Genomic DNA, 288,358 nt, shown 5'->3' on the forward strand with positions numbered 1-288,358 from the left:
TTATGTTTATTAGATAGGATATACGGCACAGAAACAGGCCATTCAGCCCAACCAGTCCATGCTGGCGTTTATGCTCCACTCAAACATTCTTAACAGCAGGAGTAGGTCCTACGGCCCCTCGAGCCTGCTCCGCCATTCAATGAGATCATGGCTGATCTGATTGAGCCTCGTCCCATCCTTCGTCCTCTAAATCTATCGGCATTACCCTCTATTCCCTTCTCCCTCGTATGCCTGTCTGGCCTCCCCTTAAATGCATCTATACTATTCGCTTCAACCACTCCCTGTGATAGCGAGTTCCACATTCTCACCACTCTTTGGGTAAAGAAGTTTCTTCCAAATTTCCTATTGGCTTTCTTGGTGACTATCTTATATTGATAGCCTCTAGTTATGCTCTTCCCCACAAGTGGAAACATTCTCTCTCTATCTACCCTATCAAAATCTTTCATAATTTTAAAGACCTCTTAAGTCACCCCTCAGCCTTCTCTTTTCTAGGGAAAAGAGACCCAGCCTTTCCTGATAGGTGTACCCTCAGAATAATAGGGGGAAGAACAACAACATTCAAATGCTACACAAAAGTCTTTAAACTGTGCGACGATCACCATTCAAGACAGGAGCAAGTAGAAATCTTTAATGATGATTTTTTTTTGTCACCGAGTTCTATTTTCACATATGAACCACTCTTCAAATATGAAGTCCAATGATGCACTTTATACATTCTTACAACTCATCTGGGGTCAAAGGGAGCAGGAGATTTTCTTTGTTCAATATTTGGTCCAAACTCACAAGTAGAAGGAAGCAGAGTGATAACGTTATACAAATCTCTCCCCGGCCCGCAAATATCGCCTGGACAACAGATCAAAGAGTCAAGAGGAAGCATTCCCTTACTTCATGACCAAAAAAATAGGAGAAAAAAAAACACATTGAAAAAAAGATGTGTGAAAACGCTCGCTTTTAGAGTCGTCGTCTACCATTTGATGAGGTGGTGAGGGGAGTCTCGGACAAGAGGACTTTGCCCTAAATCAGAGCCAGGCCATTCAGGAGAGATGTTCATAAACACTTCGCACAGACAGCAGTAGAGGCGAGCTCAACTAATAATCTGAAAATCGGAGACAGATTGATTTTCGCTAGACAAGGGCATAAAAGGACATGGAGCCTAGACAGGCAAGATGGAATCGTGATCTCACTGAATGGCGGAACAGGCCCGAGCGGCTGAATAGCTGACTCCAGTCCCCGTGTTTTAGAAGCGAAATCGCCCATTGGAAGAGGTTTAAAAACAGGGGGATCTAATTTCCATACTGGGTGGAGGGGAAGAGACGAGTCGTTACAGATGTTGTCGCACAAGTTAAAGGGTAAAGAGGCTCGACAGCAGAAAAAAACTACGCGGCGAATCGAAGCAAGTCAACAGTCAGCCCGCTCCGACATCACGGTGTGTGCATGGGAGTGGGTCACTTTTAACCTCGCCCGCCTTGTCGTCAAAATGACGGAATCAGGTGCGCCGGCGGTTTTACACCCTGGCAACGTTCCCGCTGAGCTGCGTGCGCGGCCCCGCGGAAGCGAATTAAGGGTTACGGGGAGCGGGCGGGTAAGTGGAGCTGAGTCCACGGCCAGATCAGCCATGATCTTGAATGGCGGAGCAGGCTCGAGGGGCTAGATGGCCTACTCCTATTCCTAATTCTTATGTTCCGATGTTCAGGCTGCTCACTGGCTGTCCCCTCGAAGATACCACGCGTGCCGGCGTTTCACCTGATCCCGTGGGATTCCTGACCACGGAGCCTGTGAAAATTACTCCCCCCATTCCATCCCCCCCCGCCCGAGTATATACATCACACACTTACGACTAAATAGATTCGCATAACAGTTCACCAGGTTGTTGAGGTCAGCGCCAAGTATAATGGAGAGTGCAAGTTTCAAACAGAAGAAGGGGACTTGTTTGTCACAGGAACTTAACTAGACTGGCTCATGCTCCCCTGCTGTAAATGCTACGGAGGAAGATCCCAGCGCCACTACTGATCTGAAGTGGGTCAGTCGATCTCTGCTGTAGCTAGGGCTGGGGGTGGGGGGTGGAGGGGAGAAATCAGCTCGGGTTCTCCCACCCAACGACCCCTGTAGCGGGACGTGTGCGCGTGGGAGGCCACTGGATGAGGACACTGGAAGCCCATTGACACACAATTGATTCGTGGCTTGGGGCGGGTGCCAGAGGACGACCGGCAACTGTGGATCAGCACCCGGATTTTGCCGGCAAACTGGAGGGAAGGAGTGGAGAGCACTCGAGGAGAAAGAGAGAGAGAGAAAGAACCCCTCCCCCCCCCCCTACAGAACTGGGCCTTTTAAGAGTGAGTAGAGAGACCAAATGCACATCACCCTGTGTGACGCTGTAATTGAGTTTTGTCCGGGTGAGGTTGGGGGGGCGGGGTGGGGGGGGGCTGTTACCAACCATCCAGGATTGCTCGGAGTCTCCAGGAATTGAGGATAAATCTCCTGGACACAACTGCGAGCAACATCCGGGAGAGAAACCGCAAGGGCATTGAAAAAAAAAAAGTGTGTTTTTATTCATTTTCTTTGAGCTCTTCAATTTATTGGTTTTAATGGGGGGGGGGGGGGGGGGGGGGGTGATAGGCTGTTTGACAGTCTATCCAACCGGGCAATGAAGAGCTCGTCGCTTTTCAATTGGCAGGGGAATTGTGACGATAGACATTTCGGGCGACCACTAGCAGGAGCGTGGGGGGCGGTTGAAGCCTGCGATGCCCCCCCAGAGTCGAGCAGCCGGCCCTCGCTCACCCTTCAGGCTCCCCCCCCCCACCCCCCCACCCCACAAGTGCACAACGGCCACTTGGTCGAGATACTGGAGGGGCTGAAGAGGTCGGCACCTGCAGGAGAGAAGGGGAGGGAAGAGAAGAATTTGGGGGTGGGACGGTGAAGAGAGAGGGGGACGCGGAGACTCAAGGCCTTGGGGCCGCTCGGACCACACTTCAGATACGGGGGAAAAAAATAATTCGGAAGTCAGATCTACAGTCGAGCACTCGAAACCGTCCCCCTCGGACCCCCCGAAAGGTCAACAGAAAACACGCAGGATGGTCGACATCAATCTGCTCGGAGCCAGTCGAGAGCTTGATATATAGCAGCAGCAGCACCACCTCCACGGTCTCGCAATGCGGGACGTCGGGCCATAGATTCCCTCCGCGGTGCAACTCCTTTCGCATTGCCCACTCTCGGCTGCCCCCCCGCTACAAGGACCAGGGCAGCGTGAACTCGTAGGACGGCAACGGCGTGCAATGTGTGGCATCAAAATTCTTCAAGTGTTTGTGCGCCTGCAACGCAAGAGAATGAGCATAGGTTAACATTCTAAATGACCCTCCGTGGCATTGCTCGAGGGATCGAGCGCAAAACTGCTAACCTGTCCCCCCTCATGCCCCCATTACACAGCTCAAACTTGCACGGAGGGCACAACTGCCGGGATAGGCTGAGCCGGCTGGGGCTCTTTACTCTAGGAAAAAAAGAGAAGGGCCGAGAGGTGACCTGCGAGAGGTGATTAAAATAATGAAAGGGTAGACGCGAGGAAGAATTTTTCACTCGTGTGGGAGAGTCCAACACTAGGGGCCATAAATGTAAGGTGGTCACTAATAAATCCAATAAGGAATTCAGCAGAAACTTCCTTGCCCAGAGAGTGGAGCTCGCTACCACATAGAGTGGTTGAAGCTCATAAGAACGTAAGAATAAAGGAGGAGTAGGTCATTGGGCCCCGCGAGCCTGCTCCGCCATTCAATGAGATCACGGCTGATCTTCGACCTCAACTCCACTTTCCTGCACTATCCCCATATCCCTTGATTTCCTTAATATTCAAAAATTTATCGAGCTCTGTTTTGAATATACTCAATGACTGAGCAACCACGGCCCTCTGGGGTAGAGAATTCCAAAGATTCACCATCCTCTGAGTGAAGAAATTTCTCCTCATCTCAGTCCTAAATGGCCCACCTCTTATTCTGAGACTGTGAGCCCTGGTTCGAGACTCCCCAGCCCAGGGAAACATCCACCCTGCATCCACCCTGTCAAGCCCTGTAAGAATTTTGTATGTTTCAATGAGATCACCTCTCATTCTTCTAAACTCTAGAGAATATAGGCCTAGTCTACTCAATCTCTCCTCGTAGGGCAATCCCCACCCCCCACTCACATAGCACAGATGCATTTAAAAAAGCCAGATAGATACATGAGGGAGAAAGGAATAGATGGGGTGAGATGATGTAGGGTGGAAGGAGGCTCATGTGGAGCATAAACACCGGCATGGACCAGTTAGGCCGAATGGCCTGTTTCTGTGCTGTAAAATTCTATGTAAAATGTGCCAAGTTTGGAAGGACAGACTCCACCATTGTACTGCTGAGCGTTTTCCACAGATCAAGTGGGCACAGTACAGAAACGTTGGGCAGCCATTACTCGAATCCCTGTGACAATTGTGTCCAAGTTCAAAGATTCCTACACGGGGGAAATCACCAGCTGCAAGGCCCCCAAGACCATGCACAGGAACAGGAGGCAGCCATTCAGCCCCTCGAGCCTGTTCCGCCATTCTATTACATCATGGCTGAATTGTATCTCAACTCCATCTACCTGCCTTGTTCCATATCAATAGCCTTACCCAACAAAAATCTCAGTTCAATGGACCTCCAGCCGTAACAGCTTGTTTTTTTTTTGGGGGGGGGGGGGTGGAGAGTTTCCCTACCCTTTGTGTGAACGTGCTTCCTGACATCAACGGCTCTAATGTTCTGGACTCCTCCACCAGAGAAAATAGTTTCTCTCTCTCTACCCTTCCTGCTCCTTTAATCCTCAAACACCGCACTCAATCACTTCTTCTGGTTGCTGATACAGGAGTTACATTTAGCAGCAAGGTAACATTACTGGGTTTACTGAGCTCTGACGCACAGTCACTTACCAGGAATATCGCCAGCTGCCTCCTTCCTTCTGACGTCATGTCCTCCCCTAAAAAAAAAAGGCATTAAAAGATAGTGAGACCGACACAGATTAAAATGGCCTCAGGTTCCCTAGTGGCTCAATGAGTGAACTGCAAGGCAGTAGCGAGTCTCACACCTGCATTCTCCCTCCCTTGCATAGTCCCTGCCCCCACCACCCCGCGCACGACACACACACACCACACGACACATGAACACAACACACACGCCACACACACACACACACACGATACACATACATGAACACAGCACACATACACAATGACCATAATATGGTAGAATTCTTTATTAAGATGGAGAGTGACACAGTTAATTCAGAGACTAGGGTCCTGAACGTAAGGAAAGGTAACTTCGATGTTATGAGACGTGAATTGGCTAGAATAGACTGGCGAATGATACTTAAAGGGTTGACAGTGGATAGGCAATGGCAAACATTTAAAGATCACATGGATGAACTTAAAGAATTGTACATCCCTGTCTGGAGTAAAAATAAAATGGGGAAGGTGGCTCAACCGTGGCTAATAAGGGAAATTAAGGATAGTGTTAGATCCAAGGAAGAGGCATATAAATTGGCCAGAAAAAGCAGCAAACCTGAGGACTGGGAGAAATTTAGAATTCAGCAGAGGAGGACAAAGGGTTTAATTAGGAAGGGGAAAATAGAGTATGAGAGGAAGCTTGCCGGGAATATAAAAACTGACTGCAAAAGCTTCTATAGCTATGTGAAGAGAAAAAGATTAGTGAAGACAAACGTAGGTCCCTTGTAGTCAGATTCAGATGAATTTATAATGGGGAACAAAGAAATGGCAGACCAATTGAACAAATACTTTGGTTCTGTCTTCACTAAGGAAGACACAAATAACCTTCCAGAAGTACTAGGGGACCGAGGGTCTAGTGAGAAGGAGGAACTAAAGGATGTCCTTATTAGGCGGGAAATTGTGTTAGGGAAATTGATGGGATTGAAGGCCAATAAATCTCCGGGGCCTGATAGTCTGCATCCCAGAGTACTTAAGGAAGTGGCCATAGAAATAATGGATGCATTGGTGATCATTTTCCAACAGTCTATCTACAGTTCCTATGGACTGGAGGGTAGCTAATGTAACACCACTATTTAAAAAAGGAGGGAGAGAGAAAACGGGTAATTATAGACCGGTTAGCCAGACATCAGTCGTGGGGAAAATGTTGGAATCAATTATTAAAGGTGAAATAGCAGCGCATTTGGAAAGCAGTGACAGGATCGGTCCAAGTCAGCATGGATTTATGAAAGGGAAATCATGCTCGACAAATCTTCTGGAATTTTTTGGAGGATGTAACTAGTAGAGTGGACAAGGGAGAACCAGTGGATGTGATGTATTTGGACTTTCAAAAGGCTTTTGACAAGGTCCCACACAAGAGATTGGTGTGCAAAATCAAAGCACATGGTATTGGGGGTAATGTATTGACATGGATAGAGAACTGGTTGGCAGACAGGAAGCAGAGAGTCGGCATAAACGGGTCCTTTTCAGAATGGCAGGCAGTGACTAGTGGGGTGCTACAGGGCTCAGTGCTGGGACCCCAGCTCTTTACAATATATATTAATGATTTAGATGAAGGAATTGAGTGTAATATCTCCAAGTTTACAGATGACACTAAACTGGGTGGTGGTGTGAGCTGTGAGGAGGACGCTAAGAGACTACAGGGTAACTTGGACAGGTTAGGTGAGTGGGCAAATACATGGCAGATGCAGTATAATGTGGATAAATGTGAGTTTATCTACTTTGGGGACAAAAACACGAAGGCAGATTATCTGAATGGCGGCAGATTAGGAAAGGGGGAGATGCAACGAGACCTGGGTGTCATGGTTCATCAGTCATTGAAAGTTGGCATGCAAGTACAGCAGGCAGTGAAGATGGCAAATGGTATGTTGACCTTCATAGCTAGGGGATTTGAGTATAGGAGCAGGGAGGTCTTACTGCAGCTGTACAGGGACTTGGTGAGGCCTCACTTGGAATATTGTGTTCAGTTTTGGTCTCCTAATCTGAGGAAGGACGTTCTTGCTATTGAGGGAGTGCAGCGAAGGTTCACCAGACTGATTCCCGGGATGGCTGAACTGGCATATGAGGAGAGACTGGATCGACTGGGCCTTTATACACTGGAGTTTAGAAGGATGAGAGGGGATCTCATAGAAACATATAAAATTCTGACGGGACTGGACAGGTTAGATGCGGGAAGAATGTTCCCGATGTTGGGGAAGTCCAGAACCGGGAGACACAGTCTAAGGATAAGGGGTAGGCCATATAGGACTGAGATGAGGAGAAACTTCTTCACTCAGAGAGTTGTTAACCTGTGGAATTCCCTGCCGCAGAGAGTTGTTGATGCCTGTTCATTGGATATATTCAAGAGGGAGTTAGATACGGCCCTTACGGCTAAAGGGATCAAGGGGTATGGAGAGAAAGCAGGAAAGTGGTACTGAGGGAATGATCAACCATGATCTTATTGAATGGTGGTGCAGGCTCGAAGGGCCAAATGGCCTACTCCTGCACCTATTTTCTATGTTTCTACATGACACACACATTCACTTCACACGATACACATACACACACGATACACATACACACATTCGACACACGATACACGAACACAACACACATACACGAACACACGACACACATACACACTCTCGACACACACACACACTCGACACTCGATACACATACACACATGATACACACCCACCCACCCATGGTAGGTTCAATCCCTGGCTCTGTGCCAGGTCAGTTGGTCTCATTCAGGACAACATTTGGTGACTTTGATTGGCCTCAGCTCTCCCGGGTCAGCGAGCTATATCTCAGTAATGCTTTTGCTGTCGGCCCCCATCTTTCTCAACCATTGTATAACACTACAGCGTGGACAGAGCCAGAAGCTGAGGAGAAACCTTTGAGCAGGTGCACTGACTAAATACTATTGAGGCATCCTGGGAAATTGTGCCTTCAGACCATTTTTGGAAAATTTACCACTCAGTAATTTTGACAGCAAAAGCCCAATTCCTGCATGTGAAATAAATGCTGTGTGCTTGCACGAGTGAAGCAGTTCTACATTCCCACACACAGCATTTAAAAGACTTGCATTTATGCCAGGATGGCAGTACTGACATATGAAGAAAGACTGGATCAACTAGGCTTATATTCACTGGAATTTAGAAGGATGAGAAGGGATCTCATAGAAGCATATAAAATTCTGACGGGACTGGATAGGTTAGATACAGGAAGAATGTTCCCGATGTTGGGGGAGTCCAGAACCAGGGGTCACAGTCTAAGGATAAGGGGTAGGCCATTTAGGACCGAGATGAGGAGAAACTTCTTCACCCGGAGAGTGGTGAACCTGTGGAATTCTCTACCACAGAAAGTGGTTGAGTCCAGTTCGTTGGATATATTCAAAAGGGAGTTACATGTGGCTCTTGCGGCTAAAGGGATCAGGGAGTATGGAGAGAAGGCAGGAGTGGGGTACTGAAGTTGCATGATCAGCCATGATCATACTGAATGGTGGTGCAGGCTCGAAGGGCCGAATGGCCTACTCCTGCACCTGTTTTCTATGTTTCGATATAGCGGACGTCTCGAAGCGCTTTACAGCCAATGAAGTACTTTTGCAGTGTTGTACTGTTGTAATGTGGGAAAATAGCCCACACCCCAGTTTAGGAGTGGATAGAAGAATGCAGCCCCCTAGAGGCACTGGAGAAGGTGTAAAAAAAAAAGACTGACTACATGATACCAGAAGAGAGAGGTTATACCTATCAGGAAAGACTGAATCGGCTGGGGCTCTTTTCTTTAGAAAAGAGAAGACTGAGGAGGTGACTTGATAGAGGCTTTAAAATTATGAAGAGGTTCGATAGGGTATCTGTAGAGAAGATGTTTCAATTTGCAGGGGAGACCAAAACTAGGAGTTATAAATATGAGATAGTCACTAATAAATGCCAGAGGTGCCAATAAGTGGGGAGTGCAAAATAAAAAGACTTGGATTTATATAGCGCCTTTCACAACCAATGAAGTCAATTTGAAGCGTAATCACTGTTGTAATATCGGAAACGCAGCAGCCAATTTGCCCACAGCAAGCTCCCACAAACAGCAATGTGATAATGACCAAATAATCATTTTTTTTTGTTATGTTGATTGAGGGATAAATATTGGTCCAGGACACTCTTCTTTGAAATATTGCACGGGATCTTTTACATGCACCCGAGAGGGCAGACGGGGCCTCGGTTTAACTTCTCATCCGAAAGGCGGCACCTCCGACAGTGCAGCACTCCCTCAGTACTGGCAAAGAGTGTCAGCCTAGATTTATGTGCTCAAGTGTCTGGCGTAGGACTTGAACCCACGACCTCCTGACTCAAGAGGCGAGAGTCCTACCCACTGAGCCATGGCTGACACATGATAGACAGTTATGCTGAAGTAGGGTGTGAGGAGACTCGTGTGGGGCATAAACACTGGCATGGACCAGTTGGGTCGAAGGGACTGTCTCTGTGCTGTAAACACTGTGTAATTAATTGAATCACTGCACTTACCTACAGTCCAGGGGAATACATCTCCCTGCTCCGACTTGTACGATTGCAAGACTGAGGTGCACCAGTCATCATCCACCTCATACCGGCTGTAGAGAGCAGCTGTCAACAAACAAGGAAATCAAAATTAAACACTAACCTGTACAGTCCAGCAACATCTCTCGTTTCATGCCCAGTCCCCAAAACAAAAACACAAGAAATAGGAGCAGGAGTAGGACATTTGACCCCTCGAGCCTGCTCATGGCTGATCTGATCATGGACTCAGCTCCACTTCCCTGCCTGTTCCCCATAACCCTTTATTCCTTTATCGCTCAAAAATCTGTCTATTTCCGCCTTAAATATATTCAATGACCCAGCCTCCACAGCTCTCTGGGGCAGAGAATTCCACAGATTTACAACCCTCAGAGAAAAAATGTCTCCTCATCTCAGTTTTAAATGGGCGGCCCCTATGCTAATATATTACCCACAACCCCGTGAACTATTATCTTGTGCAGTAACCTTTTATGTGGCACCTTATCGAATGTCTTATGGAAATCCAAATACACATCCACTGGTTCCCCCTTATCCACCCTGCTCGATAATTCCTCACAGAACTCCAGTAAATTTGTCAAACATGATTTCCCTTTCAGAAAATCATGCTGACTGTGCTTGATTGAATTATGCTTTTCCAAATGTCCTGCTACTGCTTCCTTAATAATGGACTCCAGCATTTTCCCAACGACAGATATTAGGCTAACCGGTCTACAGTTTCTTGCTTTCTGTCTGCCTCCTTTTTTAAGTAGGGGTGCTACATTTGCGGTTTTCTAATTTGGGCAACAACAGACTTACAGTTAGATAGCGCTGTTCATGACCTCAGGACGTGCCAAAGTGCTTTACACCCAATGAAGCACTTTTTGAAGTGTCGTCACTGCTATAATGCAGGAAATGCGGCCGCTAATTTGCACACAGCAAGCTCCCACAAATGAGATAATGACCACATCATGTGGCCCAGGACACCAGGGATAACTCCCTGCTCTTCTTCAGAATAGTGGTGTGGGACCTTTTACGTCCACTCGAGAGAGCAGACTGCGGCCTCGGTTTAATGTCTCATCCAAAAGACAGCACCTCCGACAGTGCTGCGCTCCCTCAGCACTGCCCTGGTGTGTCGGCTTGGATTGTGTGTCTGGAGTGGGGCTGATTCTAAAGTAATAATTCAGCCAATACTCAGCTGAGATAGCCGATTTGAGTCGGGACAGGAGTAAGGGCGCTACAGTTTGCGCTGAGGGGACGGGAGGGGACGGGGGGGGACGGGGGGTGGGGCTACACCCCTCCTGCTCCCGAGCACAAAATTTCCGTCTCTGGCACTGGCAGTGCGATATAAACTGGGTACTCGTGCATCCGCTGTCTATTCCGTTGTTAATAGTGCTTCTCATGCCCACCTTTGCAATGTACATCTTGCTGCCAGCCCATTACCAAGGCATTTCTGAGCTAGTCGCCATGATTTGTGCAAAAGGAGTTTGGGCACCTTGTCCTCCTGACCTTAATGCCTTATAGGCAACATAAAGGGTTGAGGGGACCAGATTCCTCAACCCCCACCCACTATGGTGCCACAAATGCTGTGCTCATTTAAGCTGAGATAACGCATGAGAACACCACCACCTCCATGTTCCCTTCCAAGTCACGCACACCATCTTGACTTGGAAATATAATCGGCTGTTCCTTCATCATCGCTGGGTCACAATCCTGGAACACCCACCGAGTCTCAATGCGAGGAGCATTCGTAATAAGGTGGATGAATTGACTGCGCAGATAGCTGTTAACGGGTATGATGTAATTGGGATTACGGAGACATGGCTCCAGAGTAACCAAGGCTGGGAACTCAACATCCAGGGGTATTCAATATTCAGGAAGGACAGACAGGAAGGAAAAGGAGGTGGGGTAGCGTTACTGGTTAAAGAGGAGATTAACGCAATAGTAAGGAAGGACATTAGCGTGGATGATGTGGAATCTATATGGATAGAGCTGCAAAACACCAAAGGGCAGAAAACATTAGTGGGAGTTGTGTACAGACCACCAAACAGTAGTAGGGAGGTTGGGGAAACAGGAAATTAGGGACTCGTGCAATAAGGGTACACAGCAGTTATCATGGGTGACTTTAATCTGCATATTGATTGGGCGAACCAAACTGGTAGCAATACTATGGAGGAAGATTTCCTGGAGTATATAAGGGATGGTTTTCTAGACCAATATGTCGAGGAAACAAGTAGCGAGCAGGCCGTCCTAGACTGGGTCTTGTGTAACGAGAGAGGATTAATTAGCAATCTGGTCATGCGGGGCCTCTTGGGGAAAAGTGACCATAATAGGATAGAATTCTTCATTAAGATGGAGAAGTGACACAGTTAATTCAGAGACTAGGGTCCTGAACTTAAGGAAAGGAAACTTCGGTGGTATGAGAGGTGAATTGGTTAGGATAGACTGGGGAATGATATTTAAAGGGTTGACGGTGGATAGGCAATGGCATACATTTAAACATCACATGGATGAACTATAACAATTGTACATCCCTGTGTGGTGTAAGAATAAAAAAGGGAAGGTGGTTCAACCATGGCTAACAAGGAAAATTAGGGAAAGCGTTAAATCCAAGGAAAAGGCATATAAATTGGCCAGAAAAAGCAGCAAACCGGAGGACTGGGAGAAATTTAGAATTCAGCAGAGGAGGACAAAGGGTTTAATTAGGAGGGGGTAAATAGAGTATGAGAGTAATCTTGCAGGAAACATAAAAACTGACTGCAAAAGCTTCTATAGATATGTGAAGAGTAAAAGATTAGTGAAGACAAATGTAGGTCCCTTGAAGTCAGAATCAGGGAAATTTATAATGGGGAACAAGGAAATGGCAGACCAATTGAACAAATACTTTGGTTCTGTCTTCACTAAGGAAGACACAAATAACCTCCCAAAAATACGAGGGGACCGGGGGTCTAGCGAGAAGGGGGAACTGAGGGAAATCCTTATTAGTTGGGAAACGGTGTTAGGGAAATTGATAAATCCCCAGGGCCTGATAGTCTGCATCCCAGAGTACTTAAGGAAATGGCCCGAGAAATAGTGGATGCATTGGTAGTCATTTTCCAACATTCTACAGACTCTGGTTCAGTTCCTATGGATTGGAGGTAGCTAATGTAACTCCACTTTTAAAAAAGGAGGGAGAGAGAAAACGGAATTATAGATCAGTTAGCCTGACATCGGTGGTGGGGTAAATGTTGGAATCAATTATTAAAAGATGAAATAGCAGCGCATTTGGAATACAGTGACAGGATCAGTCCAAGTCAGCATGGATTTATGAAAGGGAAATCATGCTTGACAAATCTTCTAGAATTTTTTGAGGATGTAACTAGTAGAGTGGATAAGGGAGAAACAGTGGATGTGGTATATTTGGACTTTCAAGGTCCCACATAAGAGATTAGTGTAAAAAATTAAGGCACATGGTATTAGGGGTAATGTATTTACGTGGATAGAGAACTGGATGGCAGACAGGAAGTAAAGAATGGGAATAAACGGGTCCTTTTCAGAATGGCAGGCAGTGACTAGTGGGGTGCCGCAGGGTTCAGTGCTGGGACCCCATCTATTTACAATATACATTAATGATTTAGACAAAAGAATTGAATGTAATATCTCCAAGTTTGCAGATGACACTAAGCTGGCTGGCAGTGTGAGCTGCGAGGAGGATGCTACGAGACTGCAGGGGGACTTGGACAGGTTAGGTGAGTGGGCAAATGCATGGCAGATGCAATATAATGTGGATAAGTGTGAGGTTATCCACTTTGGTTGCAAAAACAGGAAGGCAGATTATCTGAATGGTGACAGATTAGGAAAAGGAGAGGTGCAACGAGACCTGGGTGCCATGGTACATCAGTCATTGAAAGTTGGCATGCAGGTACAGCAGGCAGTGAAGAAGACAAATGGCATGCTGGCCTTCATAGCGAGAGGATTTGAGTATCGGAGCAGGGAGGTCTTACTGCAGTTGTACCGGGACTTGCTGAGACCACACCTTGAGTATTGTGTGCAGTTTTGATCTCCTAATCTGAGGAAGGACATTCTTGCTATTGACGGAGTGCAGCGAAGGTTCACCAAACTGATTCCCGGGATGGCAGGATTGACATATGAAGAAAAACTGGATCGACTGGGCTTATATTCACTGGAGTTAGATGTGGCCCTTACGGCTAAAGGGATCAAGGGGTATGGAGAGAAAGCAGGAATGGGGTACTGAAGTTGCATGATCAGCCATTATCTTATTGAATGGTGGTGCAGGCTCGAAAGGCCTACTCCTACACCTACTTTCTATGTTTCGATGTTTATGTTTCCAACAGCACTGTGGGAGAACCTTCACCAGAAGGACTGCAACAATTCAAGACAGCTCACCACCACCTTCTCAAGGGGTAATTAGGGAAGGGCAATAAATGCCGGCCTTGCCAGTGACGCCCATATCCCCAGAATGAATAAATTAACACACATTGGTGTTACACCCGGGTCTTGTCCACCCTTACACAATCATACAACACAGAAGGAGGGCATTTGGCCCATCGTGTCTGTGCCGGCTCTTTGATAGAGCTGTCCAATCCTCTGCTCCTTCCCCATAGCCCTGCAAATCTTTCCCCCTCAAGTATTTATCCAATTACCCTTTTGAAAGTTACTGCTGAATCTGCTTCCACTACTGTTTCAGGCAGTGTGTTCCAGACCACAACAACTTACTGCGGAAGTTTTGTTTTCCCGCTGACCACGCCTATGCTTTTTTGTGCCAGCCACCTTAAATCTGTGACCTTCTCATCTGCCGAGCTAAAACTAGAAAAAAAAACGACTTGATTTTTGGCAAAGTTGGATCTCACCAATCTGTGTCCCAGCCCCCCACCCCCACAAAAAAAAACATCCTCCCAACTGAAGGATGGACACGGGGTTAAACTCTCGTCACTACAGGTAACAGTGTGAGGTCAGCTTACTTTCCTGGAGCGGGTTGGAAGCACTCAGTAACTCTCGGACCACTCGGATTCCCTCCTCCGCCATCAGCTTGGGGTACCTGATAGCGAAAGTACAGTGTCAGTGTGTGATGGTTATCGCAGGGCGACACTCGAATTTCAGGTGACCTTGTTCACCAACAATACGCATTAAATAGTACGACACTGAGAAAGAAGTGTAGAGGAACAAAGGGACCTCGGAGTGAATGTCCACAGATTCCTGAAGGTAGCAGGCCAGATAGATGAGGCGATTAAGAAGGCATTATGGATACGTGCCTTTATTAGCCGACATACAGAATACAAGAGCAGGGAGGTTACGCTTAAACTGTATAAAACACTGGTTAGGCCGCAGTTAGAGTACTGCGTGCAGTTCTGGTCACCACATTACAGGAAAGATGTGATTGCACTGGAGAGGATACAGAGATTTACGAGGATGTTGCCTGGAGTGGAGAATTTTAGCTATGACGAAAGATTGAATAGGCTGGGGTTGTTTTCTTTGGAACAGAGGAGGCTGAGGGGAGACCTTATTGGAGGTGTATAAAATTATGAGAGGCCTAGATAGAGTGGATAGGAAGGACCTATTTCCTTTAGCATAGGGGTCAACAACCAGGGAGCATTGGGGATTTGAGGAGAAATGTTTTCACCCAGAGTGTGGTAGGGGTCTGGAACTCACTGCCTGAAAGGGTGGTAGAGGTAGAAACTCTCACCACATTTAAAAAGTACTTGGATGTGCACTCTAAGTGCTGTAACCTACAAGGTTACGGACCAAGAGCTGGAAAATGGAATTAGGCTGGATAGATCTTGGTCGGCCGGCACGGATACAATGGGTCGAAATGGCCTCCTTCCGAGCTGTAAATTTCTATGATTCTATAACTCACCTTACACCTACATTATAGGGAGATCATCACCCACTGACCCACCGACATTATGTGTTTGTTACCCACTATCCATATTACAAGAAGATTGCTACCCACTGACCCACCTTCATTATAGGTGTTCGTCACACACTATCCACAGTACAGGGAGATTGTTATCCACTGGGTTACGGTAGCATAGCGCTTATGTTATTGGGCTAGTACCCCAGATGCCTGGGCTAACGATCTGGAAACAGGGGTTCAAATCCAACCACAGCAGCTAGGGGAATTCAATTAATTAAACGAATCTGAAATCAATAACGGGGAACATGAAAGTACAAGATTGTCGTAAAAACCCATCTGGTTCACTAATTCCTTCAGGGAAGTAAATCTGCTGCCATTATCCGGTCTGGTCTAAATGTGGCTCCAGACCGACTGTAATGTGGTTGACACTGAAATGGCAGCTCACCACCACTTCTCAATGGCGATTAGGGATGGGCACTATCTTGCCCACATCCCGTGAATCAATAATTAAAAAAAAAAACAACCCTATTACAAGGAGATGGTTACCCTCAGTACAATCCCATTACAGGTGCTTGTCACTCACTGACGCACATTGCGCCCACTATTACAGGGACATTGTAACTCACTGACCCATATTATAATCCTATTGCAAGGAGATTATTGCCCACTGACTGACATTATACCCCCATCAGCTGGAGAGCGTCACCTAATTGATCCACATCAGATCCCAATTACATGAGAATTGTTAAAGGGGAATGACAAAGAATCAACACCTAATCAATGAACCAACAACAGAGATCCCGGACTTCGATCTCCCTCGAAGACAGTGGACCACGCTCAACCGAAACCACACAGGGCCTGGACAACACGGCCACCTGCTCCGTGAGTGGAAGACTGAGCAGACAAGGCCTATATTCTCTAGAGTTTAGGAGAATGAGAGGTGATCTCATTGAAACATAGAAAATTCTTACAGGGCTTGACAGGGTGGATGCAGGGAGGATGTTTCTCTGGCTGGGGAGTCTAGACCCAGGGGTCACAGTCTCAGAATAAGGGGTCGGCCATTTAGAACTGAGACGAGGAGAAATTTCTTCAATCGCAGGGTGGGGAATCTCTGGAATTCTCTATCCCAGAGGGATGTGGAGGCTCAGTCTTTGAGTATATTCAAGACAGAGATCGATAGATTTCTGGACTCTAGGGGAATCAAGGGATATGGGGATGGGGCGGGAAACTGGAGTTGAGGCTGATGATCAGCCACGATCTTATTGAATGGTGATACAGGCTCGAGGGTCCGAATGGCCTCCTCCTGCTCCTATTTCTTATGTTCTTAGATGAGGGACAACCGGAAGTCCCAGACCAAGGAACACGTCACGTCAACCTGCCCACTAAGAACACCTCATATAAGCTTTCCCCTCGTACAAAACAACCACAAAGGGGAATGCCAACTCACTGACCCACGTTAAAATCTCATAAAGTGAATAAAAGATAAAGGGAAGTGATTTATCGATGGATTAGTGGATCTCCTGTCAGCTTTGCCCACGGAAAGTCAGGACAAAGCAAATCTCCCTCAATCTGCATTAGTGATGCTATGGGGATCTGCAGCGCCTGGAGCGCCATCCGGTGGTAGCAGTGTGCAACTGCAATCACAGAACTGCACTGCCCAGATAGGGAACTCGTGAGTTACTTAGCGAAATGAATACAGTATGCGGTCAGTAGTAAAGAAGATACAATAAATTTCACAGCAGGCTTAACGCAGCTGTTCAGAGAACCTGATGGTGCCAGCAACGACATCAGGAACTCCAGCAGCACATAGCAGGGCGGAAACCTGGTGATTTGCTTTATACTTAAAACAGCACCGCACTTTTAATACTAAGGGTCATGAGCAATGGAGAGGAGAAATATTTACTCCTCTGTGAGCCACAACTATAAAAACTAGTTTCTAAATAAAATATCATCCATGATTTATAAATCCAATAGGGAATTCAGAAGAAACTTCTTTAGCCAGAGAGTTGAAGTCACTACCACAGGGAGTGGCTGAGGCAAATAGCATAGGTGCCTTCAAGGGGAAGATAGATAAACACATGGAAGGGGAAAGGATTAGAAGGTAGGATGAGATGAAGCAAGGTGGGAGGAGACTCGTGCAGAGCATAAACACCGTCGCGGACCTGCTGGGCCAAATGGTCCGTTTCTGTGCTGTACATTTTATGTAATTCTATGTGAAATTGGGATGTGGGGGGGGGAAAGAAAGGGTTAATTGGGTGTCCCAACGGCTTATCTGGTATAGTTAGCATGCAACAAACATACAATCCAGCTCTGGCTACTGCTGGATTCAGCTAGGACTTAGGAAGAGAGGTGAAAGTCTGCCCAGATTGCTATCCAGCGCCCTCCTGCTGCAGACAATGATCCCGTTAAGCTGCGCGGCCGGTATCTGGAGGTCCTGCGGTGCCGGCTCGCCAACAGAAAAAAAACGCGACTGTGCGTAAATCTGAATGGACCGCGCAGACCGTTAAAGGGGCCGCGTGCCACCCCCCCCCCCCGCCTCAAAATTGAAGGGAGCAGTGTCTGAAGTGCGGGCTCGCATGCCTATTGGGCGAGTCTGGTATCGGGCTCGGGTTGTGAAGACCCCCACGGTCAAACAGTCTGCCAGCACTCGCTGTTTAGCCACCCGTTTGAACAGCTACCATTCGGTGGGCGAGGCTTCAGACGGAGGGCGGGACCCTGAAGCAATGCGTCATCGCCTTCGGGGTGGGGGGGGGGGGGGGGGAAGAAACAGAAACGGGTCAATAGCTAAGAGGAAATGCCAAATGCCGATCCCTTACCTGAACTGGAGGAGCATTAGCAGCAGATCATTTCCACGGTTGGACATTATATCCTCTGGAACCCTGAGAGAGCGGGATAGAAAACATGGCTGTTAAAGGCGCTATATCAATTTAACTTGTTGTCGTCCCGACCGCCATTTCTCCCAGGCCCTCCCCAAGAAAGGACAAGAGCGGCGATGTCATGGCAACACCGTCATCTCCGAGCTTCCCCTCCAAGCCACGCATCGTCCCGACTTGGACATCTGTAATGTATTTGCTTCATGGGTTCTTTGCTTAAGAATTCATAGCAAAACATTGCTATTGAGAAGTAGTTGGTTTATTAACAAAGGTTTAACAATCACACTACACATTGCCAGCTCATCCATTAGACTCACAACTGCTTACAGATGTGGTGGGAAAGCAAGTTGTGAGGAGGACACAAAGATTCTGCAAAGGGGTATCGACAGGCTAAGTGAGTGGGCAAATATTCGGCAGATGATGTACAATGTGGGAAAGTGTGAGGTTATCCACTTTGGTAGGTAAAATAAAAAAGCAAATTATTATTTAAATGGAGAGATTACAAAATGCTAAGGCACAGAGGGACCTGGGGGGGGGGGGGGGGGGGGGGCTCCTTGTGCACGAAACACAAAAATTTAGTATGCAGGTACAGCAAGTAATCAAGGAAGGCTGATAGAGAATTCAAACAGGCTGCAGTCAGACAGGCTGTGAGAATTCACAGACCCCAAGTCAGAGCCTGCTACCCGAGTGGGAGCATGTTGCATTAAGTCATTAATCAACTTGACATTTTAGGACCTTTGGTAGCGAGCCAATTAAAGGTTAACAAAATATCAATTGAGCCAATAAGGTCAAAGAAGGCACGTTCTTTTCTGTAAACTGATCAGGTATAAGAACAGCCATTTTGGCCATGCGTTCTCAGAAGGACAAAGGCCTGGCTTAAAGCCAAGAGCTTGTTGCAGCTGCCAGAATGAAAGTTATGTTAAAACTACAACCGGAGCTCGTATTTCATTGGAAATTAAGAGGTCTAACAAAGGCAAATGGAATGTTGGCCTTTATTGCAAGGAGGATGGAGTATAAAAGCAGAGAAGTCCTGCTACAACTGTACAGGGTATTGGTGAGACCACACCTAGGTACAGTTTTGGTCTCCTTATTTAAGGAAGGATATACTTGCATTGGAGGCAGTTCAGAGAAGGTTCACTAGATTGATTCCTGAGATGAAGGGGTTGACTTATGAAGAAAGGTTGAGTAGGTTGGCCCAATACTCATTGGAGTTTCAAAGAAGGTGATCTCATTGAAACACATAAGATACTGAGGGGGCTCAACAAGGTAGATGCAGAGAGGATGTTTCCCCTCGTGGGGGAATCTAGAACTAGGGGGCATAGTTTCGGAAAAGGGGGTCGCCCATTTAGAACTGAGATGAAGAGAAATTTCTTCTCTCAGAGGGTCGCAAATCTGTGGAATTCTCTGCCCCAGAGAGCTGTGGAGGCTGGGTCATTGAATATATTTAAGGCAGAGATAGACAGATTTTTGAACGACACTAGAGTGAAGGGTTACGGGGAGCGGGCAGGGAAGTGGAGCTGAGCCCATGATCAGATCAGCCATGATCTTATTAAATGGCGGGGCAAGCTCGAGGAGCCAATTGGCCTACTCCTGCTCCTATTTCTTATGTTCTTATACCACATTGTGGATGACCGAGACCCAACTGACTGGGGTTTTATTGAGTCTTGTGAACATCATGTGACTGGCTAAGCGACTCACAATGCAACAGCTCTACAAACCTGTGAGCATGCTCAGCGGTGCATACATAACAGACATGTATTGCCTGCTCCCTTCCTCAACGCTTGGTCACAATTCTGGAACTCCCAGCTTCACCACACGGACTGCAGCGGTTCAAGAAGGTGGCTCACCACCTTCTCACGGGGCAACGAGGGATGGGGCAATAAATGTCGGCCTTGCCAGCGACGCCCACATCCCGGGAATGAATTTTAAAAAAAATAAAGTTTGAGTTGATGCTTTTGTCGTGACCCTTTTCTGTTGATTTTGTGTCGGAATTTGAACAATGCAGCATTTATTACCCAATTCCTAGTTGCCCCGAGAAAGAAGGTGGTGGGTTTTTCTTGAATTGTTTTCACAACAGTCTGGACTCTGGATTCACGTATTGCCTCCCTTACCTGAAGGACATCAGTCAACCAGTGGGTTTTTATAACCATCTGGCAAGTATAATATAATTGCCCCGCTGGTCAAGTGAATGAAAAGAAAGAAAAACTTGCATTTATATAGCGCCTTTCACGACCATCGGACGTCCCAAAGCGCTTTATAGTCAATGAAGTACTTTTTGAGTGTAGTCACTGTTCTGATGCGGGAAACGCAGCAGCCAATTTGCGCACAGCAAGCTCCCACAAACAGCAATGTGTTAATGACCAGATAATCTGTTTTTGTTATGTTGGCACTGTCGGAAGCCACCCTGAGCCTTATAACCCAGGTGGTCTCAAATCTGTGCTGAGTTAGCTGGTCTCAACCCAGGCAGCAGTTGGAGCACCAGAAATTAGCCTTCAGTGCCTCGGAGCTGGGAGACGACGGTGGGAAATCAGCCAGGGCTACAGTGCGACAGTCACTGTTCACGTAGGAGAAGTGGCTGTGCCTGCAGCTGCCTGGGCTTTGAGCTCTGGAATCCCCTCCCTGAACCTCTCCTCCTGCATCTCCTCCAGCCCTGCAACCCTCCCGAGATCTCTGCGCTCCTCCAATTCTGGCCTCTTGCACATGCCCCATTTCCTTAGCTCCACCATTGGCAGCCGTGCCCTTCAGCTGCCTGGACCCTCAGGCTCTGGAATTCCACAACCCCATAACTCTCCACCTTTCTCCTTTTTAAAAAAAACGCTCCTTAAAACCTACCTCTTTGACCAAGATTTTGGTCACTTGTCCTCACATTTCATGCGGTTTATTGTTAATAGTTGCCTGATAATCGCTCCTGTACTTCTTCGGCAGCACCTCCCAAGCCCGTGACCTCTACCACCTAGAAGGTCGAGGGCAGCAGGCGCATGGGAACACCACCAACTCCACGTTCCCCTCCAAGTCACACAGCATCCTCACTTGGAAATATATCACCGGTCCTTCATCATCGCTGGGTCAGAATCCTGGGACTCCCTCCCTAACCGCACTGTGGGAGCACCTTCGCCACACGGGACTGCAGCGGGTCAAGGCGGCGGCTCACCACCACCTCCTCAAGGGCAATTAGGGATGGGCAATAAATGCTGGGCCCTGCCAGCGACGCCCACATCCCGTGAATGAATAGAAAAAGGCGCTATATAACTGTAAGCTGTTGTTTGGAGTGGATTGCTGATTGCAACGTGACCTAGAACTGGACAAACTCTGCAAGCTTTCACTTCGATAGCTGAGGGAACCATCGACTGGGCTGAGAAACTCACCAGAACCCATTCGCCTGCACTGCGCAGAACTGCCTGGGACTAAGCTACCCCCTACAGTCATAAGAACATAAGAATTAGGAACAGGAGTAGGCCATCTAGCCCCTCGAGCCTGCTCCGCCATTCAACAAGATCATGGCTGATCTGGCCGTGGACTCAGCTCCACTTACCCGCCCGCTCCCCGTAACCCTTAATTCCCTTATTGGTTAAAAATCTATCTATCTGTGGACTTGAATACATTTTTCCTTCCTCGAATTCAGTGTTTATCCTGAAATGAGAGAGGAGCGCGTTGGAGATCCTGCTCTGACTGAGCCAAAGTCTTCACATTCAGACTCATTGGTGCCAGTTGGAGGTTTAGCCACTCACTGACGAGCCTCCTTTGCCCCACCTCCCCAAAACAACCCGATGCCGCGGTTACTCGCGCACACCACCGGGCGGCGCCTGAGCTGAACTTGACAAGAGCTCTGCACAGGCCATCGAATCTTACCGCACAGGAGGTGGCCCATCTTTGAAAGAGCTCTCCAATTAGTCCCACTCCTCTGCCCTTTTCCCATATCCCTGCAAGATTTTACTGTGCATCCCTCACTGGGGGTGAGGGAGTGTCCGCCTCCCCTTGCGTCTTTCCGATGAGACGTTCAACCAAGGGCCCCCGTCTGCCCTCTCAGCCGTAAAACATTCCTGTGGGCACTATTCCGAAGAAGAGCAGGGGTCTTCTCCTCGGTTTCCAGGGCCAATATTTATCCCTCAACAAAAAAAAAAATATCTGGTCATTATCCCATTGGTATCCTTTGTGGGGAGCTTACTGTGTGTAAATTGGCTACATTACAACAGTGAGTGCACTTCAACAAACAAAAATTCATTGTCTGTGAGGCGCATCTGGGATGTCCTGGGAGGTCGTGAAAGGTGCCATGGGAATTCAAGTTTGTTGTTTTGTTTAAAGCACCGCGCGACGTCACGTCACGTGAAGAGTTCTCTTTTGAAACGCAGCACGTCGGTGGAATGGGGTGTGGGGGGGGGGCGGAAGATATTATCACCCATGATATTATCATATGGATACAGCCCAGCGGGGTCCGAGAGAATCGGCGGTCCTCCTAGCATGGGGAGGGTCGGTTCTGTGCCACTCACGGGTAAGGAATAGCTACGGGGCGAGGCTGGTGAAGGAGGGGAGAATAAAAGGGTCCTCACAGGCTACTTTGCGCCAATCCCCCAGCCTGCGTTCTACCTACGTGGTGGTGATGATCTCGTCCTTTGTTCGCCTGATCAGTAGCACGGGTCCTTGATACCTAAAACACAAACAACCCAACATGTGAGAAGTCACCTTAGTAACCTCACTTTAAATGATTCACAATTGACACATAGACCTCTATGACACCTGACCCGGCAGCGCCTCGATTATAAAATCTCTTCACGGCCTCGTTCCCCCCGCCCCCCCATCCCTATCTCCGTAACCTCTCTCCAGCCATAACACCCTCCGAGATCTCGGCGCTCCTCCAATTCCGGCCTCTTGTGCAACCCCGATTTTCGTCACTCCATTGTTGGTGGCTGTGCCTTCAGATGTCTTGGCCCCAAAGCTCAGGTCTTCCCTCCCCGTATCTCTCCACCAACGCCAAGCGTCTGGAGGTCCTGCGCAGGCCGCTAACCGGCTTTTGAACGGGAGGCGCGCGAAATTTTGCGGTTTGGGGCTCGCAGCTCAGCGGGAGGCCCGGTTGGCCGGAGAAGCAGGCTCACGGAGGAGCTGCAGCCTGCTGCCATCGGCCCCCTCCCATCGCCATCGGGCCCAGGCCAGGGGGGGGGGTTGGGGGGGGGAGAAAGAGAGTCAGAACCTCAGGGCCTGCTTCTGGAAGCACATGGATGGAATGTTTCGGCCGGGAGGGTGGATCTTGACAGGGGGTGGGGCTTGTCGCCTGTCGGTCAAAAAAGTGCAGTGGGGCGGGGGAGGGGGGTGGGGAGCAGGGCTGGACAGACACCTGTCAAAAAAAAGTACAGCACAAATAGTTAGTGCCAATTTTGAATGGGCCGCGCAGCCCCTTAAAGGGACCTCGCACACCTCAAAAAAAAAATGGGCTCGTGGAGAACATTGCTCTTTCTTATACCAGGTCTTTAAAACAGACAAAATTTGGCACTGAGCCGCACAAGGAGATATTGGGATTGATGACCGAAAGCTTGGTCAAAGAGGTAGGCTGTAAGGAGTGTGATAAATGAGGAGAGGCGGAGAGGTTTGGGAAGGGAATTCCAGAGCTTAGGGCTCAGGCAGCTGAAGGCACGGCCGCCAACGGTGGTTCAGTACATCATAAACAATAACAAAAGGCTCACGTCAACAAGCAGCAGTGGCCGCAGCCGAGATAGCCAACACTCCTCTGACCTCACACTGGACCATCACTAATCTCCAGCTGGTAGGAGCGCAGCGGCTGGCGAAGGGTCCTGGATAATCCTGCGCAAAGCCAGCTGGCCGCAGAGATACTGGGGGGGTGGGGGGGGTGGTGCACGACCTTCGACAAGAACTGACTCACTTGCACAGCTGCTCTGCGATGTTGAGGTTCAAGTAATCCCGAACTGTCCGAGTGACGAGACCCCCTACAGACGACACAAGGGAAGAGAGAGAGAGAGAGAGAGAGAGAGAGAGAGAGAGAGAAAGAGAGAGAGAGTTACCGACCGAGACCATCGAAGGATGTTCGAGCCCAACACGAGCATTAGAAAACACGCAACAGAGGGGGATACAGATTCGACAGTAACCTTCGAAAATGGAATTGGATAAAAGGGACGTGAAAGAAAGACTTGCATTTATATAGTGCCTTTCACGACCACCGGACAACTCAAAAGCGCTTTACAGCCAATGAAGTGCCTTTTGGAGTGTAGTTCACTCTTGTAATGTGGGAAATGCGGCAGCCAATTTATGCACAGAAAGATCCCACAAACAGCAATGTGATAATATCATGGCTAATCTTCTAACACCATTCCACTTTACTGCACTATCCCCATATAATAACATAAGAAATAGGAGCAGGAGTCGGCCATTTGGCCCTTCAAGCCTGTTCCGCCATTCAATAAGATCATGGCTGATCCGATCCTGGCCTCAACTCCACTTCTCTGCCCACTCCCCATAACCCTGGACTCCCTTATCATTCAAAAATCTGTCTATCTCCACCTTAAATATATTCAGTGACCCAGCCTCCACAGCTCTCTGGGGTAGGGAATTCCAAAGAGTCACGACCCTCAGAGAAGAAATTCCTCCTCATCTCCGTTTTAAATGGGCCCTTATTCTGAAACTGTGCTCCCTAGTTCTAGATTCCCCCATGAGGGGAAACATCCTCTCTGCATCTACCCTGTCAAGCCCCCTCAGAATCTTATACGTTTCAATATCATCTCTCAGTCTTCTAAACTCCGAGTATAGGCCCAACCTGCCCAAACTTTCTTCATTACAATCCCTTCATCTCAGGAATCAACCTAGTGAACCTTCCCTGAACTGCCTCCAGTGCGAATATATCCTTCCTTAAATTCGGAGACCAAAACTGTATGCAGTATTCCAGGTGTGGTCTCACCAATAACCTGTACAATTGTAGCAGGACTTCCCTACTTTTATATTCCATCCCCCTTGCAATAAAGGCCAACATTCCATTTGCCTTCCTGATTACTTGCTGTACCTGCATACTAACTTTTTGTGTTTCATGTACAAAGACCCCCCCCCACCCCAGATCCCTCAGAACCACCGCATTTTGTAATCTTTCCCCATTTAAATAATTAGCATTTTTATTTTTCCTACCAAAATGGATGACCTAACATTTTCCCACATTATACTCCATCTGCCAAATTTTTTCCCACCAACTTAGCCTGTCTATATCCCTTTGCAGATTTCTTCTGTCCTCCTCAGTTTGCTTTCCCACCCATCTTTGTATTGTCAGCAAACTTGACTACATTACACTCGATCCCTTCATCTAAGTCATTAATATAGATTGTAAATAGTTGAGGCCCCAGAACCGATCCCTGCAGCACCTCACAGTTTGCCGACCTGAAAATGACCCATTTATCCCGACTCTCTGCTTTCTGTTGATTAGCCAATCCTCTATCCATGGTAATATATTACCCCCAACCCCGTTAGCTCTTATCTTGTGCAGTAATCTTTTGTGGCACCTTATCGAATGCTTTCTGGAAATCCAAATAGATGACATCTACTGGTTCCCCTTTATCTACCCTGCTCATTACATCCTGAAAGAAGTCGATCAAATTTGTCAAACACGATTTTCCTTTCATAAAACCATGCTGACTCTGCTTGACTATATGTCCTGCTACTACTTCCTTAATGGTGGACTCCAGCATTTTCCCAATGACAGATGTTAGGCTAACTGGTTTAGAATTTCCTGCTTTCTGTCTCCCTCGTTCCTTAAATAGGGGGATTACATGAGGTTTTCCAGCCTGCTGGGACCTCGCCAGAATCCAGGTAATTTTGATAGATTACAACCAATGCATCCACCATCCCTGCAGCCAACTCTTCTAAGACCCTAGGATGCAGGCCATCAGGTCCAGAGGATTTGTCCACCTTTAGTCCCATTAGTTTGCCTAGTACTTTTTCTCTAGTGATAGTAATTGTTTTAAGTTCCCCCACCCCAATAGCCCCTTGATTATCAATTACTGGGATGCTTTTAATGTCTTCCACCGTGAAGACCGATACAAAATATTTGTTCAGAGTCTCCGCCATTTCTCTGTTTCCCATTATTAATTCCCCAGTCTCATCCTCTAAGGGACCAACATTTACTTTAGCTATTTAGATATCCCTTGATTCCCTTAGTATCCAAAATACTATCGATCTCAGTCTTGAATATACTCATAGACTGAACTGCCACAGCTCTCTGGGATAGAGAATTCCAAAGATTCACCACCCTCTGGATGGAAAAAATTCCTCACTCAGTCCTAAATGGTGGACCCCATGCGACTAAGACCACTAGTTCTAGACTGTCCAGTGAAGGGAAACAGGCTCTCAGCATCTACCCTGTCAAGCCTTCTAAGAATTTTACACATTTCGATGAGATCACCTCTCATTCTTCTAAACTCCAGAGAATATAAAAAGACTTGTACTTATATAGCGCCTTTCACAACCACCGGACATCTCAAAGCGCTTTACTGCCAATGAAGTACGTTTTGAAGTTTGGTCACTGTTGTAATGTGGGAAACGCGGCAGCCAACTTATGCACAGCAAGCTCCCACAAACAGCGATGTGATATTGACCAGATTTTCGTTACGTTGATTGAGGGATAAATAGTGGCCATGGGATCTTTTACGTCCACTTGAGAGGTTTAACATCTCATCCGAAAGACGGCACCTCCGACAGTGTAGCGCTCCCTCAGCACTGCACTGGAGTGTCAGGCTAGGTTTATGTCTCTAGTTCCTGGAGTGGGACTTGAACCCACAACCTTCTGACTCAGAGGCAAGTCTGCTACCCACTGAGCAACAACTGAGACATGGGGAAAGAGCAGGGGGAGTGGGACTAACTCTTCGAAAGAGGCTGGCGCAGACTCGATGGGCCGAATGGCCTCCTTCTGTGCTGTACTATTCTATAACATGCCAGACATGAGACTCCCAAAGCAAGCGTTCCACTCGGAACTCCTTCTTGGCAAACGAGCCAAAGGTGGGCAGAGGAAACGTTACAAGGACGCCCTCAAAGCTTCCCTGATAAAGTGCGGCATCCCCACCGACACCTGGGAGTCCCTGGCCAAAGACCGCCCTGAGTGGAGGAAGTGCATCCGGGAGGGCCCCGAGCACCTCGAGTCTCATCGCCGAGTGCATGCAGAAAACAAGCGCAGGCAGCGGAAAGAACGTGCGACAAACCAGTCCCACCCTCCCTTACCCTCAACGACTGTCTGTCCCACTTGTGACAGGGACTGTGGCTCTCGTATTGGACTGTTCAGCCACCTAAGGCCTCATTCTAAGAGTGCAAGCAAGTCTTCCTCAATTCCGAGGGACTGCCTATGATGATTCTATAACAGGAGCTTCAGTTGACAATATACCAGACTAAAACAAGCGGACGTTATATTATATAGTAGCCTCTTTTGGGCACTGCACGGATGCAGTTACAATGTGAATACATTAAAGCAAATGTCCTTAAACATGTAGATACATTATAGATGATCTCCCCATGGCTTCGTCATGGCCAGATAAACTGCAACTGTCTTTCTGCTCATCTTCACTACCTTTCTGTCCATCTCTAGTTATCTCTTTGCCCTCCATTTTTACTTTCACCTTTCCCCTCCCCACCACCCCCACGCAACGATTTCTCTCCAATTCAAAGGGTGGCGAAAAGGTTAAAGGTTACTTACTGCAGCTCTCCGGCATGACCTTCAGGGCAAGGGGTACAAGGTCATCGAAGGAAGCATCTAAGACCAGGGCACTGATCTCTGGGTAGGTCATCGTTGCCCAAGTAGCTGGGGAAAAGATATTGCTGTTAAATTGAATAACTATACATAGTGAACGACAGAAGAATTGAACTAACAAATCGTTTTGGATTTGTTTCTGGCTGGGGTGGAGATCACTTCTTACAGAAGGCAGGGAATTTAATGGCCAGGGTGATCTCCTGGATTTGTCTCGATCACCTAGGCGGATCAGACAGGAATTTCCCAGATTTTTTTTCCCCTCAAATTGGCCTGGGTTTTTAAAATATGTTTTTTCTGCCTCTCCCTGGAGATCACATGGCTTTGGGTGGGTAGAGTTCGTGTATATTGTGACACACAAGAGATCGCAATTGTGTGGGTCAGGCTCGATGGACTAGATGGTCTTTACCGGTCAGTCGTTGTTGGTATGTTTGTTTTGTTTTCTCTCCTCTGCTCCCGACTCTGTGCGGCACCGCTCCGTGGGCAGCGAGCCACGATGTAGCAGGGCAGATTTTCCTGTCCCTGGGCTATCGGAGCGCCAGAGTGCAGCGAACACAGGAAGATCCCGGGGGAGTGGGGGGGGAGAAGGGTTGGGAAACGAGGGCACGTTTGAAAGGAAGCCTGCCCTCAATATTAAAAGGACACACAAATCAAGCAGGCTTCATTAAAGAGAAAAAGAGGAAAAAGAAGAAAAGGAAAAGAGACAGAAGAAAAGAAGGAAAAAGGTTGTTTGGCGCCTTTCACAACTCCAGGATGTCCCAAAGCGTTTTACAGCCAATGGGGAGCGTGCAGGGAAGTGCAGTGTATTCAATGTTGCAATGTAGGAAACGGGGCAGCCAATTTACGCACAGCAAGCTCCCACAAACAGCAAGGTGATAACGACCAGATCAGTTTTTACTGATGTTTGCTTGCGGGATAAATATTGGCCAGGACACCAGGGAGAACTCCCCTTGCTCTGCTTCGAAATAGCGGCCGCGGGATCTTTTATTGACAGCCGAGAGAGCAGACTCACACCCTCCCCCTCCCGATTCGCCTGGTCCGGCAGCGACTGGGTGATCCAACAGCCCCGGGAGCGGGAAAACCAGCTCCGGAACATCCCGCGGGCCACGAGAGACCGGCAGAGCATCGCAGCCCAACCCCGATCCTGTCCCCCACCCACCCACCCACGCAGGCACGCGCTCTCCAGCAGAGGGCTGCAAGAAATCCTTCAACCCAAAGACTTTGCGAATTATAAAAGAAATAATGATTTTATCAAAGAAATACTGGTGCCAAGCTCAGCATCACCGAGAGCAAAGGTCACAGCAAGACAAGACAGAAACACAGGCCTTCAAGGCCTAGTTATGGCGATAAAGGATTTAGCAAGAAGCCTTAAAGATAAACAAGCTGTCTCTTGAAAGGGCAACATGACATTTAGACAGAGCTGAGGAAGAAAATGACCTCACAAGTACACTTTCCCCGGTACTTGGGACTATAGGATGGGTGAAAGATGATTGACACCAGATATCCACCAGCCCATCGAAATAAAGTATAAAAATGGGTGACCGAGAGGGGAAAGCAGGCAGTCAGGGGCGCAGGCTTTCTCAGGGTGGATGAATGCTGACTGGATAACCTAATACCTTGGTTAAGTCTTAACCTCCTGAGGAGGACAAATGCTGACTGATGGCCTAACACCTCCCACAGCTCGAGGAACAACCCAACAGAGGTGACCGATGCCGCAGACTGCCTGGATCCACCAATCCAAGATCACCGCTCTTCCTCGCCCTGCGTCTGTCTGTCCGTCCGGTCGTTTCGCTCCACGCAAGACCTCTCTCAACTGTCACAGGCTATATGTCTATCGCTATCTTAACCGTATGTGGTATCTGATTATGCTTTAAAACTGTAGCTCTTTAATAAAATACCTTACGAATCCTAAGACCCTTTTGGGTATGTGTGTGTAACCTGTGATCCTAATCTTACAGGGCGCTGGGCAGCAGTCAGGAGCAAGGAGGTGAGGAGCGGTCAGGGGAGCAGGCCGTACCTGTGAACCCGCCGATGGACCAGGCGTAGACGATGATGTCCTCGACCTGGAAGTTTAGGCGCTGGATGGCGTACTGTACCACCACATCCATGGCGTTGGCCTCGTTCTGAGGGAAAGGAACACCCTACGGAGCCAAACACACACAGGTGTCAATAGTGCCCACGCCCCTCACATAACCACCGCTTGAATAAAAGCTCACTCACATCTCCCCCACCCGCAGATTCCTCCATTAACAACAACAATTTATAATTATATAGCGCCTTTAGCATAGTAAAATGTCCCAAGGCGCTTCACAGGAGCGTTATCAAACAGAATTTGACACCGAGCCACATAAGGAAATATTAGGAAAGGTGACCAAAGATTTAGGTCAAGGAGGTAGGTTTTAAGGAGCGTCTTAAAAGGAGAAAGAGAGGGGAGGAGAGGTTCAGAAAGGGAATTTCAGAGCTTAGGGCAAAGGCAGCTGAAGGCACGGCCACCGCTGGTGGGCGATGGAAAATTGGGGACTCGCAAGCAGTCAGAATTGGAGGAGTGCAGAGATCACGGAAGGGTTCTACGGCTGGAGGAGATTACAGAAATAAGGAGGGGCGAAGCAATGGAGGAATTTAAAAACAATGATGAGAATTTTAAAATTGAGACATTGCCAGACTGGGAACCGAGGGTCAGCGAGCACAGGGGATGACGGGTGAACGAGACTTGAAGAGCAGGGGCGTTCCTCCTTGGTGTCCTTACCACTACTGATCCCTCAATCAACATCACAAAAAAACATTATCTAGTCATAGGCACTTTGCTGTATGTGGAAGCTTGCTGTGTGCAAATTGGCTGCTGCCTTTTCTATATTACAACAGTGGCTACGTGTCAGAAAGTACTTAATTGGCTGTAAAGTGCTTTGGGGCATCCTGAGGTCGTGAAAGATGCTACATAAATGGAAATCTTTCTTTTCTTTCTGTCCAGGGTGGTGCAGTGGATCAGACACAGTCCTTTCCCCCTCTGGGACTGGGTGGTGCAGTGGGTCACACACTGTCCTTTCCCCCTCTGGGACTGTGTGTTGCAGTGGGTCAGTCACTGTCCTTTCACCCTCTGGGACTGTGTGTTGCAGTGGGTCACACACTGTCCTTTCCCCCTCTGGGACTGGGTGGTGCAGTGGGTCACACACTGTCCTTTCCCCCTCTGGGACTGGGTGGTGCAGTGGGTCACACACAGTCCTTTCCCCCTCTGGGACTGGGTGGTGCAGTGGGTCAGTCACTGTCCTTTTCCCCTCTGGGACTGGGTGGTGCAGTGGGTCACACACTGTCCTTTCCCCCTCTGGGACTGGATGGTGCAGTGGGTCACACACAGTCCTTTCCCCCTCTGGGACTGGGTGGTGCAGTGGGTCAGTCACTGTCCTTTCCCCCCTCTGGGACTGGGTGGTGCAGTGGGTCACACACTGTCCTTTCCCCCTCTGGGACTGGGTGGTGCAGTGGGTCAGACACTGTCCTTTCCCCCTCTGGGACTGGGTGGTGCAGTGGGTCACACACTGTCCTTTCCCCCCTCTGGGACTGGGTGGTGCAGTGGGTCACACCCTGTCCTTTCCCCCTCTGGGACTGGGTGGTGCAATGGGTCACTGTCCTTCCCCCCACTGGGACTGGGTGACTCAAAGCTGAAACACTGTTAAACTCACCTCTTTATGCACGAGAGCTTGATTAGGAAATGCCTCTCGCACTGGAGCAAGGGGGTGCCCACTGCTTGAACTCTGAAGAGGCAAAGCTCTCGTAGTTGGGGGGTGGTCACATGTCACAGCACCATAGGAAAGGGAGTAGGCCATTCAGCCCCTCGAGCCTGTTCCGCCATTCAATTAAATCGTGGCTTATCTGTATCTGAACTCCATTTACCCACCTTGGTTCCGTAACCCTTAATACCCTTGCCTGACAAAAATAGAGTGTCATATGGGCCATAGGAGTGGGTGTTTTTAAAATCACTGCCATTGCCCTGCAGCATTCCTCACTGGTTGCCATGGGACTCAAGCCCTCCGAATATCTACTCACCGTGCTTCCTGCAAAACCCGGGTGGTTCCATCCGAGAACCGAATACCCAGCTACAAGGAACAAAAAACAGGAAACCTTGTTAACTCAGATAAGAATCTTACAGCACACAGCAGGAGACCATTCGGCCCATCGTACCTGTGCCGGCCCTTTGAAAGGGCTATCCGATTAGTCCCATTCCCCTGCACTTTCCCCGTAAACCTGAACAGTTTTTTTCCTTTCCATGTACTTAGCCAATTCCATTTTGAAAGTTACGATTGAATCTGCTTCCCCCGCCCTTTCAGGCAGCGCGTTCCAGATCACAACAACTCGCTGTGCAAAAAAAATTCTCATTTCTCCCCCTGATTCGTCAGCCAATCGCCTTAAATCTGTGTCCTCTGGTTACTGACCCTCCTGCCAATGTCTCCTGATTTACTCCATCAAAACCCCTCATCATTTTGAACATCTCTATTAATCGCCCCTTAACCTCCTCTGCTCGAAGGAGAACAGCCCCAGCTGGTCTAGTCTCCAAGTATAACTGCAGTCCCTCATTCCCAGGTACCATTCTAGCAAATCTCCTCTGAACCCTCTCCAAACCTCATAAAGCCTGTAACGCTTACTCTGAACGAGCAGCAGCCTGGCCAGGAAGGGTCTGTCAATGCTCCCTCTAAAGTTCTTTTTCGTGCGCGGTCCCTTTAACTGGTTGCGCGGCGCACTCACATTTCCGCGCACGTGCAATTCCATCCATTTATAAGCTGGTGAGGAGCCCGTGTGGGACCTTCAGACAGCTGTGGGGCTCCGCAGCATAGCAGGAACGTTGGCCTGCGTGTGGGCGTGAGGTAGAGCCGAGATTGTGCTCGGGAGCGCTACCCTGCATGGCAAAGTATACTACCAACGCTGCTCACGATGCGGTCTCCTCTACAAGCGCAGATTGGACGACCGCTTTACGGAACACCTCCGTTCAGTCCGTAAGTGTGACCCCGAGCTTCCGGTCGCCTGTCACTTTAATTCTCCGCTCCACTCCCACTCTGACCTCTCCAGCCTCGGACTCTTACACTGTTCCAATGAAGCTCAACGCAAGCTCGAGGAACAGCACCTCATCTTTCGTTTAGGCACTTTACAGCCTTCTGGACTCAACATCGAGTTCAATAATTTCAGAGCATAGCCTCTGCCCATCTTTGGCTCCCTTTCTCTCCCCCGTCAATCTTATGTTTTTGTTCCCTTTATCTCTAATGGCAGCTGGGCATTATCCCACCATTCACACCCTATCTCGACTAACCTTTTTCTAACTCTGGCCATTACCATTTCAATTCAGCCCATCATCCCTTTTGTCTCTCGAATCTCTCCTGCCTTCCACCCTATCACTGACCTTCCCTTTTGTTCTTTCTTCCCCTCCCCCTTTCAGGGCTTCTTAAGAATGTGTTCTTTTCAAACATTCGCCAGTTCTGACGAAGGGTCGTCGACCCAAAACGTGAACTCTTAGTTTTTCTCTCCACAGATGCTGCCTGACCAGATGAGATTTCCAGTATTTTCTGTTTTTATACTCTCAACACTTGGTTTCCTTGCCGTTGTGCTCATTCTGAGTGCACCCAGATACTTGTAATGGTCAGTGCTTTCAGGGGAGATGGGGAAGTGGGCAAAATAGCATTGAAGACACTTATTTTCTTGTAAAGTTAACAGGTTGATATATAGATATATTTAGGGGGTGCAAGGTCTGTTCCTCGCACTCTCCCCCGCCCCCCTCGCCGACCATGTTACGCCCCGAGGGGAAAATTCTGTGCAACGACAACAGTAATTAATCCATCGTCACTCTGCGACAATCAGACATCAGCTGTGACTCAGCGGGTAGCACTCAGGAGTCAGAAGGTTGTGGGTTCAAGCCCCACTCCAGACGCTTAGAATCTAGAGCACAAGAGGAAGCCATTCGGCCCATCGTGCCTGTGCCAGTTCTTTGAAAAAGCTGTCACTTTGATCCCACATCCCCTTCTCTTTCCCCATGTAGCTCTGCAAATGGATCCCCTTCGAGTGTTTATCCAAGTCCCTTTTGAAGGCTGCCATTGAATCTACTTCCACCGCCCTTTCAGGCAGAGCATTCCAGGTCATAACAATAATCTTACTAATCGAGACTAACAATTCGGAGATGCTGTCTTTCGGATGAGGTGGACGTAAAAGGGGGGTTTGAGGGCGAGCAGGTAGAGCACGGTTAGGCATGAAGCTTTCTCGACTCCGCCCCAACCGAATCAATTCCCCCAAAGCATCATTTGGCTTGCTTTAAGCGAGAGGGGTAATGTAAACGTACAGTAGTGTGCAGCCACTAGGGGTCTGCACCGAACTCGTTTCACGCAAGGTGCTTCAAGGACATTGTGGAAAACATGCACTACCTTCCAGCGGGGTGGTGACGCACCCAACCTCGTAGAAGCCGGCATTCCCCTCACAGCAGATCACCTGGCGTTGAAAAAAAGCACGTTAGTTCCTGTAGAGCAGACCGAGAGACGCTCTCTCAAGTCCAATGCAATTGGTTAATGCAGCCCAAGGGTCACCACTGAAGGCCATTCGATCCATTGTGCCGGCTCTTTGAAAGACCTATCCAATTAGCTCCACTCCCCCCTACCCTTTCCCCATAGCCCTGCAAACCTTCAGGTATTTATCCAATTCCCATTTGAATGTTACTATTGAATCTGCTTGCACCACCCTTTCAGGCAGTGCGTGGCAACTCATAATAACACGCTGCGTAAGTAAATGTTTTCTCGTGTTTCCCCTTGGCTTTTTTTGGCAATTATTTTAAATCTGCATCTTCTGGTTACCGACCCATGTGTCACTGGAACCAGTTTCTCCCTATCTACTCAATCAAAAACCCCTCGTAATTTTGCATCTCTGTACCAAATTTCCCCTCAAGCTTCCCTGCTCCAAGGTGAACACCACCAGTTGTTCCAGTCTCTCCGCGTAACTGAAGTCCCTCATCCCTGGTATCTTTAATTACATAAATCTGGAATAAAAAAAGCTCGTGTCAGTAATGGTGACCTGGATTGTCGTAAAAAACCCATCTGGTTCACTAATGTCCTTTAGGGAAGAAAATTACAATGTGGTTGACTTTCAACTGCCATCTGTGTTCAAGAAGGCAGCTAACCACCACCATCTCAAGGGGCAATTAGGGATGGGCAATAAATGCCAGCGACACCCACATACCATGAACGAATACATTTTTAAAAATCTGTTCTACACCCTCTCTAAGGCCTTGACATCCTTCCGAAGGTGCGGTGCCTAGAACTGAACACAATACTCCAGCTGATTTGTAAAGGTTCAGCATAACATCCTTGCTTTTGTATTCTATCCCTCGACTGATAGAACCAAAGGATCCTGTCTGCTTTTTAACAGCACTTCTCACCTAATCCTGCCACCTGCAAAGATTGGTATCCATACACCTCAGGTTTCTCTGTTCCTGCACCCCCTTTAAAATTGTACCACTGAATGTATATTGCCTATCCTCATTTCTCCGACCAAAACTTCAGATTTCTCTGCGTTTAATTTCATCCGCCACATGCCTGTCCATTTCAGCAGTCTGTCTACACCCTCCGGAAGCCTGTTACTATCTGACTCACCGTTTCCTACATGTCCCAGTTGCCTCCGTGAACCCGATGCTTTCGGGAGGAGGGGGAGGGGGGGGGGGAGAAGGGGGAAAACCCGCGGCTCGGTGGGTGGCGCTCTCGCCTCCGAGTCAGAAGGTCGTGGGTTCAAGCCTGCACTCTCGAGACACTGCACAGGACTGGCTGTGTTCTCCTGCTGGTTGGCTGCAGAATTCAATGGGGAACATAAGAACTTTTAAAAAAAAAATAGGAGTAGACCATTCGAGCCTGCTCCGCCATTCAATAAGATCATGGCTGATCTTCTACCTCAACTCCACTTTCCCTCACTATCCCCATATCCCTTGATTCCCTTAATATCCAAAAACCTATCGATCTCTGTCTTGAATATACTCAACGACTGAGTCTCCATAGTCCTGTGTGGTAGAGAATTCCAGAGATTCCCCACCCTCTGAGTGAAGAGGTTTCTCATCTCAGTCCTAAATGGCCGACCCTTTATTCTGAGACTGTGACCCCTGGTTCTAGACTCCTCAGCCAGGGGAAACATCCTCCCTGCATCTACCCTGTCAAGCCTTGTAAAGATTTTTTTAATGTCCGAACGAGATCACCTCTCATTCTTCTAAAGTCTAAAGAATATAGGCCTTGTCTACTCAATCTCTCCTCATCGGACAATCCCCCCATCCCAGGAATCAGTCTGGTGAACCTTCATTGCACTCCCTCTGTGGCAAGTATATCCTTCCCTTAGGTAAGGAGACCAAAACTGTACACAATACTCCAGGTGTGGTCTCACCAGGGCCCTACATAATTGCAGTCTTTACTCTTATACTCAAATCCTCTTGTAATAAAGGCTTGCTTTCTTAATTGTATCTGCATGTTCGCTTTCAGTGGTTCGTGTACAAGGAGACCCAGATCCCTCTGAACACCATCTCTCAACATTTAACAAATACTCTGCTTTTCTATTTTTCCGAGCAAAGTGGATAACTTCACATTTCTATACATTTGCCATGTTCTTGCCCACTCACCACTTGGCCTGTCTCTAACCCCTTGCAGTCTCTTTGCATCCTCCTCACAGCTTACATTCCCATCTAGCTTTGTATCATCAGCAAACTTGGATGCATCACATTTGGTGCTCTCGTTCAAATCATTGCTATCGATCGTGAACAGCTGAGGGCCCAGCACTGATCCTTGCAGCACCCCACTAGTTACAGCCTGCCAACGTGAAAACGATCCAGTTATTCCTAGAGAAGGCTGGCTCGCTAAAGCTACACGAGGGAGGAGGAGCGCCATGGCGGATAGGGAGGAGGCAGCAATTGTTTTATTTCTAAGTGTGCCTCAGGTGAAGTGCTTTTTATTTTTTTTTTACAAATGGGGTTTGAGCGGGGCGCATTGAACAAGGGGGTGCCAGAAAGCGGGGTTATGTAAAACGGCCCTTGGCCCACCCGGGTCGCGACCCCGCGACCACCACCAGCCCCGCGGTGCCCTACCAGCTTCTTCCCACGCTCGGTCTCCGTTGGCCTCCGGTCCACAAACACGGTGTCGATCTGGTTGCCGTCGCAGGCGATCAGCTTGGCTCGTTTACCTTGGTTCTGGGAAAGAGAACGAGAAGGGCTACCATCTTTTATCGCAGAATCATACATTGCAGGAGGCCATTCGGCCCATCCAACGAGAGCTATCCAACTAGTCCCATTTCCCCCCCCCCCCCCCCCCACTGCTCTTTCCTCATAGCCCTGCAAATTTCTCCCTTTCAAGTACTTATCCGATACCCTTTTGAATGTTACTATTGAATCTGCTCCCACCACCCACTCAGGCAGTGCATTCCGGATCGTCACAACTCGCTGTGTAAACAAAATTCTCCCCTCCAGTTCTTTTGCTCATTACCTTAAATCTGTGTCCTCTGCCACTGGAAAGTTTCTTTCGATCTGCTGTCGAGACCGCTCATGATCTTAAACACCTCTATCAAATCTCTTCAACCATCTCTGCTCCGAGGAGAACAACCCCAGCTTCTCCAGTCTCTGCACCCAATTGAAGTTACGCACCCCTGTTACCATTCTAGTACATCTCCTCTGCACCCGCTCCAAGGCCTTGACATTTAACATAGAAACATAGAAAATAGGTGCAGGAGTAGGCCATTCGGCCCTTCGAGCCTGCACCGCCATTCAATGAGTTCATGGCTGAACATGCAACTTCAGTACCCCATTCCTGCCTTCTCACCATACCCTTTGATCCCCCTAGTAGTAAGGACTACATCTAACTCCTTTTGAATATATTTAGTGAATTGGTCTCAACAACTTTCTGTGGTAGAGAATTCCACAGGTTCACCACTCTCTGGGTGAAGAAGTTTCTCCTCATCTCGGTCCTAAATGGCATACCCCTTATCCTTAGACTGTGACCCCTGGTTCTGGACTTCCTCAACATTGGGAACATTCTTCCTGCATCTAACCAGTCTATAAACCAGTCAGAATTTTAAACGTTTCTCTGAGATCCCCTCTCATTCTTCTGAACTCCAGTGAATACAAGCCCAGTTGATCCAGTCTTTCTTGATATGTCAGTCCCGCCATCCCGGGAATCAGTCTGGTGAACCTTCGCTGCACTCCCTCAATAGCAAGAATGTCCTTCCTCAAGTTAGGAGATCAAAACTGTACACAATACTCCAGGTGTGGCCTCACCAAGGCCCTGTACAACTGTAGTAACACCTCCCTGCCCCTGTACTCAATTCCTCTCGCTATGAAGGCCAACATGCCATTTGCCTTCTTAACTGCCTGCTGTACCTGCATGCCAACCTTCAATGACTGATGTACCATGACACCCAGGTCTCGTTGCACCTCCCCTTTTCCTAATCTGTCACCATTCAGATAATAGTCTGTCTCTCTGTTTTTACCACCAAAGTGGATAACCTCACATTTATCCACATTATATTTCATTTGCCATGCATTTGCCCACTCACTTAACCTATCCAAGTCACTCTGCAGCCTCATAGCATCCTCCTCGCAGCTCACACTGCCATCCAACTTAGTGTCATCTGCAAATTTGGAGATACTACATTTAATCCCCTCATCTAAATCATTAATGTACAATGTAAACAGCTGGGGCCCCAGCACAGAACCTTGCGGTACCCCACTAGTCACTGCCTGCCATTCTGAAAAGTCCCCATTTACTCCTACTCTTTGCTTCCTGTCTGACAACCAGTTCTCAATCCACGTCAGCACACTACCCCCAATCCCATGTGCTTTAACTTTGCACATTAATCTCTTGTGTGGGACCTTGTCGAAAGTCTTCTGAAAGTCCAAATACACTACATCAACTGGTTCTCCCTTGTCCACTCTGCTGGAAACAGCCTCAAAAAATTCCAGAAGATTTGTCAAGCATGATTTCCCTTTCACAAATCCATGCTGACTGGGACCTATCATGTCACCTCTTTCCAAATGTGCTGCTATGACATCCTTAATAATTGATTCCATGATTTTACCCACTACCGATGTCAGGCTGACCGGTCTATAGTTGCCGGTTTTCTCTCTCCCTCCTTTTTTTAAAAAAGTGGGGTTACATTAGAATGTCGCTGTTGCGCCTCAGAAGTAACCTGCGTTTTACCCTCCCCAAATGATTTGAGTTTTGAAACACAGTGGCATTTGTCTCCAGCTCTGGCTGCCTTCTTGGCTGGGAGTGGGGGGGGGCCAGAGGAGAAAAATCCGTGGCTCAGTGGGTAGCACTCTCGCCTCAGAGTCAGAAGGTTGCGGGCTCAAATCCCACTCCAGGAACTTGAGCTCATAAATCTCGGCCGACACTCCCAGTACAGTGCTGAGGGAGCGCTGCACTGTCGGAGGAGAGCCCCTCCTGCCCTCTCAGGTGGATGTAAAAGATCCCACGGCACTATTGCGAAGAAGAGCAGGGGAATTATCAACATCACAAAAACAGATTATCCGGTCATTATCACATTGGTGCATAAATTGGCTGCAACATTTCCCACACTACAACAGTGACTACCTTCCAAAAAGTACTTTATTAGCTGCACAACGCTTTGAGACGTCCTGAAAGGCGCTATATAAATGCAAGTCTTTCTTTTTTTTTTAAACTGTTAAGTCTCTAACTTCTTGCGGATCTGATGAAAATCTCATCGACCTGACATGTTGACGCGGTTTCTACCTCACCACAGAGGCTGCGGGTGTTTTCCACCATTTGCTATTTGTGTTTCAGATTGCCAGCAACCGCAGTGTTTTGCTGGTGTCGGTGGAGAAACAGTTGGGTGTTTACAAGGAGTTTCGCGGGAGCCCAGGGAAGGATGCAGGACCAGAGGATCAGGCTGCAGAGGCCTGTCGCTACACTGGGGAGCTGAGCGGTAACCAGGCAAGGGAGGTGGATGGCTCTGCCTGGAAGGCAAGTGGAAAGATCACCCGTAAATGCAGGCAAGTTGACATCTGATTTGGGGAAATTTTCTGAGCATAACCAAACACTGCAGGGCTTTTCGCTCATGCTCCCTCGACGGCACCGATGTTTGCTGGGGTTATTATTCCGAGAGCGCGGTCAACAATATCACCCTTCGTTGTGTGCAGCATATACAGTCCGTTTAGCTTATTCCACTGTGGACGGGCAAAGAGCCTATTTATATAGCACCTTTCATGATCTCAGGACGTCTAAAGCACTTTTTTCAAATTCATTCATGGGATGTGGGTGTCGCTGGGAAGGCCGGCATTTATTGCCCATCCCTAATCGCCCTTGAGCAGGTGGTGGTGAGCCGTCTTCTGGAACCGCTGCAGTCCGTGTGGTGAAGGTGCTCCCACAGTGCTGTTAGGGAAGGAGTTCCAAGACTTTGACCCAGCGACGATGAAGGAACAACTGATATTTTTCCAAATCAGGATGGTGTGTGCATGACTTGGAGGGGAACGTGGAGGTGGTGGTGTTCCCATGCGCCTGCTGCCCTTGCCCTTCTGGGTGGCAGGAGTCGCGGGTTTGGGAGGTGCTGTCAATGGTACTTTTTGTACTGTAGTCAGTCTTGTAATGTAGGAAATGCCAATTTGTGCACAGGAAGCTCCCACAACCAGCAATGTGATAATTACCAGATAGTCTGATTTGTTTTTTTTTATATTGATGTTGGATGAGGGATAAATATTGGCCCAGAACACCAGGAAAGAACTCCCCTGCTCTTCGAAATAGGACCTTTATGCCCACCTGAGGGGACAGTCGGAGCCTCAGTTTAACGTCTCATCCTAAAGGTGGCTCCTCCGATGGTGCAGCGCTCCCTCAGTACTGCACAGGAGTGTCAGACTAGATTTTGCGCTCTGATCTCTGGAGTAGGACTTGAGCCCACAACCTTCTGACCCAGAGGCGAGAGTGTTATCTACCCTGGATTATTGATCCAGTAACAAACCCGCCACACGACTGTAACCCCCACCCTGCTCTTGCAACATCTTTACACTGTCCGGGCAGCCGCAGAATGATCAATCCTACCTCTTCCATCAGACGTGCCTGTCCCTGCAGCAACATGGGCATGATGGCTTTCTGTAGCAGGCAGACCGATCCCGGGTACAGCATCCGTCGGCCAAAGGAGTTGGCCATTAAATAGCTGCAACAAAAAAAACAGAGGCTCGATTAATAAGAAATAAGAGCAGGAGTCGGTCATTTGGCCCCTCGAGCCTGCTCCGCCATTCAATAAGATCATGGTTGATGTGATCTTGACCTCAACTCCACTTCCCTGCCCGCTTCCCAAAACCCTTCACTCCTTCATCGTTCAAAAATCTATCTATCTCCACCTTAAGTATATTCAGTGACCCAGCCTCCACTGGGGTAGAGAATTCCAAAGATTCATGACCCTGAGAGAAGAAATTCCTCCTCATCTCAATTTTAAATGGGCGACCCCTTTTTCTGAAACTATGCCCCCTAGCTCTAGATTCCTCCACGAGGGGAAACATCCTCTCTACATGGGCTGATACTGGGGGGGGGGGGACGGTCCTGGCTGGGTGATTGATCAGTGCTCTCTCTCTCTCTCGACTGTACTAATCATCCTGGTCAGAACAGACAAGAAAGAGTTAAAAAGAGCGACACACAAAAACACTTGGATTTCAAACACAACAAAACCTCCACCAAATGGCTCAGTGGGTAACTACCACACCAAGGGATGGGGGGATTTTTTAAATCAGGTTCGAGTGTAACTGGTTGGAGTGTGGGCTAGCTGAGCGCTGGAAATGCGAGGATGGGTTCCCGACCCGCTGCGAACACCCTGATCGCGAAAAGAAAAAGTTTGCTTGACGTGGACGTCAGCAGGCGAGTGTGAAGCGGGCGATCCCAATTACTCAGGCAGCTGCATGTTTTGGGAGGTTTTGTTTTCGTCTGGAATTCTTTTTAATTTCACTTCTTTAGCACTGAATTAAAATTGAGGCTTTTTCCAATTTCAAATTATATATAACCTATTTTTTTTTTTAAAAAAAGGTTTGTAATTAAAATTCGCAGATGATTTTACTTAAAATGAATGTAACAAGTAGGGAAGTGAACAGCAGGCACAGCTTTAAATAAATGATCAAACATCACACCAAGGACAGACAGACTCTGCAGTGAGAAGCAAGCACTCCCACCTCACTGGTATGAATAAATACCTGCTTTCTTAAAAACATTACTGAAGCACTCTTTACATGCAGCACTTTCATATCATGAGTATTGTATCGTATTATAAATTAGATGGGGGGGGGGTCCGTGAATTCTAATCCATTTGATAAAGGGTGCCTTTCACCAAAAAAGTTTCAGAACTGTTTTAAATTGCCGGGTGAACAACACACGAATCTTGACTCGGCCGCCCGATTTCAACAAATGGTAAAGGTAATCAAGACATAGAAACATAGAAATTAGGTGCAGGAGTAGGCCATTCGGCCCTTCGAGCCTGCACCGCCATTCAATAAGATCATGGCTGATCATTCAACCTCAGTACCCCTTTCCTGCTTTCTCGCCATACCCCTTGGCCGTAAGGGCCATATCTAACACCCTTTCGAATATATCTAACGAACTGGCCTCAATAACTTTCCACAGGTTAACCACTCTGAGTGAAGAAGTTTCTCCTCATCTCGGTCCTAAATGGCTTACCTCTTATTCTTAGACTGTGACCCCTGGTTATGGAACTCCCCAGCAACGGCAACATTCTTCCTGCCTCTAACCTGTCCAATCCCGTCAGAATTTTATATGTTTCTATGAGATCCCCTCTCCCTTCTTCTAAACTCCAGTGGATACAAGCCCAGTTGATCCAGTCTCTCCTCATATGTCAGTCCTGCCATCCCGGAAATCAATCTGGTGAACCTTCGCTGTACTCCCTCAATAGCAAGAACGTCCTTCCTCAGGTTAGGAGACCAAAACTGAACACAATATTCCAGGTGAAGCCTCACCAAGGCCCTGTACGACTGCAGTAAGACCTCCTTGCTCCTATACTCAAATCCCCTAGCTATGAAGGCCAACATGCCATTTGCCTTCTTGACCGCCTGCTGTACCTGCATGCCAAACTTCAATGACTGATGTACCATGACACCCAGGTCTCGTTGCGCCTCCCCTTTTCCTAATCTGTCACCATTGAGATAATATTCTGTCTTCCTGTTTTTGCCACCAAAGTGGATAACTCACATTTATCCACATTATACTGCATCTGCCATGCATTTGCCAACTCACCTAACCTGTCCAAGTCACCCTGCAGCCTCTCAGCATCTTCCTCACAGCGCACACCGCCACCCAGCTTAGTGTCATATGCAAACTTGGAGATATTACATTCAATTCCTTCATCTAAATCATTGATGTATATTGTAAATAGCTGGGGTCCCAACACTGCACCCCACTTGTCACTGCCTGCCATTCTGAAAAGGACCTGTTTATTCTGATTCTCTGCTTCTTGTCTGCCAACCAGTTCTCTATCCACGTCAGTACATTACCCCCAAAACCATGTGCTTTAATTTTGCACACTAATCTCTTGTGTGGGATCTTGTCAAAAGCCTTTTGAAAGTCCAAATACACCACATCCACTGGTTCTCCCTTGTCCACTCTACTAGTTACATCCTCAAAAAATTCTAGGAGATTTGTCAAGCATGATTTCCCTTTCATAAATCCATGCTGACTTGGACCGATCCTGTCACTGCTTTCCAAATGTGCTGCTATTTCATCTTTAATAATTGATTCCAACATTTTCTCCACCACCGATGTCAGGTTAACCGGTCTATAATTCCCTATTTTCTCTCTCCCTCCTTTTTAAAAAAGTCGTGTGACATTAGCTACCCTCCAGTCCATAGGGATAGATCCAGAATCAATAGAATGTTGGAAAATGATCACCAATGCATCCACTATTTATAGGGCCACTTCCTTAAGTACTCTGGGATGCAGCCTATCAGGCCTGGGGATTTATCGACCTTCAATCCCATCCACTTCCCTAACACAATTTCCTGACTAATAAAGATTTCCTTCAGTTCCTCCTTTTCGCTAGACCCTCGAACCCCTAGTATTTCCGGAAGATTATTTGTGACTTCCTTAGTGAAGACAGATCCAAAGTATTTGTTCAAATTGATCTGCCATTTCTTTGTTCCCCACTATAAATTCACCTGATTCTGACTGCAAAGGATCTACATTGGTCTTCACTAATCTTTTTCTCTTCACATATCTATAGAAGCTTTTACAGTCAGTTTTTATGTTCCCTGCAAGCTTACTCTCATACTCTGTTTTCCCCCTCCTAATTAAACCCTTTGTCCTCCTCTGCTTAATTCTAAATTTCTCCCAGTCCTCAGGTTTGCTGCTTTTTCTGGCCAATTTATATGCCTCTTCCTTGGATTTAACACTGTCCCTAATTTCCCTTGTTAGCCACAGTTGAGCTACCTTCCCCGTTTTAGTTTTACTCCAGACAGGGATGTATAATTGTTGAAGTTCATCCATGTAATCTATAAATGTCTGCCATTGCCTCTCCACTGTTTACCCTTTAAGTATCATTTGCCAGTCTATCCTAGCCAATTCACATCTCATACCATCGAAGTTACCTTTCCTTAAGTTCAGGACCCTAGTCTCTGAAATAACACTGTCACTCTCTATCTTAATAAAGAATTCTACCATATTATGGCCAGGGGGCCTCGCACAACAAGATTGCTAATTAGTTCTCTCTCATTACACAACACCCAGTCTAGGATGGCCAGCTCTCCAGTTGATTCCTCGACATATTGGTCTAGAAAGCCATCCCTAATACACTCCAGGAAATCCTCCTCCACCGCATTGCTACCATCTTGGTTAGCCTAATCTATATGTAGATTAAAGTCGTCCATGATAACTGCTGTACCTTTATTGCACGCATCCCTAATTTCTTGTTTGATGCTGTCCCCAATCTCACTACTACTGTTTACTCCCACTAGTGTTTTCTGCCCTTTGGTATTCCGCAGTTCTACCCATACAGGCCCCAAGTTTCGTGCCGCGGCGAAAAAGGCGCACTTCCGAGCTGGGCGCCTGTTTATCGCGCCGAAAACTGCGCCTAAAAAAAAGTCCGATATTCTCGAGCTCCTTGGAGCTCGATGTCTGCTTGGCGCGGCGCGCTCTTCGCAGCAGGGGGCGGAGCCTAACACTCGTGCCGATTTTCTATGTAGCAGGGGGCGGGTACAATTTAAATTAGCCTTCGTGGTGCCGGCAACCCTGCGCGTGCGCGTTGGAGCGTGCGCGCACGCAGTCTCACACAAACATTGGCACTCGGCCATTTTTAAAAATACTGCAGAAAAAATGAAGATTGGTTTCTTGGACCCCTGCAAAGGCTTGTAATTTAATTTTTTTTGATATTTCTGTGTGTGAGGGAGTGCTTTTAGCAGCACTGCTGAATAAATCACCTGCTGAAATCAGTGAGTTCAGCTTTTCACTGCTAAACTTGCAGAACCGTTGCCTGCAAATTAAGGACTGTGTGTTTGGAGAAATAAGAGTGCCAATTCAACTTTGCAATGGATCAACGTCCACCAAGAACAAAGAATTTCTTGCATGAGGAACTGGAGATATTAGTCAACGTAATTGAGCAGAGATGGCAGGAGCTAGATACCAGCAACAGAGGTCGCATAAAAGTGCCACCAAAAGAAAAGAAGAAACGCTGGAACCAAGTTGCAGAAGATTATTGCGCAGTGGTGCATACCAGGAGATCTGGAAGTCAGTGTAAAAAGAAATGGCACGACCTTGGTCAAGTAGTTAGTGCAAGTAATATTTCCCATTTTTAATTTAATCGTAATTGTAACGTGACTATCTGTATGTCCCACCTTGCAGACTGACACACTCTGTAAAAAGTTATATTTTACTCTTTGCAGAAGAAATTGGCCCACAACAAAAGGGAGGCAACTCGGACAGGAGGAGGCACGTCCAATCTGCATCCACTGACACCCTTGGAACAGAGGGTAGCTGCTATGATGAGTCGTACATGGAGAAAAGCAATCGGTACAGCACAAGCTGGGCCCGCGCGCGAGGAAGAGGGTAAGTCCTGAAAATGCATCATGGCCCTTTAAATCAACCTGCTGCCTGGCCTGCTATGTGTGAGAGGACTCATGCCACCCACCCGGCCCCCTCCCTTGCTGTGAAACATCTGACTGTTCTGATGTATTGTGCAGAACATCATGACGACGATGACGATGACGATGACGCTGCTGCTAACCCTGAGGGTACAGAACAAGAACCAGTACAACCAGCTGCGGACGATCCAGACTGGATGATGGCAGCGATGACTGAAATGTCTGCAGGGGAGAGCTTCCAATTTAATGTTTATGAGCTCCCATCAAGGGGCATCAGAGTTTCAACCCCTAGCATAGGTCTTGGTTCCACCTTCCATGGTTTCGCTTCCGATGTTGCGGGTCCCAGTGGTGCTGCTGGTATAATGCAGCATTCTACAGTCAGTGCACTACCGTCCCAGCCTGCGCCTCCCTCTCGCATAGGTTCTGGTTCCACCTACTATGGTTTTGATTCCGACGCTTCGGGTCCCAGTGCTGCTGCTGATATCATGGAGCAGTTTACACCCATTCGTCCAACATCCCAGCCCACGGCTCGCACTCGAGTGCTGTCGTCTGGAACACCGAGCGTTCTACCGTTCCAGCCCGAGCCTCTCCCTCTAGTTCTGCCGTCTGCAACACAGAGCATCCCACCATTCCAGCCCGAGCCTCTCCCTCCAGTTCAGCCGTCTGCAACACAGAGCATCCCACTATTCCAGCCCGAGCCTCTCCCTCCAGTTCAGCCGTCTGGAACACAGAGCGTCCCACAGTCCCAGCCTGTGCCTCCCTGTGCAGTGGTGCCGCTTGCAACACCGAGCATCCCACCGTCCGTGCCCGCGCCTCCCAGTGTAGTGGTGCCACAAGACAGACCCAGGCAGAGGAGAAGGAGATCGGAGACACGCTCTCCTGGGATGCAGTGTGCAACAGATGCGACTCAGGTTGTGGCATTGGGTATGGAGACCAATGAGCTTACCCGATCACTCATCGGTGGCGTCAATGCAGTAGGTGAAGAGTTGACGGTCCTGACGGGAGAAATAGCAGTAATGACACGGGAACTTAGGGAGGGAATGTCTGAGGGAGTGCAATCGACGGCACAGGCCGTCAGGGAGGGCATGCAAATGTCGGCATAGGCCATCAGGGTGGGCCTGGTTGAGGTAGCTGCTGCAATAAGGGCACACAGCCCAGCCAATCAAATGACAACCCCATGAGGAAGTGAACATTCACTGAGATGTGGATGAGACATGGTTGCAGCCTTTCTTTGCTGCTTTTGTTCTTGTTCTTGATGTAGCTGTAGTAGCGTTTTTCAAATTGAAATTGTTTTGTAAGTTTTGTAACTTTACAACTTATAAGGGATCTTATGGTTTTTAAGTGATCTTAGTGTAAATGCTCTCACATTTTTTTGTATCTTATTTAATTTTGCACCTAAAAAGTGATCCTGAAGTGTAAGTGATCTTAAGAGTGTAAAATTTTTCACATAGAAAGTGTTTTGTAACTTTTGTAACTTTACAAGTTTATAAGTGATCTTAAAGTTTTTAAGTGATCTTCAAGAGTCATATTAAAAAGTATAGTTTGATACAACAAATATTTTATTAGAGTGACGTTAACTTTTCAATAAAATATTTTTTCATTAAAACTGTTTCATGTTCCATTAACACAACACAACGTAGGAACAACTGCAAAGAATAAACATGTCCATGCGCAAAAGTGGTCGCAGAGCCCTCAGGCATCAGTAGTTGAAGCATTCACGGATGAGCTGCTGGCGCAAGTCTCGAGCAATCGTTACAGGGGCACGACGGACGGCCCTCCTTCGACCTCGTGCTTCGGCATCAGACACTTGCATGCTTTCCTGATTGTCGTTATCATCCACATCCTGGTCTTCCGTAATACTATCATGCACTGGACCCTCACGTCGGTCTTCGGGTTCCACTACCAGCTCCTGCTGCCTCATGATGGCTAAGTTATGAAGCATGCAGCACACAACAGTGAAGTGACCGACAATCTGAGGAGAGTATTGCAACTGTCCTCCGGAATGGTCCAGGCATCGGAATCGCTGTTTCAATGTGCCAATGGTCCTCTCAATGATGCTGCGTGTCGCAATGTGCGCCATGTTGTATTGACGGTCAGCTTCTGTCTGTGTCACGCGTATGGGCGTCATGAGCCAGGTGGTCAGGCCGTACCCTTTGTCTCCCAGTAGCCAGCTCTGCCCTTCTGGCTGCTGCTCAAACATGTCAGATAGAACGCTGTCGCGTAGGATGAACGCATCGTGGGTGTTGCCAGGGTATCTCGCATCGACTGACATGATGCGCTGCTTGTCGTCACACACGAGCTGCACATTGATAGAGTGGAAACCTTTCCTATTTCGGTACTGCTCAGAATCCTCCACAGGTGCTCGCAAGGCTATGTGGGTACAATCAATGCAGCCCTGTACCTTTGGGAAGCCGGCAATCCTGAAGAAGCCCGCAGTCCTCTCATGGATCGCTTGTGCGGTCATTGGGAAATTGATGAAGTCATTCCTTCGCGCATAAAGTGCAGCCGTGACCTGGTAAACGCAGGCACGTATTGCACGTTGAGAGATGGCGCACACATCTCCAGTTGTAGCCTGAAACGATCCCGAGGCATAGAAAGAAAGTGCAGCTGTTACCTTCACTTCAACAGACAAGGCAGTTGTCCTTCTGCTTCTGGGCTGCAAATCTGCTCTCACCATATCACAGATCTCAGTGACAACTTCTCTGCAAAAACGCAGCCTTTTCACACAATCAGCCTCGCTCATGTCCAGGTACGAGCGCCTGGTTCGATATTGTCGACGTGGGTAAGGTCTCCTGCCCATCAACCTACGGGCTACGACGTTCCTGGTGCGGTGAGCTCTAATCAATTCTCTCCTATGCAGTGAATTGATGGCAAACCATTGCATAATACGTAGTATTGACAATGCAGCACCCATTCTGCAAATTTAAATATAAAACTGTCGATGTGGCTGCCTCTCCATGTCCAAATGGCCTCAGTCCCCCTCACAGCTCGAATGCTGCTGCTGTATCTTCGGCTGCAGTCGAGCCACTGACGCCGCCCCAAAAGCGTGGCCGAATGGCCTCAAGCACCATAAAGAGCTGCGTGTGTCAGGTGTTGATTCTTCGGCTGCCGGCCAGCCACTGACGCCGCTGATATCCTATGGCCAAATGGCCTCACGTCGGTCCGCTGCTGATTCTTCGGCTGCCGGCCAGCCACTGACGCCGCTGCTATCTCATGGCCGAATGGTCTCGGTCCGTCTGGTGCTGCTTCTTCGCGGCCAGCCACGAAGAGAATGAAGGCCTGCCTCAAGCACTGCAGCTCAGCTCGAAGCTTGCTGCCGCTGCTGTCGAGACACTGACGCCACACCGCTGCCTGTCTCCAACATAAAAGGCCTGCCTGAAGCACTTTCACACAGGTAGGAACATGGTTTATTTAATCTTTTCTTTGCTTATAAATTTTTATTCAGGTTGGATTTATTTGTATAATATTTGTATTAAGTATAACTAAGGATTGATTGTAGAATTGAATGACTTCCCTTCCCCCCCCACCTCGTTCCCTACGCCTAATTTGTAACCTACGCCTGATTTTCTAAAGTGTAGACAAGGTTTTTTCGAGCATACAAAAATCTTCACTTACTCCATTCTAAGTTAGTTTGGAGTAAGTTTTCACTCACGAAACTTTGAAATCAGGCGTAAGTGGCCGGACACGCCCCCTTTTGAAAAAAAAATTCTGTTCCAAAGTGAAACTGTTCTAACTGACGAGAACTGGAGCAAACTAAATGTGGAGAATTCCAATTTGTAAGATACTCCGTTCTACACCAGTTGCTCTTAAAAATCAGGAGCAAATCATGTGGAAACTTGGGGCCACAGATTCCACATCATGGAAGCTAATGTCCTTTCTTACTACTGCGTTAATTTCCTCTTTAACCAACAACGCTACCCCGCCTCCTTTTCCTTTCTGTCTATCCTTCCTGAATGTTGAATACCCCCTGCATGTTGAGTTCCCAGCCTTAGTCACCCTGGAGCCATGTCTCCGTCATCCCAATTATATCATAATCATTAATAGCTGCCTGTGCAGTTAATTCATCCACCTTATTATGAATAGTCCTCGCATTGAGGCACAGAGCCTTCAGGCTTGTTTTTTTAGCACTCTTTGTCCCTTTAGAATTTTGCTGTAATGCGGCCCTTTTTGATTTTTGCCTTGGGTTTCTCTGCCCTTCGCTTTTACTGTTCTCCTTTCTATCTTTTGTTTCTGCCCCATTTTATTTCCCTCTGTCTCCCTGCATAGGTTCCCGTGGTGTAAAACTTGCTGCCGCATTAAAATGACCCTTGCCCGATGTGATATCTACCCACTGAGGGAGGTTTTATTTTAGTTTGATACCAGAACTGACATGGTACAACTATCAGGAAAGACTGAACAGGCTGGGTCACTTTTCCCTAGAAAAGAGACGGCTGAGGGGGACCTGATAGAGGTCTTTAAATTAATGAAAGGATTCGATGAGAGTAGACGTGCACAAGATGGGGAGCCCAGAACCAGGGGTCACAGTCTCAGAATAAGGGGTCGGCCATTGAGGGCTGAGTTGAGGAGAAATTTCTTCACAGAGGGTTATGAATTTTTGGAATTCTCTACCTCAGAGGGCTGTGGAAGCTCAGTCGTTGAGCATATTTCAAAACAGAGATCGATAGATTTTTGGATATTTAGGGAATCAAGTGATATGGGGATAGTGCAGGCAAGTGGAGTTGAGGTAGAAGATCAGCCATGAATGGTGGAGCAGGCTCGAGGGACCAAATCCTTCTCCTGCTCCTATTTCTTATGTTCTTATGTTTCCACTTGTAGGGAGAGACAAGAACTAAGGGCCATATAAGACAGTCACTAACAAATCCAATAAGGAATTAAAGAGAAACTTTTTTACCCAGAGGGCGTGAGAACACGGAACTCGCTACCACAGGGAGTGGTTGAGGCAAATAGCACAGATGCATTTAAGGGGAAGCCAGATAAGTACATGTGGAAGTAAGGAATGGAAAGGTGTGTTGATAGGGCGAGATAGAGTAGAGTTGGAGGAGGCTCGTGGGGAGTATCAACACCAACTGTGGACTCAATGTAATGCCATGCAACAGCTGGGATTGTTTTCCTTAGAGCAGAGAAGGTTAAGGGGGAGATTTAATCGAGTTGTTCAAAGTAAGGAGGGGTTTTGACAGAGTCGACAGGGAGAAATGGTTTGCAGTGACAGGAGACCACCCAGGCACACGGGCGGCCAATGGAGCCAAACTGATATTTGTGATGATTCATTTCCGGTGATGTCACAGCACGAGGTCCAGCGCTCCGCATTATTGGATGATTTCACCTCGAAGGAGAAACCAACGTATCAAATTTTGATCACGGCACCAAGATCTTGGAGAAGTGGCTCAGTGGTAACAACAACAACATTTATATCGCGCCTTAGCGAGATGTTAGCACAGGTGACCAAAAGCTTGGTCAAAGAGGAGCATCTTCAAGGAGGAGAGCAAGGCAGAGGGGTTTAGGGAGGGAATTCCAGAGCTTAAGGGCCGATGCCAGTGATTGAGCGATTATAATCAGAGATACTCAAGAGGTCAGAATTAGAGGAGCGCAGACATCTCAGGGTGGGGGGAGGGGCACTGGAGGAGATTACAGAGATAGGGAGGGACGAGGACTTGGAGGGTTTTAAACACAAGGATGAGAATTTTGAAATCGAGACGATGCTTAACCGGGAGCCAATGCAGGTCACACAGGGGTGATGGGTGAGCGGGACTTGGTGCGAGTTAGGACACAAGCAGCCGAGTTTTGGATGAGCTCAGGTTTACAGAGCGTGGTAGGTGGGAGGCCACCCAGGAGAACGTTGCACAGTCGAGTCTTGGGGTACCAAAGGCAATGAGAAGATAGCGCGCGTGGCTCGGGCCAGCAGCTCAGGCATCCTCTTCCCGAATGAACGGCTGCGTGTTTGCGGTTCGAAGTTGTCCCACGCCTGCACCAGTTCTCCCGCTTGTCCCCAGCACCTCCCACCCAGTTGTGCAGGCACCGGATCTTCCTGGAGCACCATCCGTACTTCATTAACGTACCCAATGGCTCTTCTTCACGAGCGAGCACGGATGGCGAGCGCGGAAAGTCTATTCGACCCAGGGGGACATCGCAGCCAGGTCCCCCCACCAGACAGCCAAACCCGAATAAACTTTCCGCTTGAAAGAAATACCGCAAAGAATTTGGACGACAAACGGTGAATGAGGAGTGGGCGACAAGAGGATTGTGATCTTGAGGGAAATACTCTTAACCAACCGTGTAACCAAAGCCGGGCTGTGAAACACTCACTGAAGGCTGCGGGTTGAGAACCATGTTCGACTTAACGTTCTAATAGGGGCCCAGCTTTCAGCTCTTAATTTTTTTTTTAAATTTTGAACGAAGCTGAGGTATTATTGATGGTAGTTTAATACACATGACTAGGGCGAGATAAAGTAGGGGTGGGAGGAGACTTGTATGGAGCAGAAACTTCGGCATTCACTGGTGGGCCCAAATGGCCTGTTTCTGTGCTGCAAAATTCAATGGTCCTGAATTCGCGCTCCCCACGGGCACGTACAAGGTACGCACACCTCGGGTTTAGGTGGAATTCTCTACCACAGAAAGTTGTTGAGGCCAATTCACTAAATATATTCAAAAGGGAGTTAGATGAAGCCCTTACTACTAGGGGGATCAAGAGGTATGGCGGGAAAGCAGGAAGGGGGTACTGAAGTTGCATGTTCAGCCATGAACTCATTGAATGGCGGTGCAGGCTAGAAGGGCCAACTGGCCTACTCCTGCACCTATTTTCTATGTTTCTAGGTCTACGAAGCGCATGCGCCCAAACCCGCAACTTGCGATCGGTCAAGAAATCTCTTGACAGATCCACCGCATCCGAACGCAAAGGGCCTCCGCGGGCGGAGAGTTGGGCTATTTGTCCAATGCCTGCTCAGCGAATGTCCTTCAAATTTTTATGACTGATAAAAGCAGGAGAAAGGAGTAAGTACAGAAAAGTACATTTAAAAAAATAATTTAAACATTCAAAATCCTGTTAAATAAGGTAAGTTTATTTTTAGACCCTTTAAAATACGTACATTTATTTTTCCAAATATTTAAATGTTAGTTTTAAAGACATAATGAAATTCCATTTGTTAATTAATTTGAAATATGTGATGGTTATTTTTTGGGGTTATTTTCTGTGTTTGTATTTTTGGGGGTATTCCCATTCATACGTATATATGGAACTCTCATAAGTATGAATGGGGATCCCCATAATCTGATAGGTTAGGTTAGGGCGTCCCACGTGATCCCAGCATTCGAAACCCTTACGCTCCGGAGATACTTGTGCCTCTACGAATGCTTTCGTGGAGAGGCTAGGACCGCAAGCCTCCGAAACTCCAGGACCACCAGGTACCTTCGGAGCCTCTAAACGCAAATTCTGGATCAATGTAATTCTACGTTTAAAAAGCAAACGCTCTCGTTGCGCAGCGGCGAGCTTACCCAATAATCTGGCACGGGAATCTCGTCAGCAGTCCGAAAAAGCCGTTCGTCCCTCCGTACTTGTGCTCTGGCTTCAGGAGCGGAACGCCGGCCTTGGAAACCTTCGTCAATTGACGGTCCTTCCTGGAAGGTGAAGAATGCGGGAAGTCAGCGGGCGCTCGAGTACAATTGGCTTCAGGTTAGCGTACACAGGAGCAGGAGGCCATTCCGCCCCTCAGTGAGATCATGGCTGACCTGTATCTCAACTCCACATCGCTTCATACCGTCACCTCTCAATAGTCATCAACCTCAGTTTTTACATTATCAGCCTCAACAGCATTTTTTGGCGAGAGTTTTCCAGATTTGCACTTCCCTTTGGGTGAAGAAGTGCTTCCTGACACCAGCTCTGAAGAACCTTTCGGATGAGACGTTAAACCGAGGCCCTGTCTTGCCCTCGCAGGTGGAAGTAAAAGTTCCCATGGCACTATTTTTTTTTTTAAATTCATTCACGGGATGTGGACGTCGCTGGCAAAGCCAGCATTTATTGCCCGTCCCCAATTGCCCTCGAGAAGGTGATGGTTCTTGAATACAACAGAGTTGCTGGCTAGGCCATTTCAGAAGGGCAGCTAAGAGTCAACCACAGAGTCAGAGAGACCAGACCAGGGCAAGGACGGCAGATTTCCTTCCCTAAAGGACATTAGTGAACCAGATGGGTTTTTCCGACAATCCTGTCGTTTCATGGTAACCATTACTAATACGGGTTTTTTAATTCCAGATTTATTTTTAATTGAATTTAAATTCCAGAACTGCCGTGGTGGGATTTGAACTCATGTCTCTGGATCATTAGTCCAAGCCTCTGAATTACTAGCCCAGTAACATAACCACTATGCTACCATTCTATTTCAAAGAAGGGCAGGGGAGTTAACCTGGCATCCTGGCCGATATTTATCCCTCAATCAACATAACCAAAAACAGATTTTCTGGTCATCATCACATTGCTATCCGTGGGAACTTGCTGTGCATAAATTGGCTGCCATGTTTCCTACATTACAACGGTGACTATACTTCAAAAGTACCTCATTGGCTGTAAAGCGCTTTGGGATGTTCTGAGGTCATGAAAGGCACTATATAAATGTAAGCCTTTCATTTTGCTCTAGCTCTAATTTTAAGGTTATTCTCCCTTGTTCTGGACTCGTCCCACCAGAGGAAATGGTTTCTCTTAATCTACCCTATTAACTCCTTTAATCGCCTTAACCACAATTAGATCACCCCTGAATCTTCGATACTCGAGGGAATAGAAGCCTAGTCTATGCAACCTGTCCTCAAAAGAGGGGCCATCATTACAGCGGAGTCCTTGTTTAACCAACATGTACTCTCCACCAGCAATCATCGGACATCAGTCGGGAGCGACAACCTTTGCCACGCCCCCTAACCCGGGGGTCACAGAAGCCCAAGTGTAGCCAAGAGTGACAGCACGGTGAACAATGGGTTTGCCAACTAACCCGCCAAAAGTGCTTCTCCAGCACATTTGTAAAGCTGCACTGCAACAGATGGATGCCACTTTCGGACGAGACGTTAAACTGTGGCACCCCCATCTGCCCTCTCATAGAATCATAGCAAAGTTATGACACAGAGGAGGCTATTCAGCCCATCGTGTTCGTGCCGGTGGACGTAAAAGATCCCACAGCCACTATTTCGAAGAAGAGCACGAGGAGCTGTGGCCAATATTTATTCCTCAACCAACATCACTTAAAAAAAAACCCAAATGATCTGATCATTATCACAGTGCTGTTTGTGGGATCTTGCTGTGCCCAAAATGATGCTGGGTTTCCCTACATTAGGACGGTGACTACACTTCAAAAAAAAGTACATCTTTTGGTTGTAAAGCGTTTTGGGACGTCCCGAGGTCGTAAAAGGCGCTATATAAATGCAAGTTCTTCCTTTCACTTACTGGCTGCTGACCTCGTTCCAGGTGAAGTCTTCAGGCCAATGAGCAAAGTCAAAGCTGTAATTGGCCAACTTTCTCTGCAAAGAAACAAAGAAGGTGGTGGAACTTGTTACCACAAGGAATGGGTGAGACGAACAGCAAAGGTGCATTAAAAGGGAAGAAAGCTTACAGTTTTGGTCTCCTTACCTAAGGAAGGAAACAGGAACATTGGAACAGGAGAACATAAGAACATAAGAAATAGGAACAGGAGGAGGCCACTGAGCCCCTCGAGCCTGTCCCACCATTCAATGAGATCATGGCTGATCTGGGACCTAACTCCATATACTCGCCTTTGGCCCATATCCCTTAATACCTTTGGTTAACAAAAATCTATCAATCTCAGATTTAAAATTATCAATTGACCTCGCATCAATTGCCCTTTGCGGAAGAGAGTTCTAAACTTCCACCACTCTTTGTTTGGAGAAGTGTTTCCTAATTTCACTCCCGACAGGTCTGGCTCTAATTTTTAGACTATGTCCCCTAGTCCTAGACTCTCCAACCAACAGAAATAGTTTCGCACTATCTACCCGATCAGTTCCCCTTAACATGTTGGCAACTTTGATTAAATCAAGGATATACTTTCCTTAGCGGGGGTGCAACGAAGGTTCACTAGATTGATTCCTGGCATGGAAGGGATCGCATGAGGAGAGACTGAGTAGAATGGGCTGATAATTTCTGGAGTTTAGAAGAATGAGAGGGGATCTCATCGAAACGTATAAAATTATTAAAGGGCTTGACAGGGTAAATGCTGAGAGCCTGTTTCCCTTGGCTGGAAAGTCGAGAACCAGGAAGCACAATCTCAGGACAAGGGGTTGGCCATTTAGGACTGAGATGAGGAGAAATTTCTTCACTCAGAGGGTTGTGAATCTTTGGAATTCTCTACCCCAGAGGGCTGTGGAGGCTCAGTCGTTGAGTATATTCAAGACAGATCGATAGATTTTTGAATACTAAGAGAATCAAGGGATATGGGGATAGTGCAGGAAGGTGGAATTGAGGTGAAAGATCGGCCTTGATCTTATTGAATGGCAGAGCAGGCTCGAGGGGCCATACGGCCTCTTACTTGTTATGTTGTTATGTACATGAGGGAGTAAGGAATAAAAGGATATGCCAATAGGGTGGAGATGAAGTAACGTGTGGAGGAGGCTCGTGCGTTAGCATCAACCAGTTGGGCTGAATGGCCTGTTTCTGTGCTGTTTCAGAATCAAAGAATGGTTATAGCACAGAAGGCGGCCGCTAGGCTCATCGAGGGCCTGTATCGACTCTCAGATAGTCCCCCTCCCCTGCCCTTTCCCCATAGCCCTACAAATTATTTTCCTTCAGATACTTATCCAACTCCCTTTTGAAAGATAAGATCGAGTCTGCCTCCACCACCCTTTCAGGCAGTGCATTCCAGATCATAACCACTTGCTGCGTAAAAAATTTCTCTCTTTTTGGTTCTGCCTTTGGTTCTTTTGTCAATCGCCTTAAATCTGTCCCCTCTGGTTCTCGACCCTTCTGCCAAAGGGAGCAGTTTCTCTCTATCTACTATGTCCAGGCCCCTCGTGATTTTGAACACCTCTATCAAATCTTCCCGAAATCTTCTCTGCTTCCAAGTTCTATGCAAAGGCAGCACAGTTTCGCAACACAGTTGTACAAAGCAGGGGCAACACTCGTGTTTTACACCGTGACCAACAGTGCTGGGAACATCTGCTGCTTCGACGTGTGCTCAACACCCTACCTTGTTTTCCGGTGTATTATTTCTCTTGGTTTCCTCCAAAATGGTGATAAACTGCACGTACTCAGGATTGGTCCATCGCCCCATGCCTAGCAAGCAGCAAACGTCAACTGTTACAACGACCAACAACATATAGCCCTTTTAACACGGCAAAATATCCCAAGGCACTTCACAGAAGCATTAATCAGACAAAAATTTGACACCCAGCCACGTAAGGTGTTATTGGGACAAGTGACTAAAAAGGCTTGAGCAAAGAGGTAGGTTTTCAGGAGCATCTTAAAGGAGGAAAGAGGGGTAAAGAGGGGGAGAGGTTTAGGAAGCGATTTCCAGAGCTTAGGGCCCAGGCAACAGAAGGCACGGCCACCAATGGTGGAGCGATTAAAATCGGGTTATGTGAAAGAGGCCAGACTGGGGGAGCGCCGAGATCTCGGGGAGGGGGGGGGGGGTTGTACAGCCGGAGGAGATTACAGAAATAGGGAGGGGCGAAACCATGGAGGGATCTGAAAGCAGGAATGAGAATTTTTTAAATCGCGGCATGGTCGGACCGGGAGCCAATTTTAACCCGCATTTTCTTCCCGTACACTTTCTGTCCCCGCCTTCCATCACATTTCTCTTTTAAATCGAGAAACCCAGGTGAAAGAGCGGGCACAGGCACGAAGGGCTGAATGGCCTCCTTCTGAGCTCTACTATCCTATGATTCTGAAAGCAGAGTCCCATAGGAGAAAGAGAGAGAAAAATTAGGCAATTTTTTTTTTCATTCATTCACGTGGGCATCGCTGGCAAGGCCCAGCATTTATTGCCCATCCCTAATTGCCCTGGAGAAGGTGGTGGTGAGTCGCCTTCTTGAACCGCTGCAGTCTGCGTGGTGAAGGCCCACAGTGTTGACTTTGTCGGACAACTGATTGGCCCGCTTGCCATTTCAGAGGGCAGTTAAGAGTCAACCACATCGCTGTGGGTCTGGAGTCACATATAGGCCAGACCGGGGTAAGGACGGCAGATTTCCTTCCCTGAAGGACATTAGTGAACCAGGTGGATTTTTATGACAATCCGGTAGTTTCATGGTCACCATTACGGATACTAGCCTTTTATTCCAGATTTATTTAATGAACTGAATTTAAATTCCCCCAGTTGCCGTGGTGGCATCTGAATGCACGTCTTCAGAGTATTAATCCAGGCCACTGGATTACTAGTCCAGTAACATAACCACTACGCTACCGTACTCTCGTTAGACAGGTTGATTCGGTTCCACCAAGCTTGGGTGTTAGCGAGCTGTAGATGGCAGGAGGGAAGGAAAGACTGGGGGAGGTAAGGAGTTACACAGCGCTGAGGTCCTGGAAAAGGAACAAGGAGATTTACTGGTGAGAAGTCAGACTTAAAGCTCTCCTACCTCGGAGACAGGCCACACCAGTGAGTATCAGCAGGAACGCACTTGCATACTGAGTGGCAGGGATGATCCTGGACATAACAATGTAACCTAAAGAGACAGAAACAAACACATCATAATGGCGACTTGTTAAACGCACCACGCACCGTGCATCACTTGGGCAGGGTGATCTTCGTTACATACATAGGGCCCGAAATTGGAGAAGGCCCCCGACCGCCGAGGTACCCAACAGTACTTTGGGTGGGATTTTCATCGAAAAGGCCGTTCAAAGGGCGGCGGGCAGCAAATGAGTGATGGCAGCCGGCGGGAGCTCTCATTCGCGGCGGCAAAGGCGCTTGCCGCCCAAGACGGAGGGGCGAAGACATACAAATTAAAATCGGGGGAAAAAAATCCATCGGAACACCTTCAGGGCACCTCGACCAGCTAAGTCGCTGTGGGGGAAAAAAAAAAATGTAAAAATGTTTTTTTTTCAGGTCTTCATACTCATCGTCGGGGGGTGGGGGGGGCGGAGACAGACCAGCCTCCAGCCAGCGGCCCACCTCCGTTCTGCCGCCGACTCCCGACCGCATCAATATGGCATCTCAGCGGGCGGGAGGTCAGTTGCACCACTCGGCCGTCCGCGGGCACTTCCTGCCGGTTCTCCCCTCCCGCCCGCTCCAGCCCAAATCAAAAGTGGCACTGGGCGGACCTTCAAGAGGAACGGCGGCGGCAGTGGGCTTGAGCAAGGCCATCAATTTCGGGCCCATAGAATGTTCAGCACAGAAACAGGCCATTCGGCCCAGCAAGTCTGTTGCTGGGGTTTAAACTCCACCAACAGTCCTCTCCCAGTCCAGCAGCCTGATAGCCCACCAGCACATCAGTCCATCCCCTTTCCTCTCAAACACTTGTCTAGTTTCCTTTTGAACGCATCAAAGCCACTTCCTGTGGTAGCGAGTTCCACATTCTAACCACTCTCGGAGGAAAGAGATTTCTCCTTATTCCCCTATTGGATTTATTAGTAACTGTCCTGCATTGATGGCCCCTAGTTTTGGATTCTCCCACAAGTGGAAACGTTCTCTCCACATTGACTCTGTCCAACCCATTCATAATTTTAAAGACCCCTATTAGGTCACCTCTAAGACTTCTCATTTCTAAAGAAAAAAGCCCCAACCTGTTCAGGTTTTCCCGATTGCTGTAATATTGCAGTTCTGGTACCATCCTTGTAAATCTTTCTTGTACTTTCTCCAGTGCTTCTATGTCCTTTTTATAGTATGGAGAGCAGGACTGTGCACAGGGTCCCTTACAAGGTTAACAGAACTTCACTACTTTTGAGTTCTATACCCCTAGAAATAAATCAGCATTTTAAACTGCTTTGCTGACCTGCAATGCTGCTTTTAATGATTGTTTTCACCAGCATCACTCGATCCCTTTATCATTTGACCCCATTCAGTTTCTTATATTCCAAGATGCTGCCATTTTTCCTCCCAAAGTGCGTCACCCACCTCACATATATCTACGTTGAAGTTCATTTGCCACTTAACTGCCCAGTCTGCAAGCTTTCTTTAAGTGGATCTTTAAGTCTAATGAGTGTTTTAAGCTGACGGTAACCATGAGGCAGTGGGTAGGGCAACAACTGGCTTTAATACCCTGGGCGGATGGGTTGGGGGTTGAAATCAAGGATGGTTTGTGCTCCTATCTAGTAGGCCCTGTTTAATGCAATTGATATTAGCAAACTCCAAGGCTGTCGCCATGTTGGTATCTATCAATTCATTTGTGTGACAGTGTTTACATAAGTAACAGTCCTTCCGCTGAACAAACAAACTGGCGGCCAAAAGACATCAGGAAAAAAAACTGTTGTGGGTGTGATTTAATTGTTTTTTTTTGTAGTAGAAACATAGAAACATAGAAATTAGGTGCAGGAGTAGGCCATTCGGCCCTTCTAGCCTGCACCGCCATTCAATGAGTTCATGGCTGAACATGCAACTTCAGTACCCCATTCCTGCTTTCTCACCATACCCCTTGATTCCCCTAGTAGTAAGGACTTCATCTAACTCCTTTTTGAATATATTTAGTGAATTGGTCTCAACAACTTTCTGTGGTAGAGAATTCCACAGGTTCACCACTCTCTGGGTGAAGAAATTCCTCCTCATCTCGGTCCTAAATGGCTTCCCCCTTATCCTTAGACTATGTCCCCTGGTTCTGGACTTCCCCAACATTGGGAACATTCTTCCTGCATCTAACCTGTCTAACCCCGTCAGAATTTTAAACGTTTCTATGAGGTCCCCTCTCATTCTTCTGAACTCCAGTGAATACAAGCCCAGTTGATCCAGTCTTTCTTGATAGGTCAGTCCCGCCATCCCGGGAATCAGTCTGGTGAACCTTCGCTGCACTCCCTCAATAGCAAGAATGTCCTTCCTCAGGTTAGGAGACCAAAACTGTACACAATACTCCAGGTGTGGCCTCACCAAGGCCCTGTACAATTGTAGCAACACCTCCCTGCCCTTGTACTCAAATCCCCTCGCTATGAAGGCCAACATGCCATTTGCTTTCTTAACCGCCTGCTGTACCTGCATGCCAACCTTCAATGACTGATGTACCATGACACCCAGGTATCTTTGCACCTCCCCTTTTCCTAATCTGTCACCATTCAGATAATAGTCTGTGTCTCTGTTTTTACCACCAAAGTGGATAACCTCACATTTATCCACATTATACTTCATCTGCCATGCATTTGCCCACTCACCTAACCTATCCAAGTCGCTCTGCAGCCTCATAGAATCCTCCTTGCAGCTCACACTGCCACCCAACTTAGTGTCATCCGCAAATTTGGAGATACTACATTTAATCCCCTCGTCTAAATCATTAATGTACAGTTTAAACAGCTGGGGCCCCAGCACAGAACCTTGCGGTACCCCACTAGTCACTGCCTGCCATTCTGAAAAGTCCCCATTTACTCCTACTCTTTGCTTCCTGTCTGACAACCAGTTCTCAATCCATGTCAGCACACTACCCCCAATCCCATGTGCTTTAACTTTGCACATTAATCTCTTGTGTGGGACCTTGTCGAAAGCCTTCTGAAAGTCCAAATATACCACATCAACTGGTTCTCCCTTGTCCACTCTACTGGAAACATCCTCAAAAAATTCCAGAAGATTTGTCAAGCATGATTTCCCTTTCACAAATCCATGCTGACTTGGACCTATCATATTACCTCTTTCCAAATGCACTGCTATGACATCCTTAATAATTGATTCCATCATTTTACCCACTACCGATGTCAGGCTGACCGGTCTGTAATTCCCTGTTTTCTCTCTCCCTTCTTTTTTAAAAAGTGGGGTTACATTGGCTACCCTCCACTCCATAGGAACTGATCCAGAGTCAATGGAATGTTGGAAAATGACTGTCAATGCATCCAGTTTTTCCAAGGCCACCTCCTTAAGTACTCTGGGATGCAGTCCATCAGGCCCTGGTGATTTATCGGCCTTCAATCCCATCAGTTTCCCCAACACAATTTCCCGACTAATAAGGATTTCCCTCAGTTCCTCCTCCTTACTAGACCCTCCGACCCCTTTTATATCCGGAAGGTTGTTTGTGTCCTCCTCAGTGAATACCGAACCAAAGTACTTGTTCAATTGGTCCGCCATTTCTTTGTTCCCCGTTATGACTTCCCCTGATTCTGACTGCAGGGGACCTACGTTTGTCTTTACTAACCTTTTTCTCTTCACATATCTATAGAAACTTTTGCAATCCGTCTTAATGTTCCCTGCAAGCTTCTTCTCGTACTCCATTTTCCCTGCCCTAATCAAACCCTTTGTCCTCCTCTGCTGAGTTCTAAATTTCTCCCAGTCCCCGGGTTCGCTGCTATTTCTGGCCAATTTGTATGCCACTTCCTTGGCTTTAATGCTATCCCTGATTTCCCTTGATAGCCACGGTTGAGCCACCTTCCCTTTTTTATTTTTACGACAAACAGGAATGTACAATTGTTGTAGTTCATCCATGCGGTCTCTAAATGTCTGCCATTGCCCATCCACAGTCAACCCCTTCAGTATCATTCGCCAATCTATCCTAGCCAATTCACGCCTCATACCTTCAAAGTTACCCTTCTTTAAGTTCTGGACCATGGTCTCTGAATTAACTGTTTCATTCTCCATCCTAATGCAAAATTCCACCATATTATGGTCACTCTTCCCCAAGGGCCCTCGCACAACGAGATTGCTAATTAATCCTCTCTCATTACACAACACCCAGTCTAAGATGGCCTCCCCCCTAGTTGGTTCCTCGACATATTGGTCTAAAAAACCATCCCTTATGCACTCCAGGAAATCCTCCTCTACCGTATTGCTTCCAGTTTGGTTAACCCAATCTATGTGCATATTAAAGTCACCCATTATAACTGCTGCACCTTTATTGCACGCACCCCTAATTTCATGTTTGATGCCCTCCCCAACATCACTACTACTGTTTGGAGGTCTGTACACAACTCCCACTAACGTTTTTTGCCCTTTGGTATTCTGCAGCTCTACCCATATAGATTCCACATCATCCAAGCTAATGTCCTTCCGAACTATTGCCTTAACCAGCAATGCTACCCCACCTCCTTTTCCTTTTATTCTATCTTTCCTGAATGTTGAATACCCCTGGATGTTGAGTTCCCAGCCCTGATCATCCTGGAGCCACGTCTCCGTAATCCCAATCACATCATATTTGTTAACATCTATTTGCACAGTTAATTCATCCACTTTATTGCGGATACTCCTTGCATTAAGACACAAAGCCTTCAGGCTTGTTCTTTTAACACCCTTTGTCCTTTTAGAATTTTGCTGTACAGTGGCCCTTTTTGTTCTTTGCCTTGGGTTTCTCTGCCCTCCACTTTTCCTCATCTCCTTTCTGTCTTTTGCTTTTGCCTCCTTTTTGTTTCCCTCTGTCTCCCTGCATTGGTTCCCATCCCCCTGCCATATCAGTTTAAATCCTCCCCAACAGCACTAGCAAACACTCCCCCTAGGACATTGGTTCCGGTCCTGCCCAGGTGCAGACCGTCCGGTTTGTACTGGTCCCACCCCACCCAGAACCGGTTCCAATGCCCCAGGAATTTGAATCCCTCCCTGTTGCACCACTGCTCAAGCCACGTATTCATCTGCGCTATCCTGCGATTCCTACTCTGACTATTACATGGCACTGGTAGCAATCCCGAGATTACTACTTTTGAGGTCCTACTTTTTAATTTAGCTCCTAGCTCCTGATTGGTAGGTTCTGACGCAGGGTCATCGACCTGAAACTTTAACCCTCATTCTCTCTCCACAGATGCTGCCTGACCTGCTGGGTATTTCCAGCAATTTCTGTTCTTAATTCCTGATTGGCAGCTTTGAAAAAGATTTGAATGATTTGATTAGAGCAACAGGCAGACTTGACGCACCATTCTATATTGGAGCGAATCAGCACACTAAACCAATAGCAGTTAATTGAGCCAATTAAATGCAAGTGTGACAAACACTTTGCACACGTGACACTTTATAAAGTGCTACGCACGTTTTCCAAATGCTCTCTGCTCACACGTTAGCTGCCAATAATTGTAATGTTGTCCTTTTTTTTAAATATACATGCAGCGGGTTGGTGTGATCTGGAATACACTGCTTGGAGGGGCGGTGGAAACAACTTCGACAGTAACTTTCAAAAGGGAATTGGATAAATACAGGTACTTAATAAAGAAAAGAATTGCAGTGCTATGGGGAAAGAGCACGTGGGACTAGTTGGATAGTTCTTTCAAAGAGCAGGCACAAGCACAATAGGCCAAACGGCCTCCTTCTGTGCTGTTAAGATTCTACAAAGCAAGAAAAGTGGTGGTACCATTTCTTTACACAGTATTAACATACGTTTCTCCAAAAGTCTGTTGAGGAGTTCCGGCACTTGGTACCACCCAGAGTTCGGACTAGCCAAAATTCAGACACACGGCCGATTTCAGTCATACCTCTTACCTTTCCGGTAGCAGTACAGCAGTAATAACGGGGACGTGTAGTAGGACACAGACCACAGGATATATGCCTGCGTTAAACAAAACAGAACAATTAGCTCAAAGGATTTCGTCGCTCCTGTGAGGTTTATAGGATATCATTGGAGTGGCCGGATAAACGGGGTCTCTTCCAACCATTCAGAAGGACACCTCAGGTGGAACTTACTGTAGGTGTTGAAGAGACCCAACAAGATACCACAATTAAACACAGCACAATATTGCCACGGCAAAGGAGCGCACAAGTTCAGGTCCATGGAGCACAAGTTTAAGACAGATGCCACAGAAGCATTTCTGTAAACATAGAAACATAGAAAATAGGTGCAGGAGTAGGCCATTCGGCCCTGCGAGCCAGCACCATCATTCAATGAGTTCATGGCTGATCATTTTTGTATCGCATTCCTGCTTTCTCTCCATACCCCTTGATCCTTTTAGCCGTAAAGGCCACACCTAACTCCCTTTTGAATACATCTTAACGAACTGGCCTCAACAACTTTCTGTGGTAGAGAATTCCAAAGGTTCACAATTCTCTGAGTGAAGAAGTTTCTCCTCATCTCGTCATAAATGGCATACCCCTGACCCTTCCTGACCCCTAGTTCTGGACTTCCTCAACATCGGGAACATTCTTCCTGCATCTAACATGTCCAATCCCTGTTTCTATGAGATCCCTTCTCATTCTTCTAAATTCTAATGAATATAAGCCTAGTCGATCCAGTCTTTCTTCATATGTCAGTCCTGCCATCCTGGGAATCAGTCTGTTGAACCTTCGCTGCACTCCCTCACTAGCAAGAATGGCCTTCCTCAGATGAGGACACCAAAACTGTACATAATATTCAAGGTGTGGCCTCACCAAGGCCCTGTACAGCTGCAGTAAGACCTCCCTGCTCCTATACTCAAATCCTCTCGCTATAAAGGCCAACATGCCATTTGCCTTCTTCACTGCCTGCTGTACCTGTATGCCAACTTTCAATGACTGATGTACCATGACACCCAGGTCTTGTTGCACCTCCCCTTTTCCTAATCCGTTCAGATAATATTCTGCCTTCTTGTTTTTGCCACCAAAGTGGATAACCTCATATTTATCTACATTATACTGTATCTGCCATGCATTTGCTCACTCACCTAACCTGTCCAAGTCATTCTGCAGCCTCTTAGCATCCTCCTCACAGCTCACACCGCCACCCAGCTTAGTGTCATCTGCAAACTTCGAGATATTACATTCAATTCCTTTGTCTAAATCATTAATGTATATTGTAAATGGCTGTGGTACCAGCACTGAACCTTGCGGTACCCCACTAGTCACTGCCTGCCATTCTGAAAAGGACCTGTTAATTCCTACTCTTCGCTTCCTGTCTGCCAACTAGTTCTCTATCCACGTCAATACATTACCCCCAATACCATGTGCTTTAATTTTGTACACCAGTGGGTCGGACCTTGTCAAAAGCCTTTTGAAAGAGCAAATACACCACATCCACTGGTGCTCCCTTGTCCACTCTACTAGTTACAGGCAGTGACTGACAGCAGGAACAGTCTCCAAAAGGCTCAAGACAGTGTCCGACCCACTGCACCACCCAGTCCCAGAGGGGGAAAGGACAGTGTGTGACCCACTGCACCACCCAGTCCCAGAGGGGGAAAGGACAGTGTGTGACCCACTGCACCACCCAGTCCCAGAGGGGAAAGGACAGTGTGTGACCCACTGCACCACCCAGTCCCAGAGGGGGAAAGGACAGTGTGTGACCCACTGCACCACCCAGTCCCAGAGGGGGAAAGGACAGTGTGTGACCCACTGCACCACCCAGTCCCAGAGGGGGAAAGGACAGTGTGTGACCCACTGCACCACCCAGTCCCTCACAAGCAAGATTTCACTTTCACTCTGACTAAATTCAAGCTTCTCAGAAAGATAACTGATAAGATGTGACTGCACAATTAATTAGAATTTAGACTTGTGCACTTTGGATCAATTCTTCTGGCACAATACGCTTCACTGCATTGATAAACATGCTGTACCAGTGGATTTTTTGAAACGTTATTTTCATGGGGACATCCCGCGTGAATTTCCCTTCCTTTCTCACTGATATTGCCTTCTCAGCCCTGGGTTAGAGGCAATGATTTACTGCCTTCCTGCTCGAGATGGGCGAACTCCGCAACGGACCAGGGGTTAAAAACCTGGGACCTTCCCGAATTATTCCCTCACCTGCACACTGTGTTGACCCCTCGTGCCGTACTGGGAGAACATGTCGTTTTTTTTGCCAGATTTTTAATATAAAATTGTGTTTTGTCACCCACAAACTCGACTATTTCAGCGCTCTCCTGACTGGCAAGCTTCAGCTCATCCAAAACTCGGCTGTCCGTTTCCTGACTCACACCAAGTTCCGTTCACCAATCCTCCCCCTCTGCGCTCACTGATCGACACTGGCTCCCGGTCCATCAACGCCTCGATTTTTAAATTCTCATTCTTCCCTGTCATATCCCTCCATGGCCTCACCCCCTCCCTATCTCTGTATCCTCCTCTAGTACACAGCCTCAGCCCCTCCCCATCTCTGTATCCTCCTCCAGCCCTAGGCCTCACCCCCTCCCTATCTCTTATCCTCCTTCAGTACACAGCCTCACCCTCTCCCCATCTCTGTATCCTCCTCCAGTACAGGTCTTCACCCCCCTCCCTATCCACACCCCCCCTCCCTATTTCTGTATCCTCCTCCAGCCCTGGGCCTCACCCCCTCCAAATCGCTGTATCCTCCTCCAGTACACAGCCTCACCCCCCTCCCTATCTCTGTATCCCCCTCCAGCCCTAGAATGCCGAGAGATCTCTGCACTCCTCCAATATTCCTCCCTCCACTGATCCCAAACCCGGATTAATTGGGTATTGGTCACGTCGCTGTTTGTGTGTTCACGCACGGAACAGTTACTGCTCTTCGCATATTGTACATGAAGTGGTTTGTAATATTAGAGCCAAGTCAAGGCACTGGATAAATGTAGGTCCCTCTATTACAGCAATAAAATTATTTCTAATGCTTATTTCAAGAAAAGACTTCCACAACCTCGGGCCGTCCCAAAGCGCATAACAAGCAATTATGAACTTTTTAAAAAGAGTAGTCACTTTTGAAATGCAGCAGCTAAATTGTGCACAGCAAGTGTTAATAACCAGATCATCTGTTTTGGTGATGTTGCTTGAGGGATAAATATCGGCCCAGGATACCGGAGAGATTTCCCCTGCTCTTCTTCGGAATAGTGCCGCGGGTTGTTGGGCGTCCACCTGAGAGGACAGACGGGGCCTCGCCTGAAAGACAGCACCTCCGACAGTGCAGCACTCACTCAGTGTCGACCTAGATCGTGTGAGTCCCTGGAGTGGGACTTGAACCCCCAACGTACTGAATCAGAGGCGAGAGAGTGCTACCCACTGAGCCACAGCAGACACCCAGTTTAAAAGTCAATGTAATATCAGCATTTACTTCAATGCTGTGGTGTGCGAACTTAAAACAGACAAAAGCAAACAGCCTGGGAATATCGCTGGATCTCAAACTGTCTCTGGACTTCAAACAACAGCAAACAACAAGATGCTTCCAAATCCTGCTTGTGTGTTTGTTAAGCTTCATGTACAGTCAGTGCCTGCCACAGCCTGCGGTCAATAAATATTTTGACTAAGTAATACCAGGAAATCCAAGAGCATCTCTAATGGGAAGAAATGACTGGAATTTCAGGGAAACTACATGCCATGCAAAAACAAACAAGAGATTGATCACTTACCCATCCCAGGATGCTGTCCGAATGTTTCTCCAGGCTCCTCGGTTGATAATAGAATCCCTGCAAATAAAGAACTAATATTAAACTAATATCGAATCATTATATGCAACCTCATCGGGAGCGACAGCAGATGTATATAGGCAACTAAATATTCATTCCATTTCAAATAAAGAACATGAGCGAACTGGGTGGTGCAGTGGGTCAGACACTGTCCTTTCCCCCTCTGGAACTGGGTGGTGCAGTGGGTCACACTGTCCTTTCCCCCTCTGGGACTGGGTGGTGCAGTGGGTCACACACTGTCCTTTCCCCCTCTGGGACTGGGTGGTGCAGTGGGTCACACACTGTCCTTTGCTCCTCTGGGACTGAGTGGTGCAGTGGGTCACACTGTCCTTTCCCCCTCTGGGACTGGGTGGTGCAGTGGGTCACACACTGTCCTTTCCCCCTCTGGGACTGGGTGGTGCAGTGGGTCACACACTGTCCTTTCCCCCTCTGGGACTGGGTGGTGCAGTGGGTCACACTGTCCTTTCCCCCTCTGGGACTGGGTGGTGCAGTGGGTCACACACTGTCCTTTCCCCCTCTGGAACTGGGTGGTGCAGTGGGTCACGCACTGTCCTTTCCCCCCCCGGGACTGGGTGGTGCAGTGGGTCACACACTGTCCTTTCCCCCTCTGGAACTGGGTGGTGCAGTGGGTCACGCACTGTCCTTTCCCCTCTGGGACTGGGTGGTGCAGTGGGTCACACACTGTCCTTTCCCTCTCTGGGACTGGGTGGTGCAGTGGGTCAGACACTGTCCTTTCCCGCTCTGGGACCAGTCCGGGCTGCTACAATGATATTTGATTCTATATACGGGCTGCAAGAGATGTACTTAAAATGAGCCTTGGCAAATTCACCCTGTTTCTGAGTGGGCTGTGGGAAGAATTCAAACATGGGCTTAATTCTGCACTAAATGGGCACTTCTGCTCAGACAGACCACCAGGACAGCTGGTGCAGGAGATGAAAAGGTCACAATGGTGTAGTGGGGCGCATAGTGTTTGGGACTGAGGCAAATTGCTGGGACACAGGAGAGGGTTGTTGGCTGTGCTTAGTGCTGACTTGAGAAAGTATTCCATTCCCCCACCAGTAAACCCCCTTAGCCTTGCCCAGCACGGAAGCGCACACACACACACACACACACAAAAAAAAGTGAAAAAAAACAGACACAATATTGAAACTAAAAAGGCAGCCGCATCTCAAAATGCAGGAAGTAGTTTATTCGTAGCTGGCTTAAATCGGCCAGTTTTACTTTCCTTACCCCCCACCTGCTTTTTTTTTGTAACATTCCAAAGAAGCTCAACACAGGAAAAGCTGCCAACATTACTTAATAGATAGAGGATCAGCCATGATCATATTGAATGGCGGTGCAGGCTCGAAGGGCCTGCTACTGCTCCTATTTTCTATGTTTCTGTAAGAACTTAAGAATTAGCAGCAGGTGTCAGCCATTGGGCCCCTGGAGCCTGCTTCGCCATTCATTAAGATCATGGCTGATCTTCTACCTCAACTCCACTTTCCTGCACTATCCCCATCTCCCTTGATGCCCTTAATATCCAAAAGTCTATCGATCTCTGCCTTGAATATACTCAGAGACAGAGCATCCATCATCATCATAGGCAGTCCCTTGAAATTGAGGAAGACTTGCTTCCACTCTAAAAGTGAGTTCTCAGGTGACTGTACAGTCCAATGTGGGAATTACAGTCTCTGTCACAGGTGGGACAGACAGTGGTTGAGGGAAAGGGTGGGTGGAGAGTCTGGTTTGCCGCACGCTCCTTCTGCTGCCTGCGCTTGGTTTCTGCACGCTCTCGGCGACGAGACTCGAGGTGCTCAGCCCCCTCCCGGATGCACTCCCTCCACTTAGGACGGTCTTTGGCCAGGGACTCCCAGGTGTCGGTGGGGATGTTGCACTTTATCAAGGAGGCGTTGAGGCTGTCCTTGAAACGTTTCCTCTGCCCACCTGGGGATTGCTTGCCATGTAGGTGTTCCGAGGACAGCGCTTGCTTCGGGAGTCTTGTGTCGGGCATGCGGGCAATGTGGCCCGTCCAACGGAGCTGGTCGAGTGTGGTCAGAGCATCCACAGCCCTCTGGGGTAGAGAATTCCAGAGATTCACCACCCTCAGTGAGGAAATTTCTCCTCATCTCAGCCCTAAATGGCCGACCTCTCATTCGGAGACTGTGACCCCTGGCTCTAGTCTCTCCAGCCAGGGGAAACATCCTCCCTGCATCTACCCTGTCACGCCCTGTAAGAATTTTGTAGGTTTCAATGAGATCACCTCTCATTCTTCTAAACTCTAGAGAATTTAGGCCTAGTCTACTACAATGACTGCACTTCCAAAGTATTTCATTGGCTGCAAAGGGTTTTTGGGATGTCTCGAGGTTGTGAAAGGCGCTGTAGAAATGCCAGCCTCGGTCGCTTTTGGTGACGAACTTTAAGTTATGGCCTCAACTTACTTCACCCAAGTGACCATGAGTCATGTGTGAGTCTCTGCACTGAGTTGATGACATTCCTGAAGTAAAATGCAAGTGCCGAAAGTCAGAGATAAATATGATCTTCGGGCGGGTGGGAGGGCAACCTCTGGGGGCTTGAAGATTCCATTTTATGACACATTATGTGACGAGCTTGAAGTTATGACCTCAAGTTACCTCACGCAAGTGACCATTAGTCATGTGCGAGTCTCCACATTGAGTGGATGACATTCCTGAAGTGCAAGTGCCGAAAGTCAGGGATAAATATGATCTTCGGGCGGGCGGGAGGGCAACCTCTGGGGGCTTGAAGATTCCATTTTATGACACATTACGTGTGGCCTGCTCCAGAATTTGAGAATGAACATAGCTGCAAATATTTTAGGCTATGGATATGACTCCAAGGGTGAAATGCAGCTTCACCAGAATGATACCGGGTCTAAAAGGGTTAAATTACGAGGAAAGGTTGCATAGACTAGCTTGTATTCCCTCGAGTATAAAAGATTGGGTGATCTAATTTCTTAGGAAACACAAGAACTAGGAGCGGGGGGTAGGCCACTCGAATGAATCTGCTCCGCTATTCAATAAGATCATGGCTGATCTTCGAACTCGACTCCACATCCCTTGATTCACTTCGTGTTCAAAAATCTAGCGATCTTATTCTTGAATTTTTTTTGATTCGATGTGGCCGTCACTGGTAAGGCCAACATTTACTGCCCATCCCTAACTACCCTCGAGAAGGTGGTGGTTAACCGTCTTCTTGAACCGCTGCAGTGCGTGTGGTGAAGATGGGGTAGAGAGAGAAAAAAACTATTTCCTATGGTGGGAGAGTCCAGAACAAAGGGGGGGGGGGGGCAGGGAGAAGGGCATAACCTTAAAATTAGAACTAGGCTGTTCAGGTGATGGGGAGCCACGATTTCAGACAGCAGTTCATGAGAAATAGAAGCAGGAGTAGGTCATGTGGCCCCTCGAGTCTGCTCTGTTATTCAATACGATCATGGCTGATCCGATCTTGGCCTCAATTCCACTATGTTAAGATTCAACCACATTACTGTGGATCTGGGGTCACATATCGGCCAGATCGGGTTTTTACGACATTCCGGCAGTTTCACGGTCACCATTACTGGCACTAACCTTTTTTCAATTCCAGACTTATTTAATTAACTGAATTTAAATTCCCCAGCTGTCGTGGTGGGATTTGAACTTGTGTCTCTGGATCATTAATTCAGGCCTCTGGATTACGAGAGCAGTAACATTACCACTATGCTACCGTTCCCCGAAATGTTCCTCTTCCTATGTTTCAAACGACTTGGTTCAGTGTTAATGAGAGAGAACTTTCCTCGGCTCCGCTGGGAAACCAAAGCAGCTTTTAATTGTCCCAAGCGACCGTTGGCACACAGCACCAGAATCTGAATACGTTCGAAAACAACCTTCAGTTCCACCTGGGCCTCTTCAGTCCAAGAAATATACTGCAGTCAATAAGGCGAATGTGGGAACATCCCCCTAAATCTGTCACTGATTAGTCTGTATGATCGTGTGTGGGGGGGGGGGGGGGGGGGTGTAGGGGGCAGGTGAGTAGGGGCCGTAAGTATAAGATAGTGACTGATAAATCCAATAGGGAATTCGGGAGAAACTTCTTTACCCAGAGAGCAGTGAGAATGTGGAACTCGCTACCACAGGGAGCGGTAGAGGAGAGTTAAGGTGAATGGCACAGATGCATTTAAGGGGACGCTAGATAAGCACATGAAGGAGAAAGGAACAGAAGGATATGGTGATAGGATGAGGGTGCTCCACACAAGCCTCCTCTCACCCTCTGGATTACTAGTCCAGTAACATTACCACTATGCTATCCTTCTATCCCTTTCTCCCTCATGTGCTTATTTAGCTTCCCCTTAAATGCATCTATACTATTAGCCTCAACTCTCCCTCTACCAGCTGCTTGGGAAAGTTATATAGAAGTGTGTCTGTGTAACGTTACAATTGAGAAATGGTATAGGTTGTAAGTTACGTCTCATTCGTGAGGAGTAAGGGACATATCGCTGACAATCAATAGGTTGCAACTATCGGTCTCACTCGTGAGGATTAAGTAAGTACGGGACGTACCGCTGACAACCAATAGGTTGCAAGTATCGGTCTCACTCAGGGCGAGTACGTACGGGACGTACCGCTGACAACCAATAACCATGCGAAACTCGAGTAGGGACCAGGGATCCCTGACACGGTACCTAGCAGACAAAAATCGAAAACTAATTGAAATAATGATTAACAAAACTGGAAACCAGACGACCCACCCGCTGAACGAAGAAAATGGTGGGAGTCGGAAAAGAAACAAAAGGAGGAGTAAGCCCTCATTTTAGTCACTCGCATGTATTATGAATTATGACGGACTAGACTATTGACTGAGAAAGCGACGAAATAAACTGACAGTAGATGTGATGGCGACAGCACTCATCAGGACACACGAAAAGGAACAACTGCCAGCAGCCCCCATTAATTAGCAGTGGGGGAGCAGGGGTAGGACACCCGAAGTCTGTATAACTGCAACAAACTCAGACAAAAGTGATGTGTGGAATGTGGAGAGAGAGGGGTCCTTTGTACTGCAAGAGATAAGGGTCGAAGATAGTTGCTATGGTGACTGTTTTAAAAAAAAAGGAAGTGAATCTTTCTTTTAAAAAAGGAATATTTAGTGGGAATTCAAACCATGAAATTGGAGGTATATAGCAGAGAAAAGTGCTAAAACCTAATAAGGTACATAGGTTTAAAGTAATTGGGGGGAGGTTTAGAGAAGATCGCTTCATCCAGAGGGTGGTGGGGGACTGGAACTCACTGCCTGAAAGGGTGGTAGAGGCAGAAACCCTCACCACATTTAAAAGGTACTTGGATGTGCTCTTAGAGCGTATGGGAATCCGAAATGGAAACTGGTTTAAGGAATAATGGATAGTTATGACTCAATAAAAAGAGAAGATAATGTTTCTTTCTTACTGTTCTGGTGTTTTTCTTTGGTATTTAAAGTTTTTGGGAAGGCAAATTCCTTTGTGGCTGTGGCTCCTCCCCCTTTTCCAAGTGGCATTGGGAAGATTGGAATTACTGAGGTTAATTAACCTATTAAAAATCAGACTTTTATTATGGCCATGATAAAATTCTGGTTGGTGTAAATTGTGTGGAGAGCCTTTAGTTCCGGACATAAGGCATTTCACATCAAAATGGTTTTAAAAAATTCTGACCAATGTGTAACTGGGGAAGAAAGGATGAAATGCTGATGTATATGAAGTTGTTTTTCTGAATGTTTATTTTGAGAGTAAAAGCACAGAGACTTTACAAAAGTAAGAGATTTTTAACTGGAGAGTTTAAACTGAAACGGCTGCAGGCTGTGAGACTGAAGTTGACATTGATTGATGGTGTCTGTGTTTGTCGGCTTTCGAAACAAAGGAAGTTAACTCTTTCACAGGCAGCTATGAACTCTGTTTTAATTCAGTGGGCAATACCTTTTGAATATTAGAAATGTTCTTCATTTGAAGAGAATCACCAGAGATTCTGTTTCTTTTGTTTTAAGTAGGTGACCATCGGGAAGAGGCGATGTTGTTTAAAGGGGTAAGTGGATTGTGCCTGAAAAATCAGAAAGCACAATCTACATCTAACCCCAAGTAAATCTCAAGAATAGAAAATAATAGAAAAGCAGGTAATGGAACAAAACTATGCCAGGGTGGAAGTTTTGAACTCCAGTCAAGTGACCGTTATAATATCGTTGATAAAGCTAGTCCCATGGTATTTGCAGCCCAGTTACCTAGGAGAATTAAATGGTTTTATATTAACCAGATTAAGTTTTTTCAGTTCACCAGCAGGTAACCGAGACAAGAGGAAATGGTTATGAAAATGGGGAGCTGGATTTGTCCTCTCCAGGGGGGATGAGGAAGAAGGGGTGCCTAATGGGATACCCCCACCTAATCAGGTACAATATGATCCGAAGGGAAGTGGACAGGACACGGGAGCTGGAAGAATCTCCTCGGGTCCCAGATCTGGAATCACCTCCTGTCCCACAGACATGCCTCGCAAACCCCGCCAACCTCACGAAGTAGTAAGAGACATATCGTGAAATGGTAGAAATAGGGATGGTCAAGGGTATAGGATAGGGTTAGATTTACAGTGGCATGGTAATCATACCACTGTAACTGCCCATTATATCAAGGGGTGCAAGGACAGCAGCGCGGTTGTACAAACAGTAGAGTTCAAAAAAGACTCAGCCAAAGGCTCCTTCTCCAATGAATAAACAGGGAATGTGGGAAAAGCAAATTGTTTGTCATAAACACATCCCAGGGCCAACAAATGGGCTAATGGTAATCTCAACTCAGGTGATATTGTACCATGATGTGCATCATGAAGTGGTACCTGTAATATTGAATCTGACCAAAGTGGGACTACCTGGGTGGTGCAAGCCTAAAACAGCGCGGTTACATGGGAGAATGATCAAGGGATTCTGGCACAGGGCCAGTACAACCTGCACTGGATTCAGGGAGAGTGATGGGCTTGATCGTACCTGGACAAGAATGATGTCGAGACTAGTGGGGAGAAGGCGGTGAGGCCTGATTAATATGTTGCAACTGGTTTAATGCTAAAAAGGTTGTAAACCAGATTATAGAAGGGGAACAAATCGTCTTCAACAAAACGGCTCGATGTATGGATCTTAGTTAGTGGAACAAGCCCAAGGAAACCTGCAGCATATTGCAGAGGGAAAACTCTCTTCCTGGGTAACTGATCCGAGACCTAGGGCAACGTCCACTTATCAACTTACTAACACTGTGTGCCAAGTCAGAAGGTTGGTACAGGTGTACCCGGTGGCATGAGTGTCAGTTACAGGAACAGAATGACATCACCCTGTTAGAGGTAGTAGGGTATTACCCAAGCATGCCTGAGAAAATTTAGGAGGATACAATGAACACAGGAAATGTAACCTGGGTGGATGGGATAACATGGAATTGCATCATGAAGGTAATTGCGGGACACCATTTTCCTGTATGATCTGTATAGAGGGAAGAGTGAATATTGTGTCAGCACCATACACCGGGAATACCAGTACGGTACCAACCTGACTTGTCCCATTGCGACAGGAACCTTTTGTTTCACCCCAGTCAAAGCTGTGAGACTTGGGGAGTGGGTTTCATTAAGTATTTATTTGTGTAGGCAAGTAACTATCACTGTGAGAAAGGAGTTAAAAGTGTAACTGCCAAAGAGAAGATACAATGGATTTGGATAGTTAATTGGGTCAATTGAGGACTAAGTACAATAGGCATTAAGCGAAATGGGGAACAGGGGGGTCACAACGGCTAGACGCTGAGGTGATACTTACGGTACATATGATCGAGATAGTCCGACAATGAATCACGAGATGATGTGTGGCTTTTATGTTATCTATTATCTAACAACAACCGACACACATTATCGGTATGTGGCGAGGGTGGCAACGGTTAATACATTTGACATAGCCAGTACAGACCAAGAAGTTCAAGACTTAGCCCAACGTTTGAGAACCCGTTTACTAAAGGGAAACGACCTGACTTCGCAGTTGTCAGAAACAGGGGACGAGGTCGCCAGACAAATGCTGCAAGTCGAGGAAATCCGAGAGCCTCATGCACAATCTATCAATAAGATAAGTATTCGGTCTAAATGATCTAACCCGAGAAACACAGAAAGAACTTGCATGTGGAATGTACGGCACATGGTTACTAGGGAACATCCGATACAATGCAAACCAGGTGAAACAGGAAAATACCCGATTGGTAAGTAATGAGCAGTTGTCCAAATAGACTAAGGGCGGTATTACCCTCTGTGATGTTCGTAAGACAACACAAGTGTTCTTGTCCCCAAGTAATTGTATTGCCAGAGAATTGAAATTGATAGGTATGGTTCTAGCTATCCCACAGATAAGGGTACGGATACCAAACCTCTGTGGGCAGTACAGAACATAGGCGAGATTCAAGGCCAATCCCAGATTCAGTTCCACGATACGCCCCCTTATGTGGTAAAACTCAGTGGCACATACCGATGGTTGCACGCATTATTTGGATGTGGTAGTGTGCGCACACCCCATGGAAGGAGAAGAATGCACAACGTACGGCTTCACTCAGACGGTTAATTGCACGTTGGAGATTAGTCCCCTTAATCGGGGAGGGACTGAGGTGGCAGCCGGGGATGACGGGGCGTACTGCATATCCACCAAAGAAACCAAGTACGAATATGGTAGTGCTGAATGTGTGAGATCCTGCAACCTAATTTTTGTTTTACGCCTAAAGCTGTAGTCAAAATAGGCCATCGATACAGATTCGCACAAAGAGACGAACATGTCGAGAACATCATTTCAAACAACCCGAGATGGGGTGATGAAATGGAACAATATGAGATACTAAGTTGGCAAGACATTCCCCGTCTCAAAGAACATTTGACGCAAGTGGAAACGGACACTGAGAAAAGCAGACTGGAAGATTCCATTCGGGATTCACAGGACATTGAAGAAACCCTGAAGGACACTCCATGGTGGGAACATGTATGGAATTGGGGAATTAATGTGACTATCCATCCGTGGATTCACATAGCCTCTCAAGTATTGGTGGTCATACAGTTAGGGCTAGCTGTTGGATGGGGAATTGGGTTATACATGGCATGCAGAAAGAGGCAACGGAGAAGAAAAGCAAAAGCTTTAATTATAGAACAGCAAAAGTTGTTAGCCAAGTACCCTGAAATTCCGAGGCCCCCAAACCGCGTGGCTGATCACTACAGAATGGAGCAGGGTACACAGGATGAAGTAGATTAGGTTGGTAATCTTGGGCTGGGTAGCCAAGTACCAAAAGGGGGTACTGAAGTGGGGCTATCGAGCTCTGCTACAATTAAAGGGTTAAGAATGGATCTTGCAACTAAAATGAGCTGACACAGGCTTTTGTAGTGGTCAACTTTACAAGCTGTGTAACCAGAGGACAATTACAAAAAGCCAAACTGTTGAACCACAGGAGGCCCAGTTAAACAGGGCAGGGGGGTCACGCGAAAGGGAATTAGTCAATCAACAATTGTGCACGCGGGCTTTGGGCCAATTAAACGGCATAGGGGGGCCGTGCACAACCAGCAGGCAGGCTCCCCACCGGTGCAAAATAAAGACCTGAATCTTCGAACCCAGGTTTGGTGTTGAGTTTTATTTTAAATACTCCACTACAATAACCAAACTCAATTCTGACCTAGCCTGTTGTACACACACAACCACACTGCACCGCTCCCCCCCCACCCACATACATACACATATGCACACGCACTATCTGGAGTGGGAACGCTGGCTGATTTGTCTACTTCCCATCCCAGGGATCATTTAGCCCCTCTTGCAAGCTGACCAGCCGCGATTGACTTGATCTGTATCATTCAGAAGCTCGGACGTTCCCCTTTGTACAGCCCGGTACTAACCTCGGCATTGGGAAGGGGCACTTTCTGGGTGGCTTTTGCTATCCCAGGAGTAGACTGTGACGATAAAACAAGAAGAAAATCGAGAGCGCGATATAGTCAGCGTCAGGATACCAAAGGAACCGCACTATAATACGAGTTTGCATACCATTATCCATTTACGCCACACTTCAAACGACTGTATGAAGGAGCGCAGAGATCTAGGAGGGTTGTAGGGCTGGAGGAGGTTACAGAGATAGGAAGGGTCGAGGACGTGGAGGGGTTTGAAAACAAAGATGAGAATTTTAAACATAAACTTGAACTCATCCAACACGCTGCCGTCCATGTCCTAACTCGCACCAAGTCCCGTTCACCATCACCCCTGTGCTCGCTGACCTACATTGGCTCCCGGTCCTATGTCTCAAATTCAAAATGGTCAGCCTTGTTTTCAAGAAGGGGAGTTATTCCTGGTGTCTTGGCGAATATTTATTCCTCAATCAAACTCCTAAAACAAATATTTTTTTGATTATTCGTGAGCATCGCTGGCAAGGCCAGCATTTATTGCCCATCCCTAATTGCCCTTGAAAAGATGGTGGTAAGCTGCCTTCTCGAACTGCTGCAGCCCGTGTGATGAAGGTGCTCCCCACACAGTGCTCTTGGGCAGGGAGTTCCAGGATTTTGACCCAGCGACGATGAAGGAACGGCGATATACTAGCATGTCAGGATGGCGTGTAATTTGGAGAGGAACTTGCATCATTATCACACTGCTGTTTGTGGGAGCTTTCTGTGCATAAATTGGCCACCGCTTTTCCTACCTTACAACAGTGACTACACTCCAAAAGTACTTCATTGACTGTAAGGCGCTTTGGGACATCCTGAAAGGAGCTCTATAAATGCAAGCTTTTCTTTTGTTTTTAATGAAACCAGCTTCCACCACCTTTTTACGGAGAGCTTTCCAGTTCCCGACAAATCTGCGAGTGAACAAATTTCTCCTCATCCCCTCTCCCCTCTCAATTTTTTGCCAATGATCTTCAATCTGTGACCTCTGGGTATCGGTCCACTTGCCCTGTGTGGTTGGATTCCTGGAATGAACATGTGCTCGAGGCAGCACAAGTTCATTCAGAAAGCTAGCCCAGAAATTAGAAGGTGGAGTCATTGCCTTTGAATATTATTCATACATCGTACACACGTCATTGCAGGCTGTGCAATACAAGATGCTACTTTTAGAATTCCCTTGTGCAACACTTTTTCTTGGGAACTGGGTGAGTCAGCTGCAGCCCTTCATCTCCGGGATCTGCATTGAAAGAAATCACCTCTGCCTGCTGACTCAAAAGGGACATTTAGGGGGTCCAAATACAGAAATCACTAAAATCTATTTCTTGCAAAGGCGATGGAGTATAAAAGTAGGGAAGTCTTGCTACAACAGTACAGGGTCTTGGTGAGACCACACTTGGAGTACTGTGTACAGTTTTGGTCTCCTTATTTAAGGAGAAATATACTTGCATTGGAGGCTGTTCAGAGAAGGTTCACCAGGTTGATCCCTGAGATGAGGGGGTTGTCTTATGAAGAATGGTTGAGTAGGTTGGGCCTGTACTCATTGGAGTTTAAAGACCGAGAGGTGATCTTATTGAAACGTATAAGATTCTGAGGGGGCTTGACAGGGTAGGTGCAGAGAGGATGTTTCCCCTCGTGGGAGAATCTAGAACTAGGGGGCAAAGTCTCAGAATAAAGGGTCGCCCATTTAAAACGGAGACGAGGAGAAACTACTTCCTCTGGTGGGGAGCGTCCCAGAACAAGGGGCATATCCTTAAAATTAGAGCTAAGCCATTCAGGAGTGATGTCAGGGAGCACTCCTTCACACAAAGGATAGTGGAAATCTTGCTTCACCCAAAAAGCTATGGAGGCTGGGGTTCAACTGGAAATGTCAAAACTGAGACTGACAGATTTTTGTTCGACAAGGGTATTAAGGATTATGAAACCCAGGTGGGGAGATGGAGTTAAGATACAGAGCAGCCATGATCTAATTGAATGGTGGGACAGGCTGGAGGAGCTGAATGGCCTCCTTCTCTGTTGTATACACGTGTCTCACCTCCTGATTTCCAAAGCCTTTCCACCATCTACAAGGCGTAAGTAGGAGTGTGATGGAATACTCTCCACTTGCCTGGATGAGCGCAGTTCCAACAACACTCAAGAAGCTCGACACCATCCAGGACAAAGCAGCCCGCTTGATTGGCACCCCATCCACCACCTTCAACATTCACTCCCTCCATCACCAGCGCACCGTGGCTGCAGTGTGTCCCATCTACAAGATGCACTGCAGCAACTCGCCAAGGCTTCTTCGGCAGCACCTCCCAAACCCGCGACCTCTACCACCTAGAAGGACAAGGGCAGCAGGCGCATGGGAACATCACCACCTCCACGTTCCCCTCCAAGTTACACACCATCCTGACTTGGAAATATATCGTCGTTCCTTCAACATCACTGGATCAAAATCCTGGAACTCCCTCCCTAACTGCACTGTGGTCGTACCTTCACCACACGGACTGCAACGATTCGAGGAGAAGGCGGCTCACCATCATCTTCTCGAGGGCAATTAGGGATGGACAATAAATGCTGGTCTTGCCAGCGGCGCTCACATCCCAGGAACGAATAAAAAAAGAGATACGTGAAATCATTTTGAGGTACAGGTAACTTCAATCAGCAGTGTGGATGGATTCACTGCAGAAAATGTCCCCCAGAACATCAAAACTTGGTGCCACATTCTTAGAACAGAGAACACAGGATGGGGAAACAAACATTTCCCAGTGGTGCTGTAGGCAGCGCTCTTCTGTGGTTGGGGGTGAGGGACATTACTGGGGCTTTACTCTGTATTGAACCCATACTATACCTGACCCAAAAAAAAAAAGCTTGCTCTGCCTCAGAACAGTCCAAAGCCGAATGACAGCCATTTGAGGTTTTGAAGTGTAGTCACTGTTAACTCGTAATGTAGGAAACACGACAGCCAATTTGCACACAGCAAGCTCCCACAAACAGCAATGTGATAATGACCAGCTCGTCAAGTAATGGTTTTTGGGAGTTGGTCGAAGGATAAATATACATCCACCTGGGAGAGCAGATGGAGCCTCGGTTTAACGTCTCATCTGAAAGACGGCACCTCCGACAGTGCTGCGCTCCCTCAGGACTGCACTGGGAGTGTCAGCCTGAATTTTTGTGCTCGAGTCTCTGGAATGGGGACTTGAACCCACAACCTTCCGACCCAGAGGCGAGAGTGCTACCCACTGAGCCACAGCTGACACTGGGTTCCTGAAATAGGAATATGATTAATTGCCAAACATTAACAATCTAAAAATGGATTCTAGTGCAGAGTGCAACAGCCACATACAGTGACAGCAAAAAAAAACAGAAGCATGGGCCACATTTACAAAAATACATTTATCTAACTTTCCTCAGACAGATCTGGAGCGTACTAGCATTTTGTTTCATTTTTTTTTGCATTGTTTCAAATACACAAAACATTAAAGGGAAAATTCGGAGCCTGTTGAAACACCGGGGTGTCTTATTTTACAACAAAACTGAATAGGTTGCTTGGGTTTTAATTTTTTGGTGACACAGATAGTGAACTCCGCACTTTTTAAGCTCTGCCCCATTGCAGCTTCTCTCATTCCTCCACTGCAGCTTCTCATTCCCAGAGTTTAGGTCCTCTGCCTGCCCCCTCCTCGCACCCCTGTGCAGACCCTGTGCAATTTCTCCCATCCCCTCCCCCAGTGCAACCCTCTGCAATTTCTCCCACCCGCCCCAGTGCAACCCTCTGCAACTTCTCCCATCCCCCCAGTGCAACCCTCTGCAACTTCTCCCATCCCCCCAGTGCAACCCTCTGCAACTTCTCCCATCCCCCTCAGTGCAACCCTCTGCAATTTCTCCCATCCCCCCAGTGCAACCCTCTGCAACTTCTCCCATCCCCCTCAGTGCAACCCTCTGCAATTTCTCCCATCTCCCCAGTGCAACCTCTGCAAATTCTCCCATTCCCAGAACAACCTCTGCAATTTTTCTCATTCCCCCGGTGCTGAATTTCTGCAATTTCTCTCATTCCCACCAGTGCAGACTGCAAATTCTCCCACCAGTGCAGACTGCAAATTCTCCCCCCTCCGCCACCCCACCCAGTGCAACCCTCTGCAATTTCTCCCATTCCTCCAGTGCAACCTACAAGCTGAATTTAGGGAGCTAGGATTTAAATTAAAAAGTAGGACCTCAATAGGTAGTAATCTCAGGATTGCTACCAATGCCACGTGCTAGTCAGAGTAGAAATAGCAGGGTAGTTAGGATGAATAGGTGGCTTGAGGAATGGTGCAAGAGAGAGGGATTCAAATTCCTGGGACATTGGAACCGGTTCTGGGGGAGGTGGGACCAGTACACACTGTACAGTCTGCACCTGGGCAGGACTGGAACCGATGTCCGAGGGGGAGTGTTTGCTCGTGCTATCGGGGAGGATTTAAACTAATATGGCAGCGGGATGGGAATCTATGCAGGGAGACAGAGGGAAGTAAAATGGGGTCAGAAGCAAAAGGTAGGAAGGAGAAAAGTAGAAGTGGAGGGCAGAAAAATCAAAGGCAAAAATCAAAAAGGGCTACATTACAACATAATTCTAAAAAGGACAAAGTGTTTATAAAAAAAACAAGCCTGAAGGCTCTGTGTCTCAATGCGAGAAGCATTCATAAGAAGATGGATGAATTAACTTCGCAGATAGCTGTTAACGGATCATCATCATCTTCATAGGCAGTCTCTCGGAATCGAGGAAGACTTGCTTCCACTCCCAAAGTGAGTTCTCTGGTGGCTGAACAGTCCAATACCAAAGCCACAGACCTTTTCACAGGTGGGACAGACATTCGTCGAGGGAAGGGGTGGGTGGAGCTGGTTTGCCGCGCGCTCCTTCCGCTGTCTGCGCTTGACCTCTTCACGTTGAGACTTGAAGAGGTGGGCGGTCTTCGGCCAGGGTCTCCCAGGTGTCAGTGGTGATGTCGCACTTTACCAGGGATGCTTTGAGGGTGTCCTTGTAACGCTTCCACTGCCCACCTTTGGCTCGTTTACCATGACGGAGCTCCGCATAAAGCATTTGCTTAGGGAGTCTCGTTTCTGGCATGCGAACTATGTGGCCTGCCCAGCGAAGCTGATCGAGTGTGGTCAGTGCTTCAATACTGGGGATCTTGGCCTGGTCGAGGACACTGATGTTGGTGGGCCTGTCCTCCCAGGGGATTTGCAGGATCTTGCGGAGACATCGTTGGTGATATATTTCCAGCGACTTGAGGTGCCTTCTATACATCGTCCGTGTCTCAGATCCATACAGGAGGGCGGGTATTACTATAAGCCCTATAGACCATGAGCTTGGTGGTAGATTTGATGGCCAGGTCTTCAAACACTCTTTTCCTCAGTCGGCCGAAGGCTGCACTGGAGGCAATCCTGAATCACCGCCTCAATGTCTGCCTTTGCTGATAAAGAGGCTCCCGAGATATGGGAAATGGTCCACGTTGTCGAGGGCCGCGCCGTGAATCTTGATGGCTGGAGGCAGTGCTGTGCGGTGGGGACAGGCTGGTGGAGGACCTTTGTCTTACGGATGTTAAGCGTAAAGCCCATGCTTTCATATGCCTCAGTGAATACATTGACTATAGCCTGGAGTTCAGCCTCAGAATGTGCGCAGACTCAGGCGTCGTCCGGGCGGACTTAGGGTCAACGACAGAGGCTGGGGTGATCTTGGACCTGGTCTGGAGGCGGCGTAGGTTAAACAGCTTCCCACTGGTTCTGTAGTTTAGTTCCACTCCAGCAGGGAGCTTGTTGACTGTCAGGTGGAGCATGGCGGCGAGAAAGATTGAGAAGAGCGTTGGAGCGATGATTCAGCCCTGTTTGACACCGGTCCGGATGTGAATTGGGTCTGTAATGGATCCGTTGGTAAGGATCACAGCCTGCATGTCGTCATGAAGCAGGCGAAGGATGTTGATAAACATTTGGGGGCATCCGAAACAGAGGAGGACGCTGCATAAGCCCTCACAGTTGAGTGTCAAAGGCCTTTGTAAGATCGATGAAGGCCATATATAAGGGCTGGCGCTGCTCCCTGCATTTGTCCTGCAGCTGTCGCGTTGCAAAGATCACGTCCGTTGTGCCCCGTAGGGGACGAAATCCGCACTGTGACTCCGGGAGGAGCTCCTCGGCCACAGGGAGAAGACTGTTGAGGAGAACTCTAGCGTCAACCTGTCCTTTCCCCCTCTGGGACTAGGTGGTGCAGTGGGTCAGACACTGTCTTGAACCTTTTGGATACTGTTCCTGCTGTCAGTCACTGCCTGTGATTAGTCGAGTGGACAAGAGAGAACCAGTGGATGTGGTGTATTTGGACTTTCAAAAGTCTTTGACAAGGTCCCACACAAGAGATTAATGTGCAAATTAAAGCACATGGTATTGGGGGTAATGTATTGACGTGGATAGAGAACTGGTCGGCAGACAGGAAGCAAAGAGTAGGAATAAAAGGTTCATGTTCAGAATGGCAGGCAGTGACTAGTGCGGTACCGCAAGGTTCAGTGCTGGGACCCCAGCTATTTACAATATACATTTATGATTTAGGCAAAGGAATTGAATGTAATATCTCCAAGTTTGCAGATGGCACTAAGCTGGGTGGTAGTGTAAATTGTGAGGTGGACGCCAAGAGGCTGCAGGGTGACTTGGACAGGTTAGGTGAGCGGGCAAATACATGGCAGACGTGGTATAATGTAGATAAATGTGAGGTTATCCACTTTGATGGTAAAAACAGGAAGGCAGATTATTATCTGAATGGTGACAGATTAGGAAAAGGGGAAGGTGCAAGAAGACCTGGCTGTTATGGTGCATCAGTCACTGAAAGTTGGCATGCAGATACAGCAGGCGGTGAAGAAGGCAAATGGCACGTTGGCCTTCATAACTAGGGGATTTGAGTATAGGAGCAGGGCCTTGGTGAGGCCACACTTTGAATATTGTGTACAGTTTTGGTCTCCTAATCTTGCTATTGAGGAAATGCAGCGAAGGTTCACCAGACTGATTCCTGGGATGACAGGACTTACATATGAAGAAAGATTGGATCAATTAGGCTTATAGTCAATGGAATTTTAGAAGAATGAGAGGGGATCTCAAAGAAACATAAAATTTTGATGGGATTGAACAGGTTGGATGCAGGAAGAATGTTCCCGATGTTGGGGAAGTCCAGAACCAGGAGTCACAGTCTAAGGATAAGGGGTAAGCCATTTAGGACCGAGATGAGGAGAAACTTCTTCACTCAGAGAGTTGTGAGCATGTGGAATTCTCTACCACAGAAAGTTGTTGAGGCCAGTTCGTTAGATATATTCAAAAGGGAGTTAGAGGTGGCCCTTACGGCTAAAGGGATCAAGGGGTATGGAGAGAAAGCAAGAATGGGGTACTGAAGTGCATGATCATATTGAATGGTGTTGCAGGCTCGCAGGGCCGAATGGCCTACTCCTGCACCGATTTTCTATGTTTCCCATTCCCCCTCCCCAGTGCAACCTCTGCAATTTCTCTCATTCCCCCCCCCAGTCTGCCGCCTCTGAAATTTCTCCCATTCCCCCCCCCCAGTGCAGATTCTGCAATTTCCCCCATTCTCCCAGTGCAAACTCTGCAATTTCTCCTATTGCCCCCCCCCCAGTGCAGCCCAACAAATGCTCCCATTCCCCAAGTGCAGCCCATCTGCAATTTCTCCCATCCACACTCCTCCCTCCCTCAAGTGCAGACTGTGCAAATGCTCCCATTTCTCCCCTCCCCAAATACAAGCCCTGTGTCGGTCACACTAACTATACTCAAGGTTGGGGGGAGAGGGGGGGGGTGAAGAGTTTTGCACATCAACAAACCTAACCTGACCGAGCCATTGATTGACAACCGCCCTACCCAATCAGCGCGCGGGCGCCGAACGCAGTGCCGGCGGGGCCAGCCAATGGGCGGCGAGGGCAGGAAGGGGCGGGACTAAGCCCCGAGTTGGCCCCCGCGCCGCCGCCGTCAGCCCGAATGAAAACCTCCTTCTCCGCACCCAGTTCCTCCGCCGCTATTACAGAGCATGAAACGATCCGCCGCAGCCGCTTACCGAGCCGTCGGCGCCGCGATGAATGCGGCGTAGTTTGGGTCCAAAGATATAGCGGAGCAGGCCCGTCGCCATCGCTGCAGTTGCGCCGACTGCCGACTACGGCGGCGCCCGAGGGACACGCCCACGCGCGCGCGCGCAGAAGGAAGCGCGACCGCCCGTACCTCGATACGGACAATCAGACAATGGTTGCAGCGCAGAGGCAGGCCATTCGGCCCGTCGAACCCGTGCCTGCTCTCTGCACGAGCACCTCAAGCTGCTCCCACTCCCCCGCCCCTTTTCCTCCGTAGCCCTGCAACTATTTTGGTAAAACAATAAATCCAGTGCCCCCTTATTAAAGGGGCACTAAAACCGACACATTAAAGTTAAAACGGTCAAATTAAAATTTGGTTGTCAATGGTGGTAATGCACTCCAGTCCCTCCGGCGCCCACCTCACGGGGAAGGCCGTGAGCGTACTGGTGGACGCCGCCTGCTCCAACTCCACGCACTTGAACATAACCGCGGAAGAGATGCGGGCTCGACCACCTGCTGCCTGGACCGGTTAATGGCCGCCTTGGCCATACCCAGGAGCAGTCTGACGAGGAGGCCTTCCGACCTGCCTGCTCCCCTCCACGCAGGATGCCCAATGATCAGGAGCGCGGGACTGAAGTGCAACCAGAATTTGTGGAGCGTCCCCTTCAAATATCCCGTAGCCCTGCAATTATTATTTTCCTTCAGGTCCATAAACAATTCCCTTTTGAAAGCCACATAAGAACACAAGAAATAGGAGTATGCCATTTGGCCCCTCAAGCCTGCTCCACCATTCAATAAGATCATGGCTGATCTGATCTTGGGCTCAGCTCCACTTCCCTGCCCGTTCCCCATAACGCTTGATTCCCTTATCTTTCAAAAATCTGTCTATCTCCACCTCCACCAACCTGACCCCGCCACACAGCACTGACCCCTGGTCATTAAAAACAACGGCATGGCCTTGGAGAACATGGATCATTTTCCATAACTCGGGAGCCTACAAACAGCAAGGGCAGTCATCGACTACGAGGTCCAACACCGCCTCCAGTGTGCCAGCGCAGCCTTCGGTCGCCTGAGAAAGAGAGAGTTTGAAGACCAAGACCTCAAATCTGGCACCAAGTTTATGGTCTACAGGGCAGTAGTAATACCCGCTCTCTTATATGGCTCAGAGACGTGGACCATATACAGTAGACACCTCAAAGCGCTGGAGAAGTACGACCAGCACTATCTCCGCAAGATCCTGCAAATCCACTGGGAGGATAGACACACCAACATCAGTGTTCTTGCTCAGGCCAACATCTCCAGCATCGAAGCACTGACCACACTAGACCAGCTCCGTTGGGCGGGCCACATCGTCCGATACGAGACTCCCAAAGCAAGCGCTCTACTCGGAGCTCCGACACGGTAACATAGACATAGAAACATAGAAAATAGGTGCAGGAGCAGGCCATTCGGCCCTTCGAGCCTGCACCGCCATTCAATATGATCATGGCTGATCATGCATCATCAGTACCCCACTCCCGCCTTCTCTCCATACCCCTGATCCCCTTAGCCGTAAGGGCCACATCTAACTCCCGCTTGAATACATCCAACGAACTGGACTCAACAACTTTCTGTGGTAGAGAATTCCACAGGTTCACCACTCTCTGGTTGAAAAAGTTTCTCCTCATCTCGGTCCTGTATGGCTTACTCCTTATCCTTACACTGTGACCTCTCGTTCTGGACTTCCCCAACATCGGGAACATTCTTCCTGCATCTAACCTGTCTAGTCCCGGTATAATTTTATATGTTTTAATGAGATCCCCTCTCATTCCTCTAAATTCCAGTGAGTATAGGCCTAGCTGATCCAGTCCTTCTTCATATGTCAGTCCTGCCATCCTGGCAATTAGTCAGGTGAACCTTCGCTGCACTCCCTCAATAGCAAGCACGTTCTTCCTCAGATTAGGAGTCCAAAACTGCACACAATACTCAAGGTGTGGTCTCACCAAGGCCCTGTACAATTGCAGTAAGATCTCCCTGCTCCTATACTCAAATCTTCTCGCTATGAAGGCCAGCATGCCATTTGCTTTCTTTACTACCTGCTGTACCTGCATGCCTACCTTCAGTGACTGATGTACCATGACACCAAGGTCTCGTTGCACCTCCCATTTTACTAATCTGTCACCATTCAGATAATAATCTGCCTTCCTGTTTTATCCACATTATACTGCATCTGCCATGCATTTGCCCATTCACCTAACCTGTCCAAGTCATCCTGCAGCCTCTTAGCATCCTCCTCGCAGCTCGCACTGCCACCCAGCTTAGTGTCATCTGCAAACTTGGAGATATTACACTCAATTCCTTCATCTAAATCATTAATGTATACTGTAAATAGCTGGGGTCCCAGCACTGAACCTTGCGGGGTACCCCACTAGTCACTGCCTGCCATTCTGAAAAGGACCCGGTTATTCGCATTCTTTGCTTCCTGTCTGCCATCCAGTTCTCTATCCACATCAATACATTACCCCCAATACCATGTGCCTTAATTTTGTACACTAATTTCTTGTATGGGACCTTGTCAAAAGCCTTTTGAAAGTCCAAATACACCACATCCACTGGTTCTCCTTTATCCACTCTACTAGTTACATCCTCAAAAAACTCTAGAAGATTTGTCAAGCATAATTTCCCTTTCATAAATCCATGCTGACTTGGACCGATCCTGTCACTGCTTTCCAAATGCGCTGCTATTACATCTTTAATAACTGATTCCAGCATTTTCCTCACCACCGATGTCAGGCTAACCAGTCTATAATTCCTGTTTTCTCCCTCCCTTTTTTAAAAAGTGGAGTTACATTAGCTACCCTCCAATCCATAGGTACTGATCCAGAGTCCATGGAATTTTGGAAAATGACCACCAATGCATCCACTATTTCTAGGGCCACTTCCTTAAGTACTCTGGTATGCAGATTATCAGGCCCTGGGGATTTATCGGCCTTCAGTCCCATCTGTTTCCCAAACACCATTTCCTGACTAATAAGGATTTCCCTCAGTTCCTCCTTCCCGCTAGACCCTCGGTCCCCTAGTATTTTCGGGAGGTTAATCGTGTCTTCCTTAGTGAAGACAGAACCAAAATATTTGTTCAATTGGTCTGCCATTTCTTTGTTCCCCATTGTGTATTCACCTGATTCTGACTGCAAGGGACCAACATTAGTCTTCACTAATCTTTTTCTCTTCACATATCTATAGAAGCTTTTCCAGTCAGTTTTTATGTTCCCTGCAAGCTTACTCTCATACTCTATTTTCCCCCTTCTAATTAAACCCTTAGTCCTCCTCTGCTGAATTCTAAATTTCTCCTAGTCCTCAGGTTTGCTGCTTTTTCTGGCCAATTTATATGCCTATTCCTTGGATTTAACACTATCCCTAATTTCCCTTGTTAGCCACGGTTAGCCACCTTTCCTGTTTTATTTTTACGCCAGACAGGGATGTACAATAGTTGTAATTCAACCATGTGATCTTTAAATATCTGCCATTGCCTATCCACCATCAACCCTTTAAGTATCATTCGCCAGTCTATCCTAGCCAAATCACGTCTCATACCATCGAAGTTTCCTTTCTTTAAGTTCAGGACCCTAATCTCTGAATTAACTGTGTCGCTCTCCATCTTAATGAAGAATTCTACCATATTATGGTCACTCTTCCCCAAGGGGCCACGCATGACCAGATTGCTAATTAATCCTCTCTCGTTACACAAAACCCAGTCGAGGATGGCCTGCTCTCTAGTTGGTTCCTCGACATATTGTTCTAGAAAACCATCCCTTATACACTCCACGAAATCCTCCTCCACAGTATTGCTAGCAGTTTGGTTAGCCCAATCAATATGTAGGTTAAAGTCACGCATGATAACTGCTGTACCCTTATTGCACGCGTCCCTAATTTCCTGTTTGATGCTGTCCCCAACCTCACTACTACTGTTTGGTGGTCTGTACGCAACTCCCACTAACGTTTTCTGCCCTTTGGTGTTTCGCAGCTCTACCCATATAGATTCCACATCATCCACGCTAATGTCCTTCCTTACTATTGTGTTAACCTCCTCTTTAACCATTAATGCTACCCCACCTCCTTTTCCTTCCTGTCTGCCCTTCCTGAATATTGAATACCCCTGGATGTTGAGTTCCCAGCCTTGGTTACCCTGGAGCCATGTCTCCGTAATCCCAATTACATCATATCCGTTAACAGCTATCTGCGCAGTCAATTCATCCACCTTATTACGAAAACTCCTCGTATTGAGACTCAGAGCCTTCACGCTTGTTTTTTTAACACTCTTTGTCCTTTTAGAATTATGTTGCATTGTGGCCCTTGTTGACTTGGTAAGCGAGCTCCAGGTGGGCAGAGGAGACATTTCACGGACACCCTCAAAGCCTCCTTGATAAAGTGCAACATCTCCACCGGCACCTGGGAGTCCCTGGCCCCAGACCGTTACCAAAGTGGAGGAAGAGCATCCGTGAGGATGCTGAGCACCTCGAGTCTCGTTGCCGAGAGCATGCAGAAACAAAGCGCAGACAGTGGAAGGAGCGTGCAGCAAACCAGACTCCTCACCCACCCTTTCCTTCAACCACTGTGACCTGTCCCACCTGTCCAATTCCCGCATTGGACTGTACAGTCACCTGAGAACGCACTTTTAGAGTGGAAGCGAGTCTTCCTCGATTTCGAGGGACTGCCTATGATGATGACGGAGAATCATACAATGGTTACAACACAGTGGGAGGCCATTTGGCCCATCGAGCCCGTGCCTGCTCTCTGCAAGTGCACCTCAGCTGGTCCCACTCCCGCGCCCTTTCACCATAGCCCTGCAAATTACTATTTTCCTTCGGGTACTTATCCAAGTACTTTTTGAAAGCCACATATGAACATAAGAAACAGGAGCAGCAGTGAGCCATTTGGCCCCTCGAGCCTGCTCCGGCATTCAATAAGATCATGGCTGATCTGATCTTGGCCTCAATTCCACTTCTCCGCCTGCTCCCCAGAACGCTTGACTCCCTTGTCGCTCAAAAATCTATCTATCCCCACCTTAAATATATTCAATGACCCAGCCTCCACCGCTCTCTGAGGTAGAGAATTCCAAAGATTAACGACTTTCTGAGAGAAGAAATTCCTCCTCATCTCCGTTTTAAATGGGCGACCCCATATTGTCAAAATATGCCCCCGAGTTCTACATTCCTCTATGAGGGGAAGCATTCTCTCTGTATCTACCCTGTCCAGCCCCCTCAGAATCTTAAATGTTTTTATACAATTGAATCTGCCTCCACCACCCTTTCAGGCAGTGCATTCCAGATCATAACCACTCGCTACATTAAAACGTTTTTCCTCATGTCGCCTTTGGTTCTTCTGCCAATCACCTTGAACCAGTGTCCTCTGGTTCGCGACTCCTCCGCCATTGGGAACAGTTTATCTCTGCTCTGTCTCAACCCCTCATGATTTCAAAAATCGCTATCAAATCTCCTCTCAACCTACTCTGCTCTGAGGAGAACAATCCCAGCTTCACTAGTCTATTCACATAACTGAAGTCCCTTATCCCTGGAACCATTTATGTAAATCTTTTCTGCACCCTCTCTAACACCTTCACATCCTTCCGAAACTGCGGTGCCCAGAATTGGACACAATACTCCAGTTATGGCCGAACAAATGTTTTCTAAAAGTCCATCATAACTTCCTTACTTGCACCTACATCGCGTCTTTCATGACTACCGCATGTCCCAAAGTGCTTTACAGCCAACAAAGTACTATTTTTGAAGCATAGTCACTGATGTAATGTAGGAAACGCAGCAGGCAATTTGCGCACAGCAAACGCCCACAAACAACAAATGCGATAATGATCAGATCATCTGGGGTTTTTTTAAGTGTTGTCGGTCGAGGGATAGATATTGGGCCCAGGATACTGGGGAGAACTGCCCCTGCTCGTCTTTAAAATAATGCCGCCTGAGAGAGCGGGCGGGGCCTCAGTTTAACATCTCCTCCGAAAGGCGGTACCTCCGACAATGCAGCGCTCCCTCAGCACTGCACTGGGAATGTCAGCCTTGATTTTTGTGCTCAAGTCTCTGGAGTGGGACTTGAACCCACAACCTTCTGACTCAGGGGCGAGGGTGCTACCCACTGAGCCTTAGAATAATGAGTAGGCCACATGTTTGTTCTTTTATTGCCTCAAATCAATTGGAATTATTTTATTATGAATGATACTTGAAGGGAGAATAAAAAGAACATTTTTATTTTACAGGTCTGTGGGGAAAGAGCAGGGGGAGTGGGATTTATTAGATAGCTCTACCAAAGTGGTGGCACAGGGACAATAGGCCGAATGTCCTCCTGCTGTACTGTTTCATTCTGTAATACTGGGGGAATTAAACATGTTTTTTCCTGTCATGTATGCACATGCTGTTTGTAGCCACCAGATGGCGTCATTGTTGGAGACCACTGAGCAGCATGCACATGGTGCTGCTCAGGTATAAAAGGCCAGCCATTTTGAGAGTCAGGCACTTTGGGCCTAAATAAAGCAGAACCAAGGTTGTACCTTGCTTAGTTAATCAGTACTCAGTTTGAACCTTTATTGCACACATAACATTTCCAATATCGTGCCAGGAACAATGTCACCTGTAGCATTGGGTTAAAGGAATTTAAATGGCTAACTCCAGAGTTTGGTAACAGATACAGCATTGAACTTGCATTTATAGTGTGCCTTTCACAGCCTCAAGGCATCCTAAAGCTCTTTACAGATAATGAGGTACTTTTTTAAGTGTAGTCACCTTTGTAATGTAGCAAACGCAGCAGCCAAAGTGAATGCAGCAAGGTCCAACAAACAGCAATAAGATAAATGACCAGATAATCTGGAAGGAAAGGAAGACTTGCATTTATATCGTGCCTTTCAGGACCACGAGACGTCTCAAAGAGCTTTACAGCTAATTAAGTACTTTTGGAGTGTAGTCACTGTTGTAATGTGGGAATGTAATGCAAGGGTCAGGATACCAGGAAAACTCCCCTGTTCTTCAAAATAGTACCTTGTGATCTTTTTCATCCACCTGACAGAGCAGTTGTAATGAGTCTGCTGCGCAGAAACAGGCCAGTCGGCTCAACTAGTCTATGTTGGCATTTAAGCTGCACACGAGCCTCCACCCATCAGTTTAAAGTCTAATGCAAAAGACAGTACCTCCGACAGTACAGCGCTCCCTGAGCCCTGCACCCGGAGTATCAGATGGATTATGTACTCGAGGAGTGGGACTCAAATCACAACCTTCTGACTCAGAGGTGAAGAGTGTTTCCCGCTGAACCAGGGCCGACCATAGCATTCAGGCTTATTAAGGGGATTGAAAGGGTAGTAAGGCATCAGGGACAAAGCTAACAATAAACTCCTGTCACTGAACGTCTCTTAAGCGTAAGACAAAAATGGGTCTGCTACATCACCTTATCATAAGAAGGATATGCTCGATGAAGAGAACAGTAAGGTTTCTGATGACCAGAAAGCTATTTTAATGGGGATTTCAAAGAACCAAGGATAAATTTGGAAAGCCCCAAGTGTTTTTTTTTTCTTTATTCATTCTCGGGATGTGGGCGTCGCCAGCAAGGCCAGCATTTATTGCCCAATCGTGAGTGGCTCGCTCGGCCACTTCACAGGGAGGTTAAGAGTCAACCACATTTCTGAGGGCCTGGAGTCACATGTAGGCCAGACTGGGTAAGGACGCCAGGTTTCCTTTCCGAAAATACATTAGTGAAGCAGATGGGTTTTTACGACAATCCGATAGTTTCATGGTCACCATTACTGATAATAGCTTTTCAATTCCAGATTTATTTAATTAACTGAATTTAAATATAGATGGTGGGATTTGAACTCATATCTCTGGATTAAGCTTTCTGGATTATTAGTCCAGTAACAGGACTGTGATGCTGCAGCTAGGTTTAGAGTTAGTAACATGATTGAAATTGAGACCACGGTTGAGAGGGAGGAGGGAGGGTCACAAACTGAAGTTTTAAACTTATGCAAGGCTGACTTTAAAAGAATGAGACATAAACTGATCACAATACACTGGGCTGAATTATTAACAGGTAAACCGAAAGATAAACAGGGAGGGAGTCAGAGAACTACTTAGTGTCAGATCAGTGCGCACCCCTACCGGCAAAAGCTCCACTGTTGTCGTTAGGCAACCAGTCAACAAACAAGCAAAGAGACAGTATAAAGCTCAATGAGGCTTGCACAAATGTATAGTGAAGTGGAAAGCGAGCAGACTGGGGGAGCTATAAAAAGCAATAAAGGCACACAAAGTAAGTATTAAGAGCTGCAAGAAGGAATACGAAAAAAATGAACTTGCAAGATCTAACAGAGCAAGCAGTAAACGTTTTTATAACTATATGAAGAGAAAGAGAGTGGCTAAAGGGAAATGTGGTCCCATTAAAGATAGACACGGGTGGTACTGTCATCGACAATAAGAATATGGCGGAGTTGTGCAATACGTAGAGGACGAGGACAAAATTCAAATAGTAGCAGAGAAACTAAAATAAATCAAGGGGAAGAACTTACTGGATTTAATATCAGTTTTTTTTTTAAAGTTGGTGAAGAAATTGCATGTAATCTTCCAAAGCTCTCTTCATTTGGGAATTGTGTGGTTGGATTCAAAAATTGCAACTATCTCACCATTACTTAAGAAGGGTGGGCATCAGAAACCAGGTAACGACAGGCCTGTCATTGTCAGTCCGACATAAGTTGTGGGCGACTCACTAGAATCTGTCATCCGGGACAGAGTGACTGAGAGCTTGGACAAAAGTGAACTAATCTGAGAGTCAGCATGTATTTGCGAAGGGTAAGTCATGTCTGAATTGCTATGTAAGTAAACCTGTAAATACCATGTCTAACCACCAGAGAGCTTATCCCCTGGAGTCCCAAGGGATCCCACAGTCCCTTGGGAGCACCTGTACAGAAGGAGGCCTCACAGGCCGGAGAGGCGCTCTGAGATCTGTAATAAAGGATTGCGGTCACACCTTATTTTGAGCTTGCAGTATCTAGTCTGACTCTTTATTCAAGACATAACATGAATAACCTAGTTAAATTCTTCGAGGAGGTCACTAACGTGGTGGATGGGGAGTGTCGATTGGTGTTATCTATATGGACTTTCAGAAGGCATTTAATATGGTTCCACACAAGAGAGTAACAGCAAAATTGAAAGTGCAAGGAACTAGAGGCAGCCTTGTGTAAAAGGTTAGAATTGGTTGGGAGGTAAGAATAAATGTGTCAGTCGTGGCAGGGTGGTAGCACTCTTGTCTCTGAGTCAGCAGACATGTGTTCAAGAGCAACTCCAGAGATTTGGGCAAATAATTTAGGCTGACACTCCCAGTGCAACGCTGAGGAGCTGCTGCACTGTCGAAGGTGCCAACTGAAAAGAGAGGCCGCAATTAGAAGTGCTTTTCAAGTTGTTTCCTTAGTGTCTTTCTCCGCTTGGTGAAAACTCTCCTGCAGCAGTCATCGGGACAATACAACTCCCTCCAATCTCCTGCTGCATGCTTCGTGCGTGTCAAGACTTGAATGGTTGCCACCTCTAACCAGGTACTTAGCAGCCATGGCGACCTATTGATCAACTTTACATAATTTCATGTGTCAGTTAACTCTTTCCTTTCTGGAAACTGTTAAACTGCCAGTTTGGAGAGGCCAGCACTGCGGGAGAACAAGCTGCACCGCAGTAAGTTTGGATCAGAACATCCAAGGTTACACTCGTGGGTCTAGGTCATTGTGGAGGGATCGGGTCATAGGGGAGCGTCAGGGTCGGTGTCACATTCACAGAACAGGTTGAACCTCCCCTTATCCGAAACCCTCGGGACCTGGCCTGTTCTGGATAAGGGATTTTTCCGGACGAGGGGTGGTCACGTTAAATTGGATGGTACAGTTACTGAGCAAGGGGGTATCAGGGCTGACTGGCTTGGGGCTGGGAGTGAGGCAGAGAGATCATTGGGTGGGGGTGGGGCACGGTGGATCACGGGGTCAGGCCAGCGATTGCAGGAGTGAGCAGTGAGGAAGTTCTGCTCATGCGCCACCTGGTGGCCGGGAATAGTTCCTGACAAGGGGTGTTTCTGGATAAGGGAGTTCTGGATAAGGGAGGTTCAACCTGTACAGGATCTGGGTCACAGTAGTGGGTCCAGGTAACAGTAGAGTGCCAGGGTCAGAAGAAGATGCTTCCAGGTCACGGTTGTGGATCCAGGTCACAGCCTTGGGTGCAGGTCACAGACTATCATCAAGATTATCGATCAAGAGGTTATTGAACAAAATTAGGGCTCATGGGATTGAAACATAGAAACATAGAAAATAGGTGCAGGAGTAGGCCATTCAGCCCTTCGAGCCTGCACCACCATTCAATGAGTTCATGGCTGAACATGCAACTTCAGTACCCCATTCCTGCTTTCTTGCCATACCCCTTGATTCCCTTCGTAGTAAGAACTACATCTAACTCCTTTTTGAATATATTTAGTGAATTGGCCTCAACAACTTTCTGTGGTAGAGAATTCCACAGGGTTCACCATTCTCTGGGTGAAGAAGTTTCTCCTCATCTCGGTCCTAAATGGCTTACCCCTTATCCTTAAACTGTGACCCCTGGTTCTGGACTTCCCCAACATTGGGAACATTCTTCCTGCATCTAACCTGTCTAATCCCATCAGAATTTTAAATGTTTCTATGAGACCCCCTCTCATTCTTCTGAACTCCAGTGAATACAAGCCCAGTTGATCCAATCTTTCTTGATATGTCAGTCCCGCCATCCCGGGAATCAGTCTGGTGAACCTTCGCTGCACTCCCTCAATAGCAAGAATGTCCTTCCTCAAGTTAAGAGACCAAAACTGTACACAATACTCCAGGTGTGGCCTCACCAAGGCCCTGTACAACTGTAGTAACACCTCCCTGCCCCTGTACTCAAATCCCCTCGCTATGAAGGCCAACATGCCATTTGCTTTCTTAACCGCCTGCTTTACCTGCATGCCAACCTTCAATGACTGATGTACCATGACACCCAGGTCTCGTTGCACCTCCCCTTTTCCTAATCTGTCACCATTCAGATAATAGTCTGTGTCTCTGTTTTTACCACCAAAGTGGATAACCTCACATTTATCCACATTATACTTCATCTGTCATGCATTTGCCCACTCACCTAACCTATCCAAGTCACTCTGCAGCCTCATAGCATCCTCCTCGCAGCTCACACTGCCACCCAACTTAGTGTCATCCGCAAATTTGGAGATACTACATTTAATCCCCTCATCTAAATCATTAATGTACAATGTAAACAGCTGGGGCCCCAGCACAGAACCTTGCGGTACCCCACTAGTCACTGCCTGCCATTCTGAAAAGTCCCCATTTACTCCTACTCTTTGCTTCCTGTCTGACAACCAGTTCTCAATCCACATTAGCACACTACCCCCAATCCCATGTGCTTTAACTTTGCACACTAATCTCTTGTGTGGGACCTTGTCGAAAGCCTTCTGAAAGTCCAAATACACCACATCAACTGGTTCACTCTACCGGAAACATGCTCAAAAAATTCCAGAAGATTTGTCAAGCATGAAGCATGATTTCCCTTTCACAAATCCATGCTGACTTGGACCTATCATGTCACCTCTTTGCAAATGCGCTGCTATGACATCCTTAATAATTGATTCCATCATTTTACCCACTACCGATGTCAGGCTGACCGGTCTATAATTCCCTGTTTTCTCTCTCCCTCTTGGGGTAATATACTAGCATGGATTGAGGATTGGACAGAAAACAGAGAGTAGGAATAAACAGGTCATTTTCGGGTTGGCAGGCTGTAACTAGTGGGATACCACAAGGATCGGTGCTTGGGCCTCAGCTATTAACAATCTATATCAATGATTTGGATGAGGGGATCAAATGTAATATATCAAGTTTGCTGATGATACAAAGCTAGATGGGACTGTAAGTTGTGAAGAGGATGCAAAGTGACTTCAAGGTGATATAGACAGGCTAAGTGAGTGGGCAAGAACATGGAAAATGGAATATAATGTGGAGAAATGTGAAGTTATCCACTTTGGTTGGAAAATCTTTCACCATTTTTTAAATGGAGAGAGATTGGGAAATGTTGTTGTTCAGAGGGACCTGGGTGTCCTTGTACACGAATCAGTGAAAGTTAACATGCAGGTACAGCAAGCAATTAAGAAAGCAAATGGTATGTTGGTCTTTATTACAAGAGGATTTGAGTATAAGAGTAAAGACGTCTTACTGCAATTATTTAGGGCCCTGGTGAGATCTCACCTGGAGCACTGTGTACAGTTTTGGTCTCCTTACCTAAGGAAGGATATACTTGCCATTGAGGGAGTGCAATCCCACCATCCCACTGATTCCTGGGATGGTGGGATTGTCCTGTGGGAGAGATTGAGTAGACGAGGCCTATATTCTCTAGAGTTTAGAAGAATGAGAGATGATCTCATTGAAACCTACAAAATTCTTACAGGGCTTGACAGGGTAGATGCAGGTAGGATGTTTTCTCTGGCTGAGGAGTCTAGAACCAGGGGTCACAGTCTCAGAATAAGGGGTCGGCCATTTAGGACTGAGATGGGAAGAAACTTCTTCACTCAGAGGATGGGGAATCTTTGGAATTCTCTACCCCAGAAGGCTGTGGAGGCTCAGTCTTTGAGTATATTAAAGACTGAGATCGATGGATTTTTGGATATTAAGGGAATCAAGAGATATGGGGATAGTGCAGGAAAGTGGAGTTAAGGTAGAAGATTAACCATGATCTCATTGAATGGCGGAGCAGGCTCGAAGGACCGAATGGCCTACTCCTGCTCCTATTTCTTATGTTCTTATGTTCTTTTTACAGTCACAGATCCTGATGACACTATTAGGTTCAGGTCATGGTACTGGGTCCAGGCACGAGTACTGGGTCCAGGTCAAAGCAAGTCAGCACCGCTGAAGTGTGGGTGCATGAACAGTTGATTCTCTGCCTCTTGACGGTTCCTCTGTAATCAGTGGGTGGAACACCTGCTGTGTCTGACGTTACTGACCTCATAAACAGAACTGCGTTTAAGAAGAATTGAGCTCATGGGGAAATTCTTAGCATTTTGATACATATACTCGAGCACAAATTTTGCTAAGTTTCTTTTATTTAAAAAAACTTTTTTCAATTGATTGTGCACGTGTTGTGGTTTAACATCAGTGGTGGGGTTCCAATTTTGGGAATTTTCCAGGAGAGAAGAATGGAAACTAAAGAACTATCTTCTGGAAGCTGAAAGGGTTGGCGTTCCTGTATGTTAGACTGTTTGTATAAAATCCCCTGTGCTCCATTTCAACACATTCGCTAACCCACTTACTTTAAATGGGTTAACCATTGTCATGCATGGAGCAATTTCATACGAACATTAACATGTTTCCAAAAACAGTAGTGAAAAAAGACTTGCATTTCTACAGAGTCTTTCATGACCCCAGGACATCCCAAAACACTTGACAGCCAATGAAGTACTTTTTTGAAGTGTAGTCACTCTTGTAATGTAGGAAACGCGGCAGCCAACTTCCGCACACCAAGCTCCCACAAACAGCGATGTGATAACGACCATATAATCTTTTTTTGTGATGTTGATTGAGGGATAAATATTGGCCAGGTCTCTAGGGATAACTCCTCTGCTCTTCTTCAAAATAGTGCCATGGGATTTCTCATGTCCATCTGAGAGAACTGATGAGGTCTCGGTATAATGCCTCATCTGAAAGACAGCATCTCCGAGCGTTCAGCATTCCCTGAGTACTGCACTGGAGTGTCGGTCTAGATTTATGTGCTCAAGTCCCTGGAGTGGGACTCTGAACCCATAACCTTCTGACTCAGAGGCAAGAGAGTGCTACCCACTGAGCTACAGCCATGATCTTATTGAATGGTGGTGCAGGCTCGAAGGGCCTGCACCTATTTTTCTATGTTTCTACGTTACTGTAAGTGATAGTGAGTTTAAACCCATAAGCAGGTCAGAGTCCACTGTAAGGTGGATGATTAGGCTGGGTGGGCTGAATGCCCTTTGATTTGTGCTATTCCAAGGGTCTGATTTGCCTACCATACTAATAAGTGGAAGAGCCTCCCCACATTCTGCACGTGAAACTTGCTCAATGCTATCAGTAAGTCCTGGTGTTGATAACTATCACTCCTGGCCTCTGCTCAGCGCATCTGAATCTGCTGTATCAGCTGTGGCTCAGTGAGTAGCACCCTTGCCTCTGAGTTAGGAGGGTTGTGGGTTCAAATCCCGCTCCGGAGACCAGAGCACAAAAATCGAGGCCAACACTCCAGTGCAATGCTAAGGGGAGTGCTGCACTGTCAGAGGTGCCGTCTCTTGGATGAGACGTTAAACTGAGGCCCTGTCTGCTCTCTCAGGTGGACGTAAAAAAATTCCATGGCACTATTTCGAAGAAAAGATGGGAGTTTATCCTTGCCAATATTTATCTTTCAATCACTATCACTGAAACAGATGATCTGGTCATTATCACATTATCTCTGCAAGATCCTATGAATCCCCTGGGTGGAGAGATGCACCAACATTAGTGTCCTCGACCAGGCCAACATCCCCAGCATTGAAGCACTGACCACACTTGATCAGCTCCGCTGGGCAGGCCACAGTGTCTGCATGCCAGACTCCCAAAGCAAGCGCTCTACTCGGAGCTCCTTCACGGCAAACGAGCCAAAGGTGGGCAGCGGAAATGTTACAAGGACACCTTCAAAACCTCATTGATAAAGTGCAACATCCCCACGGACACCTGGGAATCCCTGGCCAAAGACCGCCCGAAGTGGAGGAAGTGCATCGAGTCTCATTGCTGAGAGCATGCAGAAATCAAGCGGAAGTAACGTGCAGCAAACCTGTCCCACCCACTCCTTCACTCAATGAATATCTGTCCCACCTGTGACAGGGACTGTGGCTCTCATATTGGACTGTTCAGCCACCAAAGAACTCATTTTAAGAGTGGAAGCAAGTCTTCCTCGATTCCGAGGGACTGCCTATGATGATGATAGTTTGTGGGAGCTGGCTGTACACAAATTGGCTGCCAAGTTTCCTATATTACAAAAATGACTGCATTTCAAAAGTGCATAATTAGCTGCAAAAGTGTTTTGGATGTGCTGATGTAATGAAAAATCCAATAGAGATGTACGTCTTCCTTTTTTTTCATTCCCGTGTGAAGAGGGAACATGTGCTTTATCACCCATAGCACTCTCCTGTAGAGGGAGAGGAAGAGAAGGATGGGCACACAGGAAGAGAGCAAAGCATGGAAACACAGGAAGGGGGACAGAGAGAAACATGGACACACAGGTTGGGAGGGGAGGGGGCAGAGAAGCATGGACACACAGGGAGAGGGAGAGAGATGTAAGGGGACACTGGGACAGAGAGCAAGAACCACATAGGAATAGAGTCAAAGACAGACACACATACAATCCAGAGAGAGAGAACCTTTGGCACATGCAGGGATAGCGAGCGAACCACAGGTACATACAGGGATATAAAGAGGACCTTTGGTATACACAGGGCTAGAGAGCGAACCAGAGGTACACACAGGGATATAGAGAGGACCTCTTGTATACACAGGGCTAGAGAGCAAACCACAGGTACATACAGGGATATAGAAAGGACCTTTGGTATACACAGGGCTAGAGAGTGAACCAGAGGTACACACAGGGATAGAGAGGACCATTGGTACACTCGGATAGAGAGAGGACCTTTGGTACACACAGGGATAGAGAGAGGGAGAGCTTTTGGTACACTCAGGGATAGAGGGAGAGCTTTTGGTACACTCAGGGATATAGAGAGAGGACCTTTGGTACACTCAGGGGTAGAGGGAGAACTTTTGGTACACTCAGGGATCTGGAGAGAGGACCAGAGGTACACTCAGGGGTAGAGAGACGACCACAAATATACCCCGGGATCGAGTTGGTGACAAAGGGGACAGATACATTAAGGGGCAACCATTAACGGGGCAACCATTCATAGTCACCAGTGCTCTGTGAGAATAAACTGGGTACGAAGGCGGGCTTACCCGTTCTGACAATAAAATGCATTTTGTCCCCCCAGCTTGGGGAGGTTTGCTCCGGTAAAGATTGCTTTGTGCTCACGCCCCTCTGGCTTCCCCAGTCCGACTTGACTCGACTCGGTAGGGGCTTGGTGTGGCAGGGGAAGCAGACGAGTCAACCCCGCGAACACGCTGACCGCACACTGGAAAAAGATAGTCGCCCAGTGGCAGAGATGGACATAAAAGGCAGCTAGTGTGTGTGTGCGATTTTATATACGTAGCCGGAGGCGAGGGAGACAATAATAGAGATATAGACGGATGGGGGGGGGGAGTGAGACATTTGAAGAACATGTCCTAAACTGTTAAGTTAATTTCTGTCCCCAAGTTTGACCTGCGAGCGCTCACGTATTTTCTCCGACCCTGAAGAAACCGGCGCCTGTCTGCCTGACTCCCTGCTGAGGTCACGGTAATGAGGAAATGCAGATATAGGACCTGGGGGACTTTTCTTGATGGTTCCGGGACTTCCAGGCAGGGGAATTCCGAAACTCAATGAGCCGCCCTCTAGCGTCTGGCGAAATGTCAACTTGAGTGAGAAACCCGGGGCTGTGGATTGGCCCTCTGGAAATTCATGTCCCACGGTCCAACCGTCAGCCAGGTCGTCAACCGGCCTGGTGAGGACACCTCTGCACTCCCTTGCTAAAGGCGCACGTCCCATGTTTTTACCGACCCCTCCAATGATATCCCTGTTTTTTTTTAGTTGGGGGTGGGTGGATAGGTTGGAGGCAGATTTATGAGATAGGCAAAGAGAACAAATTAAAAAAACACACACACACACAAGAGATCATGAACAGGGAGAGATTCTGATGGTGGAGAGACAGAAACAACCTCGAGAGAGGCGGACAGACTGAGGGGGGTAAGGAGGGAGAAAGAGACTGAGGAGGGCGAGAGAGGGGTAGGGGAGGCTGAGGGAAAATGAAGGGAGAGAGGGGCAGAGGGACGGGGAGAGGGGCAGAGGGAGAGAGAGAGAGAGAGAGAGAGGGATATACTAATGGAGCGAGGCAGAGAAAGAGAGAGACCAGGGGAGAGAGGTCGAGGGGATGAGACTAAGGAAATGACTGAGGGAGATGGCAAGAGTCAATGTGGAGGGAAAGGGACTAAGGAGGATGAGAAAGGCGAGGGGTGGGAATGACGATGAGGCAGAAAGAGAGAGAGGAAGAGACTGAAGGGGAGAGAGATAGAGAGCATTGTGGCAGAGCGAACGAGAGAGGGGGACTGAAGCAAAGATTTCAGCAGGGTGAGGGGGAGAGAGACTTGAGGGTGAGGCAGAAGGAGGGGAACAAAGCCTTGCATTTATATAGTGCCTTTCACGACCTCTGGATGACAACTCAGGAGAGATGCGACCTGCATCCGTTCAACAGGGGAGGGGGCCGCTTGTCTGTATTGTTTAACACGGGAGTGTGACGACACAGGAGCACATACCCGAAGACATGGGAAACCAGTGTGTGTGTGTGTGTGTGTGGGTGGCAGAGGGAGAGAAGACACACCTCACATAGGCGGTGTCTCTTCCCCGATCTCAGCTCCCCCTTCTTGACTGATCTCCACGATGAGCTGCACCCCAAAAAACTGCCACCAAAAGTGGATTTCAAGGGGATTTGTACACTCAATAACACGTGTGTGTGTGTGTGTAAAAGTTCCAGAGGAAGTGCAATCTGAGACGACTTGAAAACTCCCCCACACGCCTTGGAATTTCCAAGCGGCGCGGTACATATTAAGTGCAGAACACATCCAGTTCCTCTACTGACACGTTGCTGATCCGCGAACATATCAAGCGGGGCTCTAACTGTACCGGGTGAGTTAACAACACAATTTGTGGTATGTCGAGAAATGAACGCGGACACGATTTGCTACAAGACGTTTTCAGCTGCTATGTATCTTTAAGCGTGTTCGCGGCACCTGATCTCTGTGCTGAAAGTGCGATCATTTCCAGCGGTTGTTCAATGATTTACACACACCATGCACGGCGAGTAAACTTTCTCTCCCTCTGACTCGGTCTCTCTTCTTCCTCACTCTTGCTCGGTCCCCGCCTCTGCCTCTCTTTGTTGGAGCAGTCAGCATTTATTTCGTCGCTTTCTATGCTGAGAAAGAACACGAGAGAAACGGCTTGGGTCAATATCGAGAAGGGAAGACGATTCTGCAGACCCAGTCATAAGACAACAGGACAAGGCAGCTGAAGGGGGAGATTAGCAAGACAGGAATTGTGTGCTGGTCGGTGGAACAAGTGATGGTCTGTGGGGCAAGTGATGGTCTGTGGGGCTAGTGATGGTCAATGGGGGCAAGTGATGGTCCGTGGGACAAGTGATGGTCTGTGGGGCTAGTGATGGTCAATGGGGGCAAGTGATGGTCAGTGGGGTCAGTAATGGTCAATGGGGCAAGTAATGGTCAGTGGGGCAAGTGATGGTCCGTGGGGCAAGTGATGGTCAATGGGGCAAGTGATGGTCAGTGGGGCAAGTGATGGTCAGTGGGGTAAGTGATGGTCAGTGGGGCAAGTGATGGTCCGTGGGGCAAGTGATGGTCCGTGGGGCAAGTGATGGTCAGTGGGGCAAGTGATGGTCAGTGGGGTAAGTGATGGTCAGTGGGGCAAGTGATGGTCCGTGGGGCAAGTGATGGTCCGTGGGGCAAGTGATGGTCTGTGGGGCAAGTGATGGTCCGTGGGGTAAGTGATGGTCTGTGGGGCAAGTGATGGTACAATGGGCATTGAATTTAATCTCACTTCCCTTCCCTTGTTCCTACAAGCGACGTGCTTTCAAAAGCACTGTTTTCATTAACCGGCACTTCGATTTATCTCGTCTTCTCTTCCACTGTTTTTAATCCAAGAACAGAAAAACAGGTGCATGCCATTCAGCCCCTCGAGGCTGTTCTAACACTCTATTAGATCATGCCCGATCTGTACCTTAACTTCATTAACCCGCCTTGGTACTATATACCTTAATAACCTTGTCTAAAATGTTTTAAATAAATCTCAGTATTGAAATTTGCAATTGACCCCCAGCCTCAACAGTTGTTTGGCAGTGAGAGTTCCAGATTTCTAGAATCCTTTGTGTGAAGAAGTGCTTCCTAAAGCACCTTGAATGGCTGAGCTCTAATTTTAAGGTTTGCCCTCTTGTTAAAAGAACATAAGAAATAGGAGTGGGAGTAGGTCATTCGGCCCCTCGAGCCTGCTCCGCCATTCAATAAGATCATGGTTGATCTTTGACCTCAACTCCACTTTCCTGCATTATCCCCATATCCCTTGATTTCCTTAATATCCAAAAATCAATCAATCCCTGCCTTGAATATACTCCACAGCTCTCTGGAGTAGAGAATTCCAAAGATTCACCTGAGTGAAGAAATTCCTCCTCATCTCAGTCCTAAATGGCCGACTCCTTATTAAACCGTGACCCCTGGTTTTAGACTCCCCAGCCAGAGAAAATATCCTCCCTGCATCTACCCAGTCAAGCCCTGTAAGAATTTTACATCTTTCAATGAGATCGCCTCTCATTCTTCCAAACTCTAGAGAATATAGGCCTAGTCTACTCAATCTCTTCTCATAGGACAATCCTCCCATCCCAGGAATCAGCCTGGTGAACCTTCGTTGCACTCCCTCTGCGCCAAGAATATCCATCCTCAGGTAAGGAGACCAAAACTGTACAATACTCCAGGTGTAGTCTCACCAGGGCCCTATATAATTGCAGGAATTATGAACTCCCCCACCAGAGGAACTAATTTCACTCTCTATCCATTAATCATTTTAAATACCTCAGTTAGATCAACTCTTAATCAACTATTTCCCGAGGGGATGCAAGCCTTCTCTTGCAACCTGTCCTCATAATTGAAGCCTTTTAGCCCAGGTATAATTCTGGTGAATCTGCGCTGCACTCCCTCCAAGGCCAATATATCTAATTCACTGCACAACATGTGCCTTATTTCCAAATATCTTTCAATATACAGGAATCTATCCGGCCATTTAAAGCTCTGCAATAGTACTTCCTCCTACCAAAACCACATCATTTAGCAGCACTCCCTCTGCTTCTGAACATTCTGCAACACACAAGTACTCCTTGTTCAATGTTTCACCACCGCCTGAATCAGGAGAATCCTCTTTACCCAGAGAATGGTGAGAATGTGGAACTCACTACCACAAGGAGTGGTTGAGCTGACTAGCAGAGATGCATTTAAGGGGAACCTAGAATCATAAAATGGTTACAGCATGGAAGGAGGCCATTCAGCCAATCGCGCCCGTGCGGTCCCTCTGCAAGAGCACTTCAGCTAGTCCCACCCCCCCCCCACCCACCCTTTCCCCATCGCCCTGTAAATTCTTCTCTTACAGGTACTTATCCAACTCCCTTTTGAAAGCAGTGATTGAGTCTGCTTCCACCGCCCTTTCAGGCAGTGTATTCCAGATCCTAACCACTCGCTGCGTAAAAAAGTTTTTTCTTACGTCGCCTTTGGTTCTTTTGCCAATCACCTTAAATCTGTGCCCTCTGGTTCTCTGCCCTTCTGCCAATGGGAACAGTTTCTCTCTATCTACTCTGTCCAGACCCCTCATGATTTTGAATACCTCTATCAAATCTCGTCTCAATCTTCTCTGCTCTAATGAGAACAACCCCAGCGTCACCGGTCTGTCCGCGTAACTAAAGTCCCTCATCCCTGGAATCATTTTTGTACACCTTTCCTGCACCCTCTGTAAGGCCTTCACATCCGTCCTACAGTGCGGTGCCCAGAATTGGACACAGTACTCCAGATGAGGCCGAACCAGTGTTTTATAAAGGTTCATCATAACTTCCACGCTTATGTACTCTATACCTCTATTCATGAAGCCCAGGATCCCAGAAGCTTTAATCATCTTAAACACATGAGGGAGAAAGGAATAGAAGGATATGCTGATAGGGTGAGCTGAAGTAGATTGGGAGGAGGACCGTATGTGGCATAAACACCAGCAGGGACCCGATGGGCCGATTGGCCTGTTTCTGTGCTGTACATTCTTTGTGTGTCATCCTTCCTGAGGTGCAGTGGCCAGAATTCAATGGGGTTTGTGTGGTGCCCTGGACTTTGGCCCTTCATCATGCCTTCTCAGTAAACAACATTGAATGAAAAGGGAGGAGCCGAGGATATACTATCGAATTATACTAGCTTGCAAACAGCAGAGTAATAGCAGGAAAGTATGAACTGAGAGAACTAATATTCTTTTTTTTTACAAATCTGTACGCGTGGGTCACTGAATGCACGCATGAGGCAAAGGTCGAATTAAGGGAAGTGTAAGTCACGCACGAACATAAACTTTCTCTGTCTGACACGATCGAGAGAGGGCAAAGTGAAAGAGACTGAAGCAGATTGTAATCAAAACTGAAATAAAAAATAGTTCGTCATCTCAGTGATGTGCTTTGCATGAGGGTGACATTTCCAGCGAAACTGGTTCAGGGAGATTTTGTTTGGGACTCGTGGCCCTAAGCGTGAATATTTGTGGGACTTTTTGCCCAGTCATGCTGTCCATCACCGAACTGTCCCCATCACAAAAGATACCGCAGGAGGGGAGATAGGGGTACTGTGACTCAATATAGTTTCATTTTGATTAAACAAGAAACCTTTATTAACAAGCCCTTCTTTTACACATGATTGATATTTAATAGGATATGAGTATGTCAGCTGTGGCTCAGTGAGCAGCAGATCCACCTCTGAATCAGAAGGTTGTGGGTTCAAGTTCCACTGCAGGAACTTGAACACATAAATCTAGGTTGACACTCCCTTAGTCTGGAAGCAAATCATTCTCGACTCCGGGAGACTTTCTAAGACGAAGAGGCTGAGGGAGTGCTGCACTGTCGGAGTTGCCGTCTTTCAGATGAGACGTTAAACCGAGGCCCCGTCTGTCTTCTCAGGTGGACGTAAAAGATTCCATTATTATTTGGAAGAAGAGCAGGGGAATTATCCCCGGTGTCCTGGGCCAATATTTAGCCCTCAATCAACATAACAAAAAACAGATAATCTGGTCATTATCACATTGCTATCTGTGGGAGCTTGCTGTGCGCAAATTGCCTGCCGCGTTTCCCACATTACAACAGTGACTACACTCCAAAAAGTACTTAGTTGGCTGTAAAGCGCTTTGAGACGTCCAGCGGTCGTGAAAGGCGCTTTATAAATGCAAGTCTTTCTTTCTTAAGGTTCCTCTCCCAACCAACGAAACGTACTCACATCGTCGGTCGAAGATTTGCCATGAGTTTGATCGCTCTGAAGCAAGGAGACGGGCTGCACAGCTACAAATCGCAGCGTGAGTGGAAGAGGCCTCCGTGCCCGGCGGCCGGTGGCAATGAAGAGGCCGGAGGTTACGTGGCCAGCGCCGAGTGGGGGCACGACCTCAAGTATTACTGCGGAAAATGTGGACTCCTGATGCGGGATCCAGTTCAGACAGAGTGCGGGCACAGGTTTTGCGAAAGGTGCCACAGAAATTTAATGTACGTTCCCAGATACGTTAACGACCATATTTTTCACGGATAGATTTGTGGCATGATTTAACCAGTTGAAAAGATTTAGTAGAAACGGGTTCAGGGAAGAAACCATAGGCGCACTTTCGATGGGTATATCTGGGTCAACCAAAAGAATAAGATGGGTTCGTTGCACTTGTTGGACCTGAAGTTGCGGTCGGAGGCTTCCCACTGGACAAATGCCTCCGATCCTCAAGAAAAGTACACACCTACCCTCCGAGATCTCTGCGCTCCTCCCATTCTGGCCTCTTGAGCATTCCCCCAATTTTAATCGCTCCACCGTTGGCGGCCATGCCTTCAGCTGCCTGGGCCCAAACTCTGGAATTCTAAGCTGTGAGTTGTTGTTTGAGTATTGAGAAGTTGTGTTCTACCTGATTAGCGAGTGGTGCGAGCCAGCAGTATAACTCTAAATGCCAGTGCTCCAAATGTGGTACTGATATTAAACTTCACAGACACACAGGCAGGTATCTCAGAGGTTCTGTATATGTGATCTGGGATTTAAATTAGCCCCTCAATTATATATTTTTTGTCCTCTTTTGCCAACAGGAAAGAATCTGTGACATGTCCATCCTGCCTGAGGGATAAAGAAATATTTGAGAATGGTTCGGTTGGCACCTTAGAGAAAGTAAGCATACATGTTCTGTTTAAGATTAAGACATATAATTGAAATATTTCAATTATTCAATTACCATAATTGGAAATTAAGGGATTTTTGTTTACCCATTTTCTACCTTTTGCCCAGCACATCTTATGCAGTGATTTGAAAGAAATGTTCATAAAAGGTGCTGCAGCACAATGTGCTGAAATAAATGGCCAACATTTTCCGAGGCCCACACCATCGGTGGAGCCTTGTATGTAGCGCAAGTTTATTGAAACATCACGACTGCATTGGCTGCAATTTTCCATTTATTATTGTTAATAGATGGAAATTCACAGTCAGCCCACTTGGGGATTTCCAATAATATGTCCACTGCATTTCAGGCCCCGTTGATGGAGCGGAGCCTCAGAAAATTTCACGCATTGCACAGTGCCTCCTTCATCAGTGATATTTGACACTGCATCCTAAACCCACCCCACATGACAATAGACTGAGAACGTTCACGGTATAAACATTCTAAACCCGATTGATATAACAATAGATTGAGAATATTTACAGAATAAACATTGTAAACCCACCCCCTATTTGAAATAATCAACACTTGCACAACCTCCAACTGCATTTGAATCAAATCACAATGGGAGGTTTTGCACCAATGTGTCCTATTTGTTTAAAAATAACTTCTTTGCTTAATCAACGTTATAACATTCTTTTACCTAATCAATTTTTAACATATGATACATAAGAAGACATTATAAAGAATCATCAATTTATTTATATCCAACTTGTGGCATTGAACATAACTCAATGACAATTGCATTGCTCGTGTATTACCAGCTCACTGAAAACAAATCGTGACTCAAGGGGTTTCACAATTCATAATCTTAGGGATGGGCAATAAATGCTAACCTCGCCAGCAAGGCCCACAAATTTAAAAAAAATCATATAGTGTATGTCTCAAGTAAGTTTACTTAACGAAAAATATTAGAGAATGTTTTAAAAATCTGCCGTTTAGCAGTCACAATTGTCACAATACCTGGACACCACTGAGGTAACTACTCTTATTATCTATCCGATACAAATCAGGCTGATGACACTTCTGATGAATGAAGCGAGTGTTTACCTTTTTGCTCATTGTCGCCTTCTGTATGTTATAGTGTTTCAAGGACAGGGCAATCGCGAAAGAGATTCTAAACCTGCAAGTATCCTGTCAAAACGAGGGCTGTGTGTGGAGTGGTCCCCTGAGAGAGCTGGAGGTAAATCATCATCTTAAAGCATCCCGACTTATCATTGCTGTCACCGTTAAATGTTCTCACCGAAAGTATCCACATAATGATCAGTCAGACCAAGATGCATATTTAAAATATATAATTATTGTTGTCATGTACAGAGTTCAGACATACCTCTTTCCACCCAAAAATCACACTTAAGTCAATGTCAACGGAGAATGACCCTGATTCCAATGACTGGGAAGCGTCTTTACCCAGAGAGTGGTGGAGGAGGTGATGGTGTTCCCATGCACCTGCTGCTCTTGTCCTTCTAGGTGGTAGAGGTCGCGGGTTTTGTAGCAGAAGCCTTTGCAAGTTGCTGCAGTGCATCTTGTAGATGGTGCACACTGCAGCCACGATGGTGGAGGGAGTGGATGTTGAAGGTGGTGGATGGGGTGCCGATCAAGCGGACTGCTTTGTCCTGGATGGTGTCGAGCTTCTTGAGTGTTGTTGGAGATGCACCCACCCAGGCAAGTGGAGAGTGTTCCATCACACTCCTGACTTGTGCTTTGCAGATGGTGGAAAGACTTTGAGGAGTCAGGAGGTGAGTCACTCACCGCAAAATACCCAGCCTCTGACCCGCTCTTGTAGCCACAGTATTTAAGTGGCTGGTCCAGTTAAGTTTGTGGAATCTGTTTGCCTGTGTTGCATGGCCAGTTGGGGTTGAACTGTGATGCCTCCCAGGGTGAAATAGCCCGACTATCTGAACTCGCACATGACGAATGGTGACTCGGGCAAGATAGCCGGTGCCATGGCACCACAGCCAAAAAGCAGTCAACACTTTCAGGAGAGGAGCTGGGAGGGGAGGGGGTGGGGAATAAACATGATTTGCTTTGACTTGCTAGCCTGTATTTTAATTTCAATTGTTCATCGTAAGTTTGTTTTTGACATTCCAGGCAAAGCACAAAGCGACTTGCGAGCAAAAGCTACTGAAATGCCCCTTTAGTGTCATCGGCTGCACAGAGATGGTGAGTGTTGAACACTGAGTACACTAGAATGAACCTTGTAAGTGAAGCCAGAGTCTTGGAAAGGAGAGGAGGGGCTGAATTTCCGTGCGCATGAACTGGATATAAAAAAAAAGGAAGAACTTGCATTTATATAGCGCCTTTCTTGACCTCAGGATGTTCCCAGTGCGCTTTACAGCCAATGAAGTACTTTTTGAAGTGTAGTCACTGTTGTAATGTGGGAAACCTGGCAGCCGATTTCGCACAGCAAGATCCAACAAATAGCAACGTAATAATGACCAGATAATCCGTTTTTTTAAGTGATGTTGATTGAGGGATAAATATTGGCCCAGGTCACCAGGAGAGAACTCCCCTACTCTTCTTCAAAATAGTGCCATGGGATCTTTTACGTCCACCTGAGAGAGCAGGCGGGGCCTCGGTTTAACGTCGCATCCGAAAGATGGCACCTCTGACAGTTCAGTTCTCCCTCAGCACTGCACTGGCTGTGTCGGCCTGGATTTTGTGCTGAAGTCTCTGGAGTGGGACTTGAGCACATTTTAAACACAGAATCTTTGTCCTCATCTACCAATCCCTACATGGTCTTGGCCCCCCCCTTTGTAACCTCCTCCAGCTCTACATCCCAATCTACTGGCTCCAGTCTTCTGTTCACTCTGACAGCAGTGGCACAGCCCATCATGAATCATTCCCCTCCTCAACCCCCTTTACGTCCCTCTTGATCCCTCCTCATCTTCAAAAACCTGTGACTGCTACTTGAATTGCCTCCCTAATCCTGTCCTAACTCCTGCTTGGTGTCTATTCCCTCCTCTCTCCCCCCGCCCCCCTGCCCCATGTGAAGCTGTTTCTGTTACAGGTGCTTTGTAAGTGCAAGTTGTTGTTGTAGAATGCTGAAAACAGAGGGTAGGGGTTAAGAATAGTTACTCAGACTGGCAAAAAAGCAGAATGTGGTGTTCCACAGGAACCACTGTTGTTCACCATTTATATTTGATACAGGGAGACTTGTGCATGCCTCCAGCATGAACCAGTTGGGCCAAACGGTCTGTTTCTGTGCTGCACGTTCTATGTGATTGGGAGTTGAAAGTACAGTTTCACAATTTGCGGATGACCCCAAATTGGGCAGTACAGTTAACACTGAGGAGGACAGCGACAAAGTACAAGGAGACTTGAATAAATGTGCAGAATGGGCAGGAATAGGGTACTGAAGTTGCATGTTCAGCCATGAACTCATTGAATGGAGGTGCAGGATCGAAGGGCCGAATGGCCTACTCCTGCACCTATTTTCTATGTTTCTATGTTTCTAATTGGCCTGTTTCTGTGCTGTGCATTCTAGGTAATTCTATGTAAAACCTGAAGTGTACAAAATGTTGGAAATTTACAACAAGAAAAAATAGCTTTAGCTATATTTTCCTATGTTCTTGCAAGAAGTCTCAGAGATGAGGCTGATAGATTTTTGTAAGGGTATTAAGGCATATGAATGAAAGGTGGTTCAGTAGAGTTGAGGTACAGATGAGTCTGACTTGCACCAAGTCCCGTTCCCCCCGCCACGCTCACTGACCTACATTGGCTCCTGGTTAAGAAACGTCTCGATTCTCATCCCTATTTTCAAATCCCCTCTAGGGCCTCGCCCCTCCCTATCTCTGTAATCTCCTCCAGCCCCATAACCCCGCCCCCCCCCCCCCCCACCCCACCCCGAGATGTCTGCGCTCCTCTAATTCTGCCCTTTTGAGCATTTACGATTATAATCGCTCAACCATTGGTAGCCATGCCTTCTGTTGCCTGGGCACCAAGAACTAGCACGCCCTCCTTAAACCTCGCCGCCTCTCTATCTCTCTCTCCCCCTTTAAGACGCTCCTTAAAACCTACTTCGTTGACCAAGCTCCTGCCCTAACATCTCCTTGGCTTTGGCTTGGGGTCAAACTGTGTTTGATAACATTCCTGTGAAGCACCTTGAGATGTTTTACTATGTTTAAGGCGCTATATAAATACAAGTTGTTGTTGAGCCATAATCGAATTGAAAGGACTGGCAGAAAGGGGCTGAACGGCCTCCTCCCGTTGCTGTGTTTAGCTGACTGCCGGATGTCTCCTTGTCCGTCCCTATCCTCTGAGAACACGGCAAAAAAACCTTGCAAAAGCTGAGACTTAACCAGCCGCTGCTGATTGTGTCTTGGCAGATTCCCAGCCACAGGATCAACGAGCATAATCAGGCCTGCACCCAGCACCACCTGGTCTGTGTGCTCCAGAGCTTCCAGGAATTCATGAAGGAGGCCGACATATCGAGGGAGTGTCCCAGGTCGGTGGAAATCATCGAGAAGCACAAGGAGAAGGATACGGAGTCCAACGAGTGGCGAGGGGGCAAGCAATCGCAGGGAGGCAGCGCACACGAGGAGCTCAAAGTGAAAGTCCACACGTTCGAAAACATTGTGACTGTGTTAAATCGCGAAGTGGGAGACACTTTAAACACCGTGCTGGAGCAGGGAAAAGGGTTGAAGAACCAAGAGGCAGAGACAGCACAACTAAAAAGCAAGGTAAATAATTATTAATGTGCAAGTTTGTACCTTCTGGACGGCTTTGCCTGTATAACTACAGTTCTCCTATTTGTTTGTTGTACGTCAACCATTCTGAGAGATACAATAATGCTCTGCAATAATGCTCTCGTGTGGGAATGTAGAAGCAAGGGGCATAGTTTCAGAATTAAGGGTCGCCCATTTAAAACGGAAATGAGGAGGAATTTCTTCTTTCAGAGGGTCATGAATCTCTGGAATTCTCTACCCCAGAGAGCTGTGGAGGCTGGGTCACTGAATATACTTAAGGTGGAGATAGGCAGATTTTTGAGCGATAAGGGAGTCAAGGGTTATGGGGAGCGGGCAGGGAAGTGGAGCTGAGGCCAGGAATAGATCAGCCATGATCTTATTGAATGGCGGAGCAGGCTCGAGAGGCCAAAAGGTCTACTCCTGCTCCTATTTCTTATGTTCTTCTGTAAAATGCATCGCTCTCTCGCTCTCTCTTTTATGTGGGAGGGCACCTAACCCCAGTGGCTCTTCTTCACATGAAGGGCTAGATACTGAGATGCTGGCAAGCTATTAGACTATGAAGGGCATCACAGCTGAGTCAGATTCTGTCCTCATCTGAAAACACACATAAGTGGACATTTGGTATCACACAGTGCAGAAGGAAGTCATTCGGCCCATCGTGCCTGTGCTCGCTCTTCGAAAGAGCTGTTGAATTAGTCCCACAATCCTCCTGCTCCTTCCTCCATAGTCCTGCACATTTTGCCTTTACAAGTATTTATCCGATTCCCTTTTGAAAGTTACTATTTAATCTGCTTCCACTGCTCTTTCAGGCAGTGCATTCAAATCATAACAACTCGCTGTGTAATTTCTTTTCCTCATCTTGCCTCTTGTTCTTTTGCCAATTATCTTAAACCTGTGTCCTCTGGATACTGACTCTCCTGTCACTGGAAACAGTCACTGGATAGCGATCAGGAGTGGGAACCCTGGCTGTACATAAATGATTTGGACTCGGGAATCGTTAGTACAATTTCAAAATTTGCAGATGACACCAAACTGGAGGGAGGGGGGAGGGAGGAAGGGGCGGGGTGGAGGCGGGCGGGGTGGATAGCTAATACAGAGGAGCACGGTGGCAAAATACAAGAGGACGATAATAAGCGTGCAGAACGGGCGTGTAAATGGCACATGAACTTCAATTTAGATAAATGTGAGGTGCTGCATTTTGGTAGGAGGAATAAGGAGGCTACCTACTCCTTGGAAAATAAGTGTCTAAATGTGGCAGAGGAGCAGAGGGTACAGATACACAAATCATTATAAGTAGCAATGCAAGGCCATTAAAAAAAGAGCAAAGCACTGGGGATTCATTTCTAGAGGGATAGAATTGAAAAGCAGGAATGTTTCGTTAAACTTGTATCGGAGTTTGGTTAGAACACATTTAGAGTACTGTGAACAGTTCTGGTCTCCCTGTTACAAAAAGGATATAGAGGCATTGGGGAATGGCCTGTTTCTACGCTGTGAATTCTATGTCATTCACCGCTTCCTAGCCCAAAAGAAAGAAAAGCTCTTCTCATGACCACAGGTCGTCTTAAAGCACTTTACAGGCAATGATGTACTTTTGAAGTGCGGTCACTGCAGTAATGTGGGAAACGCAGCAGCCAATTTGCACACAAGCAAGCTCCCACTAACAGCAATGCAATGATGACCAGATAATCCATTTTTTTTGATTGATTGAGGGTTAAATATTGGCCAGGACACCAGGGGTAACTCCCTTGCTCCTCTTTGAAACAGTGCCATGGGATCTTTTCCATCCACCTGAGAGAGCAGACTGGGCCTCGGTTTAACATCTCATCTGAAGGACGGCATCTCCAACAGTGCAGCACTCCCTCAGCACTGCACTGGAGTGTCAGCCTAGACTTCTTTGGTGCTCACATCATTGGAGTAGGACTTGAACCCACAACCTTCTGACTCTGAGGCGAGAGTATGCTTACCCACTGAGCCACAGCTGACACTGTTGTTGAGGCTCAATGTATAGCCTATATCAGTCACTTCACAATAGACCACAACAGAATCTGGTACATTTTGTGTTCTGCAGGACTCAGTAAAACACTAGATGGTGGCATGTGAACCACTGAGACGTTTTTCAATTTGATACAATACCAGAAAACAAGGACCCTGTTGACATCTGATGGCAAGCTTTAGGTTTTAACCATTTTAAAATTACTTTGCCAGATACGGCAGCATGAGAGATCACTTTGCCTCAAGGACCTAGTGATAGCTGACCTGCAGTGTCGTCTGGAAGTCCTGGAACATACCACGTACGACGGCACTTTTGTCTGGGCAATCTCCGATCTCAGTCGTAAGATGCAGGAGGCCATTGGCGGACGGGTTCCCTCAATCCTCTCCCCACGTAAGGCTTTATTACTAATTCGCTAACCGATGTAAGGGGTGGGGAAAGTCCTGCTCACCCATCACCCCTGTGCTCGCCGACCTACATTGGCTCCTGATTAAGCAACGCCTCGATTTCAAAATTCTCATCCTTGTTTTCAAATCTCTCCATGGCCTCGCCCCTCCCTATCTCTGTAATCTCCTCCAGCCTCACAACCTCTAATTCTGCCCCCTTGAGTATCCCTGATTATAATCGTTCAACCATTGGTGGCCGTGCCTTCTGTTGCCTCTGCCATAAGCTCTGGAACTCCCTGCCTAAACCTCTCTGCCTCTCTATCCTCCTTCCAGACTCTCCTTAAAACCTACCTCTTCAACCAAGCTTTTGATCAACTGCCCATATTTCTTCTTATGTGGCTCGGTGTCACATTTATCTGTTTTGTCTTATAACACTGCTGTGAAGGGCCTTAGGAAATTTTACTACGTTAAGGCACTATATAAATAAAAGTATTAGTTGTTGTTGCAATTTAATCATTTTAGGAACATAGGATCAGCAGGAGGCCATTCAGCCCCTCGAATCTGTTCCGCCACTCAATGAGATCATGGCTGATCTGTGACCCAATTCCCTATAATACCCGCCTTTGCCCCATATCCCTTAATATTAACCTGCCCACTGCCTTCAGAATTCTAATTTGTACAGGGGTTGGGGGTGTATGTATGTGTGTGTGTGACTAAGCGAGGGAATGTCTAATTCAATGACAAGCGCTACCATGCCTAGAAATTATTTTCATTTATAATCTGGCCCCAACTTCTCTCTCCGCTGTAACCTTTTCCGTATCTCTATTTTTTCCCACAATAAAACTAAGGCTGTTGCTCTGCGGAACGTTCCTCTCATCATCTTCCTTCTTGCATTCTCACTGCTGAAATCACGTCCCATCGCACTTGTCTCCTGCTCTGACCCATTCCGTCCAAGTACTGACATTTCCCCAGTGAAACACAGAGGGAGCAATGCATTGTCAGATATGCCGTCTTTCGGGTGAGACATTAAAGCGAAGCCCCGTCTGCCCTCTCGGGTGGAGGTAAAAGATCCCACGGCCACTATTTTGAAGAAGAGCAAGTTTTCCCAGTGTCCTGGCCAATATTTAGCCCTTAATCAACATCAATCTCTTGTAGTACGAGCCTTTCACCTGGTTTTTTAATGTCAAAAATAAGGGTCAAAATTAAATGGTGGTTCGATTGGGCAAAAGATGAAAACTTAATATCTAGGTGACAGTTGTAATGTATGCACCTGTGAGTATGCTCACAAGTTTGTAGAGCTGTTGCTCCGCGTGTACATCCGTGCCAGGGTGTCCTTGGAGATGGAGCATGCGGTGTCCACCGGTACGCTCACGGCCTTCCGCGAGAGGTGTGCGCTGGAGGGACTGGAGTGCATTGTTACTCCCGGCAACCAAATTTTAATTTGATTTTATATGTTTTAAAGTTTAATTTGTTTTAATTGCCGGTTTTAGTGTCCCCCTCCCCTTTTATAGGGTGCACTTGTAATAATTTATGCTTTCAGTGCCCAAAAAAACCCCAAAAAAACCAACAAAAAAAAAACAACAAAGGGGAAAAAAACACCAAAAAAAGTGGCACTTGAAAAATGTTTGGAGTGTCTCCCAGATCGGGGGGGGGGCACTTGATTTAATTATTTATTTTTGTTATCTACAAAAAGAGTTGTAGAGCTGTTGCATTGTGAGTGGCTTAGCCAGTCATGAGATGTCCACAAGACTCAATAAAACCCCAACCAGTTGGGTATAGGTCATCCACGATGAGGTATGCAGTTGTGAGCCTAGTGCATGAACTGGTAATGTGTAGCGTGATTGGTAATCCTTTGTTAATAGTTCTTAAGAATTCATAGCAACACATTGCTCTTAAGTGAAGAGCCCATGAAGCAAATACATTACAACAGTGGTTACGAGTGTAATTCTGGACAGAATATTTATTGCTGATCTTGCTCTCTCTTCCAGCATTCTTCACATCTCACTCTGGGTACATGCTTTGCTTGAGGCTCTACTTGAATGGAGACGGAGTGGGAGCAAACACCCATCTCTCACTCTTCCTGGTCATAATGAAAGGAAAATACGATTCCATTCTAGAGTGGCCATTCAGCAAGAAGGTAATTGAACTTTGCAATACTTTGGGGAATGAAGTGAGGGGCGACCTGACTGAGGTCTATAAGATCATGAAGACATTTTATAGGTTAGATGAAGAGAAAATAAGAACACAAGAATCATAAGGAATAGGAGCAGGAGTCGGCCATTTGGCCCCCTCGAGCCTGCTCCGCCACTCAATAAGATCATGGCTGATCTGATCTTTTCCTCAACTCCACTTCTCTGCCCACTCCCCAGAATCCTTGACTCCCTTATCCTTCAAAAATGTGTCTATCTCCACCTTAAATATATTCAATGACCCAGCCTCCACAGATCTCTGGGGTAGAGAATGCCATGGATTCACAACCCTCTGAGAAAAGAAATTCCTCCTCATTTCCATTTTAAATGGACGACCCCTTATTCTGAAACTATGCCCTCAGTTCGAGATTTCCCACGAGGGGAAACTTCCTCTCTGCATCTTCCCTGTCAAGCCCCCTCAGAATCTTATATGTTTCAATAAGATGTGGCGGGAGACCAGAACTAGGGGCCATCAATATAAGATAGTCACTAATAAATCCAATAGGAAATTCAGGAGAAACTGCTTTAGTTAGAGAGTACTTAGAATGTGGGACTCTCTGCCACAGAGAGTAGTTGAGGCAAATAGCATTTAAAGGGAAGCTAGATAATCACATGAGGGAGAAAGGAATGGATATTGTAATGTATTTGCTTCATGGTCTCTTTGCTTAAGCATTCATTGCTATTAAGAACTAGTTGGTTTATTAACAAAGGTTTAACAATCACACTACACATTACCAGTTCATTCACCAGGCTCACAACTACCTGCCTCATCGTGAATCCCCTAAACCCAATAGGCTGGGGTTTTATTGAGTCTTGTGAACATCACGTGACAGACTAAGCAACTCACAATTCAACTGCTCCACAAACTTATTGTGGTGTATAAAATTTTGAGGGGTCTAGATAGAGTGGATAGGAAGGACCTATTCCTCTTAGCAAAAGGGACAACAACCAAGGGGCATAGGTTTAAAGTAGTTGGTAGGCGGTTTAAAGGGGATTTGAGGGGAAATTTCTTCATCCAGAGGTTGGTGGGAGTCTGGAACTCACTGCCTGAAAGGGTGGTAGAGGCAGAAACCCTCAGCACATTTCAAAAGGTACTTGGATATGCACTTGAAGTGCCGTAACCTACAAGGTTACGGACCAAGAGCTGGAAAGTGGGATTAGGCTGGGTAGCTCTTGGTCGGCTGGCGCAGACATGATGGGCCGAAATGGCCTCCTTCCGTGCCGTAAATTTCTCTGATTCAATGATAGGCATTTTTCAAATGAGAAGGGAACTCGAAGAGAACCGGGGAGCACAAAAGTGAGCCTTTTCCTTTCTCCACCTTTAACTCCAGGTCACCTTTAAACTGTTGGATCAGAGTGGAAGACACCATGAGGTGGTTTCGGCCTTCAAGCCAGATGTGAACTCCGCCTCCTTCCGAAAGCCCGTCCATTCGATGAACGTCGCCAGCGGCTGCCCGCAGTTCCTCCCCCTCGCCCAGCTCCACGCCAACAGGCAGGCCTACGTGGCGGACGACGTCATGTTCATAAAAGCCGTCGTGGATCCTTAAAGGGACTCTTGGGTTGGTTTCCGTGGTGACCTCCGGCATTGTGAAGCCGTGCCGGTCGGAACGGGCCGGCCTCGGGATTTAACGCAGGCGGGATCGGCCGCCACAGTTTTACGTCGCATCTTTAGTCACTTGGTCGAGGCGTCAATTCCCATCCGGCTGTGGTGGTCTTTAGTACGTGAGAAACATGGCGTAGTGGTGGCCCCATGCTGAACTGGACCCCGATGCATTTTATTTTTTTTGAAATCTTGACTGCATTCAGAGCAGTGATCTTAAATACTGTTCTTGCCAATATATGAGCCACAATATTAGAAATGAAGATTTATATATATTTTTTTTAATGTAATTGAACTTTCTATTGATAAAATAATGAGGTGGGAGGAGGCATGTGTGGAGCAGAAACACGTGAAGCCAAAAGGCCTATTTTTGTGCTGTAATTTCTATATAATGCTATTCTTCAGACCGGTGGAGCCAAGGACAGTCGTATGTTCCGACTCTGCTCCCATTGAGTCCTGTTGTGGCCCACATCGACTGGGGGGGGAGACAAGGCGCCTAGTGGAGGCCACAGCGGGTACAGTAGCATAGTGGTTATGTTACTGGACCAGTAATCCAGAGGTCTGGGCTACCAATCTGAGACACGCGTGTTCAAATCTCCGCCACGAATTTCAGTTAATTCAATAAATCTGAAATTAAAAAGATAGTACAGGGTATCTCCGAAATGGCCTAGCAAGTGACTCAGGTCTATAAAAACACTACAGAAAAGCTACCGCACGGACTGCAGCGGTACAAGAAAGCAGCTCGCCGCCGCCACCTTCTGAAGGGCAATGATTGCCGGCTGTGCCAGCGACACCCACATTGATTGAATGAACAAACTCTGCCGCAGGACGAGGGGTTAAAATTGAAGGTCGCAGCCACCCTTGGCGGGTCCTGACAACTGGGCACAACTGGGATACAGGTGGCCCGAGAGCTCACCCGCATCCAGAGGTGCCTGGGCTGCTCAGGGCATGATGATCTTCAGTAACCGAGAAGTGTGGGTCCCCGCGGACCGGGATCTGACGGGTTTTATTTTAAATCGGCACAGAAGGGACGCATTGTGAATCGGATACAGTTGCTGAGCGATGGGTTGGATCGTTTATTTTTTTCGGGAGTGGAAATTGGCACCACTGTGCCAGCCAATCAGTTGGCGGCAGGGGTGGGGCTTGTGATTTTAATTTACAGAGTCTCCGAACTCACGACCAGCAGCAGGGCGATTTCTCCAACACCGTGCACGGAGTGGAGGATGGTCACAGAATGCAGATTATGCGCGTAAAATCAATCCCAGTCGTTTACCGCGGTGCGGTCTCGAGGCATGACCGACGGTGGATTTACGCAATCATCTCCATTGTGGCCGGGAATAACGGCGTCCTTGGACGCCATCTTTATTTTTCTAATTTAACAAAGCTATCACATTGCTTTGATGTTATTGTGTGAATATTCCAATCTTTACACAATTAAAACACTAAAAAGTAAATAGATGTTTATTTAATCCCTCAGAAGTGAACTGCTTTATTTTATGTACAGATCTATAATAAAAGGAAAAAGAAACAAAGACTTGGATTTGTCCATTCACCTCAGGACATCCCAAAGCACTTTACTACAACAACAACTTGTATTTATATAGTGCCTTTAACGTAGTGAAACGTCCCCAAGGCTTTTCGCAGGAGTGTTATGAGATAAAAAATTTGACACCGAGCTGCACAAGTAGAAATTAGCGCAGGTGACAAAAAGCTTGGCCAAACAGGTATGTTTTAAGGAGCGTCTTGAGAGAGGTAGAGAGGTAGAGAGGTAGAGAGGTAGAGAGGTAGAGAGGTGGAGAGGTGGAGAGGTGGAGAGGTGGAGAGGCGGAGAGGCGGAGAGGCAGAGAGGCGGAGAGGTAGAGAGGCGGAGAGGCAGAGAGGTAGAGAGGCGGAGAGGTGGAGAGGCGGAGAGGTAGAGAGGCGGAGAGGTTTAGGCAGGAAGTTCCAGAGTTTGGGGCCTAGGCAACAAAAGGCACGGCCACCAATGATTGAGCGATTATAATCAGGGATGCTCAGGAGGGCAGAATTAGAGCGCAGACATCCTGGGGGTGGGGGGCTGGAGGAGATTACAGAGATAGGGAGGGGCAAGACCATGGAGGGATTTGAAAACAAGGATGAGCATTTTGAAATCGAGGTGTTGCTTAACCGGGAAGGTCAGTGAGCACAGGGGGTGATGGGTGAGCGGGACTTGGTGCGGGTTAGGACGCGGGCTGCCGAATTTTGGATCACCTCAAGTTTATGTCAGGTCGAATGTGGGAGGCCAGCCAGGAGTGTGTTGGAATAGGTACAGCCAATGATGTATTTTTTTGGAAGCATAGTCACTGTTGTAATGTAGGGAAAACGTGGTAGCCAATTTTCGCACAGCAAGCTCCCACAAATAGAATTGCGATACTGACCAGATCATCTGTCTCAGTGATGTTGATTGAGGGAGAGAATTCCAGAGTTCAGGACCTCGGTAGCCGAACAGTGCGGCAAACATCAGTTAAACCACGACGTCTGTGTCTTGTCCAATTGTGTTTCCGCTCCTGTACAATTTACTCTGGCACCAGTTATTACAAAGTGTGCCCTCAAACAGCAATAAGTTCCATCAGGTTAAACGGGGAAACGTGACAATTGACATCGGTTCGCGGCCTGCTCAGCTACTGTTGGTGAGCGATCCGCAGGAGAGCTCACTGCTTAAAGGAGAAAAAACGGCCGATAACTGCTGCAGTATTAGAATACTTTGTTTTCACACAAAGGATAATGGAATTCTGGAACTCTTTCTCCCCCCCCCCCCCCCCCCCAAATGGCTGCGGGTGCTGGGGGGATACACCTGGAGTTTTCAAGACTGCAAGTGTCAGATTTCTGTAAGGGATTGGAGCAAAGGCGGGTACATGGAGTCGAGATGCGGATCAGACACAACAAAACTGAATGGCAGAGCAGGCTTGAGGAGCTGAATGATCCACTGCTGTTCCTAATACACGGAGACAGTAAACTTCGGTAATGAAGGGTTTTGATAAGAGTAAATAAGGAGTTTCCTCTAGCAGGAGGGTCGGTAACAAGACGACACAGATTTAAGATAATCGGCAAAAGAGAGGGAGACGAGGAACATTTTTTTATGTAGTGAGTTGACCTGATCTGGAACGCGCTGCCTAAAAGGGCGGTGGAAGCAGATTAAATAGTAACTTTCAAAAGGGAATTGCATAAGTACTTGAAAAGTAAAACAAAACTGCTGGGGTACGGGGCAAAAGAGCGGTGGGGGGGGGGGGGGGGGGGGAGAAAGAGACTGGGACTAATTGGATCATAAGTTAGATGCCAATAATTTTAATTTTGTCTTTTAAAAAAAATATATAACAAGTTGCTGAGATCTGGAATGCGCTGCTTGAAAGGGCAGTGGAAGCAGATTCAACAGTAAATTTCGAAAGGGAATTGGATATAAAAAAGAAAAGAAAATTGCAGGGCTGTGGGGAAAGAGCAGGGGATGTGGGACTAATTGGATTGCTCTTTCAAAGGGCCGGCACAGGCACGTTATGCTGAATGGCTGCCCACTGTGCAGTATACGTCAACAGTGTGACTATTTGTACTGCACTTTTATTGACAGACATGCATCTGCCAAGCCCTGCCCACTGTTAAGCTCCGCCCCCTTTCCAGCTCCTCCAAGTGGACCAATCATAGACAAAGGGTGGAGCATGGTGGCTATTTCTGCAGTACAAATAAGCACATCCACAAGTCAATGACTCTGAAATGACTATTCCGCTTGAGCCAGCAATTCTGCAACAGTCTACGGAACCACGCGGAGCACCAACATATTATTGCTTGGAAAAACTAAAAAATAAACATTTCAGGTCACTGACACGGGATGGCTGTCAGCTTACCAAAGAAACCCGTTCTCAAGGGTTAACATAAGAAACAGGAGCAGGAGTAGGCTATTTGGCCCCTCAAGCCTGCTCTGCCATTCAATAAGATCATGGCTGATCTGATCTTGGCCTCATCTCCACTTCCCAGCCTGCTCCCCATAACCCTTGACTCCCTTATCATTCAAAAATATGTTTATCTCAACCTTAAATATATTTAATGACCCAGCTCTCTAGGGTAGAAGATTTCAAAGATTCACAACCCTCAGAGAGAAAAAATTCCTCCTCATCTCCGTTTTAAATGGGCGGGCCCTTATTCTGAAACTATGCCCCCTAGTTCTAGATTCTCCCACGAGGGGAAACATCCTCTCTGCATCTACCCTGTCAAGCTCCCTCAGAATCTTTTACGTTTCAATAAGATCACCTCTCATTCTTCTAACTCCAATGTGTATAGGCCCAACCTGCTCAACCTTTCTTCATGAGATAACCCTTTCATCTCAGGAATCAACCGTGTGAATCTTCTCTGAACAGCCTCCAATGCAAGTATATCCTTCCTTAAATACAGAGACCAAAACTGTACATAGTACTCCAGGTGTGGTCTCACCAATACCCTGCAGAACTTTCTTGCTTTTATACTCTATCCCCCTTGCAATAAAGGCCAACATTATATTTGCCTTCTTAATTACTTGCTGGACCCGCATGCTAGCTTTGTGAGTTTAGTCCAGGCAAAGCTTTGATCTCACACTTTGTCACCTCAGCCCCTCAACTGGAGCTGCGCAAGCCAGCATCGAAGCACTAACCACACTCGACCAGCTCCGTTGGGTGGGCCACATTGTCAGCATGCCTGACACAAAACTCCCAAAGCAAGCGCTCTACTTGGAACTCTGACACAGCAAGCGAGCCCCAGGTGGGCAGAGGAAACATTTCAAGGACACCCTCAAAGCCTCCTTGATAAAGTGCAACATCCCTGGCCAAAGACCACCCTAAGAGGAGGAGGAGCATCCGGGAGGGCGCTGAGCACCTCGAGTCTCGTCGCCGAGAGCATGCAGAAAACAAGCGCAGGCAGCGGAAGGAGCGTGCGGCAAACCAGGCTCCCCACCCACCCTTTCCTTCAACCACTGTCTGCCCCACCTGTGACAGAGACTGTGATTCCCATGTTGGACTGTACAGTCACCTGAGAACTCACTTTGAGTGGAAGCAAGTCTTCCTCGATTTCGAGGGGCTGCCTATGATGGCAGCACACAAACAAGCCACTCGGCCCAACTCGTCGACGTCGGTGTTTATGATCCACTTGAGGCTCCGCCCACCTTACTTCATCTCACCCCATCAACATATCCTTCGATTCCTTTCTCCCTCATGTGTTTATCTAGCTTCCCCTCTAATGCATCCATGCTGCTCGCCGCAACTACTCCCCGTGGTAGCAAGTTCCACATTCTCACCACTCTCCGGGTAAAGAAGTTTCTCCTGAATCTCCTATTGGATTTATTAGTGACTGTCTCATATTTGTGGACCCTAGTTTTTGAATCCCCTGCAATTGGAAACATCTTCTGTCGACCCCGTCACACCCCTTCATCGTTTTAAAGACCCCTATCCCCAATGGGAAACTGCAGTATTTAAAGGCATTTGATATTCACGGTGTTAAAACTACTGCACTGTATAATTTTTAAAAAAATCATTTGAATCAAAATAAAAAATGCTCTAGTCTTTATCCATTACCCACACTGGAAATCTTTTGCAGGAAATTTATTTCGATTGAGGCAAGTCTTAGACAATGAAAGTGGTGACTTAAATAGCTACATTCCAAATTATTGGGGGGATACACAGATAGATAGATTTTTAACCAATAAGGGAATTAAGGGTTACAGGGAGAGGGCGGGTAAGTGGAGCTGAGTCCACGGCCAGATCAGCCATGATCTTATGGAATGGCGGAGCAGGCTCGAGGGGCTAGATGGCCTACTCCTGTTCCTAATTCTTATATGTTCTTATGTTCTTATAATTGCGGTTGGGGGCGTCCTGCGGACGAACACCTCCGGCCGAAAAAAATTACGAAAATACCTAGTTGTCCCAGAGGAACCGTAGGATTGTACTCCAAGGCCTAGTTTCACAGTCCCAGTGTACGGGAACATGTCTTCCAGGATCGTATGCATATCCTGGGATCACGTGGGCCTGGACCATCAATCACACGGTAGAGTTCTCATTCACAGCAAAGGGAGCTCCGAGCTCCCATTACTATCAATGAGAATATCCCTAAAATCAAATAAAACACAAACTAAAATTAAAACTTAAAAAAAATTAATAGAAATTGCATTAAATTAAATGCGTCAGAGAAAAGTTTATTTGTTTGAAATTTAAAAACAATGTTTTAATAGTTGGTAAAAGTAGGCGATATATGCCTGCTTTTACCAGGCTAAGAGTTTGAAGGACTTTCGCTGGGCAAGAGTTGGCAAATAGCTCAAATCTCGCCTTCTCCCGGGGAGCTGTCAAAATAAATTTTGGCAGCTCGCAAAGCCAGTTCTCGGAACATGTACATCGCGCCCCAAGAATCGGCATTTGCGAGGCATCTTCGGGAGTGTGCGCACATCGTATGCACCCGGAGAGGCCGCAGTTTTCGGGCCAATATTCACTGTCCACCCTTTAGAATATAAGAAGATAAAGAATAGGAGCAGGAGTCAGCCATTTGGCCCCTAAGCCTGCTCCGCCATTCAATAAGATCATGGCTGATCTGATCCTGGCCTCAACTCCACTTCCCCATCCGCTCCCCATAACACTTGATTCTTATCTTTCAAAAATCTGCCTATCCACCTTAAATACATTCAATGACCCAGCCTCCACAGCTCTGTAGGGTACAGAATTCCAGATTCACGACCCTCAGAGAAGAAATTCTTCCTCATTTCCGTTTTAAATGGTGACTCCTTCGTCTGAATCTATGCTCCCTAGTTCTAGATTCCCCCACGAGAGGAAACATCCTCTCTGCATCTACCCTGTCAAGCCCCTTCAGAATCTTATACGTTTCAATAAGGTCACCTTTCTGTCTTCTAAACTCCAGAGTATAGGCCCAAACTGCTCAACCTTTCTCAATCGGACAACCCCTTCATCTCAAGATCACCCTCATTAACCTTCTCTGAACTGCCTCCAATGCAAGTATATCCCTCTTTGAATAAGGAGACCAAAACTGTACGTAGTGCTCTAGGTGTGGTCCATATGGGCTACATTGCAACTATTAATAGTCCCCCCCACCAAAAAAAATCACTTTCAGGTTTTCGGGTAAAGAAGTTTCTCCTGAAGTCCTTAATGGCTACGGCAAAGATCAGTCGGAATCTAGCATCCAGATCGAGCAGTACAGATGGGGGGAGGCGGCAGCTGTAAACACGGCTTAAAGATCAAAATAAAACAAAGCACAGCAAAGATAAAAATTATGACGATAAAGTTTAATTTGTCTAAACGTAGTGCACAGATTAAAATCTTTCCCCGTTGGAACAGTGTGGCGTCACATCAATCTCAACTGATACGAGAACCTGCGGCCATTCCAGACCGCTCTGAACCGAGCACTGCGCACTCCCATTATTTAAGAGCAGGTTGATCCTTGTTTTTTGTCGGCAGTAAGATCATAGTTCAAACAACTTGCCGGCAATCCACGTCACGCTCGGCTTTGCAACCCCTTCAGCTCGAATGACACTGCGGCAGCTGCAAATCCCGTACAGTGCGGGGCCTACTCGCTGGAGAAGAAGTGAATATAGCGTCTTTCACAATCTCAGGACATCCCAAAGCGCCTTACTGTCGATGATGTACTTTTGAAGCGTGGTCAATGTTGAAATGTAGGGAAACGCAGCAGCCAATTTACGCACAGCAAGCTCCCGCAAACAACAATGAGAATGTGACGCTGGCTGAGGGATAAATATTGGCCCAGGACACCGGGGGGAACTCCCCCTGCTCTTCTTGGAATAGAGGCCGCAGAACTCCCCCTGCTCTTTTTGGAATAGAGGGCAGACGGGGCCTCGGTTTAACGTCTCCCCCGAAAGACGGCACCTCTGACAGTGTGGCGCACCCTCAGCACTGCACTGGGAGTGTCAGCCTAGATTCTGAGCTCAGGAGTGGGACTCGAACCCGCAACCTTCTAACTCAGAGGCGAGAGAGTGCTACCCATGGAGTCACAGCCGACGGACGCAGTCTAAAACTGTATGTCTCCATGTGCTGTGCTGTGACTGACCAAAGGTAGTAATCTCTGGATTGCTACCAGTGCCACGTGCTAATCAGAGTAGAGGGAGCAGGATAGTTAGAATAAATACGTGGCTTGAGCAGTGGTGCAAGAGGGAGGGATTCAAATTTCTGGAACCAGTTCTGGGGGAAGTGGGACCTGTACAAAAGAGACAGTCTGCACTTGGGCAGGACTAGAACTGATGTCCTAGGGTTAACATTTGCTAATGCAGTTCGTGAGTGTTTAAACTAATATGGCAGGGGGATGGGAACCTATGCAGCAAGATAGGGCAAAGTAATATGGAGTCAGAAACAGATGGTAGAAAGGTAAAAAGCAATAGTGGAAGGCCGAGTAAACAAAGGTAAGAAACAAAAAGGGTCACACTGCATCATAATTCTAAAAGGACAAAGGGTGATAAAAAAACAAGGCTTTGTGTCTTAATGCAAGGAGTATCCTTAATAAGGTGGATGAATTAACTTTGCAAATAGATGTTAACAGATATGATGTGATTGGGATTACAGAGACGTGGCTCCAGGATGATCAGGGCTGGGAACTCAACATCCATGGGTATTCAACATTCAGGAAGGATAGACTAAAAGGAAAAGGAGGTGGGGTAGCATTGCTGGTTAAAGAGGAGATTAATGCAATAGTTAGGAAGGACATTAGCTTAGATGATGTGGAATCTATATGGGTAGAGCTGCAGAACACCAAAGGGCAAAAAACATTAGTGGGCGTTGTGTACAGACCTCCAAACAGTAGTAGCGATGTTGGGGAGGGCATCAAACAGGAAATTTGGGGAGCATGCAATAAAGGTGCAGCAGTTATCATGGGTGACTTTAATATGCATATACATTGGGCTAACCAAACTGGAAGCAATACGGTGGAGGAGGATTTCCTGGAGTGCACAAGGGATGGTTTTCTAGACCAATATGTCGAGGAACCAACTCGGGGAGAGGTCATCTTAGACTGGGTGTTGTGTAATGAGAGGGGATTAATTAGCAATCTCGTTGTGCGTGGCCCCTTGGGAAAGAGTAACCATAATATGGTGGAATTCTACATTAGGATGGAGAATGAAACAGTTAATTCAGAGACCATGGTCCAGAACTTAAAGAAGGGTAACTTTGAAGGTATAAGGCGTGAATTGGCTAGGATAGATTGGCGAATGATACTTAAGGGGTTGACTGTGGATGGGCAATGGCAGACATTTGGAGACCACATGGATGAATTACAAGAATTGTACATCCCTGTCTGGCGTAAAAATAAAAAAGGGAAGGTGGCTCAACCGTGGCTATCAAGGGAAATCAGGGATAGTATTAAAGCCAAGGAAGTGGCATACAAATTGGCCAGAAATAGCAGTGAACCCGGGGACTGGGAGAAATTTAGAACTCAGCAGAGGAGGACAAAGGGCAGGGAAAATAGAGTACGAGAGGAAGCTTGCAGGGAACATTAAGACGGACTGCAAAAGTTTCTATAGATATGTAAAGAGAAAAAGGTTCGTAAAGACAAACGTAGATCCTCTGCAGTCAGAATCAGGGGAAGTCATAACGGGGAACAAAGAAATGGCAGACCAATTGAACAAGTACTTTGGTTCGGTATTCACTAAGGAGGACACAAACAACCTTCCGGATATAAAAGGGGTCAGAGGGTCTAGTGAGAAGGAGGAACTGAGGGAAATCCTTATTATTCGGGAAATTGTGTTGGGGAAATTGATGGGATTGAAGGCCGATAAATCCCCAGGGCCTGATGGTCTGCATCCCAGAGTACTTAAGGAGGTGGCCTTGGAAATAGCGGATGCATTGACAGTCATTTTCCAACATTCCATAGACTCTGGATCAGTTCCTATGGAGTGGAGGGTAGCCAATGTAACCCCACTTTTTAAAAAAGGAGGGAGAGAGAGAAAACAGGGAATTATAGACCGGTCAGCCTGACATCGGTAGTGGGTGAAATGATGGAATCAATTATTAAGGATGTCATAGCAGCGCATTTGAAAAGAGATGACATGATAGGTCCAAGTCAGCATGGATTTGTGAAAGGGAAATCATGCTTGACAAATCTACTGGAATTTTTTGAGGATGTTTCCAGTAGAGTGGACAAGGGAGAAGCAGTTGATGTGGTGTATTTGGACTTTCAGAAGGCTTTCGACAAGGTCCCACACAAGAGATTAATGTGCAAAGTTAAAGCACATGGGATTGGGGGTAGTGTGCTGACTTGGATTGAGAACTGGTTGGCAGACAGGAAGCAAAGAGAAGGAGTAAATGGGGACTTTTCAGAATGGCATGCAGTGACTAGTGGGGTAACGCAAGGTTCTGTGCTGGGGCCCCAGCTGTTTACACTGTACATTAATGATTTAGACGAGGGGATTAAATGCAGTATCTCCAAATTTGCGGATGACACTAAGTTGGGTGGCAGTGTGAGCTGCGAGGAGGATGCTATGAGGCTGCAGAGTGACTTGGATAGGTTAGGTGAGTGGGCAAATGCATGGCAGATGAAGTATAATGTGGATAAATGTCAGGTTATCCACTTTGGTGGTAAAAACAGAGACAGACTATTATCTGAATGGTGACAGATTAGGAAAAGGGGAGGTGCAACGAGACCTGGGTGTCATGGTCCATCAGTCATTGAAGGTTGGTATGCAGGTACAACAGGCGGTTAAGAAAGCAAATGGCATGTTGGCCTTCATAGCGAGGGGATTTGAGTACAGGAGCAGGGAGGTGTTACTACAGTTGTACAGGGCCTTGGTGAGGCCACACCTGGAGTATTGTGTACAGTTTTGGTCTCCTAACTTGAGGAAGGACATTCTTGCTATTGAGGGAGTGCAGCGAAGGTTCACCAGACTGATTCCCAGGATGGCAGGACTGACATATCAAGAAAGACTGGATCAACTGGGCTTGTATTCACTGGAGTTCAGAAGAATGAGAGGGGATCTCATAGAAACATTTAAAATTCTGACGGGTTTAAGACAGGTTAGATGCAGGAAGAATGTTCCCAATGTTGGGGAAGTCCAGAACCAGGGGTCACAGTCTAAGGATAAGGGGTAAGCCATTTAGGATCGAGATGAGGAGAAACTACTTCACCCAGAGAGTGGTGAACCTGTGGAATTCTCTAGCACAGAAAGTTGTTGAGGCCAATTCACTAAATATATTCAAAAAGGAGTTAGATGTAGTCCTTACTGCTAGGGGGATCAAGGGGTATGGCGAGAAAGCAGGAATGGGGTACTGAAGTTGCATGTTCAGCCATGAACTCATTGAATAGCAGTGCAGGCTCGAAGGGCCGAATGGCCTACTCTTGCACCTACTTTCTATGTTTCTATGTTTCTAATGGCGATTCGCCATCCAGAGGGCGCCCTGTGCCTTTTCCTCCAACTCCTCCCCGATTTTGAATCCCGTTTTCTCCAAAGACTTTGGCGGCGAGAGGCCCCGCTCACCCTGACTGGGGTTGCCAACCCTCCAGAATCGCCCCAGTCGTCTCCAGAAACGAACGATGAAACTCCTCCTGGACACTGCCGCGAGCAAGCCCAGGGAGAGAAAAATCAGAGGGGCTTGAAAAGAAACGTGCGTTTTCTTCATTTTCTTTCAAGTTTTGTTTCGTAGTTGGAGACTGGGAGGTGGGGCGGGAAGATTGACTCGGAGAGGCAGGTTGGAAGTGGTAGGTCAGGTGATGAAAGTTCCAGGAATACGGCTAACCAGAGTTGGCGCCCCCAGTGTCACCTCCGACCTTTTGGAAGCGCACATTCCTCGTCAGCCGGCCATGGTGTACCCCGTGCCATGAAAACACAATAGCAGAGTGGGATCAAATGCCCCCCCCCCTCCCCCTGCCAAGACATCAGAGACCTTTCGCGAAGGGAAAAGACCTTTAACTCGCCTCCGAGTCAGAAATGACATCACCGGACGCTTTCGGACAATTTGTTCAAAGCCTGCGAGAGGGCCATGACCGTGTCCAGGATCCTCTGCCGGTCGGCCTCAGCCAGGCGATCGCCGCAGCGCTGGGCGAAACGGTCGGGGTGCCAGACCGCTTGCTGCCGCCGCAGGAACCGGCGGTAGTCCGCCTGCTCGCTGCGGTCCACCCCGTGAAGGATCACGGCCACCATCTCCGCCGCCGTGCCCTTGGGGGCGGGCCAGGGGATGTCGGCGTAGGCCAGATGGTTGCCGCCGGCGCTGGCGGTGGCCCCCCGGCCGAAGACGTCGGCACAGCCGCGCTCGTAGCACCGCTTGCGGCTGCTGGTCAGCTCCTCTTGCTTCCGCCCGGCGCGTTCCAGGTACCGCCGGTGCTCCGCCTCCAGCCGCTCCTGGAACTCCCGCCGCTCCTTCTCCTTGCGCTCCTGCTCTTTCGCCGCCCGCGCGGCTTTTCCCCGCCAGCTGCCGCTGGCCGCCGCCCGCTTGCCCGCGTACTCCTTCGCCAGGCGGTCGGCCCAGTCGTCGTAGGTCTGCGGCTCAGGGTCGGCCACGAAGAAATCCTCTGATTGAAATGGAAGCAGAGAGACTATAAATGGGTGAAATCCAATTAACTTGCAGCCCTCAGCAACGTCAAGGCCTCCTCCAGTGAACCCTTCACCGTGTCAGCCTGGGGCTCACTGGGTCGCACTCTCGCCTCGGAGTCTGAAGGTTGTGGGTCCATGTCCCACTCCGGAGACTTGAGCACCTAAAGGCTGACACTCCCAGTGCTGTGCTGAGGGAGCGCTGCACTGTCAGAGGTGCCGGCTTTCAGATGAGACCTTAAACCGAGGCCCCGTCTGCTCTCAGGTGGACGGACACTATTTCGAAGAAGAGCAGGGGAGTTCTCCCCGGTGTCCTGGCGCCAATATTTATCCCTCAATCAACATCACCAGAACAGATTATCTGGTCATTACCACACTGCTGCTTGTGGGGGCTTGCTCCCCAGTTCTTCTTCGAAATAGTGGCCATGGGATCTTTTACATCCACCCGAGAGAACAGACCAGTTTAACGTCCAACCCAAAAGACAGCGCCTCTGACAGTACAACACTCCCTCAGTACTGCACTGGGAGTGCCGGTCTGGATTCTTGTGCTCAAGTCTCTGGAGAGGGACTTCAACCCACGACCTTCTGACTCAGAGGCGAGAGATGCTGCCCACTGAACCACAACTGACACCATGAGCTAACTTTCAGAATTTGTAACTATGCTGCTGTAGTGGGGTGGGGGAATACCCTGGTGTTTATATATGTTAAAAATGCAGCAACTGACCTAAACTTAGCTCTCAATGGGATAAATTCACAGGACAGCAAGGACGAGGGAAAGCTGATTAGATTTGGACAAGGCACTCAAATCAGTGTGAGGACGACAAGGAAAGGTAGTTTCACACTGCAGTGGTCATTTACATGCGGTGTTGGGCCAATAACCTTCATAAGAACATGAGAAATAGGAGCAGGAGTCGGCCATTTGGCCCCTCGAGCCTGCTCCGCCATTTAATAAGATCACAGCTTATTTGATCTTTGCCTCAACTTCACTTCCTGGTCTGCTCCCCATAACCCTTAACTCCCTTATCATTCAAAAATCTGTCTATCCCCACCTTAAATATATTCAATGACCCAACCTTCACAGCTCTCTGGGGCAGAGAATTCCAAAGATTCACAACCCTCTGGGGGAAGAAATTCTTCCTGATCTCCATTTTAAATGGGCGACCCCTTTATCTGAAACTATGCCCGCTAGTTTTCGATTCCCCCACGACGGGGAAACATCCTTGTGTTTCAATAAGATCACCTCTCATTCTTCTAAACTCCAATGAGTATAGGCCCAACCTGCTCAACCTTTCTTCTTAAGACAACCCTTTCTTCCAAGGAATCAACCTCGTGAACCTTCTCTGAACTGCCTCCAATATCCCTCCTTAAATTGTACGCAGCACTCCAGGTGAACTCAATTTAACTCAGCCAATTCTGGACTGGCAGATTCTGCTCGAGTGGTGGCAATCAGTTCTGACTAAAGCGGAGGGGCAAAGCAAAGACAGGAGACTGCGGGGAGAGGAGGTTCTGCACTGGGGTGGTACAAACGTCTATAGAAGGTGGTAGAAGTTTGGAACTCTCTTCCGCAAAAGGCAATTGATGCTAGACCAATTGTTAATTTTAAATCTGAAATTGATAGCTTCTCGTCAAGCAAAAGTATTAAGGGATATGGGCCAAAGGCGGATATATGGAGTGAAGTCGCAGATCAGCTATGATCTCACTGAATGGTGAAACAGGCTCGAGGGGCTGAATGGCTTCCTCCCGTTCCGCTGTTACTGGGTTAAAGTACACAAATATTCAGGTCACAAGAGGGTACTATTGTCACACCCCCTGGGTCACACTATTGTCCAAGCAGATACAGAGTGGGGTAGGAATGTATAGGAACAGGAGGCGGCCATTTAGCCCCTCGAGCCTGTTCCACCATTCAATGAGATCATGGCTGATGTGTGACCTAACTCCATATCCCTTTGGTTAACAAAAATCTATCAAACTCAGATTTTAAAGTCACAATTGACCCAGTATCAAGTGCCGTTTACAGAAGAGAGTTCCAAACTTCAACCACCCATGACATGTGAATCAACTCCCACCAATGTAAGACCTTTAGACCACTTGTCTGACACCATTCTACTGCAGAGGGTATTCATGACCTAAGCCTGATATTGTTGCTATTCTATGCTACGCTACGCTATGTGATGTCAACCTTCTTTTCTATTTTATTTTTCCTTATTTGTACTAGAAGATCACCGATGACACTGAGTAGGGGGTACGTGCGTTGTTTGTTTAAAGGTACCTTACAGCCTACAGTGCCGCTTTAAAGCCAGATGTTATAATCGATGTTTCTTGCTGGGTAAATGAGAGGCTAATTGTCCTCAGCTGGACCCTTGGGTTCATTTGGGATCAGATTGGCTTTTTTAAAATATGTACTTAAAAAAAAATGCGGTTCCTGAAATCTCTGGAATGTATTGCCGGTTTTTGACTGGGAGAGAGATTGCACCATACGGAAGGTAAGTGGTTCTGGTCCGTTTGATCTCCTGGACGAGGTTCAATTGCCTGAGGGGGAATCGAAGAGGAATTCTCCAGAATATTTTTTCACTAATTAGCCCTCGGTTTTTCGTCTCTCCCATGACTGCAGCAGAGGTGAGATGAAGGTGCAAGGGGGAAAGGGGGAGTGAGGGGGGAGGGGGAGGGGGAGGGGGAGGGGGGGGGGAGTGAGGGGGGAGGGGGAGGGTGGGGGGAGTGCAGAGGCGAGGGGGGGATGTGCGGGGGCGGGTGGGGTGTGCAATTGCGAGGGGAGGTATGCAAGTGCGAGGGGGCCGGGGGAGGGTGAGAGAGAGGGGGCCGGGGGAGGGCGAGAGAGGGGGCCGGGGGAGGGCGAGAGAGGGGAGGGCGAGAGAGGGGGGGGCCGGGGGAGGGCGAGAGAGGGGGGGGCCGGGGGAGGGCGAGAGAGTGGGGGGCCGGGGGAGGGCGAGAGAGAGGGGGCCGGGGGAGGGCGAGAGAGAGGGGGCCGGGGGAGGGCGAGAGAGAGGGGGCCGGGGGAGGGCGAGAGAGGGGGGGGCCGGGGGAGGGCGAGAGAGGGGGGGGGGGCCGGGGGAAGGGCGAGAGAGGGGGCGGCCGGGGGAGGGCGTGAGAGGGGGGGGCCGGGGGAGGGCGAGAGAGAAGGAGCCGGGGGAGGGCGAGAGAGAGGGAGGGCGAGAGAGAGGGAGGGCGAGAGAGAGGGGGCCGGGGGAGGGCGAGAGAGAGGGGGCCGGGGGAGGGCGAGAGAGAGGGGGGGCGAGAGAGAGGGGGCCGGGGAGGGCGAGAGAGAGGGGGCCGGGGGAGGGCGAGAGAGAGGGGGCCGGGGGAGGGCGAGAGGGAGGGGCCGGGGGAGGGCGAGAGGGGGGGGGCCGGGGGAGGGCGAGAGGGGGGGGGGGCCGAGAGAGGGGGGGGGCCGGGGGAGGGCGTGAGAGGGGGGGGCCGGGGGAGGGCGAGAGAGAAGGGGCCGGGGGAGGGCGAGAGAGAGGGAGGGCGAGAGAGAGGGAGGGCGAGAGAGAGGGGGCCGGGGGAGGGCGAGAGAGAGGGAGGGCGAGAGAGAGGGGGCCGGGGGAGGGCGAGAGAGAGGGGGCCGGGGGAGGGCGAGAGAGAGGGGGCCGGGGGAGGGCGAGAGAGAGGGATGGCCGGGGGAGGGCGAGAGAGAGAGAGAGAGAGGGATGGCCGGGGGAGGGCGAGAGAGAGAGAGAGAGGGGGGGCCGGTGGAGGGCGAGAGAGAGAGAGAGAGGGGGCCGGGGGAGAGCGAGAGAGAGAGGGGGCCGGGGGAGGGCGAGAGAGAGAGGGGGCCGGGGGAGGGCGAGAGAGAGAGGGGGCCGGGGGAGGGCGAGAGAGGGGGGGCCGGGGAGGGCGAGAGAGAGGGAGCCGGGGGTGGGCGAGAGAGAGAGGGGGCCGGGGGAGGGCGAGAGAGAGAGGGGGCCGGGGGAGGACGAGAGAGAGGGGGCCGGGGGAGGGCGAGAGAGAGGGGGCCGGGGGAGGGCGAGAGAGAGGGGGCCGGGGGAGGGCGAGAGAGAGAGGGGGCCGGGGGAGGGCGAGAGAGAGAGGGGGCCGGGGGAGGGCGAGAGAGAGGGGGGGCCGGGGGAGGGCGAGAGAGGGGAGGGGGCCGGGGGAGGGCGAGAGAGGGGGGGGCCGGGGGAGGGCGAGAGAGGGGGGGGCCGGGGGAGGGCGAGAGAGGGGGGGGCCGGGGGAGGGCATGAGAGGGGGAGGCCGGGGGAGGGCGAGAGAGAAGGGGCCGGGGGAGGGCGAGAGAGAGGGAGGGCGAGAGAGAGGGAGGGCGAGAGAGAGGGGGCCGGGGGAGGGCGAGAGAGAGGGGGCCGGGGGAGGGCGAGAGAGAGGGGGCCGGGGGAGGGTGAGAGAGAGGGGGGGCCGGGGGAGGGCGAGAGAGAGAGGGGGCCGGGGGAAGGCGAGAGAGAGAGGGGGCCGGGGGAGGGCGAGAGAGAGGTGGCCGGGGGAGGGCGAGAGAGAGAGAGGGGGCCGGGGGAGGGCGAGAGAGTGAGGGGGCCGGGGGAGGGCGAGAGAGAGAGGGGGCCGGGGGAGAGGGAGGGCGAGAGAGAGGGGGCCGGGGGAGGGCGAGAGAGAGAGAGGGGGCCGGGGGAGGGCGAGAGAGAGGGGGGGCCGGGGGAGGGCGAGAGAGAGAGGGGGCCGGGGGAGGGCGAGAGAGAGAGAGGGGGCCGGGGGAGGGCGAGAGAGAGAGGGGGCCGGGGGAGGGCGAGAGAGAGGTGGCCGGGGGAGGGCGAGAGAGGGGGGGCCCGGGAGGGCGAGAGAGAGGGAGCCGGGGGAGGGCGAGAGAGAGGGGACCGGGGGAGGGCGAGAGAGAGGAGGCCGGGGAGGGCGAGAGAGAGGGGGCCGGGGGAGGGCGAGAGAGAGGGGGCCGGGGGAGGGCGAGAGAGAGGGGGGGCCGGGGGAGGGCGAGAGAGAGGGGGGGCCGGGGGAGGGCGAGAGAGAGGGGGGGCCGGGGGAGGGCGAGAGAGAGGGGGCCGGGGGAGGGCGAGAGAGAGGGGGAGCCGGGGGAGGGGGTTTGAGAGAGAGGGGGCCGGGGGGGGGGGGGGGGGGGATTGAGAGCGAGGGGGCCGGGGGTGCACCGGCCATCATCCATCATGATCTGTGGGGCAGGCTTGATGGAGCAGTTTATCTTTTGCTGCCCATCAATTTTGTATAAGAATGTAAGAAATAGGAGTTGTAGTTGGCCATTCGGCTCTTCGACCCTGTTCTGACATTTAGTAAGATCAATGCTGATCTTCGACTTCCAACTCCACCTTCCCAGACTATCCCCATATCCCTTAATATCCAAAAATCATTCAATCTTTGTCCGAGCCTCCACAACCCTCTGGGGTAGAGAATTCCCGAGATGCACCACCCTCTGAGTGAAGAAATGTCTCCTCATCTCAGTCCTAAATGGCCGACTCCTCATCCTGAGACTGTGATCCCTGGTTCTCGGCTCTCCGGCCAGGGGAAACATGTGGGTAAGTCGGTCAGTAGGGACTTTCTGTTGATGGGTAAGTCTGTGTGTGTGCTGGGAATGAGTGGCTTGCTTTCTTTCTATCTAAAGATTTTTAAGTGTTGACATAGGTTGCCCTCGCCTACATCTGGCTCCTAAAGTATGAGGCCGCATTGCAAAGATTCTAGATCACCCTCCTCCTTTTTATATATTTAAGGCGGAGAGACAGACAGATTTTTGAGCGATATGGAGTAAAGGATTATGGGGAGCGGGCAGGGAAGTGGAGCTGAATCCAGGATCAGATCAGTCATGATCTTATTGAATGGCAGAGCATGCTCGAGGGGCCAAATGGCCGACTCCTGCTCCTATTTCTTGTGTTCTTGTGTTCTCCTGCACACATGGCAGCTCCTGCTCTGTACACAAGCAAGGGAGTTATGCTAAATCTTTACAAATCACTGATTAGGCCTCAGCTGGAGTATTGTGTCCAATTCTGGTCACCACACTTTAGGAAAATGATGTTAAGGCCTTGGAGAGGGTGCAGAAGAGATTTACTAGAATAGTGCCAGGGATGAGGGACTTCAGTTCTGTGGAGAGACCGGAGAAGCTGGGGGTTGTTCTCCCAGAGAAGGTTAAGGGGAGATTTGATAGGAGGTGGTCACAATTCTAAAGGGATTTGATCGAGTAAATGAGGAGAAACTGTTTCCAGTGGCAGAATGGTCGGTAATCAGAGGAGACAGATTTAAGGTAATTCGCAAAAGAACCAGGGAGGAGATGAGGAGAATTAAAAAAATTTTTTTTTTTAAAACACATCGAGTGATCTGGAATGCACTGTATGAAGAGGGTTGTGGAAGCAGATTCAGTAATAACTTTCAAAAGAGAATTTGATAAACACTTGAAGGGAAGAAATTTAGCAGGGCTATGGGGAAAGGGCAGGGGGGAGTGGGACTAACTGAACAGGTATTTCAAAGAGCGGGCATGGGCACGATAGGCCGAGTGGCCTCCTTCTGTGCTGTATCATTCTATGATTCTATGGCTTCAAATATTATTTTTTTTAAATCAAATCGTCACAATGTGATGTTAACATATTGAAATTCAGAACTTCAACAAACACCACCTCTGAAAACAAACAAAGTTTGTCACATTAGATGGGCAAGTGATTCATTATCGGTCAGCAGGTGTCACATTCATTGCCTCCAGGACATTTTATGCATGCTTGGAGTTACTGCGATGCAAATCTTGCTATGTGCGTGTTAAGTGGAAAAAGGTTTCCTTTTCATCATTAATCCTAACCAATCAGGCTCCACCTTTATCAGAACACACCCGAGCTGCAGGGTAGGGTGTATGTGCACGATATGCTAAACAAAAAGAATGTGAAGTGAGTGATGACTGATGCCGAATGGACTTGGGATTTAGAAAGTAGTTTGCAAGAGATTTGGTTGGAAGCAAGTGCAGAACTGCCTTTTTGCTTGGCACACATTTCCCAGGAAACAAACAGAGAGAGAGTTTTGTTTTTCCCATTCTCGGGACACCTTTAAAATGTGACGCAAGACCAGAACAATAGCCATAAATGTAAGAATCACTGATAAATCCAATTGGGAATCCAGGAGAAACTTCTTTACCCAGAGAGTGGTCACAACGTGGATCTTGTTACCATGAGGAGTGCAAAAAGCACAGATGCATTTAAGGATAAGCCAGATAAACACAGGAGGGAGAAAGCAATAGAAGGTTATGCTGATAGCCATAGATTTAAAATAATTGGTAGAAGATTAAAGGGGAGCTGAGGTGAACTTTTTTCACCCAGAGGGTGCTGGGGGTCTGGAACTCACGGCTTGAAAGGGTGGTAGAGGCAGGAACCCTCACCACATTTAAAAAGTATTTAGAAATGCACTTGAAATGCCGTAACCTTCAGGGCTACGGACCAAGAGCTGGAAAGTGGGATTAGGCTGCTTAGCTCTTAGTGATTGCAAAAAGCACAGATGTATTTAAGGGTAAGCCAGATAAACAGAGGAGGGAGACAGGAATAGAAGATTATGCTGATAGCCATAGATTTAAAGTAATTGGAGAAGATTAAAGGGGAGCTGAGGTGACCCTATGGGCCGAAATGGCCTCCTTCCGTGCCGTAAATGTCTATGATTCTATGAAGTGGGGTGGGAGAAGGCTCGTGTGGAGCATAAACACTGGCATGAACCGGTTTCAGTGCTATAAATCCTATGTATTCTATGGAGGGGACCTCGCATTTTTCATGGTGTCACATCCCAGGCCAATGCTCTTGACCCAATACACAGCACCGCCCTGAACCGTTCTGACAACCTTCCCATTCTCCTCACCTTCATATCGTCCACATTTCTGGTAGAATTCATCCTCGCATTCCCCGAAGAGCTTGTGACGCCACTCTCTGTCGGCATGATCCTTCCTGGTGTCTTTCCCCTTCTCCGCTGCTGCTCCCGGACACTGTTGGTAGGTTTAAAAGGAAACAAACTTTGTACTGGAACTGGGGTTTTAGTTTTGTATACGAAGCACATTTTCGCCATTGCTGTGAATATTTTCACAGACCTAAATTCCCAGTGTGAGGTACTGCGTGTGGAGTGTGAAATTCACTCCAAGCTCCGTAAAAATACCTATTAATCTATAAATAGCACGTTTGAGATGGTATGATCAGACATGAAACGTGTGTCACACTTCAGCTATCATACTTTGTTACTTGCTCACGTTCATACTTTTAGCAGAGCGTTCAATCAGAAATAGCTCACGACAGTGTGGGGAATCACCCACTTTAAAAAAAAACATAGTAGCAGACCTTATCAAATTAGCTGAATTGTTGTCAAAACTCCCGCCCGCCCAAAATACTTTTGCTTCCTTTTCTTTATCTCAATAACTGAAATCTTATAATGTTCAATAATTGTGACGTTAAGAATTAGAAATGTTATATTCCACAATAACACGATCACCTATAAAATGTATTGCTGCACAGGGCTGGTGGTTATGTTACTGGACTAGTAATCAAGAGGCTGGGCCTAACGATCCAGAGACACGAGATCAAATCCCACCATGGCAGCTGGGGAATTTAAATTTATTAAATAAAATAGTATCTAGTATCAGTAATGGTGACCATGAAACTAGCAGATTGTCGGAAAAACCCATCTGGTTCACTAACAGGAGCTTGAGCATATAAATCTAGGCTGACACTTCAGTGCAGTGCTGAGGGAGTGCTGCACTGTCGGAGATGCCATTTTTCAGCTGAGACGTTAAACCGAGGCCCCATCTGCCCTCTCAGGTGGACGTAAAAGATCCCGCGGCACTATTTTGAAGAAGAGCAGGGGAGCTATCCCCAGTGTCCTGGCCAACATTTATGGACGCGCTTATTTACAGTAGAAAAATGCTCTGACTGGATCCCCTTGATCACATAAACTGATTGCTCCCCTTGGATGTTAAGGCACACCCAGCAGTTTCTCTGGAATGTGTCATTAGAACTGCCCTGCCTACGTAGTCAGTGACTTTGCAAAGTGTAATTCGAGCCATTCTGACAGCTGACTCCAGACAGGAGAGCGTTCACTCGCACAGGTTAAGACCTCCCCCCACCCCTCCAAGTTCCTACCCCACCCCAGCCCAAGTTCCTGATGCCTCCAGCCCAAATTTCTACCCCATCCCAGCCCAAGTTCCTGACTCCTACCCCAGCTCAAGTTCTTGCCCCATCCCAGCCCAAGTTTCTAACCTTGTACCGCCACTACATTGTGTGTGGGTCACGGATTGTTAACAGGTTTATTGGGTATGAAGTAAATAGTGAGAGTGTCGTGACTTCCGGATTTCATCCACTCCAATGGTGTCACTTATCACACATGCACTGAGTTTTCCGAGAAATCGGGTGTGGATATAAAGGGGGTTGGAAGAACATGATCTGTCTTCCCAGAGGTCCCTCGCTCCCCTCCGATCCCCTCTCTCCCTCCAGTCTCTCCCCGTCCCCCCCCCAGTCTTTCTCTCTCAGCCCCCAGTCTAGTCGCTCTCTCTCTCTCCCCCACCCCCAGTCTCTTTCTTTCTTTCTCTCTCTCTCTCTCGCTCTCTCTCTCTCCCTCCTCCCCCTCCCCCCAGTCTCTCTCTCCCCCCAGTCTCCGATGTTTTCTCTCCGACAGAAGGTCACAAAAATATTTGTGTAGATAATCACAGCCATATTCTAGGCAAAAGTCCTGGAGATAATCCATAAACTAGAAACAGCTCCAGTGGCAAAGAGCTCCATGCGATTTGGCCCCACTTCCGGCTTCCACGTATGTCGCACTGCGCATGCACGACTGGACAAGTGCAAAAAGGGGGCGGAGTCCAATGCGCGCATGCGCAGAAGGACACAAAAAACTGTTGCAAATAACCAGACCCACAGCAATTTGGTGATTCACAACTATCCTGTGCCACTCAGTTGGATTCAAGGCAGCGGCTCACCACCAACTTCTCAAGGGCAATTAGGGATGAGCAATAAATACCGGCCTTGCCAGCGACGCCCATATCCAGTGAATGAATTTTAAAATTCAGTCATTAATGTTTTTAGACAGAGGTTTAAGCCTTTCCAAAATGAACAAATTCTTCAAAGATCCATCAATCTGTCAGCTGAAGGCAACAATAACTTGCATTTATATAGCTCCTTGAGTGTAATAATAACATCCGAAGGCATTTCACAGGAGCGTTATCAAACAAAATTTGATACCGAGCCACATAAGGAGATATTTGGACAGGGGACAGTCAAACAGCTAGGTTTTAAGGAGTGTCTTCAAGGAGAGAGAGAGAGAGAGAGAGAGAGATGGAGAGGCGGAGACGTTTAGGGAGGGAATTTCAGAGCTTAGGGCCCAGGCAGCATGGCCGCCAATGGTGGAGCGATTAAAAATTTGCGCAAGAGGGCAGAATTAGAGGAGCGCAGATATCTCAGAGAGTTGTAGGGCTTGTAGGAGGAGATTACAGAAATAGCGAGCGATTTGAAAAGGATGAGAATTTTAAAATCGAGGCGGTGCTGGACCAGGAACCAGTGTAGGTCAGCAAGCACCAGGGCCGGGGGGGCGGTGGGGGAGATGGGTGAACGGGACTTGATGCGAGTTAGGACATGGGCGGCAGAGTTTTGGATGAGCTTGAGTTCACAGACCCATCATTCTGTCGGCTGACGACAGTGAAGAACTCTGCCAGTGCTTGCAAGTTGCACGATGCAGGGGCCTATGATTGCACAATGTGGAGCATGACGAGATGAGACTTGTGGAAATACCAGACAGAATTAAGAAGTTAGTTCAGACCTGGGGTCTAAAACCAATAAACTCTCTTGCACAAAAAACAAGCAGGCATTGACCTCAGGGTGAAGGAGATAAGGGAAGGAGGCAAGGTTGTAAAGCTGCAGGAGGGAGTTACCGTAACAGCAGGGGGTGATGGGAAAAGATAAAAATTCAAAGGAGTCGCCCTGGGTAAGAGAGAGTGTGCAAATACTGAATGCCAATTAACAGAGTTCCAGCAACTGCTAATGCCCTAACAAAAGATCAGGTGTAGGAATAACAGACTGAAGGCCAATGGACAGGAGGGAGTTACCGTAACAGCAGGGGGTGATGGGAAAGGATAAAAAGACTTAATTGATCAAGATAAGGTTTACACACGGTAACAAAGACTCCAACTTGGTAAACATAGAAACATAGAAAATAGATGCAGGAGTAGGCCATTCGGCCCTTCGAGCCTGCACCGCCATTCAATGAGTTCATGGCTGAACACGCAACTTCAGTACCCCATTCCTGCTTTCTCGCCATACCCCTTGATCCCCCTAGTAGTAAGGATTACATCTAACTCCTTTTTGAATATATTTAGTCATGGTAGATGCTGCCACCTTTTCCATGGATGGTAGATTAAAGCATCCCTATCATGCGACTGTTGAGCTCCTAATCAGACCCTGGAGCACGTCATCGAACACTGCCCCGAGAGGAAATTTGCAGGCAAATTAAATGTCAATATCCAAGTTGGATATCCACGCTATTACACCGGGAACAAACTCTTGGAGGCAAGAGACAGGTTGCGATAACAGCAGAATATCTCTGTGTTTCTTGTAAAAACAAGCAGGCAATTAATAGCAACATACATGGTTAATTGAAAGGAAAAAGGGTATAAAGATAGACAAGTTTGGAGTGAGAACCTAGGAGCAACACTCGGCAGAAGCAGGGAACAGGGGAGAGACCCTTAAGGAACAGTGTCAGGACCAGACTGATCACCCGGGGACACATTGGGTAACTATACAGTATAAGTAGTGAGTCTTGTTCTCCTTCTGTATTAAACCAACATTCACGGTACTGCCATTGTCTAGTGTGTAATTTAATATTTAACTCAAAAACCGTCGCAGGCAACTACTAGTCACGCGACTAGCGAAATTGCCGTTTGTGCGACAGACTTGTAATGCTTCACGCTCGTTACAAATTCGCGCAGACAACCCTGGTAAAATGGCAACTAGCGTGATGTTAGCGTCACGTTGCTGGGTTAAGCCCCGCTGTTATCACTGCCGACTGAGGAAATGTTTCCGGCCTGAAGCAAGAAGGCTTTCCCCCAATGGCTCAGTGGGTGAATCAACCAATGTGCCATCAGGGCCAGATGGTCCTGGGCTCCCATCCCCAGAGCTGGCTCATAAAACATAAAAAATAGGAGCAGTAGCAGGCCATTTGACCCCTCGATGCCTGCTCTGCCATTCAGTAAGATTTGTCAAACATGATTTCCCTTTCATAAATTCGTGTTGACTGTGACCAATCCTATTATTCTTTTCCAAGTGCCCTGTCACCTCATCCTTAATAATAGATTCTTGCATTTTCCCTACTACAGATGTCAGGCTAATAAGTCAGCAGTTCCCCGTTTTCTCTCGCCCTCCTTTCTGTGATGGGTGAACGGGACTTGATGCGAGTTTCGGATATGGGCGGCAGAATTCACAGACTCGTCATTCTGTCAGCTGACGAGAGTTAAGAACTCTCTCCCTCCTTTCTGAAATCTGCTGTCCTTTCCCAGTCTGGCCTATATGTGGCTCACAGCAATGTGGCTGACTCTTTAACTACCCTGTGCCACTCAGTTGTATTCAAAGTGGTGACTCATAACCAACTTGCCAATGGCAATTAAGGATGGGCAATAAATGCTGGCCCTGCCAGCAACACCCATATCCCGTGAATGAATAAAAATAAACCTTCATTAATGTTTTAGCCAGAAGTTTAACCCTTTCCAAAATGAACAAATTCTTCAAAGATCCATCAATCCAAAATGACTGATCTTCTACCTCAACTCCACTTTCCTGCTCTCTCCCCAAACTCCCGATTTCCTTAATATCCAAAAATCTAACAATCTCGGTCTTGAATATACTCAACGACTGAGCATCCACAGCCTGCCGGAGTAGAGAATTCCAAATATTCACCACCCTCCTCACCTCAGTCCTAAATGGCCGACCCCTTATTCTGGGACTGTGACCCCTGGCTCTAGCCGCCCAGCCAGGGGAAACATCCTCCCTGCATCTACTGTCAAGCTTTGTAATAATTTTGTATGTTTCAATGAGATCACCTCTCATTCTTTTAAACGCCAGAGAATGTAGGCCTAGTCTACTCAATATCTCCTCATGGGACAATCCCCCCATCCCAGGAATCAGTCTGGTGAACCTTCGTTGCACTACCTCTATGGCAAGTATATCCTTCCTTAGGTAAGGAGACCAAAGCTGTGCACAATACTACAGGTGTGGTCTCACCAGGGCCCGATACAATTGCAGTAAGGTGGCTCATCTCATCCCAGGCAGCAGCAAGGCCTTTACAACAGGCCTCGGCACCAACCACTCCCGAGAAGTGTTAAGCTCGCCTGAAATCAAAGTGCTAGTTAAAATGGTAACGTTGGAAAGCCACGGACGTCAAAAGGAGGTGGTCAGCCAGGATCACTTTCAGAAATCGTGGTTACCTGCTGCGGCTTCATTAACCTGAGCAGCTCTCTTGGAGTGACTCCATCCGCATTGAGCACATCCATGGCAGCTGGGCAACGCTTGCTCAGAGGAACCACAAGATCCTCATAGACTGGAAAGAATGAGATTGCGTACAATTAGACAACAGAGCAATGTTATTGGTGTCAGCTGTGGCTTAGCGGGTCGCACTTTCGCCTTGGAGTCAGAAGGTTGTGGGTTCAAGTCCCCACTCCAGAGACCTCAGCACGAAATCCAGACCAACACTCCCAGTGCAGCATTAAGAGAGTGCTGCACTGTTGGAGGAGACGTTAAACCGAGTCTGCTCTCAGGTGGACGTAAAAGATCCTGCAGCACTATTTTGTAGGAGCGCTGGGGAGTTCTGGTCCGATATTTATCGCTCACCCAACAGCACTAAAGATTATCTGGCCATTATCGCATTGCTGTGTGTGGGAGCTTGCTGTGCGCATATTGGTTGCTGCATTTCCCGACATTCAAGACTTCAAAAAGTACTTTGCGCTGTCGTGAGATGGTGAAAGGGGTTGCATTAATGCAAGTCTTTCGTTTTATCTTGTGAATTCTCTCATCTCCAAACCCTCCATGCCTTGCTTCAGTTAGTGCTCCAGGACACCGAGCCAAGCCCAAAGGCCTGCTGTCACGTTCCGTCATAGCATCCGCTGATAGCTTCTAATTGATATGTAAAAGTGGAAGAATCACACGACTTCACCCATTGCACAAATTGGCTGCCGCGTTGCCTACATTATAACAATGACTACACTTCAAAAAGTACTTCATTGGCTTTAAAGCACTTTGGGACATTCAGTAGTTATGGAAGGCGCTTTATAAATGCAAGTAGTTCTTTCTATTGAATGTCAGGCAAGCGTACGTGTCAAAGGATGGACGACAACACAGGGTGGCTCAATGGGTAAGTCTGGTGTGACACTGAGCTAGCTTGGACACTAAGTGCATTCCTTAGTGTGCGCTGAGTTAACTGGTCTCGACCAGTGCAGTCGGGAAGGTCGGCAAAGGCTCCTGTTCCAGGTAGCTAACCAGTGCTCGCTGCTGAGATAAACAGACCAGACATTCGAGTCACAGAATCAGGCTTGGTTGCTGGCTGGTGTGAGAAATAGAAAAGTGCCACCCAAGGGGTCGCGCTTCTAAGGTTTCAGATATATTATTGGCGCAGATTGAAGCTTAAATCCGCAGCCAGCCATGATTTACCTGATCGGTTTAATGGAGCAGTGTAGAGGGAGCTTTACTCTGTATCTAACCCGTGCTGTACCTACCCTGGGAGTGTTTGATGGTTGTGTAGAGGTAGCTTTACTCTCTATCTAACCTGTGCTGTACCTGCCCTGGGAGTGTTTGATGGGACAGTGTAGAGGGAGCTTTACTCTGTATTTAACCAGTGCTGTACCTGCCCTGGGAGTGTTTGATGGGACAGTGTAGAGGGAGCTTTACTCTGTATCTAACCCGTGCTGTACCTGCCCTGGGAGTGTTTTGATGGGACAGTGTAGAGGGAGCTTTACTCTGTATCTAACCCGTGCTGTACCTGCCCTGGGAGTGTTTGATGGTTGTGTAGAGGGAGCTTTACTCTGTATCTAACCTGTGCTATACCTGCCCTGGGAGTGTTTGATGGGAACAGTGTAGAGGGAGCTTTACTCTGTATCTAACCCGTGCTATACCTGCCCTGGGAGTGTTTGATGGGACAGTGCAGAGGGGGCTTTACTCTGTATTTAACCCGTGCTGTACCTGTTCTGGGAGTGTTTGATGGTTGTGTAGAGGGAGCTTTACTTTGTATCTAACCCGTGATTTACCTGATCGGTTTAATGGGGCAGTGTAGAGGGAGCTTTACTCTGTATCTAACTCGTGCTGTACCTGCCCTGGGAGTGTTTGATGGGACAGTGTAGAGGGAGCTTTACTCTGTATCTAACCAGTGCTGTACCTGCCCTGGGAGTGTTTGATGGGGCAGTGTAGAGGGAGCTTTACTCTGTATTTAACCCCGTGCTGTACCTGACCTTGCTGTGCAGTGCTTTATGCTGACAGTGGATGGTTAAAATGCGAAGCATTCCATTTCCCAGCCCCGGCACCAGCACCCCTCGCTTCGATAAGCACAATATTCAGGGCCAAAAATCTTGGCCTTTCCCCAGCTTGGGTTCTACCCGCCAGATAATCCCTGCCCCTTTAATTCCACAGTGTCGTGTTACCTCTCTCTCCTTTCTTCACTGCCTCCCTGACTGCCAGGTGCAGTGGAGTGTTTCCCCTCTGGTCCTGAATTAAAGGGTCGGCTCCGTGTTTCAGCAGCAGCCGAGCGACAGCGTCGTCTCTCTGCACGCAGGCCACGTGCAGCGGGGTGCGGCCCCTCCGCCCGCCAAACGTCACCGGCAGCTCACGGTGCTTGCGGAGGTAGCACTTCAACTTCAGCACGCTGCCGTCCTCCACGTAACGCAGCAACTTCTTCTGTTTCCGGGAAACCATGGCAACGGTCAAAAACCTGGTGGATTTTTTTTTTTAAAAAGAGGTAAATAATCTTGTTCAGGAATAACCAAGATCACAAGAACAACCAGCGAATGACTTCAAGAGTAAGGGTGTGTGTGAAAATGTATTTTTTTATCTAAGCTGATACCACGCGGTATTGTTGTGCCCTTTGCAATATATATAACAAAATGGAGTCCTGGTTCTTCCAGAAATCTCTGCATAAAGCAGTCGGCTTGCATAAACAGCTAAACCTGGCTTGAAATGGCTGAGAGCCACCAGACAGCTGGGAAACAAGTCCTGCTGAGACAAGTACCCCCCCCCCGCCCCCCCGCCCCCCCATGGTGCTCTCCTGTTGTCTATACGACACCAGTTCCACGCCACCCCACCCTTTTCGAAGTACTCAAACCACCAGCCATTATCTCTTGTAGAGACCTCATCCATTTGATGCAAAAAGATAACTGACCAGGAAACTGGACAATCCTGACACAATGCAAGGCAGGTAATAGCTCATTACCACGCTCTCATGGAGCAATGGCCGGCTGGCTAACTAATAACCCTGACAAAAGGAAATATCTGGAAACCATGTCAGGACAAGGATGTAGTAATTAACTCTTTATCTGTATTCACTGACTGCGAGACAGAGCCAATACACAGGGAGAGGCCATAACTTGGGTTTTACTGTATAAATATCTCGTGAAACTGTACCATTTCGGAGGTGTTCGCTTCGCCATTGACTGAGTGTGACCTTTCCCTTGCTAGCAAGTAAATTAAAGAAACTTCTGCCGGACTGAAGGTGTCCGAGTCGTTTATCAGAGGTCGAGATTTCGACATGTGACATGCAGACTGCAATTGTTTACATCAAAATTTGGACTTAGAACATAAGAAATAGGAGCAGGAATCAGCCATTTGGCCCCTCGAGCCTGCTCCGCCATTCGGCTGATCTGATCTTGACCTCAGCTCGACTTCCCTGCCTGCTTCCCGTAACCCTCTACTCCCTCATCGTTCAAAAATCTGTCTATCTCCATCTTAAATATATTCAATGACCCAGCCTCCACAGCTCTCTGGGGCAGAGAATTCCACAGATCTACAACCCTCAGTTGAGGATTCCTCCTCATCTCAATTCTAAGTGGGCGCCCCCTTATTCTGAAACTATGCCAAATGCTGGAAAGTGCGATTAGGCTGCTCGGCGTGGACACGATGGGCCAAAATGGCCTCCTTTCGTGCTGTCAAGTTCTAAGATTCTATGTCTCCCAGTTCGAGATTCCCCCATGAGGGGAAGCATCCTCTCAACATCTACCCTGTCAAGCCCTCTCAGAATCATACACGTTTCAATAAGATCACCTCTCATTCTTCTAAACTCCAATGAGTATAGGCCCAACCTCTAAGACAACCCCTTCATCTCAGCAATCAACCTTGTGAACCTTCTCTGAACTGCCTCCATTGCAAGTATATCCCTCCTTAAATCCTCAGTCCAACCAGTCCATAGTCTTCATTGTCTACACAATCAGCAGTTTTAGTCTCATACGCTTTAATTCCCTTATCCTTCAACTACCTACCTAACTTACTCTTAAATATGATCGCTACTTCACTCACTAAATGCATTCCAAAGCCTCAGTGTATAAAAAGTGGCCCCTGCTCTCTGTCCTAAATCTCTTCCAATTGATCTTATACCTATGTCCCCTTCTTTCAGACCCTCCCCTCCACCCTCCTCCAATCATTGGAAAAGACTGTTTAAATCTACACTGCCCCATTCCTTCGTAATTTTAAACGCCTGTCAAATCACGCCTCAATCCCCTCGATCATAATGAAAACAGTCCCAATTAATTTGTATTTATCTTTCCTCATACCAGGCAGCATCCCGGTGAAATAAAAACAGAAAATGTTGGAAATACTCAGGAGATCAGATTTCCAATATTTGCAGTACAGGTTGAGCCTCCCTTATCAGAACCACCCCTGGTCCAGAACCATTCCCGGCCATCAGGTGGCACATGAACACATTGAAGTCCTTCCTCGCTGCCGACTCCCACAATTACTGACCTGACCCCGTGATGCACCGCGCCCCACCCACCCAATGAGCTCTCTGCCGCACTTCCAGCCCAAGCCCCGATATCCCTTTGCTCAGTACCTGCAACATCCAATTTAACGTGACCACCCCTCGTCCGGAAAAATCCCTTATCCAGAACAGGCCAGGTCCCGAGGGTTCCGGATAAGGGAGGTTCAATCTGTATTTTGCTTTAGCATTCTGGTGAATCTGTGCTGTACCCTCTCCATTGCCTCAGCATGCTTCCTGCAGTGTGGAGCTCAAAACTACACAAACGGCTTCTTCTTTTCGCCATTTCTTTCAATTCACACACACGCTTTCCTTATTATGTGCAATTTGCTGACACTCTTGGTCACACCAAGTTGCTCATCAGCTGCCTTTGTTACTCCGACCGTCGCGTGTGAGTTGGACAGTGCGAGGAGGAGTGTTTATTTTCTGTGAGCCCGATTACTCACCTTTGATGAGTGGTGGATGATGATTATCCCTTCAGATAACGTTTTCGGGCTCTAGTGGCATTTCTGATTCAGTCTTGTCCAGCCTCAGTTACATTTTTTTTGCATCAAGCCCTCTGTCGTTTACTGTGCTTTCAGTTGTGTCAAAAAATAATGCATTAAACGGGCATTAACAACAACATTGGAGCAACAACACTTGACCTGCTGTTGACATCTTGATTTCAGTCAATGGGGCCGGAGGAGAACAGCACTGAGTGCAACCAACAGACCCCTCCCCTTTGTTCCTTCCTCCCCCAACCCTCTTTCCCCCCTGGCTCTACACTTGCTTACAAACCATTAAATCTTTAACTTCTTCCAGTTCTGATGAAAAGTCATCGACCTGTAATGTTAACTCTGTTTTTCTCTCCACAGATGCTGCCTGACCTGCTGAGTATTTCCAGCAATTTCAGTTTTATTCCAGTTACCTCCCAGGCAGGGAAAGGGGAGAGGGAGCAGATATAAAAATTAGATGAAGTGTTACCCAGGATAGATCTCTCAAACTGTCTACCAGCCCAGACAATACTCATAGGGCCTAATAACCACATAGAAGTTTACAGCACAGGAGGCAGCTCATCAGCCTATTGTGTATGTGCCAGCCCTTTACAGGAAAATCTAAAATTAATCCCACTGAGCTCTTCTCAATATCTTCCGCTGCTTCAAATACTTATCTAATTGTCCTCTAGAAAATGCAATGTTCTCCATCACAACCACTCCCTGTGACAAAGCATCCCTTGCTCCAGTACCCCTCTGCATAAAGAAATTTCTGTAAACTTCGTTCTTCGTTGATGCTCTTAAATTGATGAACTCCCGCCCCGTCACTTACTCCCCAACAGAGGATACAGTATTTCCCCATTAACTCTGTGAAGACCCCTCACCATTTTTCAAAAACATTGTGTTTCCAATAATCAGTTCCTCACAACTTTGTAAAACAAACTTTTACAGGCAATCCCTTTAATAATTAAAAACAAGACTATTGATCGCAACAAGGACCAGGGTGGTGGGTCGAGATTTGGAGCAGTAAGCACATCAGGGAACAAGAGAGGGGGTTGTATACCAAATATTATAAGAGAGGGGTTTGTATACCAAATATTATAACAAGAGAGGGGTTTGTATACCAAAAGTCTGCTCTTTCTGAACTTAAAGCTTACTTTCTCACTGCGCCTCTGCAGTGTGGGCCAACAGCTACTGAAGTGTGAATGGATTTTCAACAGCAGCAAAAATTAAAGTTTTTGAAACCTTATCCTCAAGTCAGGAATGAGCCCCACGCCTCACTCACTGTGCAGCTTTTTGGACTGGGGAAAGAGTGTGACCGTAAAATAACACAATTCACCAACATTATAAATAGGAGAATTAATATAACTAGAAATGAAGGTGGATAACAATATGAAAATAGCAATTAATCACAGTGGAAAGTGTCTAATCTACCTGTCTCCTCCAGGGGAAAGAATTTCACAGCAGGAACTGGTCCTCCTCTCAATGAAGTCCGAGTGAAACACGCTCCGCAACAATTGTTCCTACCGGGGAGTAAAGGAGACTGACAGGAGAAGGAAGAGCTGCAACTCAGAATTAAATAACGATCACAACAAACATTTGCACTGGAAAAAAATCTTCTACTCATAACTAAACATCTCAAATATGTAAAATAATAATAAAACATATATGAATGTAAGATGTATATAAATATAGGAACGAGTTTAATAAAAAGAAAGACTTGGATTTATATAGCACATTTCACGACCACCGGATGTCTCAAAGCGCTTTACAGCTAATAAAGTACTTTTGAAGTGTAGTCACTGTTGTAATGTGGAAACGCGGCAGCCAATTTGTGCACAGCAAGGTCCCCCAAACTGCAATGTGATAATGACCAGTTAATCTGTTAAAAGGTATTAAGATGAGTTGAAAAGCGGACAGTTCGAATATAGAACAATCTGTCACAAAACTTTGTTAAAGCAAAATTCATACGTAGTCTTATTTAGGTGCTTGATGAGGAATATTAAAGGGAATGGAGATTTGAGTAGGTGGCTCAAGGTGAGAAAAATACTGGTGCAGACTTCTAGCCAACAGGTTGTAAATTCTATCAATCAAGTGCCAAAAATAAGCAAATTTTGTTAACCTAAGCTATAAAGGGATATGGGGCAAAGATGGGTATACTGAGTTAGGTCACAGATCAGCCATGATCTCAGTGTATGGCAGGGCAGGCTCGAGGGGCTGCATGGCCTCCTCCTGTTCCCATGTTCCGAAATTAATATTCTTCTAACAAGGTGAGGATACTCAAATGGTATTAAGTAAAACAAAAGGCTTGTGTGGAGCATAAACGCAGGTATGGACCAGTTGGCTGAATGCTGTAAACACTTTGTAATTTGTAATGAACAGTACTTTTAAAAATCAAGCTTCCTAAGTTTGATGATCAAAACTGAAGCATTCCATGAATTTGTTGTTCTGCGTTGCATTTATGTTTGTGTCTGTGAGGCTTCATAGAAACATAGGTAGAATCATAGAATCTAACAGCACAGAAGGAGGCAATTCGGCCCCTCATTCATGTGCCAGCTCTTTAAAAGAGCTGTCGAATTTAGTCCCCCACCCCAGCTTTCTCTCCACAACTTTGCAAATAGCCTCTTTCTGTGCTTTAAATACTATGTATTACGAAGTATAAATTAGTCCTCTACAAGCACATGTCCAATTTGGACAAATAAGTGGCAGGTTAAGTTTGTATACCATCATGCTATATTTTTAGCGTAACTAATTCTTTTCATGTCACAGGCTAAGAATCAGAACTGTTTTTCAGTTTTGTCAGCTTTCACTAGTTTTCGAAGTTGGCATGTGTGAAAATTTAAAGATTGGCAATCTGCTTTTCAAAATAAGAATCCTTTGCCCTCTTACTGATCACAAAGCTCAACTTTCCACAACCGTTGAGCACAACAGGGATGGATGTGCATACTGGATGTGAGCAACAACATTATTAGTTGGACTGAATCTTGGGTGTAGAGGGCATAATTTCAAAATTTGCAGATGACACAAAACTTAAAGTATAGTGAACAGTAAGGAGGATAATGATAGACTTCAAGAGGACAGAGGCAGGCTGGTGGAATGGGCGGACAGGTGGCAGATGAAGCTTAATGCAGAAAAGGGCGGTAATACATTTTGGAAGGAAGAATGAGAAGAGACAATATAAATTAAAGGGATCAATTCTAAAGGGGCTGCAGGAACATGGAAACCTGGGAGTATGTGTGCACAAATCGTTGAAGGTATCAGTGCAACAACAACAACTTGTATTTCTATAGTGCCTTTAACGTAGTAGAACGTCCCAAGGCGCTTCACAGGACGATTATAAGACAAAAGAATTTGGGCTTCATAAATAGACATAGAGTACAAAAGCAAGGAAGTAATGATGAATCTTTATAAAACACTGGTTCAGTCTCAACTGGAGTATTGTGTCCAATTCTGGGCACCGCACTTTAGGAAAGATGAGAAGGCCTTAGAGAGGATGCAGAAAAGATTTACGAGGATGGATTCCACAGATGAGGGACTTCAGTTACGTGGATAGACTGGAGAAGCTGGGGTTCTCCTTTGAGCAGAGAAGGTTGAGAGGAGATTTAATAGAGGCGTTCAAAATCATGAGGGGTCTAGACAGAGTAGATAGAGAGAAACTGTTCCCATTGGCGGCAGGGTCGAGAACATGAGGACACAGATTTAATATGTTTGGCAGAAGAAACAAAGGTGACATGAGGAAAAACCTTTTTATAGTGAGTGGTTAGGATCTGGAATGCACTGTCTGAAAGGGTGGTGGAGGCAGATTCAATCGTGGCTCTCAAAAGAAAATTGGATAAGTACCTGAAGGAAAGAAATTACAGGGGTACAGGAAAAGGGTGGGGGAGTGGGACTAGCTGAAGTGCTCTTGCAGAGAGCAGGCATGGGCTCGACAGGCTGAAAGGCCTCCTTCTGTGCTCTATTTAAGTTGAGTTGTTTATCAGTTGTGGCCCCTCAAAAACAAGGTGCTTATTTGTTGTTTGGTGACCCCGTGTCTCCTTATAGCGTGCATTACGAAAAGGCAAAACTCAATCCCAACCTTTGACCAGAATAATAACAACTCTGGTGATTACAAGGATCAATAGAATGAATTCAATCATTTTGTCACTCTCACCTCTGAGTCAGAATGTTGTGGGATCAAGTCCCACTCCAGGAACATGAGCACAAATATATAGGCTAACACTTCACTGCAGTGCTAAGGGAGTGCTGCACTGTGGGAGGTGCCGCCTTTCGGATGAGACATTAAACCGAGGGCCCATCTGCTCTCTCAGGTGGATGTAAAAGATCCATGAAGAAGAGCAGGGGAGTTATCCCCGGTGTCATGGGCCAATATTTATCTCTCAATCAACATAACAAGAACAGATTATCTGGTCATTATCACATTGCAGTTTGTGGGAGTTTGCTGTGCGCAAATTGGCTGCAGCGTTAAACACATTACAACAGTGACTACACTCCAAAAAGTACTTCATTGGCTGCAAACATAACATAAGAACATAAGATTTAGGAACAGGCCCCTCGAGCCTGCTCTGCCATTCAACAAGATCATGGCAGATCTGGCCGTGGACTCAGCTCCACTTACCCGCCCGCTCCCCGTAACCCTTAATTCCCTTATTGGTTAAAAATCTATCTATCTGTGATTTGAATACATTCAATGAGCTAGCCTCAACTGCTTCCCTGGGCAGAGAATTCCACTGATTCACAACCCTCTGGGAGAAGAAATTCCTTCTCAACTCGGTTTTAAATTGGCTCCCCCGTATTTTGAGGCTGTGCCCCCTAGTTCTAGTCTCCCTGACCAGTGGAAACAACCTCTCTGCCTCTATCTTGTCTATCCCTTTCATTATTTTAAATGTTTCTATAAGATCACCCCTCATCCTTCTGAACTCCAACGAGTAAAGACCCAGTCTACTCAATCTATCATCATAAGGTAACCCCCTCATCTCCGGAATCAGCCTAGTGAATCGTCTCTGTACCCCCTCCAAAGCTAGTATATCCTTCCTTAAGTAAGGTGACCAAAACTGCATGCAGTACTCCAGGTGCGGCCTCACCAATACCCTATACAGTTGCAGCAAGACCTCCCTGCTTTTGTACTCCATCCCTCTCGCAATGAAGGCCAACATTCCGTTCGCCTTCCTGATTACCTGCTGCATCTGCAAACTAACTTTTTGGGATTCATGCACAAGGATCCGGTCCAGGGTGTCCTTGGAGATGGAGCACGCGGTGTCCACCGGTACGCTCGCGGCCTTCCGCGAGAGGTGGGCACCGGAGGGACTGGAGTGCATCATCACGCCCGGCAACCAAATTTTAATTTGATTTTACGTTTTAAAGTTAATTTGTTTTAATTACCGGTGCTTTTAGTGTCCCCTTCCCTGTTATAGGGGGCACTGGGGAAAAATTGTGATTTTAGTGCCAAAAAAAAAAAAAAAAAAAAAGAAAAACACAAAAAAAAACAAAAAAAAAAAGGGGGGAAAAAAAAGGGCCTTGTAAATGTCTGGAGTGTCACCCAGGTCGGGTGGCACCGTTTAATGTTTTATGTTTTGCAGGTGAACTCCAAAAAGAGTTTCATGCACAAGGAGTTAACGGAAAAAAAAAAACATTAAACCGTGCCCCCCGATCTGGGGGAAACACCAACATTTATAATGCCATTTTTTTTTTTTCCCGTTAACTCCCTAAAAGAGTTTCATGCACAAGGACCCCCAGGTCCCTCTGCACCGCAGCATGTTGTAATTTCTCCCCATTCAAATAATATTCCCTTTTACTGTTTTTTTTTCCAAGGTGGATGACCTCACACTTTCCGACATTGTATTCCATCTGCCAAACCTTAGCCCATTCGCTTAATCTATCTAAATCTCTTTGCAGCCTCTGTGTGTCCTCTACACAACCCGCTTTCCCACTAATCTTTGTGTCATCTGCAAATTTTGTTACACTACACTCTGTCCCCTCTTCCAGGTCATCTATGTATATTGTAAACAGTTGTGGTCCCAGCACCGATCCCTGTGGCACACCACTAACCACCGATTTCCAACCCGAAAAGGACCCATTTATCCCGACTCTCTGCTTTCTGTTAGCCAGCCAATTCTCTATCCATGCTAATACATTTCCTCTGACTCCGCGTACCTTTATCTTCTGCAGTAACCTTTTGTGTGGCACCTTATCGAATGCCTTTTGGAAATCTAAATACACCACATCCATCGGTACACCTCTATCCACCATGCTCATTGTATCCTCAAAGAATTCCAGTAAATTGGTTAAACATGATTTCCCCTTCCTGAATCCATGTTGCGTCTGCTTGATTGCACTATTCCTATCTAGATGACCCGCTATTTCTTCCTTAATGGTAGCTTCAAGCATTTTCCCCACTACAGATGTTAAACTAACCGGCCTATAGTTACCTGCACTTTGTCTGCCCCCTTTTTTAAACAGAGGCGCTATATAAATACGAGTTTTACTTTCTTTGTTGAGCTCCTCTAATTCTGCCCTCCTGAGCATCCCTGATTATCATTGCTCAACCATTGGTGGCCGTGCCTTCTGTTGCCTCGACCCCAAGCTCTGGAACTCTCCATTTCACTACTTCTCTTTCCTCTTTCAAGACACTACTTAAAACCTACCTCTTTGACCAAGCTTTTGGTCACCTGCGCTAATTTCTACTTATGCGGCTCGGTGTCAAGTTTTTATCGCATAATAATCCTGTGAAACACCGTGGGAAATTTCACTACATTAAAGAAAGACATCATTTATATTGTGCCTTTCACAACCATCGGACGTCTCAAAGCGTTTTACAGCCAATACAGTACATTTGGAGTGTAATCAGTTGTAATGTAGGAAACATGGCAGTCAATTTGCGCACAGCAAGCTCCCACAATCAGCAATGTGATAATGACCATGTAATCTGTTTTTATGTTGATTGAGAGGTAAATATTGGTAAAAATTGTGTGGGGCACTGTGTGTGTGTGTGTGTGTGTGTGTGTGTGCGTAGGCCCAGGAGAGGTGCCTAGAATAGCCGAGGGCCCAGGGGCAGCACAGGCCAGCCCACACTGCAATACGTGTGCGCACTAGGTCCGTGCAGCAGAGCTGGTCTCCAGTCGTCTTGGTCAATCCTCGCCACTGGACCAAGACCAAGCTCTGTCAAGCCTGTGTGGTGGCTGGTGTGCCCATTAAAAAAATCCAAGTACAGGCATCTTCCACCCTTCAATATGTAGTTCGGGATCTGCAATATTAGGTCCTTCATTGAAACACCTGTGAACTCATCACTTTTTGGCATGGAAGCAAGTCATCCTCACTTCGAGGGACTGCCTATGATGATGAAATATTGGCCCCAGGACACCAAGGATAACTATAAAAGCGCTATAGAGATACAAGTTGTTGTTGTTGTTCTTTGAAAGGCATGAGTGTGAAGAACTGAGGCCTTGCTTCTGGTTCATCATCATTATAGGCAGTCCCTCGGAATCGAGGAAGACTTGCTTCCACTCTAAAAGTGAGTTCTTAGGTGGCTGTACAGTCCATTACGAGAACCATAGTTTCTGTCACAGGTGGGTCAGATAGTCGTTGAGGGAAAGGGTGGGTGGGTCTGGTTTGCCGCACGATCCTTCCGCTGCCCGCGCTTGATTTCTGCATGCTCTCGGCGACGATACTCGAGGTGCTCAGCGCCCTCTCGGATACACTTCCTCCACTTAGGGCGGTCTATGGCCAGGGACTCCCAGGTGTCGGTGGGGGTGTTGCACCTTATCAGGGAGGCTTTGAGGGTGTCCTTGTAACGTTTCCTCTGCCCGCCTTTGGCTCGTTTGCCGTGAAGGAATTCCGAGTAGAGCGCTTGCTTTGGGAGCCTCGGTGTCTGGGGCATGCGGACAATGTGGCCTGCCCAGCGGAGCTGTGGTCAGTGCTTCAATGCTGGGGATGTTGGCCTGGACGAGGACGCTGACGTTGGTGCGTCTGTCCTCCCCGGGGGATTTGCAGGATCTTGCGGAGACATCGTTGGTGGTATTTCTCCAGCGACTTGAGGTGTCTGCGGTACATGATAATATGGTATGTTAGAATAGCAAGTTTCTCTTGTACTTTCAAATCAGCAGACTCGATGAATTATGTTACTCTGGTTCTGTGTTAAACTATAGTGCGACGTGTTTCTTTCTTAGAACACGAAAGCGGCAAAAGGTTTGATAAAAGAAACCATTTGGAATGAAATACTCCATTTCTGTCTGATGCAGCGATGTTGATACAAACTTTGCATTTAGTTGAAACTGAATCCAGGGAACGGACAGTTGTGGTCCATATCTCTGAGCCATACAGGAGGGCGGGTGTTACTACAGCCCTGTAGACCATGAGCTTGGTGACAGTTTTGAGGGACTGGTCTTCAAACACCCTTCAGGCGGCCGGTTGCCAGGGAGCTGGTCGCCAAGCCGGGCGGCGTGTCACGTCACTTCCGGCGGGGAGCGGAAGTGTGGGCCTGGCTGGAGTCGGGGGGCCGAGCGCGCGGACTGGGACCGAGGACAATCCGGGGACTCGCGGACCCTGCCGCTGCTCATTAGATCCACACACACAACAACCCCCCAAAAAATTATCGCTGTTTATATATAAAAAACAGCGGCTCTCCTGACCGGTAAATCTTTTATACAAATCTTAAATGTATTTCTTTTCTTTATGTCGCCAAACCCGCCAATGGAAAATGCGAGCGGTTTAAATCGGACAGCTGCGTTAGCCAAAGAAGGTAGAAAAAAAAGAGTTTTCGAACAAGAGCGGTAAAAAAAAAAAGAAATTTGAAGTTGATCTTTTTATCTTTTCTCTGTCGGTCGGCCAAAGCCTGTCCGGACCAGGCCGCGTTGCTAGGGGAGGGGGAGGAGCCCGGGGGCAACCTCGCTGCGCCCGCCCCCTTTCCCCGCCTCTGGCCAATCGGCAGGGGAACTGCCAGCGGATGCTGCGCGCTGATTGGCCCCGGCGGCTGTCAGTCAAGCGGCGCCGGGTTTCCGCTGGTCCAAGATAGGGGGTCGACCCGCACCGCGATCCCGCGACCGGTCGATTATTTTTTTTTGTTCAAAAAGATTATTTTTGTTCGCTGAGGGATTTTTTTTCCTGATCATAACGGTCGGGGCGTTTAACTGTAAATCGTCCTATGCCACGTTGTGTTGGAAACCTCCTCCTCCTCCTCCTCCTCCTCCCATATTTTAATCGGGACCGGGTTGTGCAAGGGAGCCAGCCAGCGGGCGGCGGAGTCGGCCGCGGGGCATGCCGGATCTTGGAGTTCGCTCGGCTGGCGGCGGCCAGCATCGGCGGGCGCGAGTGACGTCAGTCTCGTACTGCAAACCCCGGCGTGCACCGCGCTGCCCCAACTCAACGCAGGCGCAGTGGGCGGAGTACCGCATTCTTCTCTCTTTTTTCCCCACCCCCCATTCCAAGGAGAACTGAACCACATTTTGTGGCACTTGAGGTACACAGCCGGCCCTCTCGGTGCCAGATCGCCACGATATCGCGTGTAAATTCCAAGGTTGCATGGCATATAGCGGCTGACTATCTCCCGCTACTTTCCCTTCGAATCTCTTGGTGCCTTTTGCTCTCATTTTGTGACGTATTTCTCTTTAACTTCTGTATCCATTTCATCAATCTCTGTTTCCAATTTATTAATGGCTTTTTGGGGGGTGGGTGGAGGTTGTTGGTTTTGTAGCAGCAGCTATGTTTGTAGTGAAAACCAGAAAATAAAGTAACTATAAGGTAACATAACCTTTTATTTAAGTTATAATTTGGGGTTAGAAGGTTTGTGGCATAACGAGGTGAGTTTTTCATTTTACAGTAACTCAATGTAGATTCAATCGTTTTATTAACAGAAATGCAACCTTATGCACAATTAGCTATTTTGAAGCTTAGGTGAAAAATACATCACTTCGGTAAATGATTAATTTGTATGAACCCTAAGGGTTTGCTCTCATTGTTGCTTGTTTAGTGTGTGCTAACGGCTCATGTTCAGATCTGCAGTCGTGTGATTTTTTTTGTGTGTGTTTCTTTAATTGCAAAATAACGTTTTACTGTTGGAACTAGGGGCCTTTTAGTTATTGCTGTGTTTCTAGATGTATGACATGCACTCAATGTTAAATGTTTTAAGTATTTTTTAATTGGTAAATACCTTACTGAAAGGGTTTCTGTAGTTTATAAAAAATGACCAACGACTATCCTCCTGGGAGTCTGATCTCTTTTGGGGCCACAGTGGCACCAAGAGATAAACCTAGTGATGCAAATTCACAACTGGTTCAACCATCTGGCAGTCTTAGTAATCCAATACATGACCTAGGTAGGTCTGCAGTCCTTTGGGCAGTGTTTTATCATTGGCGATCCAACCTGGCTCACTTATGTACCGTGAAGGTGTAGCCCTGCCACAGGGCCTAGACTTCTTCCCATTCAGTGAGCTCTGCATGCCAGCACCCCAACAGGTTACAGCAGTGAAAAGCTTACCAGTCCTCTGTGTGCGGTTTTAACCAATGAACCTCTAGCCATACATTTGCGCGTGCTGCGAACCTGTGCCTGCCTTAAACTGAGCTTGGGGCTATGTCCCTACAAGAGGAGATGTGCCCTCTTTTAGGCAAACGTAAACTGTACAGGTGTTGATTTCTTGGTAGCTTGCTTTGGTAACTTTTAAATGTGACATTTACAAGTCAAACTCCGGCTGACAAAGTTTTAAGAATATTATGTAGCTTTCAAGATTTTATTATGGAAACAATATTTTGAGTGAGATCCATGAAATTTCATAGTTTAAAAAAAGACAGACAGACAAGACATTTATACCGTGCCTTTCACAACCTCAGGACATCTCAAAGTGCTTCACAGCCAATGAAGTTCTTTTTGAAGTGTAGTCACTGTTGTAATGTGGGAAACGCGGCAGCCAATTTGCACACAGCAAGCTCCCACAAACAACAATGTGATAATGACCAGATACTCTAGTTTAGTTATGTTGATTGAGGGATAAATGTTGGCCAGGACCCCTTGGGAGCTCCCCTGCCCTTGTTCGAAATAGTGGCCGTGGGATCTTTTTACGTCCACCTGAGAGAGCAGACAGATTTAGCGTTTCATCCGAAAGACGACATCTCCGACAGTGCAGCTTTCCCTCAGCATTGCACTGGGAGTGTCAGCCTAGATTTTTGTGCTCAGGTCTCTGGAGTGGGACTTGAACTCTCAACCTTCTGACTCGGAGGCGAGAGTACTACCCACTGAACAAAGGGTGAAAGATGTCAAGCTTTCAAACAGCAACAGTGCTACATTTAAAAGTATTTTTAAAAGGAAGATGTGGGAAGCTTTCATTGAAAAATAAATAAATTAACATTCTTAATGTTGAACTAAACGTCTAGACTAAACTCTCCTTTGTAGTTGGGTGTATCACTTCAAATGAGATGAGGGATGTTGAGGCTTTATTCACGAGGAAATTCCTAAAGGTTTGCACGGTCAACTCCTGAAAGAAAAGCAGCAACTAGCGATTGAGCTTGGCCATTTAGTTTTTAATGAGATGTTAATTTATTTTTAATTAAAACTCATGGATTCCAAACTGCCAGACTCTCTTTCGCTGTGATGGTGGCGTACTTATTGACAGGAATTTAAAAGTAATCATGAAGTAAGATGGGGAAAGATTTCATTCAACAAAATTACAGCAAAATACCGGCCAACCAACACTGTTTCTCAATGGTGATTAAAATAGAAAAAGAGCATGTACTTAAAGGTTGGCAGTCCTCAAAGTAGAGAAATCACCAAGTCCTAGGTGACTGAGGGATGTAAGGGAGAACATTGCATAAGCTCTGGCCACAATCTTCCAATCCTCTTTGGACATGAGGTTGGAGCCGGAGGTCTGGAGGATTGCAAATTTTATACCCGTTTTTCTTTTCAAGAAAAAAAGAGGGAGAGGGATAAACCCGGCCACTACAGGCCAGTCAGCGTAACATCAGTGGTAGAGACAATCATCCGGACAAAATTAATTGTCATAGTGTGGGCTAATAAATGAAAGTCAGCACAGATTTATTGATAAATTGTGTTTTGAGTAAGTTGATAGAGTTCTTTGATAATGAAGTAACTGAGAGGGTTGATGACGGTAGTGTAGTTGATGTTGTGTATATGGACTTTCAAAAGGCATTTGACAAAGTACCACATAATAGAATTATTAGCCAAATTAAAGCCCATGGGATTTAAGGGGCAGTGGCAGCATGGATACAAATTGGGTAAGGGACAGAAAGCAGAGAGTAGTGATAGACGGGTGTGTTTCAGACTGGAGGAAAGTATGCTGTGGTGTTCCACAGGGGTCAGTATTAGGACCACTGCTCTTTTTGATATATATTAATGATCTAGACTTGAGTGTACAGGGTATAATTTCAAAGTTTGCAGATGACACAAAACTTGGAAATGTAGTAAACAATGAGGAGGATAGTAACAGTCTACAGGAGGACATAGACAGCCTGGTGAAATGGGCAGATGAAATTTAATGGCGAAAATATGAAGTGATACATTTTGGTTGGGAGAATGAGGAGAGACAATATAAACGAAATGATACAATTTTAAAGGGGTGCAAGAACAGGGACCCCTGTACATAAATCTTCGAAAGTGGCAAAACCAGTTGAGAAGGCTGTTCAAAGCATATGGTATCCTTGGCTTTATTAATAGAGCAAGAGACAGGAAAAGCAAGGAAGCTATGTTGAACCTTTATAAAACGCTGATTAGGCCTCAGCTGGAGTATTGTGCTCAATTCTGGGCACTGCACTTTTTAGAACAACATCCAAGACCTTGGAGTGGGTGCAAAGAGATTTACTAGAACACTACCTGGAATGAGGGACTTCAGTTGCGTGGATAGACTGGAGAAGCTGACATCATTCTCCTTGGAGCAGAGCAGGTTAAGAGGAGATTTGACAGAGGTGTTAAAATTAATGAACGGTTTGAAGCTGTTTCCAGTGGCAGTAGGATTGGTAACCAGAGGACACGGATTTAAGAAGGTTGGCAAAAGCGTCAGAAGTGGAAACTTTTTTACACAGCAAGTTGTTGTGATTTGAAACATACCACCTGAAATGGTGATGGAATCAGATTCAGTAGTAAAGTTCAAAAGAGAATTGGATAAATACTTTTAAGGGGAAAAAAATTTCAGGGTTATGGGGAAAAAGCCGGGGGAATGGAATTAATTGGAGAGCTCTACCAAAAAGCCGTCTGAGGCCTGATAGGGTGAATGGCCTCTATGCTGTATCATTCTATGGTTCCAAGTAGGTTTATCAGTCGCAATTTCTTCAAAGCTTCACAGAACCGCATGGGGTAATTAGAACTTCAGGAAACTGATCGGGCTTTGTGGTACAACAGTTTCCTGGCTGCTGCAGCAAGAAAACTTCTTAGTGTAAAACATTAAATTATGGATACCTTTTTTAAGAATGGAACTGAGATGGGAGGATTGTCCTATGAGGAGCGATTGAGTAGACTAGGCCCATATTCTCTGGGGTTTAGGAGAATGAGAGGTGATCTCATTGAAACATACAAAATTCTTACAGGGCTTGACAGGGTAGATGCTGACAGGGTAGATGCTAACAGGATGTTTCTCTGGCTGGGGAGTCTCAATCCAGAGGTCACGGTATCAGAATAAGGGGTCGGCCATTTAGGACTGAGATGAGAATCTTCTTCACTCAGAGAGTGGTGAATCTTTGGAATTCTCTACCTCGGAGGTTTGGGGAGGCTCAAATCTTGAGTATATTCAAGACCGAGATCGATAAGATTTTTGGATATTAAGGGAATCAAGGGATATGGGGATAGTGCAAGAAAGTGGAGTTGAGGTAAACGATCAGCCATGATATTGAATGGCGGACAGGCTCGAATGGCCCACTCCTATTATGTTTTCAAAGGCACTCATGACATTGTTAATACATTCCGGTTCGGTTTGAGGAAAAAAATGGCATGAATGTATATGGCAAGTGATCTTCAGACTGTGTCTGAAAAGCTGGTGGAAGCAGATTCACAAGCAATATTCCAAAAGGAATTTGTGTGCGTGTGTGTGTTATATACATATATATTTGAAAAGCAAAACTTTGCATGGCTATGAGGAGAAAGCACACCTCTTTCAAAGAGCCGACACAGGCAAGATGGGCCGAATGACCTCCTGTGCTGTCGGATTTTATTGTGCTGTGCGCTGCCTATTGCTGGAACAGAACCAACGTTAAGAATTGCCATTGCTGTCTTAATGATGTAGCCAGCAAGTTTGCTGAACTAGGAAAAGGCTGGTTCATAAGTCTAAATTTAATGCTGTCGAAAGCAAGAGGTTTTCAAATGTTGGGAGTTACTGGATTTCAGGGTGTTGGTGGTGAGGATCAGAAGGTGTCAGTGCTGGTCCCCCAGGAAGTTGGGGGTTCCTGGGTCTGTGAATATTTGCAGCAGGGGGTCCACCCCTCTCTTCCCCGACCCCCCGCCCCCCCCATTCAAAGGTTGTGGAATTCTCTGGTCTAAAATCTTTTACTCCTTCACCCTGCAAAAACTGCCATTCCAAGTGAAAATTGTATAATTAACATTAGGTAGAGTTTTACAGCACAGAAACAGTGTCATTCTGCCCAACAGGTCCATGCCGGTCTTTATGCTCCACACGAGCCTCGTCCCACCCGTCCTCATCTCACCATATCAGCATAAGTTCCTTCCTCCCTCATGTCTTTATCTAGTTTCCCCTTAAATGCATCTACGCAACCTCAACTCCTTGTGGTAGCGAATTTGCTTAATTGTAACTGCTATATTATTTACAATTTCCCCCATTTCCACCCCCCTCCCTTTTTCAGGTTACAGCTGTGAAATACAGAAGAGCCGCCAATATTTGTGCATAACTTATTCAGCATCCAAATTTTCCTGTAGAAATTCTTGCAAATTCACCCCACCGCACAGTCCATTAACATCCAATCTCTTCACTTTTGTCCGATTACGCTTCTGTAAAGCGCCTTTGGGCCTTTTCTACATTTAAAGGAACTGTTTTCAGTGTTTGTGCTGACATCAGCTTCACAGCCTAAGAAGGGGTACATTCAGTGTACTTCTCTCAATTGCTGTACCTGGAATATCGCGGAAGACCAAAAAGCTAAAGGTGCTGCGCCATCTGTTAGTCTCCATTTTAATGTAGGTGAGGGTTGTCTGCATTATGGGGAATGGCACAAGTTCCAGTGGGTTATAATAACCAGTCTCGATAGCTGCGCTCGCGATCGTCATCTGCAAGCACCTGTCATAGGGGCTTGTGCAGTCAGCAGCAACGTGAAAACAGATTTGCTGGCTTTTTTTAAAAAAGTAGGTTTTCCCAACTGTTGGTTTTCCTATGGCCAGTTAACATGTTGCTTCTTGTGTGCTGTCTCGCCAGTTTCTTCTCTCTGGGCTGGCCTTCCGCTGCCTGCTGTTCTAATCGTTGCTTGTTCCCCGCTGCTCTCTTTGCTGCCTGTACCTGCTGCCACCTCTTATGTCCGCTGGTGCTTGCACTCCGTGCTCGCTGACCTACTTTGGCTCCCGAATTCTCGACTTTGCATCTCCCAACCACCTACAATCCTCAGATCTCTGCGCTCCTCCAATTCTGTCTGCCCTCTTGCGCATCCCTGATTATCTTTGGAGGCCGTGTCCTGAAATTCCCTTCCTAAACCTCTCCACCTCTCTTCCTTTAAGACGCTCCTTAAAACCTACCACTTTGACCAAGCTTTTGGTCACCAGTCCTAATATCTCCTTTGGTGGCTCGGTGTCAGATCTTTGTCTGATAACGGTCCCATGAAGCACCTTGGAACATCCTACCATGTTAATGGTGCTATATAAATGCAAGTTGTTGTTCTTGGGTTTGCAGCTTCGGCCTCAGCTTTTCAAACTTCCCAGCCTGGAGGACTGTTAAATGTTGCTCATCGTTGGCATGAGCATCATTCATGGCGTAAATCCACCAACCGGACAATTCAAAAGAGCGGGTGCTGAAAGTTTTGCATTTCAAAGAGAAACTATAATACTAAAACCGGCGGACCACCTGGCATCGACCTCGGCACCGGCTTCGGACACGACAATGACACACCCAGCCCAGTCGACCCTGCAAAATCCTCCTCACTAACTTCTGGGAACTTGTGCCAAAATTGGAAGAGCTGTCCCACAGATTAATCAAGCAACAGCCTGACCTAGTCATATTCACAATCATACCTTTCAACCAATGCCCCAGACGCCTCCATCACCATCCCTGGGTATGTCCAGTCCCACCGGCAGGATGGACCCACCAGGGTTGGGGGCACAGTAGTCTACAGTCAGGAGGGAGTGACCCTGGGTGTCTTCAACATTGACTCCGGACCCCATGAAGCCTCATGGCTTCAATCAAACATGGGCAAGAAAACCTCCTGCTGATTACTGACCTCCCTCAGCTGATGAATCAGTGCTCCTCCATGTTGAACACCACTTGGAAGAAGCACTGAGGGTAGCAATGTACTCTGGGTGGTGCACTTCAGCAAGAGTGGCTCAGTAGCACCACTACTCACCGAGCTGGCTGAGTCCCATAGCTGCCAGACTGGGTCTGCGGCGAGTGGTGAGAGAACCAACACGAAGGAAAAACATACATGACCTCATCCTCACCAATCTATGCAACTGTACATGAAAGCATTGGTAGCAGTGACCACCGCACAGTCATTGTGGAGACAAAGTCCTGTCTTTACACTGAGAATACCTTCCATCGTGTTATGTGGCATTACAACCGTGCTAAATGGGATAGATTCAGAGCAGATCTACCAGCTCAACATTGGGCATCCATGAGGTGCTGTGGGCCATCAGCAGCAGCGGAATTGTATTCCACCACAATCTCTAATCTCACTCTATCATTACCATCAAGCTTGAGGACCAACCCTGGTTAAATGAGCAGTGTAGAAGAGCATGCCAGGAGCAGCATAAGGCATACCTAAAAATGAGGTGCCAACTTGGGGAAGCTGCAACACAGGATTACATGCATGCTAAACAGTGGTAGCTGCATGTTATACACCGAGCTAAGTGATCCCACAATCCGATCAAAGCTCCGCAGTCCTGCCACATTCAATCGAGGACAGGAGGATCCATGAATATCCCCATCCACAATGATGGCGGAGCCCAGCACACGAGTGCAAAAGGCAACACTGAAGCATTTGCAACCATCTTCAGCCAGAAGTGTAGAGTAGATGATCCATATCAGCCTCCTCCTGAGGACCCGTCATCACAGAAGCCAGTCTTCAGCCAGTTCAATTCACTCCACGTGATTTGAAGAAATGGCTGAACGCACTGGATACAGCAAAGGCAACGGGCCCCAACAACATCCCGGCTGTTGTGCTGAAGACTTGTGCTCCAGAACTAGCCGTGCTTCAAGCCAAGCTATTTCAGTTCAGCTACAACGCTGGCATCTACCTGACAATGTAAAAAAAAAACTGCACAGCTATGTCCTCTCCACAAAAAGCAGGACAAATCCAATCCAGCCAATTACCACTCCATCAGTATACTCTGTCATCAACTAAGCGATGGAAGGTGTAGTCGACAGTGCTATCAAGCGGCACTTACTCACCAATAACCTGGTCACCAGTTTGGGTTCCGCCAGGTCCGCTCTGCTCCGGACCTCGTGATCCAAACATGGACAAAAGAGGTGGGGTAGAGTGACTGCCCTTGACATCAAGGCAGCATTTGACCGAATGTGGCATCAAGGAGTAAAACTGAAGTCAATGAACTCTCTGAAAACTCTCCGCTGGCTGGTGTCAAACCTAGCACAAAGGAAGATGGTTGTGGGGATTGGAGGTCAATCATCACAGCCCCAGGACATCGCTGCAGGAATTCCTCAGGGCAGTGTCCTAGACCCAACCATTTTCAGCTACTTCATCAATGACCTTCCCTCCGTCATAAGATCAGAAGTGGGGGTGTTCGCTGATGACTGCACAGGGTTCAGTTCCATTCGTAACTCCTCAGATAATGAAGCAGTCCATGCCCGCATACAGCAAGACCCGGACAACATTCAGGGTTGGGCTGATAAATGGCAAGTAACATTCGCGTCACACAAGTGGCAGGCAATTACTATCTCCAACAAGTGAGGATCTAACCACTGCCCCTTGATATTCATTACCTTTGCCAAATCCGCCACTATCAACATCCTGGGGGTCACCATTAACCAGAAACTTAACTGGACCAGCTACACACAATACTGAAGCAATAAGAGCAGGTCAGATGCTGGGTATTCTGCGGCAAGTGTTTCACCTCCTGACTCCCCAAAGCCTTTCCACCATTTACAAGGCACAAGTCAGGAGTGTGATGGAATACTCTCCACTTGCCTGGATGAGTGCAGCTCCAACAACACTCAAGAAGCTCGACACCATCCAGGACAAAGCAGCGCACTTGATTGGCACCCCATCCACCATCTTAAACGTTCGCTCCCTCCACCCCTGGTTGCAGTTGTATCATCTATAAGATGCACTGCAGCAACTCGCCAAGGCTTCTTTGGCAGCATCTCCCAAACCCACGACCTCTACCGCCTAGAAGGACAAGGGTAGCAGGCGCATGGGAACACCACCACCTCCACGTTCCTTCCCCTCCAAGTCACACACCATTCTGGCATGGAAATATATCGCCATTCCTTCATCATCACTGGGTCCAAATCATGGAGCTCCCTCCCGAACAGCACTGTGGGAGCACCTTCACCACATGTGCAGCGGTTGAAGAAGGCGGCTCCCTACCACCTTCTCAAGAGCAGTTAGGGATGGGCAATAAATGCTGTCCTTGCCAGTGACGCCCGCATCTCAGGAACGAATAATTTAAAAAAAAGTCAAGAAGGAACGACTGTCCGGATAACAGGATCTTGTGGGCTGGAATTGATCCACGTGCCTTTTATTGGATACCCTGAGACCAATAGCAAAAGTGCTCATCGTGTGAAACATTGCGCGTCACTGAAACCCCCCCGGTGACGGTGCTGTGGTGTACGGGAGCTCCTGGAGGTAGCCTGGGATAACCAAGTAAAGAATTATGACTGGTGCATTTGGGAGGGAAGGAGGAGGAGGAGAAACAGTTATTACTGAAACTAAAGTAATTTTGCAAAGCGTCTATTACCTGTCCCTGTACCTTCAGTTATTGAATGGTTGAAGCACATTACATTCTCCCCGTGTGCAGCTGAAATGGCTGACTGTGCACTGGGATCTGTTCATGTTTGATTAAACCCTCCCCTATTTAAAGATCCATTTAAGCTGATATCTGCTGTTTGCGCAGTCGTCCCACGTCTGCTATATACAGTGCTTAATCAAGCACCACAAACCTGGCTGGCAAGCTTGTCCCAGTGCTACTGAACAATCCGTTTGTATTTATTCAGCTTTCTCGCCTTCCATTCTCTGTTTTCTTTTGGTTCAGTATAATTTTGTAGTCGGCATATAGCACCGGGCACGTTTCATGCAATGGTGCCAATCTCAAGAATCCAGCATGAACCAATATATTTTAATGTGGGATGCTCTTAATTTGTCACCTCAAACTACTTGCATTGGAAGCGTTCTCGGCTCATGAGTCAAGGTCATGCGTTCAGGCTTCACTCCAGAGACTTGTGACGCATCTAGACTGACACTTCAGTGTACTACTGAGGGGAGTGCTCCACTGTCGGAGGTGCCAGCCTTCGGATGAGAGGTTAAACCAAGACCCCTCCCTCAAGTGGGCGTGAAAGATTCCGTGGCTCTGTTCGAAGAAGAGCAAGGGATAACATTATCCCGAGTGGTTGTGCAGCTCTCTGCTAGACCCGCGCAGACTGGGAGCATTTTTTCTAATGTTAAATTCCGTGCATGCACAAAACTGTGGATGGATCATGTAGCCCCTTAAAGGGACCCCACACCCTACAAAAAAAAGTATGGGGGGGGGGAGGGTGCAGAGGAGAACATTGGCGAGAGAGTTATCCTAGTGTTCCGACTAATATCCCTCAGCCAACACTCACAATAGATCTGGGCATTTATTTCATGTTTGTGAGATCTTGTTCACAAATTGGCTGCCGTGTTTCACAACAGTGACTATACTTCAAAAAGTACTTCATTGGATGCAGAGCATTTTGGGACTTCCTGAGGCCATGAACGGCACTATATAAATGCAAGTTCTTATGACAAACCTGCAACCTTGCCTTCGTGTTTATTATACAACTCCGATTGCTCCCTCCAGACACAACCCAAGTCTGTGGATGTACGTTTGTTCACAGTTCAAGTGCATTTACTCAAATCCTTGTGACATTGGTAAATTGTCTCTGTTACTGTTTAGTTTGAACTGTATTCAGGTGACAAGTTCTGGGGGTTGGCAAGTACAGTAATCCTTGCCCTACCTACTGCCTTTTTTGTAATGAAGTGATTACAAAGGAAGTTTGCTGGGCTGTGCAGAAAGAGCGGGGGATTGGAAAGAATTGGATAGCTCTTTCTTTCACGGGCACCGACGGACCGAATATCCTTCTGTGCTGTATGATTCAAAATGAATCCTACCACCGTGCGAACGCAAGGGGGTCTCAGTCCTGACGGCCCCTCCTGCTGCTACAATTAGGATGTGTCATATGTACGAGCATATGAGGAATGACTGACGGGTAAAGACCCTCTGGTCCATCGAGCCTGCCCCACAAAATTAATACCTGTGTATCACCCCACTGAAACCATGTGAGCTCCTGGGAGAGGCAAAAACACAGATTATAAAAAAAAAAACATGCCAATTTGAGAGGAAAATCTGGGGTATTCCTCTCTGACCTATCTAGGCAATCACCTAGTGCATGAGATCACTCTGGCCCTGAATTCCCTGCAGTACCTATCTTCTGTACGAGGTGATCTCCACCCCAGCCAGAAACAAATCCAGCTCTCGCTTGAAGGAATACAGAGTATCTGCATCCACCACATGGAACAGCAGCCTGTTTTGAGTTTCACTATTCTTTGGGTAAAGAACCACCTCCTGCCATCTAATCTAGATCTAGCCTTATACAACTTAAATTTGTGTCCCTGGTTCTATCTAACTTATTTGATTGTAATAAACTGTCAACTGGAAGACAAATCTATTCCCTTCATAGAAACATAGAAAATAGGTGCAGTAGTAGGCCATTCGGCCCTTCGAGCCTGCACCACCATTCAATAAGATCATGGCTGATCATTCCCTCAGTATCCCTTTCCTGCTTTCTCTCCATACCCCTTGATCCCCTTAGCTGTAAGGGCCATATCTAACTCCCTCTTGAATATAACCAATGAACTGGCATCAACAACTCTGCAGCAGGGAATTCTACAGGTTAACAACTCTGAAGTTTCTCCTCATCTCAGTCCTAAATGGTCTACCCCTTATCCTAAGACTGTCCCCTGGCTCTGGACTTCCCCAACATTGGGAGCATTCTTCCCTCATCTAACCTGTCCCGTCCTGTCAGAATCTTATGTTTCGATGAGATCCCCTCTCATCCTTCTAAACTCCAATGTATAAAGGCCCAGTTGATCCAGTCTCTCCTCATATGTCAGTCCTGCCATCCCGGGAATCAGTCTGGTGAACCTTTGCTGCACTCCCTCAATAGCAAGAATGTCCTTCCTCAGATTAGACGACCAAAACTGAACACAATATTCCAGGTGAGGCCTCACCAAGGCCCTGTACAACTGCAGTAAGACCTCCCTGCTCCTATACCCAAACCCCCTAGCTACGAAGGCCAATATACCATTTGCCTTCTTTACCGCCTACTATACCTGGATGCCAACTTTCAATGACTGATGTACCATGACACCCAGGTCTCATTACACCTCCCCTTTTCCTAATCTGCCACCATTCAGATAATCTGTCTTTGCGTTTTGCCCCCAAAGTGGATAACCTCACATTTATCCACATTATACTGCATCTGCCATGCATTTGCCCACTCACCTAACCAGTCTAAGTCACCCTGCAACCTCTTAGCATCCCCCTCACAGCTCTCACTGCCACCCAGTTTAGTGTCATCTGCAAACTTGGAGATATTACACTCAATTCCTTCATCCAAATCATTGATGTTATTTGTAAAGAGCTGGGGTCCCAGCACTGAGCCATGCAGCACTCCACTAGTCACTGCCTGCCATTCTGAAAAGGACTCGTTTATCCCGACTCTCTGCTTCCTGTCTGCCAACCAATTCCTTATCCACGTCCATATATTACCCCCAATACCATGTGCTTTGCTTTTGCACGCCAATCTCTTGTGTGGGACCTAGTCAGAAGCCTTTTGAAAGTCCAAATACACCACATCCACTGGTTCTCCCTTGTCCACTCTACTAGTTACATCCTCAAAAAATTCCAGAAGATTTGTCAAGCATGATTTCTCTTTCATAAATCCATGCTGACTTGGACCAATCCTGTCACTGCTTTCCAAATGCGCTGCTATTTCGTCCTTAATTAATTCCAACATTTTCCCCACCACTGATGTCAGGCTAACCGGTCTATAATTACCTGTTTTCTCTCCCTCCTTTTTTTAAAAAAAGTGGTGTTACATTAGCTACCCTCCAGTCCATAGGAACTGATCCAGAGTCGATAGACTGTTGGAAAATGATCACCAATGCATTCACTATTTCTAGGGCCACTTCCTTAAGTACTCTGGGATGCAGCCTATCGGGCCCCGGGGATTTATTGGCCTTCAATCCCATCAACTTCCCGAACACAATTTCCCACCTAATGAGATCCTTCAGTTCCTCCTTCTCACTAGACCCTTGGTCCCCTTGTACTTCTGGAAGGTTATTTGTGTCTTCCTTCGTGAAGACAGAACCAAAGTATTTGTTCAATTGGTCTGCCATTTCTTTGTTCCCCATTATAATTTCACTTGAATCCAACTGCAAGGGACCTACGTTTGTCTTCACTAATCTTTTTCTCTTCACTTATCTATGGAAGCTTTTGCAGTCAGTTTTTATGTTCCTGGCAAGCTTCTTCTCATACTCTATTTTCCCCCTCTTAACTAAACCCTTTGTCCTCTGCTGAATTCTAAATTTCTCCGAGTCCTCAGGTTTGTTGCTTTTTCTGGCCAATTTATATGCCTCTTGGATTTAACACTATCCTTAATTTCCCTTGTTAGCCACGGTTGAACCACCTTCCCCGTTTTATTTTTACTCCAGACAGGGATGTACAATTGCTGAAGTTCATCCATGTGATCTTTAAATGTTTGCCATTGCTTATCCACCGTCAACCCTTTAAGTATCATTTGCCAGTCCATTCCAGCCAATTCATGCCTCAAACCATCGAAGTTACCTTTCCTTAAGTTCAGGACCCAAGTCTCTAAATGAATTGTGTCACTCTCCATCTTAATAAAGAATTCTGCCATGTTATGGTCACTCTTTCCCAAGGGGCCTCACACAACAAGATTGCTAATTAGTCCTTTCTCATTACACATCACCCAGTCTAGGATGGCCAGCTCCCTAGTTGGTTCCTCGACATATTGGTCTCGAAAACCATCCCTGTTACACTCCAGGAAATCTTCCTCCACCACATTGCTACCAGTTTGATTAGCCCAATCAATCTGTAGATTAAAGTCAACCATGATAACTGCTGTACCTTTATTGCATGCATCCCTAATTTCTTGTTTGACGCTGTTCCCAACCTTACTACTATTGTTTGGTGGTTTCTACATAATTCCCACTAGCGTTTTCTGCCCCTTGGTATTCCGTAGCTCCACCCATACCGATTCCACATTATCCAAGCTAATGTCCTTACTTACTATTGCATTAATTTCCTCTTTAACCAGCAATGCCACCCTGCCTCCTTTTCCTTTTTGTTTATCCTTCCTAAATGTTGAATATCCCTGGATGTTGAGTTCCCAGCCTTGGTCACCCTGGAGCCATGTCTCCGTGATGCAAATTACATCATACCCGTTAACTGCTATCTGCACAATTAATTCGTCCACCTTATTCCGAATACTCCTCGCATTCAGGCACAGAGACTTCAGGCTTATCTTTCTAAAACACTTTGCCCTTTTAGAATTTTAGTGTAATGTGGCCCTTTTTACTTTTTGCCTTTCTTCTTTCTATCTTTTGCTTCTGCCCCCTTTCTACTTCCCCCTGTCTCCCTGCACAGGTTCCCATCCCCCTGCCATATTAGTTTAACTCCTCCCCAACAGCACTAGCAAACACTCCCCCGAGGACATTTGTTCCAGTTCTGCCCAGGTGCAGACCACCCGGTTTGTACTGGTTCCACCTCTCCCAGAATCGGTTCCAATGTCCCAGGAATTTGAATCCCTCCCTTGTGCACTACTCCTCAAGCCACGCATTCATCTTAGCTATCCTGCGATTCCTACTCTGACTAGCACGTGGCACTGGTAGCAATCCTGAGATTACTACTTTTGAGGTCCTACTTTTTAATTTAGCTCTTAGCTCCCTAAATTCGTCTTGTAGGACCTCATCCTGTTTTTTACCTATATGCACTACGACAACTGGCTGGTCACCCTTTTCAGTATGCCCTGCACCCACTCCGAGACATCCTTGACCCTTGCTCCAGGGAGGCAACATACCATCCTGGAGTCTCGGTTACGGCCGCAGAAACGTCTATCTATTCCCCTATCACTATAGCTCTCCCACTCTTTTTCCTGCCCTCCTGTGCAGCATAGCCGCCCATGGTGCCATGAACTTAGCTGCTGCTGCCCTTCCCTGATGAGTCATCCCCCTCAACAGTACCCAAAGTGGTGTATCTGTTTTGCAGGGGGATGACCACAGGGGACCCCTGCACTACCTTCCTTGCACTGCTCTTCCTGTTGGTCATCCATTCCCTATCTGACTGAACGTGCTATTCACGTCATTCTCAGGATCGTGGATGCTCCAGAGTTCTTCCACCCGCAGCTCCAGTGCCGCAACGTGGTCTGTCAGGAGCTGCAGGCGGATGCACTTCCCGAACATGTCGACAGGGACACCGGAAGCGTTCCTGACTTCCCACATAGTACAGGAGGAGCATAACACTTGTCTGAGCTGTCCTGCCATGACTTAACACTTAGATAAACTTAGATTGGCGGCAACAACAATGCTAAAGGTTACTTACTGATATAGAAAATAAAAATAAAAACTTCTTACCAATCACTTAACCCCTTGGATGTGACATCACCTTTCGATTTCTTTCTACTATTTTGCTTTCTCTCCCCGCTGCAGCTGCACCGGTAGGCCTCTCTGACTGCCGCCGCCTCTCGACTGCTGCTGGGCCTTTATAGACCGCTACACTATCCCCCAACTCCCGCCTCTCTGACTGCTGCCACTCTCGACTGCCGCTGGGCCTTTATAGGCTGCTCCGCTGTCCCCGAACACTCGCCTCTCTGACTGCCGCCGCCTCTCGACAGCCACTGGGCCTTTATAGGCCGCTCCGCTGTCCCTGAACTCCCGCCTCTCTGACTGCCGCAGGTGGGACAGATATTCGTCGGGTGAAGCGGAGGGGGGGGGGGGGGAGCGGGGGTGGAGGAGGGAGTGATTTGCCGCACGTTCCTTCCGCTGACTGCGCCTGACCTCTTCAAGCTCGCAGCGTTGAGATTCGAAGAGCTCAACGCCCTCCCGGATGCACTTTCTCCACCTAGGGCGGTCCTCAGCCAGCGACTCCCAGGTGTCAGTGGTGATGTTGCACTTCACCAGGGAGGCTTTGAGGATGTCCTTATAATGTTTCTGCTGCCTACCTTTGGCTCGTTTACCATGAAGGAGCTCCGCATAAAGCATTTGCTTAGGGAGTCTCGTATCTGGCATGCGAACTCTGTGGTCTGCCCAGCGAAGCTGATCGAGCGTGGTCAGTGCTTCAATACTGGGGATGTTAGCCTGGTCAAGGACACTGATGTTGGTGCGCTTGTCCTCCCTGGGGATTTGCAGGATCTTGCGGAGACATCGTTGGTGATATATCTCCAGTGACTTGAGGTGCCTTCTATACATCGTCCATGCTTCAGATCCATACAGGAGGGTGGGTATTACTACAGCCCTGTAGACCATGAGCTTGGTGGTAGATTTGAGGGTCTGGTCTTCAAACACTCTTCCTCAGACTGCCAAAGGCTGCAATGGCGCACTGGAGGCGATGTTGAATCTGCACATCAATATCTGCCTTTGTTGATAAGAGGCTCCTGAGATATGGGAAATGGTCCACATTGTCGAGGGCCGCACCATGAATCTTGATGATTGGAGGGCAGTGCGGCGAGGACAGGCTGGTGGAGGACCTTTGTCTTATGGATGTTAAGCGTAAGGCCCATGCTTTCATATGCCTCAGTGAATACGTTGACTATATCCTTTATAATAGCATTTTCCCTACTACTGATGTCAGGCTAACCGGTCTGTAGTTCCCTGTTTTCTCTCTCCCTCCTTTTTTAAATAGTGGGGTTACATTTGCCACCCTCCAATCTGCAGGAATTGTTCCATAATTTATAGAATTTGGAAGATGACAACCAATACATCTACTATTTCCATGGCTACCTCTATTAGTACTCTGGGATGCAGATTATCAGGTCCATGGGATTTATCTGCCTTCAGTCCATTAGTTTCTCCAACACTATTTTCTTAGTAATAATCATTTCCATTAATTCCTCTTGCTCACTAGACCCTTGGTTCCCTAGCATTTCTGGGACGTTATTTGTGTCCTTTTCCGTGAAGGCAGAACCAAAGTATTTAATTGTTTTGCCATTTACTTGTTCCCCATTACAAATTCTCCCGTTTCTGTCTGTAAAGGACCTACATTTGTCTTTTCTAATCTTTTTCTTTTTATGTACTTGTAGAAACTTTTGTAGTCTGTTTTTATGTTCTTTGCAAGTTTATGCTCATACTCTATTTTTCCCCTCTTAATCAATCTCTTGGTCCTTTTTTGCTGAATTCTAAATTGCCGCCAATCTTCAGGTTTGCTACTTTTTCTGGCAACTTTGTATAACTCTTGTTTGGATCCAATATTATCCTTAATTTTTTTTAGCCATGGTTGGGCCACTTTTCCTTTTGTGTTTTTATGCCAGAAAGGAATGTACAACTGTTGCAATTCATGCATTCGTTCCTTAAATATTATCCATTTCTTTTCCACTGTCATGCCTTTTAATGAATCTTCCCAATCTATCATAGCCAATTAATTCTTCATAACTTCGCCGTTTCCTTTGTTTAGATTTAGGACCCTAGTTTCGGATTGGACTACTTCATTTTCCATCTTAATAAAGAATTCAATCATGTTATGGTCACTCTTCCCGAAAGGACTCCGCACAACAAGACTGTTAATTAACCCTTTCTCATTGCACAGTACCCAATCTAGGATAGCCTGTTCCCTAGTAGGCTCCTCAACATACTGGTCTAAAAAACCATCCCGTACACACTCCAGGAATTCATCTGCCACAGTATTATTACTAATTTGGTTTGGCCAGTCTATTTGTAGATTAAAGTCACTTACGATTGCAGTAGTACCCTTGCTATATGCATCTCTAATTTCCTGTTTGATGCCGTCCCCTACACTACCACTACTGTTTGGAGGCCTTTAGACAACTCCCACCAATGTTTTCTGCCCCTTGGTGCTCTTTAGCTCCTCCCAGACTGATTCTACATCTTGATTTTCTGAGCCAGTATCCTTTCTCACTATTGCTCTGATTTCATCCTTTACGAACAACGCCACACCAGCCCCTCTTTCTTTTTGCCTGTCCTTCCTAAATATCGAATATCCTTGGATATTCAGTTCCCAACCCTGGCCACCCTGCATCCATGTCTCCGTAATTGCAACTATATCGTATCTGTTTACATCTATTTGCGTTGTTAATTAGTCTTAACTTATTACCGATGCTTCATGCATTCAGATACAATGCTTTTAAATTTGTCTTTTTAACATTATTAGACATCTTAACGTTATTTTGTACTATAGCCCTATTTGTCTTACCGCTATTTTTTTCTTACCTGGACCCTATTTGTTAGTGCACTCTTATTTATATGCTCTGTCCCTTCCTGACATAATCTGGTTATCCTTACCACAATCACTTTCCTGCATTGCATCCTTTTCTTTTCTCTTTAGCATTCTAGATTGCTGTCTACTGCGATCGTCCGTTTCCGCTCCCCCTCCCCCCCCCATTTAGTTTAAAGCCCTGTCTACCTTCCTAGTTAGTCGGTTCGCTAGAATCTGGTCCCAGCATAGTTCAGGTGTCGTCCAGAACAGCTCTCTTTCCCGAATATTGGTGCCAGTGCCCCACGAATCGAAACCTACTTCTCCCACACCAACCTCTGAGCCACGCATTCATCTCGCTGATTCTATTGACCCTATGCCAATTTGCTCGTGGCTCAGGTAATAATGCAGAGATTATTACCTTTGTGGTTCTGCATTTCAATTTAGTCCACAGCTGTTCAAACTCTCTCAGCAGAACCTCTTTCTTAGTCCTACCTATGTCATTGGTACCAACATGTACCACGACAACTGGATCCTCCCTCTCCCACTCCAAGTTCTTCTCCAGTCCGGAGGAGATGTCCTTTACCCTGGCACTGGGTAGGCAACACAGCCTTTGGGACGTACGCTCTCGGCTGCAGAGAACTCTCTCTGTCCCCCTAACTATACTGTCCCCTACTACAACCACCTGCCTCTTTACTCTCCCCACTTGAATGGCTTTCTGCACCACGGTGCTTTGGTCAGTCTGCTCTTCCACCCCACAGTCTGCACACTTGTCCTCAAGAGTTGCAAGAACCTCAAATCTTTTGGACAAGTGCAGGGACTGAGGCTCCTTTAATACTGCCTCCTGGATCTCCTTACCTGCTTCACTCGCAGTCACGCCCTCCTGTCCCTGACCACATGTCAATTCTAAAGTATTTAATCTAGAGGTTGTGACGGCCTCCTGGAGCAAAAGATCCAGGTAACTTTCTCCCTCCCTGATGTCTCGCAATGTCTGTAGCTCGAACTCCAGCTCCTCAACTCTGAGCCGAAGTTCGTCATCTTATTAACCTCAATCAGATAACCCCCAAGTCTACGCTTCTCTAAAGAGTCCCAACTCTCTTAGCCTGTCTTGATAACCAAGATGTAGGGGTTCCATGCGTCGTGGTGTTACAGTTTTGATTGATGGACCCGGGTGAGGCAGAGTCCACGAGGCAGGTTTTTTCTTTCCAGTATGTCCAAAGGATGATGACCAATGTCGGCACAAGGATTTCAATAACGTGCAGGAGTGAGAGACCAAGTTCTGACCTTGTAGTTTGAAAGTGGAAAGGAGGTTGAATAACCTAATAAAACTGTGGCCATGTGATTTTGTTGGAACTTTTTTGCTGAGAATGTGAGGGTTGGCTGCAGCATTGAATCTGACCAGATCAAGTGATTGGCCAAAGTGGTTCTCATTGGTGGTGGTCGTCTAGTACACAGCATCCCAGAAATTGTCTTGAAAATGCTACATTTCTTTCAAAGAAAAGAAAGACTTGGATTTATACAGCGCATTTTCCGGACGTCTCAAAGTGCTTTACAGCCAATGAAGTACCTTTTGGCGTGTACTCAATGTTATAATGTAGGAAACGAGGCAGCCAATTTACCTACAGCAAGCTCCCACAAATAGCAATGTGATTATGTCCAGATACTGGTTCTATGATGTTAATTGAGGGATAAATATTGGCCAGGGCACCGGGGATAACTCTTATTCGAAATAGTGCCACGGGATCTTTTACAGCTACCTGAGAGCAGAGGGCCTCGTTTTAACATCTCATCTGAAAGACGGCGCCTCCGGCAGTGCAGCACTCCCTCAGCACTGCACTGGAGTGTCGGCCTAGATTTTTGTGCTCAAATCCCTGGAGTGGAACTTGAGAGCGCTACCCACTGAGCCACAGCTGACACTGAAGCAAAAATCATTTTCAGTTGGTGCTGTGCAGTTCATCTTAAGGTGTGCCGCACTTGCCAAATATAAATGATAGGTCAGCCTGGGAGAAAGGAGTAGGAAGATTATGCTGCTAGGATTACATGGACAGGAGTGGTTGGGTGTTAGTGTTGAGCATAAATACCGACATGGACCAGTTAGGCCGGATGGCCTGTTTCTTTGTTAATTCTATGTAATCATTGAGCGAGAAAGCAAGATTTTTGTGCAACAGTGTAATAATGGGTTCTGTCCATACTTGGGAGGCTGTGCCTGGAGAACATTTTGAGCTATATAACACAAGGGGTAACTACTGGTGGTTATCGGCCCTTCTCCTACTGGTGGAGCAATTTAAGGCGATGAATTAAGGGCAACGTGCCACAAAATGCATTACCTAACATATTTAGTAGATTGGCTGAGATGCAGTTCTTGCTGTAATTAAGGAACAAGAGCAAGCCATTCAGCCCCTCGAGTCTGTTCCACCATTCAATGAGATCCAGGCTGATCTGTATCTTGATTCTGTCCACCCGCCGTGGCTCCATAACCTTTCATACCCGTGTCTAGCAAACATTTAGCGATCTCCGATTTAAAATCACTAATTGAGCTTGCAGCTACTCCTTTTTGCGGGAGAGTTTTTCCACACTTCTATCACCCTTTGCGCAAAAAAAGTAGGGCGCTGGCGAGTGCAGAAGCAGATAGCCCCATTGATGACACCGTCCGCGAGCAAGACTGGAGAGTGGGCTCACTCGAGGCCCTAATTTGAGCCGAAAGCGTGCAGCGTCGTCACCATTCGTATCGGAAGGACTGTAAATATCTTTTATCTTGGTTATTCAGTGGTTGCCGGCTCTTTCTGGGGGTGAGGCCCTGGAGGTTTAGAGGTCCGTCGCCGGCGATTGAAAGCAATTTTTGAAGTGAGGTGTTAAGAGAATCGCAGTAGAAGTGATGCACTTCCCAGTTCAATGCCAGCTCGGTGGCATAGCTGTGACTAGCTTATGACGTCAGCTACCAGCATGTGACATTACTGTGACCAGCTGCTGACATCAGCTACCAGCACTGTGACATCAGCTACCAGCACTGACACATCACTGTGATCAGGTGCTGATATCGCTGCCCTGCCTGCACTGCACTTGGTAACTGCGCCAAGGAAACAGTCTCCCTCTGCTGTTCAGGCTTCAGCTAACCATGCCTCGACACAAGAATTTGGATAATTCTTTTATGGCAGATGGCCAATTTCAGCCTTTAGTCTCCACTGAAAAACACAGTAGGTTATTTAATCACCATTTTCAGATATACATGGGCAGCAGATTTCTATGGGGAATCTAATTTTATGGTAACACGATGAGGGGTATTTCTTGGCCTCGCTGTTCTTACCAACGATTTGTAACTCTGCCTGTGCCACTGTCTTGCAGTTATACTGCACAACTAGTCTGAGACTAGTTGATGCACTGTAGCAACTCGCCCAAGGCTTCTCCGGCAGCACCTCCCAAACCCGCGACCTCTGCCACCTAGAAGGACATGGGCAGCAGGTGCATGGGAACACTACCACTTCCAAGTTCCCCTCCCAGTCACACATTATCCTGACTTGGAAATATATCACCGTTCCTCCGTTATCGCCTGGTTCAAATCTTAGAACTCTCTTCCCAGCAGCTCTGTGGGAGCACCTTCACCACATGGACTGTAGCAGTTCGTGAAGGCAGCTCACCACCACCTTCTCAAGGGCAACTAGGGATGGGCAATAAATGCCGGCCTCGCCAGTGACTCCCACATCCCGAGAATGAATTTAAAATAAAACAGACATGTGAAATGCAGCTGGTATGATCCACTGAATATATTGGGAATGTGGATGGGATTCTATTTGCAAGGAAACCCTGACTGAATCAGAGTCTGAACTTCACTTATAGAATAAGTCCCATATTCCACAGTATTTAATTGAGCATTGAAATGGAATGGTAGTGCTGAATGCCTACATATACAGGGGACAAAACCCCTTCAGGTCCATGTACACCCCACTGGTCAATGGACTAATCCCATGCCACCATCCACCCTTCCTCCAAGGGCAGCCACTAAAAGAAACCTATCAAAGATTCCCATTTTCGTTTTCTAATCGCTCTTTAAGCAGCTCTTTCCTGACGTACCTTTTAGGAGCAGGACTTCAAGTTTTTAAATTGCATTTCTGACCAGTATGTTTCAGATCTTTATTTCAACCTCGCGCAGTGCTGAATTACTTTTGTAATTGATGTTTGGAAAACCTCGATTATTGTATTAAAGCTTTGATCGGGTGGGCTGCATTGTGGAGCTCAGATGTTCACAGGATTAGAAATGTTTTGAGATGTGCGTACGCATGTACTACTGCCTTCGACCCAGTTTATGCTGCAGTATGGTACAGCAATGACTGTCTAGTTGGAGTTGGTTACAAGGAGTTGGGTAGAGCTGTCAAGGTGTCAAAGCCCACGGTGAAGGACACCACAGGTCGCTGTTTGGAGCGTGGGCAGGGACAGCAGGAGCAGCGAGTGATCGTGGAGCGACGTGATTGGGGCCCCGAAGAGGCGTGGGCCCAGGGGCAGCATGGGCTAGCCCGCATTGATATGTGTGCACACGAGGTCGGTGCAGCAGAGCTGGTCTCCAGTCGTCTTGGTTAATCCTTGCCACTGGACCAAGACCCAGCTCTGTCAAGTCCGTGTGGTGGCTGCTGTGCAACAGCCACCACACGTTTTATTTTTAAAAAAATCCACTGACTGGCATCTTCCACCATTCAGAATGTAGTTCGGGACCTGGAATATTAAGTCCTTCATTGAATCACCTGTGAACTCATCACTTTTTGGCGTGGAAGCAAGTCATCCTCGATACGAGGGACCACCTATGATGATGAGAGCTGCTTTAGCATATGGTATTGGAAGAAAGTGCTGCGAGGTTTTCTTTCGGAGTGGCCCGGGTGCATCTGCAATTAATGGCAAACTGTGTTTTGGGGGATTGTGTTTACCTTAATGCCTTTGCACATGCCACATGGTGGATTATGTGGTGACATATGTGTGTGTACAACCTAAAACTCGTCTCCCTATCCTTCTCTAGGTTCCTCTCCTGAAAGTGGTGACTCCATCCCTGGTTACGCTTCCACGGGCAGTAAGCTGCGGTCTAGACGTAATTCAAAGCTGCTTAATTCAAGTTAATCTGATTCAGTTTTATTTTAGAGCAAAGTTTCCCACTTGTGTCCACTGTGGCACAGTGGGTAGCACTCTCGCCTCTGATCTGAAGGTTGCGGGTTCATGTCCCCACTCCAGAGACTTGAGCACAAAAATCTAGGCTGCACTCCCAGTGCAGTGCTGAGGGGAGGGCTGCACTGTCAGAGGTGCCGTCTTTCAGATGAGACATTAAACCGAGGCCCCGTCTGCTCTCCCAGGTGGACGTAAAAGATCCCATCGCACTATTTCGAAGAAGAGCAGGGGAGTTCTCCCCGGTGTCCTGGCCAATATTTATCAACATCACTGAAAACAGATGATCTGGTCATTATCACATTGCTGTTTGTGGGAGCTTGCTGTGCGCAAATTGGCTGCCACGTTTCCCACATTACAACAGCGACTGCATTCCAAATGTCCTTCATCGTCCGGTGGTTGTGAAAGGCACTGTAGAAATGCAAGTCCTTTTCTTTGTTTCTCCTTCCTTTTTGTTTCCTTCAAGTGTATTTTTTAAGTGTGAAAGTTAACTTTCAGTTAACTGGGGCAGACTATTTATTTAATCGTAGAGTGTCTCCCATCTTGTCCTTAGCCAAAGTCCACAAAGCTGCACTTTTCAGCAGGACTCCAGATGGGGAACAGGAATCTTGGCTTTCTCCTGCCCCCAACATAGACAAGCCAAGGGCCAACTGGAGCCCCCCATTTGTCTTGGCTAAGATCATCTAACTCTGCACAACCTGGGAGTCAAACTTGGAGCCATGATCTTATTGAATGGCAAAGCAGACTCAAGGGGCCCTATGGCCTACTCCTGCTCCTAATTCTTCTGTTGTTGCATTCTCATTAACTCCAAATTGCTAGTTGGAGGCCCAGCACATTGAGAAGTCATTTTGTGCAGCATCCTTCCTGCACCCCACACTCTTGCTGCAGAACAACTGCCAAAACAACCCTCTGCTGCTGAGGGAAGTATATATGTGTGGGTGGGGGGGACAATTGCTAGAAAACATAGAAAATAGGTGCAGGAGTAGGCCATTCGGCTCTTCGAGCCTGCACCACCATTCAAGAAGATCATGGCTGATCATTCACCTCAGTACCCCTTCCTGCTTTCTCTCCATACCTCTCAATCTCTTTAGCCGTAAGGGCCATATCTAACTCCCTCTTGAATATATCCAATGAACTGGCATCAACAACTCTCTGCGGCAGGGAATTCCACAGGTTAACAACTCTGAGTGAAGAACTTTCTCCTCATCTCAGTCCTAAATGGCCTACCCTTTATCCTAAGAATGTGTCCCCTAGTTCAGGACTTCCCCAACATCGGGAACATTCTTCCCGCATCTAACCTGTCCCGTCCTGTCAGAAGCTTTTATGTTTCTATGAGATCCCCTCTCATCCTTCTAAACTCGTGTATAAAGGCCAAGTTGATCCAGTCTCTCCTCATACGTCAGTCCTGCCATCCCTGGAATCAGTCTGGTGAACCTTCGCTGCACTCCCTCAATAGCAAGAATGTCCTTCCTCAGATTAGGAGACCAAAACTGAACACAATATTCCAGGTGAGGCCTCACCAAGGCCCTGTGCAATTGCAGTAAGACCTCCCTGCTCCTATACTCAAATCCCCTAACTATGAAGGCCAACATGCCATTTGCCGCCTTCACCGCCAGCTGTACCTGCATGTCAACTTTGTGACTGATGAACCATGACACCCAGGTCTCGTTGCACCTCCCTTTTCCTAATCTGCCGCCATTCAGATAATCTGCCTTCGTGTTATTGCCTCCAAAGTGGATAACCTCACATTTATCCACATTATACTGCATCTGCCATGCATTTGCCCACTCACCAAACCTGTCCAAATCACCCTGCAGCCTCTTAGCATCCTCCTCACAGCTCACACCGCCACCCAGCTTAGTGTCGTCTGCAAACTTGGAGATATTACACTCAATTCCTTCATCCAAATCAATTAATGTATATTGTAAAGAGCTGGGGTCCCAGCACTGAGCTCTGCGGCACTCCACTAGTCACTGCCTCCCATTCTGAAAAGGACTCATTTATGCTGACTCTCTGCTCCCTGTCTGCCAACCAATTCTCTCTCCACGCCAGTACATTACCCCCAATACAATGTGTTTTGATTTTGCACACCAATCTCTTATGTGGGACCTTGTCAAAGTCCAAATACACCACATCCACTGGTTCTCCCTTGTCCACTCTACTAGTTACATCCTCAAAAAATTCTGCAAGATTCCTCAAGCATGATTTCCCATTCATAAATCCATGCTGACTTGGACCGATCCTGTCACTGCTTTCCAAATGCACTGCTATTTCATCCTTAATAATTGATTCCAACATTTTTCCCACTACTGATGTCAGGCTAACCGGTTTATAATTACCCGTTTTCTCTCTCCCTCCTTTTTTAAAAAGTGATGTTACATAAGCTACCCTCCAGTCCATAGGAACTGATCCAGAGTCGATAGACTGTTGGAAAATGATCACCAATGCATCCACTATTTCTGGGCCACTTCCTTAAGTACTCTGGGATGCAGACTATCAAGGCCCGGGGATTTATTTGCCTTCAATCCCATCAATTTCCCCAACACAATTTCCTGCCTAATGATATCCTTCAGTTCCTCCTTCTCTCCAGACCCTCGGTCCCCTAGTACATCCGGAAGGTTATTTGTGTCTTCCTTCGTGAAGACAGAACCAAAGTATTTGTTCAATTGGTCTGCCATTTCTTTGTTCCCCATTATAAATTCATCTGAGTCCGACTGCAAGCGACCTACGTTTGTCTTCACTAATCTTTTTTTCTTCACATATCTATCGAAATTTTGCAGTCAGTTTTTATGTTCCCGGCAAGCTTCCTCTTGTACTCTATTTTCCCCCTCCTAATCAAACCCTTTGTTCTCCTCTGCTGAATTCTAAATTGCTCCTAGTCCTCAGGTTTGCTGCTTTTTTTGGCCAATATATATGCCTCTTCCTTGGATCTAACACTATCCTTAATTTCCCTTGTTAGCCACGGTTGAGCCACCTTCCCTGTTTTATTTTTACTCCAGACAGGGATGTGCAATTGTTGAAATTCATCCATGTGATTTGTAAATGTTTGCCATTGCCTATCCACAGTCAACCTTTTAAGTATCATTTGCCAGTCTATTCTAGCCAATTCATGCCTCATGCCTCATGCCGTCAAAGTTAGCTTTCCTTAAGTTCAGGGCCCTAGTTTCTGAATTAACTGTGTCACTCTCCACCTTAATAAAGAATTCTACCATATTATGGTCACTCTTCCCTAAGTGGCCTCGCACAACAAGATTGCTAATTTGTCCCTTCTCATTACATATCACCCAGTCTAGGATGGCCCGCTCTCTAGTTGGTTCCTCGACATATTGGTCAAGAAAACTATCCCTAATACACTCCAGGAAATCCTCCTCCACCGCATTGCTACCAGTTTGGTTAGCCCAATCTATATGTAAATTAAAGTCGCCCATGATAACCGCTGTACCTTTATTGCACACATCCCTTATTTCTTGTTTGATGCTGTCCCCAACATCTTTACTACTGTTTGGTGGTCTGTACACCACTCCCACCAGTGTTTTCTGCCCTTTGGTATTCCGTAGCTCCACCCATACCGATTCCACATCATCCAAGCAAATGTCCTCCCTTACTATTGCATTAATTTCCTCTTTAGCCACCCCGCCTCCTTTTCCTTTCTGTCTATGCTTCCTAAATGTTGAATACCCCTGGCTGTTGAGTTCCCAGCCTTGATCATCCTGGAGCCATGTGTCTGTGATGCCAATTACATCATATCCATTAACTGCTATCTGTGCAGTTAAGTCGTCCACCTTATTCAGAATACTTCTTGCATTGAGGTACAGAGCCTTCAGGCTTGTCTTTTTAACACACTTTGCCCCTTTAGAATTTTGCTGTAATGTGGCCCTTTTTATTTTTTGCCCTAGGTTTCTTTGCCCTCCACTTTCACTATTCTCCTTTCTATATTTTGCCTCTGTCTCCCTTTTATTTCCCTCTGCCTCCCTGCATAGGTTCCCATCCCCCTGCCATATTTGTTTAACTCCTCCCCAACAGCACGAGCAAACACTCCCCCATGGACATTGGTTCCAGTCCTGCCCAGGTGCAGACCGTCCGGTTTGTACTGGTCCCAACTACCCCAGCACCGGTTCCAATGTCCCAGGAATTTGAATCCCTCCCTTCTGCACCACTCCTCGAGCCACGCATTCATTTAAGCTATCCTGCGATTCCTACTCTGACTAGCACGTGGCACTGGTAGCAATCCTGAGATTACTACTTTTGAGGTCCTACTTTTTAATTTGGCTCCAAGCTCCCTAAATTCTTCTCGTAGGACCTCATCCCATTTTTTACCTATATGCACCACGACAACTGGCTGTTCACCCTCCCTTTTCAGAATGCCCTGCACCCGCTTCGCGACATCCTTGACCCTTGCACCAGGGAGGCAACATACCATCCTGGAGTCCAGGTTGCGGCCGCAGAAACACCTATCTATTCTCCTTACATTTGAATCCCCTATCACTCGCTCTCCCGCTCTTTTTCCTGCCCTCCTGTGCAGCAGAGCCACCCACGGTGCCATGAACTTGGCCGCTGCTGTCTTCCCCTGAAGAGTCATCACCCCTCAACAGTACCCAAAGCGGTGTATCTGTTTTGCAGGGGGATGACCACAGGGGACCCCTGCACTACTTTCCTTGCACTGTTCTTCCTGTTGGGTCACCCATTTACTATCTGGCTGTGTACCGTTTACCTGCAGTGAGACCAACTTGCTAAACGTGCTATTCACGTCATTCTCAGCATCGTGCATGCTCCAGAGTGAATCCACCTATAGCTCCAGTGCCGCAGTGTGGTCCGTCAGGATCTGCAGGTGGATGCACTGCCCACACACGTAGTCGTCAGGGACACCAGAAGCGTCAGAGTTCCCACATAGTACAGGAGGAGCATAACACGTGTCCGAGCTCTCCTGCCATGACTTAACCCTTGGATTAACTTAATTGGACAACAACAATGTTAAAAGGTTACTTACTGATAAAGAAAGAAATCGAAAAACTACTTACCAATCACTTACCCCATTGGCTGTGACGTCACTTTTCAATTTCTTTCTACTTTTTTGCCTTCTGCCCTTGCTGCAGCTGCACAAGCCTCTCCGACTCACCAACTGCCGCTGAGCCTATTTATAGGCCTCCCCACGCTGCCTCTCCGACTCACCAACTGCCACTGCCTCTCAGTAAGTTGCTGAAATGTCTCGGAATTGTAAGTGCAGCACTTGTGGATTCGCACCAGTGAGTTAACCAGATCAGAGTGTCCTAGACTGAGTGCCCAGTCCTCGCTGACCAGCTGATTCACTGGTCCCGTGGAGAGGATTGCTATAGTTTTTAAAAAAAAATTTGCATTTATATAGCACCTTTCACAACCTCAGGACGTTCCAAAGCGCTTTATAGCCAATGAAGTGCAGTCACTGTTGTAATGTCGGGAAAATGGATCAGCCAATTTCCGCACAGCAAACTCCCATAAACAGATGTGATGATGAATAGCTAATATGTTTTAGTAATTTGGTTGAGGGATAAATATTGGCCCAGAACTCCCCTGCTCTCTCTTGATAGTGCAATGGGGTATTTTACACCCACCTGAGAGGGCAGACGTTAATCCGATTGGTTTAACTTCTCATTCGATAGATGGCAGCTCCGACAGTGCAGCACTCCCTCAGCACTGCACTGGAGTGTCAACCTAGATTTCTAGTCTCAAGTCCCTGGAGTGGGACTTGAACTCTCAACCTTCTGACTCTGAGGCGAGTGTGCTCCCACTGAGCCTCGGCTCACAAATTGGCTTTAATGCACCTACACGAGGAGTGTTGGGGGTGGGGGGAATTAACCAAGGTTTCTGGTTCTGATTGCTGCTCACACACTGCTGTTGAAAAATATGTATGGAAGTCGGATGATGCCACAATCAGAGGTTGTTAGTGATCAAATAGGCTGAGAGTGAAGGAGAGAGTCCCTATTGATTCAAATCCTGGAAATCTTGCTTTGCACTCGTGTTCTATCTCGTTTTTTTTTACCCTGAGGCATGTGGAACCAAAAGTCTGCTAAAGGTCACAAGTGAAGAGGAGGTGTGCTGTCAAAAATCTCTGAGTTGTTTGCTGAGACTACCTTCTTCAAGTAATAGAATCATACAGCAAACGAGGCGGCCATTCGGTCCATCATACCTGTGCCGGTGCTTTGCTAGAACGGCTCTTTGCTAGAACTTATCAGTCCCGCTCCCTGCACTTTTTTTTTCCCCCATTGCCCTTCACATTTCTCAATTCCAATTCGTTATCCAGTTCTCTTTTGAAGGTTACTATTGGATCTGCTTCCACCACCTTTTCAGGCAGTGCATTCCAGATCGTAGCAACTCGCTGTGTTTTTAAAAAAAAAACAACCCTCCTCAATTCCCTCCTGGATAATTTGCCAATGATCTTCAATTTGTGGCCTCTGGTTAGTGAAATAGTTCTCCCCAGTTCAGATTTGGCTGCTGCTCTTGTGCAGCAATCGCAAGGCTTGGCCTTGTTTCAGCCCGAGGGGCTATAATCATGTAGAGGGACCTGGGGGTCCTTGTACATAGAAAACATAGAAAATAGGTGCAGGAGTAGGCCATTCGGCCCTTTGAGCCTGCACCACCATTCAATATGATCATGGTTGATCATGCAACTTCGGTACCCCATTCCTGCTTTCTCTCCATACCCCTTGATCCCTTTAGCTATAAGGGCCACATCGAACTCCCTTTTGAATATATCTAACGAACTGGCCTCAACTTTCTGTAGTAGAGAATTTCATAGGTTCACAATTCTCTGAGTGAAGAAGTTTCTCCTCATCTTGGTCCTAAATGGCTTACTGCTTATCCTTAGCCTGTGACCCTTGGTTCTGGACTTCCCTAACATTGGGAACATTCTTCCTGCATCTAACCTGTCCAATCCCGTCAGAATTTTGTGTGTTTCTATGAGATCCCCTCTCATTCTTCTAAATTCCAGTGATTATAAACTTAGTCGATCCAGTCTTTCTTCATATGTCAGTCCTGCCATCCTGGGAATCAGTCTGGTGAACCTTCATTGCACTCCCTCAATAGCAAGAATGTCCTTCCTCCGATTAGGAGACCAAAACTGTACACAATATTCAAGGTGTGGCCTCACCAAGGCCCTGTACAACTGCAGTAAGACCTCCCTGCTCCTATACTCAAATCCCCTAGCTATGAAGGTCAACATACCATTTGCCGCCTTCACTGCCTGCTGTACCTGCATGCCAACTTTCAATGACTGATGTACCATGACACCCAGGTCTTTTTGTACCTCCCCTTTTCCTAATCTGTCACCATTCAGATAATATCCTGCCTTCCTGTTTTTGCCACCAAAGACATGAAACACAAAAAGTTAGTATGCAGGTCCAGCAAGTAATCAGGAAGGCAAATAGAATATTGGCCTTTATTACAAGGGGGATGGAGTATAAAAGCAGAGAAGTCCTGCTACAACTGTACAGGGCATTGGGTGAGACCACATCTGGAGTACTGTGTACAGTTTTGGTCTCCGTATTTAAGGAAGGATCTACTTGCATTGGAGGCTGTTTAGAGCACGTTCACTACGTTGATTCCTGAGATGAGTGGGTTGCCTTAAGAAGATAGGTTGAGTAGGTTGGGCCTATACTCATTGGAATTTAGAAGAATGAGAGGTGATCTTATTGAAACATACAGGATTCTGAGGGGGCTTGACAGGGTAGATGCAGAGAGGATGTTTCCCCTCATGTGGGAATGTAGAACTGGGGGACATAGTTTCAGAATTACGGGTTGCCCATTTAAAACTGAGATGGGGAGGAATTTCTTCTGAGGGTGTGAATCTTTGGAATTCTGTACCCCAGAGAGCTGTGGCTGGGTCATTGAATATATTTAAGATGGAGATAGATAGATTTTTGAACGATGAGAGTCAAGGGTTATGGGGAGCGGGCGGGGAAGTGGAGTTGAGGGCAAGATCAGATCAGGCATGATCTTATTGAATGGTGGAGCAGGCTCGAGGGGCCAAATGGCCTACTCCTGCTCCTATCTCATGTTCTTATCGGTGGGGGGTGTGAGTGTGTTGGCACACCGAGGGAAAACTGACTTCTCCATCTTCCCCCACAGCAGGCAAGGGTTCCTGTCAGCTGATCAGAGGGATATTGGTGACGGCAGTTGGGCAGTAAGTTTGAGAGCATTTCTCTTGTTGCCCGTCCTCCCTGATGAAAGAGGATGTGTGGTGGTGAGTTCAGTCAATGTGTTAAGGGTGGAGTGATTAACATGGGAACTAATCAGGGTTTCCAATCACACAATCCCTCGCTCTTAATCGCTCAAAATTGCAAGATTCTACGCACTCTGATTCTGCAGTCCCTGCTTGCTGTGCTAGTGATTTTTCTCTGATCTTTCGCTTGTGTCTGGAAGAGTTGTAATATTTTCTTATAGCAATTTTTTTGATTAAAAATGAACTGAACCATATATAACTCTCGGTTACTCTGTTGCGCGCGATTCTAGACCGGGCGTGGCTAGGTAAATCCATCGCTGGTAGCTGGGATTTAATTCCCGTCTCCCTACTAGCTAGAGCCCGAATGGCTTGGCTCTGATGCTGCCTGTTCCAATACGCCGCCTGCCCAGGTGTATGCATGCACGACCACTGGAGTGAGGCTTCAGGGGTAGTCTGTGCTCCAGAAAAGGAAGGACTTGGATTTATAAGGCGCCAGTCATGACCACTGCATGCTCCAAAGCGCTTTATAGCCAATGAAGTACTTTTGCAGTGTAGTCACTGTTGGAATGTAGGAAACGCAGCAAGCTCCCACAAACAGCAATGTGACAATGAACAGATTTTTTTTGTTACGTTAATTGAGGAATAAATAATCCAGTATGGACTCCACATCCCTTCATGATGGGGTGGAAAGACAGGAATCTCTCTCTCTCTCTCTCTCTCTCTCTCTCTTTTTCTCCTCTCCCCTCTCTCCTCTCTCTCTCCCCTATTGCTTGACACCCTCATCCATACCTTTGTTACCTCTAGACTCTATCCTATTCTATCCTACGTAAACTTGAGGTCGTCCAAAACTCTGCAGCCCGTGTCCTAACTTGCACCAAGTCCCGCTCACCCATCACCCCTGTGCTTACAGACCTACATTGGCTCCTGGTTAAGCGACACCTCAATTTCAAAATTCTCATCCTTGTTTACAACTCCCTCCATGGCCTCGCCCCTCCCTATCGCTGTGATCTCTTTCAGCCTCACCCCCCCCCCGCCACCCCAAAGATGTCTGCACTCCTCTAATTCTGCCTTCGTGACCATCCCTGATTATAATCGCTCAACCATCGGTGGTCGTGCCTTCAGCTGCCTGGGCCCCAAGCTCTGCAACTCCCTCCCTAAACCTCTCCGCCTCTCTGCCTCTCTTTCCTCCTTTAAGACTCTCCTAAAACCTACCTCTTTGACCACCTGCCCTAATTCCTACTTATATAGCTCGGTGTCAAATGTATTTGTTTTGTGTTACAGCCTTTGTGAAGTGCCTTGGGACATTTTACTACATTAAATGCGCTATATAAATACAACTTGTCGATTGTCAGGGGCGCTTGATTAAAGCGAGCTTCCCAAAAGATAGCAAAATAAATGGGTCTTTAAGATCTGTTTTTTGATAAAACTAGCTGCTTTACTAAAAACCAATTTTTCCCCATCACCAAGAAGTAGCTCTGGATGTAGCAGTGAGGTTTTTTTAAAGGGTTTGTGCCCTGTTAGTGGGAATGCTGCTATACACTGCCCATTGCCCCCAAAATTAGGAAACGGTGCTAAATTAACCCTGGAGGTGGTGCTTGTTGTTTAGAAGGCAGTGCCCACTGGCACAGCTGCTGCCGTCACACGTCCCTTTAGTGCCAGCGTGTAAACGTCAAGTCAGTTGATGACTTTGGGATGTGCTAACAGCAGCTTTCAAGCGCCAACTGTGGGCACCGTTGTTAGGATTTCATAAACTGGGATTGGCGTGCGTGAAATTGTCAGTTGATGAGTCCCGTAGTGTCAAACCTGGGTTGTGGCTGAAGAGAGCACGTTTCAACAGCATTGATATTCGGGTGGTTGCGGGTTTTTTGCTGGCGATGGAACCCGCCCGAGATGAAAGAATTAAGCGTTTCGTACATTGAAGTATGTTGAGTTACCACCAGAATGATACCAGGGCTAAAAGGGTTAAATTATGAGGACCGGTTGCATCGACTTGGCTTGTATTCCCTCGAACATAAGACGATCATGGCGTGATCTTATCAAAGTGTTTTAAGATGATTACAGGATTTGATAGGGTAGATGGAGAGGAACTATTTCCAATGTTTGGGGAAGTCCAGAATAAGGGGGCATAACCTTAAAATTAGAGCTAGGCTGTTCAGGAGTGATGCCAGAAAACACATCGTCACACAGAGGGTAGTGGAAATCCGGAATACACACTCCCCCAAAAAGCGCTCGAGGCTGGGGGGGCCAATTGAAAATGGGATCGAAAGATTTTTTTTAGGCAAGTGTCTTGCATGTAATGGAAACAAGCCGGGTGGATGGACAGATCTACAGATCAGCCATAATCTAATTGAATGGCGGAACAGGCTCGAGGGACTGAATAGTCCTATTAAGTGCTGTTTTCCTGCTGCTTATTGATAACTGAATAGCTGAAGAGCGCAGAGCACTGCACTCAATTGTCTATTGGAAGATGTCACCATGACATTTTTCCTTGATTGCTGCTTTGACTTGTCCTTAAACCGTGCAGTAGAACAGTGGAGGTGGTTTAATAACTAGGCATTGAAATCATGGAATTTACATTAAAACAAACTAGATCTTTAATCTGTCAGCAGCAAGCGGAGACTTCTGTTTTAAAGCACATCAACGAATGGTGGCCGGGCACCAAACGAATTGGCAGGTTTTTAGTTGCAGCAGTTTTAAAGGGGAAGCACAGTGTATTAATTTGTGCTGTGATAGCTATACGTGCTGCCGAGTGCGTCCAGTTGCTTGTGTGTCGGTTACCTTGGTCACCTTGTCTCTGTGTTTAGAGCTGCTGATCAGGAACTGCCTGGCAACAAGCGGGTTTGTGCAGAACTCCTGCTGTGATGAGCGTGCTTAGTGAAGATGCAAGGTCAGCAGCACTGCCAATAACTTGCCCACTGGACCCGTTCGTAACGTCACAACACAGATTTGGACAGGAAGACTTTTATTTATACAGTGCCTTTCACGACCACCAGACGTCCCAAAGCGCTCTACAGCCAATGAAGTATTTTTGAAGTGCAGTCACTGTTGTAATGTGGGAAATGCGGCAGACAATTTGTGCACACCAAGCTCCCACAAACAGCAGTGCGATAATAACCAGATAATCTCTTTTTTTAGTGATGTTGATTGAGGGATAAATATTGGTTAGGACATCTGGGAGAGCTCCCCTGCTCTTCTTCGAATCTTTCACGTCCACCTGAGAGAAAGACGGGGCCTCGGTTTAACGTCTCATCCGAAAGACGGCACCTCCGACAGCGCAGCGCTCCCTCAGCACTGCACTGGGAGTGTCAGGCTAGATTATGTGCTAAAGTCTCTGGAGTAGGACTTGACCCCACAACCTTCTGACTCAGGCAAGAATGCTACCCACTGAGCCATAGCGAGCCCTTTGACTGACTGTGGTCCGCTCCTTCCTTCTTTCATACCAACCCCACACGACCTTCCCATTACAGCAGCTTAAATGAGTCCAGTCCCCTGGCATCCTTGTACTGTTGATCGCCCTCTATATCTGTCCCAAATGTCACAGCCTTGAACCTGGGCCCTCTGGCTGTCTTGGTGTACTGTTAAGCATTGCAAGTTGACTCCATCCTGTTAAGTCCCTTCTGGGCCTCTGCGGTGTCCCTTCCGAGGTGTGTCCTTTTTTTGAGGTTCCGGGGGCGACTACACAGAAGCATCGGCTTCTAGGCAGCATTTCTGAAGGCGCAAACAACAACAATGCCACACGACAGATACTGAAAATACCTGCCAAACGTTTGGAATATTTACTTGGCAATTCAGATTACTTCTCTCATTCCAGTTCCATTTGCCTGATAACCCATAGACATAGTTGTGTGTGAATGGCCTTCGCACTCTGCTTGCCCACTGCAAATTTCTGTCGCTGTTTTAACATGCACATTCAAAAGTTCACGCTCAGTAAGTGGCTCGCCTTAAGGCAGGGAGGATTGTGATAGTAGGCTCAAACTGTTGGTCAGATTAGTGGTGGTACTTTTGCTTCATCACTTCCGTGTGAATCACATAAGAAATAGGAGCAGGAGTCGGCCATTTGGCCCCTCGACCCTGCTCCGCCATTCAATAAGATCAAGGCTGATCTTCTACCTCAACTCCACTTTCCCGGCTGATCTTCTACCTCAACTCCACTTTCCCAGCCGATCCCCATATCCCTTGATTCTCTCGGTGTCCAAAAATCTTATCAATTCAGTCTTGACTGAGCACCCGCAGCTCTCTGGGGTGAGAATTCCCAAGATTCACTACCCTCTGCGTGAAGAAATTTCTCCTCATCTCCGTTCTAAATGGCCGATCCCTTATCCTGAGACACTCCAGCCAGGGGAAACCATCTCTCAGCATCTACCCTGTCAGTCTCCTTCAGAATCTTGTACATTTCAATGAGATGATTTGTATAACTGTTTTTAAAAAGAGTAAGCTCCTCTGCTTTCATTTTCTGAGCCCGGCCTATTATTTTGATATCCTGTGCACCTGCAGCTGTCTTAGACAGATGGGTTGGGGAAAATCGGCTGGGAAGCGATGTGCAGTCGCTTTATAACCTGACTCCAAAAGCGCTGAAAGTTCCAAGAGGGGAACGGTTGAAAGGCCACCATTGATGGCTGTTGGTAACCACGCCACCGGGTCCGATAACCCATCCCAGCGATGCCCTGCTCCACGCGTGCTGTGCGAGCCAACCTGGTCGGGAGGCAGGAGTGGTTGTGCAATCAGACTGCAGTACTCCCAGAACCGGGGAGTGGAAAGCTCCACCTGTTCACACTAGCTACTTGGTGCTCCTTCCGGGGGTGGGGGGGTGAGGGGGGGGGGAGGAATCGTTTGAACAGCTCGTGTACGAGAGGATGAGGGCAGGATTGGGCTCAGTTGTGACGCCCTTCGTGGGAGAATATACAGGTTCAGTGTGTAGGCTGACATTGCAAAGAACGGCTGCTTGAGTTGCAGGAGGCCTTCAGGGGAGGTAAGAATAATGAAATGGGTTATACATTTGAGGACAAGGGGATGCAGTGCTGAGGAGGAGTAGAATCTCCAGGCACTGGTGTTTAGTTGCGGAGTACAGGGCAGACTGTGTAAGCAGTGGGGCGGGGCGTTACGAGTGGGCTTTCCTGGTTACTCACACTCTCTCCTTCTGTCGCTGCTTTCAGAGGATACGAAGATGAGCAGTTCGGAGGAAGTGTCGTGGATCTCTTGGTTCTGCGGACTGCGTGGCAACGAGTTCTTCTGCGAGGTGAGTCCCCGTTCTCTTTGCCCCACTCTTACGCCCCCCTCCCCCAGGCAACGAGGGCCGCGTTACTGCTGCTCGGCCAGCTGCGTGTGCAGTGTCCGCCCGGTGCAGAAACTAGCTGGTACTCAAGGGCAGGGAGTCACGGGCTGTTATCCTCTTCCTCATGGGGCGCAAGCTCATCGTAGCGTTGGGGTGGCCATCTCGCTTTACTGATTTGCATTGTAAAGTTTGTGGGAATTTACAAATGTAACTCAACCTTGCAGTACCCCAGTTGTAAATGCGTTGTGCTAATGGCAACTGTTGGGCACGGTATGGTGCTGAGCCAAGAAGGCCCCCTGGTTCACCCGTCTGCTGCAAATGACCAGATTTATTCAATCCAGTTTTGCATCTTTCCACGCTGGGATTTTGACCTCGCAACCTCTGCTCTGTAACTTCGCTCTCCTACGTTAGCCATTTTCTACGATTGTCTCTTAGCAGAGCAGAGGAGTCAACAACCAGGGGGCATAGATTTAAAGTAATTGTTAGGAGGTTTTGAGGGGATATTTCTTCATCCAGAGGGTGGTGAGGGTCTGGAACTCACTGCCTGAAAGGGTGGTAGAGGCAGAAAGCCTCACCACATTTAAAAAGTACTTGGACGTGCACTTGGAAGTTCCCTAACCTACAGGGCTACGGACCAAGAGCTGGAAAGTGGGGTTAGGCTGGAGATAGCTCTTTGTTGGCCAGCACGGACACGATGGGCCGAAATGGCCTCCTTCCGTGCTGTAAATTTCTATGATTCTGTCCTTTCAACCAGTTATTCATCCCCCAGGTCTGCACCCTGCAAGGCTCTGCTTCGCTTAGTTCAGTATCTCAACCATTACACTGTACCCGCTAAATTCCGAAGGAGGAACTGGAGTTTTTCACAACCGCAAACTGAGGGCGTGGAATTTTTCTGGTGGCACCTTACCCGAATGTTGCATGCAAAAGTGTTATTTTGCAACAATGCATACTTTGCATTCCCTTTGAGCTTACAGCTCCCCATAATTTCTCAAGTATGCATTGTCCTGTTCCCTTTTGTGTTGTCTTGAGTATAGGATTATCCGATTGCGCTGTTTTTGATGATTTAAAGTATTTGGTAGGGATGATCGAAATAAACTATTTCCTCTGGTTGCCCCGGAGTGGCGGGGGGGGGGTGTTCAGAATAAAAGGGGCATAACCTTCAAATTAGAGTACTGCTGTGGTCAGGAAGAAATCTGGAAAACTCTTTTCCAAACCCCCACCTCCCCAAAAAAACTGTTGAGGCTGTGGGTCAATTAAACATTTCCAAATTCGGGTGGATCGATTTTTATACCAAGGGTTACGGAACCAAGGCGGGTGGATGGAGATACAGATCAGACGGAACAGGCTCGAGGGGCTGAATGCCCGCTCGTTTTCCTATGGTCCAAAGCCGACACTTGAAGTACAGAAACGGATTTGTATTTTCTGTTCTGATTGGCTGCAGAAAGTACTGTACTAAAACAAGGGCTGCTTAATCTGCCCAACAAATAAAAACTGCCAACCGATGCAGGACACCGAGTACAATTTTCCCAGCTTGTGTTGATCCTGTTCGTAATCTTGGGGCACCTTGAAGTTTCTTTCCCTCTTTATTTTCCAAAGGAAGCGAGCCCAGTTTCCCCTTCGAGCTGCCCTCGCGAGTTTGCATGACTAAAGCTCAGCCTCGCTAACAGAGCCCCCTGAGAGGGTTTGATCATCAGCCTTGTGCTGATCAGACACTGTGAATCTCGTGGGACTGACTTCTCACTAGGGTGAGGGTGGCAGTGTTTGCCAAGGGGTGAGTCAGAGTGCACTTGTTTTGTCCAGTACAGCTTACGGTTAAGGTGAGGGCGTAAGAATCAGGAGTAGGCCGTGCGTACCCTTGGGCCTGCTCCACCATTCAATAAGACCATAGAATCATAGACATTTACAGCTCGGAAGGAAGCCATTTCGGCCCATGTCTACACCGGCTGACAAACAGCTATGCAGCCTAATCCCACTTTGCAGCTCTCGATCCGTAGCCTGTAGGTTACGGCACATCAAGTGCATATCCAGGTACTTTTTAAATGTGGGGGTTTCTGCCTCTATCACCCTTTCAGGTAGTAAGTTCGCCACCCCCAACAGCTTCTGGGTGAAGAAATTTCCCCTCAAATCCCTCTAAACCTCCTACCAATTACTTTATATCTATCATTCATTTCGTAGGCAGTCCCTCGGAATCGAGGAAGACTTGCTTCCACTCTAAAAATGAGTCCTTAGGTGGCTGAACAGTCCAATACGAGAGCCACAGTACCTATCACAGCTGGGACAGATAGTCGTTGATGGAAAGGGTGGGTGGGACTGGTTTGCTGCATATTCTTTCCGCTGCCTGCGCTTGATTTCTGCATGCTCTAAGTGATGAGACGCGAGATGCTCAGCGCCCTCCCGAATGCACTTCCTCTACTTGGGGCAGTCTTTGGCCAGGGGCTCCCAGGTCTCGGTGGGGATGTTACACTTTATCAAGGCAGCTTTGAGGGTGTCCTTGTAACGTTTCCTCTGTCCACCTTTGGTTCACTTGTCGTGAAGGAGTTCCGAGTAGAGCGCTTGCTTTGGGAGCCTCGTGTCTGGCATGCGGACACTGTGGCCTGCCGAGCGGAGCTGATAACGTGTGGTCAGTGCTTCAATGCTGGGGATGTTGGCCTGGTCGAGGATGCAAACATCCCAGGAAATCTATGGCCCCTGGTTGTTGACCCCTCTGCTAAGGGAAATAGGTCCTTCCTAAACCCCCTCATAACATTACCTGGGCCCCCTCATAATCTTATACACCTCAATAAGGTCTCCCCTCAGCCTCCTCTGTTCCAAAGAAAACAACCCCAGCCTATTCAATCTATCCTCTTAGCTAAAATTCTCAGTCCAGTCAACATCCTGGTAAATCTCCTCTGTACTCTCTCCAGTGCAATCACATCTTAACTACCTTATCTACCTGTCCTACCTTCAGCGATCTGTGGACCTACACTCCAAGGTCCCTCTGCTCTTCTACACTTCTCAGCATTTAATGTGTATTCCCCTCACACTTCTCCGGATTGAATTCCATTTGCCACTGTTCTGCCCACCTGACCAGTTCATTGATATCGCAGCTTTCTTCTTCATTACCAACCACACAGCTGATTTTAGTAACATCTGCAAACCTCTTAATCATACCCCCTATATTTAAGTCTAAATCATTGACATACCACAAAAAGCAAGGGACCCTGCGGAACCCTTCTGGAAACAGCCTTCCAGTCACAAAGCCGCCCATCAACCATTAGCACCACGGTCATGGCTGATCTTTACCTCAGTTCAATGTTCCTGCCCTATCCTTTAGTGTCCAAAACTCTATCGATTTCAGCCTTACATATACCCAACGACTGAACATCCACAGCCCTCTGGGGTAAAGAATTGCACAGCTGTACATCCCTCTTCCCCTTCCCCCCCCGCCCCCCCCCCCTTCCTCACAAGCTGTGTCTCAGCTTATTCTTGTGTTTTACCAATATATAGGTTGATATTTGGTGGGGTTGTATATTGTGTGGGTGGTTTATTTAGTAGCTGTGGTTGGCAGTTTCCAATTCCCACCCTCCCATTGCTGTGTCTGTTAGCTCTCTGTTTCTCTAATCTAGGTTGATGAAGATTATATTCAGGACAAGTTCAACCTGACCGGACTGAATGAGCAGGTGCCTCATTATCGGCAAGCGTTGGACATGATTCTCGACCTCGAGCCTGGTACGTTGTAAAGCTGGCGGTGGTGACGTCGAGCCTGTGGTGTTTGGGATCCTGCCCGTGGCCATCTGCAGCCTGCCGGCCCTTTCCCTGTAGCCCCTCAACAGATGCATGTTGCTGCTGCTCAAGCTCTGGGTGTCTGCAGGATATTGTTAGAGCTAGGGCTCAGTGCGGAGCTCTCTCCTCCTTCGCCTGGCCACTGAGAGACAACAATGGAATGGTGTTCAGAACCTTCCCAGAGTCCGTAGAATTGGGACTGAGGCACATTGTTGACTAAGCGTAGAAGACAAACCCACCATCTCGTGCAGAAATGCTGGGGAACAGCGTACACTCCCTATCACCTAATCTCAGCAACAAGCAGTCCCCAGGGCCAAGTATGGCACAGTTGTTTCATATGAGGGGAAGAGCTTAGAATGGGATGTCTAGTTTGGCTATCCATTCGATGGCCTCCCGAGCAATGTTTCACCGTAATTATTTTTTCTCGGTGCGCGGCCCACTAACTTTCAACATTGCCAAAGCCAGTCCCGGGCATCGCGGGGACTGGCAGAGAGCTGTGCGGGCGCCCGTTGTTCCCGAGATGCTCCGAGTACCGGAATGAGGTGCCTTCCCCAACAGATCTTAATGGGCAGGTTGATGTGACATTCTCCATGGTCTGGGACTTGTGGCCACAGTCGCACTTCTGGTCCCTCATGTTGCACTCGTGGAGCAGGCGGCCGCTTCGCCCATGCCCAGTGCGGATTGGGTTGAGCACGCACCGCCTTCTGTCTTCAAGGGACTATTTACAGAGGTTCTCTGTCAAGGTGGGAACTTGGAATAGGGCAAAAGGAAAGACTTGGATTCTCAGCGCAATTCACGACCACCAGACGTCTGAAAGCGCTTCACAGCCAATGAAGTATTTTTTGGAGTGTAGTCACTGTTGTAATATGGGAAACGCAGCAGCTAATTTGCGCATAGCAAGCTCCCACAAACAGCAATGTGATAATGACCAGATAATCTGTTTTTGTTCTGTTGATTGAGGGATAAATATTGGCCAGGACACCGGGGATAACTCCCCTGCTCTTATGCAAAATAGTGCCATGGGATCTTTTACCTCCACCTTAGAGAGCAGTCAGGGCCTCACTTTAACGTCTCATCCGAAAGACGGCACTTCCGACAGGGCAGCGCACCCTCGGCACTGTACTGGAGTGTCGGCCGAGATTTTTGTGCTCTAGTCCCGGCAAAACAAAATCCCACAGTACATTACATCTGCCAGAAGATGGTGCAATTGCCAGCAATGTGCCTCAGCTCCAAGCCCTGAAGGGCGCTGCTTGTTACCAGTGTAACATTTTCCATTTCCCCTGTCAGCCACCCTGCCGCCTTTCATGCTTGAGATCACCAGCTGAGAGCAGAACTAAGTACTGCTTTGTGCTGTGGGCCTGTGCCCATTTGGAATTGGATTAGAACTGTCTGACCAAATTTCCCATAGACCCACGCAACCAGCACACAGAAGGAATATTCATCTTGCCAGTCTGGGTGTGGATTTGAATCAGCAATCCCAGAGGTGAAAAGCTGGTGTGCTCATCAGGCCATTGAACCACGGGTAACTTTTTCCGAACTCTCGGCCCTGGTGCCAGTGTCTGCCAACTTGTGTCTCATTGCTGTATCATCGTGTTTTCTACTGCTCTGTGTGGGTGTGTTTTTTTTTTAAACATGCTTTTTTCATTCGTGCTGCCATCTGCCTGTGCTTTGCTGGCTTGAGGACGACATTTCAGACCGGCGCTTTGTTGCAGCTCGGCTTGTTTTAGTGCAGGATCCCTGCCTTCCGTGCTTGGTGGGTAGGAAAACTGCGCAGTCAGCAAGCGTGTCCCCTTGCCACATGGAGGAGCAGCTGGCATTTTGCTCGGCAGTTCCCCTGCGGGGACTCGAGACCAGGAACTCCGTGATATGAGAAGACGGTGAAAAGAAATAAAGAACTTGTGTTTATGCAGTGCCTTTCATGACCTCAGGATGTCCCAAAGCACTTTATAGCCAATGAAGTACTTATTAAAAAAAAAAGTGCAGCATTGTTGTAATGTAGGAAATGCCGCTGCTTATATGTGCTCAGCAAGCTTCTACAAACAGCAATATGATAATGGCCAGATAATTGTGTTTGTGGAGTAAATATTGAATAGGACTCCCAACAGGAAATCGTGCCCCGTGATCTGAGGAGTCAGGTGGGGTTAACACTCAGCCAAAAGTCGGCACCTCCAACAGTGCAGCGCTCCCTCAGTACTGGGAATGTCAACCTGGGTTTAGTGCTGAAGTCTCTTGAGCGAGGCTCGAACTCGCGACCTTCCGACTCCGAGGCGAGAGTGCTACGCACTGAACTATAGCTGAGAAGACTAAGCCTCCATCTTAGAATTGAGGCACGTGTCTGTGTTCCAGCAGCCTGTGCTGCTCTGGATGTGTGGAAACCTCCGTAGCAACCTGTACATTAAGCAGTATCAAGCACCCTTAACCGTGCTTTGTGAATGAACAGTCAGCTGGGCCCATGAAAGTACCCCGAGTTCACACGAGCTTTTGTCAGTGAATAGAATATTTGAAGATGTTCCCTGGATGCGCAGTTATTATTTTGGTAGCAGTATATGTTGCAAAAATGCAACATTGTAGACCAATATACTTCAATGTGCAATGCACTTCGTGTGTGATGCTCTTAGTTCCATCACCCTTGTGTACAGCTCTCAATGCTCTTCCCAGACATGCCCCGTGTTTGGAAGGATGGCATTTTTAACCATCCCGTTGACTTATTTCTCAGTTCCTAGAACGTGCAGGGCACTCGGCCAAACAGGTCCATGCCGGTGTTTATGTTACACACAAGCCTCCTCCCACCCCTCAGTATCGAACCCTATCAGCGCATCCTTCTATTCCTTTCTCCCTTATGTGTTTATCTAGCTTCCTGTTAAATGCATCCGTGCTATTCACCTCAACTACTTCATGTGCTAGCAAGTTCCACACTCTCGCCACTCTCTGGGTAAAGAAGTTTCTTTTGAAATCCCTGTTGGATTTATCAGTGATTATCTTATGTTTATGGCCCCTAAGTTTAGTCGCCCTACAAGTTTTTTCCAATTCCAGGATGTGAGCGTCGCTTGTAAGGTCAGCATTTATTGCCCATCCCTAATTGCCCTTGAGAAGGTGGTGGTGAGCCGCCGCCTTGAACCGCTGCAGTCCGTGTGGTGAAGGTACTCCCACAGTGCTGTTAGGGAGGGAGTTCCAGGATTTTGACCCAGCGCCGATAAAGGAATGGCCGATATATTTCCAAGTCAGGATGGTGTGTGACTTGGAGGGGATTTTGCAGGTGATGGTGCTCCCATGCGTTTGTTACCTGTGTCCTTCGAGGTCGCGGGTTTGGGAGGTGCTGCCGAAGAACCCTTGTCGAGTTGCTGCAGTGGAAACATCTCTTATAATTTTAAAGACCTCTAACATGTTGTAGTGAGAAGAACCCCAGTCTGTTCAATTTTTCCCTGATGAGTATTTGTTGCCGACAGATTAGAGATCTAGTTTTTTTTTAAACCTCCATTCAATAATTTCAAGGACTAAATAATTGGGCACAATATGAAATCTTTTGTGCATGCTGTACCATTTTGCTGAAACATGCTAGTCGAGAGCTGCCCTCTGTGGAGAGGCACTGTGTTCGTCTCCTTTCGTATGGTATTCAATGTCAATATCTAAGTCAGATATCCAGGCCAAAGTTTCCGGTGTAATAGCGTGGATATCCAACTTGGATATTGATATTTGATTTGCCTGCAAATTTCCTCTCGGGGCAGTGTTCAATGACGTGCTCCAGGGTCTGATTAGGAGCTCAACAGTCGCATGATAGGGATGCTTTAATCTACCATCCATGGAGAAGGTGGCAGCATCTACCATGACTAAATATATTCAAAAAGGAGTTAGATGTAATCCTTATTACTAGGGGGATCAAGGGGTATGGCGAGAAAGCAGGAATGGGGTACTGAAATTGTATGTTCAGCCATGAACTCATTGAATGACGGTGCAGGCTCGAAGGGCCGAATGGCCTACTCCTGCACCTATTTTCTATGTTTCTATGACTGGTTCTGAGATGATTGATGGTTGTCCACTGTTTGCGAGGAAGGTTTGATCCTACAGGTTGTACTGTGGAGTCCTCTATAAAGAATCCAATTTGTATGTTGTAGTTCTTCCAAACATTTCGCCATCAGTCATCAAGGCTGAAGAGATCGCTGAAGGGCTTCGGCGACTGTCCAAAATGGCCTTCTAGATTTGAGATAAGGGTGGTGATCGGTTGTTGATGTCGGCCTGGATCGGCATGTCTTTGCTGATGTAGCGGTTATATTCTCTGGAGACTGCATATGCGCGTTGTAGGTGTGGTGGTGCGATGTTTGCAAGCACGGGCAGCCATGGTGTTGGTATCGATAAAACTGTACCAGTGATAATTCTCACAGTAGAATTCAGCTGGACGTCAACGGATTTAACATGCAGACTTGATAGCCATGCCGGAGAGCAGTACTCTGCTGTAGAGTGCACAATGTTAGTGTAAAGCTGCCTGACATTTCAATAATCCTCTTTATCAGATGAGGAGCTGGAGGACAATCCCAACCAGAGTGACCTGATCGAGCAGGCCGCCGAAATGCTGTATGGACTGATCCACGCCCGCTACATTCTCACCAACCGAGGAATTGCACAGATGGTAGGTTGGTTAAATGACTCTTTCTCCACCCACTGGCAGCATTGGTGGAGTAAAGAAATGGACAGTAGACATTGTCCATTATAATAGGTGCCCATCTTTTATCAACCCTTCGTCACCGAATCCATTTCTTCTACCCCCCATTACTCCTCGGTGAGGACCCTTGGCACATAGTTCTGCGTTAGTCTTTATATAAAAGCAAGTAGTTGTAGCTACAGTCAAGGGTAACACCCTTGAATCTGTAACTCGATTTCACTTTGGAACTCCTCGGTGGTTGGGCCACCATGGTGCTAACGTCGATAGCTTAATTGTAGAATCACAAAAGGAGGCGATTCAGCCCATCGTGCCTGTGCAGGCTCTTTGAAAAAACGGTCTAATTAGTCTCACTCCTCCCCCCTCCCCCCCCCCCCCCCTTCCTTCCCCCCCCCCCCTCCCCTTGCCCCCGAAACCACCTGCTCTTTTCCCCCATAGCCATGCAAAATTTTCAATGATTTATCCAATTCACTTTTGAAAGCTACTATTAAATCTGTTGCCACCACCCTTTCAGGCGGTGCATTCCAGATCACAACAACTCGCTGCATACAAAATAATTTGCGCCTCCCTCCCGCCTAGATTTTTTTTGCCAGTTTGCCTTCATTCTATGTCCTCTGGTTACTGACCCTCCTACTGCTGGAAATAGTTTCCCCCTATCTATCTCTTAGGAAGACCCATCATGATTTTGCACATCTCTATATTAAACCTCCTTAACCTTCTCTGCTCTAAGGAGAACAACCCCAGCTTCTCCAGTGTCTCCACATAACTGAAGTCTCTTATCCCTGGTACCATTCCAGTAAATCTCCTCTGCACTCTTGAGATGTTGCCGTTTCCCGACTGCACGCCTGAGGTTATGGTACTCCTGACACTCGGGGTGTTCAGTGCAATGGCTAACGTTTTAAGGTCAGTGTTGAGGAAAAGAAACCACTTCGTTCAGTCACCAGGTGGGCAAAAAAAAAAACTCCGATCAAGTAGTACTGAAAGCCAACTTAAAACTGGCGAACTGTGCCACTGATTTGCCTCCTTTTTAAATTTATACAGTTCTGAGCATTTTTTTCCCTAAATTTTTGGGTGTCCTATATTACCTAACCTGTCAAGACAGACAAAAGAAAACCAGATGGAAATCTGAAGGAAAAAAAAGGTAATATAGATCACTCAGCATTTATAAAATGGCAAGACCAGTTATTGATAGTTTGAGGTTAATCCAGTTTAGCTTTAACTGATAGCTACACACCCAAAATGTCAGGAACCCGTGCACAGGTGTGTGTGTGAACCTGCGGTGTAACTTCTGTGCTTTTACTTGGGAGGGAAAAAAATCTATTGTCACATCATCTCTGCTTGACTGCTGCTCCACAATCATTTACCTTTCTTGAGGCAGGCTCACTCGCACTCGTGCTTTTGTCCTCCCTTGTTCCTCTGCCCCCAACTCCCCAAAGGGCTCCAAATTAGCAGCGCACGTGTGCGTTGAGGGCTTGTGCACGAGCACTCTGCTCTGTGCGAGCTGAACAGAATAGGAGCACCTCGCAACAAATCGGGTGTCACAATGGTAATCTTGTGGGGCAATGGCGACTTCTCCAGAAATACCCCCAGATGCTTGGGATTGAAAGTAAAGCACCCTCTGTTTTCCCTCCCACCACCCCATCCAGTCCAAAGTAGAATGATGCATTAGAAGATGCAATGTGGCTTTGAGTGCAAGTCAGTAATAATTTTGTATGATTACGCCCTTAAAGCATTCGCAAACAACAACGTGCATTTTTATACAGTGCCTTTAAAACATCCGAAGATGCTTCACAGGAATATTAACAGGCAAAAAATTCACACCGAGCCACGTAAGGAGATATTGGGACAGGTGACTAAAAGCTTGGTCAGAGGTGGGATTTTAAGGAGCAATTTAAGAGGAGGAGGGAGAGACGGAGAGGTTTAGGGAGGGAATTCCAGAACTTGTGGCACAGATGGCTGAAGGCACGGCTGCCAACGGGGAAAATCCATTAATGTGCTCGCCACACGCAAAAGAGTATCAGTCAAAAATCAAGACTTTGAGATAAATGAGATAGAAGTCCTAGACATGCTGAGAGGATTTTAAAAGAGCAAAGCCCCCTTCGTTCATGGGATGTGGGCGCCTCTGGCAAGGCCGGCATTTATTGCCCATCCCTAATTGCCCTTGAAAAGGTGGTGGTGAGCTGCCGCCTTGAACAGCTGAAGGTATTCCCACAGTGCTGTTAGAAGGGGAGTTCCAGGATTGTCACCCAGCAACGATGAGGGAACGGCAATATATTTCCGTCAGAATGGTGGGGGAGGTGATGGTGTTCCCATGCGCCTGCTGCCCTTGTCCTTCTAGGTGGTAGAGGTCGCAGGTTTGGGAGGTGCTGCCGAAGAAGCCTTTGCAAGTTGATAAAAACATAAGAACTAGGAGCAGGAGTAGGTCATACAGCCCTTCGAGCCTGCTCCGCCATTTAATACGATCATGGCTGATCCGATCATGTGTGTTGAGAGTGCCAACAAGGGGATTTGCGAGGCTCTGGCAAGAGTGAGTGAATCAGTGGACACTGGGGCATTGGCAGTAAATAAAAGCCATAAATAAAATGGCAACAAAACCGAGATAGACAACAATACGCTTGCTTCAACTTCATGGCGATTAATGGGATAGATTAATCGTAGTAAACTTGAGCATTGTGCAGCAACCACCATCTAGGAAACCGCAGTCAACATGGCTTTAAATGAGGACATTCCAACCTGACCAACCCCCTTGGTGACAGATTAGGAAAAGGGGAGGTGCAACGAGACCTGGGTGTCATGGTACATCAGTCATTGAAGGTTGGCATGCAGGTACAGCAGGCGGTTAAGAAATCAAATGGCATGTTGGTCTTAGCAAGAGGATTGAGTACAGGGGCAGGGAGGTGTTACTACAGTTGGTGAGGCCACACCTGGAGTATTGTGTACAGTTTTGGTCTTCTAACTTGAAGGGCATTCTTGCTATTGAGGGAGTGCAGCGAAGGTTCGCCAGACTGATTTCCGGGATAGCCGGACTAACATATCAAGAAAGACTGGATCAACTGGGTTTGTATTCACTGGAGTTCAGAAGAATGAGAGGGGATCTTATAGAAACGTTTAAAATTCTGATGGGTTTAGACAGGTTAGATGCAGGAAGAATGTTCCCAATGTTGGGGAAGTCCAGAACCAGGGATCACAGTCTACGGATAAGGGGTAAGCCATTTAGGACCGAGATGAGGAGGAACTTCTACATCCAGAGAGTGGTGAACCTGTGGAATTCTCTACCACAGAAAGTTGTTGAGGCCAATTCATTAAATATATTCAAAAAGGAGTTAGATGTAGTCCTTACTACTAGGGGGATCAAGGGGTATGGCGAGAAAGCAGGAATGGGCTACTGATGTTGCATGTTCAGCCATGAACTCATTGAATGGCGGTGCAGGCTCGAAGGGCCGAATGGCCTACTCCTGCACCTATTTTCTATGTTTCCTTCGGGAGATCGTAACCCAAGTTAGCTGTGGTTAAACCCGACCACATAATGCTCTTCGACCTCCGAAAGGAGTTTGGTGAAGAGCTGCTTCGTGTGAGCTCGGGTGTTACTGTTAACGGCCTTGTGTGCTGAACCGAGCAAAAAACGTACACGTTAACAAATCCATTTTGCCAACAGTGAGGTGCAGCGATCGATACATGGATAGGGGAAACCAGTCTTGCGTGGGTACTATGCACCAATCATACTTGACAATGGACAACAACAGACCAGAGTATAATGTCTATATGGAATTGCATATTGCAGTGTATTTACAGCATGACATAAGAACATAGAAATAGAAGTAGGCCATTTGGCCCCTCGAGCCTGCTCCGCCTTTCAATAAGATGGCTGATCTGATCTTGGCCTCAACTCTACTTCCCTTCCTGTTCCCCATAACCCTTGACTCTCCTGTTGTTCAAAAATCTGTCTGTCTCTCCACCTTAAATATATTCAATGACCCAGCCTCCACAGCTCTCTGGGGTAGAGAATTCCAAAGATTTACGACCCAGAGAAGGAATTCCTCCTCATATCTGTTTTAAATGGGCGACCCCTTTTTCTGAAACTATGCCCCCTAGTTCTAGATGTCCCCCACAAGGGGAAAAATCCTCTCTGCATCTACCTTGTCGAGCCCCCTCATAATCTTGCACGTTTCAATAAGATCACACCTCATTCTTCTAAACGCCAATGAGTACAGATCCAACCTGCTGAACCTTTCTTCATAAGTCAACCCCTTAATTTCAGGAATCCACCTCGTGAACATTCTCTCAGCTGCCTCCAATGCAAGTATATCCCTCCTTAAATAAAGAGGCCACTCGGCACAATTAGTTCACCCTGTTTATGCTCTACACGAGCCTCCTCCCACCTTACTTCATCTCACCCTCACACCGTCCCTTTATATATTTATTTAGCTTCCACTTAAATGAATCTGTATTGCTCGTCTCAACCACTCCCTGTGATAGCGAGTTCCACATTTTCACCAATCCTATTGAATTTATCAATGACTATCTTGTATTTATGGCCCCTCGTTTTTGTCTTCCCCACGAGTGGAAACATCTTCTCTGTCTCCCCTATTGAATCTTTTCATAATTTTAAAGACCTCCATCAGGTCACTTCTCAGTTTTTTTTTCTAGAGATGAGCCGCAGCTTGCTGAGCCTGTCCTGATGGGTGTAACCTCTCATTTCTGGTGTCACCTGTGTAAATCTTGGATACAAGCCATACATTTTTATTTACTTAAAGATGCTCCCAGTGAAAGGGAGGGTTGAAATGTCACTGCAGCTGGCCTTTTCTTTCTCTCGGTGAGCCAGAGTTTAACATAGATCAGCAGATGGCTCTTGGCCAACATGTCCAGCCACCTCTTTGCGAGCAGTAAATACATAGAAACATAGAAACATAGAAAATAGGTGCAGGAGTAGGCCATTCGGCCCTTCTAGCCTGCACCGCCATTCAATGAGTTCATGGCTGAACATTCAACTTCAGTACCCCATTCCTGCTTTCTCGCCATACCCCTTGATCCCCCTAGCAGTAAGGACCTTATCTAACTCCTTTTTGAATATATTTAGTGAATTGGCCTCAACAACTTTCTGTGGTAGAGAATTCCACAGGTTCACCACTCTCTGGGTGAAGAAGTTCCTCCGCATCTTGGTCCTAAATGGCTTACCCCTTATCCTTAGACTGTGACCCCTGGTTCTGGACTTCCCCAACATTGGGAACATTCTTCCTGCATCTAACCTGTCTAACCCCGTCAGAATTTTATATGTTTCTATGAGGTCCCCTCTCATTCTTCTGAACTCCAGTGAATACAAGCCCAGTTGATCCAGTCTTTCTTGATGGCCTCCTTCCGTGCTGTAAATTTCTATGATTCTATGACTGATTTGTCCCCCGTTAACCAAGGTCACAGATGGATTCAAGATGCAGTTCAGGTACTCTGAGGTTATGAATCTTTGGAATTCTCTACCCCAGAGAGTCGTCGAGTATATTCAAGGCTGAGATAGATAGATTTTTGGAGTCTCGGGGAATCAATGGATACAGAGATCGGGCGGGAAAGTAGAGTTGAGGTTGAAGATCGGCCATGGTCTTACTGAATGGTGGAGCAGGCTCGAGGGGCTGTACGGCCGACTCCTGCTCCTAGTTCTTGTGTTCTTATTATGGATCAACAACCAGTGACCCGACCGTTGCTTCTTGTTTGTTGTTGCCTATTTTCTGCCCTCTTCTCCCGAAGGTGCTGGCTCGAATTTGGGGTACGATTGATTCCACGGGCTCGGGCAACAATCAAGCCCCCTCAACCCGTTTTTACGAGTGGGCAGAAGCTATTTGTCCCCAGGAAGGACTGTAGCTGGTTATTGATCCGCTGCTTACCCAGTGTGTGTGTGTCATTTTAGGGAATTAAAGGAATCACGGAATATGGGGATAGAGCAGGAAAGAGGAGATCAGGTCGAAGATCAGCCATGATCTCATTGAATGGCGGAGCAGGCTCAAGGGGCTGAATGGCCGACTCCTAATTCTTAAATTCTTATTTTAGTGCCTTCAGAAGGAGCAAAAAGCAATTGCACTGGGTCGTGAGAACAGGAGGCCATTCAGCCCTTCAAGCCTGTTCCGCCATTCAGTGAGATCGTGGCCGATCTGTATCATAACTCTATTTACCCACTTTGGTTCCATAACCCTTAATACCCTCGCCTAACAAAAATCTATCACTCATTTTTATTGACACTCCACCCCTCTCAGCCTCAACAGCTTTTTCCTGTGAATACTACCTGCCTCTTGCTATGCCTAATGGGACTCGTGTGCTTGTTTTCAGTTGGAGAAATACCAGCAGGGAGACTTTGGCTACTGCCCTCGAGTGTACTGTGAGAACCAGCCCATGCTTCCTATCGGTAAGTAAAGAAAGAACCAGCATTAATATACATATTTTTTTTATCCGTTGCTGGGATGTGGGCGTCGCAGGCAAGGCTGACATTTATTGCCCATCCCTAATTGCCCTTGAGGAGGTGGTGGTGAGCGGCTGCCTTGGAACCGCTGCAGTCCGTGTGGTGAAGGTGTATAGCGCCTTTCACACCCTCGGGACGTCCCAGAGCTCTTTGCAAGACAATTAAATACTTTTGATGTATAATCACTGTTGGAATGTAGGAAACTCGACTGCCAATTTGCGCACAGTAAGAACCCACAAACTGCGTCGTGATAATGACCAGATAGTCAGTCTTTAATGTTGGTTGTAGCATAAATATTGGCCAGGGTGCCAGGGAGAGCTCCACACAAGAATATAAGCAATAGGAGCAGGAGTGTAGGCCCTCGAGTCTGCTCCGCCATTCAATAAGATCATGGCTGATCTGATCTTGGCCTCAGCTCCACTTCCCTGCCCGCTCCCCATAACCTTTGCCTCCCTTATCATTCAAAAGTCTGTCCATCCCCACCTTAAATATATTCAATGACCCAGCCTCCACAGCTCTCTGGGGTAGAGAATTCCAAAGATTCACGACCCTCAGAGAAGAAATTCCTCCTCATTTCCGTTTTAAATGGCCATATTCTGAAATGTTTTATTTTCATGTTCATGTCACAAACAGCAGCATTGAGTCACGAGTTTAAAAATTGCATGTCATGATACCTGCTCTGGATTCATGCAGACCTTTGTGTTCCAAACCCACCCCCACCCCAGAAGGCACGGCGCCTGATGGGTAAAATCCCACTCAGCTGCAGCTCACCCTCCAGTACTACGCGTGAGCTTGCGGGCAGTGAATGGTGGCAAACTATTCCACCAAGGGTGGCGTCGTAACCATGCCCGATTTTCTCATCCTGAACCACCCCCCCTCCACACTCAGCAGTTTTCCGGCATAGGGGTTGCTCAGACTGTGAGCAGGAATCCCTTGTTGCCACGCTGCTTGTACCACCCTCCATTTCAGTGTTCGCGTGCACAGCACACAGCCAGATAGAGATCAGCCTCGACACCAAACCACAAGGAACCTGAGTGCTTCCTGATGTTTGTGGTTCGATAGAATGCACAAAGGAGTTGCGTGCCTGTAACTGAACCATTGTGTGGGTTTTTTAAAAAATAATTGTTATTTCCCCCTTTTTTAAAAAAAAAACACACCAGTTCTTTGTCAACCATGCTGCGAAGTTGGCCACTAGATTCACTACTTGTCCGCAGGCCATCTAACTCCAATTAGAATTCAAATGCCTGCTCCTTTTTGAACAACCGCTCTTCCTCCACGGGTGTGGACGAGCGCTCCCTATTTCCCCAAGGAGTTCCTGCATCGGCACTGCACGTTTGTGCTGCCAGATTTAACTTTCTGTGAACTACCAACTCCAAACAGCACAAAGGCACTCCACTGGGTTGGGCTCAGTTTTACTGTGTGTGTACCATTTTCCTGACTGCACGGAAGCTGGATTCGGACCTGAAGCATTCGATTGCGACACTGCACTCAATTCTGAACACATAAGAACATAAGAAATAGGAGCAGGAGTAGGCCATTTGCCCCCTCAAGCCTATTCCGCCATTCAATAAGATCATGGCTGATCTGATCTTGGCCTCAACTCCACTTCCCTGCCCGCTCCCTATAACCCTTGACTCCCTTATTGTTCAAAAATCTGTATCTCCACCGTAAATATATTCAGTGAATATTGACTCGAGAATCATAGAATCAGTCCAGCAGGGAAGGAGGCCATTCGGCCCGTCGAGCCCATGTCGGCTCTCTCTACAAGAGCACCTCAGCTAGTCCCACTCCCACCCCCGCCCTTTCCCTGTAGCCCTCTACATGTTTGTCTTGCAGGTACTTATCCAACTCCCTTTTGAAAGCCGTGATTGAGTCTGCCTCCGCCACCCTTTCGGGGGCAGTGCATTCCAAGTATTTGCACTCAGTGTTGCTGTTGTTACAAATTGCCAGCATGGGTGGTACTGCAAATGCAGAATTTGTACATGGACTGCTCTTTGTCTTTGCCCTCCTTTCTTGCTCTCAACACCCCCAGCCAGCTGCAGCAATAGCTGTCAGGTGACGTGTAGTAGGTTTCCTCAACTGCCCATCCATTAGGAATAACCCAGGTAGTGCCACAGACTATCTGTGGGGGGCATAGCTGTGCCTGGAATCTCCCACCCCCATGACCCATCCCCTCACCTGATGGCTACGCACTCATGCATGTGTTTTCCACATAAACATTGGACGGACAAAGACTCTCTGGCCTCATCCAGCCTGTCTCACACAATTGCGATAGCTTGTGCATCAAAATATCTATACTCACCACCCCACCTGAAACCATGTGATCTGCTGGGAGAGGCGAAGAAAGAACATACGAAATAGGAGCAGGAGTCGGCCATTTGGCCCCCTCGAGCCTGCTCCGCCATCCAATAAGATCGTGACTGATCGGATCACGGACTCCGCTCCAATTCCTTGCCCGCTCCCCATAACCCTTTATTCTCATCGCTCAAAAATCTGTCTGTCTCCGCCTTAAATATATTCAGTGACCCAGCCTCCATAGCTCTCTGGGGCAGAGAATTCCAAAGATTCATGATTCTCTGAGAAGAAATTCCTCCTCACCTCAGTTTTAAATGGGCGCCTCCTTATTTTAAAACTATGCCCCGAGTTCTAGATTCCCCCACGAGTGGAAATATCCTCTCTGCATCAACCTTGTCGAGCCCCCTTATTATCTTATGTCTCAATAAGATCACCTCGTTCTTCTGAACGAGTACAGGCCCAACCTGCTCAACTTCTCCATGTTAAAAAAAAAAGAGTCCAGGAGATCACTCTGGCCCTGAATTCACTGCAGCACCTACCTTCTGCAAGAGGTGACGTCCTCCCCAGTCAGGAACCGGTCCAGCTCGCGCTTGAAGTAATTCAGCAAATTAACATTTCCCCTCTTTCCCTGCCCCCACATCCCGCCCGAGGCGGCAGCCTGGAGTCATTGTGTCACAATCTGGAGAGCGCCCTGCTAGGTTTTTATTTTTTTTCTCTGTTTAACATAGCTCACTGCGGCTGCTTGTATTCTCAACCGCGATTCAGCCAGCCTTACTGGGATAATGTGCCCGACACGAGACTCCCTAAGCAAGTGCTCCCTACTCGGTGGGCAGAGGAACTGTTTGAAGGACACCCTCATAGCCTCCTTGATAAGGGGCAGCATCCCCACCGGCACCTGAGAATCCCTGGCCCAAGACCGCCCAAAGTGGAGGAAGAGCATCCGGGAGGGCGCTGAGCACCTCGAGTCTCGTTGCCGAGAGCATGCAGAAATCAATGATACTTAAAGGGTTGACGGTGGATAGGCAATGGCAGACGTTTAAAGATCACATGGATGAACTTCAACAATTGTACATCCCAGTCTGGAGTAAAACTAAAACGGGGAAGGTGGCTCAATCATGGCTAACAAGGGAAATTAGGGATAGTGTTAAATCCAAGGAAGAGGCATATAAATTGGCCAGAAAAAGCAGCAAACCTGAGGACAGGGAGACATTTAGAATTCAGCAGAGGACAAAGGGTTTAATTAGGAGGGGGAAATAGAGTATGAGAGAAAGCTTGCTGGGAACATAAAAACTGACTACAAAAGGTTCTATAGATATGTGAAGAGAAAAAGATTAGTGAAGACAAACGTAGGTCCCTTGCAGTCAGAATCAGGTGAATTTATAATGGGGAACAAAGAAATGGCAGACCAATTGAATAAATATTTTGGTTCTGTCTTCACGCAGGAAGACACAAATAACCTTCTGGAAATACTAGATCATCGAGGATCTAGCGAGAAGGAGGAACTGAAGGAAATCCTTATTAGTCAGGAAATTGTGTTAGGGAAATTGATGGGATTGAAGGCCAATAAATCTCCAGGGCCTGATGGTCTGCATCCCAAAGGAAGTGGCCCTAGAAATAGTGGATGCATTGGTGATCATTTTCCAACAATCTATCGACTCTGGATCAGTTCCTATGGACTGGAGGGTAGTTAATATAACACCACTTTTTTTAAAAAAGGAGGGAGAGAGAAAACAGGTAATTATAGACCGGTTAGTCTGACATCGGTAGTGGGGAAAATGTTGGAATCAATTATTAAAGATGAAATAGCAGCGCATTTGGAAAGCAGTGACAGGATCGGTCCAAGTCAGCATGGATTTATGAAAGGGAAATCATGCTTGACAAATATTCTGGAATTTTTTGAGGATGTAACTCGTAGAGTGGACAAGGGAGAACCAGTGGATGTGGTGTATTTGGGCTTTCAAAAGGCTTTTGACAAGGTCCCACACAAGAGATTGGTGTGCAAAATTAAAGCACATCGTATTGGGGGTAATGTACTGATGTGGATAGAGAACTGGCTGGCAGACAGGAAGTAGCGAGTCGGGATAAACAGGTCCTTTTCAGAATGGTAGGCAGGGACTAGTGGGGTGCCTCAGGGCTCAGTGCTGGGACCCCAGCTATTTACAATATACATCAATGATTTCGATAAAGGAATTGAGTGTAGAATCTCCAAGTTTGCAGATGACACTAAGCTTGGTATAGAAACATAGAAAATAGGTGCAGGAGTAGGCCATTCGGCCCTTCTAGCCTGCACCGCCATTCAATGAGTTCATGGCTGAACATTCAACTTCAGTACCCCATTCCTGCTTTCTCGCCATACCCCTTGATCCCCCTAGTAGTAAGGACCTCATCTAACTCCTTTTTGAATATATTTAGTGAATTGGCCTCAACAACTTTCTGTGGTAGAGAATTCCACAGGTTCACCACTCTCTGGGTGAAGAAGTTCCTCCGCATCTCGGTCCTAAATGGCTTACCCCTTATCCTTAGACTGTGACCTCTGGTTCTGGACTTCCCCAACATTGGGAACATTCTTCCTGCATCTAACCTGTCTAACCCCGTCAGAATTTTAAATGTTTCTATGAGGTCCCCTCTCATTCTTCTGAACTCGTGAATATAAGCCCAGTTGATCCAGTCTTTCTTGATAGGTCAGTCCCGCCATCCCGGGAATCAGTCTGGTGAACCTTCGCTGCACTCCCTCAATAGCAAGAATGTCCTTCCTCAGGTTAGGAGACCAAAACTGTACACAATACTCCAGGTGTGGCCTCACCAATGCCCTGTACAACTGTAGCAACACCTCCCTGCCCCTGTACTCAAATCCCCTTGTTATGAAGGCCAACATGCCATTTGCTTTCTTAACCGCCTGCTGCACCTGCATGCCAACCTTCAATGACTGATGTACCACGACACCCAGGTCTCTTTGCACCTCCCCTTTTCCTAATCTGTCACCATTCAGATAATAGTCTGTCTCTCTGTTTTTACCACTAAAGTGGATAACCTCACATTTATCCACATTATACTTCATCTGCCATGCATTTGCCCACTCACCTAACCTATCCAAGTCGCTCTGCAGCCTCACAGCATCCTCCTCGCAGCTCACACTGCCACCCAACTTAGTGTCATCCGCAAATTTGGAGATACTACATTTAATCCCCTCATCTAAATCATTAATGTACAGTGTAAACAGCTGGGGCCCCAGCACAGAACCTTGCGGTACCCCACTAGTCACTGCCTGCCATTCTGAAAAGTACCCATTTACTTCTACTCTTTGCTTCCTGTCTGACAACCAGTTCTCAATCCATGTCAGCACACTACCCCCAATCCCATGTGCTTTAACTTTGCACATCAATCTCTTGTGTGGGACCTTGTCGAACGCCTTCTGAAAGTCCAAATATACCACATCAACTGGTTCTCCCTTGTCCACTCTACTGGAAACATCCTCAAAAAATTCCAGAAGATTTGTCAAGCATGATTTCCCTTTCACAAATCTATGTTGACTTGGACCCATCATGTCACCTCTTTCCAAATGCACTGCTATGACATCCTTAATAATTGATTCCATCATTTTACCCACTACCGATGTCAGGCTGACCGGTCTATAATTCCCTGTTTTCTCTCTCCCTCCTTTTTTAAAAAGTGGGGTTACATTGGCTACCCTCCACTCTATAGGAACTGATCCAGAGTCAATGGAATGTTGGAAAATGACTGTCAATGCATCCACTATTTCCAAGGCCACCTCCTTAAGTACTCTGGGATGCAGTCCATCAGGCCCTGGGGATTTATCGGCCTTCAATCCCATCAATTTCCCCAATGCAATTTCCCGGCTAATAAGGATTTCCCTCAGTTCCTCCTCCTTACTAGACTCCCCCGACCCCTTTTATAACCGGAAGGTTGTTTGTGTCCTCCTTCGTGAATACCGAACCAAAGTACTTGTTCAATTGGTCCGCCATTTCTTTGTTCCCCGTTATGACTTCCCCTGATTCTGACTGCAGGGGACCTACGTTTGTCTTTACTAACCTTTTTCTCTTTACATATCTATAGAAAGTTTTGCAATCCATCTTAATGTTCCCTGCAAGCTTCTCATACTCCATTTTCCCTGCCCTAATCAAACCCTTTGTCCTCCTCTGCTGAGTTCTAAATTTCTCCCAGTCCCCAGGTTCGCTGCTATTTCTGGCCAATTTGTATGCCACTTCCTTGGCTTTAATACTATCCCTGATTTCCCTTGATAGCCACGGTTGAGCCACCTTCCCTTTTTTATTTTTATGCCAGACAGGAATGTACAATTGTTTGTAGTTCATTCATGCGGTCTCTAAATGCCTGCCATTGCCCATCCACAGTCAACCCCTTAAGTATCATTCGCCAATCCATCCCAGCCAATTCACGCCTCATACCTTCAAAGTTAGCCTTCTTTAAGTTCTGGACCATGGTCTCTGAATTAACTGTTTCATTCTCCAGCCTAATGCAGAATTCCACCATATTATGGTCACTCTTCCCCAAGGGGCCTCGCACAACGAGATTGCTAATTAATCCCCTCATTACATAACACCCAGTCTAAGATGGCCCCACCCCTAGTTGGTTCCTCGACATATTGGTCTAAAAAACCATCCCTTATGCACTCCAGGAAATCCTCCTCCACCGTATTGCTTCCAGTTTGGTTAGCCCAATCTATGTGCATATTAAAGTCACCCATTATAACTGCTGCTATGAGGAGGATGCTAAGAGGCTGCAGGGTGACTTGGACAGGTTAGGTGAGTGGTGGAAATGCATCGCAGATGCAATATAATGTGGATAAATGTGAGGTTAGCCACTTCGGTGGCAAAATTGGCAGGCCGTGAATCAGAATGGCAGGCAGTGACTAGTGGGGTGCCGCAAGGTTCTGTGCTGGGGCCCCAGTTGTTTACATTGTACATTAATGATTTAGACGAGGGGATTAAATGTAGTATCTCCAAATTTGCGGATGACACTAAGTTGGGTAGCAGTGTGAGCTGCGAGGAGGATGCTATGAGGCTGCAGAGTGACTTGGATAGGTCAGGTGAGTGGGCAAATGCATGGCAGATGATGTATAATGTGGATAAATGTGATGTTATCCACTTTGGTGGTAAAAACAGAGACAGACTATTATCTGAATGGTAACAGATTAGGAAAAGGGGAGGTGCAAAGAGACCTGGGTGTCATGGTATATCAGTCATTGAAGGTTGGCATGCAAGTACAGCAGGCGGTTAAGAAAGCAAATGGCATGTTGGCCTTCATAGCGAGGGGATTTGAGTACAGTGGCAGGGAGGTGTTACTACAGTTGTACAGGGCTTTGGTGAGGCCACACCTGGAGTATTGTGTACAGTTTTGGTCTCCTAACTTGAGGGAGTGCAGCGAAGGTTCACCAGACTGATTCACGGGATGGCGGGACTGACATATCAAGAAAGACTGGATCAACTGGGCTTGTATTCACTGGAGTTCCGAAGAATGAGAGGGGATCTCATAGAAACGTTTAAATTTCTGGCGGGTTTAGACAGGTTAGATGCAGGAAGAATGTTCCCAATGTTGGGGAAGTCCAGAACCAGGGGTCACAGTCTAAGGATAAGGGGGTAAGCCATTTAGGACCAAGATGAGGAGAAACTTCTTCACCCAGGGAGTGGTGAACCTGTGGAATTCTCTACCACAGAAAGTTGTTGAGGCCAATTCATTAAATATATTCAAAAAGGAGTTAGATGTAGTCCTTACGACTAGGGGGATCAAGGGATATGGCGAGAAAGCAGGAATGGGGTACTGAAGTTGCATGTTCAGCCATGAACTCATTGAATGGCGGTGCAGGCTCGAAGGACCGAATGGCCTACTCCTGCACCTATTTTCTATGTTTCTATGTAAAACATGAAGACAGAATATTATCTGAATGGCGGCAGATTAGGAAAAGGGGAGGTGCAACGAGACCTGGGTGTCATGGTACATCAGTCATTGAAAGTTGGCATGCAGGTACAGCAGGCGGTGAAGAAGGCAAATGGCATGTTGGCCTTCATAGCTTGGGGATTTGAGTATAGGAGCAGGGAGGTGTTACTGCAGTTGTACAGGGCCTTGGTGAGGCCTCACCTGGAATATCGTGTTCAGTTTTGGTCTCTTAATCTGAGGAAGGACGTTCTTGCTATTGAGGGAGTGCAGCGAAGGTTCACCAGACTGATTCCCGGGATGGCAGGACTGACATATGAGGAGAGACTGGATCGACTGGGCCTGTATCCACTGGAGTTGAGAAGAATGAGGGGATCTCATAGCAACATATAAGATTCTGACGGGACTGGACAGGTTAGATGCAGGAAGAATGTTCCCGATGTTGGGCAAGTCCAGAACTAGGGATCACAGCCTAAGGATAAGGGGTAAGCTATTTACGACCGAGATGAGGAGAAACGTCTTCTGAGAATTGTGAACCTGTGGAATTCTCTACCACAGAAAGTTGTTGAAAGGCCAGTTCGTTAGATATATTCAAGAGGGAGTTAGAAATGACCCTTACGGCTAAAGTGATCAAGGGGTATGGAGAGAAAGCAGGAAAGGGATACTGAGGTGAATGATCAGCCATGATCTTATTGAATGGTGGTGCAGGCTCGAAGGGCCGAATGGCCTACTCCTGCACCTATTTTCTTTGTTTCTGTGCAAGCGCAGACAGCGGAAGGAGCGTGCGGCAAACCAGGCTCCCCACCCACCCTTTCCTTCAATCACTGTCTACCCCACCTGTGACAGAGACTAATTCCCGCAAGGACTGTAGTGTCACCTGAGCACTCACTTTTAGAGTGGAAGCAAGTCTTCCTCGATTCCGAGGGACTGCCTATGATGGTGACTACTGGGACAGTATGTGAAGCAGCAGGGGAGGAGAGGGCGGCACTGAATTCGACAGTGATATTGTCCGCAGCGAGCAGCCCGCCAATGCTCACTGGGCTCGTGGGCGCAGGGAGGATCCAGAGTGTGGGGGAGGGGGGAGGGGGGGATGCGGGTGATGCTGTACCCCCAGCGAGTGTGTCCATGCCCTCCAGGGAAAGAAGGGGAAAATCCTCTCCTCCTGCCGCGAAGCTGCGGCGAACCATTGATGACGCCGTAAAGCAATGGCGCTTCTAATCTGATCGAGTAAATGAGGAGAAATAATTTCCACTGGCAGGTGGGTCGGTAACCAGAGGACACAGAGTTAAGACAATTGCTGGAAAAAACAGCGATGAGCATTTTGTTTCCCCAACGAGTTGTTACGATCTGGAATGCGCTGCCTGAAACAGTGGCAGAAGTTGATTCAATAGTAACTTTCAAAAGAGGATTTGTGGAACTGAAAAATTTGCTGGGCTATGGTGAAAGGAGCAGGTGAGGGGAACTAATTGGATAGCTCTTTCAAAGAGCCGACATTCTTTGGTGACCGAAGTTCCAGGGTGTTTCTGATAATTTGGCAACCTGGAATCCAAAGTACCCACCTGCTGTGGTGTTGATTACCTTCTAACCTCTTCCCTCCCCTTCTCTTGTTTCTCTTCCCCCTTTCTCCCTGCTCCCGCCAGGTCTGTCTGATATTCCCGGCGAGGCCATGGTGAAGCTGTATTGCCCCAAGTGCATGGATGTGTACACGCCAAAGTCCTCGCGGCACCACCACACGGATGGAGCTTATTTCGGCACCGGCTTCCCCCACATGCTCTTCATGGTTCATCCGGAGTACAGGCCCAAGAGGCCAGCGAACCAGTTTGTTCCAAGGTAAGGCGGGGAGTTTGGGGAGGTGCCAGCTGCATGCCTCTCAGGACAAGTTGAGATTTGTCTTGTAGCTGTGGAACGCTCCCTGGAGTCTTGCCGAGAAATGAACTCAAAAAGCAAATGGATTATTTCCACTCGCTTTTTGTCTTAAGAATGCACCAGACTTTGACGTTTCCGAACAGTCCATCCTTGATCAGATGCTAAGACGAGATGTTTTAAACTTCTGCTTACTAACTCAAACAATGTTTAATGAAGTAAACTCAGTTTAGAGGTTTACTGCAGTAGAGTGCCGTACCATCCATATTCAGTGTCCACACACCCAGGCAGTTTACCTCGGGGCTCACTGAATATCGAACTGGCTAGGCACTTTGGCTGCGTTTATTTCCCCTCTGTTGCTCAGATGCGCTGGTGATGAATGGGAGATGTCTACCTCGCCAAGCATTTTTTCAACATCACCTCCGAGACCCACGACCTCTACCACCTAGAAAGACGAGGACAGCAGGTGCATGGGAACACCATCACCTCTGTTCCCCTCGCAAGTCACACACCATCCTGACTTGGAAATATATCGGCCATTCCTTCATAGTGAATGGGTAAAATCCTGGAACAACCTCCCTAACAGTGCTGTGGGAGTACCTTCACCACATGGTCTGCAGTGGTTCAAGAAGGCGGCTCGACACCACCTTCTCAAGGGCAATTGGGTATGGTCAATAAATGCAGGCCGTGCCGGCGATGCCTACATCCTGTGAATGAATTCTTTTTTAATTGAGTCATTTTTTATTATTTTTAAATGGTGAGATGTTGGTATTCAGAGGGACCTTGATGTAGTGCCCTGATGAGACCTGGAGTATTGTGTACAGTTTTGGTCACCTTACCTAAGGAAGGATATACTTGCCATGGAGGGTGTGCAACGAAGGTTCACCAGACTGATTCCTGGGATGGGGGGATTGTTCTATGAGGAGAGATTGAGTCGACTAGGCCTATATTTTCTCAAGTTTAGTAGAATGTGAGTTGATCTCATTGAAACATACAAAAATGGCTTGGCAGGGTAGATGCAAGGAGGATGTTTCCCCTGGCTGGGGAGTCTAGAACCAGCGGTTATAATCTCAGATTAAGGGGTCGGCCGTTTAGGTTTGAAATGAGTAGAAATTTCTTCACTCAAAGGGTTGTGAATATTCAGAATTCTCTACCCCAGACGTCTGTGGAGGCTCAGTCTTTGAGTAAATTCAAGGCAGAGAGCGATAAATTTTTGGATATTAATGGAATCAAGAGATATGAGGATAGTGCAGGAAAGTGGAGTTGAGGTCAAAGATCAGCCATGAATGGTGGAACAGGCTCGAATGGCCGACTCCTCCTAATTCTTAGGTTCTTATCAGCTAACGCCGCATGATCTGGGGATGGAAGTTCGGATGACCCCACTGTTTGAAAAGACGGAAAAAGCTGGTGCACCAAGAGTGCTTGTGATGTGGAACTTTCTACCACCGGGAGTAGTTGAGGATCATAGCACTGATGCATTTAAGGGGAAGCTAGATTAAGTACATTGAGGAGAGAAGACCAGAAGGATATGTCTGTAGGGTGAAGGGAAGAGGCCTGCGTGGAGCATAAACACCGGCACTGACCATAAATGCTATGGGAAAATCAAGAATAAGAGCTCTGTTGAAGTCACAGGAGAGCTGTCACGTGTTGTGTGTACACTTTTTTAAAATGACAAGCGATTGCAGCCTGTTTGGTTTCCCCACCCCTCTTTAACTTTCGGCGCAAAGCACCCGTAAGCTGCAGTCGTAAAGCGGGGCGACGCGATGGGTTAACACTTTACTCCCCGGGACCCGTATTGGAATCCGGACCAGACTGATGGGCTGAAAGCATCCTCTCTCTTTTCCTAAGCGTCGTGTGTGAAATGAGGTTGGCACAGTTCAATCCACTGAGCTTTGGTCTGGAGCTGCAACCCAATGTCGCAATGGCACAGTGGGAGCCACTCTACTGAAGGTTAGTCGGAGGCAGCTTCGCAGTGTGTCCACGAGCCCTGTATCTATGGTGGGAGCACGGGATGCCCGAGATGGGAAGGTGCATCTGTTCCCCAGTGCTGAACCACAATGGTGATTAACATAGGGACAGGAGTAGGCCATTCAGCCCCTCGAGCCCGCTCCGCCCTTCAATGAGATCATGGCTGATCCACACCTCAACTCCGTTTACCTGCCTTCGCTCTGTATCCCCCTATACTCTTGCCCAATAATCTATCGATCTCAGTTTTAAAAGCTCCAATTGACTCCAAGCATCCACTGCATTTTGGGGGGAAGGAGTTCCAGATTTTCACTAGCCTTTTGAGTGAAAAAGTGCTTCCTGATTTCCCTCCTAAATGACCTGACGCTAATTTTAGGATTGTCACCTTGATCTGGATTCTCCCCACCAAAGTTTCTCTGTATCTACCCTATTGAATCCTTTTAACATTTTAAACACCTCAATCAGATCAATCCTCGTTGTTCTATACGCGAGGGAATACAAGCCGTGTTTAATCCCGCTCCTGGGACTTGAGCACATAAATCTAGGCTGACACTCCAGTGCAGTGCTGGGGGAGTCACGCACTGAGAGGTGCCAAACCGAGGTCCCATCTGCTCTCGGGTGGATCTAAAAGATCCCATGGCATTATTTTGAAGAAGAGCAGGGGAGTTATTTCCAGCGTGCTGGCCAATATTTATCCCTCAATCAACATAACAAAAACAGATTTTTTTTTTGTGGGAGCTTGCTGTGCGAAAATTGGCTGCCACGTTTTCCACATTACAACACTCCGTAACTACACTCCGAAAGTACTTAATTGCCTGTAAAGAGCTTTGACGTCTGGTGGTCGTGAAAGGCGCTATAGAAATGCAAGTCTTCCTTTTCTTTAGTTGCAACCTGTCCTCGTATTTAGCCCTCCAAGCTCCGTCATTGCTCTGGTGAATCCACACTGCACCCGCTCCAAGAGCAGTATATCCTTCCTGTGGTACGGTGCCAGAACTGAACACAGTACTCCAAATGGGGTCTGACTAAGTCTCTGTACAACTGAAGCATAGGTTCTTGCCTCTTGTATTCCAGCCTCCTTGAGATAAAGGACAGCATTCCAGCAGCCTTTTGTACCTGTGCACCAGCTTCAAATGATTTGTGTACTTGGACTGCCAAATCTCTCTGCTCCTCCACAGTTCCTAGTTCCTCACCATTTAGAAAATAGTCCCCACCGCTTATAGGGCGACGCTCGCGCCAAGGACATTTGCCCGCTTTACATGATGGCCAGTGTAACCAAAGCCCCGATGAAACTTTGATGCTTTGAGTGCCGAAATAACACAGCAGCCAATAGTCCTATAGCATATGATTGCCATTATGGCAGGTGAGCGTTGGTGCTTGAAATATTTGCCGCATTCCGATCATTTGCAGCTGGACGCAGTTTTTTATGACCGTTTTTAGGTCTAGGTTTCCAATTGATTATGGAGAATGTTTTGCTGTTCCCTGTCTTGATGACGGTCTGGGCAGAGTGTATATTGTAATTGCCTGTTGTACAATAGGCAGCCGGTTTAGCAAGATGAGTCGAATAACGCTGGGAGCGAACATTGATTTGCATCAAGTCACTCATCCAGCTGTCACCTTCTGGCATTGTCTATGATGATCTCAGAATCTCTTTTTACTTATCTACACTTAAAATATTTCCCTCTCTGAGAAATGTTCAAGTCCCATCAACTAAAGGAGTAATTTGAGAGTTTCACAATTCTCAAACACTTTTCGGCAAGTCCAGGAAAGCTACACAGTTAGACAAAAAGAACATGTTTTTTTTAATGCAACCTGTCCTCATCGTCAGCCCTGATCGAGGATTCCTCCCAAGCTGGATGTTTATAGTGAATAAACACAGCTGTTTCTGCCTGAAATAATGGAGCACTTGTGACACTATGGAATCATAGAATGATACAGCACAGAAGGAGGCCATTCGGCCCATTGTGCCTGTAATACCTCTTTGGTCGAGCAGTCCAACTAGTCCTACTCCCCCTGCTCTTTTCTCAGAGTTCTGACAATTTTCTCCCTTCAAGTATTTATCCAATTCCCTTTTGAAAGTTGTTATTGAATCTGCTTCGGCAGTGCATTCCAGAACAATTTTCTGTGTTTATTTAAAAAAATGTTTCCTCATGTCGCCTCTGGTTCTTTCTGCCAATCACCTTAAATCTGTGTCCTGCTTACCAACACTCCAGCCACTGGAAACGGTTTCTTTTACTTAATCAAAACCCTTCATGATTTTCAACAAATCTGCTTTTAACCTTATCGCTTCTAAGCAGAACAACCCCCGCTGCTCTAGTCTCTCCACATAAATGATGGCCTGCATCCCTGGTAGCATTCTACTAAATCTCCTCTGCACCCTCTCTAAGACCTTGACATCCGTCCTAAAATGCGGTGCCCAAAATTGAACACAGTACTCCAGCTGGGGCCTGACCAGTGTTTTATAAAAGTTTTAGCATAACTTTATGTTGTCCTCTATCCTTCCATTAATAAAGCCAAGGATCCCATATGCATCTTTTAACGGCCTTCTCAACTTGTCAGGCCACCTTCAAAGATTTATATACATACACCCCCAGGGCTCTCTGTTCCTGCATCCCCTTTCAAATTGCATCATTTAGTTTGTATTGCGCCTCATTTTTAAAGTAAGATTTGCATTTATATAGCACTTTTCACGATCACCAGACATCCCAAAACGCTTTACAGCCAATGATGTACTTTTAAAATTTAGTCACTGTTGTAATGTGGGAAACGTGACGGCCAAGTTGCGCGCACAGCAAGCTCCCACAGACAGAGGTGTGATAATGACCAGACAATCTGTTTTGTTATGTTGATTGAGGGCTAAATATTGGCGCAGGGAGAACTCCGGTGCTGCTCTTTGAAATAGTGCCATGGGATCTTTTGCGTCCACTTGAGAGAGCAGACGCGGCCTCGTTCTAACGTCTTATCCGAAAGACAGCACCTCCGACAGTGCAGTGCTCCCTCGGTACTGTCCTGAGGTGTCAGTCGAGAGATTTGTGCTCGAATCTATGGAGTAGAATTCGACCCTCAACCGTCTATCCACCAAACTGTGTCACTTCACACTTACTTGCATTAAACCAGCAACTTTGAAAACCAGCAACTTTGAATTAACACTAATGCAAATCGAAAATGGTTATTGCTTTCTGGTTGAAATATGCAACACTCTTATTTTAAACGTGGACGTTGAAAGCAGTGGGGTCTGTATTCTGATTTTTATCTTGCTTAGATCCAAAGTGGATGACCTCTCACTTGTCCACATTGAACTCCATCTGCCATAGTTTTACCCAGTCACTTAATCTGCCTGTGTCCCTTTGCAACTCCCTGCTTCCATCGGCACTACTTACTGTCCCTCCTACTGTCATCTGCACACTTGGATATACAACTTTCGTCCAAGTCATTAATAAATATGGTGAAATGTTGAGGATCCAGAACAGATCCCTGGGGAACACCAATTGTCACATCCTATCAATCTGAGTACCGACCCTTTATCCCCACTCTCTGTCTCCTACCTTGCACTCTCAGTACAGTGCTGAGGGAGTGCTGCACTGCCGTCTTTCAAATGAGACGTTCAACCCAAGGTCCTGTCTGTTCTCTCGGACATAAAAGATCCTGAAGCACTATTTCGAAGAAGAATAGGGGAGTTATTCCCCGGTGTCTGGGCCAATATTTCTCCCTCAATCAACATCACTTAATGACCGGATAATAATTTTTTGATCACATTGCTGTTTGTGGGAACTTGCTGTACGCAAATTGGCTGCCGAGTTTCCTGACCAACAGTGACCAAAACTGTTGTAATGTAAGAAACTACAACTTCAAAAAAAACTTAAATCATTGGCAGTAGAGCGCTTCAGGATGTCCGGTGGTCATGAAAGGTGCTATATATAAATCCAAGTCTTTTTCAATTTCTAACCCAAGTCAAGGGGCTACCTCCAATTCTGTGCACTCGTTTGTGTCAATCATCATCCATGTGAAACCTTGCCAAATGCCTTCTGGCAATCCATATAGGCAACAGCAACAGACACTCCCTTGTCTATCTTATTACTGAACTCAAGCAAATGCAATTAGATTAGTCAGATATGATGCACCTTTGCTTAACTGAGGCACAGTGGCCCTTTGATGACCATGTATTTGTTCCAAGCTGAATAGAAACACAATATTTTTTTTTTTTTAAAAAGCATACAGGAATTTGGACGCCCAGCTCCAAATGGCCCTGCGTCGACCATGACTGTACACGAATAGGCCTGGTCGCAATTCCCCGTTCAGCATTCCTCTACTTTTCAGCCTGTGTTAAAAGCACCTGCTGTTCACCCAGTAATCGCAACAGCCTTGAGATTGGGGGGTGTCAACGAGTCAGAAGAGTGATGCCCTGTGGAAGTTGTTGCTGTAGGAATGCTGGGCCTTTGGGGGACCTCCCATCTGAACTTGCAGAATGGGGTTTGTATTGCCTTCATCTAGGCCGGGATAAATTACCACGGTTTCAGCTGTGGCTCAGTGGGTATTACACTCTCCTCTTGAGTCAGAAGGTTGTGGGTTCAAGTCCCACTCCAGGAACTTGAGCACATAAATCTAGGCTGATACTCCAGTGCAGTGCTGAGGGAGCACTGCACTGTCGGAGGTGCCGTCTTTCAGATGAGACATTAAATCGAGGCGCCGTCAGCCCTCAGGTGGATGTGAAAGATCCCATGGCACTATTTCAAAGACGAGCAGGGGAGTTATTCCCCATGTCCTGGCCAATATATAACCCTCAATCAACACAACAAAAACAGATTATCTGGTCATTATCACATTGCTGTTTGTGGGAGTTTGCTGTGCGCAAATTTGCTGCTGCATTTCCTACATTACAACAGTGACTACACTCCAAAAGTACATCATTGGCTGCAAAGTGTTTTCATGTGGTCGTGAAAGGCTTTTTTTATTGTTCTGCTCCAGGGGCCACCCATCGGTGCCACTGTCAGCCGACTGTAAGGGAGATCGCCCCCCCCCTTCCCAGGTCTGTGGCTGCCATCTCAAAAGTCAAACTGTGTGCGCCATACCCCCCCTCCTCCTGCACCCCCCCCCCCCTCTCTCTCTCCCACAGCTATTGCAGTGTTTTGCCGATCCTACAGATCAGCAGTAAAGGGGCTTTGGTGTGGTGGTGCCTTTTTAAGCAGCACCCAAGGCCAGTCTGTGGACTTTCGGGTGGGCTCGGAGAATAGCTTTACGTCTCTATGTATCGCCAACCACTTCTCCAAATCTACAGGAAGAGAGAGACCTGGGGCTGTGTTTTGTACACAAGTCTTTAACGGTGGCAGGACAGTCTGATCTAGCTGTTTTTTTTTAAACAAAGCATCCTTGGTTTTATAAATAGAAAAAAAAGAGACTTGGATTTATATAGCGCCTTTCATGACCACCGGACACCCCAAACCGCTTTACAGCCATTGAAGTACTTTTTGGAGTGCAGTCACTGTTGTAATGTAGGAACTAGAGGTTTATAGAGTGCAAAAGCAAGCAAGTTATGCCAAACCTTGATACAATACTGCTCAGCTGGGGTACTGTGGCCAATCCTGGGCACCACACTTTCGGAAGGATATCAAGTCCTTAGAGAGGGTGCAGAGGAAATTTAATAGAATGGTACCAGGGATGAGGGACTTCAGTTATGTGGAGAAGTTGGGATTGTTCTCCTTGGAGCAGAGAAGGTTAAGGAGAGATGTATCAAAACCTCGAAGGATTTTTGATAGAGTAACTAAGGAGAAACTGTTTCCACTGGCAGAAGGGTCAGTAACCAGAGGACGCAGATTTAAGGTATTTGGCAAATGCACTAAATGGGCGGGAGGAAAAGAGATGAGAATTTCTTATTAACGTAGAGCATTGTTGTGATCTAGAATGCACTGCCTGGAAGGATGATGGAAACAGATTCAGTCGTCGTTTTCAAAGGGGAATTGGATATAAACTTGAGGTGGAAACCTTTGCTATGGGCAAAGAGCCGGCAGATGTACGATCTAAATCTGCTGGACCCTCCGACCGTTCGGCGTTTTAACTTTTTTTTTTCTGGTCTTTCCACCCCCAGGCTGTACGGTTTCAAGATCCATCCCATGGCCTACCAGCTCCAGCTCCAAGCCGCAAGCAACTTCAAGAGCCCCGTCAAAACTATCCGTTAATAAGTTGGCAACGCCTCCGAATGTCCACATACTATGTGTCTGCAGGCACGAGATATGTCACAAGGCTGTAGATGGTGTCCACTTTAACAAACAAAAAAAAACTGCTTTCTTCCCCCACACCCTTCCCTTATATTTTTTTTTTTTTGCCTTCCAAGTTTTCCACCCACGCCCCCATGTGTCCCATTTACAGAGTCATGAACTGAAGTTGGTGCCAATGGATTTCTTTCAGTGGAAAAAAATACTTAAATGTTTTGTCACAAAAAAAAGTGTGTGTCAGGCGGAGTAGTTTATTTTCGTTTCAAGCCGAAACAGTGTCTTTCCGGCCGACAGTAGCGGATGGTTTCGAGTCACCTCGAGGCTGGTGTCTCGTTCCCCGAGGCAGTGTTTGCCACTGGGATCTTACTTGGAGTGCGGCGGCGAGGAGGAACCTTTCTTGCTGCGTTGACGTTTGACGTGGGAACGAAGCGCCCAACGGGTGCGTTTCAGACAATCGGGGCTATGTCCGGAAAGGGGAGCGTTGTGAGCTGGCCACCGCCAGGGTGGGTGTGTGTGTGTGTGTGTGTTTGTGTTTGTGTGTGGGTGTGTGTGGGAATGGTGCTTATCAGGCCTGCCCTGTCTCTGCTGGTGGCTTTGGGGGTGACAATTTGAAGTGAAGAATTAAGGGCGTCACAGCAGAAGCGTTGCCACACAGCATTTTAAAGTGTGTTCATTGAACTGCCATTTTTCTATAACCTATTGGTACTATTGCAAAATTACCCACGTGACGAAACTGTTTTGGGGGGGAGGGGGGGGTGGGAGTTCAGAGGTCATAACCTTTTGAGTGTAACTCGTGTTCTCTGGGCTCCACCGTTTTTGCAGCCTCAAAGTTGCTCGATGCCAATTTTTTTTCTGTATAATCTATAAAATACAGCATGTGTGTGTGTGTGTGTGTGTGAGAAATGAAAAATTTTCAAGAAATCCTGAACATTCACTTAAAAAAAAAAAAGCAGAACACCATCCTGTCATCCAGTCGTTGAATGAGTGACTGAATTTATTGCTCGCCTAGCCCGGAGTGAAGGGTATTCGATTCCGTTATTCTTTTTGTCCCCCTCTGTCTACTCCAGGTAAGTTGAGGTCATTCACTGTATTGTATGTATTGTATAAAGGATCTTGACTTGGTAAAAGCTGCCTGTGTATGTTTTTTTAAAAAACATGTTTAATTGGTTTAGGGATTGTTACTAATGTTTATTCCTGAATAAACACATACTTGATTGAAGTGATGAATTTCAATGTGCTCTTCCTGTTGGAGGAGGGCGTCCCAATGCAAAGGAAGAGAGTAGCTAAAGTAAACATTGGTCCCTTAGAAGATGAGACTGGGGAATTAATGGGAAATGGAAATGGCAGAGACTTTGAACAACTATTTTGTATCGGCTGACAAGGTAGAAGACACTAAAAGCATCCCAATATTTGATAATCATGGAGCTATTGGGAGGGGGAGCTTAAAACAATCACTATCACTAGAGAAAAAGCACAAGGTGGACTAAAGGTGGACAAGTCCCCTGGATCTAATGGCCTGCATCCTGGGGTCTTAAAAGAAGTGACTGCAGAGATAGTGGATGCATTGGTTGTAATCTACTAAAATTCCCTGGATTCTTGAGAGGTTCCAGTGGACTGGAAAACCACCCCTATTTAAGAAAGGAAGGAGACAGAATGCAGGAAACTATAGTCCCATTAGCCTAACATCTGTCATTGGTAAAATGCTGGAGTCCATTATTAAGGATGTAGTAGCATTTAGAAAATCATACAATCAAGCAGAGTCAGCATGGTTTTATGAAAGGAAAATCATGTTTGACAAATTTGCTGGAGTTCTTTGAGGATGTCACAAGCAGGATGGATAAGGGGCAACCAGTGGATGTGGTGTATTTGGATTACCAGAAGACATTCGATAAGATGCCACAAAAGGTTACTGCACAAGATAAGAGCTCGTGGAGTTGGGGGGTAAGATAAGAGCTCACGGGGTTGGCATGGATAGAGGATTGGCGAACGGAAAATAGAGAGTCGGGATAAATGGGTCATTTCAGCTTGGCAAATTGTAACTAGTGAGGTGTCGCACTGATTAGTGCTGGGGCCTCAACTATTTACAATTTATAATGATGAAGGGACCAAGTGTAATGTACCCAAATTTGCCGATGATACAAAAATAGGTGGGAAAGCAAGTTGTGAGGAGGACGCAAAGAATCTACAGAGAGATAGAGATAACCTAAGTGGGCAAAAATTTGGCAGATGGAGTATAATGTGGGAAATGTGAGGTTATCCACTTTGGTAGGAAAAATAAAAAAGCAAATTATTTAATTGGGGAGAGATTACAAAATGTTGAGGTACAAAGGGATCTGGGGTCCCTTGTACATGAAACACAAAGTTAGCATGCAGGTAGAGCAAGTAATTAGGAAGGCAAATTGAATGTTTTTCTTTATTGCAAGGGGGATGGAGTATAAAAGTAAGGGAAGTCCTGCTACAACTGTACAGGGTATTGGTGAGACCACACCTGGAGTACTGCGTACAGTTTTATTCTCATTTTAAGGAGGGATATACTTGCATTGGAAGCAGTTCAGAGAAGATGCAAGAGATAGATTCCTGAGATGAAGGGGTTGTCTTATAAAGAAAGGTTGAGCAGGTTGGGGGTCTCCTCACTGGAGTTTAGAAGAATGAGAGGTGATCTTATTGAAACGTATAGGATTCTGAGGGGCTTGACTGGGTAGATGCAGAGAGGATGTTTCCCCTCATGGTGGAATGTAGAACTCGGGGGCATAGTTTCAGAATAAGGGGTCGCTCACTTAAAACAGAAATGAGGAATTTCTTTGAGGGTTGTGAATCTTTGGAATTCTCTACCCCAGAGAGCTGAGGAGGTTGGGTCATTGAATATATTTAAGGTGGAGACGGACAGATTTTTAAACAATAGGGGAGCCGAGGGTTATGGGAAGCGGGCAGGGACGTGGAGTTGAGGCCAGGATCAAACCAGCCATGAGCTTTAGTGCTGAAGGCTCGAGGGGCCAAATGGCTGCCTCCTGCTCCTATTTCTTATGTTCTTGTAAAGTCCTGAGCCCTCAGTACAGATTCACACGAGGCATATAGTGAAGTCAAGGTCACTCTGGATCTGCACCTTTTATTCCACAGCTCTGGAATGCTGCACTTGCCTGAAACCTGTGCTTATATACCTGTCTCTTGCAAGTGCACCCCCAGTGGTAAGGTATGCTGGTGGTTACAGGTCATATCTTATTCCAGTCATGTATAGCATGTTGGGATACAGTTATATATAATAATGTAAGATACATGACAGTTCTTATGGCATCTCTTGTGAAACTTTTTGAGTTCATTACCACCCAGAAAAAAGTGTTTCTTTTCCCACATTCAGTTGCTGAATATTTGTACGTTTTCATGTAACGACCGAGTTGGCAATGACTTGCTCCACAGACCCACCTTAAGGCCAAAGCCCACAAGTGTCTTGACAGTTGACATAGCACAATTGAGTGGGAATTCTTGTCAGCAGCTGGCTTTTATATGTCGCCTTTAACATAGTCAAATGTCCCAAGGTGCTTCACAGGAGCATTATCAGACAAAAATCTGACACTGAGCCATGTAGAATATTAGGACAGATGTGACCAAAAGCTTGGTCAAAGAGGTAGCAGCTTAGGAGAAAGAGAGGTGCGGAAAGGTTTAGGGAGGTTATAACCCGAGGCACCTTTGCCAATGGTGGAGCGAAGTAAATCAGAAATGCACACGAGGCCAGAATTGGCCCATGCAATTTACAACAGGAAATGTTAATGCAAAGGTGGGACCAAAATTCGTGGGGACAGGAAGTACATGTTCTGATCAAGATTTTGACTTAAATGGATTCTGTTCTGAAATCTACTGAAGGTGAAGGCTAATTTCAGAGTATAAAACTGCAATTCAATATTTTCCTGAAACGCTGACCTTGATTACAAATGACCATGAACAAAAACCTGCCTGCTTCCCACACAAATCCACAGGACTGTTCCTGATTGGTAAAATAGAGGCTGGATCATGTCAGTAAGTTTTGTGGGAGGGAGAGGTCGAAATCTAGCCTGCAATAGGGGCATTGCAGAAGTAATTCCTTTTATAGTTCTGTGACAGTGAGTGACCATTTTAGCGGAAACTTCAATATTGGTGTGCCGTCTTTTGCTTGCCTCCCCTTGCAAATGCCCCAAGAGGTTTTAAGATTAGTCAAATTGCCTTGACTACAATAAAACAAATCAACTAGTTTTAATCCACATGTTTATAAATGAATACCCATTGCAAACATCTCTCAGAAAATGAATGAAACCAGTCCTGATTCATGACCTGATCATTGTTTATTTCTTGTCCTATGAACAAAGCTATTAATTTGGTAGTAGGCGCGGCAATTTTTAAAATTCCATTTGTCTTGATGTTGCTCTTTGACCATAAAGTATGTCTGCAACCATTTTGCTGCTTCACACTTGCTAGTTATTCTCTCATTCTCTCTTCCACTTCTCGCTCTTCCTGCTGTGGCAGCAATAAAAAAGAGGTTTCTTTATAATAAATATTCAGATGTTATGAAGATACTGCAGTAATTTGAACTTTCAAGTAAAATTTAACTTCCTCCTCCCATTGTAATCCAATCCAGCTGCAGTTGCTGGAGAAATATCACCAAAGATGTCTCCGCAAGATCCTACAACTCCCCTGGGAGGACAGGCGCACCAACATCAGCGTCCTCACTCAGGCTGACATCCCCAGCATTGAAGTACTGACCACACTCTATCAACTCTGCTGGGCAGTCCACGTCGTTCACATGCCAGACACGAGACTCCCAAAGCAAGTGCTTTACTCTGAGCTCCTTCACGGCAAATGAACCAAAGGTGGGCAGCGGAAACGCTGCAAGGACACCCTCAAAGCCTCCCTGATAAAGTGCAGCATCTCCACTGACACCTGGGAGTCCCTGGCTCAAGACAGTCCTAAGTCTCATCGCCGAGAGCATGCAGAAATCGAGCGCAGGCAGCGGAAAGAACGTGCAGCAAACCAGTCCCTTAACGACTATCTGTCCCACCTGTGACAGTCTCTGGCTCTCGTATTGGACTGTTCAGCCACCAAAGAGCTCACTTCAGGAGTGGAAGCAAGTCTTCCTCAATTCTGAGGGACTGCTTATGGTGATGAGTAAAATCTGACATAAATGAGAAGATTTGCATAGCGCCTTTCATGACCCATCACTGGACGTCTCAAAGCGCTTTACAGCCAATGAAGTACTTTTGAAGTGTAGTCACTGTTGTGGTGTGGGTCATGCAGCAGTTAATTTGCACCCAGCAAATGACCAGATAATCTGGGTTTTTAATGTTGATTAAGGGATAAATATTGGCCAGGACACTGGGGATAACTCCCCTGCTCTTCAAAATAGTACCATGGAATCTTTTATGTCTATTTGAGAGAGCAGACGGGGCCTTGGTTTAACGTCTCATCTGAAAGGCGGCACCTCCGACAGTGTAGCGTTCCCTTAGTACTAGCACTGGAGTGTCAGCCTAGGCCACAACCTTCCGACTGAGAGGCCAGTGTGCTACCACTGAGCCACAGCTGACACAAAAATTGTATATTTTTTCAGTAATGTTGATTGTTGGACAAGAAACTAGGGGATGCTACACTGAAGAGTGCCATGAGACTTATTGCATCCACCTGAGAAGGTGCTGCACTCCCTCAATATTGCACAACTGCATCAGCCTGGTTTACGTACATGGAATTTACGGCTCAGAAACAGATAATTTGACTCAATCAGTTTGGGCCCCACACGAGCCTCCTCCCGCCCCTCTTCATTTCACCCTAACACATCCTATCCCTTTCTCCCTCGTGTGTTTATCCAGCTTCCCTTTAAATGCACCATTATCCTGTCGATTTCTGAATGCTTACAAATTTTATCTTTGCTTTGGTTTCTGAGGGCAATGTTCTCGTGTCCCTCAGTGGGTCTTGAACTGATGACCTTGTGACTTAGACTGGTGATAGCTCTCTTGCCTTAAAATAGGCACTGCCTAGAGAAGAATAGGTGAGTGCTTCTAAACGAGGGAGTTGAAAAGTAATCTTCGGTGGGGGGTTTTGAAGCAGAGGGGAAGGATTTTGGGAGGGATTTTCAGGCCAGAGGCAAGAGGCTGAAAGAGCAGCCAGCAATGGGGGGAGGGAAGAGGACAAGGAATGTGAATAAAGCAGTCAGATAGTCAAAGTGTGTGAGTAAGACACAAGCTGAAGTCCAGAAAGGAATTTTGAAGTGAGGCCGACAATCTTGATGATTTATAGGTGCGCAGTAGCCTGTGGAGAAAACGTCTCCAGTGTGGGGTAGATTAGAGAGTGTTTTACACTGAAGCTTTTTAAACTACCTGTGTGTGTGTGTGTGTGTGTAATCCTGACGAGAAGTAGATTAAGAAATTAGCCCATTCTGACATCCCTTGTCATGAAAAAAGGCCACAGTCCACCTAGTTTGCTTTCTGTTATGCTGGTTGGCTCAAGATGCAATGATAATGAATACTGTTGATGGTGTGAGATGAAGTAAGGTGGGAGGTGGCTCCATAAACTTGAGCTCATGCAGAACTCTGCTGCCCATGTCTGAACGCACAGCAGGTCCCGTTCACTCATCACCACGGTGCTCACTGCTCTACATTGGATCTCGATCCGGCATCTCCTTGTTTTCAAACCCTCCATGGCCTTGCACCCATCCTATCTTTGTAACCTCTTCCAGCCCTACAACCCTCCGAGATATCTGCACTTTTCCAATTCTATATAATAAGGGCAACAAAAATTTATTGCTCACCTTTCAATCTAGCATTTTGACCAAACTGGGGTGTCACATCCACAACCTATGCACGCGGAGAGTAACAGAGTTTGTTTCTCTGGGTCTGGATTGCAGAGAATTCTTTGTAAACCCAATAATCTCATCCCTTAATGCCATAACTGGTCTGCTTTATATTTTGTCCTTTCCTGACAGGCCGTTAGATTGCTTCAGTAGATGCCACTGTTGTAGCTGTACTGGAACGATATACAGGTTCACTTCACTTGCTATCAAGAAATGCCTGAACGCAGTGGATAGAGCAAAGGCTATGGGTGCTGATAACATACTGGCTTTAGTGCTGAAGACATGCTCCAGACCTAGCCCGCCTCTAGCCAAGCTGTTCCAGTGCAACTAACACACTGGCATCTACCCGACAAAGTGGAAAATTGCACATGTCCTGTCCACAAAATGCAGGACAAATTCAATATGGCCAATTACCACCTCATCAGTCTGCACTCAAATCATCAGCAAAGTGACAGAAGGTGTTGGTGACAGTGCTATGAAGTGATACTTATTCACCAATAACCTGCTCATTAATGCTCAGTTTGAATTCCACTTGGCACCAGACCTCATTACAGCCGTGGTCCCAAAATGGACAAGAGAGCTGAATTCCAGAGATGCGGCAAGAGTGGTTTCCCTTGACATCAAGGCAGCGTTTGAGCGAGTGTGGCATCAAGGAGCCCTAGTAAAATTGAAGCCAATGGGAATCGGGGAAAACTCTCCACTGACTAGAGTCGATCCCAGCACAGAGGATGATACTGTGATGTTGGAGGCCAGGACATCGATGCAGAAGTTCTTCTGGACAGTGTCCTAGTCCCAGCTGCTTCATCAATTACCTTCCCTGCATCATATGTTCAGAAGTAGGGAAGTTTGCTGATGATTATACAATGTTCACTTCCATCCACGGCGACTCAGATAATGAATTGGTTCCTGCCCGCATACAGTAAGACCTGGACAACATTCAGGCTTCGGCTGCTAAGTGGCAAGTAACAATTGCCGCAGACATGTGTCAGGCAATGACCATCTCCGACAAGAGAAAGTCAAACCACCGTCCCTTGATATTCAATGACATTACCATTGCCGAAGCCCCCATCAACATCCTAGGGATCACCAGTGATCAGAAACTTAACTAAACCAGCCATATAAATACTATGGTTACAAACACGCTAAGAGTGACGGTATTCTGTAGTGTGTGACACCACATGACTCTTCAAAGCCTTTCCACCAACTACAAGGAATAAGTCAGAAATGTGATGAAATAGACTCTACTTGTCTGGATGAGTGCAGCTCCAACAACACACCAGAAGCTCGACACTATCCAGGACAAAGCAGCTGCTTGATTGGCATCCCATCTACCACCTTCAACATTCAGTCCCTCCACTACTGGCGTACCATAGCTGCAGTGTGTACCATCTACAAGATGCACTGCAGCAACTCCCAAAACCGTGACCTCTAACACCTAGAAGGACAAGGGCAGCAGACGCATGGGAACACCACCACCTCCAAGTTCCCCCTCCAAGTCACACACCATCCTGACTTGGAAATATATCAGCCATTCCTTCACTGTCGCTGGGTCAAAATCCTCCCTAACAGCACTGTTGGGAGTACCTTCACCACACGGACTGCAGCGGTTCAAGGCGGCGGCTCATTACCACCTTCCCAAGGACAATTAGGGATGGCCAATAAATGCCGGTCTTGCCAGCGACGCCCACATCCCGTGAATAACTAGTTTTTAAAAAGCGTCCTCACCTATCCCAACCAGTTCTTGAGTCGCCATGTTGATTCTCTCCAGACGAAAGAAACTGGAGAGCAGCAGGGATGACTGCTCCTGTCCTGTTTACCCACCCTCCTCCTGCCGGTGGTCTCCTATCCTCAACCCCAGTGTGATCTTCTCTAAAACTTCTCCTGCCCTAATATTTTATGCATAGCCAGTCACTCACTGAGGCCGAATACTTCAGCCTTGAACGCATCAACTACATTACTGGTCCAGTAACATTGCCACTATGCTACCATGCCCCTATATTGATTGAGAGATCATTGTTGGCCAGCAAACTGGGAGAGCTTCTCTGCTCCTAGAATACTGGAATAGTACAGCACACAAGGAGGCCATTTGGCCCATTGAGTCTGTGCCGGCTCTTTCCAGTTATTCCCACTCCACTACTCTTTCCCTATAATCCCTGCAATGTTTTCTCCATCAATTATTTATCCAACTCCCTTTTGAAGGCTACTATTGAATCTGTTTCCACCACCCTATCAGGCAGTGCACTCCAGGTCTTAACCACTCTTCGAATTGTGCCGTGGGATTGATTACATCCACAGACATCTCATCAGGATGTGTTACACTCCTTCAGTACTGCACTGAAGTGCCAGCCTAGTTTATGTCCTCATGTTGATGGGCCAAAATGGCCTCCTTCCATGCTATACATTTCCATGATTCTTCTACAATCCTTTGAACCCATGACTGTCTCCTAACTTAGATTTGGCTCAGTGTTAGCAATCTCACCTGAGTTAGGGGGTTGTGGGGGGGAAACACCATAAAATAATCTTCTCACCCCTCGGTGTGGTCGTCTCCAATACTTCTCCTGCCCTAATATTTTATGCATGGCCAGTCACTCACTCCCAGTCAGCCTTGAGTGCATCGACCAGCTTGTAGTTGTTGCAGATGAAATCCTCGGGGACCTGGGCTTGGAAGGCAAACATCTCGCAACATCTACCACACACAAAGTATCCCATCAAGCCATAAATTATCGTCGCTGGTGAAAAGTCCTAAATTACCGTCTCTCTGTATCTATCAGAATTGTGGGAGTTATTTCACCACATGGACTTGAGAAGGTGGCCCTCTACCACCTTGGCTTTCATAAGAACATAAGAAATAGGAGCAGGAGTAGGCCATTTGGCCCCCCGAGCCTGCTCCGCCATTTAATAAGATCATGGCTGATCTGATCTTGGCGTCAACTCCACTTCCCTGCCCGCTCCCCATATTCCTTGACTCCCTTATCGTTCAGAAATCTGTCTATCTCCACCTTATATATATTCAATGACCCAGCCTGCACAGCTTTCTGGGGCAGAGAATTCCACAGATTCACGACCCTCTGAGAGAAGAAATTCCTCCTCATCTCTGTTTTAAATGGGCGACTCCTTATTCTAAAAGAATTGCCCCCTAGGTCTAGAATCCCCCACAAGGGGAAACATCCTCTCTGCATCTACCCTGTCAAAGCCCCTCAGAATCTTATACGTTTCAATAAGATCACCTTTCACAACCTCAGGATGCCTCAAAGCACTTTACAACCAATGAAGTAGTTTTGAAGTGTAGTCACTTGTAATGTAGGAAACACAGTATCCAATTTGCGCTCAGCAAGGTTCCACAAACAGCAATGCGATTATAGCCATATAATCTGTCTTAGAAGTGTAGAGGAACAGAGGAACCTTGGAGTCCATGTCCACAGCACAGGTAGATAAGACGGTTAAGAAGGCATACGGGATACTTTATTTTATTAGCCGTGGAATAGAATATAAGAGCGGAGAGGTTATGCTTGAACTGTATAAAAAAATCTAGTTAGGCCACAGCTAGAGTACTGCGTGCATTTCTGGTCACCATGTTGCAGGAAAGATGGGATTGCATTAGAGAGAGTACAGAGGACATTTACGAGGATGTTTCTAAGACTGGAAAATTTTAACTATGGACAGGCTGGGTTGTTTTCTTTGGAACAGAGGAGGCTGAGGGGAGACCTGATTGAGGTGTATAAAATTATAAAGGGACTAGATAGATTGGACAGGAAGGACATATTTCCCCTAGCAGAGAGGTCAATAACCGGGGCGGGGGGCATAGATTTAAAGTAATTGGTAGAAGTATTAGAGGGGAGTTGAGGTGAACATTTTTCCCCCAGAGGGTGATGGGGGTCTGGAACTCACTGCTTGAAAGGGTGGTAAAGGCAGAAACCCTCATCGTATTTACAAAGTACTTGGATGTGCCATAACCTACAGGGCTACGGACCAAGAGCTGGAAGGAGGGATCAGACGGGATAGCTCTTGGTCGGCCGGTGCAGACACGATGGGCCGAATGGCCTCCTGATGTGCTGTAAATTTCTCTGATTCTCTGATTTTAGTGTTGTGGGTTATAAAATAGTTGATGGATCTTGCCAATAGTTTTGTGGGAGGGAGGGATTCAAACTCTAGTCTGCAATCGGGACATTGTGACAGAAGTTTATAATTCTGTAACAGTGGCCATTTTGGCAGATCCTTTTCAATATTGGTGTGCAGCTTTTTGTTCCCTCCACTCCCTCACAAATGCCCCAAGCGGTTTTAAGATTTGTCTGCCTCTTGACTGCAGTAAATTCTCTCCTCCTCCTCCCCCTTTACAAAACTCAAGTGGAAAGGTACTGAAGTCGGTCATTAGGTGAGATGTGAACTAGAGTCCACTCAATCAGCCGAATGGCCTTTTTATGCCGTTGAATTTTTTTCTTTATGTATAGCCTCTCTCTCTTCCTCTCATCAAACTCCCTCAGCTCGTCACTCTATCCAAGATCCCACACGTGTGTCGTCATATAGGGGCTGTCGCACCATTGTGACAGAGGGACATGGAACAGTGGGTAACTCCAGGAACCTTTATAAAACACTGCTCCGACCTTAACTGTAGTATTGTGTCCAATTCTGGACACCGCACTTTAGGAAGGCCTTAGAGAAGGTGCAGAAAAGATTTACCAGAATGGTTCCAGGGATGAGAGACTTCAGTTACATGGATAGACTGGAGAAGCTGGGGCTTGTTCTCCTTAGAGCAGAGAAGGTTGAGGGGAGATTTGATAGTGGTGTTCAAAATCATGGGGGGTCTAGACAGAGTAGGTGGAGCGAAACTGGCAGACGGGTCAAGAACCAGAGGTCACAGATTTAAGGTGATTGGAAGAATATCCAAAGGCGACAAGAGGAAAGACATTTTTACGCAGCGAGTGGTTAGGATCTGGAATGCACTGCCTGAAAGGGTGGTGGGTGCAGAGACAATTGTGGCTTTAAAAAGGGAGTTGGATAAGTACCTGAAGGAATATAATTTGCAAGGTTACGGGGAAAGGGTGGGGCGAGTGGGACTAGCTGAAGTGCTCCTGTAGAGAGCCGGCATGGACTCGACAGGCCGAATGGCCTCCTTCCGTGTTGTAACCATTCTATGATTCTACGATTCTGCGCTTATAGAGAACGGGGATTTTTGCTGGGCACGGGAAACGTTGATCAACAATGTTGATCAAATTGCCTTAACCACAATGAAACAAATCAACTCGTTTTAATCCACGTATTTACAAAGTAATACCCATTGCAAACCTCTCTCGGAATGAAACCAGTCCTGACTTATAGCCTGATCATTGTTTATTTCCTATCCTGTGAGCAAAGCTGTTCACTTGGCAATAGTCATGACAATTTTTAAAATCTTGTTTGTCCTTCTTGATGTTGTTCTTTGACAAAAAAGCATTTCCATTTTGTTGTTCCACACTTCTGAGTTCACACGCACTCTCTTTTTCTCTCCCTCTTCCCTATGAAAATACTTCAGTTATTTATACCTTTTGTATAAGTTTTTACTTCCTCCATTGATTTTATCCAGTGCAGGAAACTGCAGCAATCAAATCAGACACAAATGATCTGATGTTTTTTTATTTATTCACATGACGTGGGCATCGCTGGCACTGCGAGTAATCCAGAGATTACTGCCTTTGAGGTCCTGCTTTTGAATCTCTTTCCTAGCTCCCTAAAATCTGCCTGCAGGACCTCAACCCTCTTTTTACCTATGTCATTGGTACCAATATAGACCACGACCTCTAGCTATTCACCCTCCCCCCTCAGAATGTTCTGCAGCCGCTCAGTGACATCCTTAACTCTGGCACCAGGGAGGCAACATACCATCCTGAAGTCACATCTCAGGTGGACGTAAAAGATATCCCATGGCACTATTTCGAAGAAGAGCAGTGGAGTTACCCTGGTGCCTTGGCCAATATTTATCCCTCAACCAACGATCCCATAACAAAAAAAAATTATCTGGTCATTATCACATTTGTGGGAGCTTGCTGTGCGCAAATTGAATGATGCATTTCGCACATTCTAACAGTGACTACACTCCAAGACTACTTCATTGGCTGTAAAGCGCTTTGAGACTTCCGGTGGTCGTGAAAGGCACTAGATAAATGCAAGTCTTTTCTTTCTGAGAAGGGTGGACATCTCATCAGAATGTGTTACAATCCTTCAGTATTGCACTGATGAGTCAGCCTAGTTGTTGTCCTCACGTCCCTCAGTGGGGCTTCAATCCTTTGAACCCATGACCTTCGAACTTAGATTTGGCTCAGTATCAGCACTTTCACCTGAGTTAGGGGGTGGGTGGGGGAACTCCATAAAAGAATCTTCTCCCACTCTCACCCCCCAGTGTGGTCTTCCCTCATACTTCTCCTGCCCTAATACTTTGTGCATGGCCAGTCACTCGCTGAGGCCAAATACTTCAGCCTTGAGTGCATCGACCAGCTTGCGGTTGTTGCAGATGAAACCCTCGGGGACCTGGGCCTGGAAGGCCAACATCTCGCAACGTCGACATGCACAAAGTAGTCAATTCTCGTGCAACTTAAACTTTTTGTAAACTTGAGCTCTTCCAAAACTCTGCTGCCCATGTCCTAATTCACACCATGTCCCGCTCACCCATCACTCCCCGTGCTCACTGACCTACACTGGATCTCGGTCTGGCAACGCCTCAGTTATAAAGTTCTCATCCTTGTTTTCAAATCCCTCCATAGCTTCGCACCTCCCTATCTCTGTAAGTTCCTCCAGCCCTACATCCCTCCGAAATCCCTGCGCTCCTTCAATTCTAGCCTATTATGCATCCCCATCGTGCTACCATTGGTGTTCCATGCCTTCAGCTGCCATGACCCTAAGATCTGGAATTCCCTCCCTAAACATCAATTCTGGTGAATGGTTTTGGCTTTGATGAGACCACACCTAAAGTACTGTGTACAGTTTTGGTCTCTTTATCTAAGGAAGGGTATACTTGGCTTCGTGGCTGTTCAGCAAAGGTTCACTGGAATGATTCCTGGGATGAGAAGGTTGCACTATGAGGAGGCATTGAGTAAATTGGGCCTGTCCTCTCTGAAGTTGAGAAGAATGAGAGGTGATCTCATTGAAACATACAGGATTCTGAGGGGGATTGACAAGTTGGATGCTGAGAGGTTGTTTCCCCCTGGCTGGAGAGTCTAGAACTAGGAGGCACAGTCTCAGGATAAGGGGTCGGCCATTTAAGACTGAGATGAGGAGAAATTTCTTCACTCAAAGGGTTGTGAATCTTTGGAATTCTCTGCCCCAGTGGGCTGTGGATGCTGAGTCTCTGAATATATTCAAGGTTGAGATCGATATATTTTTGGACTCTGGGGGGAATCAAGTGATATGGAGATCGGGCAGCAAAGTATTGTTGAGGTTGAAGATTGTGGGAGCACAGTCCCACATTTCTGAACTCTTTGCTTCAGCATGCGGTCTGAAGTTTGAATTAAGAAAACAGGAAGATTGAATTTTGGATTAAAAAACAGGAAGATTGGAAGATTGGATCGAAAAGAGACTGTTAGACAATGTGGTGACTCCCAGCCATTGAGATGAGTGACTGGTCATGTCTGGATGTTAAATATTTGAGTACCTTGTTACGGTGGGAATAATGAAAATTCATGACTAAATGATTTGATGATGTCTGTATGTTAAGTATTTGATTGTACCTTTGTTACTATTTAATAACATCTGTAGGTTAAACAAGCAATGTTAAGTCTGTATGTTAAACAATTCACAAAGCAGTTAGCCGTGATTGTCTAAATGCAAAGAAATAAGAGTTCAAAGGCTTTTTCAGTATAAAGATGAGACTCACACACACAGACGCCAGAGACACTGGACATTCGGAAGGTGTATGTCTCAAGCAGCCACGGAAATCGAAGCAAGCTGCCTTTGTGAAGTGTTCTCAGTAACTTTCATACTTGGTTTGTTTAGTATGAATGTTTAAATAAAAGATCCGATCCTGTCTTTACTACAACTGAATGTGTGTGGGTAATTCGACGTTAAAAGCAACAAAGCGAAAAAGAGCGAGACAGCCGTTTACAACAAAGATCAGCCATGATCTTATTGAATGGCGGAGCAGGCTCAAGGAGCTGAATGGCCTACTCCTGCTCCCATTTCTTAGGAGGGACTAGATGAATTTCTCTTGCAGAGAGCCAGCACAGGCTCGACTAGTGGAATGGCCTCCTTCTGTACTGTAACCCTTCTACAATCTAACTATCTGCTTACAGAGAAGCAGAAACGGGGATTTTTGCTGGACACGAGAAATGTTGATCAACAATGTTGATCAAATTGCCTTAACTACAATAAAACTAATCAACTTGTTGTAATACCATTGCAAGCATCTCCCGGGAAAATGAATGAAACCAGTCCTGACTCATGGCCTATCCTGTTTATTTCCTATCCTGTGAGCAAAGCTGTTCACTTGGCAATAGTCATGACAATTTTTTAAATCTTGTTTGTCCTTCTTGATGTTGTTCTTTGACAAAAAAGCATTTCCATTTTGTTGTTTCACACTTCTTAGTTCACTCTTTTTTTTCTTCCTCTTCCCTCTTTCTCTGAGTTTTGTTTATAACAAATATTTAGATACTATGAAAATACTTCAGTTATTTATACCTTTATATAAGATTTTACTTCCTCCATTGATTTTATCCAGTGCAGGAAACTGCAGCAATCAAATCAGACACAAATGATCTGATGTTTTTTTATTTATTCACATGACGTGGGCATCGCTGGCACTGCGAGTAATCCAGAGATTACTGTCTTGAGGTCCTGCTTTTCAATCTCTTTCCTAGCTCCCTAAAATCTGCCTGCAGGACCTCAACCCTCTTTCTACTGTAAGGGGAAAATGGGAAGGCTTCTCCTCCCACGAGCGGGCCCCCTGATTATAGAGGGTCGACGCTCGCCCCAACCTGCGTAACAGCCTCCGGAGTTAGCAGACAGAGACGGATGGCAAGGTATAACGATCTTTTATTACGAACGTCCGGGAACACCTCTTATCACAGCCGCCTGTGAGTGGAGATGCTCCCCGAACAGCACAATCATACAACTTTTATACATTTCAAAAACCCCTCCGTTCTCTGGTAAGACCTCCCGAGATCTTTAAGTGGACTACTTTATCAGTGCTACTTCTCTAATTGGACTACTTTTTTAGTGCTACTTTGGATTGAAGGCCAAGACCCTCGTGACCACCTTAGGCCGTGACTAGAATGACTTCATTCGGTCAGAATTTGTTGATTCTCCTTGTTGCCCATGAGTCCGCCTCGAGCCTCTTCACAAGTTCTTATCAATGTCTGTTTAGGTTCTCACATCGTATCCTGTCGGAATATTATTGAATTAATAACTTCTGGAGCCTTGGTACAAGGCCGAAGAGAGGCCTTTTACCTCCTTATGGGCCAGTGCAGGAACCAGCACTTTAACCCTTGTCCCACTGGTACCCCGAATGCCAAATTTCTCTCACAATTCCCCCCTTTTGGCCCTTGGCTATAGGCCAAGCTGGCCATATTTCCCGATAACTATCTGCCTGTAGGCAAGTTCCAGATAGGTCCGTTCACCTGGGTGGCCATCTCCCAAGCTTCGGGACCTCCTGAGACTTTTCCCACAGAGTTATATGAGTAAGTCCTTCCTGTAGGACTGCTTAAATTTTCATCCCTTATGGCCTTAATCATAGTGCGTGCCCTGACGTATCGTTTGGCCTGTTTAATTCGTGCACATGTTAATCCCAGCATGACCATCAGAACCAGGCCCTGTATTGCTTCAAGTACATGTGATATAATTCTTATCCATGGGTGGATCTAAATATTAAGTCCAATGTCCCACAGCTTTGAGTACCAGGGCTGATCAGCCAGCATCGCGTTAGTGTCTCTCTGTAGGTTGTCTACTTCTTCCATCAGCTGGATATACTGTCATCTTTGATTCCGGATTCCTTGCCCCAAACATAATTGTTCCTCATTTAATTCTGGTGCCTTGCGGTTCCCATACTGCTTCCTTGTACCCCTCTCGGAGGGTATCCGTGACCGTTCCGTGGATGATTTCCATTGTCTCGGGATGTATGTGGTATCCATTTATGTCTATTTTTCCCATGGGCCTGAAACAGAAGTTAGGGTTGGTGATGACACAGGGGGTGACTCCTCCCCTGGTCTTAATCGTCAGGTGGCTACTCCTGTGCTCACGCACCAAATCTCCATTCCCTTGTGGAGCAGCGATTGTTTCGGAATCGTGTTCAATAGGAGTGATACTCAGCATACATCCGTTTGTTTGGTGGAATCTGCAATCATCATTCGTCATTCGTGGCGTACCTCGACATAAAATCACGTGATTATTTTTATAGCAGTCAGTTATGTCAATGCCTTTCGTACTAATTTAATTTTAATCACCCATCTGGAAGGCTGATGGTAACGCAACCGAGTTTGGTTTCTCACTTCACCGATATTATCAATCTGGTAAAAGGGGTCTCCCTTCGTTACATCATACTGTGGTATGGACAACACAAATCCGATCATATTTACCAGTCCAGTAATACATTTGAATTTCGGCACCCATGCGTGACTATTCCTTCGTACCGCGCATGTGTCATTCATTTTTTTATCTGGAGTCCAATTGTTAAGTATGCTGTTCGGGATCCAATCTGGTATGTCCCCTTTCTGGAGTTGCTCCAAGTTATGTTGTACTTCACTTAATCCAGGCCCCATACCCAGAGCAAACTATCTCAGCTTGTAATCGTTTACTTACGTCGTTCCCCATTGCGTGGATCAAATTTGTCTTGGAATGCTTCTGTAATGTATGGGCCACTTGTAACAGTTCCCCTTCCGCGCCATCTCCCAACCGCGCTTGTAGAGCTTGGTTATCCAAGTCCCTCCCCAGTAAACCCCTCAAGACTACGCCATTAAGTTGTTAACCCGGTCGTATATTGCATACAGGTCTATGGAATTCATCGTCGTAACCCCTGCCACATAACCCGTGCCTAGTGTTTCCAATATTCCCCTTTTTGTTCGACCTTGCCCTGTTCCCTTTCTGACATTAAATCTCAGGGTAGTGGGTTCCGGGCCTTCAAGGATCCGTTGTGTCAGGTTCTGGTATAGACTTATAGTTTCATTCCCACAGAAGCTAGGAAAAATGATATCCATTAGATTTAGGTTAAGTAGTCGCTGACGTGCTCCAAATTATATCCTTTCTTTAGATTCTTTTATTACTAGCCCCCCTGTGGCTCCAGTCTTTATGGACGGGCTTATGGGGGGACTTGCGTGGTTGTGCTGGGAAGAGTTGTTGTCCCCAGGGTGGTTGTCGGGGCAGTGGTAGGGCTTCCCAGGGTCCCTTTGGGCGAGTTTGGTGTTCTAGTTTGACCTTTATTGTCATCGTTCCTCCACACTCCATCCGGCCCCCCTTTTTAGGTTGTATTCCTTCTTGTTTGCGCTGCGCATGATCAATACCGACGTTATAACCGTGTCACGCTTCAGGACATACACCTTATATTCCAGAGACCTCCCCATACCCGGAGCAAACTATCTCAGCTTGTAATCGTTTACTTACGTCGTTCCCCATTGCGTGGATCATTGCATGGTCTTCATTTTATCCCACTGGCCAGTTTTCCTAAACATCCTGAGGTCCCACCCCCCTTTTTGCTCCGTTCTGTTCCCACCCTTCTGTTTCTCTTGCGGGGTGGATTTGGCTGCTTGATTTGCAGTTTCGTCCGTCCAGGCATGAGCTTCTAGAACTGAAATTCCATCCAGTTGGATTTCTGCGCCCTTCCCCTTTTGGTCCTATGAACTTGCTCCTGTCCTCGGAATCTACTGGCGCCCATGACATCGGCAGCCTGCTGCATTACAACCTTACTTAATACACTATACATAGCCATGTGTTAAAATAAGTTCTGTCCTTGCTCCAGTCCTTGGCTGCTGGGATGCATATTTTGGCAGTTAAATTAAACAAAGCTAGTTCATGTAGTTGTGTCTTTCCTGCATGTGCTGTATCTCTTGAGGTCCATTTGTATTATCCTGCGTGGGCCTCAAGGTCCCCAGTATCCTGAGCCTCCAGAGTCGAAGTAGCCGCTGTGGTCCCATCTCGGTGAGTGTTTTATCTGCAAATTTTAAACAGGTAGCCTGGTCGTCACCAGGTGTTAGGTTCTGGTCTACTCATCTTTTAGCCATGCATGTTGCGGTCACTCTGTGAAATCGGAGGTAAGGGTTAGGTTGGGTTTGTGGACTACACTTACCCACCATGGGCTCTATTGCCATAGGTGATGGTGCTCTGGCTGCGCACTGCACTATCCGTCTGGTCCCATTTAAAAAAAAATCTCTTCCAGCTTATTTATCTTAGCTTTTAACTCTTGAATTTGTTTTGTTTGAGTATCTTTCTTTTATTTGTATCAGGCGAGTATTATTACATAGGCTAGTTCTGTTTTTATTTTTATTCTGACTATCCCACCATTTCCCCTATCTGAGTCTTTTTTATTCTATTTAGAAATCCAAATTAATAATGTCCAGTACAAAACAGCCTTCAATGGAAAGGGTTAACTCCTTTAAAGGTTTGTAAGAAGGCCTGATGTCATTACGTGACTTCGCGTAATCATCCGAAAAATTCTTTAAGTCTTTGTGCCTTCAAAACTGGCTTAGAAATTAGGAATCCGTTAAAACAGCAGAAATCATTAGTAAAGCCGTCATAATAAAAGTCTTCTCATCAGGAAAGACGGCATTTTAGATTAAACTCCAATTTTTCCTTATCAGTGCTGCTTCTCTAATTGGACTACTTTATTAGTGCTACTTTGGATTGACAGGCCAAGACCCTCGTGGACCACCTTAGGCCGTGACTAGAATGACTTCATTAGGTCAGAATTTGCTGATTCTCCTTGATGCCCGTGAGTCCACCTCGAGCCTCTTCGCAAGGTCTTATCAATGTCTGTTTAGGTTCTCACATTGTATCCTGTCGGAATATTATTGAATTAATAACTTCTGGAGCCTTGGTCCTGGAATGTACAAGGCCAAAGAGAAGCCTTTTACCTCCTTATGTGTCGGTGCAGGAACCAGCACTTTAACCCTTGTCCCGCTGGTACCCCTCATGCCAAATTTCTCTTACACTGCCAATGTTGTTGGCACCAATATAGCCCACGCCCTCTGGCTGTTCGCCCTCCCCCCTCAGAATGTTCTGCAGCCGCTCAGTGACATCCTTGACCCTGGCACCAGGGAGGCAACATACCATCCTGAAGTCACGTCTGCGGCTGCAGAAATGTCTGTCTGCTCCCCTAAATATCGAATCCCCCCACCACTATTGCTTTCCCTGTCTTTTTCCTCTCCCCCCACCCCGTACAGCTGAAACACCCATGGTGCCATGGACTTGGCTCTGGCTGTACTGCCCGGAGGAACCATCACCCCCCCCCCTCCCCCCCCACCAGTGCTCAGAACAGAATACTGGTTGGAGAGTAAGATACACTACCTGCCTGATCCTCCTCTTCTGTCTGGCAGACACCTGTTCCCTCGCTGCTTGCACACTTTTAAGCCTTGCGGATGCTCAAGCTCCGAAACCCAGAGTTCGAGCACCTCCAGCTGACGGCACCTCTTGCACACGTGGTTTTCCAGATCACAGGAAGTGTCCTGGAGTTCCCATATGGCACAGGGTGTACATTGCGCTGGACCAAGCTGCTGTGCCATGTTTTTATTTATTCTACTATTAACTACCTTTTTTTTTTAAGTAACTTGACAGAAATAAACCTAAGACTTAAAAAAAAAAACAATAACCAACTACGCACCAATCAGTTCCTTCACTTGCGCTGACATCGCTTACCTCGCTCCCTGACACGTGTTCTGCCTCCGGGCTCTTGGGCCTGTCTTTATCTGCGGCCGTTCCTCTCGCTGTCCCGCAGGTCTGCTCTCGTGTCTTTTAACTTAAAGTCCTTGGGTTCTGTGGTTCCTCTACTTTTCAGTCAGACGTCTCCAACGCCTTCCTCCTCTCCACCAATTCCTGCGCTCACAAAATTCCTTACTCTGCTTGTGAATCACTCCGTTTGCAAATCTCCCAGCTCTGTCGCCAAGTTCTGTGTTCAAGCTCATGAGAGGGTTGCAAGGGGGTAGAAGTTATGCTGCAGCTGTACAAAACCCCGGTTAGACCGTATCTGGAGTACTGTGAGCAGTTCTGGGCACCATATCTTAGGAAGGATATATTGGCTTTGGAGGGAGTGCAGCGTAGGTTTACCAGAAAGATACCTGGACTTCAAGGGTTAAGTTACGAGGATAGATTACACAAATTCGGACTATATTCCCTGGAATTTAGAAAGTTAAGGGGTGAATTGATCGAAGTTTTCAGGATATTAAAGGGGACATATAGGGGAGATAGACAGCAACTATTTCCACTGGTTGGGGAGTCGAGGACTAGGGGGCATAGTCTTACAATTTAGAGCCAGATCTTTAAAGAGTGAAATTAGGAAATACTTCTACACATCAAGGGTGGTAGAAGTTTGGAACTCTCTTCCACAAACGACAATTGATGCTGGGTCAATTGTTAATTGTAAATCTGAGATTGATGAATTTTTGTTAACCCAAGGTATTGAGGGATATGGGGCAAAGGCGGGTATCTGGAGTTAGATCCCAGATCAGCCATGATCTCATTGCATGGCAGAACATGCTTGAGGGACTGAATGGCCTCCTCCTGTTACTATGTTCCTATTTTCCTATCTTACTATGTTCCTAAAGAGTGACATGGAGGAACTGAAAGGAAGTCTGCTTTTGGTTTACTAAGTGCTGACTGAGGCTGTTATGTTAATCTCAGGGCCACAATCTGCCCTCCAATAGTGAGCTTTCTGGGCAAGGGGCCATATTGGTCATCCCATTTTACAAGTGCCAGGCAGTGATCGGTATTGGCCCTTCAGTACTCGAGTCTGTGACAAAGACGGACAACCTGTCTGCTGATCTCAATCTTCTCTGAACTTAATGTCCACCCGTGCACTCTTTTCGGCAGGGGGCCATAAGTGAGCAGTCAGGGTTGGGAATCCTGGGAGGCTTTCTTCTCCCTGATCCAAAGTGGCCAGAGGTCAGCGCAGATGCCAAGAATCATCTCAAGAACAGCTATCTCAATGCTAAACAGGGCTCAAAGGCAACATCGTTCCTTCATTGTCACCGGGTTACAGTCCTGAATGAATTGTCACTGGGTCACAGTCCTGAATGAATTGTCACTGGGTCAATGTCCTGAATGAATCGTTACCGGGTCACAGCCCTGAATGAATTGTCACTGGGTCACAGTCCTGAATGAATCGTCACTGGGTCAATGTCCTGAATGAATCGTCACTGGGTCAATGTCCTGAAAGAATCGTCACTGGGTCACAGTCCTGAATGAATCGTCACTGGGTCAATGTCCTGAATGAATCGTCACTGGGTCAATGTCCTGAATGAATCGTTACCGGGTCACAGTCCTGAATGAATCGTCACTGGGTCACAGTCCTGAATGAATTGTACTGGGTCAATGTCCTGAATGAATCGTCACTGGGTCAATGTCCTGAATGAATCGTTACCGGGTCACAGTCCTGAATGAATTGTACTGGGTCAATGTCCTGAATGAATCGTCACTCGGTCACAGCCCTGAATGAATCGTCACTGGGTCACAGCCCTGAATGAATCGTCACTGGGTCACAATCCTGAATGAATTGTCACTGGATCAATGTCCTGAATGAATTGTCACTGGGTCAATGTCCTGAATGAATTGTCACTGGGTCACAGTCCTGAATGAATCGTCACTGGGTCAATGTCCTGAATGAATCGTCACTGGGTCAATGTCCTGAAAGAATTGTCACTGGGTCACAGTCCTGAATGAATTGTCACTGGGTCACAGTCCTGAATGAATTGTACTGGGTCACAGTCCTGAATGAATCGTCACTGGGTCACAGTCCTGAATGAATCGTCACTGGGTCAATATCCTGAATAAATTGTCACTGGGTCACAGTCCTGAATGAATTGTCACTGGGTCACAGTCCTGAATGAATCGTCACTGGGTCACAGTCCTGAATGAATTGTCACTGTGTAACTTTCCTGAATGAATTGTCACTGCATCAATGTCCTGAATGAATCGTCACTGGGTCACAGTCCTGAATAAATTGTCACTGGGTCACAGTCCTGAATAAATCGGCACTGGGTCACAGTCCTGAATAAATCATCACTGGGTCACAGCCCTGAATGAATTGTCACTGGATCAATGTCCTGGAGTGCATAAGGGATGGTTATCTGGACCAATATGTCGAGGAACCAACTAGGGGGGAGGCCATCTTAGACTGGCTGTTGTGTAATGAGAGAGGATTAATTAGCAATCTCGTTGTGTGAGGCCCCTTGGGGAAGAGTGACCATAATATGGTGGAATTCTGCATTAGGATGGAGAATGAAACAGTTAATTCAGAGACCATGGTCCAGAACTTAAAGAAGGCTAACTTTGAATGGTATGAGGCATGAATTGGCTAGGATAGATTGGCGAATGATACTTAAGGGGTTGACTGTGGATGGGCAATGGCAGACATTTAGAGACCACATGGATGAACTACAACAATTGTACATTCCTGTCTGGCGTAAAAATAAAAAAGGGAAGGTGGCTCAACCGTGGCTATCAAGGGAAATCAGGGATAGTATTAAAGCCAAGGAAGTGGCATACAAATTGGCCAGAAATAGCAGCGAACCCGGGGACTGGGAGAAATTTAGAACTCAGCAGAGGAGGACAAAGGGTTTGATTAGGGCAGGGAAAATGGAGTACGAGAAGAAGCTTGCAGGGAACATTAAGACGGATTGCAAAAGTTTCTATAGATATGTAAAGAGAAAAAGGTTAGTAAAGGCAAACCGAGGTCCCCTGCAGTCAGAATCAGGGGAAGTCATAACGGGGAACAAAGAAATGGCGGACCAATTGAACAAGTACTTTGGTTCGGTATTCACTAAGAAGGACACAAACAACCTTCCGGATATAAAAGGGGTCAGAGGGTCTAGTAAGGAGGAGGAACTGAGGGAAATCCTTATTAGTCGGGAAATTGTGTTGGGGATATTAATGGGATTGAAGGCCGATAAATCCTCAGGGCCTGATGGACTGCATCCCAGAGCACTTAAGGAGGTGGCCTTGGAAATAGCGGATGCATTGACAGTCATTTTCCAACATTCCATTGACTCTGGATCAGTTCCTATGGAGTGGAGGGTAGCCAATGTAACCCCACTTTTTAAAAAAGGAGGGAGAGAGAAAACAGGGAATTATAGACCGGTCAGCCTGACATCGGTAGTGGGTAAAATGATGGAATCAATTATTGAGGATGTCATAGCAGCGCATTTGGAAAGAGGTGACATGATAGGTCCAAGTCAGCATGGATTTGTGAAAGGGAAATCATGCTTGACAAATCTTCTGGAATTTTTTGAGGATGTTTCCAGTAGAGTGGACAAGGGAGAACCAGTTGATGTGGTATATTTGGACTTTCAGAAGGCTTTCGACAAGGTCCCACACAAGAGATTAATGTGCAAAGTTAAAGCACATGGGATTGGGGGTAGTGTGCTGACATGGATTGAGAACTGGTTGTCAGACAGGAAGCAAAGAGTAGGAGTAAATGGGGACTTTTCAGAATGGCAAGCAGTGACTAGTGGGGTACCGCAAGGTTCTGTGCTGGGCTCCAGCTGTTTACACTGTACATTAATGATTTAGACGAGGGGATTAAATGTAGTATCTCCAAATTTGCGGATGACACTAAGTTGGGTGGCAGTGTGAGCTGCGAGGAGGATGCTATGAGGCTGCAGAGTGACTTGGATAGGTTAGGTGAGTGGGCAAATGCATGGCAGATGAAGTATAATGTGGATAAATGTCAGGTTATCCACTTTGGTGGTAAAAACAGAGAGACAGACTATTATCTGAATGGTGACAGATTAGGAAAAGGGGAGGTGCAACGAGACCTGGGTGTCATGGTACATCAGTCATTGAAGGTTGGCATGCAGGTGCAGCAGGCGGTTAAGAAAGCAAATGGCATGTTGGCCTTCATAGCGAGGGCATTTGAGTACAGGAGCAGGGAGGTGTTACTACAGTTGTACAGGGCCTTGGTGAGGCCACACCTGGAGTATTGTGTACAGTTTTGGTCTCCTAACCTGAGGAAGGACATTCTTGATATTGAGGGAGTGAGCGAAGATTCACCAGACTGATTCCCGGGATGGCGGGACTGACCTATCAAGAAAGACTGGATCAAGTGGGCTTGTATTCACTGGAGTTCAGAATAATGAGAGGGGACCTCATAGAAACGTTTAAAATTCTGATGTGTTTAGACAGGTTAGATGCAGGAAGAATGTTCCCAATGTTGGGGAAGTCCAGAACCAGGGGTCACAGTCTAAGGATAAGGGGTAAGTCATTTAGGACCGAGATGAGGAGAAACTTCTTCACCCAGAGAGTGGTGAACCTGTGGAATTCTCTACCACAGAAAGTTGTTGAGGCCAATTCACTAAATATATTCAAAAAGGAGTTAGATGAAGTCCTTACTACTAGAGGGATCAAGGTATGGCGAGAAAGCAGGAACGGGGTACTAAAGTTGCATGTTCAGCCATGAACTCATTGAATGGCGGTGCAGGCTAGAAGGGCCGAATGGCCTACTCCTGCACCTATTTTCTATGTTTTTCTGTTTCTAATATCCTGAATGAATCGTCACTGGGTCAATGTCCTGAATGAATTGTCACTGGGTCACAGCCCTGAATGAATCGTCACTGGGTCACAGTCCTGAATGAATCATCACTGGGTCACAGTCCTGAATGAATTGTCACTGGGTCACAGTCCTGAATGAATTGTCACTGGGTCACAGTCCTGAATGAATCGTCACTGGGTCACAGTCCTGAATGAATTGTCACTGGGTCACAGTCCTGAATGAATTGTCACTGGGTCACAGTCCTGAATGAATTGTCAATGGGTCACAGCCCTGAATGAATCGTCACTGGGTCAATGTCCTGAATGAATCGTCACTGGGTCACAGCCCTGAATGAATCGTCACTGGGTCACAGTCCTGAATGAATTGTTGCTGGGTCACAGCCCTGAATGAATCATCACTGGGTCACAGTCCTGAATGAATTGTTGCTGGGTCACAGCCCTGAATGAATTGTCACTGGGTCACAGCCCTGAATGAATCATCACTGGGTCACAGTCCTGAATGAAGCGTCACTGGGTCAATGTCTTGAATGAATCGTCACTGGGTCACAGTTATGAATGAATCGTCACTGGGTCACAGTCCTGAATGAATTGTCACTGGGTCACAGTCCTGAATGAATCATCACTGGGTCACAGTCCTGAATGAATTGTCACTGGGTCAATGTCCTGAATAAATTGTCACTGGGTCACAGTCCTGAATGAATTGTCACTGGGTCAATGTCCTGAATGAATCATCACTGGGTCACAGTCCTGAATGAATTGTCACTGGGTCAATGTCCTGAATAAATTGTCACTGGGTCACAGTCCTGAATGAAGCGTCACTGGGCCAATGTCCTGAATGAATTGTCACTGGGTCACAGTCCTGAATGAATCGTCACTGGGTCACAGTCCTGAATGAATCGTCACTGGGTCACAGCCCTGAATGAATTGTCACTGGGTCAATGTCCTGAATGAATTGTCACTGGATCAATGTCCTGAATGAATTGTCACTGGGTCAATGTCCTGAATGAATTGTCACTGGGTCACAGTCCTGAATGAATCGTCACTGGGTCAATGTCCTGAATGAATCGTCACTGGGTCAATGTCCTGAATGAATTGTCACTGGGTCAATGTCCTGAATGAATTGTCACTGGGTCACAGTCCTGAATGAATCGTCACTGGGTCACAGCCCTGAATGAATTGTCACTGGGTCAATGTCCTGAATGAATTGTCACTGGGTCAATGTCCTGAATGAATTGTCACTGGGTCACAGTCCTGAATGAATCGTCACTGGGCCAATGTCCTGAATGAATCGTCACTGAGTCACAGAATGAATGAATCGTCACTGGGTCAATGTCCTGAATGAATTGTCACTGGGTCACAGTCCTGAATGAATTGTCACTGGGTCAATGTCCTGAATGAATCGTCACTGGGTCACAGCCCTGAATGAATCGTCACTGGGTCAATGTCCTGAATGAATTGTCACTGGGTCAATGTCCTGAATGAATCGTCACTGAGTCACAGAATGAATGAATTGTCACTGGGTCAATGTCCTGAATGAATTGTCACTGGGTTACAGCCCTGAATGAATTGTCACTGGGTCACAGTCCTGAATGAATCGTCACTGGGTCAATGTCCTGAATGAATTGTCACTGGGTCACAGTCCTGAATGAATTGTCACTGGGTCAATGTCCTGAATGAATCATTGTCACTGGGTCAAAATGTTGAAACTTCCTATGTAGAGCAACTGCACTTACTGACTGCAGTGGTTGAAGATGGTGGTTCACCAACACCTTCTTAAGAGCAACTAGGGATGGGCAATAAATGCCAGCTGTGCTTTCGACGCCCATATCCCGTGAATGTCTATAAAAACACTGCAGGGTGTCAGCCAGAACCTTGGCATTTACTTGCTGAAAGACAGGCACGTCCACAAACGCAGGTGACACTGAACATTGGAATCCGGGGTAGGTCCTCGTGGTGCCTTATGACTGACCCACAAACAAAGATCTGGGCCGACATTTTTAACATGTGAGATCAGCATCCCCTCCAGGCTTGCTTTCAAACGCGTGGAGAAACTACAGGCAGGAACAGCAATTAAACATGCCACACATGGTTTCACTCCTATTATATCCACTCACTTGTGTCCAGGAAAAACTCACTATTATTATGCTGGGCTGGAGGCATGCATTTTAATGAGTTGTTTTTTAAACGAGCCTGGTTCACTCCCCAGAAAATAATCTAATTATGTTGCACTTGACGTCTCAAAAGACGCAATAAGGCAACCCCTTTTCAACAGAGGAGTGTTTAGTTTTGACGCTGAAATGATTTTGACCTCAATCTGTAGCAAAGTTTAACTCGATGCTTTATTTACGTTGAAGCATACTTTACCCCAGCCCCCACCCCAACACACACTGCTCCCATTGCATTGCAGCCCACTTATGTGTCAGCTGTGGCTCAGTGGGTAGCACACTCATTTCTGAGTCAAAAGTTTGTGGGTTCAAGTCCCCATTCCAGGGACTTGAGCACATAAATCTCGGCTGACACTCCAGTGCAGTGCTGAGGGAGCGCTGCACTGTTGGAGGTGCTGTCTTTCGGATGAGAGGTTAAACATGAGAACAGGAGCAGGAGTAGACCATTTGCCCCTTGAGCCTGCTCCGCCATTCAATAAGATCATGGCTGATCTGATCTTGGCCTCAGCTCCATTTCCCTGCCCGCTTCCCATAACCCTTGACTCCCTTATCATTCAAAAATCTGTCTATCTCCACCTTCGATATATTCAATGACCTAGTCTCTGGGGTAGAGAATTCCAAAGATTCACGACTCTCTGAGAGAAGAAATTCCTCCACAATTCCGTTTTAAGTGCAAGACCCCTTATTCTGAATCTATACCCCCTAGTTCTAGATTCCCCCACGAGCGGAAACATCCTCTCTGCATCTTCTCTATCCAGCCCTCTCAGAATCTTATACGCTTCAATAAGATCACCTCTCATTCTTCTAAACTCCAATGAGTATAGGCTCAACTTTTCTTCATAAGACAAACCCTTCATCTCAGGAATCAACCATTGAACCTTCTCTGAACTATCTCTAATGCAAGTATGTCCTTCCTTAAAAGGGAGACCAAAACTGTACACAGTATTCCAGGTGTAGTTTCCAGCGTCCTGTACAGTTGTAGTAGGACTTACCTACTTTTATACTCCATCCCCCTTGGAATAAATGCCAACATCCCATTTGCCTTCCTAATTACTTGCTGTACCTGCATGCTAACTTTTTGTGTTTCATGTACAAGGACCCCAGATTCCTCTGTACCTCAGCATTTTGTAATCTCTCCCCATTTAAATAATAATTTGCTTTTTTATTTTTCCTACCAAAGTGGATAACCTCACATTTTCCCACATTATACTCCATTTGCCAAATTTTTGCCCTCTCACTTAGCCTGTCTATATCCCTTTGCAGACTCTTTGCGTCCTCCTCACAACTTGCTTGCCAACCTATCTTTGTATCACCAGCAAATTTGACTACTGTGATCTATTCTTTACGGCATCACTAACACACAGACTTTACAAGATGGCTCCAACCCATCATGTAACTTGTCACATGACCCTTTTATTGTATGTACATCAGTGCTGGAGCTCTCTATTACAGCTACATTACACTCATTCCCTTCATCCAACTCATTAATACAGATTTTAAATAGTTGAGGCCCCAGCACTGGTCCCTTGGCACTGCACTAGTTACAGTTTGCCAACCTGAAAATGACACATTTATCCCGGCTCTCTGTTTTCTGTTATGTTATATATGTATACTATAGATATACTCTCTGTGTAGTCATTGTATAGTTGCATAAGATGGAGACTTGTTTACAGGAGGTCAAGGTTTACACTGTATATACTATACTGGCACCACCAGAGGGTGCAACTGGTGGAGGCCCAGGGGTCACCTGTACACCACAGGTACCTAGGTATAAAAGGGAGTCCACCATGTGGTATCCTCACTCTGGAGTTATATTAAATGGACTAAGGTCACTACAGTTCAAATACAATACTTTGCCTCGTGGAGTCATTATCAGAGCATCTAAAGACATAATAATTGGCGACGAGATTACAGACTTTCACGCGAAAATGGCTAATCTTCGGACATTGCAGCAGTTTGCCGATGAAGATGATTAGGACGTCTTTGTGGAGAGGCTCGACCATTTCTTCACAGCAAATTACCTGGCAGGCGATGTTCCGGCCACGCTGGCTGATAAGCGCAGAGCTATCCTGCTCACCAGTTGTGGGACCACTGTCTATGGTCTCATCAGGGACTTGCTAGCACCAGCGAAGACAATGACCAAGACGTACGAGAAGCTTGTAATGCTGCTCTAAGAACAACTTAAGCCCAAAGAGAGTATCCTCACAGCCAGACACCGGTTTTACACCCACCGATGGCCCGAAGGCCAGGAAATCACAGACCTCAGGAAGCTAGCGACACCGTGTGATTTCGGCGAACACCTCACCGAAGCGCTGCAGGATATCTTTGTCATCGGAATTGGCCATGAGGGCCTTCTTCACTGCAAAGTCCTTACTTTACAATATGAAACCACACGAGGCACATTCTGGGTACAAGGTCACTCTGTGACCTTAACTCTTTATTCACAGGACTCCAAAGACGATGACCCTGCGTGGGACCTCCCTTTTTATACCTGTGTGATCAGGTAAGGAGTGTCTCCCACAAGTTCACCCCTTGTGGTCAAGGTGTGCATCTAGGTTGAGTGTATACAATAATACTGTGGTGTTACATTGTGGTTACATACATGACATCACCTCCCCTCCAAAGTCTTATTGGAATCATAGGTTTATCTTTCAGGTGGTCTACGCTCCCTCGTGGAGCGCCGCAGTTGGGGCTCTGGTTGTTGGACACTGACGTGAGTGTCTGTCACCTGTGGTGATTCCGGCCTGTCCAGGCTGACCGCAGAGACTGTGCATTCTTCTGATTGCTCTTGTTGCTCGTTCACTGGCGGTGTTGTGAGCTCCATCTCATGGTCTTCTTCAGGTTCCTCCGTGTCGATGCTGAACCGTTTTTTTACTTGGTCCAGATGCTTACGGCATATCTGACCATTGTTGAGTTTTACCACGATGACCCTATTCCCCTCTTTGTCAATTACAGTGCCCTCAAGCCATTTGGGCCCCATGGCGTGATTGAGGAATACAGGATCATTTATTTCTATACATCTCCCCCTCGAATTACGGTCATGGTACTCGTTTTGTGACTTGCGCTTGCCCTCAACTATGTTGGTCAGGACTGGGTGAATGAAGGACAACCGAGTTTTGAGTGTCCGTTTCATTAGTAGCTCTGCGGGCGGGACCCCCGTGAGCGAGTGCGGTCTGGATCTATAGGCCAGCAGGTGATGCGATAGGCAGCATTGTAGGGAGGGTCCTTGAATCCTGAGCATACCTTGCTTATTGATTTGGACCGCATGTTCCGCCTGGCCATTGGAGGCCGTCTTGAACGGCGCAGTCCTGACGTGGTTGATGCTATTGCCCGACATAAACTCTCGGAATTTGTAGCTTGTGAAACATGGGCCATTATCACTAACCAGAATGTCCGGCAAACCATGGGTTGCAAAGATCGCACGTAGGCTTTCCACGGTGGTGGATGACGTGCATGAATTCAGAATGATGCACTCGATCCATTTCGAGTACGCATCTACCACAATAAGGAACATCTTACCCATGAACGGGCCCGCGTAGTCAACATGAATGCGTGACCATAGCTTGGTGGGCCAGGGCCACGGGCTGAGCGGAGCCTCCCTGGGGGCATTTCCCAGCTGGGCACACGTCGTGCACCTGCGAACACAGTGTTCCAGGTCTGAATCAATTCCAGGCCACCAAACGTGTAACCGGGCAATGGCCTTCATCAGCGCAATGCCTGGGTGCTCGCTGTGGAGTTCCCTGATGAATGCCTTCCTGCCCTTCTGGGGCATAACTACCCGGCTGCCCCATAGTAGTCAGTTGGCATGGATGGAGAGCTCATCCATCCGTCTGTGGAATGGTCTGACCTCCTCAGGGCATGCTTCGTGTGCGGGCGCCCAATCCCCAGTCAGGACACATTTCTCAATCAGAGATAGGAGGGGCTCTCTATTTGTCCAGATTTTGATCTGGGCTGTGATGGGGGAGCCTGCGCTGTCAAAGGCATCGACAGCCATGACCATCTCGGCGCTTTGCTCCGCTGCACCCTCAGTGGTGGCCAGTGGAAGCCTGCTGAGCATTTTAGTGCAATTTTCAGTGCCGGGCCGGTGCCGGATGGAGTAGTCATAAGCAGCCAGTGTGAGAGCCAATCGCTGTATGCGAGCTGATGCGTTAGCATTGATAGCCTTGCTGTCCGACAACAGGGATTTTAATGGCTTGTGGTACGTCTCTAATTCAAACTTCCTACCAAAGAGGTAATGATGCATTTTTTTTTACACCATAGACACATGCAAGCGCTTCCTTCTCGACATCCCATATCGCCGTTCTGTTTGAGAGCATGACCTGGAGGCATAAGCCACAGGCTGTAGTTGACCCTCAGCATTGCCCTGCTGCAACACGCACCCAACCCATAGAACGATGCATCACATGTCAGAACCAATTTTTTACAGGGGTCGTACAGGGTCAACAATTTGTTTGAACAAAGTAGGTTTCGTGCCCGAACAAAAGCCCGTTCCTGACAGTCCCCCCAAAACCAATCGCAACCCTTATGCAGGAGCACGTGTAGCGGCTCCAACAACGTGCTCAAGTTCAGCAGAAAGTTTCCAAAATAGTTCAACAGTCCCAGGAATGAACGCAACTCCGATGTGTTGCAGGGCCTGGGTGCTCGTCGAATCGCCTTTGTTTTGGATTCGGTCGGCCGAATCCCATCTGCAGCAACCCTCCTGCCCAAAAACTCAACCTCAGGAGCTAAGAACACACATTTAGACTTCTTGAGTCGCAGGCCCATCCGGTCCAGTCAGCGTAGCACCTCCTCCAGGTTGTGGAGGTATTCCTCAGTGTCTCGACCCGTGATGAGGATGTCGTCCTGGAATACGATCATTCCAGGAATGGATTAAAGCAGGCTTTCCATGTTGAAAAATGGCGGCCGCTGATCGAATGCCAAACGGGCACCTGTTATAAATGAACAGTCCCTTGTGCGTGGTGATGGTGGTCAGTAATTTAGATTCACCGGCCAGTTCCTGGGTCATATAGGCTGAAGTGAGGTCCAACTTGGTGAACAGCTTGCCACCTGTCAGCGTGGCGAAGAGGTCCTCCGCTCTCGGGAACGGGTATTGATCTTGTAAGGACACCCGGTTGATGGTGACCTTGTAGTCGCCACAGATCCTGACAGAGCCATCTGCTTTTAGGATAGGAACGACGGGGCTCGCCCAGTCGCTGAATTCAACAGGCGAGATGATGCCCTCTCTCAACAGCCGGTCCAATTCGCTCTCGATCTTTTCCCGCATCACATACGGCACAGCTCTGGCTTTGTGGTGCACTGGCCTGGCGTCCGGGGTGATGTGTATCACTACTTTAGTGCCTTTGTAAGTCCCAATGCCAGGTTGGAATAGTGAATCAAATTGTTGTAGGACTTGTGAGCACGAACTTCGCTCCACAGATGACATTGCGTGAACATCCCCCCATTTTCAGTTCATCTCGGCTAACCAGCTCCTCCCCAACAGTGCAGGACCATTGCCCAGGACAATCCAGAGCGGCAGCCAATTCACTAACCCATTGTGTGTGACAGCCAACATTGCACTGCCTAGCACCGGAATTATTTCTTTATTGTAAGTCCGTAATTGTGTCTCAATACGTGCTAATTTGGGTCTACTGGCTTTAAGTGGCCATAGCTTCTCAAATTGCTGAACGCCCATGAGTGACTGATTGACCCCAGTGTCCAGCTCCATGCGTACTGGGACACCATTTAATAAAACCCTTATCATCATTGGTGGTGTTTTGGTGTATGAACTGTGAATATTCGCCACATAGACCCGCTGAACCTCGGCATCCATCGATTTGCCCCAAAAGTCATCCTGCCTCAAAGAACCCTCTTCTGGTCCATCCACCTCATATATTAGTCTGGTTGCAGACTTTCTGCACATTCGAGCTAAATGGCCACTGAGATTGCAGTTCCTGCAGACAAACTGTTGAAATCTGCAAGATCTAGCTGAGTGTTTTCCCCCACACCTCCAGCATGAGTTAAAATTTCCATTGTTGGGAACAAAGGGACTATGGCCAGGTATTCCGCGCTTACTGTCCCTTTGACTGCTCTTAAGTACCCTATTAGTGGGTGTCAATGGCTCCATCCTGGGCCGCATTGTCCACTGTGATGCGTGAATGTCCGTTCAGCCTGCCATTGTCTCTGTTGAAGTCCTACTCTGGGGTCTATTGCTGCCTGGGGTGTGTCGGACTGCCCCTGCCTGCCTGCGGGGCTCTGAGTCACATTGATGATGTTGACTCCCTGATCCATCGCCGCGTTAGAGGCAGGATTGCGCCCGTATATTATTTTCGTCTCTTCCTCCCCCGCCATGAAAGTTTGAGCTATCAACGCCGCCGCTTCCAAGGCCAAATCCTTGGTCTCAATTAACTTGTGGAAAATTCCTGCATGACCTATGCCCTCGATAAAGAAGTCCCTTAGCATCCCCCTCCTGCAGGCGTCTGTGAACTTACAGAGGCTGGCCAAACGCCGGAAGTCCGCTACGAAGTCTGGTATGCTCTGTCCTTCACGACGGCGGTGGGTGTAGAATCTGTGTTGGGCTATATGTATGCTGCTCGCTGGTTTGAGGTGCTCCCCGATCAATTTGCTAAGTTCTTCAAAGGTTTTGTCCGCCAGCTTTTCGGGTGCTAGTAAGTCCTTCATGAGCGCGTAAGTCTTTGGTCCGCAGCTGGTCAAAAGATGAGCCCTTCGCTTGTCGGCCGCTGCATCCCCCAGCCAGTCTTTCGTAACGAAGCTTTGCTGAAGCCTCTCGACAAAATCGTCCCAGTCTTCCCCAACACAGTACCGTTCCTCTGTGCTAGCGGTGGCCATTCTCGTGGGTCGTGAATTCCCGTTTCTCGTCGCCAATGTAAAGTCCTTACTCTACAGTATGAAACCACACGAGGCACATTCTGGGGACAAGTTCACTCTGTGACCTTAACTCTTTATTCACAGGACTGCAAAGACGATGACCATGCATGGGACCTCCCTTTTTATACCTGTGTGATCAGGTAAGGAGTGTCTCCCACAAGTTCACCCCTTGTGGTCAAGGTGTGCATCTAGGTTGAGTGTATACAGTAATACAGTGGTGTCACATTGTGGTTACATACATGACATTCACAGGCTACTATCTGCGGATACCACAGTCACACTGCAGAAGGCCATCACCATGAGCCACCATTCATGACCTCGACCTGCGGCTCTAGGCGGATGACTCATCCTCAGGACTTAAACCCGGCAAGTACTGTACACAGACTTCACCTTTTAGAGGCAGGACTGTAGAATGTGAATCTCCTCAGGGGAGAGAGAACAGGTCCCCGAGTCCCTTAACTCTGAGTCCGCCAAGGGGGGCTAATCGGTTAGCACCATGCTGGCGTTGCGGAGGAAATCACAGGGCTCACCAGTCCCGTTTTAAGGACTATGTGTGCAAAGGGTGCAACACAAAGGGCCACCTCCAGCGAATATGTAAAAGAAATAGGACTCACCGTGTTGATGAAGAGTCTGCAAAGAGCCATGAATCCAGCGCGGATTATGAAGCGATAGTCAGAGAGGCAGCTCAGCCCCACGATGAGGTGGACGGAATGTTCCCCATTGAGAAGGGAAATCGAGGTAAACGGCGCTCCAGTCTTCATGGAGGCGGACATGGGGGTGAGCCAGTCAGTAATGAATCAAGAAGCCTTTGAGAGGCTATGGGACAATCAAGCTGAACGACCCGAGTTGGTCCCGGTTCAGGCAAAGCTGCTCACCTGCACCAATGAACTTATCCCAGTCGTTGGTAGTGCGGATGTTAAGGTACTCCATGATGGCACGGTGCACAAGTTACCTCTGTGGATTGTTGCAGGTGATGGACCAATGCTACTCAGAAGAAGGTGGATGGAGAAGATCCAATGGAGCTGGGAAGATTTCACCCCTCCAGCGATCGACGTCCCCCGGGCTCAGAGGCAAAGCAAGCCCCCACCTGAGGTTGGATCCGGCACCAGAGAGCAGACCAGCACAGCACCCGAGGCACAGACCGCTCGCAGGACTGCGTGGAGATGATCCAGTTGAATGCACCCTTCAGGCTCCAGTGGCAGGACTCCGAAGGAAGAAAATCGGATCCAAAGGTGACTTCCCAGCTTCGGTGGCAGAACCCGTGGAGAAGACGATCACAGCAGCCGACATCGTAGATGGAAGAAAGATGGCGCCCAAACCACGAGGTGAAACGCTGAAGGAAAAGATGGTGGTGGCCATACCACGAGGTGCAGCGCTGATGGAGCAACACGTGGCACCAAGTGAAGAAGAGGAGTAAAAGAAAGCAAGGCTCTCTTAAAGGAGGCCTGCAACCCACCACACTTAAAGGGACAGTCCCACATTCTCACTCAATGTAATAACAACTGTGAGCTAAATTTAAAGCTTGTAATTGATGATCAGAGTTTTATACATGTAATAAGCAAAGGAAAGTCGGGCGATTGTGATCGGAGCTACAGTTTATCTACAATAAGCAATGAAACGTTGTGCGATGCAGGATTTCAACTATATTCTGATAATGTAGCGGGCAAACACCCATCAGAAGCACACAGGTCCAGCGGGCTACCCAATGCTGTAGCCTGCGCCCCTGGGACCAGAGTGATGCACCATGGAGTGTGGCCACAAACAGCTAAAGTAGACAAGCTGTAGAGCAAGCGATCTCAGGAGGGCAATGGCACCGTATCGATACCCTGCCCCTGATTGGCTCCACCTCTCAGGCACCTGATGGCACCAACCGCCACGAGCCTGAAAAAAGCAAACTGCGCTAAGGCGCAGCCCCCAGACCCCATCGCCAACAAGGCTACACCCGGGAACGAAGGGTCACCTGCAACGTTTCTCCCAATTGGGACTGGGACCAGCCAGGATCCCAAACCAAATAACGCCCAGGCAAGCGAGTTAGCAGTTCCCTGCGCGCTGCTAGACGACTGCTGTTCTGCAAGCAGCAGCGACTTGGGGCGCAAGGAGAGGACAGGGAGGTCACAGGGAACCTGCCCGATGCTAGGAGCAACGGCAAAGGCCCCAAGAGCAGTCAGCCCGAGCCAACCGGGTTCCCACTGCCAGCACTGGGCAACGTGCCGCCACCAGGCTACCTGGACACCATCCAGCAGCCCTCGAACTAGCTTATCCTCAGGCACCGGTGCTGACCCCAGCACTGATCCCAAAGATGTACCATCAATGTATCTCACCAGTCAAATGTGTTGTGTATCTGTAAAGCATGCACTCCCATGTTCCGCCACCAGGGAGCTCATCCCCTGAAGTCCCAAGGGATCCCAGCATCCCTTGGGAGCACTGTATATGAGCCAGCCCTAAGGCCTATTCCTCACTCTGGAGTGTCTTATTAAAGACTGAGGTCACTGTTACTTTAACCTCCCTGTGTGCAGCCTCATCTGTGTTAGGAACACAATAAAATGTACTTACCTAAAAACTGTAGCACAAATGCAACGATGTAAATGCAAATTTCCTTTTCTGGACTTGAATGTATATGAATGTATATGAATGTTATGAGCCACCGGCACGATCTACATGTGTGGGGGGGAAAATGGATGTATGTAGTCATGAACACATACATGGATCACACCCAGCACCCCACAGCATCATCAAACCATCTCAACTGATAACCATTACCCAACGTTGTGGCAATAAGGACTTGGGGTTTAACAAGGAGAGAGCCAAGCCCAAAGCACAGCCAAGGTGCAAGGGCTATTGGCACTTAAGTCTGGGGAGAGCTAAGCCAGAGCACATAATGCAAAGGTATTGGCACAAAAGACTTGGGGGAGAGTGATGTTATATATATATACTATAGATATACTCTCTGTGTAGTCACTGTATAGTTGCATAAGGTGGAAACTTGTTTACCGGAGGTACCATCAACAAGGTCCACACGGTATTCACTATGCTGGCACCGCCAGAGGGTGCAACTGGTGGAGGCCCAGGGGTCACCTGTACACCACAGGTACCCAGGTATAAAAGAGAGCCCACGATGAGGTATCCTCACTCTGGAGTTATATTAAATGGACTAAGGTCACTACAGTTCAAGTGCAATACTTTGCCTCGTGGAGTCATTACCAGAGCATCTAAAGACATAACATGTCAGTTAGCCAATCCTCTATCCATGCTAATATATGAAGTTTTATTAGCATCATTTTCAGTCATTTGAAACCGGTTACGCATGACGATGCCCGACGGGCAGTTGAGCCTCCGACCAGGACATCACCCCCCTGCTCCTGCGGCGGGCCTAAACCCTCCAGCGGCGGGCTTATATCCCTCCACCGGTGGGCCTTCTTCCCTCCAGCGGGATCGGGCCTACATCCCTCCAGCGGGATCGGGCCTTCATCCCTGCAACGGCGATCGGGCTTTTCCTCGTTGACAGCTGGACCTCTCCTTCCCCACTGGTGACCGGGCCTCTTCTACTGGTGAGCATCACGGCTATGACTCTTCCACCCTCCCACTCCTTGCTGACCTCCCACTCGGAACTCCAGCGGACAACTGACCTTCCTAATGCCTGCCCCTAACCAAGCCTCGGACCACCTCCCATCTAGGGCGCTACTCGGCCAAAATCTCACCGTGGGCAATTAGGCTCATACAGCTGTGCCTGGTCTCCCTTGCCACTGGACCAAGACCTCGCTCAGCTAAGTCTGTGTGGTAACCGGTGTGCAACGACCACCCCACGTTAAAAGAACTCACGCACAGGCATCTTCCACTCCGTTAACATGAAGTTCTGGACCTGGAATGTCAGGACCCTCATGGACAACTCCAACAGCGACAGGCCGGAACGCCGCACCACCATAGTTGCCCGGGAACTTAGACACTTCGACATTGACATCGCTGCCCTAAGCGAGACCCGGTGGGCAGGAGAAGGCCAGCTCAAGGAACAAGATGGAGGTTACACCTTTTTCTGGAAAGGGGAACCAAAGGAAGAATGCCGCCTTCATGGAGTCGGCTTCGCCATCAAAAATGAGCTGGTCGACCGCCTCAAAGACTCCCCCTGCAGGGTTAACGAACGCCTCATGACTCTTCGACTCACCCTATCCTGGAACCAATGCACGACAATCATCAGTGCATACGCCCCAACACTCGATGCAACGGATGTGTCTCAAGAGGGTTTTTATTCCAACCTCTAAACATCCCTGTCCCGTGTCCCCACGGGCGATAAACTGATCCTCCTAGGTGACTTCAACGCCGCCGTCAGCAAAGACACAGCCCTCTGGGGAGGCGTGATTGGCAGAGAGGGGGTAGGGAAAGCCAACTCCAGTGGTACCCTACTCCTGACAAAATGACAAGAACATGAACTTCTCATCACCAACACCCGGTTCCGCCAGAGGGACAAATACAAGGCATCATGGCAACACCCTCGGTCCAAACACTGGCACCTATTCGACTATGTCATCGTCCGAGCCAGGGATCACAAGGATGTGCAGCTCACCCGTACCATTACAGGAGCTGACGACTGCTGGATGGACCATTGCCTAATCCGATCCATCATCGACATCAACAAAGCCCAAAAGCGGAGGGGACAGCAGAAGCAGTGCCGCAAAAAAGTGAATGCCAGGGCACTTAGAGACCCAGCTAAGAGAGCCCTATACAGCCAGCGCCTCACAGCTAACCTGGCGTGCCTTGATGATCCTGACATGCAGAATGCCCACAGCGCTTGGTTTGCCCTCCAGGCCTCCATAACCAGTGCCTGTGAAGAGACACTTGGTCACTCAGATGAGAATGATCAGGAGATCCAAGAACTAATAGATCACAGATAGTAAAAGCTTTTACCGATATATAAAACGGAAAAGAGTGACTAAAGTAAATGTTGGTCCCTTAGAATATGAGAAGGGGGATTTAATAATGGGAAATGTGGAAATGGCTGAGACCTTAAACAATTATTTTGCTTCGGTCTTCACAGTGGAAGACACAAAAACCATGCCAAAAATTGCTGGTCACAGGAATGTGGGAAGGGAGGATCTTGAGACAATCACTATCACTAGGGGGGTAGTGCTGGACAGGCTAATGGGACTCAAGGTAGACAAGTCCCCTGGTCCTGATGAAATGCATCCCAGGGTATTAAAAGAGATGGCGAAGTTAAAGCAGATGCATTCGTTATAATCTACCAAAATTCTCTGGACTCTGGGGAGGTACCAGCGGATTGGAAAGCAGCTAATGTAACGCCTCTATTTAAAAAAGGGGGCAGACAAAAGGCAGGTAACTAAAGGCCGGTTAGTTTAACATCTGTAGTGGGGAAAATGCTTGAAGCTATCATTAAGGAAGAAATAGCGGGACATCTAGATAGGAATAGTGCAATCAAGCAGACACAGCTTGGATTCATGAAAGGGAAATCATGTTTAACTAATTTACTGGAATTCTTTGAGGATATAACGAGCATGGTGGATAGAGGTGTACCGATGGATGTGGTGTATTTAGATTTCCAAAAGGCATTCGATAAGGTGCCACACAAAAGGTTACTGCAGAAGATAAAGGTACGCGGAGTCAGAGGAAATGTATTAGCATGGATAGAGAATTGGTTGGCTAACAGAAAGCAGAGAGTCGGGATAAATGAATCCTTTTCGGGTTGGAAATCGGTGGTTAGTGCTGGGACCACAACTGTTTACAATATATATAGATGACCTGGAAGAGGGGACAGAGTGTAGTGTAACAAAATTTGCAGATGACACAAAGATTAGTGGGAAAGCGGGTTGTGTAGAGGACACAGAGAGGCTGCAAAGCGATTTAGATAGGTTAAGCGAATGGGCTAAGGTTTGGCAGATAGAATACAATGTCGGAAAATGTGAGGTCATCCACCTTGGGAAAAAAAACAGTAAAAGGGAATATAATTTGAATGGGGAGAAATTACAACATGCTGCGGTGCAGAGGGACCTGGGGGTCCTTGTGCATGAATCCCAAAAAGTTAGTTTGCAGGTGCAGCAGGTAATCAGGAAGGCGAATGGAATGTTGGCCTTCATTGCGAGAGGGATGGAGTACAAAAGCAGGGAGGTCCTGCTGCAACTGTACAGGGTATTGGTGAGGCCGCACCTGGAGTACTGCGTGCAGTTTTGGTCACCTTACTTAAGGAAGGATATAATAGTTTTGGAGGGGGTACAGAGACGATTTACTAGGCTGATTCCAGAGATGAAGGGGTTACCTTATGATGATAGATTGAGTAGACTGGGTCTTTACTCGTTGGAGTTCAGAAGGATGAGGGGTGATCTTATAGAAACATTTAAAATAATGAAAGGGATCGACAAGATTGAGGCAGAGAGGTTGTTTCCACTGGTTGGGGAGACTAGAACTAGGGGGCACAGCCTCAAAATACGGGGGAGCCAATTTAAAATCAAGTTGAGAAGGAATTTGTTCTCCCAGAGGGTTGTGAATCTGTGGAATTCTCTGCCCAAGGAAGCAGTTGAGGCTAGCTCAATTAATGTATTCAAATCACAGATAAATAGATTTTTAACCAATAAGGGAATTAAGGGTTATGGGGAGCAGGCGGGTAAGTGGAGCTGAGTCCACGGCCAGATCAGCCATGATCTTGTTGAATGGCGAAGCAGGCTCGAGGGGCTAGATGGCCTACTCCTGTTCCGAATTCTTATGTTCTTACATTCTTATGACCCTATCAGTCGTAAAATATTGTCTTCTTAACGGGGACTGGTCGACCATCCCCAAGGAAATGGGTGATGAAACCAAACCGTACAGCCGTCGCAAAGATGAGCTTTCCATCGAGTCTGACTGTTTACTGCAGGATAATCATGTTGTAATGCCCAAGAAAGGCAGGGCGAGATTTGTATGGGAGTTACATAGTACGCATCCCGGTATTGTTATGATGAAAGCAATTGCCAGGTCCCATGTTTAGTGGCCTGGCATTGACTCGGACTTAAAGTCATGTGTGCATCAGTGCAGCACTAGCATGCAGTTAAGCAATGCCTCAAAGGAAGCTCTGCTCAGTCTGTGGTCATGGCCATCCAAACCATGGTCTAGAATCCATATCGACTTTGTGGGCCCCTTCCTTGGTAAAATGTTTTTTGTGGTGGTGGCTGCATACTCCAAATGGATAGAATGTGTGATCATGTCATCCAGCACTTCCACTGCCGCCATTGAGAACCTGAGAGCCATGTTTGCCACACATGGTCTGCCAGACATCGTTGTGAGCGACAATGAGCCTGGAGTTTCAAGAGTTCATGAAACGCAATGGCATGAAACACGTGAGGTCAGCCCCGTTCAAACCCATGTCCAATGGTCAAGTGGAGCCGGCAGTTCAAACCATCAAGCAGAGCCTGAAACGCGTAACTCACGGTTCCTTGCTGACACGTCTGTCACGCATACTGCTCAGTTACAGGACAAGGCCGCACACGCTCACCGGGGTTCCGCCTGTGGAACTATTGATGAAGAGAGGCCTCAAAACCAGGCTCTCTCTAGTCCATCCTGACCTTAACGATCATATCGAAACCCGACGTCAACGCCAGCAGTGGTATCACGACTGCGCCGCAGTGTAACGCGACATATCTGTAAATGACCCAGTACTTAACCATGGTCAAGGGCCCAAGTGGCTCCCGGGCAATGTTACGGATAAGAAGAGTAACCGGGTGTATATGGTTAAGCTCAAGAATGGGCAGATGTGTAGGAAACACATTGATCAAATCAAGCTAAGACACACTGACGAACCGGAACAGTTGGAAGAAGACACCACGAACTTAGACGACCAACCAACTCACGTCCAGCCATCAGAAGAACCCATTGTGGTCAACGCCCAGCCCCAAGTCGTGAGAGATTCGGAAAGCACTGGGATTGTACTGAGTCAGTCAACCAGGGAGCGAAGGGCTCCGGACCGTCTGAACTTTTAATATGGACTTGTGCCAAGAACTGGGGGGGAATGATGTAATGTATCGAACACAGAAACATAGAAACATAGAAAATAGATGCAGGAGTAGGCCATTTAGCCCTTCGAGCCTACACCACCATTCAATATGATCATGGCTGACCATTCACCTCAGTGCCCCTTTCCTGCTTTCTCTCCATACCCCTTGATCCCATTAGCCGTAAGGAACATATCTAACTCCCTCTTGAATATATCCAATGAACTGGCATCAACAACTCTCTGCGGTAGGGAATTCCACAGGTTAACAACTTTCTGAGTGAAGACGTTTCTCCTCATCTCAGTTCTAAATGGCTTACGCCTTATCCTTAGACTGTGTCCCCTGGTTCTGGACTTCCCCAACATCGGGAACATTCTTCCTGCATCTAACCTGTCCAGTCCCGTCAGAATTTTATATGTTTCTATGAGATCCCCTCTCATCCTTCTAAACTCCAGTGAATACAAGCCCAGTCGATCCAGTCTCTCCTCATATGTCAGTCCTGCCATCCCGGGAATCAGTCTGGTAAACCTTCGCTGCACTCCCTCAATAGCAAGAACGTCCAGGAGACCAAAACTGAACACAATATTCCAGGTGAGGCCTCACTAAGGCCCTGTACAACGGCAGTAAGACTTCCCTGCTCCTCTACTTAAATCCCCTAGCTATGAAGGCCAACATACTATTTGCCTTCTTCACCGCCTGCTGAACCTGCATGCCAACTTTCAATGATTGATGTACCATGACACCCAGGTCTCGCTGCGCCTCCTCTTTTCCTAATCTGCCGCCATTCAGATAATATTCTGCATTCGTGTTTTTGCCACCAAAGTGAGCCCTGCAGTACCCCACTAGTCACTGCCTGCCATTCTGAAAAGGACCCGTTTATCCTGACTCTTTTCTTCCTGTGTGCCAACCACTTCTCTATCCACGTCAGTACATTATCCCCAATACCATGTGCTTTAATTTTGCACACCAATCTCTTGTGTGGGACCTTGTCAAAAGCCTTTTGAAAGTCCAAATACACCACATCCACTGGTTCTCCCTTGTCTACTCTACCAGTTACATCCTCAAAAAACTCTAGAAGATTTGTCAAGCATGATTTCCCTTTCTTAAATCCATGCTGACTTGGGCCGATCCCATCACTGCTTTCCAAATGTGCTGCTATTTCATCTTTAATAATTGATTCCAATATTTTCCCCACCACTGATGTCAGGCTAACCGGTCTATAATTACCCGTTTTCTCTCTCTCTCCTTTCTTAAAAAGTGGTGTCATATTAGCTACCCTCCAGTCCATAGGAACCGATCCAGAGTCGATAGACTGTTGGAAAATGATCACCAATGCATCCACTATTTCTAGGGCTACTTCCTTAAGTACTCTGAGATACAGATTATCAGGCTCCGGGATTTATCGGCTTTCAATCCCATCAATTTCCCTAACACAATTTCCCGCCTCAATGATTTCCTTCAGTTCCTCCTTCTCACTAGACCCTCGCTCCCCTAGTATTTCGGGAAGGTTATTTGTGTCTTCCTTCGTGAACCAAAGTATTTGTTTAACTGGTCCACCAGTTCTTTGTTCCCCATTATAAATTCAGCTAAATCTGACTGCAAGGGACCTATGTTTGTTTTCACTAATCTTTTTCTTTTCACATATTTATAGAAGCTTTTGCAGTCAGTTTTTATGTTCCCAGCAAGCTTCCTCTCATACTCTATTTTCCCCCTCCTAATTAAACCCTTTGTCCTCCTCTGCTGTATTACAAAATTCTCCCAGTCCTCAGGTTTGCTGCTTTTTCTGGCCAATTTATATGCCTCTTCCTTGGATTTAACACTATCCTTAATTTCCCTTGTTAGCCATGGTTTGAGCCACCTTCCCCATTTTATTTTCACACCAGACAGGGATGTACAATTGTTGAAGTTCATCCATGTGATCTTTAAATGTTTTCCATTGCCTATCCACTGTGAACCCTTTAAGTATCACTCACCAGTCTATTCTAGCCAATTCATGTCTCATTCCATCGAAGTTACCTTTCCTTAAGTTCAGGACCCTAGCCAAGTGTACATAATGTCTGCCCACCACCAGGGGATACTGGCGTCTGAGGTCCTAGGGTCATAGGTACACTCGTGCTGGGCCCGGTATATAACCTGAACTTCACCTTCGTATCGTCACTTCCGGAAGCCATTAAAGACTGACCAGGTTACAGTACGGAATTCATTGTATCATTTCATACACCACAGTATCGCTTTCGGTTTCTGAATATCCCTGCATTGTGGAATGGTGCTTGCAAGGCCTTGTGTGTACAGTCAATGGCTCCTTGAACCCTCAGTGTTGTGTATGCAATAACTGTTAGACTGAGTACTGTTTAACTCCAAGGGGTATGACCTTGACTCTGCTTTATTAAGGCCCAAAGTGACTAACATACAAAATGGTTGGCCTTTTATACTTGGGCTGCACACACGTGCGTGCAGCCCAATGGCCTTCAACAGTGATGCCATCTAGTGGCTAGTAATCCCAAAAGTACATATGTGACTTATCCCCGCTCTGAGATATTAACACAGTCTTTTACAGATTGAGACGGTCCGGCGTTTTACGCTCCCGGGTTGACCGTCTCAGTTCAACTCCAGCCTTGGGTGAGTGTTCAGAGTCTGTTGTGACTGGTGGCTGGGTGGCTGACCTGGTGGGAGTGGCAATGGCCATGTCAGTGATTGAAAGTCCTGATTCACTGATGACCACTGAGTCCTCTGATGACTGGGGGTAGGTTGGTTGGTCGTCGATTGTCTCTTCCTCTGACTGTTCCAGTTCGTCTGTGTGCCGCAGCTTTGTCTGATCCATATGTTTCCTGCATGTTTGCCCATTTTTGTGCTTGACAATAAATCTGTTGCCCTCCTTGGCCATGACAGTATCAGCGATCCACTTGGGACCCTGACCATAATTCAGAACATATACAGGATCATTTACAGAAATATCGTGTGACACAGCTGTGCAATCATGATACCCTTGCTGACTTTGTCTTCTATATTAAACATGATTATTCAAGTCAGGGTGTACAAGAGATAGCTTGGTCTTGAGACCTCTCTTCATCATTAGTTCAGCAGGTGAGACCCCGGTAAACGTGTGTGATCTTGTCCTGTAACTAAGCAGTATGCATGACAGGCGGGTCTGCAGTGACCCTTGGGCTACTCGCTTCATACTCTGCTTTATGATTTGGACAGCACGTTCTGCTTGCTCATTGGATGCAGGTTTGAACGGTGCAGAGCTTATATGTTTGATACCATTGAGTTTCATGAACTCTAGAAACTCCTGACTGGTGAAGCACGATCCGTTGTTGCTAACAACGATGTCACGAACATGTGTCGCAAACATGACACTGAGATTCTCAATGGTAGCTGTGGATGTGCTGGATGACATGATTATACACCCTATCCACTTCGAATATGCATCCACCACAACTAAAAACATCTTCCCCAGGAAGGGACCTGCAAAGTCTATGTGGATCCTGGACCATGGTTTCGACGGCCATGACCACAGACTCAGCGGCGATTCCACTGGTGCTTTGCTGAGCTGCATGCAAGTGTTGCACTGATGCACACATGATTCCAGCTCAGAGTCAATTCCCGGTCACCATACATGAGATCTGGCGATGGCGTTCATCATTACAATGCCGGAATGTGTGCTATGTAACTCATGTACAAATTTCTCTCTCCCTTTCTTGGGCATAACCACATGATTGCCCCACAGTATAGACAGTTTGTCTTTGCGACGAATGTAAGATTTGGTGCCCTCGCACATTTGCTTGGGTATGGCAGGCCAATTACCTTTGAGGATGCGACACTTCATCACAGAGAAAATCGGGTCCTGGCTGGTCCAGGTCTTAACTTGTTGAGCCGTGACAGGGGTTCCTTCACTCTCAAAAGCATCCATAACTAACAATAGGTCCGTTGGTTGTGGCGTTTCCACCTCCGGTGTGGGCAACGGCAGACGGCTTAAAGCATCGGCACAATTCTCGCTGCCAGGTCTGTGGCAAATGACAATCATAAGCGGATAATGTCAGTGCCCACCTCTGGATGCGGGATGAAGTATTGGTAATGATACCTTTGTTTTCAGAGAACAGTGAAATGAGCGGCTTGTTATCTGTCACCAGTTCAAACCGAAGACCAAACAGATACTAATGCATCTTTTTAACCCCATACACACAGGCTAGTGCTTCTTTCTCTACCATGCTGTAGGCTGTTTCTGTTTTAGACAAACTTTTTGAAGCATACACGACTGATTGAAGTTTACCTGACTCATTAGCTTGTTGGAGTATGCAACCAATTCCATATAATGAAGCATCACAGGCCAATACTAAACGTTTACATGGGTCATAATGTACCAGCAGCTTGTTAGAACAAAGCAGATTAGTAGCTTTCTCAAAAGCTCTGGCTTGAGACGCACCCCACACCCAGTTGTCGCCTTTTCTTAGCAGCATGTGCAGTGGTTTTAATAAGGTGCTCAATTTTGGTAGGAAGTTACTGATGTAGACCCAGTTCCATCACATTTTGAGGCTTGGCTACATTCTTGATGGCCTTGGTTTTCGCGTCCGTCGGCCTGATGTCATCAGCAGCATTTTTCCTCGCCAGGAATTCGACCTCTGGTGCCATGAAGATGCACTTCAAGCATTTCAGTCTGAGTCCCACTTTGTCCAGCCGATGTAGAACCTCTTCCAGGTTGTTCAGATGTTCCTTGGAGTCACGACCTGTGATCAGGATGTCATCTTGGAACACGACAGTTCTGGGAACGGACTTCAGTAGACTCTCCATGTTCCTCTGAAATATTGCTGCAGCCGAGCGAATTCCAAAAGGGCACCTGTGATAAATAAACAGTCCTTTATGCATGTTGATGCACGTAAGTCTCTTCGACATCTCGACCAGCTCCTGTGTCATGTAGGTCGACGTCAAGTCCAATTTGGTGAACAACTTTCCCCGGCTAGCCTTGCAAACAAGTCATCAGCCTTTGGTAATGGGTACTGATCCTGTTTCAAAACCCCGTTGATCGTAGTCTCCACAAATACTGACTGTGCCATCACTTTTCAGCACAGGAACAATGGGGCTGGCCCATTCATTAAATTCAACCGGTGATATGATCCCTTCACGCTGGAGTCTGTTCAGTTCGATTTCGACCTTCACCCTCATCATATACGGCACTGCCCGAGCTTTATGATGGACGGGTCTTGCATCCGAGTCGACGTGGATCTGCACCTTAGCTCCCGTGAAGTTGCTGATGCCTGGTTGCTCAGTACTTGGACACATGTATCTTCCTCCGACAACAACGCCTTGATGTCGTTCCAGTCGCATCTGAATTTTTTCAAGCCAGTTCCTGCAGAACAGCTTTGGACTATTGCCTGGGACAATCCATAGCGGTAACTCATGAACCGCACTATCACATGACACTTTAATTGTGGCACTGCCAATCACTGATGAGTTCTTTGGTGTACGAGCACAACTTAGCATTGACTGGACTCAGCCTGAGCTTCACAGCCTTAGTATCCCACAGCTTGTCGAATGCCCTTTAGCTCATTATTGATTGACTCGCCCCCGTGTCCAGTTCCATTGATACTGGCACCCCATTAGATTTCACGTTGATCATTATCAGTCTGCTCTTAGTTAGGAAAGAGTACAGTCCATACACTTCCTCCTCTGGTGTCTCGGATTGCGTATCCGGATCCGCGCTAGTCTGAACATCATCCTCCACGTGGTGTGTCGCAGCACGCTTGCTCATCTGCGGACACTTGCGCTGGAGATGCCCCACTCTCAGACAACCTTTGCAACTATATTGCTTAAATCGGCACTGCTGGTGCCCGGTGATTTCCCCCACAACGCCAACACGGAGAAATCGATGTATTCCCGCTGGCAGACTTTGAGTAGCCACAGGTTTCGTGTACCCAGTCGGGTAGGCCTTGCCATGTGCTGCTCTGCCGAACGCCAAATCAATCATATTTACAGTACTTCGAGTTTCGATTTTTCACTAATATCTGCTTTAGACTTCTATCCATCGTCATGCATGACTGAGCGATCGTGATGGCCCTGTTCAAGTCCAACGTCTCCACCGCCAGTAGTTTACGCAGGATCACCTCGTGGTTGATGCCGATTACAAAGAAGTCCTGCAGCATGTCTGCCAACACAGCCCCGAACTTACATGGTCCCACTAGACGTCTCAGGTCGGCAACGAATTCCGCCACCTTCTGGCCCTCTGATCTAATATGCGTATAAAATCTGTATCTTGAGATGATGATGCCTTCATCTGGCTTAAGGTGGTCCTGTACCAATGTACACAATTCTTCATACGTTTTCTCTGTTGGACTCACAAGCAGGAGTAGATCCTTTATCAGACCATAAATTTTTGGACCGCAAACCGTGAGGAACACCACCCGGCGCCGATCTGGGTCGCCGACACCCTCCAGTTTGTTGGCCACGAAGAACTGGCTCAAACGGCTCACAAAGTCTGCCCAATCTTCTCCTTCCACAAATCGCTCCAACAATCCAATTGTGCTCATTTTTGTATGCAAAGATTCTTGTTACCTCGTCACCAAATGTTGTGCAGACAATAACTGTTAGACTGAGTACTGTTTAACTCCAAGAGTATAACCTTGGCTCTGCTTTATTAAGGCCCAAAGTGACTAAAATACAAAATGGCTGGCCTTTTATACTTGTGTGTGCAGCCCAATGGCCTCCAACAGTGACGCCATCTAGTGGCTAGTGATCACAAAAGTACATACATGACAGAGGAGACCGCATTGTGAGCAGCAAATATAGTATTCTAAGTTAAAAGAAGTACAAGTAAATCGCTGTTTCACCTGCAAGGTGTGTTTGAGGCCCTGGACAGTGGGAAGGGAGGAGGTGTTGGATCTCCTGCGCTTGCACTAGAAGGTGCCTTGGGAAGGGGAGGGGATGTTGGGGTGATTGAGGAGTGGACCAGGGAGTTGCAGAGGGAGCGGTCCCTTTGGAATGCTGAGAGGGGAGGGGATGGCGTGGTGGGGGTGGGGGAAATGGCAGAAGAAGATCCATTGAATGTGGAGGCTGGTGGGGTGAAAGGTGAGGACAGGGGGAACCCAATCGTGGTTCTGGGAGGGAGGGGAAGGGGTGAGAGCAGAATTGCAGGAAATGGAACAGACATGGTCGAGGACCATGTCAACCATGGTAGAGGGAGAAACTGGGAGAATGTTCCACATAGCCCACCAAAAGGTAGGCACAGCTAGGACACATGCGGGTTCCCATAGCAACACCTTTAGTTTGGAGGAAGTAAGCGGAGTCAAAGGAGAAGTTGTTCAATGTGAGAACCGAAAGAGCAGGACTGGTTGGGTCTCTGCTCGAGGAAGAAGCGGAGCGCCCTCAGGCCATCCTGGTGAGGGATGGAGGTGTCGAGGGGTTTGGACGTCTATAGTGAAAAGGAGACAGTTGGTGCCAGGAGACTGGTAAATGTTAAAGCGGCTGAGGGTGACGGAAAGTCGTGGATATAGGTGGGAAGAGAGTCGAGATAGGAAGAAATCAGTTCCGTGGAATAAGAACAGGCTGAAACGATGGGTCTACTGGGCCATTCCTGTTTGTGGATCTTGAGAAGGATGGTAGAAGTGGGCTGTGCAAGTTTGGGGGACTATGAAGTTGGTTGCTATGGAGGGAAGATCTCCAGAGGAGATGAGGTCAGTGACCGTCTGGGAAATAATGGCTTGATGTTCAGTGGTGGGGTCCAGGGTTAGGTAGGAGGAGGTGTCGGAGAGTTGGCATCCCGTCTCTGCAAGGTAGACATCGGTTCACCAAACAACAACAGCGCCAGCCTTGTCAGCAGGTTTAATGATGTTGTTAGGGTTGACGAGGTAGGTTGGAGTGAGTGAGGGGAGCAGAGAAATTGAGACGGCCGATGACAAGAAATTTCTCCTTATTTCCCGACTGCATTTATTAGCAACTATCTTGGATTCGCCCAGAAGTGCAAACGTTCGCTCCACATCCACCCTGCCCAACCCATTTGTAATTATAAAGACCTCGATCAGGTCATCTCGAAGTGTTCACTTTTCTAAAGAAGAAAGTCCCAGCCTGTTCAGTCTTTCCTGACAGTTGTACCCTGTCAGTTCTAGTATCTAATCGCCCTTGAGAAGGTGGTGGTGAGCCGCCTTCTTGAACCGCTGCAGTCCGTGTGGTGAAGGTGCTCCCACAGTGCTGTAAGGGAGGATTATGACCCAACTACGCTGAAGGAACGGCCGATATATTCCCATGTCATGGTGGTGTGTGACTTGGAGGGGAACGTGGAGGTGGTGGTGTTCCTATGCGTCCACTGCCCTTGTCCTTCTAGAGGTCATGGGTTTGGGAGGTGTTGCCGAAGAAGCCTTGGCGAGTTGCTGCAGTGCATCTTGTAGATGGTGCACACTGCAGCCACGGTGCGCCGGTGATGAAGGGAGTGAATGTTTAAGGTGGTGGATGGGGTGCCAATCAAGCAGTTGCTTTGTCCTGGATGGTGTCGAGCTTCTTGAGTGTTATTGGAGCCGCACTCATCCAGGCAAATGGAGAGTATTCCATCACACTCCTGACTTGTGCCTTGTAGATGATGGAAAGGCTTTTGGGAGTCAGGGGGTGAGGTACTTGCTGAAGAATACCCAGCCTCTGACCTGCTCTTGTTGCCACAGTATTTATGTTGATGGTGCGGGATTTGGCAATGATAATACCATTGAATGTCAAGTGGCGGAGGTTAGACTCTCGCTTGTTGGAAATAGTCATTGCCTGGCACTTGTGTGGCACGAATGTTATCAGCCCAAGCCTGAATGCCATCTAGGTCTTGCTACATCATCATAGGCAGTCCCTCGAAATCGAGGAAGTCTTGCTTCCACCCTAAAACTAAGTTCTCAGGTGACTGAACAGTCCAATACGGGAATTACAGTCTCTGTCACAGGTGGGACAGATAGTTGTTGAAGGAAAGAATGGGTGAGGAGTCTGGTTTGCCGCACGCTCCTTCCACTGCCTGCGCTTGCTTTCTGCATGTTCTCGGCGACGAGACTCGAGGTGCTCAGCGCCCTCCCAGATTTTCTTCCTCCACTTAAGACGGTCTTTGGCCAGGGACTCCCAGGTGTCGATGGGGATGTTGCACTTTTTCAAGGAGGCTTTGAGGGTGTCCTTGAAACATTTCCTCTGTCTACCTGGGGCTCGCTTGCCGTGTAGGAGTTCTGAGTAGAGCGCTTGCTTTGGGAGTCTCGTGTCAGGCATGTGAACAATGTGGTCCACCCAGCGGAGCTGGTCGAGGGTGGTCAGTGCTTCGATGGTGGGGATGTTGGCCTGATCGAGGACGCCCACATCTGTCCTCCCAGGGGACTTGCAGGATCTTGTGGAGACATCGTTGGTGGTATTTCTCCAGCGATTTGAGGTGACTACTGTATATGGTCCATGTCTCTGAGCCGTACAGAAGGGCGGGTATCACTACAGCCCTGTAAACCAAAAGCATGGTGTCAGATTTGAGGGCCGTGCTACACTTATGTGCCAGCCTGCATTGTCCTTTGCTATATCGGGGATTACTTTAACTCTGTTAACCTCTTCTAACACTACAGTTACCCGGCTCATATGAGGCTGGCTCCCTTACTCTACCTATTCTTGAACTGCTTGCCAGGTTGCTTTGATTGACATGTTGAAATTTCTACGGCATTCAAAAGCAAGATTTCACAATCAACCAGATCTACCTGAATGAGTGGATTCCTTTTGACACATTGTTCAACAAGCTCACCACATTCTGCACAATCCATTGACTACAAACAATGCACAAGGCACAAATAAATTTACAAAACAGGTGGGCCGATTGACCTTTTGCAATATGTTGAATCTCGTCGTCAATGTCTGCCCTTGTTGGTAGGAGGCTCCCGAGGTATGGGAAATGGTCCACGGTGCCCAGGGCCGCCCCGTGGATCTTGATGATTGGAGGGCAGTGCTGTGCGGCGAGGACAGGTTGGTGGAAGACCTTTGTCTTACGGATGTTTAGCGTAAGGCCCATGCTTTCGTACGCCTCAGTAAATACATCGACTATGGCGTCCAGTGCGCCAGTGCAGCCTTTCGGCCGCCTGAGGAAAAGAGTGTTCGAAGACCAGGCCCTCAAATCTGCCACCAAGCTCGTGGTCTACAGGGCTGTAGTAATACCCGCCCTCCTGTATGGCTCCGAGACATGGACCATGTACAGTAGACACCTCAAGTTGCTGGAGAAATACCACCAACGATGTCTCCGCAAGATCCTACAAATCCCCTGGGAAGACAGGCGCACCAACATCAGCGTCCTCGACCAGGTCAACATCCCCAGCATTGAAGCACTGACCACACTCGATCAGCTCCGCTGGGGCAGTCCACATTGTCCGTATGCCAGACATGAGACTCCCAAAGCAAGCGCTCTACTCGGAACTCCTTCACGGCAAACAAGCCAAAGGTGGGCAGAGGAATCATTACAAGGACACCCTCAAAGCCTCCCTGATAAAGTGCAACATCCCCACCGACACCTGGGAGTCCCTGGCCAAAGACCGCCCTAAGTGGAGGAAGTCCATCCGGGAGGGCGCTAAGCTCCTCGAGTCTCATCGCCGAGAGCATGCAGAAATCAAGCGCAGGCAGCGGAAGGAGCGTGCGGCAAATCTGTCCCATGCTCCCTTACCCTCAACGACTATCTGTCCCACCTGTGACAGGGACTGTGGCTCTCTTATTGGACTGTACAGTCACCTAAGGACTCATTTTAAGAGTGGAAGCAAGTCTTCCTCGATTCCGAGGGACTGCCTATGATGATGAGCAATGTTTTTCAGGTATGTTATCACAGGGTATAAATTTTCTTTCGACGGGTCTGATCTTTTGAGCCGGCATTCGGCTAGGTCTTGTGAAGGCAGACAAAGGTTCTTGCACTTCACAATGTACCTCTAAATAAAAATGAAAGACTTTTTATACATCACCTTTCATGACCTCAGGATGTACCAAAGCGCTTTCCAGCCAATGAAGTGCTTCTTGGAGTGTAGTCACTGTTGTAATGTGGGAAACACGACAGCCAATTTGTGCACAGCAAGCTCCCACAAACAGCAATGTGACAATGACCAGATAATGCCGGATTTTCGGTTGGAGGCCTCTTAGGGCATTAATGGCGGCGGGACGGTAAATTTAGCGCCCTATAAAACTTTGCGCCTCAGTCCGGAAAATTCACCCGAAACTCTGTGACAAAGATTGGGGGCGCTAAATCAGGCGTTACACACCTGTGCTCAGCCGACCCAACCGTAAATAAACCTCCGCGCAAAACAGCTCAGTTCCTTGTGCAAGCGCAGAGGTGCCCTATAGTTCCCGAAGCCTGGGCGTGGCAATATACGTTTGAGCATGCACAGATCCACCTGTGCACCTCGAACAGAGCGGGAGAAATGGCACAGCAGGAAGGACGCTGGAGAGCACGACGCTTCTCTGTCACGGCCGCTGAGGTACTAATACAGGCCATTGAGAGGAGATGTCCTGCCTTGCATCTCGCTGGAGGTAGAAAGCCCCTGCCAAGAATGTTTAGGAAGATTTGGAGGGAGATTGCGCAGGCGGTGTTAGCCACAGATGCGGTGCCTAGAACTACCACCCAATAGCGCAATAAGTTTAACGACCTCACGAGGGTCGTCAGGGTGAGTACCCTTCACATTTATACACACCTACCATGCTCCACTTCTGTGGTGGGGTTGCAGAGGGTGGGGGGGGGGGGTTATTAGCCAGGTTGCTAGGCCATATCCATTGACCTGAGCAACCAGTCACGCCGTTCCCATAGTGGCCAAAACAATCGTGACTCAGTGCTCTCACGCAGGACGAAAGCATCATGTGCTCTCCCTGGATAGTGGGCATTCACTGCGAGGACGCGCTGTGTGTGGTCACGCACCAGCTTCACGGTTAGGGAGTGGTATCACTTTCGCTTTCTGAATACCTCGCAAGGCCACGTGTGTGCAGTCAATAGCTCCTTGAACCCTTGGGAAGCCCGCAATCCTGCCAAAGCCACATGGCCGCTCATTCTGGCTCTCCCCGCTCATTGGGAACGTTATGAAGTCCATTCTGCAGGCATAGAGAGCCTTTGTGACGTGGCAAATGCAACAATGTGCAGAGCATTGAGAGACACTGCATATGTCCCCTGTTGCAGCCTGGAAGGAGCCGGGGGGGGGGGCATAGAAGGCCTGCGCCACAGTGACCTGCACTGCGACGGGCAGCGGAGTCCTGGTGCCGATGTGAGGCTGCAAGTCTGCCTGTAGGAGATGGCATATCTCTGTCAGCACTTCCTTTCGGAAGCGCATTCTTCTCACACGCTGCTCCTCAGAGAGCTGGAAGTATGAGCGTTGCTGCCGGTAAACACACGGGGGCGGGGTAAAGCCTCCTGTCCAGACACCTTCGTTCTCTCCCCATCCGTGGCCTGACATGGCCAACAGCCCTTCTATCTTGATGCCGCCCAACAAGAGCATTGAGTAGGCGACGCTGGCGAATTAGTAATGCAGCCATTAAATTATTTTACTGAAGTTGTAAGAAATGGTAGATAAATCTGCCGCTTTAAAGTCTGAGGTTCACGCAGCGTGCTGTACGCATACGCTGCAGTCAATGATTTAGGATGCTCCTCCCTCACTTTAATCCCGCACTGCCAATAGCACCTACTCCACCATGGCCCCCCCCCCTGCTTTTTCAGGCGTGACTTTGGGCGGATGTTAACTGCGGCGTTAGCATCTAATTTAGCGACCGGGGCACTAGCGGGGACGTTGCACGACAACCGACGTCATGATCTGAATGAAACTACAGAGCGAGGCGGTAGCTGGTTTTGCACAGCCGCAAAACCGGCACCTAGTTTGCCGGCAGGGCGCTGGAAGCTGGCGGCCTGCGGCGGTAACCACTTCGACATCCTTTACCGACCCTCCAGGGTGCGAACAGAGGCGCAATCCAACCGGAAATCCAGACCAATCTGTTTTAATGGGGTTGAATGAAGGCTAAATATTGGCCCAGGACACAGGGGATAACTCGCCTGCTCTTCTTCGAAATAGTGGCCGTGGGATCTTTTCCGTCCAGCTGAGAGAGCAGACGGGGCTTCGGTTTAACGTCTCATCTGAAGTGACACGGAGGGCGTGAACAGAGTGGCTGTGAAATTTTGGCCAGCTTTAGCTGTATGTCAACACGGGCTGCCATTCAAGCTACTAAATAGCGAGTTGAAAAGAAGATTATGGATAACTCTGGTAGCAAAACCTTTATTAGCTATGTTAGGACTCAGAAGGCAATAAAAGACTCCATAGAAAGAAAGAACTTGCATTTATACAGTGCCTTTCACGTCCCAAAGTGTTTTACAGCCAGTGAGGCACTTTTGGAAGTGTAGTCACTGTTGTAACGTAGGAAATGCGGCGAGAAATTTGCGCTCAGGAAGATTCCACAAACAGCACTGTGATAATGACCAGATAATCTGTTTCTGTTATCTTGATTGAGGGATAAATATTGGGCAGGACAGCGGGGAGGACTTTCCAGCTCTTCTTTGAAGTAGTGGCGTGAAATCTTTGACAGCCACCTGAGAGGGCCTCAACTAATCCTTGTGGTAACACAAAAACATAGGAAATAGGAGCAGGAGTCGGCCAGTTGGCCCCACGTGCCTGCTCCGCCATCCAATAAGATCATGGCTGATCTGATCTTGGCCTCAACTCCACTTCCCCGCCCACTCCCCATAACCCTTTACTCCCTTATCATTCAAAAATCTGTCTATCTCCACCTTAAATATATTCAATGACCCAGCCTCCACAGCTCTCTGGGCTGATTGTCCTCTCTGAGGCCTTCGAGTTGCTCCTCCTCCTCGTCCTCCACTTCCGACTCCCCTCTCTCCTGAGGTGAACCGGTGGTCCCATTCGGCAATTGTTGTCCTCTCCTGATAGCTGGGTTATGCAACATGCAGCACACCACAATGAACTCAGCGACCTGCTCAGGGTGGTATTGTAGGTTGCCTCCTGAGAGGACCAGGCACTTCAGAACTCCAAGCGTCTTTTCGACGATATTGCGTGTGGCTATATGGCTTTCGATATAGCGCTTCTCGGTTTCTGTCTGGGGCTTACGTGGGGGGGAGGTCATGAGCTAGCTAGCTAGCAAGGCCACATCCTTTATCACCCAGCATTCAACCATCACTTTGTGGCTGACGCTTAAACAGATCAAAGGCAGTGCTTTCATGCAAGATGTGTGCATCATGGATGCTCCCTGGAAAATTTGCATTTACTGCCATGCTTATGTGGTTGTGGTCAACAATGAGCTGGACATTCAGGGAGTGGAATCCCTTTTGGTTCTGAAACACCTCTGCATCCTGTAAAGGTGTTCACACGGCAATGTGCATGCAGTCTATTGCTCCCTGCACCGTGGGGAAGTTTGCTATTCTCAAGAACCCCAAAGGCCTCTCACTCTGTGCCTTCCTGGTCATAGGGAAGTTTATAAAGTCCATCCTGCGTGCATAAAGGGCTTCAGTCACCTGTCGAATGCAGCAATGTGTGGCATGCTGAGAGATGCAGCAAATGTCACCAGCTGAGACCTGAAAGGAACCCGATGCATAGAAGGAAAGTGCCGCAGTAACCTTAACCTCAATGGACAGTGTGGTCCTGATGGTGCTGGTAGGCTGCAGATCTCCCTTAATTAGCTGGCATATCTCACAGATGACCTCCTTTTAGAAGTGCAGCCTTCTAACGCACGTGTTATTGGACAAGTCCAGGTGTGATCGCTTATCCCTGTAAATGCATTGGGTGAAACGACTCCTCCTCCTCAACAGTCTGCCACCTCTTTGATTGGGCACGTAATACTCTTCAATGAATCTTCTCCCATCTCTATTCTGCAGCATGTGAGTAGTCATCAATATTGGTTGAGAAATTACAGGCTCCATCACTATAAATCACTATAAATGCCCTAATCAGTCTTCAAAATTCTTAAATTGTCCTCATCAAATACAATATAAACTCGAAATTAATCACAATGTGATTAGATGATTGGCAAGATTCTAAAACGCCCTTAAAATCACTCACAAATTATTTCAATTATCCCATCCACTTCAAGTAGCCTTTTATTAAACATCCTCCACACTGCCGGGTTAAGGTCAGGTGAGTGCAGCTTTTCTTGAGCGCCTCTTTGGGCGAGCGATCATTTGTGCACAATATGGGCGAAATGCCGAAAGTAGTGCTCGGCGATAATCTGGGCGATATTTGGGCACTAGTTTCCATTTATCATCAAATATGGGTAATAAACTGAATC

At 47.3% G+C, this 288,358-nt stretch overlaps 4 protein-coding genes across 14 annotated transcripts; 2 read left to right on the forward strand and 2 right to left on the reverse strand.

Moving 5' to 3' along the window:
* Positions 1-613: 613 nt before the first annotated feature.
* On the reverse strand, positions 614-86,404 carry abhd16a (abhydrolase domain containing 16A, phospholipase). Its single transcript, XM_070861288.1, has 20 exons — positions 86,305-86,404; positions 68,293-68,349; positions 64,517-64,583; positions 58,569-58,655; positions 57,185-57,270; positions 55,432-55,505; positions 53,502-53,624; positions 40,984-41,098; positions 37,026-37,127; positions 34,342-34,405; positions 31,985-32,034; positions 29,964-30,087; positions 27,896-28,000; positions 24,098-24,161; positions 22,814-22,870; positions 18,169-18,231; positions 14,460-14,536; positions 9,493-9,591; positions 4,922-4,968; positions 614-3,308 (listed from the first exon to the last, which is right to left on the reverse strand). The coding sequence occupies exons 1-20, from the start codon at positions 86,374-86,376 to the stop codon at positions 3,225-3,227; spliced, it is 1,617 nt and encodes a 538-aa protein (XP_070717389.1). The 5' UTR covers positions 86,377-86,404; the 3' UTR covers positions 614-3,224.
* Positions 86,405-103,520: 17,116 nt separating this feature from the next.
* On the forward strand, positions 103,521-121,792 carry LOC139229744 (TNF receptor-associated factor 2-like). 2 transcript variants are annotated; one of them, XM_070861290.1, is made up of 9 exons: positions 103,521-104,148; positions 108,494-108,766; positions 109,361-109,439; positions 110,570-110,668; positions 111,577-111,648; positions 113,814-114,167; positions 116,379-116,556; positions 118,538-118,686; positions 120,070-121,792. In XM_070861290.1, the coding sequence occupies exons 2-9, from the start codon at positions 108,546-108,548 to the stop codon at positions 120,283-120,285; spliced, it is 1,368 nt and encodes a 455-aa protein (XP_070717391.1). In that variant the 5' UTR covers positions 103,521-104,148; positions 108,494-108,545; the 3' UTR covers positions 120,286-121,792. The 2 variants fall into 2 exon arrangements, with proteins under 2 accessions (XP_070717391.1, XP_070717390.1); XM_070861289.1 differs by having other exon boundaries at positions 103,522-104,148; positions 108,494-108,784.
* Positions 121,793-127,578: 5,786 nt separating this feature from the next.
* Positions 127,579-159,626, reverse strand: nfkbil1 (nuclear factor of kappa light polypeptide gene enhancer in B-cells inhibitor-like 1). 4 transcript variants are annotated; one of them, XM_070861294.1, is made up of 8 exons: positions 159,447-159,466; positions 158,951-159,231; positions 152,631-152,739; positions 151,170-151,292; positions 148,403-148,689; positions 146,201-146,313; positions 140,608-140,731; positions 127,579-132,821 (listed from the first exon to the last, which is right to left on the reverse strand). In XM_070861294.1, exons 5-8 carry the CDS (start codon positions 148,671-148,673, stop codon positions 132,247-132,249), a joined length of 1,083 nt encoding a protein of 360 aa, XP_070717395.1. In that variant the 5' UTR covers positions 148,674-148,689; positions 151,170-151,292; positions 152,631-152,739; positions 158,951-159,231; positions 159,447-159,466; the 3' UTR covers positions 127,579-132,246. The 4 variants fall into 4 exon arrangements, with proteins under 4 accessions (XP_070717395.1, XP_070717394.1, XP_070717393.1 ...); XM_070861293.1 differs by lacking the exon at positions 158,951-159,231 and having other exon boundaries at positions 159,447-159,626; XM_070861292.1 differs by lacking the exon at positions 159,447-159,466 and having other exon boundaries at positions 158,951-159,435.
* Positions 159,627-159,644: 18 nt separating this feature from the next.
* On the forward strand, positions 159,645-231,900 carry csnk2b (casein kinase 2, beta polypeptide). Of its 7 annotated transcripts, none has more exons than XM_070861298.1 (9): positions 159,645-159,822; positions 192,219-192,333; positions 197,466-197,548; positions 201,190-201,292; positions 205,855-205,970; positions 212,313-212,388; positions 222,288-222,477; positions 224,359-224,460; positions 230,555-230,641. In XM_070861298.1, exons 2-8 carry the CDS (start codon positions 192,324-192,326, stop codon positions 224,456-224,458), a joined length of 678 nt encoding a protein of 225 aa, XP_070717399.1. In that variant the 5' UTR covers positions 159,645-159,822; positions 192,219-192,323; the 3' UTR covers positions 224,459-224,460; positions 230,555-230,641. The 7 variants fall into 7 exon arrangements, with proteins under 7 accessions (XP_070717399.1, XP_070717403.1, XP_070717400.1 ...); XM_070861302.1 differs by having other exon boundaries at positions 192,219-192,273; XM_070861299.1 differs by lacking the exon at positions 192,219-192,333 and having other exon boundaries at positions 159,646-159,822.
* Positions 231,901-288,358: the final 56,458 nt, after the last annotated feature.

The sequence above is a fragment of the Pristiophorus japonicus genome, chromosome 19 (assembly GCF_044704955.1).
Source record: "Pristiophorus japonicus isolate sPriJap1 chromosome 19, sPriJap1.hap1, whole genome shotgun sequence".
NCBI classification, from domain to species: domain Eukaryota; kingdom Metazoa; phylum Chordata; class Chondrichthyes; family Pristiophoridae; genus Pristiophorus; species Pristiophorus japonicus.

What these genes read in the sequence shown, in the direction of transcription:
- abhd16a (XM_070861288.1), bottom strand. Translation starts at nt 86,376, where the DNA reads ATGGCGACGGGCCTGCTCCGCTATATCTTTGGACCCAAACTACGCCGC. An exon ending in TGGTGTGGCCTGTCTCCGAG is followed by an intron (nt 57,271 to 58,568) that starts GTAGGAGAGCTT and finishes GCTGCTTGCTAG; the next exon opens with GCATGGGGCGATGGACCAAT. An exon ending in GGTCATGCCGGAGAGCTGCA is followed by an intron (nt 24,162 to 27,895) that starts GTAAGTAACCTT and finishes TGTCGTCTGTAG; the next exon opens with GGGGTCTCGTCACTCGGACA.
- LOC139229744 (XM_070861289.1), top strand. Translation starts at nt 108,546, where the DNA reads ATGAGTTTGATCGCTCTGAAGCAAGGAGACGGGCTGCACAGCTACAAA. An exon ending in CAGCACAACTAAAAAGCAAG is followed by an intron (nt 114,168 to 116,378) that starts GTAAATAATTAT and finishes TTACTTTGCCAG; the next exon opens with ATACGGCAGCATGAGAGATC. An exon ending in AGTGGCCATTCAGCAAGAAG is followed by an intron (nt 118,687 to 120,069) that starts GTAATTGAACTT and finishes CTTTAACTCCAG; the next exon opens with GTCACCTTTAAACTGTTGGA.
- nfkbil1 (XM_070861293.1), bottom strand. Translation starts at nt 148,673, where the DNA reads ATGGTTTCCCGGAAACAGAAGAAGTTGCTGCGTTACGTGGAGGACGGC. An exon ending in AGTGAAGAAAGGAGAGAGAG is followed by an intron (nt 146,314 to 148,402) that starts GTAACACGACAC and finishes CATTCTTTCCAG; the next exon opens with TCTATGAGGATCTTGTGGTT. An exon ending in GAAATGTGGACGATATGAAG is followed by an intron (nt 132,822 to 140,607) that starts GTGAGGAGAATG and finishes CATTTCAATCAG; the next exon opens with AGGATTTCTTCGTGGCCGAC.
- csnk2b (XM_070861296.1), top strand. Translation starts at nt 159,864, where the DNA reads ATGTCGCCAAACCCGCCAATGGAAAATGCGAGCGGTTTAAATCGGACA. An exon ending in AGCTGCGTTAGCCAAAGAAG is followed by an intron (nt 159,931 to 197,465) that starts GTAGAAAAAAAA and finishes CGCTGCTTTCAG; the next exon opens with AGGATACGAAGATGAGCAGT. An exon ending in ACCGAGGAATTGCACAGATG is followed by an intron (nt 205,971 to 212,312) that starts GTAGGTTGGTTA and finishes GCTTGTTTTCAG; the next exon opens with TTGGAGAAATACCAGCAGGG.